A 280,462-nucleotide genomic window follows, 5' to 3' on the forward strand; every position below is an offset into this window, starting at 1 on the left:
TTATTTTTATTGATCACATTCTTAAGTAGTACCCCCGCCCCCACAGAAGGGACCCTAGAAGCTTTCAAGTGGACTATAAAATAAGTAAGGATACATTTGGACAAACATATTGATCAGGCCTCAAGTTCAGTCTCAGAAATGCCTCTCCTTTAACCTGGCTTTGATTTTGGTTTATGACATGGGTGGGGGCAAATATTTTAAATCTTCTGTGCCTCATACCCCACCAGAAAATAGGACTAATCATACTAACCTACCTCCTCTGGTTACTGTGAGGACTACTACAAAGTAACACTTTTTAAAGAAAATGTATCTTTCATTGATTGAGTGGGGCCTAATTGTTCACTCAATGAATCAAAACCTGAAGCATAACTTTCCCTAGTCTCCGCTGACTATAGTGTCTTCCATTCAAGCCTTTTACAAATGAGAATGTGTTTTTATTACACATTTGCCTGGCCTGGAGGTGGTAAAATTCACGTTTAAAACAGGCTTCCTATGACAAGATTTCCCTAAATTTCCATTCTCAGCAAGGCCTGTTTAAATTTGAAAGAAGGGCTGCAAACAGGCTCCTTGTCAGCATTCTCATTTCAGTTCCAAAGGCATTGTGTCCAGAGGGTCCTTAAATCCTGGAAAGAAACTAATCCACCTTTTTGCCTCCTTATTTTCAGTTTTGGTATCTAAAGGGCCCTACTAATCCATAGTGTCTCCTTTGGAGAAACAACTAAATGGCCTTTTAGAAGGCTGGGTGGGTGGACAAAAGGGCAAAGGGACCGGTGGTCATCACATTGCTGGCAGAGATTCCATCAAGAGGAAACTCCTGCCTTTTCTGAGGATTGACAGTGACTTCAGTTAGGAGTTGGGTGTGAAAACTAATAAGAAAGTCTCATCTGGAGACACTGCTATTCCCTTAAAGGACACAGGTATTTGAGGGGTATAAACTGCCCAGTCTAGTCTTTTGGGGGCAGGCAAGGACACTGCTTTCTGGGTCTGCCCCTCACAAAAGATTCAAGTTTGGAAACGTGACTGCTTGTGGCCATGCAAGCAAAATACGGGGTTCTTTGGGGCTGTAGGGAAGCTCTCCTGCCTGGGGAGGGCCTTCCCATGTCTTCTCACACCTGCTGACTGCACATCTCAAGCCCCAGACTTCCCGACCCCAAGAGGAAGTGGAGAGTGAGCAAAGCAGAAAAAGTTAAATGCATGATGTAGAATTGCGAATTTCACACTAAACTGTTGTATTAAGCATGAAGTCTGTTTGATGTTGGCAAAGGAATTTTAAAAGTAACAAAAAGCTTTGTGTCATTGTTTTGGCTGTGACAGACCTTCATTTTCCTGCCTTTCTTTACCTATTTTCTCCCTTCCCTCACCCCTCCCACCATACCCACTGTCACTAGTTGTTGTTATATGGTGGCAGCTCTTGATCCAATTGGTGTTCTTGTTCCACTGGAAATATGGAGGGAGGAAGAAGGGGAAGGAAAGCAACTTTTTAATAATTTTTGTATTGGTATTCACAAGCGTTTGTATTTTTTAAATTGCAAACACTATGTTTCCTGGTCTTTGGGGGTTGACAAAATTTTGTGTATTGCCCTTTGGAAAATCTGAGTTTTACCACCATCTTAAGCAGATTTGAAATAAATTCTTTTGACACTGCCAACAACCGAAGACAAAGTATGGCCTGTAATTTCTGCTCAGCAGCGAAATCTGCCTTTCTCCAAACTGGACATGATCACCAGCTGAACAGGCAGATGGAGAGGGAGGTGCTGCCTGTGGGCTATCCGGAGTCAGGGTCAGTGTGACTTTGCTGCATGTGCCCCAGAAATCTTGAAGATATTGCGTATGATTTTAAACGATAAACTACCAAACCCAAACAGTACTGAGCTTATAGAGTTCATTTCTGCAAGAAGTAATAAGCATAAAATCTAATAACATTTAACACATGATTAAGATAATTCATTAACAGCTGATTACAAATTACACGTGGCAATAGGGCACTGGAGATAGTACAGATGGTAAGGTGCTTGCATTTGCACTCACCCAACCCAAATTCAACCCCGGCAACCCATATGGCACCCCAAGCACTGCCAGGAATAATTCCTGTATGCAGAGTGAGAAGAAACCCCTGAGCATCATCCGGTGTGACCCAAAAACTAAAAAAATAAAAGTGATATGTGGCAATGGAACTTGGGTGTGTCTGACAAATCTGTTCCTTATTGCTTTTGTCAAATAGAGATCCTTAGGAGCAAGCATGGCTAAATATTGTGTTCTTTTTATCAGTATTTTGCATGCCAGAAACCATGCAAAAGTAAAGTTTTCCCTTGAAATGGCTTTTGCTGCTATGTTGCTTTTTGTGGTATATGATTATTAAAAGTCATTACAAAAAAGAAAGGGGGGGGAAGGAAGGAAAAAAGAATAAGACAAAGAAAAAGAAAAAGAAAGATCCTTAGAAGCAGTTATTTCATTCTCTACTGACCATCTTGAGAGTTCACCTCACCCTTCAGTTATGGCAGATTACTGAACAGCTAGGTATGGGGGTAGTTAGACTGAGATTAGAAGGAAGGAAACTTATCCCTTTCAAAGTTATTACCTTGAGCAGCTTCCAATAAATATTTAAATAATATTGTCCTTCCCAAAAGTACCTGGAACTTCTCAAAGTCTGTTTTACATTTTTGCAAAAAGAATAATGCAGGGGCTGGAGTGCTACCTAACTAGAGATATAGTGCAGCAGATAGGGTATTTGCCTTGCATATGGTCAACGCTCATTTGATCTCTAGCATCCCATATCATTCCTTGAGCACGCCATACCAGGCTGTACTTAGGGCTTATTCTGCTCAAGTACACACACACACACACACACACACACACACACACACACACACACACACACAGTACTAGGGATCAAGATCAAGACCAAGAACTTAGGCCTAAGACCTAAATTCTAGCCATAAAAACTGTCCCACACCCCCCAATTAATCCCCGTAGCCCCCCACTGGTGTAGCCCTGGAGTGCCTTCCTCCCCAACCCCCCCCCCCCCCCCCGCCCCACGACTTTCAGCATTAGTAGATGTGGCCCTAGTGCCTTTCCCCAGCACTTCTAGGAGCTGTCCTGGAAGCACTCATTCCACCTTGATACTGTCTGGTGTAGCCATTGGTGGTCCTGCTGCATCCACAAGTCCCAGAACTGAGTCATGCAGCTGTTTGGCCAAGTTTCAGTGGGTATTGACCGTGACCCAAAAAATCTTTTATAATGGTGGTCAGCTCTGAATTTTTTGTTCATTGCCCCCAAATTTGAATTCAAAACTCAAGTTTTAGCCAACAAAGGGGTATGAGATGGCCTCACTCTCACTAATACTCAGCCCAGCAGTGGGAGGTGCTGGGAACTGAACTCAGGGCCCTGACGGTGACAGGCATGTGCTCCATCCTTTTGATCCATATCCTTAGTTTTGGCTGATTCTTTTTTTTAAAAAAAGTTGTTCACATTGATTTATTGCATTCAATATTCTGACACCAATCCTACCACGATTACACCTTTCCACCATTATTATTTCCAATTTTCCCAACCACCACCCAAGGCTGCCCAACAGCAGGCCGTAAATGATTTATTTTGTATTGCTTGTTATAATTTGCTAAAAATGATCACAAAAGATTTCCTTAGAAGAAAGTGTGTGAAAAAATTGTTGTATCTCATCCTACAGCAATTAAGCCCTTGAATAAGAGATTACTAACATGTTATTAAAGGTTAAATCTTGTGTGTTAATATTTTCTTAATAGAGATTGGTCGCCTTTTACTTTACATCCCACTTAATGTGGTGTGCTAATCCTGGTTTATCAGTGTAGTAGAGTATGAGATGTTACATTTGCAGCTGTGCATTCCAGGAATTCTAAAATTTTGATGGGGTGATACAGCTGGAGTTAAATTTTTACCTGGATGGTGATTTTGGGGTGCAGAAGCATCACAGCAGCTTGCTGATCTCTTTCGAGATTTATTTATGAGTCTCTGGATCGTGGCCAGTTGACGAGTTTATATGGGCATGACTACCAGGCTCCCAGAAGAACAGAGAGATGGTAGAAGATCGCCCATGCCCAACTCAGTGAAAGCCTGGAGATTTCCATCACAAAACCCGCATACCTGAGTCTTTCAACAAATTTATTCCTGGATGGAGGGTTGGAGCGATAGCACAGCGGGTAGGGCGTTTGCCTTGCATGCAGCCAATATGGCCGACCCAAGTTCGATTCCTCCACCCCTCTCAGAGAGCCTGGCAAGCTACCAAGAGTATCTCTCCCGCACAGCAAAGCCCGCCAAGCTACCCATGGTGTATTCGATATGCCAAAACACAGTAACAAGTCTCATGATTGGAGACATTACTGGGCCCGCTTGAGCAAATCGATGAACTACAGGAGGGCAGTGATACAATGATTATTCCTGGATGAGGCTTGTTGGAGCCTGTGAAATCTGGCCGTGAGCATGGCAGCGATTGGAAGTCTTTGACTGCCAGGCGGGGCTCTGTTTGGGCAGGTGATAAGCTCACCCACCCCACTCCAGGTGCCCTCAATATGAGACTCTGGCTGACTATTTTTAATTTTAATTTTTTAAATTTTATTGAATCACTGTGAAATAGTTACAAGCTTTCATGTTTAAGTTATATTCATACAGTGATCAAATGCACATTCCCCACCACTAATCTCCCCAGTATACCCCCCTTTTCCCACCCTCCCCCTGCCTCCATGGCAGACAATTTCCCCCATACTCTCTCCCTACTTTGGGGCATTATGGTTTCCAATACAGATACTGAGAAGTTATCATTTGGTCCTTTATCTACTTTCAGCACACATCTCCCATCCAAACCAATCTCTTCAACCATCATTTTCTTAGTGATCCCTTCTCTATTCCAGATTCTTGCTGACTTTTTAGTAAAAGTCATGGCCAAATGAAGATTTCAAAAAGTATTCTGAGCAGAGTTCATGCACAATTCAATCAGCCTAATCAGTGGCTGAATAAATAGCAGTACTTCTACATAAAAAATAAAAATAAAAAGTATTCTGAATTCCAGAAAAATTAATTTCCCATGTTTCTTCTGCAAGTCAGGATTTATTAAAAAATCTATTTTGGCAGATTTTAAAAGCAATTAAAAATAGGTGCATCTTAAATATATACAAGACACTAAACATGACAAAGCACTAGGAAAATTGTAACCAATTAGAGGTTAGAGAGGTAGTAAAGTGGGTAATGCATTGGCCCTGTACACAATTTATGAGGGTTCAATCCCCTGCAACCCATATGGTTTCAGAACACCGAATTTCTGAACACAGAGCCAAGAGTAACCTCTGAGCACCACAGGGTGTTTAACTGAAAAACACTCAACATTTTTTTTACAATTTTTCTTTAAAAAGTAACTCATTAGAATGGGTACTGGCTCTGGAAGATGGAGACCTCACCTCAGCCCTGCTTCCAGGAGCCAGACAAATGAGAATTAGGGGACTAGAACCCCAGGTTCATTAATTCTGGAAAAACATCAAAATCCCAAGTATAAATTACTTTTTCTTTTTTTCTGTGGATAAAAAGGGAAGCAGCATGACAAGCTGAGTGAGTGGTAACACCAGAAAAGGCCATGACCATCTCTACTGGGGAGCTGTCCCCCAAGTTGGGACAAGAGAATTTCATTTTAATGATCTCAAGCTAATCATTTTTTGATAGTAGAAAGAATTGCTCAGCTGAAAGAGGACGAAGAAGAGAACTAACAACTGTATGGAAGACCCTATTCCTGAAAGGGGATCTGAGAGGTATGTCAGGTTGGGAAAACGCTCTCCTAGGTAACAGACACTTAGATAGGGAAGGTTAGTGGGTTATGCATTTCTTGTCTGTAACTACAATTCTCAATATCTCTTATCATTGGATATTACTATCTCCATTCCTATGCACTGCAGTGTACTCACTTAGGTCCTCTGTTGATTGTGATCCAGACTCTCATTTCTGTGGAGTCTGAATCTCAGGTCACTAAAACTTTCTCGGTCCAGGGGTAACACAATAGCACTGTAGCACTGTCCTCCTGTTGTTCATCGATTTGCTCGAGCAGGCACCAGTAACGTCTTACAACAATTTGTGAGACTTCTTGTTATTGTTTTTGGCATATTGAATACCTTAGGGGGAGCTTGCCTGGCTTGGCCGTGCAGGCGAGACTCTCGGTAGCTTGCTGGGCTCTCCGAGAGGGGCGGAGGAATCAAACCCGGGTCAGCTACGTGCAAGGCAAATGCCTTACCCACTGTGCTATTGCTCCAGCCCGGTAACACAATGTTTATTATCAAAACTGGGCAAACACGGTGCTGGACATTAGTACAGAGGGTAGGGCACTTCCCTTGCAGGCAACCAATCCAGGCTCAGTCCTTGTCACCCCATGTGGTCCCCTGAGCCCAGAGTCAGGAGTAAGCCCAGAGCATCATTTGATGTGATCAAAAAACAAACCAACAAAATGGGGCAATGAGAGATTTGCCAGACAGGCAAATAAGGGTTCAAACAGATTCCTCCCTATTGTCGGGGTTCTGGCCAGTCGGCCCTAGCACACTGGAGTACGGTCCCCCTGGACGCCGGACTTACTCCCTATAGAGTAAGGAGATGGAGTGAGAATGGGAGAAGCCTCTGACCTGGCCCTCCACGCACCCGTGGACTCCTGCCGCCACCGCGAAAGAACCACGCGGAGTGGGAAAAGCTGGTAGTCAATCAGCGATTCATTTATTAGCTCTCACACAGGGGTTTTTATACATACTTTTCAGGGGGCAATCCACGTGTATCACATTTACCTTGTCAGGCTCAGTGCAGATGTCAATGATTTACATCTCCCACTCTCAGGGCCAGGTGTATTAGCTCAGGCAGATGGTAACTGTTACATCCCTCAGCCTCAACCAGTGTCTAGTGTGTGAAGTGCTGGAGCAAGTCCCTGGGCCCCTGTAAACAGGGTCAGCTCTTTCTTTTAGGGGCAGGGGATTTGGTCAAAGTCTCAGGGCTACTGAGACCCCAACACCTACTTTCCGGGTGATAGCTGCCTTACCTCCTCTTGAAGGTCAGGTTTAATCACCCCTGAAAGATGGTGGGTGGTTCTTCCCAGATAATATCCTGGGTTCAAGTGGTTACATGTTGTGTTCTCTTCTGTTTCCCTTGGGTTCACAGGGTCAAGAGTCGTGGGGTTGAGAACCATAGTTCATGAAGTGTCACTGGAAGTAACAGTAGTCAATAATGTTGTATGGAAACCCATCCATACAACCGGGGAAAAACACTTCAGAAAAAAATGGCAATATGGAATACCGGTATGTAAACTACTTACCACACCAAGACTCAGGTCTCTTCCTTGTGGATACTGCTATAACGTCAGATTCCTTTGGATGATTCTTTTGTAATTACTCCTTTTTGCTGTTAACCATGGTAGAAGTAATTTTATCAACAAAGAAATTAAAAGTATAATTTTAAGTTCACTCTTTCGTTCTTAAGGAATAGGCTACTTTATTTAGGCCCCTAAACTGCTATTTCCACAACACCCGGTGGACATAAAACTGCTTTTAAGTACTCAGTAAATTCCATGCAAGATGGCCACTATACTTTTTGGTTATCTACTCCCAAGACACAAAAACAGTCATTCAAAAGAACATATATGCACACCACAGTTCACTGAAACATTTAACATAACAGCTGTATGGAATAAACCCAGGTGTCCAAGAGCAGCTGAGTGGATAACGAAGGTGTAGTATATATACAGAATGGAACACCATGCAGCTTCAAAGGATGAAATCATGCGGTTTGCTGCAACTTGTATGGAACTCAGAATTTTATGTTAAATTAGAAGGTCCAGGCTAGAGCAATAGTACACACATGGTAAATCTGGATTCAATCCCAAGCACCTCATAAGGCCCCTCAAGCCCATGATCTCTGAGGGCATAATGAGGGTTAAACATTGAGCAGTCAGGTGTGCCTCCCCTCACTCCTCCAAAAGGTCAAATATTGGATAAGGTCACATATCTATACATACAGAAGAACTAAACAAGAGAAAAGTGGACACGCTCTTGGTACTAGACTACAGACATGGAAAGACCAGGGAAGGGAAAAAAAAAATGGATGGGGGAAGTAAAAAGAGGTGGTTGGGAGGTAACAGGGACAAGGATCAGGGTTATTGGAAACATCAGTGGAGTAGAGGTGTGGTATATGTATAAATCTAAACCACAGAGAAATCAATACCGTAAGCATGCAAATCAAATCCCAGTAATTAACCTCTAAAAATGTGTCTGTTAAGGAAGCAGACTGGGGGTTAGGAGGGAACCGGGGATATTGGTGGAGGGAAGCTGACAGTGGTGATGGGACTACTAGAATTTTTGTATGACTGTAGCACTGTAGCACTGTCCTCCCGTTGTTCATCGATTTGCTTGAGAGGGCCTAGTTACATCGTGAGACTTGTTACTGTGTTTGGCATATTTAATACGTCATGGGTAGTTTGCCAGGCTTTGCCCTGCGGGCAAGATACTCTCAGTAGCTTGCCAGGCTCTTCGAGAGGGGCGTAGGAATCGAACTCAGGTTGGCCAACTGGACGCATGCAAGGCAAACACCCTACCCCCTGTGCTCCAGCCCTTATATGACTGAAACTCTAAAATTATCATGGACACATTCATAAATTATGGTGTCAAAATGTAAAGAAAGATTTTTATTTGGGAACTCATTAAATTAAAACAAATAATCGCAAGTTAATTTATGTTTGCAATTTGCATGCTTTTCTAGAATAGATTAGTCTACTAATCCCCTAATGCACAATTTGGTTCCTGGAAGTAGGGGCACTTTGGGGTCTCCTGAGTCTCTCAGCAATCTGTTGCCAATGGCTGCTAAATGATTCAGTACTCAGGGCCAGAGAGAGAGTACTGTGGGTGGAGTGCTTGCCTTGCACGAGGCCAACCCAGGTTCGATCCCCAGCATCCTTTATAGCTGCTGGAGCCCTGCAGGAGTGATTTGAGTGAAGTCAGGAGTAACCCCTGAGCATTGCTGGGTGTGGCCCCCAAACAAAACATGAGCGACAAAAAATGATCCACTATACATCCTAAAGTGTTACTTCAAGCCCCTGAATTTTCCTAGAGATTTGTGATGTTTAGAGTCTCCTATATCATTCTTTAAAAAAATTACTTGTAAAATCTGCCTCTCTCCCCTCCTCTTCTCACTCTCTCTCTACACACACACAGACACACACACACACACACACACACACACACATACACACCCTAATAAAATTCCAATTTTGCATGACTTCAGAACATTTTTGATATTCTCATTTGGGAGTCTTCTGGAGTCATATAAAGTCATTTTTATACTGGGAATCAAAACTTATCTACCAAGTCTGGGTTGAATTTTTGGGAGTGGGGAAAAAAAAACAGTTGACAAACATCATTACTTTTTTTTTTTTAAATTTAAACTGTGCTATAAGCATTGAGAAGTCCAGACACATTAATCACATAGTCCCCCAGGCATCACCAGGGGTAGACCTGGAGGCCCTGAGTATCTTGGGGATGAATCAGGTAATTCCTGGCATGACAAGACTTGTGTGTTGAATCAGTGACCCAGTTGGTAAGAGCCCCATGTCCTATTCATTTTTTAAAAAGATTTTTTCCCCTTTATTTGAACACCGTAGTTTATGAAGTTATTCATGATACATTTTTTTTTACAGGCATTCAATATTCCAGCACCAGTCCTACCACCTATGTGACCTCCTCTCCACCATTGTCCCCATTTTCCCAATCATCCTCCAAGCCCACCTCCTTAGCAGGCACAAAATAATTTTGCTTGTTACAACTAAATGGCTAATGCAATTATTAAAAAATACTTCAGTAGAAGAAAATTTTTGAAAATTATTTTATCTCACCATGTGTTCATTAAACCCTTGAGGGTTTACTTAGCTGTTGTTGCTAGTTGAGCCTTTGTGTTAATGTTTTTCTTTCTTGAGCTTAGATGACTTCCACGTTACTTTCCCATCTAATCTGGTGTATTCCTACTGGGATGTTAGTGTTGTAGAATTTGGAGGTGTTGCACAGCTGCAAAAGTGACCGCACTAATACAGAAACTCCACGATTTTAACTGGGCCATGAGTTTACACAGTAGAAACTGTGGGAAGTGGGCATGGCTGCTGGGGCTTCAGTAAGTATGGGGAATGGAGAAGGCTGTCCACTCCCACTCCAATAAGACTCCAGATTTCAGTCTGAAGCCCAGTATTCCTGGAATTTCTGGCAGTTTGACATCTCTGTGAAGATCAGATGAGAGGCAGTGGAGTCCAGTTATGGTCATGAGGCAGCTGTGGGGTATGAGTGTGGCTGCCTGGGCTTTGGCAGAGCAAGGAGTCGGTCTACCCCCTTTCAAGGCACCCCGGAGTTTTCAGTTGGGAGATGGGTCAGGTTGGAAAATTCAAAAATGGAACATTGATTCCATTTTTGTACCTGTGAATTTTTGCAGCTAGATGATCTCTTTCAAGATTTAATTGTGAGTCTGTATAGCAGGGTGGATGAGTGAGCTTAAATGGAGCATGGTTGTGAGATATGGGTGTGGCTGCAGAGGCTCTAGAAGTGGGGCGGGATGAGGCTGCCATTCTGGGAAGACCCCAGAGTTCTTGGCCTGAAGACAGGTGTACCTGGCATTTCCCATTCAATTTTTTAAAAATAAATAAAAAATGCTGTTGTGGTTTTTTGTCAATCATACATAATAGAAAGTTGTATTTCATTTACAAAACTTCTTACAAAATAGATTTTATACAACTGGTCAGTCACAGTCACAGTCCTCCCGTTGTTCATCGATTTGCTCAAGCGGGCCCAGTAACGTCTCCATTTTGAGACTTGTTGTTACTGTGTTTGGCATATCTAATATGTCATGGGTAGCTTGCCAGGCTCTGCCATGGGTGCGAGATGCTCTCGGTAGCTTGCAGGGCTCTCTGAGAGGGGCGGAGAAATCGAACTCGGGTCGGCCATGTTGGCTGCGTGCAAGGCAAATGCCCTACCCGCTGTGCTATCGCTCCAGCCCATACAACTGGTAGTCTAGAAAATTAAACTACTTATAATATGAAACTGAAAAATTATTATATCCTTAGTTCTTTCTTGATACTGTATTATTAGATTATTTTTAAGGCAATAAACAGACAATTTAAAGTTATTAACATAATGATGGAAATCTTATTACAAGCAAACACCAATGAAAGTGAAACTTGAGTGAGCCTTGGAGCAGTTAATTAAACATTCTTTTTAACAGGTTCCTTTCTATTCACACTGAAGCTGACTCAACATAGTTACCACAAAACATTTTAGTAACCAGAAAGTTTTCTTCCATTTGACATTTTTTTTCTAAAATGGAGACGAGTTTATGAAATATAAAAGAAGAATTGTGGAACCTTGCAGAGGGTCTAAGTTTTTATACAGTCTTCCCATTCTACTCTTCATTGTATAAAGTACTTTATTTTGCCACTCTAGAAGAATTAATTTTCTTGATGTCAACTTGACTTAGAATCAATGTTCCATTTTTGAATTTTCCAACCTGTCCAATACTTGACAAAATACTAGGAGCTGATTTCTTCTTTTTGGATTTCCTATATTTAAAGAAGATAAAGAGATTTCAGTCAATGCTGTAAAGAAGGGCTTACAGACTGAACCAGACTCCAGGCCAATCCCAGACACCCATTCCCTCCCCACTGCCCACCACTAGCCTTCCTGTGGGTCCAGAATCATGCCGTCTGCCTTCCTGCCCAGGGCCTTTGCAATGGCCTTTTTTCTGCTACCAGATATTTCTTATTGTACCTTCTTCTTCTGTTTTCAGTTCTCAATTCAGATGTTACCCTCTTGAAATGATATCATAGCCCACCACAATACCTTCTCCACCATATTCTCTCACAATAATTCTATCCTTCATGAAGCTTGCCAGGTACCTACTATCCCCTTGCTTATCTGACTGCTTGTTACTGTATTTCCCTCACTCCTTGAGGGCAGGACACCCTCACTGTTCTGGATATGTTATCAACACTTCAGACACCTATGACAACAAAAATGACCTGCCAAAAAAAATAACCACGTGACAGAAGGAATACATTTTTCAAACACTAACCTTTTGAAAAAGGTACTTGAACAAAAGCTAAGAAGCAGTTATAAAAACAACAAAATCAGTGTTCTCTTACTCAAATCACAGTGCTCTAACCTTAAGTCATTTATCAATACTATGTAAGTCTGTGATTCCGACCCAGATAGTGCTATGGGTATTAACAGGTTCTGGTAGCAGAAATCATAATTTTTTTGTTGGAAATATCTATCTCATCCTTCTACTTATGACTTGAAATGCATGGTCTTTGAAAATGGGAGACTGGAGATTTCTAATTGTGGAGCAGTTTCTTGATCTTGGACAATTTACTAAACAGTATCTTCCTCTTAAAGGGCTTGATGAGAGTACACAAGAGATACTGAAGGACTCTAACATCCACATAAATTCAGGTGTTAATTGTAGAACTAATCAATAGGCTTATCAGGTATTTCTATCCTAGAATCTAATGATATCACTCACCTGTCTTCCTGCCCTTTCCTCTTCTTTTTCTTGAAAATATCTGTGTCCTGGGTCTGAATACAGAATTTAAGAGCTGTATCAGTAAAACATAACACTTCAAAACAAAAGCAAGATGTCTCTAAAACCCTTTCAAAAATGTGAAATATGAAAGACTGACAGTAGAACTGTCAATTCCGCCATTTTAGGTGAAAGGAAGGAACTATATACATATTCCCCTTGTGGTTATCATATAGCACTATAGCACTGTCCTCCTGTTCATCGATTTGCTCAAACGGGCCCAGTAACGTCACCACTGTGAGACTTGTTGTTACTGTGTTTGGCATATCAAATACATCACGGGTAGCTTGCCAGGCTTTGCTGTGTGGGTGAGATACTCTCGGTAGCTTGCTGGGCTCTCTGAGAGGGGCGGAGGAATTGAACTTGGGTTGGCGGGACTGGCCGCATGCAAGGCAGATGCCCTACCGCTGTGCTATCGCTCCAGCCCAATGTCCTTGTATTCTATATGATTCTCAATGGCCAGTCTATACCAGTAACAAAACAAAAAAATAAGTTGTTGCTGCTTAACACTAGTGTAAGAATATACAAAGACTGAAAACCACTGTCTTTTAAAAAATTTTTTTTATAGATGAAGTTTATTTTTTAATTTTTTTATTAGTGAAACACCATGAGGTACAGTTATAGACTTATAAATTTTTGTGCTTGGGTTTCAATTATACAATGATCAAATACCCATCCCTCCACCAGCGCCCATCCTCCACCACCACGGGTCCCAGCATCCCTCCCCCCCCATCCCCGCCTTTCCCGGCCCACCCTGCCTCTGTGGCAGGGCATTCCCCCTTGTTCTCTCTCTCTTCTTTTGGGTACTGTGTTTTGCAAGAGAGGCATTGAGTGGCAATCATGTTTGGTCTATAGTCTACTTTCAGCATGCTTCTCCCACCTTGGGAGGATCCTCACAACACCCTTTATTTGGTGCTCTCTTCTCTATCTGAGCTTCCCTTTCCCTTAACACGTGTGGCTGGCCTCCAAATCATGAAGCAAAATTCCTGGTACTAATCTCAGCCATTCCTGGGTGTTAGTCTCCCATTTTGTTGCTTTATGTTCCCCAGATGAATGCAATCTTTCTGTGTCTATCCCTCTCTTTCTGACTCATTTCGCTTAACATGATACTTTCCATGTAGTACCACTTGTATGTAAATTTCATAACTTCATCTTTTCTAACAGCTACATAGTACTCCATTGTGTAAATGTACCAAAGTTTCTTTAACCAGTCATCTGTTCTCGGGCACTCAGGTTTTTTCCAGATTCTGGCTATTGTAAAGAGTGCTGCAATGAACAAACAATTGCAGATGTCACTTCGACTATACTTTTTTGCCTCTCTGGGATATATTCCCAGGAGTGCTATTGCTGGGTCAAATGGGAGATAAAATTCTAATTTTTTGAGAATTGTCCATACTGTTTTCCAAAAGGGTTGGACCAGCCGGCATTCCCACCAGCAGTGAAGGAGGGTCCTTTTCTCGCCACATCCACACCAGCACCGGTTGCTTTTGTTCTTGTGGATGTAGGCCAGTCTCTGTTGAAAACCACTGTTTTGTAAAATCATAAAATGCAAAAGTATGACTGGTATAGGATAAAAATCAAAGTATCTTAAATGACCTGAATAGGACTTCCTTCTCTCTTAGTCCCTCTCTTCCTTTTCCCTTTTCTTCCTTCTCTAATCTACGTTCTTTTCTTTTTCTTTCTTTTTTTCCCCCTTTTGTTTGCTGAGCCTCACCCAGTAGTGCTCAAGAGCTACTCCTGATTCAGATCTTACGGGCTGCTCCAAAAGGTGCTCAAGGGACCACAAGATAATGAGGCCCAGGCCTCCTCCACGCATTCACTTTGTTGAGTTATCTCTCCAGCCTTGAACAGAATTTTCAAAGCTAACTTTCAAGAAAAATATGCCAGACTGCTTGACTGGTACGACTAAATATAGCTGATTTGACAAAAACTGGAGAGAATTTGATCTTCTAACTCTATAGTCTAGATTGCTTTCCCAGTAGCAAATTTGATTGCTGCAAACTGCTACCTTCTTTCTAAATCAGTTTAGTAAATTGTTCTAAAAAGGCAACCTACCGTTCTCTTTTCTTCTTCCTTGGCTGCCTTTTTCTCTCTGATTTGCTCCTGCAAAACCTTATAATTTACATAACTATTTTTGGGAGCCTGAAAGAAAAAGGATTTACTTCATCATTTTTTGATTTGTAAAAATTTCCCAGTATCCCCTGGTCTTACTTGCCATGAACTCTAAGAAGCAACTCACCTTAGCACCCAGCATAATGGCACGTTCCTGCTCCAAAACTCTTTCCTTTCCTTTTCCATAACCAGTGATCCCAAATCGGTGTACTTCCAAACGAGCCTACAAATACAAAGCAGAATCACAACTAGTATATTCCAAAAATTCCACAGAAGTATCTTCCTCAGAAAAATGCATTCTGGATACTAGGTGCTATCAAATTGAATTAGTTTATATATCACAACCTGAAGGGACTACAAAGGTAAAGGTAAAGGTAAAGGTAAAGGCCCTCCCGTTGATCGTCGATTTGCTCGAGCGGGCCTAGTAACGTCTCCATTGGAGACTTTGTTGTTACTGTGTTTGGCATATTGAATACTCTCGGTAGCTTGCTGGGCTCTCCGAGAGGGGCGGAGGAATTGAACTCGGGTCGGCCATGTGGGCCGCTTGTAAGGCGAACGCCCTACCACTGTGCTATTGCAAAAATTATATTGCTATGGTACGGTTTAAGCAGTCCTCTGGAGGCATTTGATGTTTAATGAGGACAACTGAAGCAAAGACTTCTCTGTATAAATCAGCAATTAAACTAGGATTAAATACGGAGCTCTGAAGTCCTTTAGAATGTTCCCTAAAACAAGCTATCATAAAGGCCTCTCTAAACATACCTAGTCACAGTGATAAAATATTCACTGTAGGTGTTTCAAACACAGATGTATTTTTTCTTAAAAAACAAATAAGAAAACTAGTTTATAATCACAGAATGTGTGTGTGTGTGTGTGTGTGTGTGTGTGTGTGTGTGTGTATACAACATACATTCTTATACAACATTCTTTTGTTGTTGTTGCTTTTTGGGCCACACCCGGTGATGCACAGGGGTTACTCCTGGCTTTGCATTCAGAAATTACTCCTGACGGTGCTCAGGGGACCATATGGGATGCTGGGAATCGAACCTGGGTCATTCGCATGCAAGGTAAATGCCCTACCTTCTGTATTATCGCTCCAGCCCCATTTTGTGATTTTATACACACACATTTATATGTGTGTGTACATATATATGTGTATATACATATATGTATGTATGTATATATATATACATATATATCACTGTACAGTGATTTAAAAGAGTGGTTTTGGGCCACATTGATACAGTGGCTTAAGATATATCACAGTATATACAGTATTCATATATACAGTATTCAATCAAGTGAAAGATGTGTGATTTGCTTAATAATTTCTCTAACCATTGTACATATAAACATTCTTTTTTAAAAAAATTTTGTAATCAAAAATATTATTGATTTCAAAACATACCTTTTCTAAGTTAAATTCTTGTATATCCACATCTTTCCCAATACTGGTTTTGTCCTGAAAAGAAAAATAAAATAACTTTTACGAATATCTGTTAACATATCTTTGTTATCTATCACCAACAGGGTAGACATGTTTTTAAAAGCTCTGAAACTGCATCGGATGCTTAACACAAGCAAGCTGCACACTCTCCCGCCTCCACCCTCCGCCAAAGTATCAGTTAGAGCCTGTGAGATAAAGTCATGGAATCAGCCCCCTCTCTCCATCAAATATAATTAAATAATGATAGCCTATACTGAACAATCATGGAATCAGCTTGTTATCTCCAAAGAAAACTTGAGGGGGTTGGAGAGAGTACAAATCGGTAAGATGCTTGCCTTGTGTGCAGACCACCCAAATTTGATCCACAGCACAACAGCATAATATATGATTCCTTGAGCTCAGAGCCAGAAGTAAGCCCTGAGCACACCTGGGTGTAACCCCCACCCCCCAACACACACACACACACACACACACACACACACACACACGACAAATGAAAAAGTATTAGTGAGATAGCATTCAGCTGTCTTGTCTGATCTAGAAAATTATCTACTTTATTCAAAATTTGCTCGAGCGGGCCCAGTAACGTCTCCATTGGAGACTTTGTTGTTACTGTGTCTGGCATATCGAATACTCTCGGTAGCTTGCCGGGCTCTCCGAGAGGGGCGGAGGAATCGAACTCGGGTTGGCCATGTTGGCCGCTTGTAAGGCGAACGCCCTACCCACTGTGCTATTGCTCCAAAATTTAGGTTTATTCTCTAAATACTGTTATTAAACTACATTATATATTAAAACAAGTTTTCATGGGTATTACATGGTGCCTTATATGATAAAATATAGATTTGTTTTTTGTTCTATTTCTGGTAGTTTCAAGAACCCTGGGAATTTCCAAGGAAAGAGAACAACAGCTTTTGTTATGTTAATGGAGTGTCTTTTGGAGATCCAGAAGAATCACCTATTCCTCCAATGACAGGAGAGGGAATGGAGGTTGGATCAGTTACCAATGGCCAATGTGTTCACTAAGTATGCCTATGTAATGAAACCTCCAACTGACAAACTTGAGAATGTCCTGGAGGTGCTCTAGGTATGGTGACTCCACTTAGGACTTGGAAGCTATATGTCCTTTATCTCCATGCATTGTAGTTCTCCCATCTGGGTGTTCCTGAGTGATATCATTATATAATTATATCCTAATTAGAAATCAATATACCTACAAATTAAATTTACAAAATATAGACGTCAATGGGCTCCCTGAGGTGTGTGAGCCATTTGGGCAAATTACTCTAACTAATGGAGGAGACTGAGTGATTCTAGCCAATTGGTGAAAAGCACAGGCAGCAAACTGAACTTGCAATTGGCATCTCAAGAGGAGGACAGTCTTAACAGGAATGGACCTTTCATCTATGGGTCTACAGTATCTGTGGGTAAGGAGTGTCAAAACTGAGTTGAATTGTAAAACTTTCAACTGGTATTAGAGCATTGCTTATTGCTTATGTAGTTATCCTCCAACCCTACAAGCCCCCCTGAAGACTCAACCTGGAATGTTTTTTAATGGCAATATCTGCTGATTTAGCCATTACTTATTGTGACCTACCAATAGACTTCCTGGTCCTGTCCTATTCCCGTTTATAAAGTAGTGACTATAGAAAGTTTGAGAAGAGATGGTAGGTAAGAGGTTACTTATAAATTTATTCCACAAATAATTGGATTCTTACTATTTGCCTGACTCTGGAGAGCCAATAAATATAATCCTTTGTCTTCAAGGAGTACTTAACCGGTAGACACAGACTAAACCTAAATGAGATAATATAACTTAAGAAGCTCTAAGATGTTCTAATTGAAAGGAATAGCACTATGGGAGTAACAGACAAACTTCTTTTAGATAAAATGGTCAGCAAGTCTTGGAGGAGGTGACACAGTTCTTGTTAAAGGAATTTCCTGAAGGGAGCAGGGACAAATAATCCAGGCAGAGACTCTGAGCAGCATTTCAGTGTTGTTTCAGAGGTTGGAGGACTAGTGGAAATAGGGCAGAGGGGACAATGGTGTGAACTACATGGGAGAGAGGTTGAGAATAGCTCTTGCCTGATATTGTGTTCAATAATGAGACCTTTAGGTTATGGTTCAAAGATATGTGGGAAACTCCAAAGAATTTTAGGGAAGGCCATGAGATGCTTTGATTCCTATTTTTTTTTCATTTTTTATAATTTTATTTATTGAATCACCATGATAGCAGTTACAAAGCTTTTGGGTTTAAGTTTCGGTCATACAATGAAACACCCATACCTTCACCAGTGCCCATTCTCCACCACCAAAAACCCCAGTATACCCCCATCCCACATCCTCCCCCTACCTGTGGAGCAGATGATTTCCACATTACTCTCTTCTACTTTGATTACATTCAATATTTTGACACCAGACCCACCATTATTATTTGGGATTTTACCCCAACACTGAGATCTGCTGAAAAGGCAACAGTAGACATTTTGTTTTCTATTGCTGGTTAGGAATAACATATGTTGCATGGCTGCAGTAGTGGCTGCGCTATTTTGAAATTCTGAAATTTTAACAATTAAATCTGGAGGGATTTCTGCCAAAACCTGCTGGGTTCCAAGATTTGTTCCTGAGTCTCTTGGATCATGGCCATTAAACAGCTTGATCAGGAGCCAGAAAGGCTTTTCATGGGCGGTGACTCAGGGTCTTGTTGGGATGAGGAGGAAGGGAACGGCTCTACCCCCATCCTGTGAGGCCCCATGTGTCTCATCACTGAGGGCCCAAACCTGACTGTCCCATGGCCTCTGGAGGATGGTGGCTACCAAGCCGCTTAGGAGGAGCAGGCAGAGGGACAGCACCCTTTCCCCCCTGGAATTCCTGGCGACACATTTCTGCCAAAGGTTGCTGGGTTTCGAGATTTTTTTCTGAGTCTCTGGGATCATGGCCATTAAGCAGCTTGATCAGGAGCCAGAGAGGCTGTTCGTGGGCAGTGCCTCAGGGTCTCATTGGAATGGGGAGGAGAGAGTTGGCTCCACCCCCATCCCATGAGGCCCCACGTGTCTCGTCACTGTGGGCCCAAACCTGACTGTATAGTGACCTCTGGAGGATGGCAGCCACCGGGCGACCAGTGGGAACGGGCAAAGGCACGAAACCTATTCCCACCTGGGGTGGCCCAGTGCCGGTAACTTACTGCAGGGACTGGACACATTTCTGCCAAAAGCCATTGGGTTTCGAGATTTGTTTGAGTCTCTGGGATCATGGCTGTTAAGCAGTTCGATCAGAAACCAGAGAGGCCATGCCTCCAATTATATAGCTGAGCCAGATGTGGTTTGTGGGTGTGTCTCCCACATACCTAACTTTTGGCCATTAACTTTCTTAATAAACTTTGCCCCAAGTTTTTGGGGGTCTGGCCAAAGGCACAGCAGCAATTTGGGGGTATCTGGAAGTCTGAAGGCGCCATCAGGCTGCTGATGCACTCGCCTCCCAGGTACAGATTGACCTGCTGGTGGCACCATACCCTCTTTTGATTCCTATTTTTAAAAGACCATTTGGAGTGTTATTATGAGCATATTATAATATGATAATATCTTTATCATAATGTACTCATAAAAGCATATCATATATATACACAGACACTGTTAGGTTTGGCCCCCATGAACCAAGCAGAACCTTGGGTTCTACTGGCCATGAATCACTCGGGAGGCTCCTCTAGACCTCCTGAGAACTGCTTGGGATCAACCCTGCCTCAAAAAAAAAAAAATAGTCTTGTGATAATACAGTCTTTGGCCCTTACGGGTATGTCTTATCAGTGCTTTTATTTCTCACCTTTAGCATGGCTTCATCTTCACACACATTACGTGTTTCATGAACTGTAGCCTCATAGTCTATTTTTAAAATGATAAGAAGACAAATAGGATACTGTACTATAAGAAGGGATTTTAAGATCCCGTGGCTTGGATTAAAGTACTTATATATTGCTTCTTAATAACAGGTCTCATTCTCCTGACCCTGAAAGAGCCTCCTGGAAAGTAAACAAATTACTTTTGTTTGGGAAAGATGAGAATCTCAGGGCTGGGAGGAATAGAGACGTTACTGGCGTCTGCTGAGCAAATCGACGAACAACGGGATGACGGTGATACAGTGATACAGTGATACAGCTTCTGAGCATGTACTGAGTTTTAAACAACATCTAATATTTGGAATGATTACTATGTATAAAAAGTAGTGTTTTTACTTTTGGGCACACTTGGCAATTCTTGAAGTCACTCCTAGTGGTACTCTGGGGACCATGATGTGCCAGGGACTCAATCTGGCCTCCTGTATGCAAAGCATGCACTTCATCCTGTTGAGCTATCCTTCTTTCCCTAAAAGTGATCTTTGTAATATTTGCAAACTAGTCTAATAAAATCTTCATAATTAATTTACAGACGCGATTAATGCCTAATGGTTCTTCTGTTTTAAAGTTTGGTACAAATTTATTTGATAGCAAGATTGATCTGAACTACTAGAAGGATTAATAATTACTTTTGTTTGTTTCATTTGGCAGATTATGTTAGTGAAGAAACAGAAATGTTCTTGATAATAGGTTGCTGACTAGAGCCCTATTTAGAGGTGGTGGTGGTGGGGTGGCTGCTTATTTATTTTGGAGCCACATCTGGTTATGCTTAGGGATCAGGGAATCAAGCCTGGCAGGACTTGGGGTGACCATATGGGATACTAATGATCAAATGTGGGTTGGCTGCAAGCTAAGCACCCTACCCACTGTACTCTCTCTCTAGCCCCCTGTGTTTGAAATGGTATATAGTATTCAATATATTCACAAAATATGCCAGATGAAATGTCAAGGATTAAACCTGTCTAAATGATACACATTTTACCTGTAGTTCCTATGTCCAAATATGCCATAATAACTTTTAATATTCATTTGTGTTACATGTTGCACTGTCAACATTATAAAGTCATTTTATGGGCACATGTGTTTTTACTATGCTTATATTCTGCCTCCTTATGCAGACATTCATATTTTCATATGAAAAATTTTTGTTTTATTTTGTTTTGTTTTGGGTTCACACCCAGCAGGTCTTGGGAGCTACTCCCAGCTCAATGCTTAGACTACATGGTGCCAGCAATCAAACCCAGACCCCCTGCATGCAAAGCATGTGCTCAGCCTACTGAGCTCTTTGGCTGAGAATAAATTTTTTAAAGGTGGCAAGGGGAGAGGAACAAAGACAACTGAACATTTTTATTAACTTCCGGAAGTCCAAATGTAGAATGAGCTGAGTTTTCTGAGAAAAATCAACTATAATGAAAAGGGCTTACTAGAGCAAAGGTAAAGCACAATTCAACATCCTACTGTAGGTATTTTAATATTAGAGAAATAGATTCATTCAATGCTAATGTTTTTGTCTTTTTATTAAAAAGAAAATGTTCCACTTTTGTAGGATAATATTGGTTTGCCCTTCCTTCCTGGCCACTGGGAGCTTGTGTTTATTGATTGCTCCCTCAACCTGTCCATTAACCTTCTTTCCTGATCAGACTCTGCTGCCTTGTAAATATTGTCTTTCTCTTCTCCTTACTGTCCTTTGCATGGTTAGTTATTTCAGGGCAATTGCTTTTTGTTTGGATACAGGAATACAGTTAAAAAGACAAGCCCGTGGGGGCTGGAGCAATAGCACAGCGGGTAGGGTGTTTGCCTTGCACGCGGCCAACCCGGGTTCGATTCCCAGCATCCCATATTGTCCCCTGAGCACTGCCAGGGATAATTCCTGAGTGCAGAGCCAGGAGTAACCCCAAAAAGACAAGCCTGTAGGTTGGGAGTTGATTGACTCCAGATAATATTACCTCCTGGACATCTGCTCTCTGGACTTAAGCCTTACTTCCTAGATCCTCAAAAGCAAGGTCCCGACAAGGGACTGGAAGGAACAAGGGCAAGTGGTGAGCTAGCTATCCTGGCATTGAAATGGGCCTGGCCAAAGTACCATAATGCTTAACTATAAGTTAAGAGCATGCCATGGACAAATTCTGTCATGATCCAAAACGCAATAATTAGATTTGGACCCCACTGGGGTTAGGAGAGATTGATCTGGCCTGAGCACTGTAGTCTGAGTCTGTGGTGAGATGTCCCCAGGAGAGTTACCCTACAAGCCTAAAAGTGTCTATTACTGTGTCCATACAGAATGGTAAATATTAGGAAGGAGAATTAAAGATGTTAATCAAGTTGCAGGCCTAAGGAGAGGAGAAACACACCTTAAGGGCTGTTTTGCCCTCATGGGCTGCAGGTGGTCCAGAACACTGAAGAACATTTTGACTACGCTTCCAGTGGGGAGGCGTGGTGAGAGGGATAAGAAAAAGAGCCGCTGAGAGAGAGACAGGGAGATAGATGGTTGTGAGAGGGACAAGAAAGATTGAAAAAGGTTGCGAGTGAGACACTGAGACAGAAGAGGACAGAAGGCTGCAGGAGAGAGTTAGAGGAGATGGAAGGAGTTGGAGAGTGTTGGAGAGCAGTTAGAGGGTTAGAGAGAGCTGGGAGAGACGAGAGAATGAATAAATGGCAACTAATCAGCAACCAGCTTGGCCCTCGTTCTTCCTTCATCTGTCCAAGGCTACAGCTGTCTGGGGTGGGGAAGCAGTTCGAGAGCACCAAACGTGGGTGGCAAATGAGAGCTGCACGGAGAGCCTGCAAGTATCCTTTCATGTGTAATTCCTGAGCAAAGGAGTTTACACAGCTCTGAGCAGTAAGGGGTTTTCACACACTTTAGAAAGAGTAACACGAGAGCATATAAGAGGAAGCTGAGATATTTGAAGAAATAAGAAAGGGCCATACCAATTTTGTCTGTAGCACTGTCCTCCCCTTGTTCATCGATTTGCTTGAGTAACGTCTGAGTAACCAGTAACGTCTCACAACAAATTGTGAGACTTGTTACTGTTTTTGGCATATCGAATACGCCACAGGGAGCTCACCAGGCTCTGCCATGTGGGCGAGATACTCTCGGTAGCTTGCTGGGCTCTCCAAGAGGGCGGAGGAATCAAACCCGGGTCGGCTGCGTGCAAGGCAAACGCCCTACCTGCTGTGCTATTGCTCCAGTCCCAAATTTTTAAGTAAATTCTCCAAATACAGAACTATAAAAGCAGTGCTTTCCAATCCTATAACAAATCATGGCATACTCAGAAAATACTATTATTTGTACAATATAGTGGGGCATATTGTGACACAGAACTGTAGGCTTCCCAGTTTAGTCAGCTTGAGGGTTCTCAGAATTCCCTTTCCAGTGGGCAAGGGAATACATTTCTTAGTCTGGGCACAACAGTCACCAGAAGCCAGGAAAAGTGAGAAAGGATTCTCCCTTTGAAACAGGCCCAAAGAAATTAAGAACAGCAAACTGGTAGACAAGTACTTCAGGAATTCACTGTTCTGGATTCCACCAGTCTGCAGTTCACCTTTTTTCCCCTGTTCTTTCCTCTCTTAAACCCTTTTTAGCACTGAAATGTATTGTGTTTTGGTGTTATATCTATTCAAGTGTGAACTGGACCTTGCTGCTAAGCTGTAGCAGCAATCTTGTCTCAGTTGGAGGAAACTCCTAGTAAAATTAGCACACTGCACATGTCTTAATGAAGTTTGAATGTTTAATAAATTATGTATGCAATTTTAACAAACCCGTCTAACGACTGTGCAGGAAAGGTGGCTGCTTTAAGGACCATGTTCCAACCTGTGGCATGCTGCCAATAAGGCTCCTTCTCTGGATCTTGTCTCTTGTTTGATCGTCCTCTACTGGCACTCCAATAACATTACACCTTTTAGGAAGGAATATGGCTCAGACAACATCTCTGAATTTCTGACCTTATAACTGTGAAAAATGGGCCAGATACTACAAAGGTTAAAATGTTTGTCTTGCATTCTGCCAATCCTAGTTTGATTTTTCTGGCAGGGAGAGGATGGGAGTGGGGGGAGGAGCCCACACACATCTGTGCTCAGGGTTTCCTCCTAGTTCTATACTCAGGAATTAGTTCTGGCAGTGCTCAGGGAACCTAGGATTGAACCTGTGGGAAGCCAAGGATTGAACCTGTGTCAGCCGCATGGAAGGTAAGCATCCTATGTGCTATATTCTGGCTTTGGCTCCTGTGTCTGAGTCCCCAACACAAGATAATGATGCCTGAGCACCACCAGCTGTCACTCCTGAGCATGGGGGCTAGAACAGGCCCTGACGTTTAGGTGTGGCCCCAAAACCAAAAATTAAAATAAAATATAATAAAATAAAAAATAAAAAGCAAATCAATTTCTGTACTGAAGTGTAAGGAACCCTTTTATAATAGATAAGAGTTTATAGATATGGAATATGCTAGCAGATATGAACAAGTGGATTTAGCAATAAATTTGACCAAAAAAAGTATTATATTCTTATTAAAAAAAAGTTGGGCTTTTTTTGGTTGTTTTTTTAAGGGTTTGGGCCCATATTCAGAGGCGCTCAAGGGCTACTCCTTATGGCTGGTGAGCCATAAGCTGTGCTGACCACTAAACCAGGGTCCACGGCATGCAAGGCAAGAACCCTAACCCTAGAACTATCTCTCTGAACCCCCACCCCATGCTCGAGTAAAGTCTGGATCAGTAACCATACCTCTCTCCTGAGTAAATTTGAGTCAGATTTGCAAATTCAGTCTAAAAGATACGACTGCTCAATAAAACCAAACTACTTAATGAGCAGAAGTATTTGTTGATTTGATTTTCTCTGAGCACTATCAAACAGAAGGTTTATGGGCAGGAAATGTTTAATTCAGCAGGCCTGGGTTATCAAAGTCTGTACATTCCCAAGAATCATAGTTCACAGCATAGTCACTGCCACTGTATTAAATATAACACCTTGTTTTTAAATACAGAAATACAGAGGTGAGAAAGACAGCATATATATAGTTAAGGCATGTCTTGCACACAGTAGATCTGGGTTTGATCCCCAGCACCACAGAACCCCTAAGCAGGGCCAAGAGTCATCCTGAGTGTAGCTGGTTATAACCCCCAAACAAAAATACCAGAATTTTTTTTTTAAAAAAAAACCCTTTCATATAATGATTATGCCCCACTTTTTTGGCAAAAATTTTGACATAAAATCTGCAATGATTATGGAATCTGTAGTGAAATATGGAAAATTACACTGGCTGGCTCCTAAGAACTTACCAATTCTGTGTGATAAACTTTTGTGGAACTGGGAGATAGCTCAAGGGATTTGGGAAACTTTCCCCTTAATGATAACCCTAAGGTTTCTGCGATAGTCCCTTGATTCTATTTTACTATATAATGGGGGCAGCAAATGTGCTCCAAGACAAGAACAGAATAGGAAATTACGAGGACTCTATTTGTTGATTTGTTTGTTTTGGAGGGACCACACCCATCAGGGATCAGGGCTTATTCCTGGATCTGCACTCAGAGATCATTCTTGGGGGGGGGGGGGGGAATCAAATCAAAACCGCCCCAACAACCAAGACTTAAATACTATACTTTAAGGTGTAGGGCGTTTGCCTTGCATGAGTCTGACATGACTGACCCGAGTTCGATTCCTCAGCCCCTCTCGGAGAGCCCAGCAAGCTACAGAGAGTATTTTGCCCGCTCGGCAAAGCCTAGCAAGCTACCCGTGATGTATTCGATATGCCAAACACAGTAACAAGTCTCACAATGTTACTGGGCCCGCTCGAGCAAATGATGAACAATGGGAGGACAGTGACAGTGAAGGTGCTTACTGTGTATCACCCTAGTAATAGCTATGTAACTGCCCCAGCCTTTGCTCTCAATGTACCTGTTAGTAGAAAAAAATGGTTAGTATGTCTAAAGTCAAGGAACCAGGGTGTGGGAAGCAGAATCTGTCTTCAATAAATGTTCAAAGCTTTGGAGGCTAGTGTGTATCCTGAACAGGCCACAAAGTCTGTTTGCCTCATTCTTTCTGTTCTGGTTTTTTGTTTGGGGGCTACATCTGGCAATGCTCAGAGACTACTCCTAGCACTACACGCAGGAATTACTGCTGGCAGTAGTAGGGGGACCATAAGAGTTGCCAGGGATAAAACCTGGGCCAGCCACATGCAAGGCAAGCACTCCACCTACTGTACTTCTCTCCAGCCCCTCTGTCTCGAAGAGGTCAAAGATGCCAATCTGACTGGTTCTACTGTAGTAAATTAATTACAGAAGGCCTGGAACAGATTCTCTGCCAGCAGGAAACCCATATTCAGCGCCCTGCACAACATGATCCCCACCATGGAGGTGACCTTTCACCCCCTCAACCAGGAGAGCCCGAGTTCCACCACACACATACACAAAATAATGACTTTGCAGGCTGAAGAGAGAGCTAAAGGGCTGGAGCACATGCTTTGCATGCAGTAGATCTGGGTTCCATCCCTGGAATTGGTACCACCTGGACAGAATACCGGCACAGAGCCCAGAGTGGACCCTGAGCACCACCAAAACAAATAAAAACAATTATCTTGCATATTGAGGGGTTGAGACATGCTTTATTGACTTTGCCCAGAGAGCTTATACTATGTGTGTGTGTGTGATCTGCTTTTTCTCTAAAGGTCTAGAATAACGTTTCTCAAAAGGGGGCACATGCTCCCCTGCAGGTCCCAGAATATTCTAAGGGACCCACAGATAAAAATTCTGTAAATGGGAACCATAACACAAAATTGGGGGCAAGTCAGCAAGTATGACAGGGTAGGGAGTATATACGAAGGAAAAATAGTAAGATGGGGGCCACAATTGGAAAATGGTTGAGAAACACTGGTCTACAGCTTGAATATATAAGGCCGGTCTTTGACCAGCATGAAAAACGCCCCCACTTCAAATAAAAACCATGGACATCCAGGGTTGACTGGAGTGAGTGTCCTTAAAAGGTCAGAAACATCTCAAAAATTTTACCATAAATCATGGCTGGGGAAACAAATCCCTTCCAGTGCAACTCCCTCCCTTAGAGGAGATACTTGCCTGCTTGCCCTTCACTCCCTCTAGAACAGTTTCTCAACCAGGAATTTTATGGTCCATCATGAAATTCCAGAGGGGGGGTGGGCACAGGTGAAAACTGCACGAATGGGGGAAGGGTGAAGGAGCACAGTGTAAGACCAGGAGACTAAGTGGTAGGACACAGAGGGCCACAGGAAGGAATCAAGATCACAAGAAGGTCGAGTTGGAAAAGGGTTGAGAAACAAGCTTTAACCCAGAGAGGCCCCCAAACTGAATTGGTCTAAATACCCCCTTTGCAGATCAAAAATTACTTGGTGTACCCCTGGAGAGCTACCATCTTTAAGTAAACAAACAGAAAGCACCCTCCCTTTATACAGAGGCTATGTCTGGATTATTTCAGTGCTCCCTTGCAGGGAAGGGAGGAATGGTATCCTCAACTTTAGGAAACACTGCTCTAGACTTTGGCCCATGAGCTTCTCCCCTTTGCCAATTTACAGTATCTGTTTTGCTGTAAAGACACTGGTACACTGTTGACATGCATCAAATGCCAGAGTGTCAGGGACTTCACACACATATACAGTCAGCAATTACCTTGGTGTTCTCATCTTGATCTAGCTTCTGTTTTCTTTTCTTATTTCTGCTGTGAAATTCTACCACTTCTACTTGTTCCCCTTTGTTCTTCCTGGAGGAACAGGATCCTAGAACACAAGAGCCTTTGAGTCCTGAAGGAAAATCACTTGATTTTCCTTCAGCAGAAGCACATTGCACCTCTTCTCTGAGTTCCTGAAAGAAGCTGGAAGCGCTCTTCCTCTGGCCTTTGACAAGACATTCCTGTGGTGGGCTGGCCTCTGCTGCCAAGGTTGCTGAAGTCCCTATATCTTTCTTTTTGTTTTCTCTTTTCTTTCTCAATCTTTTCTGTTCTGCTTCATCTTCCATCTCCCCTATTTGTTCAAACACAAAAAGGAAAAATAAATACTCTTAGCAACAGACAATATTTTGGTGATATCAAATAAGTTACCAATATTAAAATGATTTGAACGTAGCTGTTTATATGCCACAGATATAAATACCCAGAAACATATAAATTTACATTTTTTATCAATATAACTGTATGTGCACAATTTATAAAAATTTTTTAAAAAGGTCATCCCTTTCAAAGTAACTCTATGTCTGTAATTTCTACGAGCTAGTACTTTAATCCTCACCATGGTCTTAAATAAAGTACCAACAAAGCAACAGGCCCAAGAAATTCCAGTAAGTTCATGCTTTACACTAAAAATGTCCATTGTTGCAGCCAATGTTTCTTTAAAACACTTTCTAGGATCCTAGCTAGGTTTTATAGTTTTACTATTTCCTTGCAGCTGTGAAATAAGATGAAGTTATGACAACTAGATAACTCAAAGGCCTGTATTTTCTACTTAATTTTCTATCTCCTGTTCACCTACTAAACTCTAAACTGTCATCTGAGGTTATTAAGAATGCTAGGTATCAAGATGCACTGATAAATAAGCTAATCACATACAGAAGTGAAGAAATAACTCAAACACCTGGAAATTAGACAGTTCACTACTGAACCAATGGGTCAAAGAGGAAAAAAATTCCTGGAAACAAGTACGAAATAGGACATGAGTTACCAGAACTTGCGGGACACAGCATAATGGGTTTTAAAAGAAAGTTCAAAGTTATGCAAGCATTCACAAGAATGGGCCCCCTATATCTAACTGCACAACTTAAGAGACTGGAAAATGACAAACAAAATGAGTTCAAAGCAGGGAAGGAAGGAAGGAATAAGACTTAGAGCAGAAATTAAAGAATTTGAATCCAAAAGATTAATGAAAACAAGAGCTGTTTCTTCCAACATAGGTAAATAAATAAGATCAACAAACCATGGGAAAGATTTATAAATAAAGAGAAAGAACTGAATTAGAAATGAAGGGGGTGATGTCACAGATACAATAGATATCACAGAAATTCAAAGGATCATCAGGGATTACTTTGAAAATCTTTATGCTACAAAAGGAGAGAATTTAGAAAAAAAATGGATAAATTCCTGGACTCCTGAAACATCTCAAGGCTGAGCCATTGACATAGAACATCTGAACAGAATACTAATAAGGAAAATGAAGTGATAATCAAAAGTTTCCCCCAAAACAAAACCCACTGGGTTCCTTAGTGAGTTCTTTCAAAATTTTAAAGAAGAGCTATTGCCAATTTCTTTCAAAACATTAAATAAACTTGGGGGTATGGTGCCGCCAGCAGGTCAATCTGTACCTGGGAGGCGAGTCCATCAGCAGCCTGATGGCGCCTTCAGACTTCCAGATACCCCCAAAATGCTGCTGTGCCTTTGGCCAGACCCCGAAAAACGTGGGGCAAAGTTTAGCAAGAAAGTAAACGGCCAAAAGTTAGGTATGTGGGAAACACACCCACAAACCACCTCCGGCTCAGCTATATAATTGGAGGCATGCATCTCTGGTTCCTGATTGAACTGCTTAATGGTCATAATCCCAGAGACTCGAAAAACAATTCTCGAAACCCAGCGGTTTTTCACAGAAATGCGTCCGGTCCCTGCAGTAGGTTACTGGCACTGGGCCAACCCAGGTGGGAATAGGTTTTGTGCCGTGGCCTGTTCCCCCTGGTGGCCCAGTGGCTCCTCCAGAGGCCACTGGACAGTCAGGTTTGGACCCGCAGTGACGAGACACGCAGGGCCTCACAGATGGGGGTAAAGCCGGTCCTGTCCTCCCCACCCCGAGACCCCAAGTCATCGCCCATGAACGGCTTCTCTGGCTCCTGATTAAGCTGCTTAATGGCCATGATCCCAGAGACTCTGAAACAAATCTTGAAACCGAGCAGCTTTTGGCAGAAATGTGTCCGGACCTCACAGTAGGTTACTGTTGCCAGGTCACCCCAGGGGGTAAGGGTGGTGTCTCTCCACCTGCTCCCCCTTGGTGGCTCAGTGGCCACCATTCTCCAGAGGCCATTGGACAGTCAGGCTTGGGCCCGCAGTGACGAGACATATTGGGCCTCACGGGATGGGGGTGGAGTCGGTCCTGTCCTCCCCGTCCCAACGAGACCCCAAGTCATTGCCCACAAATGGCCTCTCTGGCTCCTGATCAAGCTGCTTAACGGCCATGATCCCAGCGACTCAGAAACAAATCTCGAAACCCAGTGGCTATTGGCAGAAAAGCATCCGGACCATGCAGTAGGTTACTGTCGCTGGGCCATCCCTGGGGAGGAAAGGGTGTTGTCCCTCCACCTGCTTCCTGCTGGCGGCTTGGTGGCCATCATCCTCTACAGGCCATTGGACAGTCAGGTTTGAGCCCGCAGTGACATCTTGGGCCTCACGGGATGGGGGTGGAGCTGGTCCTGTCCTCTCCACTCGAACGAGACCCCAAGTCATCGCCCACGAACGGCCTCTCTGGCTCCTGATCAAGCTGCTTAACGGCCATAAACCCAGAGACTCAGGAGCAAATCTCGGAACCCAGCAGGTTTTGGCAGAAATCCCTCCAGATTTAAGTGTTAAATTTTCGGAATTTCAAAATCGCGCGGCCACTCCTGCATCCACGCGCTCTCATATGTTATTCATAACCAGCAATAGAAAACAAATTATCTACTCTTGCCTTTTCAGCAGATCTGAGTGTTGGGGTAAAATCCCAAATAATAATGGTGGGTCTGGTGTCAAAATCTTGAATGTGATCAAAATAGAGAGAGAGTAATGTGGAAACCATCTGCCCCACAGGCAGGGGGAGGGTGTGGGATGGGGGTATACTGGGGTTGTTGGGGGTGGAGAAAGGGCACTGATGAAGGTACGGATGTTTCATTGTATGACGAAAACTTAAACCCGAAAGGTTTGTAACTGCTCTCATGGTGATTCAATAAATAAGATTATAAAAAATGAAAAAAAAAAAGTAAGGTGGAGTTCATGCATAATTCAATCAGCTAATCAGTGGCTGAATAAATAGCAGTACTCCTACTTAAAAAAATTAAATAAACAGAAACCCTCCCTGTGTAATCAAAAAATAAATTTCAAAAGGCTGCAGCTCTTTATCTCTTGCAGGAATTAGGTAGTGCCTCGCTGCTTCCCTTGGGGGATTGGGGGGGGGGGTTGGCCTCTGGTGAAGGAAGTACGAAGGAGGGAACGAGGGCCAGGCTGGTTGGTGTCAATTGCAGTTTATTCCAATCTCATCTCCATTCTCCTCTGATCCTCCTTTGGCTTCTGCCTCTGCTGATCCCCCTCATCCTCCTGGTAGGTCCCTCTCCTTCATACTTCTCCTTCCTGCTTTTGCCTCCCCCTACTGCCTCATTCTCCTTCTGGATCCCACTTCATTCTCCTTCTCGCTCTCTCAGCCCCCTCTCACAGCCTAGTTAAATCCCAAAGTATAAGGGGTTGTGGATTACACATAGGTGTGGTCACAACCAACAGAGGTAAAGTCCTTCCCTGGGGGGGGGGGGGGGGGGGGAGCTTCCTCTAGGACAGATTCTTATCTAGCAGGGCAACCCACCCAAGAGCAGAATAGTATGGGTGTTTCTCCTCTCCTTGTCCAACAAACATAAACATTCATAATATTCTTAATAACTAAAATTTCTAGGGCTGGAGCGATAAAACAGTGGTTAGGGCATTTGCCTTGCACATGGCTGACCTGGCTTCAATTCCTCCATCCCTCTCTGAGAGCCCGGCAAGCTACTGAATATCCTGCCCACAGGAAAGAGCCTGGCAAGCTCCCTGTGGCGTATTCAATATGCTAAAAACAGTAACAAGTCTCACAATGGAGACTTTACTGGTGCCCGCTGGAGGAAACTGATGAAAAAGGGAGGACAGTGCTACAGTATGGACATAGTAAGAGATATATTAAGCTTATAGGATTACTCTCCTGGGGCCATCTCAGTATAGATCTCAGACTACCGTGCTCAAGTCAGATTAGTTCTTCCTAACAGTAATCACTTAATCACTTAATCCCAGTTATTCATCGATTTACTCGAGCAGGTGCCAGTAACGTCTCCATTCATCCCGGTTGCGTGCTAGCGTAGCCCAATGGTATCTGTTCGTTCTAGGAACATGCAGAGCCTCAAACCGATCATTCAGGGTATTGACGAAGAAGTCTGACCATCTTGTAGGTGGGCGTCCACGTGATCTTTTGATGTCCCGTGGAATCCAATCAGTAACGGCTCTAGTCCAGCCGTTGTCTGTAAACCTCATTACGTGTCCAGCCCATCTGATTTTTGATGTCTTGGCAAATGAGGCAGCGTCCCTGATTCTTGAGCGCTGACGAAGATCAGAACTCCGGATTCTATCTCTCATTTGAGTGAATCGTGATATTCCAAGCATAGCTCTTCAATTCCTCTTTGAGAGACCCGAATAGCGTTCTCATCCTGTTTTCGGAGGGTCCAGGTCTCTGAGGCATGTTAATGCAGGAAGAACAGTGGAATCAAAGAGATGTGCTCGTAGCTAGAGGTTCTTTGTCCTTTTAGTTATTTCTTCAACGTTCTTGAAGGCATTCCAAGACTTCCTAACAGTAGCAGGGTCTTAATCTCGTTGTTACTTTTGGACCATGATAGCATTTGTCCATGACCATGCTCTTAAACTTATAGTTAAGTATTGTGGCGCTTTGGCCTGGCCCACTTCACAGTTTGAGCTACCCAAGCTGTGAGGGTAGCTCACAGCTTGCCTGGGTCCATTCAGTCCCTTGTCAGGACCCTGTTTTTCGGGTGCGAGGAACTAAGGGCAACTGAGGCTTAAGTTGAGATAGCAGATGCCCGGGAGTGAATATAATTTGGAGTCAAAACGCATAATATTAACTGTCTTTCTGTGTCTATATACAAAAAAGGACACTGCTTTAAAATAAACTATGCAAAAGACATAAGGAGAGGAGAAAGGCAGTATTTCATTCATGAATACAAGTGTCCTTAGATGGATCTGACCTTCCAAGTTAACAGTCTGATTAGGGGGAAAAGGTGACAGACCAGTTGTTTGAGAGAGCACAGAGAAGAGTTTACAGATAAACACAGGAATGGGAGTGACTTGGGAGCACTGTGATAGGTACAACCCTATAAACCTAAGCTCTCTGTGGCAAGGGAGAAAGGACAAACCAATGTTATCCTATGCCTCCTAAACAGTTTCTATGAGGCAAACATTAGCCTGATACCAAAAGCTGACAGAAACAGCACCAAAAAAAAAATTACTGACTAATATACCTGATGAACATAGATGCAAAGATCCTCAACAAAATATTAGCAGACTGAATCCAAAAATTCATCAAAAAGATCATATACCACTTAGTGTGGGACCCATCCTTGGAATGCAATATGGTATAACACACAAGTAAGTCAACATAATACACTATATCAATATAAGAAAAAATAAAAACCATATAATCATATCAGTATATGCAGGAGAAGCATTTGACAAGATGCAATGCCCATTCATAATAAAAACGATCACAATCATCCTGTTGTTCATCGATTGCCTCGAGCAGGCACCAGTAACGTCTCCTTCACCCTAGCCCTGAGATTTTAAAAAGTGCCATATTCAAGGCTCTTTCAGGGTTAGGAGAATGAGACCCATCATTGTTACTGGTATTTGGCATATTGGGTACACCACGGGGAGTTTGCCAGACTCTGCCGTGTGGGCAGGTTACATTCGGTAGCCTGCCAGGTTGTCAAAGTAAGAATGAGATAATAAGATATCACATGGCCGCAGATGCGGCTAGGATCTGGGTTTTATAGTCTCTGGGTCTTGGCCGTTGATGGAATTACAGAGCCGGGGGTCAGTTGGTGGGTGTGACCCTTGCCTACTGGAAGATGGAGGATCTGGGTGTAGGATGCTCAGCCCCGATCCAAGCAGGCTTGGAGATCTCAGCCCCGGGACCCGCATGCCTTTGTTCCTCTGCCGGTACCTTCATGCGTGTGGAGAGTGGTCTCAGCATGGTTGTGGCTGGTTCTGGAGGTCTTCGGCTGCCGGGGCTTTGCTCGGGGCAGGGAGGGAAACTCAACCTGCCCCCCTCCAAGGGGCTCCGGCGAGGACAGCCAGGCGCGGGGGCAGGAGGTGGGGAGGATACTAGGGACATTGGTTGTGGAAGATGTGCACTGGTCAAGGGATGGGTATTCGATCACTATATGACTGAAACTCCAATATGAAAGCTTTGTATCTCACAATGATTCAATAAAAATTTTTTTTACAAAAAATGCTAGGTCTCTTTACTCACGTATTATACAAATGTTTCAAGTTCAACTGTCACTTAGGTTTGCTTCTACTTGCTTAGTCTATTAACACATGTGTTAATAACACTAAACTTAACATGTGTTAATAGACTTAAGTTAACTAAACAGTGTTTCCCAAAGTGGGAGTGTGATGCAGAATGCTGGAAATACTGTAGTTGGTGAGGTGGGGGTGGGGGGCAGCTGGGTATAACTGGGGAGTACTTTTTGTTTGTTCCCTTAAAGCAGATTTCCAGAAGAGCACAACTTGATTTTTTTTTTTTTAAACAGGGGGTGGGGGGCAGTAGTGATGTAGGCAGGTAGATAGGGAAAGGCTCTCTGCAATGAAACAAAGTCTCATAGAAGAAGAATTCTAGGACCGACCCACCCTGTGGAGACAGAGAATAAAGACTTGATAAGACCATCCCCACACCCTGAAGATATGGGCCTGCTCCCCATGAAATTCATCCTTTCCGAGAACCTGCTTTCAATCCGGTTGACTCCAGCGACCCAGCCCCAAGGAGATTCCAGGATATTCCAAGTCAGATGATTCTCGAACCTGCTTTCAATCCGGTTGACTCCAGCGACCCAGCCCCAAAGAGATTCCAGAACATTCTGAGTCGGAAGGATCTATAAGAGCCAGCTCAAGAGCCCAGTTGGGGCTCTCTCCACCCTCGGAGAAGCCCGTGTTCCCTTTGGACGCGTTACTCTCTCTCTCTCTCTTACTCTCCATTCCCCCGCTTATCTGCTTATCCCTTTCTCTCCCTCTCCAAAAGCCTCCAAATAAAACCTGTTACTTCACTGCTCGTCTACTCCTGAAATTCTTTTCTGCGAGCGAGACAAGAACCCCAGAAACCTCGGGTAAGGCTTGGGACTGGTCTCTCCTTTCCTGCGAAGAGCAAATTCTCGCCCCAGCTTGAGTCCGTGGCTCCCCGAGCAATCGGGTGGCGGGGATTAACTCCCGTGCCGAGAAGATCAAGCGGACTTCAGGTGTGGCTTGACGGCCACCTTGTGGGGCTGGTGGGGCTTAGGCCCGTGCCCAGCAGGTGCTCACTGCAGACTTTACCAGTCCTAGCCTACCCAGGGTCCCGGGTGGCAGAGGCGGGTGGGGAGAAAGTGATTGTCTTTCTCCTCCCCACTTCACATAAGTCACCCGTGGGGCCCACTGACATCAGTAGGACAATTTATTTGGGAACCTCTGCTTCAACACTGGGAATATAAAAATGAATGGACCCAGTCCATGCCCTCGAGGTCGAGTATAATTTTCAATCCATGTTGACAAATTACATTTAGTATTTCTGTAAAAGTCTTTTCCTCTAGAGTGCACACTTCTCAATGCCAGAGATTATGTCTTCTCTCTCCATCAGTATTTCCAAGAGCAAAAAGCTCTGTCCACAGTTCAAGTCAATACAAGTGGTAGAATTTAGTATGGAGACTGGACTCCAAACAGTACAAACAGAAACTCAGTGAACATCAAGCTTTTAAGTTTAGAGTTTGTGCCAACATTTTAAACACTGGGATCAACGACTATTTCACAGGTTTGTTGAGAAAATTAAGCGAATAAATACATACAAAGCACGAAGTGTATAGTAAATCATCAAATACTTTTTCGCTATTATTTTTACTGTTTAACTGAACTCAGAAGTTCGAGCAAAAACTCTGAAATTGATTTCAGATGTTTGAAATCAATTTGAAATTGATTTCAAAAGAGTTTATTCATTCTCGCAACATAATAGTACAGATTTAAGATAACACATTTGGTCCTTCTAGGAACGGATGCCTCCCTCATGATTATCTTTGGTGCATCAACAAGATGCACTTAACCTTTTCTGGGACAAGTTCTGCATAACTGCTGTAATGCCAATCTTTATTGAGTTTTTTTTTTGGGGGGGGGGTCACATCCAGCGATGCTCAGGGGCTCTCATCCTGGCTTTGCACTCAGAAATCACTCCTGGCGGTGCTCGGGGGACCAGATGGGATGCTGGGAATCGAACCCCGGTCGCCCGCATTCAAGGCAAACGCCCTACCCTCTGTGCTATTGCTCCAGCCCCTTTATTAAGTTTTTAAAGTTTCCTTTTATCAAATGACATAAAGCAAAAAGAGCATAATCCGGCCAATTTAGGGAGTGAACTTGTGAAAAACTTTGTGAAAACATCCTCTAAAGTTCTTGCTAACGGGCAACCTGATGAAACCCCTAAAGTGACAAGGTAGCACCAACGCACCAAGGTGCAGTGAGGTGCGGGGTCAGGCGTGGGGGAAAGGTGTGGGTGCTGGTCAAAGGTCCCGGAAAAGCAAAGCCCATCGTCCAGTGTGCACCACCCCTCCGTAGATTTCCGACAAGCCAGTGGGTTTGTCCTCACATTCTGGGGCCAGTGGGGAGAAGGGTGATCTTGGGAACCCAGCGCGTGGCTAGAGCAAGCTGAAAGCGGAAGTGGCCAAGTTGCGGAAGCACAACAGACTCTCAGGTCCGCTATCCACATGGCCTCCGAAGCCGGGCACTTACCGAAGTCATAAAGGTTCTGGAGCAGGGTGTCCAGAAGTGTCTGTGAGCCGGGAGGCATGGACGATTCTTGACTCTGCGCCATGCTTCGGCCGGCCACCACCGCGCCCCAGGGCCAGCCTCCACGCGAGCCGAGCGGCGCCCTCACTTCCGGGTTCCGCGGGGGGCTGCGCGCGCGCCTCTAGTCCCAGTGCGGCTTCCGTCCTGATTAAGATGGCGGCACCCGTGCTCCGGTGGAGCGACCTTAGCGGGTGCCGCCGCCGTAGGCGAGGTTGGGCTGCCCCCCGCGAAAGAACCGCCCCCAGCAGCAGCACCACCACCAGCGCTTAGAAAAAGACTCCCAGGCCCCGCCCCGGACAGCAGCTGCACCATGGATTCCTGCGGCTCTAACGCTAGCTTGTCGGTCGGCTCCGCTGGTCCCAGCCCAGTCGTGCTTCTCTACTCGGTAGGCGTTCCGGGGACCGAGGCCCAGGGCGGGACGGCGAGAGGAAACCCCCTTCTGCTCCCGGTTTCCTTCGGGCCACCACCCCTGGCCCAAAGGGACGGCTCCGGAGCTCCCAGTGGAGGGATTAGGTGGTTGATTGGGTTTCCGAGGCAACGGTGATGTTGCTGCTTGTGCTCTTCGAAGTTTCTCGCGCGGATTATGATTTTCCTCTTGCCTTCTTCTCGCTCGTTTCTTCTTACTCTCCACCAGGCGCTGGGCCTTTAGGGGGCCGTGTGACACAGGACCGAAGGGGTGAGAGTCGGAGTGTCTTCGTTTCTGGAGGGCGGGAGTGGTGGCAAGTTCCCTTTCGGGCCAGCCCGAGAGAACCTGCAGGGGATCCAGCTCAGCTGAGCTCGCCGTTGGCGCCGCACTCCGCCCTTCTGGCTGCTGTTATATTCCCGATTCCCGGGAGAAATGTGTTTGCTTTGTAGGTGGGGGCGTCGAGGGTTGGAAAACGTTTTGTTTAAATCTTAGATGATGGCAGTTTCCGCGGATTTTTATTGTGTGCTCGCCTTCCGTCATCCATTGCCCTTTCCCCCACCTTTTGGAAGACAGCTAATGCAGCCCAGCGTCATTCCAACTTGATTAATATTTTTACCTCTAATGATTTTAACGAGCCCCCCCCCCCCCCCCGTTCCCGCCTTTTGCTTAAGGAGAATATTGGTGACAATTTGCATGAAGAAATTATGAAAGGGGAGTTTTGTCGCTCTGGATTGCGCGAACTCGGGCAACTTTTTTTTTTTTTTAGGCTGCATTTTTATTTACTTTCAGAGGAAATGAATGACTTTTAAGAAGCAAGTTAACGATTACCTGGTGGTTAGTAGTAGTTTCTGATTTTAATGGTAGTTGTGTAGGAAGTTCTTACTATGAAAAACACGCTAAGGGCAAGCAAGATACGCTAAAATTCAGTTTTGATCGAGTTGGTATATATCTGGATACCTTCAAGTTGGTACAAAAATATTTTTTGAAATGTGGGACACTTCTGTTTCCTTACGGTCCATTCTCTGGAATTGTAATTGCTGTGACTGACCTTTTCTCTAAAGTCTGTCATGTTAATCTCTGTCATCATTGACCTCCTCACCTCACAGTTCTGCTATGGGAATATGAGAGTATTACCTGATTTTCAGACTGCTACTCCAGGACAGGGAAATGGGGAAGTGGGGATTCTGTTTCTGTCTGACTTGCCATAAATATCTTTTTCAGCCCTAAATTGAAATTGAGTGCATTTTTTAGCTTTTTTTACCTGAAAGGGTAAAATGGTCTTATTTGAACTGTTTCTACTTATAAAGCTGTACAGCAACCCTCCCTATTCTGTGAGGTTTTTCAAAAGATTAACCTGAAATTTTTTACTGAGACTGTTCTTATTTTCTCAGTCACCTTTCTGTTGTGCAATACTTAATTTGAAGTAGCTAATATCTAACTACTCTTAGAGATATTTAAATACTTCTGATTGCAACATACACTGCAAAAAAAAAAGTTTTTAAAACATTTTGTTCTCAAGGTCCAAGATATGGAAGCTAAAAACTTAGTTTTGTAAAAGAAAACTCAGCTCTTATTTGTGTGGGTTTCAAAAAGTAGTTATAAAAAACAATCACAATTGACTTCCAGAATGTCAATGAATAAAGTGATGTAAGGGCACTGTGGGTGTTATGAGGAGTGTCTGACCTGTTTGGGAAGTCAGTGAAGGCATCTTTAAGAGAAGGTCACACCACAGCTGAATTTTTAAGGTATGAATGGGAGATAAGAAGCTGTCCTAGCTATTATGTGAGAACGCCCTCCCTTGTGTGTTTGAGGAATCACAACAGATAGGAGAACTCTGAAGAGATGTTGAGTACTTTGAAGGGACTTGGGAAATGAGACTTAAGAGGGAGGCAGTGGCTATTTCCTGAAGAAATCTTATACATACTGTCTTATATACCCTTTAGGACCAAATCTTTACAGACTATTTAAGGATCATCATATTTGAGTTTTTATAGTTTTAAGAGGGGCTTGAGATAGTGGATAGTACAACAGGTAAAGAAGTTGCCTTGCATGCTGCTGATCAGGGATGGATCCTTAGCACCGCCTGAGGGCCCCAGCCCTTCCAGGAGTGATTTCTGAGCTCATGTCAGATGTATTACCTGAGCACAGCCAGATGTGACTTCCCCCAAATAAAACTAATTTCATAAGAAGACAACTAAGGTGGGGGGGGGGCAGAGCAATAGTACAGGGGGTAGGGCATTTGCCTTGCACATGGCCTACATAGGTTTGATCCCTGGCTCCCTGTATGGTCCCGTGAGCCTGCCTGGAGTGTCCCATGAGCCCGCCAAGAGTGACCCCTGAGCGCAGAACCAGAAGTAAGCCCTGAACACTGCTGGGAGTGGCACACACACACACACACACACACACACACACACACACACACACACACTAGTTTCTGGAGTGTTTGTTTAGGATAACTTCTTTAACCTAAATAGTGACTACAGTAAGGGTAACTGATTGGGCAAGAAATCAGGTGCTATAAATGTGTAGATCATTTAGAACCATTTTGTAGTAATCCATAGAAGGGATAAAGGGAAGCAGTGATAGTAAAATCTGGACAGAAGCGAGTTTATGCGATGGTCAGTACACATACTCCACTGTGTATTTAGATACGTCAGCTAAGGAAAAAGAGGCTGCTTGAAGCTGACTGATTTCTATGATGTGGCAACTGGATGGATAATGATGCCTTTCACTGATAGAAAATCTGTGAAGAGGAGCAGGTTTAGTCAGGGTAATCTGATAATTCCAGTTTGAATGCATTCATCTTGCATTCAAACTTTCAAGCTGAAGATTATTGTACTTATGTATCTGTTACATCACAAGTTGTTTGGGGAATATCCAAATATAGTTAGAAATTTGGTACCACAGCAAAAGAGGAAGGTCTGTCCTAAATATATAGATTTGGAAATCACTTGCAATTAAGTTATATCTGGGACTGTAAGGGTCTTGGAATCTTTCAAACAGACTAAAAAATGAAATGAAGGCTGGAAATCAGTCCTTAGACTGTTTATAATCCAAATTTTGGCTTCCCATCGCAGTATGAAATACCTTTTCTTGAAAACAACAGCAACAACAAATTGGGTATGTCTTGCAGTGTCCAGGTCTTACTTCTGGCTCTTCATTCAGATATCGCTTCTGATGGAGCTTTGGTGGATCATTTGAGTGCTAGGGATCAAACCCAGGTTGGCCAGGTTGGCTATATGCAAAGCAAGCATCCTATCCACTGTACTTTTCGCTCTAGCCCCTGACTTTTAAAAGTCTGGACACCTTGAAATGGCTGCATAGCCAGGTAGCTGCTACTATTTTTATTTTCCTGATCTTGCTCACTAGACTGCAGCAGGGAGAAATATACCGACCTATTTCTCACAGGGTAAGCATGCCTTATCAGTGTGTTCACAGTCCCTCTGTGTGTCATAGTGTTTCCCCAGAACTTTGTATTATTATTGAGGTTCTGTCTCAAGTGCTACCTCCTCAGAGAGGCCTTTCCCAATCTAAAGCAGTTCTTCAGGGCTGGAGCGATAGTACAGCGGGTAGGGCGTTTGCCTGGCACGTAGCTGACCTGGATTTGATTCCCATATGGGATCATATGGTCCCCTGAGTACTGCCAGAAGTAATTCCTGAGTGCAGAGCCAGGAGTAACCTCTGAGCATCAACGGGTGTGACCCAAAAAGTTAAAAAAAAGAAAAGAAAAGAAAAAGTTCTCCAGTCATTCTTCATTTTATTTTCTCTATATTCTCTTTCTAGTTTTGTGCTACAGCAATCTTATACTGAGCTTTAAAAGCTTTCACAATTTTTTCCTGAAAACAGCCATTATTAAAAATTTAAAATGAAGTTATATAAATTTACAATTAAAGTCTGTTAAAACAAAATTCAGCACTTCCAAATTACTTTACTAAATCTAATTCTAGTAATCTTACTAAATCTTACCTGTGCTTTTGAGGTGCTGATGACAATCATACAGTAAGATGAAAATCCTATGTTATCGTATCTTCTGTGCATTTCTTCCCAATTTTGTGTTTCATGATGTCATAACAGTTGCTTGAAATCTGTCGCTGTGGGATACATATACCACAGAAATTTACTAACACTGCAAATTAGGGTTCTCCTAATTTACTGGCATATTATTGATGGAATCTTTGAGTGATCTTAGTTTTTCATTTGTTGTATTTTCTAAGGGATGTAAGCTCCCTCAGTGTATAGTCCTGGTCTTCCTTATTCATGCTGTTTTCTCAGCCTCTTTTTTTTCATTTTTTATAATTTTATTTATTGAATCATCATCAGAGCAGTTACAAAGTTTTGGGGTTTAAGTCTCGGTCATACAATGGAACACCCGTACCTTCACCAGTGCCCCCAGACCCCAGTATACCCCCATCCCATACCCTCCCCCTACCTGTGGGGCAGATGATTTCCACATTACTCTCTCTCTACTTTGATTACATTCAATATTTTGACACCAGACCCACCATTATTATTTGGGATTTTAACCCACCACTCAGATCTGCTGAAAAGTCAAGAGTAGACAATTTGTTTTCTATTGCTGGTTATGAATAACATATGATGTCAGGTGGCTGCAGCAGTGGCCGCGCAAGTTTGAAATTCCAAAATTTTAACAATTAAATCTGGAGGGATTTCTGCCAAAACCTGCTGGGTTGTGAGATTTGTTCCTGAGTCTCTTGGATCATGGCTGTTAAGCAGCTTGATCAGGAGCCAGAGAGGCTGTTCGTGGGTGGCAACTCGGGGTCTCGTTGGGATGGGGAGGAAAGGGCTGGCTCCATCCCCATCCTGTTGGCCCCACGTGTCTTGTCACTGTGGGCCCAAACCTCACTGTCCAGTGGCCTCTGGAGGATGGAGGCCACTGGGCCGCCAGGGTGAACAGGCCAAGGCATGAAACCTATTCCCACCTGGGGTGGCCCAGTGCCTGTAACCTACTTCAGGGACTGGACGCATTTCTGCCAAAAGCCGTTGGGTTTTGAGATTTGTTTCTGAGTCTCTGGGATCATGGCCGTTAAGCAGTTCGATCAGGAGCCAGAGAGGAGGCCATGCCTCCAATTATATAGCTGAGCTGGAGGTGGTTTGTGGATGTGTCTCCCACATACCTAACTTTTAGCCGTTTACTTTCTTCGTGGGCTGGAGTGATAGCACAGAGGGTAGGGCATTTGCCTTGCAAGTGGCCAACATGGCCGACCTGAGTTTGATTCCTCCACCCATCTCGGAGAGCCTGGCAAGCTACTGAGAATATCTTGCCCACATGGCAAAGCCTGGCAAGCTACCCATGATGTATTTGATATGCCAAACACAATAACAGTTGTCACAATGGAGACATTACTGGGCCCACTCGAGCAAAATCGATGAACAATGGGAGGACAGTGACTTTTTTGGTAAACTTTTCCCCAAGTTTTTGGGGTCTGACTAGCCTCTTTTTTGAACAGTGCCTGGTATATTGTGGGGGTCTCAGTAGCTTATTGAATGAATGGATTGCCTGGTATAGTTGACATGGAGGGACGGGGAGAGATCTGTTTAGCTATCAACAAGGAGTAGCCTGCTGTGTAAGTTCGGATGGGGGAACAGGGGCCAGAGCAATAGTAAGTGGGTAGGGCGTTTGCCTTGCATTCAGCCAGCCCAGGATTGATTGATCCCAGGTACTCCATATGGTCCATGAGCGCAAAACTAGGAGTACCCCCCCCACCCCAGGTATTGCCAGCTGTGACCCCAGAACCAAAACAAAACAAGATGTGGGGAACAAAGAGTGGGTATGAAATGTTACTTAGGCTATCTAAATATATTTAATCTATAATGGGTAAATACTTCTGCATGGTAGGAAGGCCATTTAATGAGCAATAACCCTCAACCCTGACTCCATGTAGCAATTATTTGTAATAGTTTAAAAAATATTTTTGATGCCTAGGTACCATTCGTAGATCACATTAATCAAGATTGTAGAGGACCAGGGATGTAGTTAACTTAAACGGTAAACTATCTGCTTTACACAAGTGAGGCCCTGGGTTTGATCCTCAGCACCACCAAAGAAAAGAATCTAGGGTATCCTGCTTACTATATTTATAAAGTGCCCCAGTTTATTTGAAAGTATTTCCTAAGTTTAAAACCACAGAATTAAACATTGGCTAGTAAGTTTATAGTTTATTCTGTGACTACTAGGGGGGCTGGAGCGATAGCACAGCGGTAGGACGTTTGCCTTGCATGCAGCCAGCCCAGCTGAGCTGGGTTCGATTCTTCCGCTCCTCAGAGAGCCCGGCAAGCTATCGAGAGTATCTTGCCCGCATGGCAAAGCCTGGCAAGGTACCCATGACGTATTCAATATGCCAAACACAGTAACAACAAGTCTCATGATGGAGATGTTACTGGGCCCGCTTGAGGAAATCAATGAATAACGGGAGGACCATGACCTACTAGGGAGGTATCATCAGTAAGGATCGATAAATGATTTCATTTACTTATTTATTTTAGTTTTGGGACCACACTCAATGATACTTAAGGGGTTACTCCTGGCTCTGCATTCAGGAATTACTCCTGGCTGTACTTGGGAGGACCATATGGGATATGGATAGTCAAAACCAGCTCACCTATGTGCAAGGCAAGCACCCTACCTACTATACCATCACTTCAGCCCCTACTTTTTTACATTTTTTTTTATTTTTAGTGAAACACCATGAGGTACAGTTGTAGATTTACAATTTTTTGTGCTTGGGTTTCGATTATACAATGATCAAATACCCATCCCTCTACCAGTGCCCATTTTCCACCACCATGGATAATATCCCTCCCACCCCCATCCCCCCCATCCCACCCTGCCTCTGTGGCAGGGCAATCCCTTGTGTTCTCTCTCTCCTTTTGGGTGTTGTGGTCTGCAAAAGAGGCATTGAGTGGCAAACACGTTCAGTCCATAGTCTACTTTCAACGTGTCTCCCCTCCTGGGAGGATCCTCCAAACACCCTTTATTTGGTCTCTATCTGAGCTGCCCTTTCCCCTAGAATGCCCGGCTGGCCTCTAAGCTATGGAGTAATCCTCCTGGTGTTGATCTCAGCAATTCTTGGGTACTAATCTCATATTTTGTTTCTTTATATTCCCCAGATGAATGCAATCTTTCTATGTCTATCCCTCTCTTTCTGACTCATTTCGCTTAGCATGATACTTTCCATGTTGTACCACTTGTATATAAATTTCATGACTTCATCTTTTCTAACGGCTACATTGTGTTTCATTGTGTAGATGTACCAAAGTTTCTTTAACCAGTCATCTGTTCTTGGGCATTCAGGTTTCTTCCAGCCCCTACTTTTTTAATTCTCTAATAATTATGTTCCTGTAAGAAACTGGAAATATTAATATGGCGTATTTGATATGCCAATAACAGTGACAACAAGTCTCACAGTGGAGACGATACTGGTGCCTGCTTGAGCAAATTGATGAACAATGGTAGGACAGTGCTACATTGCTATAGTGTATGAGGTAAAAAAAAAAAGTGCTGGCAGTTTTAACATTGAGGAAAGTAAGAAAATAGAAGACATGTTTATAAACTTTAGTGGGGAAATTTTCCCCAGATTGAGAGCTATTTTTTTCTCACTAATTTATTTATTATTAGAGGCCATAGTTGACTATTATGACTTAAAAAAAACTGTTATGTCTCTATTTCTCTCTGTGTCCAATTAGGTTAAAGGTTCTGAAAGCTGTATGTCTGTTTTCAATGAGCGTGTGCTTTTTAGCTGACTTTTTTTTTTAATTAAAATTTTTTTAATAGTGAGACATCATGAGGTACAGTTGCAGACTTACACATTTTTGTGCTTAGGTTTCAATTATACAATGATCAAACACCCATCCCTCCACCAGTGCCCATTTCTCACCACCACGGATCCCAGTATCCCTCCCAACCCCCCATCCTCCCTATCCCACCCTGTCTCTGTGGCAGGGCATTCCCCTCTGTTCTCTCTCTCTCCTTTTGGGTGTTGTGGTTTGCAAAAGAAACATTGAGTGGCAATCATGTTTGGTCTATAGTCTACTTTCAGCATGCTTCTCCCATCCTGGGAGGATCCTCCCAACACCTTTATTTGGTGTTCCCCTCTTTATCTGAGCTCCCTTTTCCCCTAGCATGTGTGGCTGGCCTCCAAGTCATGGAGTAAAATTCCTGGTACTAATCTCGGCCATTCTTGGGTGTTAGTTTCCTATTTTGTTACTTTATGTTCCCCAGATGAATGCAATCTTTCTATGTCTATCCCTTTCTTTCTGAGTCATTTCGCTTTATCTGTGATTGAGAGCTATTTTTATTAAAGAAATGAATTTTCCACTGACAAGAGAGTCATGAGAATTAACCAATGTGGAAAAATAAATGTTTGTTGCACTATTTGTGCTGGAGCAATAGCACAGCGGGTAGGGCGTTCGCCTTACACGCGGCCAACATGGCCGACCCGAGTTCGATTCCTCCGCCCCTCTCGGAGAGCCCGGCAAGCTACCGAGAGTATTCGATATGCCAGACACAGTAACAACAAAGTCTCCAATGGAGACGTTACTGGGCCCACTCGAGCAAATCGACGATCAACGGGAGGGCACTATTTGTAATAGCAATAAATGAAAAGTAATCCAAAAACAAAACATTAAAAATGATGCTATAGAAGAAACACATGGCACAGAGGAGAGTATGTGACATTAACAAAAGTAAAGTGACACCAAAATGTGTAGTGGCTGGGGCCAGAGTGATTCTACAACAGAAGAGCACTTGTCTTGCAGGGAGCCAACCTGGGTTCGATCCTCAGCACCACATATGGTTCCCTGAATCCACTGGGAGCAATTCATGAGTACAGCCTGGTGTGACTCAAGAACTGGGAAAAAATAAACAAAAAACCCAAACCACAAAAAAACCATATTTTGTTTCTTTATGTTCCCCAGATGAATGCAATCTTTCTATATCTATCCCTCTCTTTCTGACTCATTTTGCTTAGCATGATACTTTCCATGTTGTACCACTTGTATATAAATTTCATGACTTCATCTTTTCTAACGGCTACATAGTGTTTCATTGTGTAGATGTACCAAAGTTTCTTTAACCAGTCATCTGTTCTTGGGCATTCAGGTTTCTTCCAGCCCCTACTTTTTAAATTCTCATAATTATGTTCCTGTAAGAAACTGGAAATATTAATATGGCGTTTTTGTATTTGTACAAAAATATATGATGTCACACAGTTTAGTTGGGTGGGAGGGAGGTGGAGGGGATTCAGAGGGAGGCATTAGGATTCTTGGAAAAGGGACATGATGGGTATGGTTTTGGAATTACATGCATAAGAAACCATATTAACAGTATTGTAAACCACAAAATCTTGATTAAAAGTAAATTAAAAATGGCTTGTGGAATAACAAGTTTATTTTTGCTGTTTTTTTTTTTATATATACTTTTGGGCCCCACCCAGTATTGCTCAGGGCTTATGGCTCTGTACTTCTGGGATCCAACCCTAGTTGACCATGTGTAAGGCAAGCTCATACACTATTTTACCAGTCCCTGACAGGCGATTTTTTTTTTAAATTAAATAACTATGGGCACTGGAGAGATTGTACAGCATGCAGCTGACCCTGGTTCGATCCTCAGCATCACATATGGTACCCTGAGCACCACCAGTTATAACTCCTGAGTGCAGAGCCAGGATTAACCCCTGAGCACCAGTTCATGTGGCCAAAAAAAAAAAAAACCCGATTTCCAGTTTTCGATAATTGAATTTTAGGCATATAATATTTCAGCACCTATTCCACCACTGCTATCAACATCTCTCCACCAGTGTTCCCTTATTCCTTCCCTACCCTCACCCTCACCCCATACCCCATCCCTGCTTGTCTACTTGACAGGCACATTACAGAGTTCCAGTAGTTGCAGTTTAGATCTCATGTTGTCAGTTTTGTTGAATTTGTGATATATGACTGACTGTACCACTCACCTATATCACCAGTATAACCTGACAGGTGATTTTAATTTTCCTTTCTGGGTCTCTGATGTATCTTCAAAATTTTTATATTGAGTATATATCACTTTGCTACTTAAAAAAATATTTTGTTAAGGAACATAATGGTGATATGCTTGAAAATCAATATATATGGAAATACTCATAGTTGAAAAAATATAAGCTATTTGTTTTGGCCCATGTTTCTTTTTACATTTTATTTAATTTTTATAAAGTTTATAAATTTATAAAGTTTTTATAAATTAAAACAATAATTTATTACATTTAATATTCCAACACCAATCCCATTACCGTTATAGTTTCACACCATCATATTTTAAATATTTCCACCCTGACCCCCAAAGCCTGCCCCTAAAACAGGACCTAAATAATTTTGTATTGCTTGTTATGAAAATTCTGCTAAAAATAATCCAAAAACGTTTCCTTAAGTATGTGAAGATTATTGTACTTCACCCTGGAACCATTAAGCTCTTGTCTTGGTACACCAGTGGTGCAGAGTATGAGATGTCCGGGAAATCTAAAATTTTAAATATGGTGATAAATCTGAGGTTAATTAATTTGTTTTTAACTGGATGTTGACTTTAGGGTCCAGAGGCATCTCTGTGGTGTGTTGCTCTCATGTTGCTCTCTTTCAAGAGATTTATTTTTGAGACTCTGGATCATGGCTATTAATGAGCTTATATAACACCAGAGGCAGTTCCTGGGCGTGACTGCCAGGCTATAGAAAGTATGGTCCCTGTTTTGAATTAAAAATATATTTATTCCTGTAGCTATCAAAAAAGGGAATAGTTTTTTTTTTATTTTCTTGGTTTTGTTTGTTTTTAATTTTGGGGGCCACATCGTGTGATATTCAGGAATTATTCCTGGCTCTGCACTCAGTAATTATCCTGGTGGCTGATGGTACTGGGAGTATGGGATCAAATCCAGGTAGCCCACATGCCAGGCAAATGCCCTACCTGCTGTACTGTTGCTCCAGCCCTCAAAATAAGTAACTGTGAAGAGTTATTATGGGGTATAAAATGGTGGGCAGTTTATATTTTATCATGTTTCCACAAATCACAATCACAAATCATCCTGTTATTCGTCGATTGCCTCGAGCAGGCCCCAGTAACGTCTCCTTCATCCTGGCCCTGAGGTTATATTCAAGGCTCTTTAGGAGAATGAGACCCATCATTGTTACTGGTATTTGGCATATTGGGTATGCCACGGGGAGTTTGCCAGACTCTGCCGTGTGGGCAGGCTACATTCGGTAGCCTGCCAGTTTGTCAAAGTAGGAATGAGATGTCATAATAAGATGTCATAATAAGATGTTCCGGGAGCTGGTTTTTATAGTCTCAGAGTCTTGGCCGCTGATGGGATTACACGGCACCAGGGGGCCAGTTGGTGGGTGTGACCCCCGCCTACTGGAATTTGGAGGATCTGGGTGGAGGATGCTTGACTCCAATCTGAGTAGGCTCAGGATCTCGGCCCCGGAACCCACGTGGCTTTGTCCCTCTGCCGGTACCTTCAGGTGTGTGGAGAGTGGTCTCAGCATGGTGGTGGTTGGTCCTGGAGGTGTTTCCACATTTTTCATAATTAACACATTGCTAGTATATGATAGTGGCTAAGAACAAGGTCTGCAAAGCCATAGGACTTGGGTTTGAGTCATAACTCTGCTCATTGCTGCCTAAAGGACCTTGGGTGGCTTGTTTCACTTTTTCTATCTTGGTTTCTCCTTTGTAAAATGGGATAGTGATAATACTTAGTTGTTTGTGTGAGAATTATTCTTTAGTATAGGCAGAGTCCTAGGACTGTCACTTGACAAGCAACTATATTAATATTAATCATCAAAAAGCAGTTTGGGGCTGGGATGTGGGGGATTGGGCCACACCGGCAGTGCTCAGGGATCATTCCTGTTGGAATTTAGGGAATCGTATGAAGTTTTGGGATTTGATCCGGGATCAGCCATGTGCATGGCGAGCACCATAACCCCATTACTATCTCTCAAAAAAAATTTAAGAATTTAATTAAGACATTGGCAAATTGGTATACAGCTGTTTCAAGGATTGGTAGAATAGAAGCTGAATTGTAATGAGAAGGTACAGAGGCAATAAATATATAGTTACAGAGATGGAGAGTTATTAGAGGGGGGTGTTATACCCAGCAGTGGTCATGGCTTACTCCTGGCTCTGCTTTCAGGGCTCACTTCTGGTAGTCCACAGTAGACCAAATGCAGTCTTGGGGATTAAGTCCAGGATAAATAAGTTGTACAAAGAAAAGCCCTACCTGATGTACTCCAGCCCACTGTGACCTCACCCTTGCCCAGAGCCATGCATCCATCTTCCAGATCCCTCTTTTTCTAAATATACGAAAACTTGACACCAGAACATTCTGCTCTTGTTTATATGTCAAAGAATAAAAGTTTTGTCATAAAAATGAAACCTTACCAATGCAGTCTCTTGCTGGTCCTAATATATGTTATAGCGTGCACATTATTTTATTTGCTTATATCCACAGAAGGAGCTTAAGAAATGGGATGAATTTGAAGATATGTTAGAAGAAAGGAGGCATGGCAGTGACTTTAAATTTGCAATGAAATGCTTCACACCTCTTGTGTACAAGGGAATTCTTCCTTGCAAACCACAGGATATTAGAAGTAGTGTTCTCAATTCTGAAGAGATTAATTATATCATTAAGCAGGTAAGTAACTCCCTCTTCAAGCAGGGACAGATTTGTTCATTATCAACAAGTTCTTTCTTTTATTTGCCCACTTTCTTTCCCTTTGTTGATTTTGTTGCAGTGACTGGAGGTCATACATTATATTGTGCACATCTTTTAGTTGTGGTGCTCACTAGGGTTACACTCTTTCCTTGTTGCTCACCCAGATGTTTCCTCAAACCTCACACTCATTGACAGAGTGTTTCACATCTTCTAGTTGCAGTTTGACAGGGATCACACTGTTTACAGTATTTGCATACTCTTGGCTACAGTATGGCTGAAAATTGCTTCTGAAGCTGTGGATCTCATCAGGGCTGCCAGGCACAAACATCAGAGAGCTGCTAGGATTGTACATGCGGCAGTATCAGGGATCAAGCTCATGACTTCACACTTTTGAGGCAGTCACTTTACCTACTGAGTTGTCACTCGGTCCTGTTCTTTCTCTTCTTGACTTTATGAACTCTTTTTTTTCTGATTTTATTTTTTATCTTAATTATTTTATAAAAAATAAAATGTTTATTTAATTTTTAAAATTATTTTGTTATAATTTGTTAGATTTGTTCACTATCTTTCTCTTTTTATTTGCCAACTACCCTTCCCTTGTTAATTTTGTTGCAATGACTGGGAATAATTTTTCTTATGATAAATTATAAAATGCAATTAAATTTGTGTGAATAGAAATTTATTTGATAAAGATAATAGAAATAAATGAATATACTTTTATGTATCTTAGCATATTAACCATACTCATAATGTGTTTATTATACCAATGAAAATGTGTTTACCTCTTTGTTAGATACAGGCGTCAGATAGAGAATAAGTTGAACATTTTGTACCCTTTGAGTGTATAGTCTGATAGGTAAAGATGAAAATTATGTAATCACAACAAAATATGGCACAAGATATGCTAGTGAGAACCCTGTACCCTATATATAGTAACACTAACTAGTTAGGGGCAACACTTTATATAGGAAGTTAAGTATACTTTTTTTTTTTCTCTTTTAGGGTCACACCTGGCGATGCACATATTATTCCTGGCTCATGCACTTAGGAATTACTCCTGGCAATGCTCCGGGAACCATATGGGGAATCGAACCTGGTCGGCTCTGTGCAAGGCAAATGCCCTACCCGCTATACTATCACTCCAGCCCCAGTTAGGTACATTTTTAAAGGAGGCACTAAAGATGATTTAAGGATTTTCTAGGTAAAGTGGATAAAAAAGAGTTTTCCAGCAGAGAAAATGACTTTCCCCCTATGATTTCAAACTTCACTACACTTTTAAAATTATTCAGGGAGGGTTGGAGCACTGCTAGTAGGATGCTTGCCTTGCATGCATCTGATCTGGAGTTCAATCCCTGGCATCCCAGATGGTCCTCTAACTAAGCACCTCTAAGAGTGCTAAGTACAGAACCAGGAGTAATCCCTCAGCATCGTTGGGTTTGACAAAAAAAAACCAAAACTAAATAAATAAGATTATTCAGGGAGGCCCAGAGAAGGGTTAAAGCACTTGCCTTGCACTTTGCCCAGCTGAGCCAGGTTTAATCCTAAACATCACATTTAGTCATTCCCCCCAAACCCACCTGGAGTAATCCCTGGGCACTGATAGAACTTAGTGATAGTATATTTATGCTATGTATGTGACACCCTGAGATTGATTCCTGACCCTGCAAAAATTAAAAATAGTAACTAAAAAGTTTAGTCTACTTTAAAATTATTTACTTAGAGAATTTTTAGAAATCTTATGCAGAGCTGAGCACCTCAGGGTGTGGCCAATAAAGGAGCTGGTGCTTAAAGGGACCGTAGAGATAGTACAGTGGGTAGGGATCTTGATTGTGCATGGCTGACCCAGAACCCCAGGACCTTTTGTGGTTCCCTGAACTCTATCAGGAGTGATCCCTGAGTACAGAGCCAGGAATAAGCTTCGAGTGTCATTGGGTGTGCCCCTCTCCCCCCCAAAAAAGTTAATTTAAAAAAAAAAATCTTATGCATAGATCTTATTCCCATATCAGTTATATCAGAATGTCAAGAAAGAAGCCAGGCATCAGTAGTTTTTTTAAGTACATTGAAAGTTTAGCAAAATGTAGGAGCCACAAGATTTTTTCTTTATTTTTGGGCCACACTTGGTGGTGCTCAGGGCTTCCTCCTGGCTCTGCAGTCAGGAATTACACCTGGCAGTGCTCAGAGGACCATATGAGATGTCAGGGATCAAACTTGGGTTTGCCACGTGCAAGACAAGCAATACTATTGCTCCGACTCCACCGCCAGATTATTTTTAAGGACTGGAGAACATGCAGATTCATGATCCTAAAAGTAATTCACGATGACCAAATGAAAGAGAGTAAATATGGGATATTAATAAGAATTAAGACTGGAGGAACCATTAAATAGTTCAGAATATAAAGTACTCGCCTGGCACACTACTGGCCTCAGTTCTAATCCCCAGCACAGCTCAAATACCAAAAAAGAAACCATAATTGAGACATGGAAGATAAGCAAGAGCACTATCATGAAGGGCTTTTTTAGTTTTCTCCTACACATAGCCATTGAAAGCTATACAAAGCCATTGAAAGGTATCAAATTTGAGTAAGACATGTTCAGTTTATGGTTTAGAGGTCTTATACTACGATAAATGGAAACATGAAATCTGTCTTACGATGTTCTTGCAATGATACCTTTATGCAATTATATTTTCCAGAACTGTTAACTGATAACTTGTAGAAGCAGAGAAATAGATTTAAGAAATTTGAGTGGGGGGGAAGGTGCTGGAGCAATAGCACAGTGGGTAGGGTGTTTGCCTTGCACGCGGCCAAACTGGGTTCGATTCCCAGCATCCCATATGGTCTCCCGAGTACTGCCAGGAATAATTCCTGAGTGCAAAGCCAGGAGTAATCCCTGTGCAATGCCGGTTGTGACCCCAAAAAAGGAAAAAAATTTGAGGGGTAGGCTGGCCTTATTTAATGACCAATCAGGTAAATTAAATGAAGGAAAGTAAAATAAAGATAATAGGGCTAGTCCACTGAAATGGGGAACTTAGAACTGGAAATGTGTTTGAGACAGAAGCTGAATTCTATTTTGGGTATGCCATTTGAAGACATCAAAATATCCAATAAGTAGCATTAGAGCTCCCTGATAGCTGGCCCTCCATGCTGCTTATGCTTTGAGGTTCAACTGTAAACATCTGTCTATTTCTTTGACTTTTAACTGGGGTTTAGGCAGGCTTGTGGCCTCAGGAAATTTCTTTATCTCTCTTCTAATATGGACATATGTAACCTATGCTTATAATTGTTTTGTTTTAATCTATCATGATCTATCTAAGGCTGTCTTTTCTGGTTGGATCTATTTCATATGTGTAGTCAAGTTTTATCAACTAGAAGCTACACAGTAGTTTTCAGTAGTCGTCCTTTGTTGTAATGACATTGAGAACTCTAAAAAACATGTAACTCTCATTATCCATTAGTACATAAATTTCCTTAAGGAAGGATTTTCTTTTTTGCTGTATTCTAGAACCTAGCACATAACCTGCATTCAAAAAACCTATTTCTTGGGTTAGTACTTTTTAAAAACGTATTTATCCTATAAAGAGACTGATTTAATTGATCTATGATAAATCCTGGCATATCTCCTCTTCCATTTTACTCTCTTCCCCTTTTCCCTTATTTCCCCCCTCTCTCTAAAGTACTTCAAACTTAAGATACCTAAATAAACCTCTGACCCTCCCATCCACATCCCTTACTATGTGCATTTCCACACCCACCTAGTTTTCTCTGTCTCCAAGAATATCTTTTCCATATGCTAGTTGCTCAAAATGAAAAAAAAATCTGGATGCCATCATCATCTTCTTGCTTTTCTTTCACATACCGTCTGTCATTTGCTGGTCTGTTCTCCTAAATCAGTTTCTTTCCACCTTATGCTATTCCTCTAACTCAGGCTGCCTTTAACTCACAAAATACAGTAGCAGCCAACTAAGGGGTATTTATCAAGGAAAGATTTGATTACTTCTGAGTTCAAAGAACCATGTGAGAGATAAGACAGGATTAAGGGGACTGACCGCTGTTCAATCCTCAGTTTAGTGTTATCTCCCAGGCACAGAGCCAGGAGTAGCCCCAGTACTGCCAGGTGCCCATCCGCACCCTCCACCCCCTAAAAAGTATCCAAACTAAAAGACCATTTAGGTTTGTGATACCGAGAATAAACTGAGAAAAAGAGCACATCAGAGGATTAGGGAGATGGTCCAAAAAGTGCCTGCTTTTCTTGCATGCAGTCCAACCCTTGCCCCCAACTCATAAAAAAGATGGACAAGGCTGGGGATAGTGGAGTTATGACTACTGCTTTTTAAGTCTTGCCATGTTTCACCACATAATAGTTTCAGAGTTTATGCCAAATTTATTTTGTGAAGAGAATGGGGGTGCCCATTTCTGGCAGAAATCTCTGGGTCACTCTTGGAGGGTGGGGCCAGTTCCCTCCCAAACAAAGCCCTGCCAGCTGCTTCCACACCCCAAAGCCACCGCCATGCCTCCAGGTGTGTGGTTCTATGACTTGAACTGTCTTTTTGCCCAAAAATGTTTAGATTTTTATCATTATCTGTTTAGTGTGTAGCTTATATGTTTCACAATAATCAGAATCAATGTACTGCCTTCTCAACCCCTGGACTGTACTAGTTTCTATCCCTGCTCAGGTTCCCTATTTCCTAGGGTGACCTTACTATCCATTCTGTTGCCCAAAGCAGAACATTGCTCACTCCTTCCTTTCTCTTCAGAATCAATTATTACCTTTATTTATGCTTCTTCGTCTCTGACCTGCACTATTTTATTCATTTTCCAAATGTATCATTTTCCTTTTTTTTTACCCTCTAAATATTTTCCTTCATACCCTTCATGCCAAACACGGTAACAAGAAGTCTCACGATGGAGATGTTACTGGGCCCGCCTGAGCAAATTGAAGACCAACAGGAGGACAGTGCAGACAGTGCAGACCCTTCATAGGGCTGGAGTGATAGCACAGCAGATAGGGCATTTGCCTTGCATGCAGCGGACTCGGCCGACCCAGGTTTGATTCTTCCGCCCCTCTTGGAGAGCCCGGCAAGCTACCGAGAGTATCTCGCCTGCACGGCAAAGTCTGGCAAGCTACCTGTGATGTATTCAATATGCCAAACACAGTAACAAGTGTCACAATGGAGACCTTACTGGGCCCGCTCGCTCGAGCAAGTCGATGAACAACAGGAGGACAGTGACAGTGACCCTTTATAGACTCCGTTTTACCCAGTCCTGTCTTTCTCTTTTTGTTCTTTATTCCTATCCAGTGTCTGTAGGGTTATCTGAAGTTATTTCACCAACATTCTATAATCTCTGCTCTCCAGTCTGCCCTTTACACTTCTTGTCCCAGAGAAAAGGCAGACTTAAATCTGACCCCATGCCTTCTCTTTAACCAGGATACATTCTATACTCTATAATACATTCTTATATCCAGGATGTCCTTTGAAGAATGGGTAGACCAGCCACCCTGGTCATTCTTTCTCCTTTGTAAAATTAAATAAATGCGTCGTCCTAGCTGTGGAGACTGGTGAGTAGGGGGCGAAAGTGAAGAAGGGGAGACTGAAAGCCTCAAAAGACTGACAAGAAGATACCCCTTTACCTGTTTTGCTAATATGCACCAAGCCTCTTTAGGGTAGAGTCCTGGGAATTGAACCCACACACACATCAAGACACACAAGCTTCTTCCCACCCTAAACAGACATGCAGGCATCTTTACAACCACTGGGTTAAACAGGTACTTCATGCTGTGTCCTTCCCACCACCCTTACCCTGCCCCCCAACTGGGGAGTTGAGGAGGCATGGCTAATGTAAGGCTGAATTTGAACTCAAAGCCCTACATCATTTCTCCAACCAATGGGACCATAAACAAATAAGCAGAGTTCATCTTTTCTCCAGTGTTTCAGCATAAACTCTTGGTCCTATTTCTGTCCCCAGCCCTGCCAAAAAATGGATCAGTATTAGACAAACTCAGGATCCTTTCATTTGCCAGCCCCTTTTTATTGCTGCTTCCTTTTATCTTCTCAACTCCACCAATCTATCTGTTCCACCTTAAAATCTACAGTTAAGCAAGGAAAAAGAAAGTGCCTCCCCCTATCCATTGTACCCAAGGCTACTATCATTCTAGAGCCACCCAGAGGGCAATATCACCCACTGGTCTAGATGATGGGCAGAGAATTTGCGATAAGCTTATTGACAATTCAAATGAAAACATGAGATGATTTCTTTAGTCCATCCTAGAAAGCTATTCTCTTTGAATTTCTAGTCTTTAAATTTGTGTAAATAGGATTACTTTTTGGAAAGTAATTTGTTCTTTTAAGTTAAAGTATACCATTTTTGGATATTGTACTGGTCTATTTAAGTCTAATACTTTTTACTCAAATGCTGATTTGAGGAAGAGAGTTCTGGCCTCTTTTATTGGTGAGGGTGGAAGGTGAGATGTGCTCTACCCAGTGTTGGTCAGAGACTTTGTACAGTTCTGTGACTCTGTACTGGAATGGGGACACTCTTAATGGTCCTAGGTGGCCTCCTTTTGTCTCCACACCAACACAGAAATTTATTCCTGCTCTCCTTTCAGCTTTCTGTGGAATCCCAGAAACCCATCGATGTGATCCAAGGGGAAGTTTGTGAGATCTTAGATGAAATGAGCCACAAGTTGCGTCTGGGAGCCATCCGTGTTTTTGCCTTTGCCCTGAGCAAAATTTTTAAACAGATTTTCTCTAAAGTGTGTGTAAATGAAGAAGGCATTCAGAAAGTAAGTATTGAGTGTTAAATAAAGAACCTTTTTCTACCAGGGACATGACTGGGGTAAATGCCATACATATGTCAGGATCTAGATTGAACGAGCCATCACAAAAATAATAATAATAATAATAATTATATAAAATAACTTCTTCAGTCCCTTAACAGTTTAGTCAGCTGAAAACCATTTCACTTTGCTTGAAATGATCAGATGATCATAAGACATCCTATATAGGCAGAGGTTCTGCTTCTGGAAAGTGTTCTTTTTCTCTTTTACCTTCAGACTCCAGGCTAAACTAACTTCATCAGGTAAGACTTGCAGACCAATCCAGTGTGAGATGTTTGGAAAATTAGAAAAAGTAAAATAATTTCTGTATATATTTCAACTACATCTCACTGTATCCTTTTCCTGTTTTTCTTTACTCTTTCCTTAGATATACACAATGATTTTTTGTATAAACAAAGACATTCTCTATGGTGCAAATTTAAAAAATAAGGAAATTGTCACAATAGTATTAATATAATATTTATAGTGTATCACTAATTGTCCCAGTTACATCTTTCATAGCCAGGATAAATTCTACATCAGGTGTTACATTGTTTCTATCTCTCTTTAGACTTTTGATGTTGCAGGGCCCCTGACAGCGGTACTCAGTGCATAAGAGCCACGTACTCAGTGCATAAGAGCCATGCTCAGCAATGCTTGGGAACTGTGGGTTGTTGGACATTGAACCTAAGGCCTTACGCATGTACTCTGCCTCTTGAGCCACAGTCAGTCCTTGCCCTACACTCTTAATCTAGAATTCCTTAGTCTTTATGTTTCATGGTGTCATTTAAGATAAATAAATAAAAAAATAATAGTACATTTAGCTTATAGCATTCCTTTATAGCATTCTTTCACTTAAGTCATTTTTCTCAGTAGTAGTCATGTTGTGTATATTTGTCAGGAATACCTCAGTGCATCTGATGTAGGGCACTTGGTCGGCTTTTGTTCTATTACTGATAGTATTCAGTTTCATTAAGCTGCCAGATTTCTATGTTGTAAAGTTAATGGGCTTTTTTGTTTGTTTTGGGGTTTTGTTTTGTTTCTATTGGTTTGGTTTGGTTTGGGGGCCACACCTGGAGATGCTTACTTCTGGCTCTGTATTCAGGGACCATTCCTAGCAGGCTCGGGAGACTATATGAGGTGCTAAGGATCAAGCCTGGGTCAGTTGTCTGCGAGGCAAGTGCCTTACCTGCTCCCTTATTGTCCCTCCAGCCCTAAGTTACCATTTTGGACTTTGTAATTAAAAAGTTTATTATGAAAAGTTACTTTAATTATGGAGACACAGTTCAATAGGCTAGAGCACTTGCTTTGCATGTAGGAAGTTCAGGTTCAATCCCCAGTACCAATACAGTCCCCTGAGCACCATCAGGAATAACCCCTGTGCAACAAACTCTGGGAGCAACCCGGGAACACTGTCAGGTGTAACTGCAAAATAAAACAAAGCAAACAAAAAAGAATGGCTAAGTGAACTAAGTGAACTGCATACTTTCCTCTGCTAGTTTTTACATCTTCTGATGATCTTTCCACCCAAATCGGTTATACTTAATGATTACCAAATGGTTTTTCTTTTTCCATCACAGCTGTTTTTAGTAGTTTTTTTCTCTTTTTTTTTTTTTCTGTCAGGAAGAACTTTCCCTGTAAAGATTATTTTTATTCTTTATTTTGGAGGAGTGGAGGGGTTGCTCTCAAGCAGTACTCAGGGTCCTCAGGGCTCACTCCTAATGATACTTAGCTTCCTGGACTGGACATTTTTTGCTCATGCCTGTGATCTTTGCAGCCTATAGTGCTGGGGTGGGGAAGGGCATATAGCACAGGAGATCCGTCTTGGGTCCTGAGTGTGAAGAATATGCTTCTGACCCCATGTCATATCCCCTGCCCTCAAGTGTGTTCTAATACTTTTTGTCTTTTTACTAGGCGGGAAGCTCTTACCTTCATTGATCTTCCTCATCCATTTTTTTTTTTTGGTTTATTTTTGTTCATTTTATTTTAAAGTATTTTTTCGTTTTGATCTAGATTTCTATTTTCCAGACTGCTGAGTTACTCTCTGTATTTTTGTTAAAGGACATTTCAGGGGCACTTGCCTTGCACCTGCTAACCGAAGTTCAGTCCCCAGCACAAAATCTTGTCCCTTGAGCCCACCAGGAGTGACCCTTGAGCGCAGAGTTAAGAGTAAACCAAGCACAGGCAGGTGTCCCCCAAGCCCTTCTCCCATACAAAAGAAGAATGTTTTACACAATTTGGGGGGCCAGGAAATGCTGCTGCTATATCTAAACTTGTCACAAATTATCTTGTCTTTGTTATTTTTTTTTTTGCTTTTTGGGTCACACCCTGCAATGCACAGGGGTTACTCCTGGCTCTCCACTCATGAATCACTCCTGGCGGTGCTCAGGGTACCATATAGGATTCTGGGAATTGAACCTGGCTTGGTTGCGTGCAAGGCATATGCCCTATCCTCTGTGCTATCGCTTCAGCCCCTGTCTTTTGTTATTTTTCAGGAAAGCAGATAACACAGTACCAAGTAGTGTTTTCATGGTGCCTCCCAAGCTGTTCTCAGGGGTGCTCCAGGGCTACACCAAGGCTGCTCTGGGGCATTGTGTTGCCAGAGATAGAACTTAAGGCCCTGCGCATGAAATGCAAGTACCCTTGATCTCTGAGCTATCTTCCAGGCCTACTGATATTTTTGAAGTTGTTACAGCCAGAGGAGTCCATCTGGAAACTCCCCCCTTCCCCTCCCCCTGCCCTCCAATTCAGAAGAGATTTTATTTAAAGAGATAGAAACAAGGGTAAAAGGGCTGGAAGTCTCTCATAGTGTAGGACAGGATGCCTGCACATGATTCCCCATCTGGGAACCTACCCTTCCCAAGATTATGGATCCATTCTTCCTCAAAGTAAATTCAGTTTTTAAAAAGAGTCATATTTCTCATTTATCCTAATAGGTTTTAGATGTTTTTTAAAAAGATAATTAAAAAAAAAATCTTTATTCAAGTGACTGATCTTGTTCCCTTAAGGAAACTTGCATCGTTTACACTGCACACAGTTCAGAAGCTTTCTTTGTGCATTGTATTGTGTCTGTATATATATATATGTGTGTGTGTGTGTGTAACATAACATTCTATGTACATTATTCTACATTTTTCTTTCTCAGAAGTTTTAGATTTAAGAATCTCCCAAAAGAAGCTTTTTTCTCTCAAAATAGAAAACCAGTAGAGTGCATCAATTAACAAGTTTATAAGTAATTCATATTGATCACTTGATCACCTTGGCTCTGTTGTTTATTAGATATATGACCATGAGGAGGATAAGGTTTAGGCCTTATATATATAAATATGTAATATTAAACAATATGTGTAAAATACTTAATATAGTGTACAACTAATATGTTAATCATATTATAATCATATATTAATCATCATAATTATTATTCATAAAATTTATTCTTTCAGGAGTCTTGCATTTTATGATATAATTTAACTAGAACTCAAGTTTTGTGTATGTAATACAGTCAAGAAGACAATTTAATTTTGCCATTATACATACTTATATTCTTTAATTTTCTGACGTATGACTTTAATAAAATAAAACCTGAAGTTATTCAAAATATAATATTTATTTTTTAAAGTTACAACAAGCCATCCAGGAGTATCCAGTTGTTCTGCTGCCTAGCCATCGAAGTTACATTGACTTTCTGATGTTGTCTTTTCTTTTCTACAATTATGATCTACCTTTACCAGTCATAGCAGCAGGGATGGGTATGTAATGTTTTTCTGCTTTTTAAAAAATTATAAAAGTTTAAATATTCACTACCATTGAGGAAGATTATGAAAGTAGCTTTTTTCAGGAGCTGGGGAAATAAGTCACAGATAGGGGAACATGCCTTGCATGTGCAAGGCCCTAAGTTTGATCCCTTGTGCCACATGGGCCATTGAATATAACCCAATAGTGTGGCCCAGTATTCCTCTGAATCACTGGACCTTAGCATTAAACTGTCCAACTCAGTTGACTTTGTATTGCCCAGACTGGCCTTGAGTACTGCTTGGGAAGAGGCCCGTAACCCTTCCCTCCCCCCACCCCCAAATCCAAAACAGCCTCCAATTCCAGCGTTTTGTAGTTTGGATGTTTTCCTGTACTGTGATTTACTCTGCTTCAACAGACATAAACAAGTATATATATCTACTTAGAGTTTGTAGTTTCACTATCACTAATACTAATACAATCACCCCATTGTTCATTGATTTGCTCGAGTGGGTGCCAGTAACGTCTCCATTCATCCCTGTCATGTGCTAATGTAGCCTGATGGCACATTGGGGGCTCTTTCAGGGTCAGGGGAATGGGGACCATCATTGTTACTATTTTTGGCATATTGAGTATGCCACGGGTAGCTTTCCAGGCTCTGCCATGCGGGCGGGATACTCTCGGTAGCTTGCTGGGCTCTCCGAGAGGGATGGAGGCTTTTGGTGTAGCCTCTAATCACCTTTACAGATGTTCCCAGTCAGGCATATACATGGGCATTATACTCTCAGTAGCCTGCCAGGTTCTCTCAGAGTGAGAACTAGACAATAAGAGGTCGTTTGTACTTTACCTTTTTTAGTTTGTAGTTTACCTTTGAAAAATGTGATTATACTACCTACTTTTGCATTTGGTATTTGATAATACATCATCTACTCATCACTCTAAATAAATTTTATTTTTATACTTTTCTTTGGGATTTAGCTGAAGTGATTTTAGTTTGTTTGTTCATCTTTGGTTTGGGGGCCACACCCAGCTGTGCTTGGTACTAAGCCTTACCCATGGCTCTGTATTCAAGGATATCTCCTGACTGTATTCAAGGGACCATATGCAGTGCCAGGATCAAGCCCAGGTCACCTGATGCAAGGCAAATGCTCCACCCACTGTATTATCTGTCTAGCCCGGATTTCTTTTTAACGGTGATAAAATATAAAATTTACTAGCATAACTATTTTTGTGGGTTAATTTAGAAACATTAAGTACATTCCATTGCTGTAGTACCACTATTACATTCCATCCAGAGTCTTTTTAGTTTGCAAAGCTGACATAAGATTATATCCCATCCAGTGCTGATCACCGTTTTTACTCTCTCCTTTAACCCTGGCAACCACAATTATGTATTCTGTATTTATAAATTTGATCTCTCTAGATACTTATCTAAGAAAAAAATCATACAACACTTATCCTTTTTTCTTTTCCTTTCTTCTTTTTCTTCTTCTTGGTTTTTTTTTTTTTTTTTTCGGTTTTTGAGCTACGACCTATTGTGCTTACTCCTGGCTCTGTGCCCAGAGACCGCATCTGATGATGCTCAAGGGAGGATATGTGGTGCCAAGTATTGAAACCATGTCTGCTGTGTGCAAGATGAGAGCCCTCCTTGCTGTGCTATCATGCCAGCCCTACTTCTTCCTTCTTTACTAAATTATGTAATTCAACATAATGTCCTTCATATTTATCTATATTGTCGCAGATGTCTGAATTATTTCCTTATATTGAATAATACTGAATTTTATTCTCTTGTATATATGAAGGCCTACTGATATTTTTGAAGTTGTTATAGCCAGAGGAGTTCATCTGGAAAATTCCCCCCCCCCCCTTAATTCAGAAGAGATTTTATTTAAAGGGATAGAAACAAGGGGAAAAGGGCGGGAAGTCTGCCATAGTGTAGGATGGGATGCCTGCACATGATTCTCCATCTGGGAACCTACGCTTCCCAAGATCATGGATCCATTCTCCCTCAGAGTAAATTCAGTTTTTAAAAAGAGTCATATTTCTCATTTATCCTAATAGGTTTTAGATATTTTTTTAAAAGAGAATTTAAAAAAAAATCTGTGTTCAAGTGACTGATCTTGTTTTCTTAAGGAAACTTGCATCTATTATGCTGCACACAGTTCAAAAGCTGTCTTTATACATTGTGTATATTTTTATACAGTGTGTATCCTCTGAGGGGCCCTGGTGAAGACAGCCAGGCGTGGGGGCAGGAGACCCTTATAGTTTAGTTCTCCCTCTCGGAGAAACCCGCAAGCTACCGGGAGTTTCCCACCCGCACGGCAGAGCCTGGCAAGCTCTCCGTGGCGTATTCGATATGCTTAAAACAGTAACAATAGTAGGTCTTACTCCCCAACCCTGAAAGAGCCTCCAATGCGACACCATTGGAAAGGAAGAGTAAAGAGAGCCTGCTAAAATTGCAGGGCTGAGACAAATGGAGACATTACTGGCGCCTGCTTGAGCAAATCGATGAACAATGGGATGACAGTGATGTAGTCATACAGTATATATGCATACAGTCATGTATTGCTTAATGACAGGGATACATTTGTGAAATGATAACACTGTATCATTGTATGATAATGATAAGGTATAATTTCTTTTACATTTTTATTAGTGGTTTCAATTATACAATGATCAAATACCCATCCCTCCAGCAGTGCCCATTTTCCACCACCACGGGTCCCAGTATCCCTCCTACCCCCCATCCCCCCATCCCACCCTACCTCTGTGGCAGGGCATTCCCTTTTGTTCTCTCTCTCTTATTGAGTGTTGTGGTTTGCAAAAGAGGCATTGAGTGGCAATAATGTTTGGTCTATAGTCTACTTTTAGCATGCTTCTCCCATTCTGGAAGGATCCTCCCAACACCCTTTATTTGGTGCTCCCTTCTCTATCTGAGCTCCCTTTTCCCCTAGCATATGTGGCTGGCCTCCAAGCCATGGAGTGAACCTCCTACTACTAATCTCAGCAACTCTTGGGTGTTAGTCTCCTATTTTGTTACTTTATGTTCCCCAGATGAATGCAATGTTTCTATATCTATCCCTCTCTTTCTGACTCATTTTGCTTAGCATGATACTTTCCATGTAGTACCACTTGTATGTAATTTCATGACTTCATCTTTTCTAACAGTTACATAGTACTTCATTGTGTAGATGTACCAAAGTTTCTTTAACCAGTCATCTGTTCTCGGACACTCAGGTTTTTTCGAGATTCTGGCTATTGTAAAGAGTGCTGCAATGAACAAACAAGTGCAGATGTCACTTCGACTATACTTTTTTGCCTCTCTGGGATATATTCCCAGGAGTGGTATTGCTGCGTCAAATGGGAGATCAAATTCTACTTTTTTGAGAATCGTCCATTCTGTTTTCCAAAAGGGCTGAACCAGTCGGCATTCCCACCAGCAGTGGGAATTCTCGCCGCATCCACACCAGCACTGGTTGCTTTTGTTCTTTTGGATGTGGGCCAGTCTCTGTGGTGTGAAATGATATCTCATTGTGGTTTTGATCTGCATCTCCCTGATGATTAATGATGTAGAGCATTTTCTCATGTGCCTTTTAGCCATTCGGATTTCTTCTTTGAGAAAGTTTCTGTTCTTTTCGTCCCCCCATTTTTTGATGGGGTTGGATGTTTTCTTCTTGTGGAGTTCGACCAATACTTTATATATCCTTGATATCAATCCCTTGTTGGATGTGTATTTGGTGAATATCCTTTCCCATTCTGTAGATTGTCGATAAAGTATAATTTTATAAACTTAAATGATATAGCCTATTAGTTGAATGTTGGTTATGTGGTCTGTCATTAATCAAAACAACATTAAATGATATGGTAAATGTACCATACCTGTTTTAGTGGATTGGGTTTTGTGGCCATTCCTAGTGGTACTCAGGGGCTACTACTAGCTGTATGCTCAGGGATCACTCCTAGAGAGTTCAGCAGGCTAACCAAGGTCCTGGGAATCATACCAGGGTTAGCCACTTGCTAGGCAAGTGCCTTAACCCCTGTACTATCTGTATTTTATCTGTTAATCTGTCAATGGATATTTGGATTGCTTCTATTTTTTTGGCTATTGTGAATAGTGCCAATATCATGTGGGTGTCAAATATGTTCATGTTCCTGTTTTTACTTTTTCTAGATGCATGCCCAGAAATAAAATTACAGGGTTTATGATACTTTTTTTGAGGGGGCACTATATTTTTGCCAGAGTGCTTGTATTGTTTTATATTCCCACCAACAGTCCACAAGGCTTCCAATTTCTCTACATCTTCACCAATATTTGTATATTTTTAAATAATCACTGTATTACTGTCATCCTGTTGTTCATCTATTTACTCGAGCGGGTACGAGTAATGTCTCCATTTGTCCCAGCCCTGAGATTTTAGCCTCTCCTTACTTGTCTTTCTCGACACTGCCATATGGGAGGCTCTTTCAGGGACGGGGGGATGAGACCCCATTATTGTTACTGTTTTTGGCATATTGAATATGTCACGGGTAGCTTGCCAGGCTCTGCCATGGCCCAAATATATATTATATATAATATATAGGCATCACTGTATCACTGTATTTTTGTAAATAATAATCATCAAAATGGATAATTAAATGATGTCATTTTGATTTTTATTTACCATTCCTTAAAAGGCATGTTGATCATCTTTTCATACACTTGTTGAGCATTTTTTTTTATATTCTTTACCCAGATTTTTGGAGGTTCAGGACCACAACCAGTGGAGTTCAAAGGCACTCTGACTTTTTGTCGTTTTAAGTATTTTGTTTAAGTATTTTGCTGACCCCTCCTTAGGTTTGTATATGCGTTTGTGTTTAGGAATATAATTTCTTCCTAATGTACCTATCTCTTGATTATTAAGAGATGGCCTTGCTATCCTTTCTAATATTTTTCAGCCTGAAATTTTTGTTGTTTCAAAAATTTGGCCACCCCACCTTTTTTTGGAGGAGTTGTTTGCCTGAAGAATTGTGTTCTGTTGTTTGACTTTGAATCTGTGTTTGCTCTCACTATTCAGATGAGTTTCTTGTAGGCAGCAGAATGTTGGATTCAGCTTTTTAATTCATTTTGCCGCTCTGTATCTCTTAATTGGTGTGTTTAGACCATTGGTGTTGAGAGAAATGATTGTTATGGGTTTTGGTGCCATCTTTCTGTAGGAGTGTGTTGTGTTTGTGGGGGTTGTCTTGTCTTAGAGTAGCCCCTTCAGTCCTTCTTTTAAGGTTGGTTTTAGATCTATGAAGTTCCCGAGCTGTTGTTTATCCATGAAGTAATGTATCGTTCCTTTGAGTCAGAGTGAGTCTAGGCATTAGGATAGAAAGTGGTGAGGCATTCATTTCATTGAGTTTTCTCACTATATCCCACCACTGTCTTCAGACCTGGATGGTTTTGTCTAATAAGTCTGCTGTAAATCTAAGGGATGCTCCTTTTATGTGATTTCCTTCTTTGACCTTGCTGCTTGTAGTATTGTGTCTCTATCAGTGGTATTTTTCATTCTGGTTATGATATGTCTTGGAGTCTTTTTGTTGGAGGTCTCCTTTAGCTGGTACCCTTTGGGCTTCTTGGATCTGGATGCCTACATTCTCAAGTTCTGGGAACGTTTTGGCAATGATGACTTTAACTTTTACTACCTCATTGGGGTTGCCTTCCAGCCGTCTTGTCCTATGACGATTCTTGTGTTGTTCCTCTTGAATTCATCATAAGTCTTTTACTTGTCCTTGAGCTGTTTGGCAGTCTTTTTCCATCTTCTGTGGTTGCCTCTGTTCTTTCTGCAGCTCATCTGAAAGCTCACTGATTCTGTCTTTGGCAGTTGTCATTCTACTTTTGAGGGTACCTGCTGAGTTTTAAGTTTCCTCTAACCCAGGTCAGCTGCATGCAAGCAAACGCCCTACCCGCTGTGCTATTGCTCTAAGCCCCAAGTTTCACCTACCAAATTTTTTATTAGTGACATTTCTGTTTGTAGCTTTCTTATTTCTGCGCCTATTTCCTGCTGTCTATTCCATTGTTTCTTTCACATCCTCCTGTATTTTAATGCATGTCTGTTCCACTGTGATCTCATTAAGCGTCCTCTTTATTTCATCTCTGAATTCTTTATCAGAGAGATTGTGTATGTAGGTATTCCCCATTGAGGCTTCCGGGCTCTTTTCTTCATCCACTCCTTGTGGTAGGGATCTGTGCTCTTTCCCCATGTTGCTGTAGTAGTATGGAGGTGGAGCCCTACAGTTGAGTGTCCCTCTCTCACTGCCGGGAAGGGCTCTGGATGAGTTCGGTCGAAGGTGGTCTCGTCTTTCCTCCTCAAGGATATTACCTTCCTCTGTGTGACTTATGTGGGGTCTCTAGTGCCGCTTCAGGGACATGCCCTTTTAGATTAGGTATGTACAGATTCTTGTGTTTGCCGTTATTTTTGTGAGTTTTGGGAGTATTATGATTGCAATAGGCTAGTGGACCTAATGTTGTTTGTGTAGCCAGGCTGCCCTCCTAAGAGTTAGGTAACAGAGGCTGGGATATGAGTCCAATGTACTGTAAATGGGGAAATTATCTGGTGGCGCTGTGTGGAACTGCAACCCTGTAGTCCATGTCCCCTCAACTCCCGCTGTACCTTTGGGGGCGGGTCCTGAGTTTCTGGTTCACTTCAAAATCTGCAGGTTTTCCCTTTCCCCTATGTGCTCATTTGGGCACCTTAGCAGATTAGGGCCTTTCTGCTCCACTGTGCTGCTTGCTCAGCACACCGCCCCAGAGACCACTCTTTTTAAATAGATAAACAATAAAGTGAAAATCTGCCATGTATGTAAGCACTTAAAAAGCATTTTTAAGGGCTGGAGAGATAGCGCAGTGGATAAGGCACTTGCCTTCCATGTGGCCAACCTGGGTTCAATCCCCAGCACCCCCTATGGTCCCCCTACCAGGCGTGAACCCTGATTGCAGAGCCAGGAATAAGCCCTGAGCACAGCTGGATGTGGCCCCCCCAAAATTAATAAAAATGAAAGCATTTTTTATGTTTATAAATATATGAGTGTGTTCTTAAAAAAATGGGGAAAAAACAAAAGGACTAACGTTTAAAACTGATAGTGGAATTCTTTATTCCAGATTTCCATTATTTGATCTTGTTGTATTTTTAAAAGGTTGATATTTTATCTGAGTGGTACAATAGAAAGATGAGAGGTGAGAATGGTTTGGCCTGAGCATAAAGGTAATGTATTGGTGTCTCATCATTGTCAGCAATTAACACTGATTAAAGAAATAAGCATGATGAGTTTTGTTTTTGGAGGAGTTGCCTGCAGCAGAGCCTTGGTACCACTCAACACCCAGGTTTTGCAGGCTCAGCAGTGCTTACAAAGCCCACCAAGGTCACTCCAGTAGAGTCTATGTAATACCAGTGATTGAACTCAGACCCTGAACATGCAAGACTGTTTAGCGCTCTGAGCTGTCTCCCTTGTCCTGGTGGTATTATGAAGGTTGTCATATTGCCTACTATTTCCCAACTGTAACTGCTCTGCTTGTAAACATGAAGTGTATGAGACAGCAGAGGTAACCTCGCCATAAACACAGAGTTTCTTCTTTCTAAATTCTAGTAGGCAATTCTTGTGCACTTTAATTCGAGAAAGTAATGGTTAATATTGTAGAGGTATCTTACATACATGAACTTTTTCAGTTTGTATTTTTATAAAAAGTTTTAGGATGTACAAATTATTAACTTTTCTGTTTTTCAGACTTTTTAGGAATGAAAATGGTTGGGGAGTTGCTACGGATGTCAGGTGCCTTTTTCATGCGGCGCACTTTTGGCGGCAACAAACTCTACTGGGCTGTGTTCTCTGAATACGTAAAAACTATATTACGGGTAAAAGCAAAAAATTACCAAGTAAAAACTGTATTACGGGTAAAAGCAAATAATTACCAAGTATTCTGAGCTAGGTTTTTTTTTTTTTGCTAAAGATTGCTATGAGATCATATCTATATTCATCTTAATATAAAGGAGAGTATATCTGAGGGAGCAGTGGATTGCTCCCTCCCTCCCCCCTCCCCCTTCCCACTCCACCCAGTGTACAACCTCAGCAATCCATTTACTCTGTGTGAATCTCTTATTTAAGTTTCACTGCAACAGTGTTTGTTCAGAGGGTTGGGAAGGGAGTTGGAAAGAGGAATCAAAAGACTCATTTGTCACTTTGAGAGTAGGCAATGGGTTTTGTTTTGTTATGTCTGTGTTTTCTCGTTAAAGAATGGTTATGCTCCTGTTGAATTTTTCCTCGAAGGGACAAGAAGCCGCACTTCCAAGACATTGACTCCTAAATTTGGTAAGTTCCTTACTGATTGAAAGAAAATTATAAAATCTAGAGGCTTCCGGTGTGATGTCATCATAGGTTCTAAATGGAACTTGACACTTTTTTGGTGGGGGGGGCAAGATATTTTCTTCTTTGTAAATGTAACTGTAGCTATAAGTTTATCTGTTTATATTTTAGGCTTCATATGTAATGTACACTTCTCAGGTACTCCTAGTTATGCATTTGTTTGCTTTGCTCTTCAATATGTTTTTTAAAAATCACTTCTTTTTATAGGTCTTCTGAATATTGTGATGGAGCCATTTTTCAAAAGAGAAGTTTTTGATACCTACCTTGTTCCAATTAGCATCAGTTATGACAAGATATTGGAAGAAAATCTTTATGTATATGAGCTTCTAGGGGTTCCTAAGCCAAAAGAATCTACAACTGTACGTAAAAGATAGCCAGTGTTGTTTTTATTGGAATTTAGGGAAAATACTAGTTTACTCAATAAATAATTTCTGAATTTATTCCTTTTTGCTTTATGTTCCCTGCTATGATATTTTAGGGATTGTTGAGAGCAAGGAAGATTCTCTCTGAAAATTTTGGAAGTGTTCATGTATACTTTGGAGATCCTGTGTCACTTCGATCTCTGGCAGCTGGGAGGATGACTCACTGCCCATATAACTTGGTTCCAAGGTACAGGGCCTATGTTTTCTTTCTTTTTTTTCATTTTTTAAAATTTATTGAATCACCGTGAGTGCATTTACAAAGCTTTCGGGTCTAAGTCTCGGTCATACAATGAAACACCCATGCCTTCACCATGCCCATTCTCCACCTATGTTTTCATAACTGACATAAGAAAGTAAAATGTGAGTGGATTGTGATTCTTCATTCTATAATTGAAATTGGGTTTTCTGAAGTTAACACATTATTGAAGAGAGAGGTTTAGAGAAAAATAATACATTTGCAAAAAATAAAATTAGCTGCAGGGTGTATTTGTCAGATACATAAAATCAGGCAGTGCTCATCCTTCATAGAATAACCAGCATCTTGCTAACTTACAAGTGGGAAGAAGTATGGCATTATGAACAAGTGATACGTGTGTGTGTGTGTGTGTGTGCCTGTACACATATATATGTGTATGTAATATATTATTGAACACTATTAGTAAGCCAGTTAAAATATGTACTTTTTTTTATGATAGTGAGTTCTGCCCTCAAGAAGTTTATAGTTTAATGGACAGGGAGATCAAGGGGATATATTCTGTTCTTTCAGAATACAAGAGCAGATACATATTTGTGTTTAAAGGAAAGAGAAACCATTTTTTTATTTTAAAATTTTATTTTATAAAATAAATATGCCAAATAGACCATATTGATATGCCAAATCCAGTAATAAATGGATCTCATTCCCCTAACCCTGAATATGGCAGAGTCGAGAAGGATATGGAAGGAAAGGCTGATAAAATACCAAGGCAGAAATAGGCTGCCAAAACGAAGAAAAAAATGATTGTCTGTACTTTTAATGCTCCTACGCTGGCATCTGCTGCATCCATTGAAGACCTTATGGTACAATCGCGAAAGATCAAGTACGACATCATTGGTCTGACTGAAACGAGAAGACATCAGTCACATCATGCCGTTTTCGACACTGGAGAAGAACTGTTCCTTGGAACATGTGATAAAAGAGGCGTCGGTGGTGTCGGTATCCTTGTCAACACAAACTTAGCCACGAGCATTGATTCATTCGAATGCCTAACAACCCGAATCGGACGATTACACTTGAATAGATGTTGGTCACTACCGGCAGTTTCTATCTTTGTTGTCTATACACCAACATCCAGTTATGGTGAAAGAGAAACTGAGAAGTTCTACATGGAGCTGGAGAAGTTCTATAAAGAAGATCACACCTTCTACAAGATATTGTCGGTGATTTTAATGCCAAGATAGGACCAAGAAGATCAGTCGATGAACTCCACATCGGGACCCATGGCCTAGAATGGAACGAACAGGGTGACAGACTGTCTGACTTCATCATGTCAGCCAAAACCTTCCATGGTAACTCACAGTTCCAAAAGGCTGAATCTAAACATTGGACATGGGAGTCTCCTGATGGACGGTTCCACAATGAAATAGATCACATCATATTCAATCAGCGGTTTTGCCTAACCGATGTTGCTGTTGTCCCAAAATTCCAAACGGGATCAGACCACCGTCTTCTTCGTGCAAAATTCTACCTCACAGAACGAGGAGAAAAGAATGCAAGGTTTAAGAAGAGGACTCCCAGAACGACCACCAACTGGGAGCTCTTTGGCTCTGTTGCGGCAACATGGGAAGATGCCGTCATTGACAACATTGATGAGGAATACGATCGAATGATTCAGCACCTCCATGCTTGTGCGAGGAATGCCAAGAGAGAGATAACCACAAAAAACCGCCTTTCTTCGAACACTCTTGAACTTATTCGCCAACGTGGCTTGGCACATGCCTCAGGCAACCACCAGCGAACATCCAAACTGGCAAAACAGTGCAGAGAAGCCATCAAGGATGACCTCAAAAACAGGAGAGCAGCAGTACTGGTAGATGCGGCAGAAGCTGGGAAAAGCATTCGTAATGCCCGCCTGTCCTTCACCAACTACAAAACCAAGATGACTGCCCTCCGACATCATGATGGATCTATCACATCTTCCAGAAGGGCAATGGAGAAGATTATTCATGACTTCTACTCAGATCTCTTTAATAGCCACGTCCACTTGCCCACATACCACAAACCACATGATGGATATGTCGTTCCCAATGTTCTCCCTTCCGAAATCCAACATGCCATCTCGTCGGTAAAGAAACAAAGAGCACCTGGCCCAGACAAGATCAGACCTGAACACCTGAAGAACTTACCATCAGTACTCATCAATACATTGGCTCGGCTCTTCACACGCTACCTGTCTGAATGCAAGATTCCATCCCAATGGAAAACCAGCAGGACTGTACTACTATACAAGAAGGGAGACATCCACGACATTGGCAACTATCGCCCAATCTGCCTATTGTCTGTCGTCTACAAACTGTTCACTCGAGTCATCCTGAATAGGATTAGCAGAACACTAGATGAAGGACAACCATGTGAACAAGCTGGGTTCCGAAAAGGATTCAGTACCATCGACCATATCCACACGATTACTAAGCTCATTGAGGTTTCTCGGGAGTTCAAGATGCCGCTCTGTCTAACGTTCATTGATTTAAAGAAGGCCTTTGATTCTGTTGAGACGGAAGTGGCCATGGAAGCCCTAGACAATCAGGGCGTACAAACTCAATACATCAGGATCCTTCGTGAGCTCTATTGCGGATTCACTACCAAGATCTCACCATTCTACAAAGAAGTAATCATCCATATCAAGAGAGGGGTTCGGCAGGGTGATACCATTTCACCAAAACTCTTCAGTGCCACCCTCGAGAACATCATGCGACGACTGGAATGGGAAAGCATGGGAGTGAAGATAGATGGTCGGCAACTACACCACCTCCGCTTTGCTGATGACATTGTTCTAATAACACCAAACATCAGCCAAGAGGCACAAATGCTGAACGACTTTGACCGTGAATGTGGAAAGGTCGGACTACAGCTGAATCTTACGAAGACAATGTTTATGAGAAACAGCCTTGTTCCTGACGCTCCATTCGCTCTCAATGGAACCACCATCTCCAAATGCAACAATTATATATACTTAGGTCGAGAAATCAACATGATGAATGACCTGGCACCTGAGTTGCGCAGGAGGAAGAGAGCGGCTTGGAATGCCTTCAAGAACGTTGAAGAAATAACTAAAAGGACAAAGAACCTCCAGCTACGAGCACATCTCTTTGATCTACTGTTCTTCCTGCATTAACATATGCCTCAGAGACCTGGACCCTACGAAAACAGGATGAGAACGCTATTCGGGTCTCTCAAAGAGGAATCGAAAGAGCTATGCTTGGAATATCACGATTCACTCAAATGAAAGATAGAATCCGGAGTTCTGATCTTCGTCAATGTCAAGAATCAGGGACGCTGTCTTATTTGCCAAGACATCAAAAATCAGATGGGCTGGACACGTAATGAGGTTTACAGACAACCGCTGGACTAGAGCCATTACTGATTGGATTCCACGGGACATCAAAAGATCACGTGGACGCCCACCTATAAGATGGTCAGACTTCTTCGTCAAGACCCTGAATGATCGGTTTGAGGCTCTGCATGTTCCTAGAATGAACAGATACCATTGGGCTATGCTAGCACACAACCGGGATGAATGGAGACGTTACTGGCACCTGCTCGAGTAAATCGATGAATAACGGGGATTAAGTGATTAAGTGATTTCACAATATTTGATTGCATTTAACATTTGAGCACCAGTCCAACGATCTTTACTCCTTCCCACTGCCATATTTCAGATGTTGTCATCCTGAACCCCAACCTCTGCCCCAAAGCAGAACCAAAAGAACTTACTTTGTATTGTATGTTATGAATAGACCTCTGAAAAAGATTCAAAGAAGTTTCCTTAGATGAAATTGTGTGAAGATTGTTGTGTTACACCCAGGGGCCATTAAGACCTTCTATAAGAGATTACTAATTTGTTATTATGCAAGCCTTGTGTGTTTACATAATATGTGTGTGTGTTTGTGTGTGTGTGTGTGTGTCTGTATGTATATTTCCCCCTAAGATTGGTTGCCTTCTACTTTATTTTTTTAATTTTTTTTATTTTATAAGGTAGTTCACAATATTTGATTACATTTAATATTCAAATACCAATCCTACCACCATTACATCTTCCCACCACTAAATTTTTGATGTTTCCATCTGAAGCTTCAATCCCTGTCCCAAAGCACAACCAAAATAGTATATTTTGTATTGTCTGTTATGAAGGACCGCTGAACATGCTTACAGAAAAGTATTCATATAGGAAACAGTGTTAAGATTGTTCTATTTTGCCAGGGGCCAATAAGACTTTTTTTTCCCCCTTTTTTGGGTCACACCCGGCTTTGCACAGGGGTTAATCCTGGCTCATGCACTCAGGAATTACTCCTGGCGGTGCTCAGGGGACCATATGGGATTCCGGGTCATCTGTGTGCAAGGCAAACGCCCTATCCACTGTGCTATCGCTCCAGGCCCCATTAAGACATTCTTTAGGAAATCACTAACATGTTGTTAAAGGTTCAGTGATGTGAGCTTTTGTGTGTATATCACGGTCCTCCTGTTGTTCATCGATTTGCTTGAGTGGGCCCAGTAACATTGTGAGACTTGTTACTGTGTTTGGCATATCTGAATACATCACGGGTAGCTTGCCAGGCTTTGCCCTGCGGGCGAGATACTCTTGGTAGCTTGCTGAGCTCTCTGAGAGGGGCGGAGGAATCGAACTCGGGTTGGCCATGTTGGCTGCGTGTAAGGCAAACGCCCTACCCGCTGTGCTATCGCTCCTGCCTATATATATATATATATATATATATATATATATGTATATATGTAATGTATATATATATGAAAATATGTATATATGCACATATGTATTTCCCTCTATAATTTATTGCCTACTATCTGAACCCCATCAAATGTGTTTGGGTACTTATGGAGAATGGGTAGGGAGTATCTTATGATGTGTCAGTCCAAGAATATATTCACTCATGCATGAGGCTCGGCCCGAGCGTGTGGGGAGCGGCCTTGAGCATGGTGGCGGTTGGGTCCTGGAGGTTTTTGGCTGCTGGGGCTGAGTCCCTTGGGGGCGGGGAGGACTCTCACCTGCCCCAGTCTGGGGCGCCCTGAATGAAACAGCCTGGCATGGAGTCTGGCTTCATGTTATACTCAAGAAACCGTTTCTTATTACTGCAGCATTTCATAAATAGCAGCTAGTGTGCCTCATTAGTAGATTTGTTAGCTCTGAAAATGGTTGGTGAGTGGGCCGGAGTGATTAATACAGTGGGTAGGGCATTTTCCTTTCCAGGCAGCCAACACTGGTCCAATTCCTGGCATTTCATATGGTCCCCTGAGCACCATCAAAAGTAATTTTTCAGTGCAGAACAAGGAGTCGCCACTGAACATTGCTGGATGTAGCAAAGAAGGAAGGAAGGGAGGGGCGGAGGAAGGGAGAGAGATGGAGGACCAAAGGGAGAGAGGATGAAAAGAGAGGAAAGAAAATGATTGGTGAGCTGCTACAGATATCATGTGCCTTTTTTTTATGACATGCCTTTAGTGGCAATAAATTTTACTGGGCTGTGCTTTTTTTGACATAGACTTTGTCTTTATAAGTCTAAAATTGGATACTGTTTTTGTTTGTTTGTTTGTTTTGGAGGGGATGGACATGTGGTAATGCTCAGGGCTTACTCCTGGCTCTGTGCTCAGGAATCATTACTGGCAGGTATCGGGGGTCCATATGGGGTGCTGGGGATCAAAGTGAGTAGGCCTCATGCAAGGTAAGCACCCTGTACTCCGTACTGTCACTCCAGCTCAACCTTTTAATTTGTTATTCTGTAATCTGTCTATTTGTCTCTGGAGTATGTCTTTTTTTGGTGGGGGTGGGGGTAAGCAAGTGTTTTACCCATTGCACTATCTCTCTGGCCCCTTAAGGTATAGTCTCAGAATGTGACTTTAGAGAATTCAGTTTGCAGAATACATGAGAAGTCTTCTAGAGAATTTTCATCATCCATTCCCTGTCATCTCTGTTGTCTCTGCTTTGTTCACATTCTTCTAGGGAGTAGAGCTGTAATTTGTTCTTCTGTATTCTTCTTTTCAGATATATTCCTCAGAAACAGTCAGACGACATGCATGCCTTTGTCACTGAAGTTGCCTGTAAAATACAGCTTACGCAAATTCAAAATTTGGCTCTGAGCCCCTGGGTCCTAGCAGTTGCTGTTCTGCTTCAGAACCAGCCATCTATGGAAATTGATGCTCTGGTAGAAAAGACTTTATGGCTGAAAGCCATAACCCTTGCCTTTGGGGGACTTCTCATTTGGCCAGGTATGTATGTGGCATGTGTTTTATGAGAATACTTGTTTTATGTTAACTTCGCAGTTTAGAAAATTCATAGGAGTAATGTAGTGCTCAGAGAAGAAAACCCAACCTTTTTTCTTACTGAAAGACACTGTTGATTATTTGATAATGATTGTTTACCTGTCATCTCCCCTATAAGATTTGGAATATCTGGATGAAAAAAGTCTCCTCTCTTTGACAACTAGCAGAGTGGAATGTAATTTATCTTTAATTTATTTATTTGTATTTATGTATTTATTTGGAGGGTTTGGGACCACATATAGTGGTGTTCAAGGGCTTCTGGCTCTCTGCTCAGGGCTCACTCCCTGACAGTGCTCCATGACAGTGCTCTTCAGGGTCAGTGGAATGCAAGAAAAAAATCCCTGCTCTATCTCTCCAGCCTTGAAAATTCCATATTTCTTCCCTTTTATACTCACCTTTTTAAAAATTACATTATATTTACAAATCATTTACCTCACTGGATTAAGAACTAAAGGGCTGATTTCATAAAACTTTGTGTTATTTTCTTTCTGTTTTTGCATCACACCAGCTCAGGGCTTACTCCTGGAGATGCTTGGGGACCGTATATGATGCCAGAGCAGATCATATATAATTCTCTTGTTGCTACTATATGAAAACATTATCAATTATAAATTGTGTTTGGTGTGTGTTTAGTAATAGTTTGCTTGTTATTTTTAGTCCCTTTGATTTTAAACTGTAGCAACTAATGTGTGAAGTGAAATTCTTTTAAAGGCAGACAACTATTTGTGTTCAGGTACTTTTTAAATTTGGTTTTTGGGTCACACTTGGTGATGCTTAGGGGTTACTCCTGGCTCTGCACTCAGGAATTACGCCTGGCAGTGCTCAGGAACCATGGATGCTGGGGATTGAACCCTGGATGGACTCGTGAAGACAAATGCCTTACCTGCTCTCCTATTGCTCCAGCCCCAAGTATTTAATTTTTAATTTTTTTAATGAATCACCGGGAGTTACATTTATAGACTTTCAAACTTTCGTGCTTACATTTCAGTCATACAATGATCGAGTACCCATCCCTCCACCAGTGCCTATTCTCTACCACCATTGTTCCCAGTATTCCTTCCATCCCTCCCATCCTCTCCACCTCTGTGGCAGGCGCTTTCCCTTTCATTCTCTCTCTCCTATAGGGTGTTGTGGTCTGCAATGCAAGTATTGAATCAGCCACAAGTATTTTTAGTTCAATAAACCTAAGTAATTAGTTGGTACTGGGTACTACGAGGGATTCAAAGATGAACAAGGTGCAGTCTTGGTTTGTAGAAGACGGAGTTGGATAGATAACATGTAAATTAGTAAAGAGTATTCCAAAGAGCTACGGACAAATTGTAGATGGCTACAAAGAAATATTGTATAGGAAAATATACACATTCGGAGATTTCATAAAGTAACTTTTGAACCAGTCCTAATGGAAAAATAAGAACTTTGAGGATCTGCCTGTGGAGTACGCTTGATTGTTGGTCAGAAAATTTGAAGTAATGGTAACAGGAAGGTGTTATGGTGGTGGAATTGGTGTTGAAATATGGAATGAAATCAATTATTGTGAACAACTTTATGAAAATAAAATTGAAAAATGGGGCTGGAGCGATAGCACAGCGGGTAGGATGTTTGCCTTGCACACGGCCAACCCGGGTTCGATTCCCAGCATCTCATATGGTCCCTTGAGTACTGCCAGGAGTAATTCCTGAGTGCAGAGCCAGGAGTAACCCCTGTGCATTGCCGGGTGTGACCCAAAAAGAAAAAAATAAAATTGAAAAATGTCTAAAAAAAGAATTGCAGAAGGACAAGCAGGAAAACATTGCGAAGTCAGGATTTAAGGAAATATAAAACAGGCTGGAGCGGTAGCACAGCGGGTAGGGCGTTTGCCTTGTATGCGGCCCACATGGCCGACCCGAGTTCGATTCCTCCACCCCTCTCGGAGAGCCTGGCAAGCTACCAAGAGTTTTTCGCCCGCACGACAGAGCCTGGCAAGCTACCCGTGATGTATTTGATATTCCAAACATAGTAACAAGTCTTACAATATTACTGGGCCCACTCGAGCAAATCGATGAACAACGGGAGGACAGTGACAGTGATGAAATGATATGACATTACCAGGTATCCTTTACCTACTAGTGGTTTGGTAACATTAGAATATTGGCTGTAGGTAAGGAATTGTTAGAAGAGGATGCATTAGATAACTGCTAAGTGCCCAAATATTGTGCACCTTGGGAGTCAAGGCGGAATTTGTAGGTATGGGAAACAGTCACAGGTGTTAACAAAATGGTTGGCTTTAGAAACCTGTCTGGATTTTTTTTTTCCTAATCCCCTTCTTTCATTGTTTTGATGGAGCGGGGGAGGCACATGCTTCATTGCCATACTGACATACTTGGTTGTGCAACCAACCAAGAACACGCATATAATCATGTATGTGTGATTATATATAATTTATATTTATGTATATTTTATATATATTTATATATAATATGCATTGTACGTTACTTGCAGGGCTCTTAAGATCCCATGCTTTTATTATGGCAGTAGAGAGACCAGTGACAAGGTCATCAGGGGCTCAGCCTGGAGGTCAATCGCAAGGACCAAACTTATAATTTTCATTTGTCAGACAGGCACTCCACCGCTGGGCCACATCCCTAAATGTGCAGTATTTGTTTTAAAATGTACTACATGGGGGTATGGTGCCACCAGCAGGTCAACCTGTACCCAGAGGGCAAGTGCATCAGCAGCCTGATGGTGCCTTCAGGCCTCCTGATATGCCAAAATTTTCGCTGTGCCTTTGGCCAGACCCAAACAACTTGGGACCAAGTTTACCAAGAAATTAAATGGCCAAAAGTTAGGCATGAGGGAATCATGCCCATAAATCACCTCCAGGTCAGCTTTACAAGCTCATTTATTGCCCTTATTTTAGAGACTCATAAATAAATCTCAGATCAAAAGCCGCAATTAATCTTGGACTCGCGTGTGGCTGAACAGACTGAGGTAAATTGGAGGGCGGCAGGTTAGCCTACTGCCCACCCAAGCAGAGCCCCCAGTAGCTGCCTGCTTCCATAATTCAAAATTGCTGCCATACCCTTCACCTCATTCCACCATCTCAGGGCAGACCTCAGTGAGATATAAGCTGCTGAAAATTTGAGCGTGCAGATTTTGTGACTGAAATCTCCAGACTTTCTCAGAGTTGGAATGGGCTATCTCTCCCACTTCCAAATACTCCTGGAAGCACTGTAGTCACCCCCATGAACCAACTCAAGAGCCATCATGTAAGCTCTTCTGTCGGTCTTGCTTCAGAGGCCCATAAATAAGCTTCGAAAGAGATCAAAAGTCACAGTTAATCTCAGGCCCGGGCAAAGCTGAACAGTCCAGGGTAAATTGGAGGTGGGTGGGTTAGCCTGGTGCCTGCCTGAACAGAACCCCCGGCAGCCACTTGCTTCCACAATCCAGAATTGCCACCATGCCCTTGCCCTGAGTGCCAAATCAGGACAGACCTCACCAAGACATAATCTGCTGAAAATTCTGGCATGCAGGTTTTGTGACTGAAATCACCAGACTTTCTTGAAGTCAGGATGGGCTACCATGTACTTCCAGAAGCCTCAGCAGTCATATCCTCACTCCAAAGCTGCCACCCAGTTAAAAAACTACTCCAGCCTTACCATCCCAATAAAAATACTGAATGCTCTGAACAAACACGGTAATACCTGTATTGAAAGCCATAATGCACAAAAGGGAAAGGAGAGAAAGAAGGAGAGTGCCTCCCATAGAGGGAGGCTGGGGGTTGGGGGTGGAGTGTTTGGGATGATGGGAAGGAAACAGGATATTCGCGGTGGGAAATGTAAACTGGTAGAGGGATGGGTGCTGGATCATATTATGACTGAAACCCAATTGTGAACAGCTTTATAATGGTCTATTTCACGAATATTCAATTTTAAAAAGTTTTTAAAAAAAGTAATGTGGAGTTCATCCCTGCTTCAGTCAGCTTAATCAGTGGCTGAATAAATAGCAGTACTCCTACATTTTAAAAAAATTGTACTACAGAGGCCTGTAGTAGTTCAAATAGTTCAATTTCAGCAGAGAAATGCTTTGTTTACAAGAAGCCTGGATTCAATTCCTAGGCATTTCATGGTCCCTGAGCACTGCTGGAGGCTAGAGAGCTTCCCATTGCTGGATTTGGCCCAAACGAAATAATAAAAAGGACCACAGCAGATAAAGTGTAGAGTCAGGGAGACAAGCTAAAATACTTTCTTCCTAGATGAAAAAAAAAGGCAGTTACAGAACCTGTGGCATAGCTAAGGGGGAACTTACTAACAGAACTGGCAGTCATTTGACTATTGGTAATCAGACAGAAATAAAGATGAGTTAGATATCTGTCCTCAGTGTTTTAATGGTCTAATAGGAGAACAAAGAATACGTTGATTATCATAATCCCTTATGTAGGACTGAATTCATGTTTGGCCTATGAACATAAAAACATAGGTGCCTATCTTTTTTTTCCCTTTTTTTGGGTCACACCCGGCGGTGCACAGGGGTTCCTCCTGGCTCTGCACTCAGGAGTTACTCCTGGCGGTGCTCAGGGGACCATATGGGATGCTGGGAATCGAACCTGGGTCAGCCACATGCAAGGCAAACACCCTACCCGCTGTGCTATCTCTCCAGCCCTAGGTGTCTGTCTTTTTTAGGGATGCTTATTCAGGATGAATAAATATGTAGCAGGTCCGTTGTTATGAATGTCTGATTTGGGGTTTGTTTTTTTTTTTTTGCTTTTTGGGTCACACCCTGCAATGCAAAGGCTTAGCACCCTACAAGGCAATGGCTTTGCGCTCAGAAATTAGTCCTGGTGGTGCTCAAGGGACCATATGGAATGCTGGGAATCAGCCACTAAAATAAGTTATTATAAAGTGAGATTGGTTAGTAACAGTGTAGAGTTGATTAAGTTTAATTCTTAATTTAGAACATTATATTTATTTTACTTATATTTGGCCATATTCTTAAGCATGCTCATATCTAGAATATTTTATGATATGTGTAAATCATTATAACATTTTATAGTATTATAAAAGCTTTAGCAAGCTGTGGAAAGGCATATATTAGTCCAGTTTGTATGTAAAGTCCTGAAGGAAAATCATACCTCTTTCTTGTCATCCCAAAGAAGCATTAGTAGAACATGCCTGGCCTGAGCAGTATACTTTCCTGAGAAGTATACATACCTGCCACCTGTTCTTTGCCTCAGGATAACAGTAAAATGGTTTTTCTTGCCAAGAATATTTGTTAAATATCACCCTCTATTCACTGTTCATCTATAATTCTAACTCCTTAGCTTCTTCCAGGCTAATATATGGTAGTATAGTGTCAGGCAATGGGTCACCAGAAATTGTTTTGGATCTGCTTCTGTTTCATTTTGTGTAGTTTTGTTTTGGGACCCCACCCCACAGTGCCCCGGGGCTAGTCTTTGCTCTGCTCAGGGTCATTCCTGGCAGTGCTTAGGGGACCATGCTGTGTTAGGGATCAAACCCTGGCCTCCCACATGCTCTCAGTCTGCTGAACTATTCTCTGGCTCACTTTTTTGTTTGTTTACCCAATGATATTCAGGGTTTGCTCCTGACTGTGTGCTCAGAGATCACTCCTGGTGGGGCTCCAGGAACCATTAAGGGTTACCAGGATTGAACCTGGGCTCTGGCCCGCTTTAGTTATTTTTTATGTAGGAAAACCAAAAAACTTACTCAACACCCCTCTGTTCTAAAAGGGCTCCTCTTGGAGTTGTCCTTCACCTGCAAAGTGATGTAACGAACACCTAAGGAAGGTTTCTGTGTCTGTAAGGTATTAACCATGTTTTAATATGACCATGGCCCTTCTTCTATTAGTGTTGCATTTACATATATGTGACTTTCTTATCATGTATATGTAATGCTGTTATGGAACTTTAGAGGCCCTTGGTTCCTGATTATTGATTTTCAAAGTGGAAATTGATGTGCACATCAGAATGGCTGATTTATGGCAGATAAGAAAGTATGTTACATGTCCTTAGATTTGATTTATGAAATAGTACCTTAAAAAATAACCTTAATGATACTATCATTCTTCTAAACATGATACTGTTTAGAAGAACTTAAAACAAATACCTGATACTCAAGAGTAAATAACTCAAAAGCTAACACAATTGATTCAAACAAGACTCAGACTCCCAATAATGACTCATCCTATTTCTCTGTCTTTTGCCTTAAAAATATTATTTTTATGTATAGATAATGAATCTGCTGAAGAAATTATCCAGTCCAGCATTGCACTGCATTCCAACATTGTCAGCATTGCTAACGACCAAGTGATTCTGAAAGTGAACTCTTACGACTCAGAAATGGTCAATGGACTTATGTTCCGGCACATTACTCTTCTCACATTTTCAGCCTATAGGAACCAGTTGCTCAACATTTTTGTTCGTCCTTCCTTCATAGCTCTGGCATTGCAGATGATACCTGGGTGCAGGAAAGGTAACTTTGGGAAATGTCTTGAATTTTGGAAGAAATATGGCCTTGTAGTTTCATGTAGTGCACAACATTTGAAGCTTTCTATAACCCATCCTTGTTAGTCCATACCCTAACAAGAAATGGGGCCTGTATGCTAAAAAAAGTTGGTTGTTTTCCCTCTAAGTAGATGAGGATTTGTTTTGGCAATTGAAAGGGATTTAAGAAATCAACTTCTTTTATAAATAAGAACAATTTGTCTTAAAAATCGCACCATGAAAAATATATATATATATCTTTAAAACCAACAATAACAAAAAAATCTCACTATGGAAGGATCTAGAATTTCCTTCTGTGCTAGAACACAAAATTCCCCATTTCCTGGTCTGATGCATTTTTTTCTTGTTTGTTTGTTTGTTTGAGTTTGGGTTTCTGGGACACATTCAGTGGTCCTCAGGGGCTGTTCCTGGGTCTGGGCTCATGAGTCACCTTTGGAAGTGCTCACTCAGGAGATGATATGTGGAAATCAGAATTAAAAACTGGATTGGTAGTATGCAAAGCAAGTGCCTAACCTTTGTTTTTTTGTCTTATTTGCAGTAATGAAGCTTGAACTTAGGTTTCAGGCATGTGAAACAGGTGCTTTGCCATTGAGCCACATCCCGAGTCACTGATGCTCTTTTTCTACTATAGCAGGTCTCTTATCTGAAAGAAGCAGTCCAGCAGTATCACACTTTTTATTTGACCCACAGTAGCATTTGTGGTACAGTGAGAAGTGCAGACATTAAAGGCCTGAAAAATATCTTTTCTACCCAGACTCCAGAGTGAAAAGCTGGAGAATGAGCCCAATCCCCTGGTTTCTGATTCAGTTGACCTGTAATTCAATCCAGACGTGGAATTTTTATCTTCGTTTTCCAAAAATCTGAGGGAAAAACCAAGTTGAGATGAACTCAGCTGCACACTTAGAAGGAACCTCAGATCCTATGTTCATGTTCTCATTTAATGCATGAGGAAACCAGGACCCAAGGTGGTCAGATTATTTTATTTTGGGCAGCATTTCTTCTCTAGAGCCATAGGTGAAAATTGCATATATGGGGGACTACAGCAAGTTAAAACTGGGGGGTCTTAGCTAATAGGGACAGGGAATTTTCAGGAAGGACATAAGGTCAGAGGACACCATGGTTAGAAAAAGTTTGAAAGAAACTGGTTTAGGACACAAAAAACTTAAATATTGATCTGTGTTCTTTCTGTATTATATTGGAATTCTTCTGCAACTAAGGGACACAGATATGTATGGTCTTCGAGGGTGTTGCGAACACCCTGAAATTGAGTTGCCATTTTATATGTGAATCTAGACAGGAATTAAAACATCCATTCCTGACCTTCTGTACTGTGGAAAGTGAAATACCTGACTTAAGATTGTGGAATCTTTCTTATTTATCAATATCTAAACCCAATTGAATTGACACCTTGAACCTTTGTCTAGCAAAGATCCCTTGCAGAATGAGACAAACACATACACACAAGCACACGCACACGCACACACACACACACACACACACACACACACACACACAGACTGCCCAAGCATTAGGGTACTTGGGTACCCATATGTATTTATTCAATACAGTATCACTCCCAACTCTGATTCCCAAAACATGAGTTATTGTTTAAATTGACAGAGACACTAAGAATAGTAAGCACATCAAAATTTAGTGGGTACATTAAGAGCAGAGACTGGGATATTTCACATGGCCAATCAGCAGACACCCTTTCAAGTATTAAGTCTTGACAGGTTCCAGTTTCATTTTTGCCTATGTTGTCCTCTACATCCAGAAGACTGTTTTAGTTTAATCTTTCCTGGATGCAGTTTTGCTATTCTTTAATGGATTCTGTTCCTTCCTGTGTGCATTTTTGCTGCCCATTTGTATTCTACCCTGTTTTGCCTAGGAGAATATGGGGTTGGGTTTTGTTAGGTGGATGATCTCCCACCATTAGACTGATTTTGATGCTGAGGAGAGGAGTGATGCTCCACATGCAGGAGTGCTGAGGGCTAATTCCTAGCTCTGCACAAAGGGATCACTCCTAGACAAGACTCAAGGGACATTTCAGGGGTCAAAATTAGGTCAGCTACATGCAGTATTACCTGCTGTATTATCTCTCTGCCCCACTTTATCAGGCTGATTGATTAGAGGACTATTAATTTAGTTCAACTTTGTTACACTTTGGGGCTGGAGAGATAGTTCAGTTGGGAGGGCATTTACCTTGCATTCAGCCAATCTGGCATCCCATATTGTCCCCCATGCCTCCCTAGGAGTAATTCCTGAGTGTAGAGCCAAGAGTAACTCCTGAGTACCACTGGGTGTGGCTCAAAAATGAAACAAAGCAAAGCAAGAAAAAAACAAATTGCTACATTAGGAGCAGGGATTTTATTTATATTGCATATATGAAACCTTGGATTCTGTTTTGGGCAGTGCATGAGCACAAGCCTGGAAGTAGCTCCTGAGAACTGCCAGTCATGGCCCAGACAGACAGACAGACAGACAGACACACACACACACACACACACACACACACACACACACCCCTCTATGCTAGACTGTGCTATGGGGAAGTATTTTGAATGGGGTGTGTTGTAGGAGCCAACACACACACACACACACACACACACACACACACACACACACACACACACACACACACTCCTATGCTAAACTGTGCTATAGGGAAGTGTTTTGAATGGGGTGTGTTGTAGGAGCCTCCCCAGCAGTGCTGGGATCTACCAGGACCTTGTGGTAGCAGGGATTGAAACTGGGGATTTTGTAAATATAAGGCATATAATCCAACCCTTTGAGCCATTTCTTCAACCCAAGGGACCTTAATTTATGTCTCTGATATGTGAATAATATACCTTTAAAACACTGCATTTTGGAATGCATTTCTGCCTGAAAGCTTAAAAGACACTTGTAATTGTATTTATGAATTTCTTTCTAGAGGATGTCTACAACTGCTTTTGCTTCCTACGTAATGTTTTTTCAGATGAGTTCATCTTTCTTCAAGGAAATGTATTAAAGGTAAATTCTTTTTTTTTTTTTTTTAGAGATCACTGTATGATTTTTACCTGTGGAAATAAAACTAAAAGCATTTAATACAATATAATAAAGTGTGTATTCTCATTTTCTCATTTACATTATAAACTTTTAACTCTGAACTAGAAAATATATTACATTAAACTTTATCCTTAGATCTCATTATGATAAAAATCATGTCTCACCTGTCAATAATAAAACATTTTTTAGATTTCAGTCATACAGTATTTCAACACCCATCCCTTCACCAGTGTACATTTCCCAGCATCAGTGTCCCTAGGTTCCCTCCCATCACCCCCACCCCTCACCTCCCCTGCCTCTTCCCTCTCTTTCTCTTGCTCTCTGTCCTTTTGGGCATTGTGGTTTGCAGTATTGATACTGAAAGGTTATCAAGAATATCTCTTTATAAAATCCCTACTACCAAAATAGCAAGTGAGTTCTGAAGATAATTGGCGTGGATTACAGATCTGTTTCTCCTTTCTGTAGTTCTATGCATAACAGAATTAAATAGAAACTTGAACATTTATAGTCAGCAAACTTCTGAAATTCTTATTCAAGTTTAATTAGTAATTCAGGAATAATAGGTGAAAGGAGAGTGAGTCATTCTTTGAAACATTAGGGCAACCACTATAAATAAACCAACTCTGTTTTATTAAAAAGAAAAAAAAAAGCTGACATGTTTTCCTGCTAAAAACTTGTTGAAGAAAATTGAGCCTTGTGCTTATAAATTAGAAAGTATTGGTCGTGTGTGGTGGTTTAAGCTCCAGACATGAAAGATTGGGCTCTTAGGACTAGGCTGCTGGTTTTCTGGGGAAGGGGTATAGACAGGATAGAAAGTAGGGTCCGTTTCTGTCTACCATGCTTAAAAGATTTTATTCACTAGAGGAGAGGAGTAGATTTTTAGCTTAAGTATTGTTCTGAGTATTTTCAGGACTTATATGTACCTTCTATGTAAATTTAAGGAGTATGGTTATGCAAAGGGAGAGAAAAATGTATACCCAGGTCCTAATGTCTAAGGTTGATAAGTTATATGTTTACTATGTTTAAGGTTGAGTTTTTTACTGGGGGGACAGGGGTGATGCTCTAGGACCATGCTCAATGGCAGGATTCAAAGCAGAGTGGGTCATGTGCAAAGCAAATGCCTTAATCTTTATATTACCTCCTCAATCCTAAAATTTAGTATTTTAAGTATTAGCAGAAGTATGCCTCTCTGTTGTCTAACAGCCTTTGGGGAAGGGTTGTGGACATTGGCGCCGGTGTTATCTTGTTCTGAGGGCAAATAGCTGGCTCTACATACTGAGCTCAGCAATGAACCTGCTAACCTAAATTGAAGGGTTCATCTGTCATCTCTCTTCATCTAGGACTTTGAAGAAGGCTGTTGTCTGCTTTGTAAAATTGAGACCATACAAATAACCACAAAAGACATCGTAGTTACAAAGAAAGGGAATGAAGTGGTAGAATTTTTAACAGGGCTCTTTAAACATTTTCTGGAATGTTATCAGGTATGTAAATATTTTCAAGTTATCCTACATATTTCCATACCATATTTAACTAAGACTTTTCCACCCTGTAATTATTTCTAATCTAGAGAACAGGTTTCTTGCCCAGGTGAATGATTGACCTAAAGAGGTTGATTAATAGGATGAATGATTTAACCTCAAAGTGAGACCTTGCTCCTTGCATCAAGATACTTGGTCCATTACTGACCCAAGGGAAATAACAGCATAATGAAGCCATGAGCACTATATTACACAATCACAATACATCCAAGCATTGCTATTTCTTACATCTTTTGTTCATCACATTTAGCAAAGTATTTGATTTATAGTAGATACTTAGTAAATGCAAAATTTGAATAATGCACAAAGTCCGTATCTATATTTCTAAATGTTAATGTCAGAAAGGAAAGAGTATCTTGTACATGTATCTGAGGAGTTTAAAATTTTAAAGAAAGTTTGTCTGCTCAGGTAAAATTGTGTCAGCATACAGGGAGAGTCAGGGCCTTGTGCATATTTGGGAGTTGAGGACATTAATTTAGCTGTGCACTAGAGGCCCTAGAACCACCTTCCTAGCAAATTAAAGCTGTGCTCAAGACAAATAACATGACAGCCTCTTCCCACAAAATCCAGCACTTCATAGGTATTTAATAAGTAGTACTTCTATATTTAAGCATTTTTTTTATGGTAGACATCAAACGGGCCAGAGGATATGGTCCGTGGTAAATGCATGCCTTATATATAGGTGACCTAGGTTCAATCCTAATGCTGCAAAATAAATACATATATGCATATGTAATCAAATAATCTTAGGTAGTTTTAGGGAAAAAAGTTAAATCCCTCTCTTCTAATAGTAGCTTTTTAAAACCCATTAAATTGAGAATATCAATAGTACAAACTTTTTTTCCTAATTGTAAACAGTGATACAAACTCAAGCAATCTCCTAAAAATTCTGTAACTTTTTTAGCTATTTTGATCTAATGTTTCTTCAAGAGAGGAGGTGTAGAATATTCACTGTTGTATTGTGTTTGATGCCCTTTTTCTTTCTTTTTCTTCGATCTTTCCAATCAGATCATTTGCAGATACATCTTGAAGGGAGATGACTACTTCACTGAGAAACAGTACTTCACTGAAGTTAGAAATTTCGCTTATCAACTTCTTGATCAAGGTTAGTCATACTTCTGAAATGAATGATTTCTTTTTGTTAAGTAGCCCACTTAATCTTCCTGCCCCTCTCTTCTAGGTACCTCACAGTGTTATGATGTTTTATCTTCTGATGTTCAGAAAAATGCCTTAGCAACTTTTGTGCGGTTAGGTGCACTGGAGAGGATTAAGACGTAAGTACTGGGCAGGTGTCCTGTGGGCACTGAAGGGACAATAATGGCAAACTGTTGAGCACAAAATCCAGAGAGAGATAGTAGACATGTAAACTAGTAAAAATTTTGGTAAACTAGTAAAAATTTTGTAGTGTTTGATTATTTGTTTTCTCTTCTTTCCATCTTTTGTTTAATAAATTTCCATGTAAATTTACGTTCTCATGGATAAAAACTATGTAGGGTCAGAGGGATAATACAGCAGGCAAGGCACATGTCTGACCCAAGTTTGACTCCCAGTGCCCTGTGTCTTCGAGCACTTCCAGGAGTGATCCCTGAGCACTGAGACAAGAGTAAACCCTGAGGTGTGGTCTAAAAACCATAAAATGAAATAAAAAGTATATAGAAGCAAAGAGATAAAGTATTTTTGGCTACTTAGCTTTGATCTAATATTGAAATTCATAGATTATTAAATGGGGGAATATAGTGTAGTGTGTGTGTGTGTACACTCACATAAATGTATATATACAAATGTATATTTATACCATTGGGTGAAAAAAAAACCTAAGAGTAATAAGGCTTAAAGGGTGTGGCCAAAACAAACATACAAATAAAAGAGTGAAGCATAAAGGTAGAAAATAGGACCAAGAGCAAGAGACCTTTCAACTGGGGCCAGAGCAGTAGCACAGTCAGCAGGGCATTTGCCTTGCACACAGCAGATCCGGATACAATCCCCAGCACCCAGTATGGTCTCCTGAGCCCTGCCAAGAGTGATCTCTGAGTGCCGAGCCAGAAGTAATAAATGCAGTGTCGATGGGTGTACCCAAAAAGCAAACCTAAAAAAGAGATATTTCAACTGGGTTTAAGTCTGCTTTTGAGAATGCTGATTGTTTAGTTTTTTTTTTTGAGAACCCAATCCAGCAGTGCTCAGGACTTACTCCTTGCTCTATACTCAGGAATAACTCCTGATGGGCTCTGGAGACCGTATGGGATGCCAGGGATTGAACTTGGGTCAGCCATTTGCAAGGCAAGCACACTGCCCGCTGTACTACCACTCCAGCCCTGAGGATGGTGGTCTTAAAAATGTCTTACTGTTGGGCTGGAGAAATAATATGGGAGGTACTTGCCTTATAGGCAGCTGCATCAGCCACAGCCTAGGTTCAGATCACCAGCATCACAAATGGTCTCCTGAGCAAAACTAGGTGTCAACTCGAGTATAAAGCCAGAAATAACCCCTGCACAGTGCTATGTGTGGCCCCAAATCAAACAGAAAAGTAGTCTGCTATATAATGAAAATTGTCTGTTCCCTTTATACAGTAAAGAAAACCTATTACTTTTTCTCCTAGGAATAATGAATGTGCGTTTAATGTGAATGAACCTGCCATGTCCAAATTAGAAGCAATGCTTGGTAAGTACAGTTCAATAAAATATAATGGGTTTCACATTGTAATGATCAACTTTGTAGTAAGGCAAGCAACTATACTGTAAGACAGAAAACACTTTATCAAAATGAATAATAGAGGAATCTTCTTAGAAGACCCTCTTTCATACTATTGGAGGCCACCTGCTCTTTTCCTTTATGTGAGCTGAAGCAATAGCACAGCGGTAGGGGGTTTGCCTTGCACTCGGCTGGCCCAGCCCAGCCAGGTTTGATTTCTCTGCCGCTCTCGGAGAGCCCAGCAAACTACTGAGAGTATCTTGCCCTCAGGGCAAAGCCTGGCAAGCTACCCATGACGTATTCGATAGGCCAAACACAGTAACAAGTCTCACAATGGAGACATTACTGGGCCTGCTTGAGCAAATCGATGAACAACGGGAGGACAGTGCAGTGCTACAGTGCATTCCCTTAAATAAGATCTAGTTTGAAATTAGATAGGAGGGTGAATAATAGGGTTTTAATATAAACGGATAATGATATCATCTAGAATTTTCCCAAGGCATTTAAGAAGAAAGTGCAATGAATATTTACAAGAAGAAGTATCAAATATATTCCAATATAACTAATAGGAGTTTGAGATCTACACCCTCCACATTTAATCTTGATGGACAATGCATAAGAAATACCTTTCATTTTATTCTTTCTCATTTTCTTTCCTCTTTTCCAGATGAAGGATCTGGGTTAGTATCACATAGATTTTCTAAATATAGAAATTGGGGGCTGACATCTTTGAGGGAATAATCCAACCTTTAATATTTTCACATCCTATATAAGTTTAAAAAGAAATAGGCCATCCTCCAAAGGCAGGGTTATTTGTTTATGGTATACAGTAAGAATTAACTCTCTTGATTCTTTTTCTATGCCCTAAATGGGGGGTGGAGTGGGAAGAGGAATATTATTATGTATGTGTGTGTGTGTATGTGATATACAAGAATACTTCTCTAGGAAATAGCTGGGGTAACTTTACAAAGAAGGCAAAGTAGATATTAGTGAACGCTAGATCATTGGGTGGATATTCTTAAAAGTACTATTGTACTTAATCCTAATACAGTACATTTGTCAAACATGCATGGAAAAAAATTTGGTTTTGAAATTAGGGTCACACCAGGGTGGGGCATTTGCTAAAGGGAGAAAAAGAGAAAGGCAAAGGAATGGTTGAAATAGATAAAGTGAAAGTGCTGGCTTTATGTTCAAGAAAATAGTATGGTTGAAATCTTCATTTGTTCAGTAAACATGAGTGGATTCAAATCCTGGCTCTCCTCCTTAAGGGGGTGGTTGCTATCTTGTCCATCCAACATCTTTAAGATCTGCTGTTTCGACTGTAAATGGGTCTGGTGTTTATGTGCCTGAAAAATGCTATATAATGTCGGATGTTTCTTTTTCTTGTCAGTGACTTAACCAATTGTAGAGAAAAATTGTATGCCATTTCATAAACTCTCTTTCCTTTTTTTTTGTTAATTAGGTGGTAAGATCCCAGTAGGAAAACAAGCAACTGCAAAACTTTAATGATCCATTATGGAGGTGTGATTAGATAACTGCTGTCATGCATGAACTCACGATTCATCATGAATCACAAGATAGCCAAGTAAAAGAAGTGACCTGTTGTCTCATTCTTCATAAGATTTTGAAAATGTAGAGAAGAAGTGATGAATTTAGTCAGTCTGTACTCACCACCACAGTGGTCTATAAGGCATTTGTATCAATTCAGTGTGTTTTAAAATAAAAGTCTTGAAAACATGTTTGGAATAACAGGACCTAATTCTACATCTGTTAAACTTTTCTACTATTGTTGGGATTAAAGTGTGCAACATGAACACTACAGGCTGGCTATTTGTAAAAAAAAAAAAAATAAAGAAAAGAAAAGAAAAGAAAAACAACTACTCAATGGGTATATGTTACACTTCTTTGGATTTTCTTTAAAGTTGCATCAAACAGTACAAGTTTCTCAGATATATAATAAATTAGCTACCTTACATTAAATGTTGCCATCTAAACCTTAAACTAATAAAACTGGGTTAAAGAATATGTGTACCAAAGAGAAATTATGAATATAGCATAAACAGAATTCAAAGAAGGAAAAGTTTGGAATCTGTTTTTTGAATACCCAAACTCTTCCCAAATGGCCATCTCTGGAAGGACATTTAAGCTGAGAAGTAGGATGAAAAGGAATCAACTCGTAAAGATGTTGTTTTGACACAGAAAAAGACAGAGGGTGTTTGTACAGACAAGAATAATTGGAAAATTCTGATGGTTCTGGAACTGAGAGGGCATTATGACAGACAAGAGTTGCAGATAGCAGGGCCTGGGGGGGTAGTACCGCCAGGTAGGGCACTTACACATAGCTGACATGAGTTCAATCCCCAGCACCCCACGTGGTCCTCTAAGCACTGCCAGGAGCAATTACTGAATGCAGAACCAGGAGTAACCCCTGAAAACAGCCAGATATGACCAGAAGAGCAAAACTTTAAAAATAAAGTTGCAGATGGGTGGCTAAGACAACAGGAATTTGTTTTCTCAGTTTCAGAGATTGGAAGTCTTCAGATCAGGGTGCCAACAAAGCAGCTTTCCTCTTGAGACTTTTTCTGGACTTGTAGGAGAATGCAATCAATGTGTGTTCATTTGTTTGTACATATTGGGGAACATAAATCTGCCACCTCTCAATATGTCTAAGAAGTTTTCTTGGAAAGGACACTGGAGTTTGGGTGCAGGTCACTCTTAGGAAGAAAAAAAAGATGTTTAAGGGTCTGGAGATAGTTCAATGGATGGAGATAGCTCTACTTGCAGGGCTCCAGGTTTAGTTCCCAGTACTACATGGTCCCCTGAGTAGGAGCAACCCCCAAGTGGTTGTGACCCCCACACTTTTTTTTTTTTGAGGGGGGACACACCCAGTGGTGCTCAGTGCTTATTCTTGGCTCTGCACTTAGGAATTACTCTTGGCAGTGGTTGGGGACGTCAGCGTATGGTATATGGAATGCTGAGGATCAAACCCAGGTCAGCCTCGAGCAAGGCACGTGCCCTATCCTCTTTACTGTCTCTCTGGCCCAGCCATGTGCGTGCGCTCACACTCACACGCTCATTTTTATCCTGGTGGATTGTGTAATATTTATTGAAAAAAAAGAGCGAGAAGGAAGAGAGTGGAAAGTAGTGAAGGAGAGAGGAAAAAACCATTAAGATTTTTCAGGCTCTATAAGAAACACAACTCTTTCTTCTCAGATTCCCCACAGTACTGTTAACACATTTGCCCCCCTTCATTTACAAAGTATGCATGTAATCTTTTCATTTTTAAAAATCATTTTTTGCCACCCCCTTTTTGATCTAAGAATTTTAAAAACATTGTGGACACATTAATTCTCCCAAGCCTGATGACCATATTAGACATCCTTTTTTCATTTCTCCTTTGGCAGCCTGATACTCTCTCATCTTCCTCCTTAGCCTTTCCACAACCATATTCAGTACTTTCATATTTTTACCTTCACAATTATTCACTCATTAGCCCTATGAAAGATAGGGCCAGTTCTTCCCATCAGCATAGATACTTTCATAAATTCTTGATGTGGAAATTAGTTTCTAACTCAGAAAAGTTTGTTTGTTGCTAAGAAACTTTGAGAGAAGCGATCAGAAAATTTAAAAAAAAACATTTTTAAAAACCTAAGAAAATTGTCAGTATTGTCCTGCCCACCCACATTAGTAAATTTGAGGCCTTGAACTCAATACTTGACCCCCACCTTCATCCCTTTCACTTGCTTGTAGTACTGCTTACTAGGAGTCACACACTTTATTTTTATTTGTGGTGCCAGAGAGGGAATGCAGAATCTCACACATATGTAGCAGGAACTCTAACTTAGGTTCACATCCCTGGTCGGTAATAAATATCTTTAAACCAGCTATGTGACAGTTCTCCCAGTATCCACAAACTGCTTTTAAAAAACAGATCCTGGGGCTAGTGGGTAGGTAATTTGCCTTGCATGTCGCAGACCTGGGTTCTATGTCTGGCACCTCATATAGTCTTCTGAGCCCACCACCAGGAGTGATCCCTAGCAAGAAGCCAGGAGTAGCCCTGAGTACCACCAGGTGTGCCCCCCCCCCACAAAAAAAAAAAAACAGATCCCTGGGGCTGGACAGAGAGTACAGTGGATTGGGCACTTACCTCGCATAGGCCAGCCTGGGACTGATCTCTGGCACTTAAATTGTCCCCCCCCGATTTCCTCCAGAAATGATCCCTGAGCACTGATTCAGGAGTAAGCCATGAGCACTGACAGGTGTGATCCCAAAGCTGACAAAATATAATCTTGTATTTTTTAATTCTACTGGCCTCGGTTATATGTACTAAATCATATTTTCATTAAGAGGCATAAAAGATATAAATCCTACTTTATGGAGAAAATTCACATTTCAGATAGTATGAAAAACATTTCAGATAGTATAAAAAGATCTGATTTATTCTCAATTCTGATAGCAGAACACATACCAGTCAACTAACAACTTCATATCAGTCCTAAATGAAACAAAAACAACCCAATACTTTTCAAACTATTTCAATAACAAGAATACAGAAGAGTAAATTCTTATTAAAAAGAAATAAAACATATCAGTTTTATCCAGTGTAAAAAATTTTAAGCTTTATTTTGACAAAACATTTCAGACTCTCATGTCACAGCATATCAATAAGCAATATACATATACTATTTTTTATACTATACGTCAAGTCCAAAATTCTGTCATAGGCATATGAGTTGCAAAATATAAGTGCTGATAACTATAGGTAGTATTTTAAATAAAAAAATAAGTGAGTATTCAGCACATAAGTGAAATGAGGCTTTAATCAAAAAAGACTTAATTCCACAGGGTGTAGTTTTTCATCAGCAATTAAATCAAGTCTGTGATTTCAAGCTCAAACAATAGTGTTGTTTGCAGCAAGTAAGAAAAGGCAATTAACTCCTAAGTGGTACATTAAATATGCAATATATTTCTGGACAATTTCTAATAGCATTCAAGTTTTAGAACTTGGAGTTTAATGAAACAAGAATTAGAGGGAAAAAACTGAATCTTTTTTGAGGAAGGTAGTGATAATTGCCATCTTGGCATTAAAATACATTAATAATATTGGTGATTTTTAAATTGACTTCCTCACAGACTGATTCACCAAAAGTGTATTCAGCTATAATCTGATTAAGGAACACACAAAATTTAAGAGAAAAAATGTCTACAGTTCCAGTATTAAAAAGATATTATGAAACAGCAAACATTTAAATATGAGTATACACTTTAAATATGAGTATACACTTCATGTCTTGTTTTGATTTCAAGAACCCAGAATTATGTATTTACAAATACAAATACAAATACATTTAATACAACATACTTTAAAACACTAATCGGCAAAAAAGTAGCAAAAAAAAATTTTTTTTTTATCAAATTCAAGTTTCCAGTGATCTTAAAGACAAAACTCTTAACTGCTTTTGTACCATCAATTTGAGGTTGAGGTTGTTACACAGAAAACCAAAGTTTGTGAAAAAAAAAAAAATAGTCAATCTGTAGCTTTGATAATTTTAACCTTTTAACTACATGTAAATAAAAACAAAAGGGTTCACCAGGACATATGTTAATCAAGTAGCTTTACAAACCCTAAGCCACTAAGAAGTTATTTTATGTTTTACATCATTTTCTCAGTCTTAATACCACTATTTTTTTTCAGATAAAAGAAGCAATCTTGAAGCCATGAGGATCAGAAATGGCACTTCTGAACAAAAATCACAACTAGAAATAATAAGGGGAAAATAGACCTTGGTGAACACAATTTCCTTCAAAGTATATAATCAATACAAATAGAAGCAACAGTTTTAAAACTCTTGGGAAGCCCACATTTCTTTAATTTTACTAAATAGTAAGTGCTTTATGCACTTCTAAAAAAACAAAACAAGAAAAATAAAGTCTAAAACAATAACAATGCAGAGCATTTTAGCAGTTGTCAAAGGATCATGTTCTGTGTTAGGGACATATTTCAATTTTCTGTTCTCTACTTTGTTACAACCTCCCACCACCCACCCCAACCCTCAAATAAATTAAAACCAACCCTCAAATAAATCCCTGTTCAAAGGAATCAAGAATGAAAATAGGATGGGGGTTGCATATGATTTTTCTAATTTCCCATTCTCCCATACCCTGAAATCTTAATACATACTTTTCTCCTATTTGGCTCTCATTCCGAATTGAGCCACTATTTAATTTATACCAAAAGTGGAAGAGGACAGCTAAAATCACTGGCTTTGCCAGATCCTACGTGTCCCATTTAAAAAAAATCATTAAAACATGACAGGGGCTGGAGAGATAGTATAGTGGATAGGGCCCTTTCCTTCCTGGGTTTGATCCCCTACATCCTATATGGTCGCCCAGCACCATGAGGAGTTATTCCTGAGTGGAGAGCCAGGAGGAACTCTTGAGCATTGTTGGTATAGCCCCAAAACAACAAAAAATATGACAAAGTTCCAGATAGAAATTCACACAATTGAGGAATAGCCTGAAAAATTTACCAGTCCCAAATGGTAAATTTAAACAATCCTAAATCCAGTATTAGCTGCTCTCAGCTTAAGTAATAAGCTATTCTAGCTATTAAGTTTATAGTACTGTTTTTATGAAAGCTTATTTTTTTTTTTAAAAAATTACAGTTTTTGGGTCAGATCCGGCAATGCTCAGGGGTTACTATGGTTCTGCACTCTGTTCTGGTAGTGCTCATAGGACCATTCGGGATGCCGGCGATTGAACCTCAGTCAGCTATGTGCAAGGCAAACACCCTATGCACAGTTCTATTGCTGAGGTTCCCTTCTTATTTTAAAAGGATGGAAGTATTGGAGTTCACACATTAGCTGTTTCAAAAGGAATGTTTTTGACTAAATTAAATTCTAAGACCAACTTTTTACATTCTTTTCGCAAATTGTTACATTTCAAAGTGGTGAAATGTAATGAAACAAGGTATTTTATATGGTGTTAAGAAACCTAGCATTTGAGTAATTGGGACACTTTCCACAATGTATCTTGTATTAAAAGTTACTGCTCTCTTACACAATATATACTGAGAAAAACTACATTAGGACTCTGCAATAAGCTGAAATGCTATAGTGTGACAATACATTCATTACAGACAGCATAACTTAAAAAAAAAGTTTCAAAATTGTTTGGCCTCAATATAAGCTTTTTCTTCATTTTGGATTTCGGAGAGGGTAACTTTAAGTACACTGTGTGTGAAACTATAAAGAATATGCTAATGCAACTTAATATAAACACACACACACACACACACACACACACACACACACACACAGTCCAAGCATCAGACCACTGACATTGTACTCTCAGGATTTACACGAATAAGTCTAGATGCATTCCTCAGATCTTGGAGTTGCTTTGCAGGTTTCCCCACACCTTCTTCAAACCTTTTCTCAACCACAGGGAGGACTGTTTCATAGAGAAAGGATGCATTCTGTCTAATAAAAGCTTTCTTCTCTGGATCCTGTTCACACCGAAGACTATAATCCACATGTTGAACAGCAACCAAAATGATTTCTACCAGACTTTCCAGAAGTACCATGTGTAACTCTGGGAAATACAGCTTCAGTGCCTCTTCCAAGAAGCCCATAGTCTGCTTGGTGAAAGCAACCACTGTATAACTTAGGTTCACCCAGCAGTCATCCCCTGTATATTGCTCAAAATTACTCACCCCACAGCTCTTCATCTCTTCTTTAAGTTTACCCAGGGCTTCTGGAGTCATCAAGTTCATCCTCCTCCACATTTCCTCAGAATTACGATGTTTAGTGGCTTCAATTATGATTTCTTTGTAACTGTGCAAAGCCCCTTGGATGTCTTTCACCAGAAGGGCGTGGATGATGAAGGTGAGGTCTAGTCCAATATCACCCAACTGCTGACAATGCTCTTTTGCCACTTTTACACATTCAGCAGCTGTAGAGAGACTTTCCTTACTATCAAACACTTGCTTGCTAAATGCGTCTACAAACATGCCCATGGCTGATCTTGCCCAGACCACAAAGGCAGAGTAGCATCCACTGTCAGTGCCTGCAAAATCGGTCTCAAATTCCCGTGCAGTCTCAAGCAGGCTAGTAAAGAAGACATGACACAACTTATGAATGTAGAGCAAAGTGGCACCTTCAATTCGAAGCTGACGGATAGCAGTGTGTACGGCTGCTGCTCTATTTCTCAAAAATAGCTCACAAGCCTTCGTGCACTGGCCAAGGCGTATGAGCTGAGAAACTGCCCTTCGAGTTGCCTTGGGACCACCTCTGAGAGAACGATCTGGGGAAAGCTCAAAAACTAGAACTTCTGTGAGCTGTCGGACACGCTCATCCACTTTAGCCCTTAGTTCTTTCACAGGGGGTGGACTGGGCTTATCTTCCAGATAATGGTTCAACTTATCCAGCAGGTCGACTGCCCCTTCAAAGTCCCTCTGGGCAATACACACATCCAGGTCTTCAGGCAACTCTTGGATCCATTCCATGGAGAGGTCCACCTTCTCTTCTTCTACCTCAGGAACAGCCGGCTCATCTTCTTCTTCCTCAAATGGATTACTGGTCTTAACAGTCACCTGGGGTGGCGCTCGAGGGGCCGCCGCCTCCTCCTGCTCCCTTCTTCGTTTCTCACTAAGGGCCCTTTTAGTTTCCTCCAAAACTTCCAGCCATTCGCGTTTGATTTTAGCATTTTCTGCCTGAAAGATACGGCTTTCAGGAAACATGAGCAGCTTGAACATGTCCTTCATGGGTGGGTTGTCCTTGACATTGACCACTGCCAAACCATCTAATGGATAGAGGGCGTTGTACCGATACATCCCCCGCCGCTGTGGCAGCCAGGTGGCCACCAGCAAGCAGTCATTCATAAGAAAGCCGTGCACTCGCTGCAGCTGGGCCATGTGGTCGGCCTCGTACTCCACCAGGTCTCCGTTGTACACCAAGTATTGTCCCGGCGTCTCCAGCAGGTGCCTACAGCCTTCCACCTTCTCAAGCAAGGTGGTGAGAGTACGCTGCTTTCCTTCTTCGCCGGGACCGGAACTGTCGCGGGAGGCGACACCCGGGGACGGGAAAAAGCCGGCCTGGCTCCGACGGTGGTCTCGACCCCCAGCACCACCTCCTCCTTCCTCCCCTCCAGAGGCCGCGGCGGCCCCCGCGGCGACGGCGGCGGCGGCAGCTGGCAACAGCGTAAGCGGGATGCTCTCCAGGCTACTCTTCTGCTCGGTCAGCAAATGGCTGAGCTGATACATCTCGCTCTCCAAGTAGGAGATCTCGCGGGCCGTCTCTATAAACTGCCGATAGTTTTGGTAGACGTTGCGCTTCAGATTCTGCGCGGTCTCCTCCGCTAGCGCTTGGATGCGTTGCCGGTGTTCCTGCAGGTCCCGGTCCCCGTCAGACTGCTGTGAGAGCTGCTTCACGTACAATCGCGCCTCAAAGCCTCCGGATTCTAACTGCCGCCGCAGGCGGTTCGCCCCGCTGTCCGACATCGTCATCGCCATCCTAATTCGGGTATGAAGCAGTCCCTGTCACTATCGCCGCCGCCCGTGCCGCCGCTACGGAAGCTCACCGAATCCCGGCTAAGATCCAGAGTTGAGGAAGCAGGCTGGAAAAGACGAGCGCGCCTGCGCGCCTGCCGGGACTGCAGACAGTGCGCCTGCGCACGGCGTGGAGCGCAGAAGGCGCGTGCGCAAGAACGCCGGCGTCTTAGAGCGCATGTGCTGAAGGCGCTATATAGGAAGTAAGTGAAGTGCTAGGCAGCGAGGTGATCGTAGTGCGCATGTGCCGGGCGTGACGTTCGTATTTTAGTTACGGCGGGGTAATAATTTACTTCCGGAGACTCGGGGCAGAGCACGGAGGACCCATGTTTTGAGCCCATTTGGAGCTGTTCTTTTCTAAGCCCCAGAATCTTGTTTTTAGTCTTTTAGGCAAACTCGGTTCTCGTTCTCGAGCTACTTTTTCCGGAGTTCTCGCGAGATCTGCAGACTGACTCGAGAACTGACTTGAGAGCCGGTACCTCCTAGCAGCTCGACTTGGCCTTATCCTAAAGTGAGCTGAACGCTGACAGGCTCTGGAATTCTGGCAGCGATGGATGAGGACTTGGTTTTGGCACTGCGGCTTCAAGAAGAGTGGAACTTGCAGGTCGCGGAGCGCCCTCACACTCAGGAGCCCTTGTCGCTGGTGGACGCGTCTTGGGAGTTGGTGGATCCCACCCCGGATTTGCAGGCCCTGTTTCTGCAGTTCAATGATCAGTTCTTCTGGGGCCAGCTGGAGGCAGTCGAAGTGAAGTGGAGCGCGCGAATGACCCTGTGAGTCTCGAGCCGCATTGGAGGAAAAAGCCGGACTGGTAGCTTTTCGTCCGCCCGTTCCCCTATACCTCTCGTTTTTGTCCTCATTCCTTTGGTTTTGGGTCTGGCAGCCCCTCCTCGGGCAGTTCCTCCTGTCATTTTATTTCTCCCTTCGTCACTGTGCGTTTTCCGCTTAGACAGGATGCGTGCCCCACCCATCTTAGACTGCTAAGGGACCTTACTTGAAACTAAGCCACTACACGTCTGACTTACTGCATGGCGATTCTTCAGGTGAAGCCTGTTGAGTGTCTTCCCCGAGTGTGTTGAAATGTATTAATTACCTAATTGTGAAGCGTATTAAGAGTTCTCCCAGCGCGAACTGCGAAAGAGTTATGTAAGCGTTTACTCTTTCAACTTTCTGACCCTTTCTTGCATAAATAAACATATTTAAAGAAGCTATTGATAATTGAGTTTTAGACATAATGTTCTAGTACCAACCCCACCATCAGTGTCAACTTCGCTCTACCAGTGTTCCAGAGTTCCCTTCCCCAAATCCCCATCTTGACCGGCACGTTTTATTGTTTGGTAGTTGTAATTTGGATCTCATGTTTTCAGTGTTGTTGAGTCTGTGTTTTGGATATATGTCTATACCACTCCCCCACCTAACCAGTGTACCCGAGGCCTCTGATCCTTGCTACACATTATATTCCCTTTCCCATCTTCTTCCCTCCCCCACCCCTCGATTTCTTTATTTCTCTGTCTTTCTCCCTATACTCTAGGGTCATCTGGAGGCATCTCCCCTTTACTACATCTCCCATTTACTCGTTCAATTAATTGTATACCACAGGTGAGATCATCCTAAACAGCACATTTTTATGGTGATTATATTTCAGGTGTGCTGGCATATGCAGCTATGAAGGAAGAGGTGGAATGTGTTCCATCCGCCTCAGTGAACCCCTTCTGAAGTTGAGACCAAGGAAAGATCTTGTAGAGGTACTCTAAGCATTTAATCCAGCATTTAATTTAATTCAACTGCTGTTCCAATTTGTGAAGTAGTCAACAATTAGGGCTCCTTGCACGTTTATTTAGCTGATCCTATTCCTTTTTTCCTGCTTGTTCCTTGGGTTACCGAGAGTGTCATGTTAACATCTGCAGCTATGTATGGAGGGGTTTTCTGGTTTTTTTTGTTTGTTTGTTTTTTTTGGTGAAGCAAGACAGTTTTTATTGAAACTTAGATGATACGAGGGGAGAGAAAATGAAATGTGTTCAAGAGAGAATACGGGCTTCTCCAGAGTGGAAATAAGCAAAAAGAAACAGAGAAGAAAAAGAAGTACCTTTTGAAGGGAAAACATGGTCTTGAAGAATAAGCCTTTTTTGTTTGTTTTTTGTTTGTTTGTTTCTGTTTTTTACTGAGTGCAGAAGAGATTTTATTTAAGGTTTTTTAGGGATTAGAAAGCCTCTAGTATGAAAGGGTATGAGAGGGGGAATTCTAAGCAGGGTTTCTGGATTATTTCTTTTTGCTTCTGTAAATTTAGTCTTCATGTAGTTTAAAGCTGTGCTTTAAGTTTTTATCCCAACTATGATTCCCCTTCTGACCTTGTTTTCTTTTTCTTTTTCTTCTATTCTTGTTTCCTTCTTGTGGGCACCCCCATCCCCACTCCATGGGTTTGTTCCCTAGTCTCCTGCATTGGACCCCCATTTCACTGATTTTCACTGGTAGCACCCCTTGCTTGATTCCCCCCCACCTAGGACTGTTCTGGGAGCCATGAGGGTCATATGCCTCTGGTTGAGAAACATATTTTAAAGTATATATCTCAAGTATGAAATGAGCATTAGGGTTTTTTTTCTGTTTTAAAATGGCTCATGGGGGGCGGGGAGTGGAGCCATAGTATAGTGGGTAGGGCGTTTGCCTTGCACTGGCCTACCTGGGTTCAATCCCCAGCATCCCATATGATCCCCAAAGCACCGCCAGGAGTAATTCCTGAGTGCAGAGCCTGGAGTAATCCCTGAGCATGGCTGGGTGTGGCTCAAAAAGAAAAAAAAATGGTACATAGGGAGTGGGGCAGAGAGATAATACAGTGGGCAGGACACTTTGATCCCAGACACCCTATATGGTCTCCTGAGCTCTGCCAGGAGTGATGCTTGAGTACACAGTCAGGAGTAAGTGTGAGTATTGCCGGGATATAGCCCCCAAATCAAAAATAAGTATATACATAAAGTTGTAGATGTAGGTTGGAGAAATAGTACAGTGGGGAGGGCACTTGCCTTGCATACAGCTGACCAGAGTTTGATCCCTGGCACCTCCCCTGAGCCATGCCAGGAATTATCCCTGAGCCAGGACTAAGCCCTGAACACCAAAAGGTCTGCACACCTCCCCTCCTTCTTCAAATTTTACATCATTTCAAAATTTTATTGTTACAGAACTATACACAGAAATGTTCCACTTCAGTTTTCTATTCTGAACTTTACACCTAGGTTACTTTTGTTGTCTTTCATTGTACTGTATTACAAATGTTTTATAGCTACTTTAATTTTTCCTCTCCATCACATAACACTGTGTACATCTATTACCTTATTTCTTAAAATAATATACTCTATGGCCAGAGATAGTACAGTGGGTGGGTGCTTACCTTGCATACAGTTGACCCGTATATGATCCCAGCATCCTCCATTATCTCCCAAGCACCACCAGGAGTAATTCCTGAGCACAGAACCAGGAATAACCCTTGAGCACCAGGATTATTACTGGACTGGGTATGACCCAAAAATCCAACACCTGCCCCCCCCAAAACAAACCTGGTATACTCTGCTTTTCCAAGTCATTTAATAATAATCTTTTTCATTTTGAATTTGACTGGAATTCCTTTATGAGGACCTATGTTCAGTTCAACCAGGCCTTTATCGCTAAATTCTCATTTCTAGTCTGTGGGCATTATAACAGTACCACAATGCAAATATTATATGGTAGTCTAAGTATTGTTGCATCAAAGGATAAATGCATTGTTAGATATTATGAAATTTTCCTTAATAGTTCTATCATTTTGCCAATGATAAAAGGGAATTGTTAACTGTTTTCTTATTACTAAGGGCACTGAACTTTAGTAATTTTATTAATTTTGATACACAACAATTACAAGTAACTTATTTTTTATAAAGCTGAATATTTTTTAATTATTTTATTAAGTAGTTCACAATATTTCATTACATTTAATATTAAAATACCAAACCCACCACCATCACACCTTCCCACCACTATATTTCAAATGTTTCCATCCCAAACCCCAATTCCTGACCCAAAATAGAACCAAAATAATATATTTTGTATTGTTATGAAAAACCACTGAAAATGTTACAAAAAAGTATCCTGAGAGGAAAGAGGTTGTTCTATTTCACCCAGGAGCCTCTAAGCCCTTCTATAAGTGATCACTAACATGTTAAAGGTTGTAAAGTTGAATATTTTTAATATTTTATCTTTCTACTGTATTTGACTATAGTTGAAAAAGTCTTTCCTAGGACAGGGAGTTCTTTGGGGACTTTGTTCCCTTCATGCAAAGCTTGAGTCTAATGAATTGAGTCTAATGAGTTCTTTGTTTTTGCTTTTTGTGGTACCAGAACTTGAACCCAGGTATTGAACCCACTTTGCCACTGAGACACATCCTCAAAATTATATGAGTTGTGCTTATCTAATTTTTCTATTAAGATGGTTCTTTATCAATTTCTGAGAAGTGTCTCAGATCCAAAGAATGTTAAGAATCCAGAGAGTAAGAAAATACATTTTTATTTTCAAAAGTCCCATAAACAAATTTTTTTTTTTTACTTTCAGACACTATTGCATGAAATGATACATGCGTATTTATTTGTTACAAATAATGATAAAGACCGGGAAGGGCATGGTCCAGAGTTTTGTAAGCATATGCATCGCATCAATCGTCTGACTGGAGCCAATATTACGGTATGTGAAGCCTTACACATTTACGATATTTAGTATCCTACCCCCCCCACTACTTCCCCCGGAATTTCTGATATTTAATTAATCCAGAGACCCTGGATGCTTGCTCTTGGAGCATCCTGTGTTCTGTTCACATGTACCTCTAGCTTGGCTCTGTTTCTTTGCTTGCTTGCATTTTCCACTCTCAAAAAACCCATGTTCACTCTTGAACATATATTTCCTTCCTTCCTTTCCTCTCACATCTTTCTTAGTTTCGTTCAGTAAAAACTACCTTGCTTCATTAAAAACAAAACAGATGCCTGTTTTGGGTAGAAATAAATATTATCTTTAAGGATTTCCATAGCAACTGAGAGGTCTTGAGAAGCCGGATGACTCTAGAACCATAGAGTGAATTGGTGCAGAACCATCAAAATCCTTAAGGCCTTTGTTGTGGAGCAACATTTTATGCTTTGTTAGTTTAGGCCTATAGTACGCCTCGTGGATTATCAACGTTGTTTCTTGACTGTATTCTCCATCAGTCCATCCTGTATTGCTTCTATATTTTCAGTATTGTGATTCATATTTCTAATACTGTAGAACAGAGTCAGGAGTCAAAAAAGCATTAGGAGGGACAAAAGCCATAATAACAATGGGTAGGGCTCTCAATCCCTGGTACCTCATAGTATTCCCTGAGCTCCACCAGAGTAACCCCTGAGCACAGACTCAGGACTAAGCCCTGAGCATCGCTCGGTGTTGCCCAAAAACAAGCAAATGGCTTGAGGAGGGGCTGGAGAGATAGTATAGTGGGTAGGGTGCTTGCCTTGCACATGGCAAACCTAGATTTAATTCGCATAATGGTGCTCCAAGCAACATAAGGAGTGATCCTGAGCATAGCCAGGTGTGGTCCTGAAAACTGAAAAGAAAAGCGAAAAGGTGTGAGGAATTTGACTGGGTTCAGTCTGGCTCCACTGATTATTAAATGTGGGACATATGTAACTCTCCTGCACTTCTGTTTATTCACACAGTTACTTACAGTTCCATGTTTGGGGGACTGGGTGTGATGCTTGAGGTAGAAACTGGGTCTTGAAGGGAGATGTGATCATGGGGGCCATGGGGCCAGACCGCAGCTCTGAGGGTGAGGAAGAAGAGGAGGGCAGTTGACTCTCGTGGAATTGTCAGGAATTACTGATTCAGATTTTCTTTCAAAATGTGAAAATAAATGCAAGATTCTGGTGAGTGTTCTATTTGAAGATGGGTGTGAAATTTAATGTAAAAATGAATGGGGCACCTTTGGCGCCATGTAAGTTCTATCACCAGCCAAGATCCAGACTCAGACATCTAAAATGTAATCTCTAAGAAGTAGAGTTCTCCTAGATCCCGCACAAGGCTGAGTTGTTGTACTGGGGCAACCCAGAGGGAGGCTAATGAACCCTCACACCGCCCAAACAGAGCCCCGGAAACCAAAAACCTCCACATCCCACAATTGCTGCCATACTCCCTCCCAGACCCCACTGCTCAGACAAGCCTCATTCAGAAATGAATTTGTTTATACACTCAGGTATGCAGGTTTAGTGATTGAAATCACCAGCTTTCAAGTTTTTAAGAGTCGGGTATGTATTCACTAAAGAAATTATGAAGGGGCCTCGCACGGTGGTTCTCTCTCTCCACCGCCCGAGTTCGGTAGTCTCATGCCGCTTGCCCCACCCTGGGGAGGTCGGTGGTGATGAGTGAACAAGGAGGAAACGAGGGCCAGGTTGGTTGGTCTCAAGTGCAGTTTGTTCCAATCTCATCTCCATTCACTTCTGATTCTCCCTCTGCCTCTTCCTCCTCCATGCTACTTAATTCTCCTTCTAGATCCCCCTTCATTCTCCTTCTGGCTCCTACTTCATACTTCTTCTCACTCCCCCAACCCCCTCTTACAGCCTAGTTAAATCCCCAAGCATTAGGGGTTAGGGCTTACATATAGTGTGGTCATACAATCAACAGAGGTAAAGTCTTTCCCGTAGGGGAAGCTTCTAGGACAGATTCAGCAGGACGACCGACTCAAGAGCAGAATCCCGTGGGTGTGTTTCTCCTCTTTTTGTCCAACATAGAAACATAATATTAATCATTTGTGTGGACACAGTAAGAGATACATTAAGCTTATAGAATTGCTCTCCTGGGGTCGTCTCGATCTCAGACTACAATGCTCAGGCCAGATTAGTCTTTCCTATCCCTAGCAGGGTTCTAATCTCATTGTTCCATTTGGATCATGACAGCATTTGTCTATGACCATGCTCTCAACTTACAGTTGAGTATTATGGCGCTTTGGCCTGGCCCATTTCGATGCCAGGGTAGCTCACAGCTTTCCCTGGGTCCATTCGGTCCTTCGTGGCAACCCTGCTTTTGGGGTGCTAGGAACTAAGGGCAGCTGAGGCTTAAGTTGAAGAGGCAGATGCCCCAGAGTGGTATTGTTTGGAGACAATTGACTCCCAAGTTACAAAGCATAATATTAACTGTCTTCCTTTGTCCATACAAAAAAGGACATTGCTTTAAAGTAAACTATTCAAAAGATATAAGAAGAGGAGAAAGGCAATTTTAACTTGTAAGTTCAGTGTCCTAGAAGGACAAGTTAACAGAATCTGATTAGAGGAAAAAGATAATTAACTGGTTGGGGAGGAGAGCACAGAGAAGAGTTTACAGATAAGCACACAAAGGAATCAGGAGCACTGTGATGGGTGTAACCCGATAAACCTAAGCTCCCTGTAGCAAGAGAGGACAAACCAATGCTATCCTACAGTCAGGGATGGGCTACATCTCCCCATCTCCCTGTACTTTGGAAGCTCAGCAGAAAGCTACCAATCAGTTGAGACTTCAACTCCAGCTATATCACTCCACTAGAAATTTTGGACGCTCTGGAGTGTCAGACTCTGTAACACTGGTAAACCAGGAGTAGCACACCAGATTGGATGGGATGAAATGTAGAAAACAACCAATTAACAAAATGTAAACACAGAAGACTTCACCTACAACATCTTAGTAATCTTTTATACAAGGGCTTAAGGGCCCCCTGGTGAGATAGAACAATCTTCACTAACTTTCTTCTAGGGAAACACTTTTTTTGTTGTTGTTTTTTTGCTTTTTGGGTCACACCCGGCGATGCTCAGGAGTTACTCCTGGCTCATGCACTCAAGAATCACTCCTGGCGGTGCTCAGGGGACTATGGGATGCTGGGAATTGAACCTGTGTTGGCCATGTTGGCTGCGTGCAAGGCAAACGCCCTACCCACTGTGCTATCGCTCCAGCCCCTTCTAGGGAAACACTTTTGATCTTTTTTTTTAGCAAATTATCTATAACAAACAATGTAAATTATTAAGGGCCTGCTATGGGGACAGGCTCAAGGGAGGTTGGGAAAATTGTAAATAATGGTGGTGGGATTTGGTATTGCAATATTATGGTCATGGTCCTCCCGTTGTTCATCGGTTTGCTCGAGCGGGCCCAGTAACATCTCCATTGTGACACTTGTTACTGTGTTTGGCATATCGAATACATCACGGGTAGCTTGCTAGGCTCTGCCGTGCAGGCGCGATACTCTCGGTAGCTTACCGGGCTCTCCGAGAGGGGCAGAGGAATCGAACTCGGGTTGGCCATATTGGCTGCGTGCAAGGCAAATGCCTTACCTGCTGTGCTATCGCTCCAGCCCATTGCAACATTAATATCTGTAATTAAACTAATGACTTAATAAAGTTATTGGTGGGGGCAGGGGGAAGAAACTGGGTCTCCAGCATGCAGACATGTGCTGCAGGCCTTTGAGCCATCTCACTAGCCTCTAAAGTTTCTTTCTAGGGGAGCGGGGTTGGGGGTTGCATTGCTTAGGAGCTGTTCTTTGCTCTGCTTTGGGGATCATATGGGGTACTGGAACACTGTACTCTGGCCCATTCCTTTATCTTTACACGACCCCTCTCCTTATGTCGTGTTTCTAACTGAACTTTTCACCTCATGTCTTTCCTTATGTATCCCCTCCTTAATATGTGCTGCCACTCTTTTTCTGATCAAAATCTATATTTTCTAATATATATTAGAAGTAACTTCTCCCTCTTTGAACTTCCTCAGCCAGTGTTTAATGTTTTACAATCTTTTATTCTGTTTTTATACCTCGGTAGAGGATGGTTCTTTTATTTTCGACCTGCTGGGGCCTCACATTGAATTGAACCCAAAGAATATAAATTCCTTCGTATGCATTAAATTCTTTGGTTTATTTGTGGTAGTGTTCATACCTTAAATGTGTGAGGTCCTGGGTTTAGTCCTATGCTTTTTTTAAGGCAATAAATATTAAAACTGAAATAGACTCACTTTCAGTATATTATTATCTATGAGTTTTTTTTAAATTAATGAATAATGTCAGGAAAGTGGCTTTGATTAAAAATGAGTCACATGTTGGTAACTGGGTTTGATCCCCAGTATTGCATAATTTCTAAATACTTCTAGGAGCAACCCAAAGATTACTGTGACTCCAAAACAATGACAGTGGTCACATAATTTCAAGATTAGAAAAAGAATGAAAGATGTTAGCATAAAAGATGTTATGGCCCCAGAAGTCTTTGTTGTGACCCTAAAACAAAACAGAAATATCTTAGGACATTAATGTATTCAGTAGTAGAACTCTTTGCTTTTATGAGGCTCTGGGTTGTATCCCTGGAATTCTCTACCACCATCCCTACCACCAAGAATTTTAAAATGTTATTTAAGAATCACATAAACAGGGGGCAGAGCGATAGCACAGTGGGTAGGGCGTTTGCCTTGCATGTAGCCAACATGGCCGACCCAGGTTCGATTCCCAGCATCCCATATGGTCCCCTGAGCATCACCAGGAGTAATTCCTGAGTGCATGAGCCAGGAGTAATCTCTGAGCATCTCCGGGTGTGACCCAAAAAGCGAAAAAAAAAAAATCACATAAACAGATGTTCACTATTATTATCATTTTGTTTTGGGGGCCACATTCAGCTATAACTCCTGACTCTGAGCTCAGGGTCCACTCCTGGCAGGGCTTGGGGGACCATATGTGGTGCTAGGGAACCAATATGGGTCTGTTGCATGCAAGACAAATGCCCTAATCACTACAGTATCCCAACAGCATCTGAGATGGTTCAACATTTAAGTAGTAAAGTTCCTTTGAAAAGACTGAAGAAAAAAGTTCATATTCTTTTTGGAGTTTCAGTTTTTGTGTTTTGGGCCACATCCAGAGTCTGGGATCACTCCTAGCAAGCTTGGAGGATTATATATAGTGCCAGTGATTGAATCGAGGTCCTGGGTTGGTTACATGCAAAGAAGCACCTTATTCCTTGTACTACTATTTCTTCTCTTGGAGTGCTGTTTTTTTAATGGCACTCAGTGCTGAGTGCTTAGAGAGAGGTAACCTTCCCTTTAGATGGAACTCTGACTTAACAGTTAGATTCCATGTAAGATTTTATCTAAAGGGTAAAACAAATGCTTCTGCTTAAGAACATTTATCAGAAGTTGTATTGTCTTGGTGAATGACACTTTTTCCTTTTGCATGAATTATTTTTTGATTTTTAAGGCTTGTGTTTTTAGGGTTTACTCCTGGCTTTATGCATAGGTCTTAATCATTCTGGTGGGTCTTTGGGGCCCATTGGTGGTGCCTGGATTCAACTCTGGCACTATCTTATTTAATGTGTCCTTCACTATATTCACCTTATCCATTCTATTATCTTTCCAGTCCCCAATTTTTCTTCAATTGAGGAACATTGGTATAAGCCATTGTATGTTTCAGACTTTTTCACACCTTTTCAAAGATAAATAGTTACACCATGACCAATGTTAGCACTGTCTGTCTTCCCGTTGTTCATCAATTCGCTCGAGCGGGCCCAGTAACGTCTCCATTGTGAGACCTGTTGTTACTGTGTTTGGCATATTGAATACGTCACAGGGAACTTGCCAGACTTTGCCGTGCAGGCAAGATACTCTTGGTAGCTTGCTGGGCTCTCTGAGAGGGGCAGAGGAATCGAACTTGGGTTGACTAAGTCAGCTGCTTGCAAGGCAAAAGCCCTACCCACTGTGCTATCGCTCCAACCCAACCAACCTTAAAGAGCCAGTATACCTCCTCTACTGTGTGATACCTACTCCAACATTTGTGCCCCTTTTCTCTTCCTAGCTAAGCAACTTCAGTTCTGTGGTTCAGATCCAAGGATTAGGTAAAGATTTTTCTCTTTCTGTTCTCTTGCTATATTTCTTTATATCCTACCAGACTAATATCAGATGTTTGACTATGTTTTTTCTCTTTCTCTTTTTTTTATAATGTAGGAGTACTGCTATTTGTTCAGCCATTGACTAAGTTGATTGAATTGGGCATAAACTCCACATTACTTTTTTTTTTCAATTGTATCACCATGAACTAAGAGTTACAAAGCTTTCATGCTTGAGATTCAGCCATACAATGATGAAATATCCATCCACCCACCCGTAGACATTTTCCACCACCCACGTCCCAGTCCTCACACTGCCACTATGGCAGACAATTTCCCCAATACTCTCTATTTTGGGGCATTGTTTTGCTCAAAATTTCCCATCACCATTCAAGCCTACCTGCCAGGGACAGACGCTAGATAATTTATTTTCCATTGCTCATTTTGAATATCATGAGAGCTCGCACGGCCACGATTGTAAATGTAAATGTCTAGATTGTAAATGGTTGGGTTTCAGAGATACCTCTGTATGGCACTAATCTATTTTGGGCTTCAATTGGGAGTCTCTGGGCCAGGGCTGTTGGTGTGCAAAGATAGCATGCGGAGGCAAATTGTGGGTGTGACAGCCAGCCTACTGGGCAGATGGGGACCTAGGGAGAGACAGCCCAGGTCCTCTGCTGCCATGCAGCCTGGAGATTTAGTCCTAGAACCCACATACTGGTGGTGGTAGTGTGTGTGTGTGTGTGTGGCGGGCGGGGGGGGGGGGGGAATGTTGCTTGTGGAAGCTCTTGGTCACCGGGATTCCTATTGGAGTAGGCGGGGAGAGCGCATCTGCTCCATCTGGGGTGCCCTGGTGAAATTGGCCCAGTATGGGACTTGGAGAGATCTCTGTCGCTGTGGTGTCTTCAGGGACTTGCTGCTGTGTCTCTGGGCCAGGGCTGTTGGTGTGCTAAGATGGTGCCCGGAGGCAAATTGTGGGCGTGACAGCCAGTATGCTGGGCACAGGACCTGAGGAGGGACAGCCCACGTCCTCTGCCTCCATGCAACCTGGAGATTCAGTCCTGGGCATACCTGGGCCTTGCTTGTGGAAGGTCTTGGTCACCGGGATTCCATCTGGAGTAGGAGTTGAGACTGCAACTGCTCCATACGGGGTGCCCCGGTGAAATTGGCCCAGTATGGGACCTGGAGAGATCTCTGTGCTGTGGTGTCTTCTGGGACTCATTGCTGTTGTTTGACCATTTCTGACTTATTTTGCTTAATGTAACACTCTTCAGCTTCATGTCTCAACTAACAAGATTTCATCTTTTCTTGTAGCAAGTAGTATTCCATTATCAGTATTCCTATATCAGTATATCTATGTGTATACACACACACAACTCTTCTTATCTGTCATATACTTTTTTTTTCTTATCTTGGCCACTGTAAATAACACTGTGGTGCTGTTATCGAGGGTTATAATAATTATAAGGATACACAGATATTTGAAAGTTAGTGGCTTTTTTTTTGGTTTGTGTAATGCTTGGGATCAAAGGTGTGGTCACAGTTCATGCAAGGCATATACTCTGCTAGTATTTAGATATTTCTCAACCCTCAAAATAATGTTTCTGTATTCTTTGAATAAGATACCTGTAGTTAAGAGTAGAATTGATGGGTTGCATAGTAGAACTATTTTTATCATCTTGAGACTCCTCATTACAGATTTCCAAAAGACAATGTAGCATCAACAAGTGTTTCTTTCTCTACATCAATACTTGTGGTATTTGTGGTATAGGCAATTCAATGAATAAAACTTTTTCATCAATCAATAAACACTGGGCTGGAGTGATAGCACAGCGGGTAAGGCGTTTGCCTTGCAAGCGGCCAATATGGCTGACCCGAGTTCGATTCCTCCGCCCCTCTCGGAGAGCCCGGCAAGCTACCAAGAGTATCTCGCCCGCATGGCAAAGCCTGGCAAGCTCCCCATGATGTATTCAATATGCCAAACACAGTAACAACAAGTCTTACGATGGAGATGTTACTGGGCCCGCTCGAGCAAATCGATGAATAACGGGAGGACCGTGACCAATAAACACTGAGAACTTTAACTATACTATACCATATATGTATATGCATTAGCCACCTGGGATACAAGGATAAAAACACATGTTTCCTAGAGAGTTTTTCCTGTACAAAATGTCATCCTAATGAGGCTCTCATGAAGACACTAGTAAAGAGCTGTGAGAATGGGGAGAGCAGGGTTGGCAGGGGCCACATCAGACAAGAAGCTTGTGTTGTTAAGAGTCCAGCATTTACAGACTCTTTCAGAAACTTTGCTTTTACTGCTAATAGGGGAAGATTTTTGTTTAATGGCAAAACAATTCATATTTATTATATTACATAAAATCTTATATTCTGATCTTTCATAAATTTTGGTTTTTGCCCACATCCAGCTGTGCTCAGAGCTTACTCCTGACTCCTCTGTACTCCAGGGATTGTACCTGGCAGGGTTTGGGTAACTGTATCTGGTGCAGGGAATCAAATCTGGGTCAGCTCCATGCAAGGCAAGCACCATACCTGCTGTATTGTCACTCTTGTCCTAATTTTAATATTTGGTTTTGGAAATTGTTAGCTGTTATAGGAGCTGTGTGTGTGTGTGTGTGTGTGTGTCTGTACATTTTAAATTTTTCTTTTAACCCCTTTTTATATAGTTTTTAAAATATTAAGTTAACTGCTATCTCCTATTAAAATATCATTGTTGCCTATCCCAAAATATAACTTGAGAAAGCATTAAGGAACTGTAAAGCTAAAGAAAAAACAAGTCTCCATATTTATTTTCTTAAAAATGTCTACTTACATACTTAAGGCTGGAGTGATAGAAAAGCGGTAAGGCGTTTGCCTTGCGTGCAGCCAGCCCAGCTGAGCTGGGTTCGACTCCTCCACTCCTCTCGGAGAGCCCGGCAAGCTACCGAGAGTATCTCACCTGCACGGCAGAGCCTGGCAAGCTATCCGTGATGTATTCGATATGCCAAACACAGTAACAACAAGTCTCACGTTGGAGATGTTACTGGCCCACTCGAGCAAATCGATGAACAACGGGAGGACAGTGCAGTGCAGTACATACTTAAGCTAAAAATGTTTTCTCAGGGGCTGGAGCGATAATACAGCGGATAGGGCATTTGCCTTGCACACAGCCAACTGGGGTTTGATTCCCAGCATCCCATATGGTCCCCTGAGCACCACCAGGGGTAATTCTTGAGTGCAGAGCCAGGGGGTAATTCTTGAGTGCAGAGCCAGGAGGAACCCCTGTCTTCCCCAGGTGTGACCTGACCCAAAAAGCAAAAGAAAAAAAAAAATGTTTTCTCAATGCAGATATACCATACTTTCCATGATGAAGTGGATGAATATCGGCGACACTGGTGGCGCTGTGATGGGCCATGTCAGCACAGAAAACCTTATTATGGCTATGTCAAACGTGCTACTAACAGGGCACCCTCTGCTCATGACTATTGGTGGGCTGAACACCAGAAAACCTGTGGAGGCACTTTTATAAAAATCAAAGAACCAGAGAACTACACAAAGAAAGGCAAAGGAAAGACAAAACTAGGAAACAACTCAGTACCAACTGCAGAGACTAAAGGTAATTTTATGTATTTTCTTCTTTTTCATAACTATGATGAAAGACAGCTCCAGCCTTTAGTGCAGTGTTTCTCGACCTTTTTCTGACTGTGACCCCTTTGTGTCCTTCCTGTCCTACTGTTTTGCCCCTAGGCTTTTGATCCCCTTTTACCTAATTTTCACTAGTGCTACCCCCCCCCCCCCCCCCCCCCCCCCCCGGGATAGCCAAGTCGAGAAACACTTCTTTAGTGACCTGATGAATGTTAAGGTAAGTTGAAGGATATTTTCCTTGCTGGGGATCCCAGGAATACAGCACTAAGCACTTCCTAAACCATTGAGCTATCTTTGGATCCCTTTTTCTCTGGAAATCTCTTAACAGCAGGGCTGTGTGGATCACCTCAGCATATCTGGGCAGAATCAGGGTTTAAACTTGTCATCTTTCTATTACGTGCTTTAAGCCACTAAGATTTTTTTTTGGATGGGGGGTGGAGGGGGGCACACCTGGTGATGCTCAGGGGTTACTCATGGCTCTACACTGAGGAATCACTCCTGACTGGCTCAGGGGGCCATATGGGATGCCAGAGATTGAACCCAGGTTAGTGTGCAAGACAAGAACCCTACCCCTGTACTGTCACTCCAGCCCCAAAGCCGCTAAGGTTTTTTTCCAGGCCTTTAGGGATCACACATTGTAGGAAAGTTCTTATCACCTCAGCGTGTGCTATGGCGCTGGTATTCGAACTGGAAACCTTATTCTTAGCAAGCACTCTAGTTATTGAATCATTTTCTAGGCCTGTACAGATTGTTTCTAGTGGCAAAAAATTCAAGCGTGTACTTAATAAAAAATTTTCTGATCATCCCCAAATTGATGGTAGAAAAATATACTTTGTTCTGTATAGAAGGGAGGAAAAGTAGAAATAAATACCACTGATAACATATGAAGTACAGTCTTTTTCCCTATCTTGACTTAATGAGTCATTAGGAAACAGAAGGGAAAATGATTGCCAAAATAAAAACAATAATTCAAGTAACAATTCCCGGAATGGAAGTCTTAACTACACCCCTTCCTATCAGTTGGATTCTGTCCAAGAGACTTTTCCTATTGATGTATGTATTTTCATTGGGAGAAGAATGGGGAAAGGATATGACAAGCCTATGGTAGTACTTCATCTTCAATTTTTTTTTTCCTTTTCCTATTAAAGTTCAGAGTTTCTGCCTTTTGAGAAGATTAACCAGGTTACTAAAGTTAGTGCTGCTTCCCTTGGGAGGTTGTTTTGATGTGATAAGAACCAAGAACATAAAGCTCATTTCCCAAATCTGAAATGTTAAGTTGAAGAATTTATAAGGAGAGATTATATAGTTTTTGTGTGTTGGAGGAAAGATAACATGTGAGCAGATTTTTCCCAACTGGAACTAAAAGGATACTAAGCAAGATTCAAAGTAAAAGCTATTTTGCTATTGGTCTTTGCATGATCTATCCTTATCTAATGTTCTCTCAGTATCAAAGCTCTGACTTCTGAAGACTGTTGTCCTCCCAGTAATTAGTAAAACATGGATCCAAGTTAGAATAAACTAGTTTTTTTTCACCTTGACAAATATTATCCACTAGCTTACTATGTTATTTTAATTCTGAGTCAAGAAAAAAATCTCTTGCTTCCTTTGCAGATCAATCAAACAGAACCAAGACACAGCTGTTAATTCCTTTCAGTGGGAAAGGATATGTTCTAGGAGAAACGAGCAGTGCACCTTCATCTGGGAGATTTATCACTTTAAATGCTATTAATAATAACCAAGATATTTTAAATCAAGATAATTCAACAAATATTCTAAGACCTAATTTTAAATCTGAGGCGAAGTTTGAACAGAATGATTCAAGTAAAAAAACTCCATTAGTCTCCCTTGTTCGTAGTTCCAGCCACCAAAATGGTATAAATAACTACTTTCCTAAAATATCAGTTGCCAACCAAAAGGCTTTCAGAAATATGAATAGATCTCCAATGGAAAGTGGAATAACTGTGGACATCACTAAAAAATCCTCTACTCCTCAAAGAAGGCCACCATCTTCTAAGATATCTCTTAAAAATTCTTTAAAAGCAGTGGAATTGACATCTGTAACTGCATCTCAGAACATGAGTAGGCCGCCTGAAGATAAAGTTCCAAGTAAACGGCGCAGACTAGAAGATAAAACTATTTTAGACAATTTTCTTATCAAGAAAGAACAATTACCAAGTGGTGGTAATCCAAACAGTAGTTTACATCCTGCAGTGGCAACTCAGAATTCCAGTGGTTCGTCCAGTCAGAGCAAAATGGTGAATTGTCCTGTTTGTCAGAATGAAGTTTCAGAATCTCAAATTAATGAACACTTAGATTGGTGCCTTCAAGGTGAAAATATCAAAATCAAAAGCTGAAAAAAAACTTTGAAAATAATGGGTTTCACATAAATATTACCTCACTTGGTGTAATGAGTCAGCCCTCAGGAATTTCTGGCTAGTACTAAGTTTGTATGTTATAATCTAGTTTATATAACCGATACAAAATATTGTTTTATATATGCTTATATGAGATTGTAATTAAAAATATTTTGTCTAAAGGTGCTATATTTACTCTTGCCTTACAAGTACTGTAGCTATTCTGCATATACATGTTTAATTTTTATAGATTTTTGTTCCTTGCGCTTAACGGTTTTTAAATGTGCCAATAATTTTAGTTATCTACTTTCCTCAAAACATTCAATGAGGAATACTATCAAGTATTTGGTGAAATTGATCATATTTTATTAATTTATTCCCAGAACTGTTAATACTGTCAAATATAAAGACCAAAATCATAATTGAATACAAAGTATGTTGTATTAGGGGCACTCAGGTTTTTAAAATTGAAAAAGGACCTTAACCTAAACTATGTTTTCTGTATTTTAAAGGATTTACTGTTTCACTGAAAAGTGGAAGATTTCAGATTGAAATTGATGCATCTAGTATAGGAAAATCAGTTTATTTCAGACTATACTAGTAGTAACAAACAGCCCCTGTAGACCAGGGGTTAGCTGTTTTCTCAAAATTTAGCAAGGAGCATGGTTAAGACTGCTGAGTACCTTCTATTTCTCTATAGCAAAGCAAAACTGCCTAGCTTATGTAACAGTGAAACATGTAGAACCATTAACCTTGAGCCAAAGTGAAGCCATTGTACTAAAAGGGATATTGTTTTAAAATTATTTTTAAAAACATTCAATATAGTTGAGGGTCAAAGATAATTTAATCAGTTTACTGTCTCCTGGTTACAGATCCAGTATATTGGCATTTGCAACAACTTTAGTTCACTTGTCTTTTTAAGCTGTTTCAGTATCAGTTGAACACGTATAAGTTGTCCAAATTGTGTTGTGCATCCAGGTAAATTTTTACTTAGCCCATCAAAGACGGAAAAGATTTTGGCTTTCATAGAAGGTGTCCTTTATGAAGATGTCCTTTACCACCCAGAATCCTCAGGAGCATTATTTTTATTCACAGGTTAGTGTAGCTTGTTTCTGAATGCCATATCTTAGTTTCAGAAGTCCATTCTCTTTTGATGCTTTGTAGTATGTGACTCACAATTTATCTATTCTATTAATGACCATTTGAATTATTTCTAGGTGGCTGTTTATTATGAATGATGCTGCTTAAAACTTTCCTTTTTGGTTGCTAGAAGCTGGGATGAGGGGATGAGGGAGGAGTGGGGAGTTAGTATTACTTTTTGTTTTATGGTGCAGGGGACTGAACCCAGGACCTTACACATGCAAGGCATGGGTTCTACTGCAGCCATATCCATGCCTTTGGGACACTGTTTCTTTTGGGCTGGAACTGCTGTCACAAGGTGTATTTGTTTACCTTTAATAAATACTGCCAGTTTACACTCCTACCAGCAATGTATGAGCGTTTTAATTGTTCAGCAGTTTTTTAATTATTCAGTACTTTTCAATTCTTTCAGTTTTAACCTGTCTGATTGTTTTCAAGCTTTGGTGTTTTTGTTTTGGGGCTATACCTGGCAGTGCTCAGGGCTTACTTTTGGCTCTACACTCAGGAATCATTACTGGTAGTGCTGCTTGGGAGACCATAATGGGGTGCTGGGCAAATAACCTGGGCTGGCCATGTGAAAGGCAAGTGCCTTTCCTATGTACTATCTTTCCAACCCCATTTTAATACTTCTAAAAGTACTTATAAATTGTGGCCAGAGAGAGAGAGTACAGTGGTTAGGGCACTTGCCTTGCACAAGGCTAACAATGGTTCCCCAAGCACAGCCAGGAGTTTCCTGAGTGTAGAACAAGTAGTAACTCCTGAGAATTGCCAGGTGTGGCCAAAAAGAAAATAACCAAAATTCAGGATTTATAAAATATGTACTATATTGAATACATGGTGCAGAGTTTCATAGAGGATTTTCACTCAGTATTAGAAATTTTGTGCAGTTTTGGAGCCAAACTGTACAAGCTTCTGACGCTCTGACAGGCAGTTATGCTTTCAAAGAGCTTTCCAGTCTAGTTGAGACAAAAGTAGGTTAAATTCACTAAAGTAAGTGCAGTGATGGGTTTCTGCAATGTTAATGGAAACTACCAGCACAACCCAGAGTTTCCTGGAAGGACGTGGGTTCAATCTTCTAGAGTGAATCAAGTCAGCTTAGAAGGGCCTCACAGATAGATGGAACATCAAAAATTGGAAACAGACTAGCAAATTCTACTGGGAAACTCAAGCTGATCCAAGTAAGTACAATATAAAATAGGTTAAGACAAGACTTTTGAGGGTAGTTTGTGTAGTCCCTAATAACATGGCTGTGCATAAGACTGGAAAAGTTTGTAAACTTATTCAAAGTGTTTTGATGAATTCTCTGGCAGTAGGTGTAGAGTTAATGGCAGAAAAGGAGGCAAGAGAATGGGTCTGAGTAATACTTAAGATGGTGAAACCTATGATGCTTAAGAAAATGAAAATAGACAAAACTGAAGTTTATTTAAAATTTGGAATTGTTAAAATATTGCAAAAAATGCACCCTAAGAATTCCACTTACTCAAAAATTTTAGTCATTTATAACAGTTATGCTTTGGTTCAGGTTTTTTTCCCTTTTATTTTTAGTGAAGCAAACTACCTGTTATTAAAAAGATTAGATGTGAAGGGAGAGAAGAGAGGAATATGTGTTCAAGAGAATACAGACTTGAAAAGCTGTTTTTTCTCTTTTAAATAAGTAAATTTTTCCACCCTAGCAACATCTAGTCTGAGAAAATCTTTTAATGTTATTGCCCTTCATTTTAGGGAGATGAGCTCAGGAAGTAGTCTTGTGGGGATGAGGGGTTGGGGCCACACCTGGTGGTACAAGAGCTTACTCCTGGTTCCTGTGCTAGTAGGGATCTGGCAGTGTTGGATACAGGGGTCCAGTGTGGGTCAGTCACTTGCACAGCAGTGCCTTACTCCTGTGCCATCTCTCTCACCGGAGTATTCTTTATTTTTTTCTTTTGGTTTTTGGGCTACACCTGGTAATGCTCAGGATTTACTTCTGGCTCTGCACTTAGGGATCACTCCTGGTAGGCTCAGGAGACAATATGGAGTGCCAAGGATGGAGTATCTCTCTGCTTCTCACCCCCCCCTCCCCCGAGTATTCTTTATTTCTACAAAAATGTGCTTTATAGTCATGGTTATATATTACCTAAGAAAATTTCGTTTTGCTTCCATAGAGTAGAAATTTCTTAAATAGAAACTCAAACATGGGGCGAGGGAAATGTTGCAGGCAGATAGGCATAGTACCATAGTATACATGTACTTTTGGGAAATAAAATTTTAGAAGATTGTCTAGCCCTGAAGTAGCCCAAAAGCATGAAGACCACATCCCTTTGAAATACAAGTCCTGAGTTTTTTGGAGAGGAGAGACTGAGGCACCACCCAGATATATAAATCTAAGGCCCCATCCCAAGAAGGTTGGGCCCCTCAGAAAAGAATTTACAGAAGAATCTATGAGATTATGAAAAGGCCATTAATAGTGCAAGGCTTCCCTCTGACAAGGCCCAAGTTAACTTTTATGCATGCGAAACTCAAAAAAAAATTTGGAAGAACTTATAAAAGCTTCCAAAAGGCATTTGGGACTTGGTCTTCAAGTCCATGTTTGTATCTTGCTTGCTTGACTCTTATGTCTCTGCTTTTTCCACTCTGGAGAAGCCTGTATTCTTCCTTGAACATGTATATCCTCTCTTTCTTTCCCCTCATATCTAAGTTTCTATAAAAACACAAACAAAAAACAACTATCTTGCTTCACAAAGAAAAAATAAATTCAAACACTGGTGGGAAAATATAGCAAACTGTTGTGGGCCAGTGATCAGTGATGGAACTCAGCAGTAGAATACTTGCTTTACAAAACCAGACTAAAAAAATTATCGTCCTTTAGTTTATACATATATATGTATGTATATACATTTATATATATACACATATATAGATACAATAGATATTTCTATAGATCATACACACTGTTTTTTGCTTGGTTGGGCTCACAACCATGGGTGCTCAAGGCTTACAGTTTTTACTGCAAATTAATTGCCTAGGTAATTAACAGGAAAGAATACAATGTTGAGATTAGGTCTGGCTTTTTTTCCATGACATTCACTAGAATATTAAAAGCTCTATGATCACAGCATAACTGCAGCAGTGGAATGAAATCCCAGTAATACTCCTACTACTTATGATGGGGCTGTATGGTGTTGGAAGTTACCAGGGCCATATCCAGTAATACTGGGTAAGGGTAATCGCAAGACCCAATATTAAATCATGGCCTTGAACAAGCTAGACATGTGCTCTACCACTTGAGCTAGCTTTTTAAGCCCCCCATAGCATAGGTTTTGTAATGAAAAGATGGACCTGACCTTAAGTGAGTCTGGTGTCACATTGTAGTTTACAATAGCAATACAGAAAAATTCTTTTTCTTTGGTGTGAATGGTAAACCTACCAAAAGATTTCCCTTCATGAATACCAGATGGTAAGTTAGATTTTTTTCTGAAAAACTGAAGCTATGTCAAATGGACAAAAAGATTTGTTGACAACTGAAACAATAACTGGCACTTTCTGATAGAAAAAGATAGTTATAGTCCCAAGTTCTGTGAGAGGGATCAAGGCAGACCAGAAATGTGAGAATGTGGGCCTGTTCAAAATAAGATCTACACGGTACCGAATCTTTAAAGTCCTTGTCTCCTTTCCCTTCCTTCACTTCCCACCTCTCCCTCCCCTCCCCCTTCCTTTCCTTCCTTCCTTGTGGGGGCCACACCCATTGATGCTCAGGGGTTATTCCTGGCTCTGCACTCAGGAGTTACTCCTAGTGGTGCTTGGGGGACCATATGGGATACTGGGGATTGAGCCTGGGTCAGCTGCATGCCCAGCAAATGCCCTACCGGCTGTCCTATCACTCCAGCCCTTCATTCTTTCACTCTGAACATTAATGTAAGAGTCTCCAAACAAGTAACCAGGAATGGAAAAACGCTAATCCCAAAAGAAGTCTTCCAGACACTGTGGAACCTATATTTCTATTTCTTTGAAATGATGTCTTTGTATAGCTAATACTTATCACTGTGCTCCATGTAGTCTAGTTTGAAAGCTTCCTTAGGATATTAATGTCTTTCCCCCTCATCAGAAACACTGACAAAGACCCTTCTCTTAGATTTTTGGTAGTGAGTAAAATGAGCAGGCATTTCTCAAGTTCGAATGTTACCAGCTTTTGCCAGAAACACCTAAATGAGCACTGACTCTTTTACATTTTTCCTCTCCAGCCCCCTCCCCCCCACACTAAATCAAAGTGTGTTCTCAAGCTAGAATACTCAGAAGACCAAAAATTATTCCAAGTTACAAGCATTCCTTGCAAATCCAACATGTAGTACTCAGGGGTCACTCCAAGCTGTGCTATGGGGACCATATGTAGTGTGGAGGTACTGGAGTCAGTTGCATGTACAAACACCTCACCCCTTGTCCTGCCTTTCTGGCTTTTCGCCAGTTGCTTACACCAAATATCTAAAGGCTCCACAAAGAAAGGCTGGAATCTAGCTTTTTCACATGTCTGTAGAGTCATCCATATTATTCATAGATTTTTCATTTTTAATTCCAATAACTACCTCTAAAAGCTCCACAAGAAGAGGCTGGCATCTAGCTTTTTTACATGTGTGTTGTCATATTATTTGTAGATTTTTAATTTCTATTCAATAGAATTTCATTGTGTAAATATATCACAGTGCATCTATTCACTCTTTTAATACTGGGTACTTCACTGTCTTAATTTTATATTAATATAATTTCTTTGCTTTCACCAACTATTCTTCCACTTTTTTAGCTTTACTTTTTCTTTTATTTTGCTCACAGATTTTTCAATACCTAATTTCAGATATTAATGTATTTTGAGGGCTGGAGTGATAGCACAGCGGGTAGGGCATTTGCCTTGCACACAGCCAACATGGCCGATCCAATTCCTCCGCCCTCTCAGAGAGCCTGGCAAACTACCAAGAGTATCTCGCCCGCACAGCAAAGCCTGGCAAGTTCCCCGTGGCGTGTCCGTTATGCCAAACACAGTAACAAGTCTCACAATGTTACTGGGCCTGCTCGAGCAAATCGATGAACAATGGGAGGACAGTGACATTGACAATGTATTTTGAAAAGTCCTAACTAGGGATATTTAATTCAGGTGTTGACAGAGAAAGGGATTTGTGTGGCTTACTGAGATTCTCATTCAAGAGTATACTACAGTGTCAGCAAAGTAAAAAACAGTATTCCTGAAAAGTAACTCTATTGTGAGGTGGGAAGAGGCTTCTATACATACATATCTTGCTTCCTTAGTTCATTTTATTATCATCAAACCTCCGGGAGACATCTCATCTCTTCTCAGAAATGTTGCCTTCTTTCTCCAGTCACCTTCAATCTAATAAACTTTCATCTTCAACTTCATTCTCTTGCTAATCCAGGTTCAATACCCAGAACCACATATGGTCCCCTGAGGGCAGCAGGGTGTGGGCCCCAAACAAATCAACTTCATCCTCTTGATGCCCTAAGACCAGTGCTCTGATGTGCTACTGTCAGATAATTCCATCAATGCTGGTGGGTCAGTCTTCCCTTGTACAATGATGCCACTAAGCATGCACGTCCCTGTCCCTTTACCATATAGTTTTTTACCTTACTTTGTTCTAATGCTGGCTCTAATTTCAAGAGTTTTTTTTTAACTGCTTTCACATAAGTTAACTGCCATTACTCCACTGCTTCCCACCCCCAAGCCCCCATATCTCAGTCATGCTGGAAGTATGGGTATTAGATAACTTTGTTCTCCTTGTCTTTACGGTGTTGGAAAGATTATGAAAGAAATTCAGATTTCTGCAGCTGCCGATATAGCCTGAAAAACACAAAGTCCAAGAGCCTCCTTTATATAAATAACAGCGAAAGCTGTCATATTGTAGATAAATTTCTATCATGAAAGATGAAAACTAAATATCCATTAAATAAACTAAGTATCCATTAAACAAGTTGCTACATATTTTTTAATCTGAAAAATAGAGAGTCCTTGAAAATTAAAGACCTGAGAATCCCTAGAAACCTGGAAAATAAATGACTCCATAGTGAGGACAAATAGACAAATAATGTCTATAAGTGACAGGCTGAAACTAGTAAATACAAGTTCAGAAGAACAGAGAAGAGAAGAGAGAAAGTAATAATTTAAGAAAATATCCCCAAATGTAGAATAGTAATTTACAGTTTACATCTTAGCATACTGGCCAAGAACAGGCACGGTCTAAAGCAACCAACAGTAGGGCCAGAGACAGTAAAATGGTTAAGGTGCTTGCTTTTATGCAATCTAATCCATTTAATCCCTGGCACCACACCAGGCACTGAACCAGGAGTAAGGCCCAAGATTCACAGGGTGTGGCCACAATTCAGAAAAAAAAAAAAAAGAAGTAAAGCAAAGAAAGCAATCCACAGTAAAACCAGAGCCCTGAGGACAAAGAATAATTGTAACAGCTGTAACAAAGAAAAAGCAGATGCCACAAAAAGTATGAGAAAAAGTTTTTTTGTTTTTTTATTTTTTCTCTAGAGTGAATGAGACAGTATCTTCAAAAACCTGAATGGAAGTCATTTCTAAATTACATTAAAGTGATGCAAATTACCAATTGAGAGTAACTAAAGCACTGATCTCAGAAAATTTAGCAACAAAATATTTTTTTCATAGGAAGAGTTGAAGGATTTGTTCCATTAGAAAAGAGGAAACAAGCCAAGAAAGAAGATACTAGATCCAATAGCGAAAGTGATCAAGGGGATGTCCAGAACAATGGTTAAGAGATCTAAGGAAGATAGCTATGTACCAACCTGGTAGGAAGACAACCATTCCAGATACTGCAGGTTAGAAACCATGAAGGAAATGAAAAGTTAGGACATAAAGAAAGAAGCAAACTGTAAAAGAAAAGTCATGATGATTCACTGTTTCAGCTTTGCATAGTGTAAAACTTTTCTAACAGAAAACACTTTTAATGTAATTGAAGTTACAAATATATGTTACAACTTATACACCAAAGAAGCATGCTTGTAACTGTGTGGTACATATGGTGGCGGTGGGCTGAATGCTGGGTGTACTACCCATCTTGGCCATGGGCAAGGCAAGTCTTCTACCCACTTTGTTATCTCTGTGGTCCCAAGGCCTATATTCTTATCTCCTATTTAGAGTACTAGAGAATGTCCAATACTGTAAAATCAAGATCTAGAGGTATAATTATGTATAATTATGTTATTCAGAAGTGAGCAAATATCCAAAGAATCACTTTGCTCTTCCTCCGAGTTGAAATACATTCTCAGAGGAAGAACACAAGGAACTATTATTTTCCTTTAAAACTCTTAAGAGAACAAGAACTCCAACTTATAAAAAATTCAACCAGAAAAGGAAAGCCTATGTTATTAAAGTCCGGACTTTTTTTTTTTACCAGCTTTATAACTGCAAAGAAAAAAATTTTATTTGATCTACTTTAGCTGTAAATGAAAATAGTTTGCTCTGCCTACTTTGTATGTTCTGGAGAAAAAAAAACACATTAAGATAGTCTGTGGAACACCACAGAAATATAATCCTGACGGGGAGAGGGGGAGAAGACATAAGGAAAGCCTTACACATTATACAATAACTTCTTTATCTAGTAACCTTTATGATATAGTTAAAAAATTATTTATCAAATGCATCATTTGATTATAAAAAGAGCTTTAGCTGTTTTGTTCTCTTCATTCTGTGAAATGGTTTATATTTAAGTGTTTTCTGCCTGAAAATTCTTTACAGCTCATGAGATCATGTCAATAGAATGGTCTCATTCAATGAAACATTATTGGTCCAAAAGTACAGATCCTTGAGCATCTCCAATTTCCATGTGAAATTTACTTGATGGTAAGCATGAACTGCACTAAAAGCAAAAGCAGACGCTGGGCAACTGTATTTCTGATCTCAGAGGGTAAAAAAAAACAAAAACTAACCTGTCTTGCAACAATGGCGGCTATGCATTTATTTCTGAATCTTTGCAAGCTAACTGAAAACATACCTAGGTAAAATGACATTATGTGTATGGTCATATGGTATAAGTATCAATCACTGCATCCAGGCCAAAATTATAGCTCTCATTTTGGACCATGACCACCTTGGAAAGTAATCACTATTATACATACAATGGTATAAGTTTCAAAAGGCTCTGTTTAATTTAAAATCAAAAAGGCCTACAAAATCAAATTAAGTGTTTTGACAGAATTAAATAGATATCTGTCAATTCTGGAAATGCTTTTTTTTATTATACTATACATGTTGGTTTTCATCTCAAATTATTTACTCATCTTTCAGTACAAGTTCTTCAAATATCCTAAAGAAAATAACAAAACCATCCCACTAATTTTTTAAATACGTAATGAAAATTGTATATTGATCTCACATTATAATTCTTGTATTTTAGCCCATGACCAAACAAATTAAACTTCTTTAAATACAATAGGATACTCGTGACAATTAGAGATAAATGCCTAACACCCATGCAGCAAACGGGTGGTATAGATATGTTCAATAGTTATGCACATTAGAGGTACTTTAAAAATCCCTTTAAAAGGGGAAGAATCCATTTACCTTTTTTTCTTGTGGAGCTGGGGAGTAAATCCCAGGCCTCATACATATAAAGGCATGTGCTCTTCCACTGAGTTATATCCAAGAATCCAAGTGCTGAAAATCCAAATAATAGCTTGTGGATCCCACACAATCCAACTATGATCCAGTTGTGTTTATAGTTGATCAACTCCTATCCTGACTACTCTTTCTTTCCCTTATTATTTATAAAAAGTAGTGTCAGGCCAGAAAAATATCTCAAGTGCCAGGTCCTAAGCTATATTCCCTTACCACATGGTTCTTTCAAGCACTGCTGGGCATAGCCCTAGTGTTTGGTCTCTGTGTAATGCTTGGTTCAAGCATTATATTCTGAGTTAGAGCATCATGCTTGTACCACAGGGCAGTGCATCACCATGAGTGGCCCTGGGTCCTCCCTGAGCACTACTAGATGTGGTCCCTATTTAAAACAAAAGTAGCACTGAACATTCTTCTGGTCTAAGCATGACAAAGATGTGATAGAAAAACACTATCTGATAGAAGAGTTCGCTATGAGAGTGAATGATAAAGAATTAAAAACCAAAGACAGCTGGAAATAACCATACCTTTTCACGAACATTTATACATCTTTTTAATTAGATTAGCTTTACAAGCATCTCGAGAGCTCTTTCATAATGGAAACACCGCTTTTCAAATTACATGACTTTAGTCTATCAGTATAAGAATTCTGGTATTCTTTGCCTGCTGTTGGTAAAGGTCTGTGTCTTACAGCTGGGTAATGTATGGAAGAGAAACAGTATTATGAAGCTTTATCTTTAACCATGTTTTAAATAAATATAGGCCACAAATACCTTCAAATTTTGTTCTAAATAGAATCCAACTTCGACAAGTTCCACTTACATGAAATAAAATTTTAAATGGGTATTAAAGAAATGACTATCCTAAAGTCTTGATTTTTTTTTCATATTGTTCTCCAAGAAATTATGTCAATTTCCACCCCTCCCCCCGCCCCAAACACAAAGACCTCTCTGGCAGGCACGACCCACAGATAGAATCTGAACCTTTGCACAACAGCACAGATAAATGCACAACTGAATGACACATGGGCTCCCAGATTAAAAGGCCACTGCTGTGTGCTTGACAATCAAACAAGCCTCCCATCAATATAACAATTCCTACAAGATTTAAAAATGATAGCTCTTTTAAGTTGTGGCCAACATAGTACAAGTACTGCAGGCCAGATGGCAAAGACAACTTGCACTCCCAGGAGGGCTGGCAGAGGCACTTATTGTAAAGGTGTTATGTTATAGTAGCTAGAACAAAGAGAACAAGTGGAACAAAACTAAACATAGGCAAGTAAAAACAAAAACAAACTATAATTTTCTCCTGCAATTTCTAAGTGAGATCATAATACTGAATATTTAATCTCACCCTAGGTCCACACTGTCAGTTTCACTAAACAATTTTTTTTCATGTTTTACATGAACAATAGCAATCTTTTAATAAAAATTACTGAGCTTTCCATAGAAAAGGACTCTAATTGAATACAAGCTATACAGATGCTAAAACGGTCATAAGTTGAAATATACAGAATAATTTCTGTACTCACATTATTTTGGCGGAGAAGATCAAGAAATGAGATAGAAAACTGAAGTGGGCAAGATCTTACATTTATAATTTATGCGAAATATAGACACCACTGGGCTTTGTAAAGAGCCTAGGAAATGAAGTCTAAAACATCCACCCCAATTCATTTGTTAAATAATAGGAGTCTGGGAGGTCTTGTGTGATATTTCACTATTTTTGTAATATTTCTCTTTTTCTCAAAAGTAAAGAAAAGGAAACCATTAAACATAAAAATAACGTGTTTTGTTTTGTTTTAAACTAAACATTTGTTTTCCAGGATTGATAAAGAGGCCAGCATCACAGTTGAGGAATGCCTCAGCAATGTCTGAGGAGTCACTCACTATATGTATACATGATACAGTTCAGTCTCCTCTAGATGCTATCCAACAGTTCTGATCTGCAGATCAGCTGAACCACAAGAATAGAAAAGAAACATAATAGCAAAATTGTAAGTATAATCAACCTGAAGGGAAAGTCTTAGGAACAGAAAGTTACCTACTTTATCTATAGAATACACCTGAAATGCATTAGAAAGCCCTTATCTTGGGAACTTGATGCTAAAGATAATCTCAAGTTCATTAGTGCCAGTCACTTTAGGTTTTTTTTTTTAATTAACTTATAAGATAAACCTTCTTTATTTTTCTATTTTTTTCTTATAAAATGAGCTAAAAGTTACTGGTAGTAAATGGTGGGTTTACTGTTATGTTCCATTATCAACAATGTCTAAAAAATAAAACAACCAACAGCAGCAATCTTTAAAAGTTCAAATTAGTGTAAGGCAGGACTACAAAAAATCTGATTTTTCAGTTGGTAATTAAAGTGCTCCTTTGCTTATTTTAAGTACAAAGAAAATTAATCATCAGTCACTGGCAACAATCATAAGATGTCTTTTAGGGCAAAATTTAATAGTACGAAGAGGTTTACAAAAATAGATTGATGCTATTTTGGGGGAATAATACTGTAATCTTTTCTCAATTCAGTTTTGATAAATTGTACCTGATGATACAAAAATTACTTCAAATTCAAACCTGACTATATAAAAAAGGGAGAGATGAAATTAACTCAGCTAGATGAAAGATCTGGCAAAGTGTAAGAATGGAAAAAAATTCTACCCTAGGGCACTTATTTCATGTCCAGATGTAAATACCATTTTCAGTTGACAGCTTATTCTTTCCATTAAGCAATCATAGTTTTGGAGTCAATCACGCAGGAAAAAGAAACAGAGTCAAAAATCTTCTTCTTGATGCAACACGTGAAAGTTGTTTGTTTTCTTATTAATACACCAACTGGTCGTCTATTTGTCTTTATCCCACAAGTCAACCAATAGTGTGTCAACAATCGTAGGTGAAGTGATGTTATTGCTGGATCAAATGCTCTACAAGATGTCTTTACTGATTGAATCAGAAGGTTTATTGAGTTCAACCCTCACACCTTTTTCACCTGAAAGGTAAAAAACAAAAAGCAATCATTGATTCAACATGCACTAGAGAGATTCTATTACTGCTTCCTACTTAAGTTCTTAATAGTTTATTAGGGGCTTTGCAAACCATTCATCAGGTGAAAATTTGCATCTCCAACCCGACCCTCAGCAGCTCATCATTTATAGTATTATTGAATACTAAGAATCTGAAGCTAGAAAACATTCAAAGATAAAAACTATTTACTACACAGAGATAATGACTGTCTCGTTTCTTATTTTAAAGGCAGTTTGGTTTATTCTAAAAAGCAATGTTCACTAACACTAAAGACACACCCTGGTCTGATATGCCACAAATAATGACATTAAAAAACAAAAATGCCTGAACATATTTAAAGGTTGACGTGGGGTTATCAATAGCTCATGAAAATACAGCTAATTAATCAGTAATGAGAACACTGAACAGATTTTTAGGAGCTATAAAGTAGGATTTAAAGAAAAGACAGGTATGTGTTCCATTTCATAGAGAACTAAAGCCCTCTACTCTAGGAGATAATCTTTAAGGGGAGGCAGAGGAACTAGCACACTGGAGGATCTTTGGACTTGGTAAAATATGCTGACCTATGGACACCGCTGACAGATAAGGACTTTACAAGTATGTCTGATTTACTAATTCTGGCATTTCAATTATTCTCCCTTGTATTATTTTTCTTTATGGAACATGGAAGACCTGGAGTATTCATCTGTGTTTAAAAGGAAAGAATATTAACTTTCTAAGGGGAGAATTTCTTCGACGTTCTTGAAGGCGTTCCAAGCCGCTCTCTTCCTCCTGCGCAGCTCGGGTGCCAGGTCATTTGTCATGTTGACCTCTCGACCTAGGTACACATAGCTGTTGCATTCGGAGATGGTCGTTCCATTGAGAGCGAATGGGGCGTCAGGAATGAGGCTGTTTCTCATAAACATTGTCTTCGTAAGATTCAGCTGTAGTCCTACCTTTCCACACTCACGGTCAAAGTCGGCCAGCATTTGTGCCGCTTGGCTGATGTTTGGTGTTATTAAAACAATGTCATCAGCAAAGCGGAGGTGGTGTAGTTGCCGACCATCTATCTTCACTCCCATTCCTTCCCATTCCAGTCGTCGCATGATGTTCTTGAGGGTGGCACTGAAGAGTTTTCATGAAATGGTATCACCCTGCTGCACCCCTCTCTTGACATCAACGATCACTTCTTTGTAGAATGGTGAGATCCTGGTAGTGAATCCGCAATACAGCTCACGGAGGATCCTGATGTATTGGGCTTGAATGCCCTGATTGGCTAGGGCTTCAATGACTGCTTCCGTCTCAACAGAATCAAAGGCCTTCTTTAAATCAATGAACGTTAAACAGAGTGGCATCTTGAACTCCCGAGAAACCTCAATGAGCTTGGTTATTGTGTGGATATGGTCGATGGTGCTGAATCCTTTGCGGAACCCAGCTTGCTCACATGGTTGTCCTTCATCTAGTGTTCTGCCAATCCTATTTAGGATGACTCGAGTGAACAACTTGTAGATGACAGACAATAGGCAGATCGGGCGATAGTTGCCAATGTCATGGATGTCTCCCTTCTTGAACAGTAGTACGGTCCTGCTGGTTTTCCATTGGGACAGAACCTTGCATTCAGACAGGTAGCGTGTGAAGAGCCGAGCCAGTGTATTGATGAGTACTGACGGCAGGTTCTTCAGGTGTTCAGGTCTGACCTTGTCTGGGCCAGGTGGTATTTGTTTCTTTACCGACGAAATGGCGTGTCGGATTTCAGAAGGGAGAACGTTGGGAACGACATATCCATCCTGTGGAATTTGGTATTTCGGCAAGTGGACATGGCTATCGAAGAGATTTGAGTAGAAGTCATGGATAATCTTCTCCACTGCCGTTCTGGAGGATGTGATGATGGATCCATCAGGACGTCGGAGGGCAGTCATCTTGGTCTTATAGTTGGCGAAGGACAGGCGGGCGCTACGAATACTTTTCCCGGCTTCTGCCGCATCTATCAGTACTTCTGCTCTTCTCTCTTTGAGGTCTTCCTTGATCGCATCTCTGCACTGCTTTGCGAGCTCGGACGTTAGCTTGCGGTTGACTGAGGCATGCGCCAAACCACGCTGGCGAATTAGCTCAAGAGTTTTTGAAGATAGGCAATTTTTTGTGGCTATCTCTCTCTTGGTGTTCCTCGCACATTCATGGAGGTGCTGAACCAGTCGATCGTATTCCTCGTCAATGTTGTCAACAATGGCATCTTCCCATGTTGCCGCAATAGTAGCAAAGAGTTCCCAGTTGGTGGTCATTCTGGGTGTTCTCTTTTTGAACTTTGCAGCCCTTTCTCCCCGCTCTGTGAAGTAGAATTTTGCACGAAGGAGACGGTGGTCCGATCCTGCTCGAAATTTTGGGACAACAGCGACATCGGTCAGGCAAAACCGTCGATTGAATATGATGTGGTCTATTTCGTTGTGGAATCGTCCACCGGGAGACTCCCATGTCCATCGTTTAGATTCTGCCTTCTGGAACTGTGAGTTACCATGAATGGTCTTGGTCGACATGATGAACTCAGACAGTCTCTCACCCTGTTCGTTCCATTCTAGGCCATGGGTCCCGATGTGAAGTTCTTCAGCTGATCTTCTCGGTCCTATTTTGACATTAAAATCACCCACAATGATCTTGTAGAAGGTGTGGTCTTCTTTATAGAACTTCTCTAGCTCCATGTAGAACTTCTCGATTTCTCTTTCATCATAATGAGATGTTGGTGCGTAGACAACGAAGATAGAAACTGCAGGCAGTGAGCCACATCTATTCAAATGTAAACGTCCGATTCCGGTTGTTAGGCATTCGAATGAATCAATGCTCTTGGCCAAGTTTGTGTTGACAAGGACACCGATGCCTCCAACACCTCTTTTATCGCATGTTCCGAGGAATAATTCTTCTCCAGTGTCGAAAACGGCATGGTGAGATTCGTGCCTTCTTGTCTCGGTCAGACCAATGATGTCATACTTGATCATTCGCGCTTGTACCATCAGGTCCTCGATGGATGCATCTGATGCTAGCGTACGTGCATTGAAAGTACAGACGATCATTTTTGTCTTCCTTCATTGTAGCAGCCTACGTCGGCCTTGAGATTTTGTCGGCCTCTCCTTTCTCATCCTTCTCAGTGCCGCCATGTCGGTGAAGCCTTCAGAGTCAGGTGAATGAGACCAGTTGTAGTTACTGGTTTTGACATATCGAATACACAGCGGATAGCTTTGCCAGGCTCTTCCGTGCCGGCGGAATACTCTCGGTAGCTTGCCAGTCTTTCCGAGAGGGATAGAGGCTTTTGGGGCGACCTCTAATCACCCTTGTAGGTGTTACCATATTTGAACCCTATCAAATATGGTACGACAATTCCGGAAGATGGGTATTTAGTGTCTTATGATGCGCAAGCGGCCACACGGGTCCGGAAAGCGTCCTGGAGTGTGGCAACAGCTGGGTAGTGGAAGTAGTGGAACACCTTCAAGAACGTCGAAGAAATAGCTAAGAGGACGAAGAACCTCCGGCTCTGGGCACTTCTCTTTGATTCCACTGTTCTTCCTGCATTAACATATGCCTCAGAGACCTGGGCCCTATGCAAACAAGATGAGAACGCTATTCAGGTCTCCCAAAGAAGAATAGAAAGAGCTATGCTTGGGATATCACGTTTCACTCAAATGAGAGAAAGAATCCGGAGTTCTGACATCCGTCGACGATCAAGAATCAGGGACGCTGTCTCATTTGCCAAGGTGTCGAAAATCAGATGGGCTGGTCACGTAATGAGATTTAAAGACGACCGCTGGACTAGAGCTGTTACTGATTGGATTCCACGGGATGTCAAAAGACCGCGTGGCCGCCCACCTTCCAGATGGTCAGACTTCTTCATCAAGATCATGAACGATCGATTTGAGGCCCTTCATGTTCCCGGAGCGAACAGATGCCATTGGGCTACACTAGCACGCGACAGGGACAAATGGAGACGTTACTGGCGCCCGCTCGAGCAAATCAACGACTAACGGGAAGTTAAGTGATTAAGTGATTAAGGGGAGAATAAGAGGAAGCCAGGTGGTAGTTACAGGTTCAGCAACCTGTGATTAAAAAGGTGAATCACAGGAAAATTCGACTTGCATATAATACTTTCCCTAGACTTCCTTATTTCAGACCTTCTTAATCTTTGGCTTATTTCATTCATTAAAGATAACTACGAAGAAGACTTAAGAGAAATTCTCTTAAGGGAACTAAGGAACTGAATAAAAACAAGGAGCAAGTCTTCAGAACATTAATAAAGACAGTGTTTGTGCTCACAAGCACCCCTGACTGTGGGGCTTTTTCCTTCCAGTATACCCTGACCCCCCAAAATATTTACCTGTTAGATATTTTACTTTAGCTCGTGCTCTCTCATCTGCATCAAAATACCAAACAGTTATTGCGTACCTAAAAGAAAATTTAGAATAGGATAAGAATGATCACATTGGGGGTGGGGTAGGGTGGGGGAGGGAGAAGTGGTATGCTGTTGCAATGATCTATTAAAACTTGTAATACCAAAATAATGCCTACATTGGAATGATATCAGAGGACAAATGAGTGCAGTTAACAAACCACTCACCTAGTAACTTCAATGATCAATCAAGAGTATAGCAGAGAACAGGTGTGGGTAAAATTGATGTCTCAAAGCTAATGTGTTCTTATGATTTTCTTAATGCCTATTTAACACCACTTGCAAACTCATAGCAGAACAGACAAAGTCAATAAGAAGGTGGAAAGAAAAGCTGTTCCAGAAAAAGCAGACTGTCAATATTGCATAAATACTAAAGAAGAGAAGAGAGACAGAAAAGGATTTGATGTCAGGGATCTTCAGTGAAAAAGAGGGTTAACATCTGAACAGCTACTGAGGACATCACTGTTAATAGATGTTTACCATTTTATAACCAGGTATCGTGAAGAAAGAATTAAAATCTGTGACATTTAAACTTTAGCTAAATGTGATTATTCTGAAAATTCCACTTATTTTGATATTTTATTCCACAAATAAATGACATCTTTGTTTTATTAATAACTACAAAGCAGTTTAATGGGAAAAACCATACATACACTGTAGGAAGTAAGAAGCACACCACAGAAGATTCCTTAGTAGAACACAGCAATTAGTTAAAATATCATTAAGATTCTGGACAGTGTTCATGGGAGGAAAGCAAAACTGATCAAATGAAGAGAACTAAATCATGCAACCTGTGTGTGTGTGGGGGGGGGGAGGGCGCATATCCAGCAGTGCTCATAGCCTACTGCTGGATCTGTGCTCATGCATCACTTCTGGTATGTGCACATGAGATCATATGAGGTGCTATTCACCCCACTCCACCAAAGTCATGGATCCAGGATGTAGCTTTAGGTACAATTGGAGAACTCTTTCTGTTTTGTTTATTAAAAGAAATAGGTTTCTCTTAGAATGGGGGGCTATTTGGTGATTTTTTTTTTCCTGAAAAAGGAAAGGAGACTAAATCAATTTGGGAACTTCTGCCCTTTTCAGTTAAGCTTTTAGTTACTTAGATATCAGAGCTCTATCATACGACAATGGTGAGGAAAGTGGTGACTCTGGAGGACAGGAAGAAGGTCAAGTGCTATGAATGAAATCTTATCAATATTGTAAACCACAGTGCCTAAAAGGAAAAAAAAAAGTTGTCTGCCATAGAGGCAGACTGGGAGGTGGAAGGGAAACTAGAGAATTGGTACTGGAATATTGTATATATGAAACTCAATCATTAATCTTGCCATGTGCTCCCAGAGCTTTACTCATTACTTATTATTCTTTTATTATTCTTTTTTTGGGGGGAGGAGGGTTGTTGGGAGGGACCACACCTGGCTCTGTGCTCAGCACACTACCAGCAGGGTTGGCTGTGTACACAGCAAATGCCCTACCCACTATACTATCTCTCTGGCCCCGCTTCTGGTGAGGCCCCGCTTCTGCATTTATTCAAGCCCCCTCTTCACTGTGACACCTCACACATCTTTTCTAATTTATCACTTTCTCCCTCTTTCATACTCCTATAGCACATTACGGTCACAGTCCTCCTGCTGTTCATCGATTTGCTCAAGCGGGCCCAGTAATGTCTCCATCATGAGACTTGTTGTTACTGTGTTTGGCATATATTGAATATGTCACAGGTAGCTTGCCAAGCTCTGCCACGCGGGCGAGATGCTCTCGGTAGCTTGCCGGGCTCTCCGAGAGAGGCGGAGGAATCGAACCCGGCCGGGCCAGGCCAGCTGTGCGCAAGGCAAACGCCCTACCACTATGCTATTGCTCCAGCCCTATACTGTGCTCTGCTATACTCTGTACCCTATGAACCTATAGCACATATTCTACACACACTCTACACAATCATTTGGCATTTAAAAAAATGTGTTATCACTCCATTAAAAAAGGGTACAAGCAGACCATTCTCAATATTCCATAAAAAAGGCTTGTGATGTTATTTTTCAATCAGAAAATATTTCTCTTAATAGGCTGGAGCGATAGCACAGCGGTAGGGCGTTCGCCTTACAAGCGGCCAACATGGCCGACCCGAGTTCGATTCCTCCGCCCCTCTCGGAGAGCCCGGCAAGCTACCGAGAGTATTCGATACGCCAGACACAGTAACAACAAAGTCTCCAATGGAGACGTTACTGGGCCCGCTCGAGCAAATCGACGAACAACGGGAGGACCTTTACCTTTACCTTTACCTTTATTTAGATTCATTACTATTGTTCCTATTGCTTCGTTGTTGCTTCTACAATGCAGGAGATGAAACCCAGGCCCCTACACATGCAGGGTATCAAGCCACATCCCCGGCCCCTTATTACTTTTTAAATAAAACTTTAATGATTTGAAATCAGGAAAATTCTTAAAGAAGTATCAGGGGCAGAGATGGGTATTGCTAGCCAGCAGATAAATAGTGATCCTTCTTTTGGTTTCCAATCATGGCTTGTGATCTCTAGCTACAAAACTGCTCAGCTTGCTACCCACTCTGTGACTTAGTCTGTAGGTAATATTAGCTCAGAAGGAAAGAAAAAAGGGAGAGGTTAAAAAAAAAAAGCTTTTAGAATTCGAATACCATCAAAGGTTTACTCACCTCTAACATCACTACTGAATGCTGACTTGTCTCAAGTGCAAGCAAGGGTATGCCACTTCTCACTAGATCTAACCAACTAAGTGCTAGGAGTTCCCCATTACAACATTCAAACTCTATATATAGTAAAAAATGGATATTTACAAGTTGTACTGATTTTTACAAATATTTGTTTTGGTTTGGGGCCACACCTGGTGATGTTCAGGGGCTACTCCCAGTCTGTGTTCAGGGGTCATGGCAATGTCTATAATATCCACTGTAATAGTCTTTTGCTGTACCCTGAACTTTCAATTTATTTATTACTGTTAGTCATTTAATTTATTTATTTTGGCCCCCACCAGCAATGTTCAGGGATTACTCCTAGCTCTGTACTCAGGAATTACTCCTGATAGTGCTCAGGGAACATATGGGATGCTAGGGATCAAACCCAGGTCAGATGAGGGCAAGGTGAGCACCCCACCCTCTATGCTATCTCTTGAACCTGGTCATTATTTTAACAGTCTCAACATATTCTCTGATATTTGGTTATAGCAAAAAAGAAAAATAACAATAGGCGGGAGGCTGTGAGTCTGACATTGGTGCGTGGCATGTGGCACTGCCGCCACTCACTGCGAGGCTGTGGGCCTGAGCGCCACCCCGAAGGAACCTTCTAGAAAGCCAGGGCTGGGTCACTGCCCACTGTCTGCAGCTCTTAGTTGCTCAGAGTCGAGCCCCGCAGCCTGGCGTGGCCCCTGCTCTTACCCACTGCCCTCCGCTGCCTGCCCCGCAACCCTGCTGCCGCTTGCTGAGACAACTCCCTCCTTCTGCCCCGGGTAAGGGTTTCCTGAGCCTCTGGCTGGAGTCGGGCATCTCCATGATGATGTCATGGTTTGTTTGGGGGCTGCACCTGCCCTGTGCTCAGGGAGCCCCATGGTGTCAAGGAACCTGTGGCTTCTCCATACGAAAGTTCCTCTCAGCTCTCTGGAGACCTGAGAGGGGGAACTGGGGGGAAACAACTGCAGGGGGTGCGGGGGAGGGGGAGAGGAGGAGGGAGGTGAGCACGTGGCTGGAGCGACAACACAGTGGGGAGGGCGTTTGCTTTGCATACGGCCGACCTGGGTTTGATTCCCAGCATCCCATATGGTCCCCGAGCACCGCCAATAGTGATTTCTGAGTGCAAAGCCAGGAGTGACCCCTGAACATTGCTGGGTGTGACCCCAAAAGCAAAAACAAAACAAACAAACAAAAAAGCAACTGGGGGTAACAGTTGGGGGAACAGTTGTCCAGGCAACAACTCAGGGGAATAGCTGTTGGGGGCAGCTGGGGGAAGAGCTATCTGGGAGAGCGGTGAGGGGCAGCTCTCTGGGGCAGCTGTCCGTGGGGACGGCTGTCCGGGCCTCCATCTGGCATGGCTCCTGGTAACTCTCCTTGGGGAGCTCTGCCGTGGCCCCTGCAGCTGGTACTATGCTTGGCTTCTCCCTACAGCCCCCACAGGGATGTGGGGCTTCGGTAAGTTTCCCCGCTGTGACTGTGGGGCTCCTGGTTCTGGTCGGGGAGCATACGCGTGGCAGCCACAGGCCCATGGCATCTTCAGCTGCACATGTGCTCACGTGTCCACATGCATACGCACATGTGCCCACATTAGCCAAGGGGAGGGTCAGGGCCATTTGGCTGAAGGTCCAGCAGCCTGTTACTCTGACCAGATGTGTTCTTGGTGGCCGGGCCTGGGAGACAGTCTCAAGTTCAGAAGGCCAGGTAATAAAAGGAGTGTGTCTGCAGGCCAGAGGCCCAGTTTGGACAAGAGACATTTCCATAGTTACTCCTTTTACTTCAAACTTTTTTTGTTTGGGAGCCACACCTGGCGGTTCTCCCTCAGGAGTTATTCCTGCAGTGCTTGGGGGACCATCCGGTATGCCAGGGAGGGAACCCAGGTCAGCGGCGTGTGAGGCAAGCGTGTGACTGGCCGTCCTATCTCCAGCCCCCTTTCTTTTTTTTTTTTTTTTTGGCTTTTTGGGTCACACCCGGCGATGCACAGGGGTTATTCCTGGCTCTGCACTTAGGAATCACCCCTGGCGGTGCTCAGGGGACCATATGGGATGCTGGGAACCGAACCCGGGTCGGCCGCATGCAAGGCAAATGCCCTATCCGCTGTGCTATCACTCCAGCCCCTCTCCAGCCCCCTTTCCTTTGAACTTTTGACACTTAGTATTCCACTTAGTGGGCAAATGTAAAATTTTTTGGTGGGGGCAGGCACATCTGGTGGTGCTCAGGGCTTCCTCTTGGCTCGAGCCCAGGGGTCAGTACTGGCAGGGGCTATAAGGTGTGCCAGGGATCCAACCTGGGTTGGCTGCTTATAAACCTTACCCGCCGAACTATCGTACCAGCCTTTGGAAATGTAAAAATTTTGAAGAGCTTGGGCACTCAAGAAAGCAACCTTCTATCCTAAGGGATCTGGTCTGTATAGGGCGTTTGCCTTGCACGCGGCCGACAGGAGTTCGATTCCTCCGCCCCCTCTCGGAGAGCCCGGCAAGCTATCCAGAGTATCTTGCCTGCACGACAAAGCCTGGCAAGCTACCTGTGATGTATCTGATATGCCAAACACAGTAACAAGTCTCATGATGGAGACGTTACTGGGCCCGCTTGAGCAAATCGATGAACAACGGGAGGACAGTGCTCAGTGCTAATAATAATTGGGGGTGTGGCTGATTCTGTAGTGTTCAGGGGACCATACTGAACTGGGGACTTAATCAATTGGCTGCAAGCAAGGTAAGAGCCTTAACCTCTGTACTCTCTCTGCCACCCTTATTTTTTAATAAATAATTTATTACATATAATAAATAGGCTTATGATACTACACCCTTTAGACAATGTTGAGAACATAAAATATAATGTACAAAGAATATGACTTAAAGATACTTATTATTAAGACCGAAGTCTTATTTTTCTAACATTTGTTCTTACATATAACATTTTTTTCTATTTTCTTTTTCTTATTCATTTTTCTCTTCATTTCTACTGTGGTTACCTCAAATTTCTACTCTTTTTCTACACCATCCCTCTCTCTTTTCCCCCCACCTTACCTTCTAAAAATATGTCCTTCTCTTCTCTACATAACCATTCTATCCCCCAACCTATTTTCCCCTCACAAAATCAGAACAAATAGTAATTAAGAGATTCACAAAACAAGATGATGGGGTTAGAAAGATGAGAGGGTATCTACTTCCACTTCTTATCCAAACAATAAATGGCTATACAAAGAAAGTCACAACATTTCGTACTGACTGAAAATAAATCTGAAAATTATTCAAATTAAATCTATTATAAATGAAGCATTACAAGACAAAGGAATCTGAAGAACAAGATAGCTTTAAATTCATTAAAAAGCCTTCAAGTTTATCTATGTATCCCCTCCTATTCTACCAAACCAATTTTTTCTTAAAAGGAATATTACCTTGTAGCATATGCTGGTTGTACTTCGTGAGGGTTTCGTCGGTCAGACCAGAAAAACAGCAGTCTATCAAATTTGGGTTCAATGTCAGCAAACTGGGCCTTGCCTTCTGGAAAAATTCGAAGTATACCTCCACTTACCTATGAAAAGAGCCAAATATATAATAGTATAAGAAACTAGAATGCTAAATTAAGTATTGGGATTGGGGACCTAGAGGGAAATCTTTATTATGACCAAAAATTCTTAACTGTGCTACTTACAAATATTTCTGAATATAAAGATATAAAATGAGTTGAGACTCTTTTGTACATCCACAATACATAGAAAACTACACTTATAAGGGATTTCTGTGAATACCTAACAAAACAAATATCAAAATTTAAAAGTTGTAAGATGTATACTTACATCTTAAGATATAGCATGCATTTTTCTGTGTACACTAATGGTTTAACCCACACTTAAAATGGATGGTTTTAAATCACTCTGAATTGAAATGTTTATTTTATTTTCTAGGGGGAAGAAGCACCCCAGTGAGCTTAGGGTCATTCTGGCACTGGTAGGGTAGTTTATTTTATTTTAAAGTTGTTAATAGGATGTTAAAACAATTAACAGGATAGTCAAAATTCAATACATCAATAAGGAGGTATTATCCTTAAAGCCACTGCCACTACCACCACCAATTACCATCAGGGCCTATATTAAAAACAACTCATCCCCCTCTTCCCTGCCATTATCATCACCATGATGGTCACTATTAGAAGCTGTAGTTCTCGCCTCTCCATCCAGAGTGCACTGGACACACTAATCATAACTTGCTCATAAACTGGATAACTTCCATAAAGGATTGCACACACGCGCACATGCACACACGCACGCACACACACACACATACACACACAATACCCTTCCTTTTCGGAGATTAGACTAAGCTATTCATTACAGGTAAAGGTAAAGGTAAAGGTCCTCCCGTTGATCGTCGATTTGCTGGAACGGGCCCAGTAACGTCTCCATTGGAGACTTTGTTGTTACTGTGTTTGGCATTTCGATATTCATTACAATCCTGACTATATGCACTCTCTGCAGTTCCCAGGTCTGTGGTGGGTGGGCCGTGGGTACAAAGTAGAGAATAATGTAGACAGTTCTTGTCCTCATGATATTCATAATGTGGGGGGAATTAAAAAAGGTAAAGGTAAAGGCCCTCCCGTTGATCGTCGATTTGCTCGAGCGGGCCCAGTAACGTCTCCATTGGAGACTTTGTTGTTACTGTGTCTGGCATATCGAATACTCTCGGTAGCTTGCTGGGCTCTCCGAGAGGGGCGGAGGAATCGAACTCGGGTCGGCCATGTTGGCCGCTTGTAAGGTGAACGCCCTACCCGCTGTGCTATCGCTCCAGCCCCGGGGGGAATTAAGGCAAAGTGAAACATACCTGAGTGGCCCTTAATGCTTAAAAAATGAAATTCCTTAGCACACAGACTCTTAAACTGTGCTACTACTGAGCTTCATCTCTGGTCACCTAGAGAAGCTGTTTAATTCAAGCAACTTGGTGTCCTAGCCTGACTTCCAGGATTTTAGAATGGTTCAGAGAGATTACTAAAATACACCATGTAAACATCTCAAGAACCTCTGACCAGTGTTTTCCCAAAGCCTCCAGGGTTGCAGGAAGTATCCTATGAGTGGATTAGTAGCCTCAGGTACAAATGGGGAACTCTTTCAGATGGCTTAAAGAAGGTATTATTTTGAGGCTGGAAAGAGAACTCAGCAGCAACACACACTTGCAGCATGAGGCCTTGGCTTGATACCCTCAAAGTCTTCTATACTTCAAGTACTGCCAGATATGGTCCAAAAAAATTAAAAGGTAGGATGTGGCACTAAGTTTTTATTCTCCAAAAATGAAGTGGGTCAAATAAGTTTGGAATTTCTGCTGTAGACTGTGACTAATCACTTTTCTTTTCTTTTTTGGATCACACCTGGCACTGTTCAGCAATTATTCTTGGGGGTGTTCTGGGGGACTATATGTGGTACTGGGGATTGAACCGGGTTTGGCTGAGTAAAAGGAAAGCTCCTTAACCGCTGTACATGGTCTTAAGTCCAAACATGTCTTTTTATTTCTTCTGTACCAGTCCTTTTGGCTGGAATCATTAGGAATATCACAAGTGATCTACTAAGAAAGATTTTAAAAAGCAATGGTTGAAGTTTCCTTCTTCCTTTGGGAAACCTCTACTGATCTCTAAATTAGGTTACTCTCCTTACAAGCTCCTATATCTATCCTGCACTGAGCAGAACCTACTGTAACTGTCAATCTACTAATCTATAGATCAGCTGACTCTACTGAATCAGAGACTATTTCTATTTTTGTGGTGTCTCCACAGTACCCAAGAATAATGTTTTGTAAACTGCTATTCAGTGAAATCTTGAAATTAACTTTTTTAGTTCTACACATAAAACTACAAACTTTTCTGCTTATGTGTAATATATAACATATAAACCCTGGCTGGGCAGATCAGTCTAGAAAAAGCCTGACAAAATACAGAAATTAGGACAAGAAAATGTATTTCCAGTTTTCTAAATATTCACAAAACCTGAAAAAAAAAGTCCAGTTTTAAATTGGGGGGGGGACCAAGTAAAGGGTGTTTGGAAGACCCGCCTGGGATGGGAGATGTGTGCTGAAAGTAGACTATAGACCGAACAGGATGGCCACTCTATACCTCTATTGCAAGCCACAACACCCAAAAGGAGAGAGAGAACAAAAGGGAATGCTCTGCCACAGAGGCAGGTGCGGGGGGGTGGGGGTGGGGGGTAAGGGACTGGAGGTGGGTGGGAGGGATATTGGGATCATTGGTGGTGGAGAATGGGCACTGGTGGAGGGATGGGTACTCGATCATTGTGTGACTGGAACGCAAGCATGAAAGTTTATAACTCTGTAATTGTACCTCACGGTGATTCATTAATAAAAATTTAAATAAACTAGGGGGGCAGGGGTGGCACATCTGGCTCTGTGCTCAGGAGCCACTTCCTGAATGTGCTCCGGGATCATATGTTCTGCCAAGATGCAAACCAGGATTGTAGATATTAGCCACATGTTAGGTAAATGCTTTAAACTTTTGTGTTCTCTGGCCCCAAATTTTAAATTAAAAAAAAAAAAAAGATTCTTTAAATGTATCACCAGCATTTCAAAGACCAGACCTAGATGGATAAAGTACTAGATCTGGGGACACATGCATGATCATATTATAGCAAATTTTTAGCCTGTCCTGATTATTACAAAATCAGGACAGCGAGAATATTTGCAGCAAGTTTTAACTGAAGCTATACCCACTTATTTTGTGCCATGTGTTTAAGATGAATTATCAGATTTATTTCTCTATTTTAACCTTGATAAAATAACAGTTCCTGTTGATATAATACCTCAAAATCTACTAGCAATAAAACTTACCTCCACTTTATGATTTTTTTTTTTTAGATCAGGACTAAATTTTCTGATTTTAATATAAAAGGGTGTTTTTTTTGTTTTTTGTTTTTAAATTTTGTTTTCTTATTTAGTAGTATCCACCCTGATAATGCTCAGGGGACTTAAGGACTTTTCCTGGCAATGTATACCACATGGTGGCAGGGATCAAAAGGGGGACTGGACCACACAAAGCCTGCACCTGAACCTCTGTACTAATCTCTGTGGCAAAATTCAAGTTTTTAAAATTCCTGGTAGTTTTTTGTTTTTTTATGTCTATGTGTATTATAGGGAGCGGTGCTTTGTTCTGTTTTGTTTGCTGTGTGGTATTTTAAGGGCTGATTTGAAAAAAAATTACCCTAGCTACACAATGTATTTACTGTAAAATCTACCCTGTTGCATATATCGAATTCACTTTGTTTTTGTTTTGGGGCCAGACCTGGCAGTGTTCCTTGATGAACACTCCTGGTAGTGCTTGAGGAAACCATATATGGTATCTTGAATTGAACTGCGATAGGTCAAATACAAGCCGAGTGCCTTAACCCCTATACTATCTGTCCAGCCAAAACTCAGGCTTATTTTAAAGATTATAAATTATAAATACATATTTTAAAAAATTTATGTATTTGAAACAAGAGATTAAATATATGCTTTAGCTACTTTTTAAAGGCTGTTAGTACTAAAAAAATCTGTTTTTTTTTTTTTAGAATCAGGGGAAGAATCCTGCTTTCCAATATCCAACAACCTAATGACATATATTTATAGCAATACAAAGAAAATGAAGAAGTACCTCAAAAATCCCTCATGATTATATGCAATCTCCATAAAAAAAGAATTATAAAATAATCCTGGAAGTGTCTTTTGAAAATGACCTAAGAGGGGACAGAGTGATAGTACAATGGGTAGGACGTTTGCCTTGCATAAGGCAACCAGGGTTGATCCCAGCATCCCATATGATCCCCTGCCAGGAATAATTCCTGAGTGTAGAAACAGAAATAACCCCTGAGCATCGCTGGGGTGTGATGCAAAAAGAAAAAAAAATTTAATGCAGTGGAGTAAAATAAAAATGACCTAAAGGAAGATATTTCAGTGAAGCATGTCTGTAGAAGTTAATTTGGGGGGAGGAACCACACCTGGTGGCTTTGTACACAGGGGATGCTTCAGGCAGTAGTCAGAGGACCATGTGGTGCCAGGGATCAAACTCATGCCTCCTATAAACAAAGCCAATTGAGTTATCTCCCTAGCTTTTAAAGTTAATTTTTGGAAGAAACATTTTAGTTTCTGAAATAAAAGCATCTATTCTTTGAGCTGTATTTGTGTCTACTCCACTTTACAGAGATCCACAGAGACTAAAACAAATCTGAGAGAAATTTTAACTGTTCATGTGTTCAGTAAGTCTCATTTTTGTGAGAAGAAAAATACCTGTGAGAATATAAGACATACTCAATTAAGTTGCATACCTTGGCATCCCAGTCTTTATTAAGATAATATATACATGTCACACATCTTCCATCACCATTTGGATTATCAACATGACGCACATAACCTGTTCCATTGCCGGGATAGCAAGCAACCATGGCCTGTAATAAAATAGTAATGATTAGTAATAATAAAGAGTTCAGAATTTTATGTATGAATAAAAAAGGAAAAACAGCTTATTAACAAGATGACTGATGTTTAGCTATTCTGACTTTAAATACTTTTATAAAAATCAGTATTTTATAGACAAGAAGATATTCCATATTGACATTTATAAAGAATATAAAAGTAGGTCTGTGAACAATGCAAGGCCTGGTGAATTCTGATTCAGTGATGGGAAGAGCCAGCATCAAAAAATCAGAAAGGAACTCTTGGTTGCCATGAGTCAGATGTTCCTGCCTAACCAACATGTCCCTCCCTAAGTCAAAAGGATTGTAAGACTTAGTTTTAAGACCTTTTATAGGGAAAGTCTTATTATTCCCTCATTCTTTTCCCTTTTGTTGTTTGGTTGTGACTGGGAGGGAGAAAAATACACATTTGGATATAGTACTTTTACACTTGAGTGTGTCTGAGACTGCACTCAGAATGTGTGGCAATGTCAAGGATTGAACTCATGGCTGTGTGCCTGGCAAGGTCGGTACTCAACCACTGAGTTATCCCTAGTCCCTCAAATGCTATTTTTAAAAATTTCATAGGCAAGTATAATACACTGATTAAAGGTAAAGGTAAAAGGTAAAGGCCCTCCCGTTGATCGTCGATTTGCTCGAGCGGGCCCAGTAACGTCTCCATTGGAGACTTTGTTGTTACTGTGTCTGGCATATCGAATACTCTCAGTAGCTTGCCACTGATTAGTAAATAAATTATCCAGTGTTCTATCTTCAGAGCATTTTAAGTGTGGAAACTTGGGGTGAAGTGACATTTTCTTTATTCTTTGTTTTTTAGGGTTTTTTCTTTCATTTTTTGTTGTTTTAAAATTACATTCTAATAGACACTATTCTATCAAAATCAGAATTTGTGGTCACTATTTCATGTCCATTTTTCCTGATTTTAGACTTCAATGACAGATTCAATAACTCTCAATAATGAACAGCCCCAGAGCTGGAAATTACAGAGATTAAAGATTATAGAGTGAACTATAGACTCTGCAAGTGGGAGCCCCTCATTCAAATCAGGCTCCACATCATCCTCTGGATGCAACTCTCAAGCTGGAAGTAGCACCTAAAACTCCCCAAAAACAAACAAACAAAAAATCCCCCAAATTCAATTCTCTTGTCATGACTTACTCAAGAAAGTCATATGTAGCACGCCTTGAATCATAATTGAGACAATCATGATAAATACAATACATATATTATGTATATATAACAGATGCTAGAGATTGAACCCCCACTGAACACTGACTAGTGCTCTATTGCTGACCTATGTCTCTGGCACATTAAAAATAAAAACTATCAAGATCAAATCTTCCCTAAAGTGATCTCATCTCCAAAATGTTCATTCAGGTTTTTTCAACTATTTGGAATACTCTGGTTTCTCTTAAGATTGTATGAATATTTCACATTTTACCAACTATTTGGTAACCTCAGTGAAGAATCACTGTCACTGTGCTCCCGTTGTTCATCGATTTGCTCGAGCGGGCCCAGTAACACTGTGAGACTTGTTACTGTGTTTGGCATATCGAATATGTCACGGGTAGCTTGCCAGGCTTTGCCATGCGGTTGAGATATTCTCAGTAGCTTGCCGGGCTCTCCAAGAGGGGCGGAGGAATCAAACTCGGGTCGGCCATGTTGGCTGTGTGCAAGGCAAACACCCTACCTGCTGTGCTATTGCTCCCAGTGACGTATTCAATATGCCAAACACAGTAACAACAAGTCTCACAATGAAGACATTACTGGGCCCGCTCAAGCAAATTCATGAACAATGGGAGGACAGTGCAGTACAGTGCAGTGCAGCAAAGAATGAAGAAGGAATTTTTTTTTTAATTTTTTAACAGTGAGACATCATGAGGTACAGTTGCAGACTTACACATTTTTGTGCTTGGGTTTCAATTACACAATGATCAAATACCCATCCCTCCACCAGTGCCCATTTCCCACCATCACGGATCCCAGTATCCCTCCCACCCCCCATACCCCCCATCCCACCCTGTCTCTGTGGCAGGGCATTCCCCTCTGTTCTCTCTCTCTCCTTTTGGGTGTTGTGGTTTGCAAAAGAAACATTGAGTGGCAATCATGTTTGGTCTATAGTCTACTTTCAGCATGCTTCTCCCATCCTGGGAGGATCCTCCCAACACCTTTATTTGGTGTTCCCCTCTTTATCTGAGCTCCCTTTTCCCCTACTATGTGTGGTTGGCCTCCAAGTCATGGAGTAAAATTCCTGGTACTCATCTCAGCCATTCTTGGGTGTTAGTTTCCTATTTTGTTACTTTATGTTCCCCAGATGAATGCAATCTTTCTATGTCTATCCCTTTCTTTCTGAGTCATTTCGCTTAACATGATACTTTCCATGTAGTACCACTTGTATGTAAATTTCATGACTTCATCTTTTCTAAGAGCTACATAGTACTCCATTGTGTAAATGTACCAAAGTTTCTTTAACCAGTCATCTGTTCTCGGGCACTCAGGTTTTTTCCAGATTCTGGCTATTGTAAAGAGTGCTGCAATAAACAGACAATTGCAGATGTCACTTTGGCTATACTTTTTTGCCTCTCTGGGATATATTCCCAGGAGTGGTATTGCTGGGTCAAATGGGAGCTCAATTTCTAGTTTTTTGAGAATCATCCATACTGTTATCCAGAAGGGCTGAACCAGTCGGCATTCCCACCAACAGTGAAGGAGTGTCCCTTTCTCACCACATCCGCGCCAGCACTGGTTGCTTTTGTTCTTGTGGAAATGGGCCAGTCTCTGTGGTGTGAACTGATATCTCATTGTGGTTTTGATCTGCATCTCCCTGATGATTAATGATGTGGAACATTTTCTCATGTGCCTTTTAGCCATTCGGATTTCTGAAGAAGGAAATTGTTGATTTTTTTTTTTTTTTTTTGGCCCTACCTAATGGTTCTTAGGGCTTACTCTTGCTTCTGTGCTCAGGGATCACTTCTGACAGTGTTTAAGGGAACTTAGGTTGTCCTGGGGATTGAACATGAGTCAACTGAGTTATGAGGCAGATACCATAACCCCTGTATTATATCTCCGGCCCCAAAGGCATAACGTAAAAGTTCCACCATCCCATCTTATCCCACCTATCCCTTTAAGGAGTCTCAGAGAGACAGAGAGAGAGAGAGAGAGAGAGAGAGAGAGAGAGAGAGAGAGAGAGAGAGAGAGAGAGAGAGAGAGAGCAAGCAATGGAGAGTGGCAGAAGGAAAATGAGGACACTAGTGGGAAATGTACACTGGTGAAGAGATGGGTGTTGGAACACTTGTATGACTAAAACCTGACCATGATCAGCTTTGTAACTCTATATCTCACAGTGACTCAAAAAAGTTTTCTCTCTTTCACACACACACTGAGCACTTTACTCCTGGTTCTGCACATAGGAATCACTCTTAGAGGGGTTTGAGACCAAATTGGGTGCCAGGGACTGAATCTGAGTTGGCTCAGCACCTGAGCCTCACTTGTCTTATTTGAAAGGCCCTGGGTTTGATCTCTAGCACCTCAAAAATGGTGACAATAAATTAAAAAAAATTAAATACCTAGCTACGGGGTCAAAGAGATAGTACAATATGTAGGACACTTGACTTCATGCAGCTGACCCAGGTTCAATCCTTGGCATCTCATATGGTCCCTGAAGCACACCAGGAGTGATTCCTCAATGCAGAGCCATGAGTAACCCCTGAGCATTTCCAGGTGTGGCCCAAAACCATAACAAAAATCTAAAAAACATCACCACCTAACTGTAATATTATCATCAGGTACTTTAGCAATTTCCATCCCAATGAGGAGGGACGCACTAGAGACAGAGATTAGAGATGAAAAGTTCAAGACCTATTTCAATTGTAGAATAGATGAAAAATGCAATTTAAACTTTTAGATCCTTTCAACATAGTATAATACATATTTTATTTTAATGGACTAGAGAGCATGGATTAGATATTTCTAATATTCATCCTGGAGAAGTTAACATTTATAAAATAGTGCTGGATAAACAAATCAGTGGTTAATGTTAAAAGTTTCTTACCAAAAAACAATTTTTTTTTTTGCCACATTCAGTGGTGCTTCAGTGCTTACTCTGCACTCAGGGATCACTTCTGATGGGATTAGGGGACCTACATGGGGTGTCGAAGATTGAACCCGGGTTGGCCCTGTGCAAAGCTAGTGCCCTACCCACTGTACTTTAACTGACTTTATTATAGGCTCACATATATGTATGTGCGATAACCCCAGTATCTGCATCTCCTCAAATTCATAGAATTTAGAAATTAGCATTATGAATACTAGAAATGGCAACAGTTTTAAAAAATATTGGATGTCCTTAGATAGCATATTTAAGGACTGCTTTCACAGGATCCCACAAATCTAGTGAGTTCATTGGTCTATACTCTTTGGAAATATATAGAAGACCTCAAGATTCCTGCTGGTTCTATGTATAGCTACCTAAGGCAACTCTGTTTTCTATTCTAATAGATTAAGTTGAATCCAAAAACTAGTTTGCCACTTCTGAGAGGCACCCGTGAAGGATCTCAAAAGAATGGGATAGGAACTTTATCAGTTTAGAAAAGTTTGTGAAACAATTTTTTGGTGCTTGTTTGCTAATACATTTTTTTATATGTGGCGGAATTCAGTCTGTGTTTTCCTTTCATACTAAAAAGTCATTTAGTGGCTCACTTAATAGCAGACTGCAAATATGCAAGGGCATAACCTAATGCCTAACTAAATAAATATATTCAGATCAGGTCAAAAGAGGCAGTCAACCATGTTAAGGCATCCAAAACACACAAAAATTTTGATTTGGGGGGGGTACTAGGGAGGGTTTGGGTCACACCTGGCACTGCTGCTCAGGGAATCATACTGGGTGCTGGGGACTGAACCCCAGATGACCATGTTCAAGACAAGTGCTTGACCTCTGAACTATCTCTCTAGCTCTCACGAGTCTTTTTTTTTTCCTTTTTTGGCTTTTTGGGTTACACCTGCTTAAGCTCAGGGGTTACTTCTGGCTCTGCACTCAGGAATTATTCCTGGTGGTGGTCAGGGGACCATATGGGATGCTGAGGATCGAAACCAGTAGTATCGAACCTGGTAGATACCTATTCATTGTACTCTGGCCTCTCACAAAATATTTTGTAAGATCCACACAGAATGGAGTTGATTAATGCTGCCTGGGGAATGGGGCTTCAAAGAAGACTAAGGAAAAAGTGACAAATAAGCCACGTTTATTTTGTCTTTGGTTTTTTGGTCCACACCCAGTAGCTAAAGTTCTAGGGGCACTCTAGGCACTGGAAGTGTTCCAGATACTCCTGGAAGTTCTTGTGGAGCACGCAGTGCCAGGCATCAAAAACAGGTCTCTCCAATGCAAAACACACTCCATTCCTTTGAGTCATTTACCAAGCCCTGAAGAGCCTTAGTTTAAGTGTAAAAATACAAGTGAAAAAAAAAAACCGTATAAAAGTTTTTTTCATGGTAGGATGAAATTCTAGCTAGAAGGTACAGCTAGAATATATGAAAAACAAAACAAGCATAAATATGACATCTGAGAGCAATGCAAAGGAGCAGACACAGAGGAAGAACATGGGAATACCTGGTGCAGAGCAGCATAAAACAGAGAAGACTGGTAGCAAAAGGACATAAAAGCTCCTTCTGATTTGCTGGAGCTTAGTGTTTTAAGTTTAGAAATGAAGGCAGAGGTCTCCTTTTGTAACAAAAGCATTTTGGGTCACATCTGGCGGTGCTTAAGGGACCATATCGGGTGCTGGGGATCAAACCCAAGTCCGCTGTATGCATGGTAAGTCCCTACTCACTGTACGATTGCTTTGGCACAGGTCTTCTAATTTTAAACAAGCATTCTACAGAATTCTATAGACTAAAAGTCAAATTTTGAAAAATAATAACACTACCACCCAGATTCCTTGTAGTGGATGCACTCATTTGACAAGGGTTACTGACAGATAAGAGACAAGAGCTTGAATGAAGGGCTAAAGAGGATTGGACAGCTAAATAAAATTAAGAATGTGAAATGGGGACAAAACGTGCACAGGAGGTAAGATACTGGTTTGGGCATGCAGTCCACCCTATTTTGATCCCTGGCACTGTACACTGTTCTCTAAGCACCACCAGGGGTCACGCCTGAGCAAAGAACAAGGTGTGGCCTAAAACAAAAAGAGGATGTGAAATGCAGTTTTGCTCACCCCACAAAAGAATGTGAAAAACAGGCCATGGAGGTAGCTAAGCTGCAGCATTTGCCTTGCATGTATGTGGTCCTGGGTTCCATCTCTGACAACACATATATAAAAAGCATTGTGTAAAAGACTTAATGGTGGGGAGAAGGAACTCATTTTTTAAAAATATAAAAAAGCCCAAACAACCCTCGAGAATATTCACTATGATCATTCATTCAGCAAATATCTTCTGAACACCTACTGTAAGTCATAATTCATATTCCAATGTAAGTCATAAGTCATACGCCAATAATTAAGGACAGTTTCAGAAATGATTTTCTCAAATCTTTGTACCTACTGCCTACCAGAAAAAAGTATCTTATGTTACTTTGCTGCTTCTTTCCTATTCTTCAATGCCACTAGTACCTTTATTTTGCGATTGGGGGTGGGGTGGAGTTCCCAAGGAGTGCTCAGGGGACTGCAGGCCTGAGGATCACTTCTGGAAATAAAAACTGAGGATCACTATAAGGATCTAATTTGAAGAGAAGTTATAGGAATTATTAATGTGGAGTATCAAACATGAGACACCATTCTGTATACAATTTAGAAAAATTTAAGTAAATCAATTTTACTTTTAAACACTGAAAGGGCAAGGGATAGACGTAGAATGACTGCACTCATTTGTGGAATATAAAGTAACATAATAGGAGACCAACACCTAAGGATATTAGAGATAAGGGTCAGGAGGATCGCTCCACGGCTTGGAAGCCAGTCTTGTGCTGGGAGAAAAGGCAGTTGGGAAGGAGAAGGGACCACTAAGTAAATGATGGTTGGATGGCTCACTCGGGACGGTAGATGCGTATTGAAAGCAGACTATGGACCAAACATGATGGCTGCATAGTACCTGTATTGCAAACCACTAACACCCAAAAGGAAAGAAAGAGTAAGAGGGAATGTACCTGCCACAGAGGCAGGGGGTGGGAAGGGATGGGTGTGGCAGGAGAGATACTGGGAACACTGGTGGTGGAGAATGGGCACTGGTGGAGGGATGGGTACTTGAATATTGTGTAACTGAAACATACAAAAGTTTGTAAGTCTGTAACTGTATCTCACAGTGATTCATTAAAATTTAAAAAAAAAAATTAAAAAAATAAAAAAAATCTTGGAAGGGATACCAGCTATTCTCAGCGAACAGGGCAGGAGGTTCAATGCAAGGGCCTAGAGGTCAAGTTTATTTATTTTTGTCTTGGGGCAACATACATTGTGCTCAAGGCTTATTCCAGGCTTTATACTCAAGAGATCACAACTGGCAGGGCTTGGGGACCATATGCTGTGCCAGCAATTGAACTCTTGATTGATGCATGCAAGGGTACCCTACCCACTGTTCTATTTCTCTATCTCCAAAACTTCAAGTACATTAGTTTTCAAATTTTATTTGGAGGAAGAACCAAACATGCGATTTTTTAAATCCTAAAAAAAATTAGGCTTGGGGCTGGAGCAATAGCACAGTGGGTAGGGCTTTTGCCTTGTACGCGGCCAACCCGAGTTCGATTCCCAGCATCCCACATGGTCCCCTGAGCACCACCAGGAGTAAATCCTGAGTGTAGAGCAAGGAGTTAACCCCTGTGCACCGCCAGGTATGACCCAAAAAAGCAAAAAAAAAAAAAAAAGGCTAGAGATGTAGTTCAGTGGCAGAGTATAAGATTCCTAGCACTACCAAAAAAACTTTATAAACTAAATCTTGAAAATTTTATTCAGATTTACAGAGACTGAGGAGATAGTTAAGGCACTTTTCTATGACCCCCCTCTTCCCTTTGTTGTTCCTGTTGCAATGAAAGCAGAGAAGTTCACACATACTTGGCTGCAGCGCTTGGACATTAGTTGTGCTGTAAACAAAGAATAGTTATTTGGGTTACAGAAGAAGTTGCACTTTGTTGTAATGCTGGAGAATACCAAAGAGCAGTGCCACCAGAATCACATGCTGTATAGCATGCCTGCAAAATAGGTCCTCTAACTCAGAGCAAACCTGGCCCTGGTATCAAAATTTGAAGATAACCGTTGAACACTTGGTTCCAATTCTACCAGGTCAAACACTTGACCTATAGTAACTGGGGAACAATAAATTTCGCTTTTGACTCGCTTAACCACTTGAAGATTTTTTTCATTTGCTTTATCATTTGCATGTGAGGCACACCTGTTACCAATAGCTTTCAGAAGTTCTTGATCAAAGAGGTAGTAGAATCTAAGACTGAAAGCAAAGATTTCGAATTGGAGAGCTCTGGTTTCTAATCTTCATTTTATCACATACTGTCTGTGTGACTGTGGGCTATTTCTTTAACTCTACTTGCTCATCAACAGAACAGTTTGATCCCTGCATCAAAGGGTGGATGAGGATACATGTGATAATGCATATAAATTACTATGTTCCACCTAAAGCTGAATGAACAATTACTAAAAGCTATGTATCATTGATTCCCAATCAATTTTTATACCTAATCTGTTTTAAAATTTCATATCAATATACCCTACCCAGTATTTACACACTGCTACTTAATCAGCTCCCTATTTGACCTCAAATTCTGCATTTCTAAACATCATCTTATCCTGCTTCTTTCCATACTTTCCGTCTTAAACCAAAAAACTACCGTATTAGAAATCACAATTTAATAGTGTGTCCTCAGGCTAGGGAGACAGTTCAAGTGGTAGAGTATATGCTTAGTATGTGTGAGGCCCTGAATTTAATCCCCAGCACTGTGTGAGCTCTATCCATAATACTTCTGATTGGTAGCACCCCTGAACACCACGAGTTGTTTATTTATGTCTCTCCACAAATTCCAAGAGTGATGATTTTCCTGAATCAAATTTGCAGTCCAAACAGCAGTCAGTCCCAGTCACCAAATCCTTCCACCACCTCCACTAGGTATGGCACCTTTTGGGAGCTGGAAGGACGGGGACAGAGAGGGAGGTGTTTTCTAAACAATGTTAAATACCCCTGAATCCCAGGAGTAATCCTAGACTAAGACTTCTTTCCTGTTAGCTAATCAATCATTAAGGACTGCTAAATCCCTGCAGCCTGTCAGTAAAGGTTTTTCTCTTCCTGGTGGATAAGCACTGGACTCCTTCAGTCCCAGATATACAACCTCTTCACTGGTTTCAAGACCTGAAGAGGGGCATAAGATTCCATTCATTCCAACAAACCAATTCTACATAAGGCAAAATTTTAAAACAGTAGAATCTAAATTCCATCTTGTCTCACTTCTGTGGCCTTTTACTCTAAACCTATACCTTTATATGTGCAAGAAAATGTATGCAGAACCCTCCATGACATTGAAGCTAAAAGCATCTTTAAGGATAAAAATCCACTGACCAAGCAAGTGGAAACAAACATAAACAAATGTGACTACATTAAACTAAGAAGCGTCTGCACCTCAAATGAAAGTGACCAAAATACGAACAGCCTACAGAATGGGAAAAATATTTATCCAATATTTATCTAATAAGGGGTTACTATCCAGAATATACAAGATATTAGTAGAATTGTACAAGAAAAAACCTCCAAACCCATCAAAAAATGAAGAGAAGAAATGAACAGAAGCTTCCTCAAAAAATAAATACAAATGGGGGACTGGAGCGATAGCACAGCAGGTAGAGTGTTTGCCTTGCATGCGGCCAACCCAGGTTTGATTCCCAGCATCCCATATGGTCCCCAAGCACCACCAGGAGTAATTTCTGAGTGCAGAGTCAGAAGTAACCCCTGTGCATTGCTGGTTGTGACCCAAAAAAAAAAAAAAAAAGCCAAAAGGCACATGAAAAAATGTTCTACATCTCCAATCATCAGAGAGCTGCAAATCAAAACAACAATGAGGGGCTGGAGTGATAGCACAGCAGGTAGAGTGTTTGCCTTGCATGCGGCCCAACCCGGGTTCGATTCCCAGCATCCCATATGGTCCCCCGAGCACCGCCAGGAGTAATTTCTGAGTGCATGAACCAGGAGTAATCCCTGTGCATTACTGGGTGTGACCCAAAAAGCAAACGAAACAAAAACAATGAGATATCATCTCACACCACAGAGACTGACACACATCAAAAAAGAAGAACAACCAGTGCTGGCACAGATGTGGAGAAAAAGGGACTCTCTTTCATTGTTGGTGGGAATGCTAACTGGTCCAGCCTTTTTGAAAAACAATATGAACATTCTTTAAAAAACTAGAAATTGAGCTTCCATATGACTCAGCAATACCACTTCTGGGAATATGTCCTAAGGGTGCAAAAAAGCACAGTAGAAATGATATCTGCACCTGTATGTTACTGCAGCACTGTTCACAATAGGCATAATCTGAAAACAACCCCACTGCCTGAAAACAGACAGCTGGTCAGAAAAACTTTGGTACATCTACACAATAGAATACCATCAGCGGTTAAGAAAGATGAAGCCATGAAATTTGCTTGTACGTGGATGGTGATGGAGAGTATTATGCTAAGTAAAATGAGTCAGAAAGAGAGGGTCAGACATAGAATAACTGCACTCATTTGTGGAATATAAAATATCATATGAGACTAATTGCAGCCGCACGACATTTTATTATCTCATTTTTACTTGGAGAACCCGGCAGGCTACCTAAAGTAGCCTGCCCACATGGCAGAGTCTGGCAAACTTCCCGTGTCGTACTCCATATGCCAAATACCAGTGACAATGATAGGTCTCATTCTCCTAGCCCTGAAAGAGCATTGAATATGGCTCTTTTACAATCTCAGGGCTAGGAAAGAGACGTTACTGGTGCCTGCTTGAGGCAATTGACGAACAACAGGATGATCGTGATCGTGATGAGGCTAATACCCAAGGACAATAAGACAGGGCCAGGAAGATTGCTCCACATCTGGAAGTCTGCCTTATGAGCTGAGGGAAAAGGCAGCTGGGATAGAGAAGGGATCACTAAGTCAATGATGGTTGGAGGGATTGCTCAGGATGGAAGATATGTGCTGAAAGTAGATAAAGGACCAAACATGATGGCCTCTCACTATCTGTATTGTAAACCATAATGCCCATAAGCAGAGAGAAAAAGGGACACTGTCTGCCACAGAGGGAGGGGGAGGGGGAGGGATGGGGTGGGTAGGGATACTGGGGACACTGGTGGTAGAAAACGTACACTGGTGGATGGGTGTTCAGTAACTGAAACTCAAACATGAAAGCTTTTTTTTCAATTTCTGAATTGTTTCATCTCGTAAAATGTTTTTTTTTAATTTTTTTTTATTAGTGAAACACCATGAGGTACAGTTGTAGATTTACAATTTTTTGTGCTTGGGTTTGATTATACAATGATCAGATACCCATCCCTCCACCAGTGCCCATTTTCCACCACCAAAACATGAAAGCTTTGAAAGTATAGCTCACGGTGATTCAATAAAAATAAATAAATAAATAATAAACCTGCATCTTTAGCTCCCATATATTCAACATTTAACACTCTTTAGCAGCTGTTCCTCCCCCAAAACATAACATACCTGTCTTCCTTTCTTCTCTGGTAACTGTGGTAACTAGAAGTCAAACACTCTGTTGTGGTACTCACACAACTTTGGTTGTCACCCGCCAGAGATGGTAACTTATTATGACACTGAGCTCCCAGGACTGAATTTGAGGCCTCATGCCTGCAAGGCAGGTGCCCTAACATATTCTCTTCCATTTTTAATAAACTCTTCTTTGTTTCTCTGTTAGATAACATGCAATCTTTTCGGCAGCCTTGGCTTATAATCTTCACTTACCATTCATATTCAACTCAATGCTGATTTTTGCTCTCATAACTCTTGTGAAATTACCCTGCACAAATAATTAAGCTTTCCTCCCTATAATAAAAGAAACAAACAACTTTTAGTTATAATCAGAATTACTCCTTTACAATGTCTTGATACTATTAATCTTGTACTTCACTGTCACTGTCACTGTCCTGTTGTTCATCGATTTGCTCAAGCGGGTCCAGTAACGTCTCCATCGTGAGATTTGTTTACTGTGTTTGGCATATTGAATACGTCGCGGGTAGCTTGCCGGGCTCTCCGAGAGGGGCAGAGGAATCGAACCCGGCTCAGCCGGGCTGGCTACGCACAAGGCAAACGCCCAACTGCGGTTTTTCTCCCTTTCTTTCAACATATTTCCCTCCTCTTTCTCTACCAATGCGTACTTTTGGTCATCTATGTGTCACCTCCCCACCCCCTTTCTAAAATCAGTGCTATTCTTGCTTTGCAAAACTTTCTTGAATTAATAGATATCAGATACTATTTGCGGATTCCTATAAGCTTTCAGGAGTCTTTGAACTATAATATCATTATGTACACAAGCATATTAAATGCAAAAATTCCACAATTTATTTGCCAGACTTCCTGGCTTTAAAGGTGCTCTTATTATTTTCTTTTACTAAATGGAATCCATGTTCAATGAATTTCCCTAGAGAACTTGGAAAGTCATCCTGGATATATCTTTTTCCTTTAAAAATGTCCTTACTGGGCTGGAGAGATAATATAGGTTAACATGTTTGGCTTGCAAGTAACTGACCCTGGTTTGAGCCTTAGTACTACATATGGTCCAGGAATATGCCATGAGCACCCCACCCTCTACACACCTAAGAAAGAGATTCTTACTTTTGCTTGAATTCTTTTAACAAACCTTACTTGTCTTCTGCCTTCTGGTCTGCTATACCTTACTCCAAAAATTATTCTTGACACAAGCACTAGGTTTTTAAAATTAAATTACTGTGCTTTGCTGGATCTTTCAATGGTTCCTAATGCCTAATCAGTCCCACCTCCATCAAAACAGCACAAAAGTTTGCAGATCTAAATCTAAGAAAAGTCCACTACAAATAAGACATTTCTTATAAGGCTCAATCTTAAATAGTCAACAGTCATTTCAAATTTACATTTCACTCCATGAAATTATGTTCAATTAACTTATGTTATTGAAACAATGTCTAAAATTATCAGTAAATAACTTTTCCTTTTGAACAGCTGAGTAAAATTGACATTCAACAAAGATAGTTATTGATAGCTTCAAAATAAATCTGACCTACTACCTTTGTGGCGGCAGTGGAATGGGGAGGGGGCTGCCAAACAGTGCTCACAGTGCCTGGGGGTCACTCGCTGTTACTTTTTTTTTTTAATTGAATCACCATGAGAGACACAGTTACACAGATATATAGAGCTGTTCATGTCAGGCTTCAGTCATACAACGTTCCAACATCCATCCCTCCACCAGTGTACATCTCCCACCACCACTGTCTCCAGTTTCCCTCGTGCTACCCCACCCCCAGTCTGTCCCTATGGCAGGCAGTTTCCTTCCCCGTTCTCTCACTCTCTCTCCCTCTCCCTCAGCTTGCAATACAGATAATAGTGATCCCTAATCTATCCCAACTACCTTCTCCGCCAGCATCTGAGGCAGGCTTCCAACCATGGACCGCTCCCCCTGGTGCTTGTTTCCACTGTTCTTAAGTATTAACCTCATATTATGGGTTTATTTTATATACCACAAATTAATGCAATCATTTTATGTCTCTCGCTCTCCTTCCCCTCACTTCATGCAGCATGATACTCTCCATGTCCATCCATTTATAAGCGAACTTCATGACTTCATTTTCCCTAACAGCTGCTTGGTATTTCACTGTGTAGATGTTTCTTTAACCAGTCATCTGTTCTCACACACTCGGGGTTGTTTCCAGATTCTGGCTATTGTGAACATGTTGAAAGAAATATAGATGTGCAGATAGCAAGCCTGCTGTGTGTTTTTAGGCCCCCAGGGCATATTCCCAGAAGTGGAATTTCTGGGTCTTATGGAAGCTCAATTTCTAGCTTTTTGAGGAATGCCCAAATTGTTTTCCAAAAACACGACCAGTTGGCATTCCCACCAACAATGAAGGGGAGTTCCTTTCTCCCCACATCTACGCCAGCACTGGTTGCTCTTATTTTTTTGGATTTGTGCTAGTCTCTGTTGTGTGAAATGATATCTCATTGTTGTTTTGATTTGCATCTCCCTGATGATTAGTGATGTAGAACATTTTTTCATGTGTCTTTTGGCCATTGTATTTTTTGGGGAAGCTTCTGCTAATTTCTTCTCCCCATTTTTTGATGGGATTTGATGTGTGTGTGTGTGTGTGTGTGTGTGTGTGTATGTGTAAAGCTCTACCAGTGCCATATATATCTGGGATATTAACTCCTCATCAGGGTAAGTATTTTTTCACAATCTGTGGGCAGTCTTTGTATGTTAGTCGTTTTTTTCTTTTGAGGTGCAGAAGCTTCTTAGTTTAATGTAGTCCCATTTGTTTATCTTTGCTTCCACTTACTTGGTCAGCGGTGTTTCATCTTTGAAGATGCTTTTAGCTTTAATGTCATGGAGGGTTCTGCCTATGTTTTCCTCCATTTATCTATTATTCAAGTATGATATTTTGATCTTTAATCCATTTTGATCTGACTTTTGTGCTTGGTGCTAGAAAGAGTTTTGAGTTGTTTTTTTTGCATGTATCTGTCCAGTTGTCCCAGCACCACCTGTTAAAGAGGCTTTCCTTGCTCCACGTCATATTTCTTGCTCCTTTATCAAAGATTAGGTGATTATATAATTGAGGGTCTGGGTCAGGATATTCAACTCTTGATCTATTCCACTGATTTGTAGATTTGTCTTTATTCCAGTACCATGCTATTTTTATTACTATTTATTTGCAGTATTTGAAGTTGGGGAAGGTTATACTTCCCATCTTCTTTTTCCCAAGAATAGCTTTAGCTATTTGTGGGAATTTACTGTTCTGTATGAATTTGAAAAATGTCATGGGTATCCTTATAGGGACCACATTGAATCTGTATAATGCATTGGGGAGTATTGCCATTTTGACAATGTTAATCCTCCCAATCCCTGAGTAGGGGATGTGTTTCTATTTCCGCATGTCCTCTTTTATTTCTTTAATGTTTTATAGTTTCCTTTGTATAGGTCCTTTACTTCTTTAGTTAAGCAGATTCTGAGGTACTTGATTTTCTGAGGTATATTGAGAATGGTATTGTTTTTCTAGTATTTCTTCCCGGAGTGATAGCACAGCTGTAGGGTGTTTGCCTTGCGCAGCCAGCCTGGCTGAGCCAGGTTCAATTTCCTTCACCCCTCTAAGAGAGCCTAGCAAGCTACCGAGAGTATTCAATATGCCAAACACAGTAGTAAGTCTCACAATGGAGATGTTACTGGGCCCGCTCTAGCAAATCGATGAACGGGAGGACAGGACAGTGGACATTAATTGTACATACGAGAGCCATGGACAAGACAAGGTTGCCCACTCTCCCTGCTGCTATTCAATACTGGAAGTACTGCCATAGCAGTTAAGCAAGAAAAAGATATCAAAGGCATCCAGATAGGAAAGAAAGAGGATAAACTTTTACTTTTTGCAGATGGCATGATACTATACTTAGAATATCCTAAAGAATATACAATAAAGCTTGAAACAGTAGATTTGTATAGTAAAGTGACAGGATTTTTGGTCAACCTGGACAGACATCACCAGTATCATACCTGGAGGTACTTGGTGGTCTCCAAAGCATAACCCAGTGGTGCTGGGAGAACACATGGTACTGGGAATTGAATCAGGCACTTTACCCACTATATCATCTCCCTGGCCCCATGTAAATAAAATTTCAATGGAATGAATCAAGGCCAATCAATCACGTATTGCCAAATGCTCTTTTCAAAATACAGTATTAGAATTAAGAAAACTACAATGAAGATATAGTAACTAAAATATTTCCTATTCAGCCTTTTGTGAAAAGTCTGTTAATTTCTACTCTAGATCATAAGGACGATTCTTTACTTCTCTTTAAGTATCCAGCACAGATCTAACGAAAAATACACGAAAACACTTAACTTTAAGAATCAGAATGTTGAACCACAACACCCAAAAAGAGAAAGAGCAAGAGGGAATGCCCTGCCACAGAGGCATTGGTGGAGGGGACAGGGTGGGGGTGGTGGGAGGGATGCTGGGACCATTGGTGGTGGGAAATGGGCGCTGGTGGAGGGATGGGTACTTGATCATTGTATGATTGAAACGCAAGCACGAAAGTTTGTAAGCCTGTAACTACAGTGATTCACTAATAAAAAAAGAAAAAAAAGACAACATATTAAATAAAAAAAAAAAGAATTAGAATGTTGGTAGGAAGACTTCCAAGAGTACATAAGGTAATTGAGAGTGTTAACAAAATCGATATAGAACGGCCAGCTCTAAATAGAGAGAGCTACCAAGAAAGATATCCTTCATCACTTAGTGAAATTTGAAAGGCTGAGATGAGATAGGTGAAACAGGTCAAAGTAGGTTCTGAAAAAACTGGTAAGTCCTTTTCAACTAAAGCTGCCCTCTGAAAGAGCTTGTAGGTAACACTGTTTCACAAAGATATGCATCTATAGCATCTGAATTAGCAAATGCCACTCAGATAGCAATGAGAATTAATACTTCTGGAATCCTTGAAATCACACTATTTTCTTCTCCAAATGACAAGAAAACAAATGCTTACAACGAGCGATAGCACAGCGGTAGGGCGTTTGCCTTGCACGCAGCCAACATGGCCGACCCGAGTTCGATTCCTCCGCCCCTCTCGGAGAGCCCGGCAAGCTACCGAGAGTATCTCGCCCACACGGCAGAGCCTGGCAAGCCACCCGTGATGTATTCGATATGCCAAACACAGTAACAACAAAGTCTCCAATGGAGATGTTACTGGGCCTGCTCGAGCAAATCGATGAACAACGGGAGGGCCTTTACCTTATTATGCTTTAACTAAGGAAAGCATGGAACTAGAAAGACTAGTTTACCTTGCAGTCAACATTTAAAAAAAAAAAGGAAAAAAGGAAAGAAGGCTAAGTGCTTAGTCTAAAATTTTAATGAACAAAAGAGCCATAAGATGTACTAAAAAAGCATGGAATATCCTAGGAATATACAGTTAATCTGCTAAAATAAATAAGGTATGGTAAGGAATAGAAAAAAATAAAGCTAAAGTGAAGCCACTGAACAGAGATACAAATGCTATGCTATGCTAAGGAATTTAGAATAGATATTTTCTAGAAAGCCATCTAAGCAGCACAGAAAACTATCAGAACTGATAAGTGTTAGGAGTCAGAAAACAATGGCCTATGGGTTAAATTTGACCCACTGTGGAATTGTAAATAATATTTAGGGAAGTAAGCTCAGTCATTTATTTACATGTTGTCTTTAGCTACTTTTTTTTTTATTATAACTACATAGTAGTTACAATAGGCTGGAGCGATAGCACAGCGGGTAGGGAGTTTGCCTTGTAAGCGGCCAACATGGCCAACCCGAGTTCGATTCCTCCGCCCCTCTTGGAGAGCCCAGCAAGCTACCAAGAGTATCTCGCCCACACGGCAAAGCCTGGCAAGCTACCCGTGACGTATTCAATATGCCAAACATAGTAACAACAAAGTCTCATGATGGAGACGTTACTGGGCCCGCTCAAGCAAACTGATGAACAACGGGAGGACAATGACAACAATGACAGTAGTTACAACAGAGACTGCATGCTCAGAAAATTTAAAATTTTGTGTTTTAGGGCCATACCTGGTGATGCCCAGGGACTGGCTCTGTGCTTGGGGATCTCTCCCAGCAGTGCTCAAGATAACATGTGGTGCCAGGGGGCAAACCAGGGTCTCTGACATTCAATGTGTGGGCTGAACCCATTGAGCTATTTCTCTGGCCCCAGCCTGAAATTACTTTTACTTATTTTGTTTGCAGGCTACTTTTGCACTCAGGAATCACTTCTGGCAGGCTCAGGGGACCATATGGCGTAACAAGAATGGAACCCTGAATGGCCATGTGCAAGGCAAGTGCCCTACCCACTGTACTATCTCTCAGGCCCCAAATTATTTACTGTATCATTAGCCCTTTGATAAAAATCTGCTGACTTCTACTTTTTGAAGATAAGTATCCTATAAAGGATAGATCAAGAAATGCAAGAAATAATGGATGCAAGGAAATAACATTCGGCCTATGATAAGAAAATTGGTAATGGCTATCTAAGCTATATTAGTGAGAACTGAATGCCGAAGACTGATGTTTGCTCCTTAATGTAGGTAAGAATGGAAACTACACTAATAGAAAAACCGGGGCAGAATAAAAATAAAACGCAAACCAATTTAATGCTAAGGTATGTTGAAAGGATACTAATACCATGTATTTTAAAAAAGGAATCACGAAAAAAAATCTTAGAAGACATAGATTAGTTTTGTATCAGATATGCAAATTCTAAGACACCAATGAAGCATAAAAGAAAGTACCCTGAGTAAGAGTGAGAGATAAAATTTGAGAAACAGAATCAAGAATCAGTAGCGATGGGACCTGAGGATAAAACACTGAGATGAGAGGTCCCTGTAGAGCCACAAGATGCCCTAGAAGTGCACCGAAAGTGGGACTCAGAACTATGACCCAGAATCTGCGATAACACAGGGCCCCTCCAGGCCTCCAGGTCAGGAACTGCCAGTTAATTTCCTCTTTCATAGTGCACTGGACCCATATCTCAGTCTCCTATACTGAACTCTTACAAGGGCAGCCTGGCTACACAAACCGTACTAGGCAAATGGTCCACTAGCCTAATCCAATCAAAATACTCCCGAAACTCACAAAAATAACGGCAAACACAAGAATCTGTATATATCTAATCTAAAAGGACACGTCCCTGACGCTGCACTGGAGACCCCACATAAGTCACACAGGAGCATCAAAGAGGAAGGTAATATCCTTGAAGAGGAAAGATGAGACCACCTTCGACCGAACTCATCCAGATCCCTTCCTGGCAGTGAGAGAGGGACACTGATAGTCAACTGCAGGGCTCCACCTCCACACTACTACAGCAACATGGGGAAACATGAGCACAGATTCCCCACCAAGAGGAGTGGATGAAGAAAAGAGCCCCAACGGGGAATACCCACATACACAATCTCTCTAATAAAGAATTCAGAGATGAAATGGTGAGGATACTTAATGAGATCAAAGAAACAGTAGAACAGACATGCACTAAAATACAGAAGGATATGAAAGAAATAGTGGAATGGACAGCAGGAAATGAGCGCAGAAATAAGAAAGCTACAAACAGAAATGTGTCACTAATAAAAAATTTGGCAGATGAAACTTAAAATTCAGTGGGTACCCTAAAAAGTAGAATGACAACAGCCAAAGACAGAATCAGTGAGCTTCCAGATGAGCTGCAGAAAGAACAGAGGCAACCACAGAAGATGGAAAAAGACTGCCAAATAGCTCAAGGGCAAGTAAAAGACTTATGGGATGAATTCAAGAACAACACAAGAATCATCTTAAGACCAGACGGCTGGGAGGCAACCCCCACGTGGTAGTAAAAGTTAAAGTCATCATTCCTGAACAGTTCCCAGAGCTGGAGAATGCAGGCATCCAGATCCAAGAAACCCAAAGGGTACCAGCTAAAAGAGACCCCAACAAAAAGACTCCAAGACATATCATAACCAGAATGACGAATACCACTGATAGAGACACAATACTGCAAGCAACAAGGTCAAAGAAGGAAATCACATAAAGGAGCATCCCTTAGATTTACAGCAGACTTATCAGACAAAACCATCCAGGTCTGAAGACAGCGGTGGGATATAGTGAGAAATGAAATGAATGCCTCACCAAGAGTTTCTATCCTGATGCCTAGACTCACTCTGACTCAAAGGAACGAACGATACATTACTTCATGGATAAACAACAGTTCAGGAACTTCATAGATCTAAAACCAACCTTAAAAGAAGGACTGAAGGGGCTACTCTAAGACAAGACAACCCCCACAAACACAACACACTCCTATAGAAAGATGGCACCAAAACCCATAACAATCATTTCTCTCAACATCAATGGTCTAAACTCAACAATTAAAAGACACAGAGTGGCAAAATGAATCCAACATTCTGCTTCCTACAAGAAACTCATCTGAACAGTCGGAGCAAACACAGACTCAAAGTCAAAGGACAGAAAACAATTCTTCAAGCAAACAACTCCTTCAAAAAAGCTGAGGTGGGGGCTGGAGCAATAGCACAGCGGTTAGGGTGTTTGCCTTGCAAGCGGCCGACCCAGGTTCAATTCCCAGCATCCCATATGGTCCCCTGAGCACCGCCAGGAGTAACCCCTGTACATTGCCGGGTGCAAATCAAAAAGCAAAAAAAAAAAAAAAAAAAAAAGCTGGGGATGGCCATATTAGTTGCCAACAACAAAGATTTCAGGCTAAAAAAGATTAGAAAGGATAGTGAAAGCCATTTCTTAATAATCAAGAGATAGGTACACCAGGAAGAAATTACACTCCTTAACACATATGCGTATACGCACCTAAGGAGGGTTCAGCAAAATATTTAAAACAACTGCTAATAGACTTCAAGGAGGACACTGGTAGCAATACAATAGTGGCTGGAGACTTCAACACCACCTTGTCACCTCTTGATAGATCAAAGAGACTAAAACTCAGCAAGGATGTACTGGCCCTGAAGAAAGAAATGGAAGAGAGAGGGATAGTACATATATACTGGGCTTTTCATTCCCCAAAAGCCAGATACATGCTCTTCTCCAATGTACATGAAACATTTTCTAAAATAGACAACATGCTGGGCCACAAAAGGTACCTCAATAAAATCAAGAAGACAGACATTGTATCAACTATCTTTTCAGACCAGGACACGATGAAAATAGTTAATCACACACAGAAACGGAGAATCAATCCAAACAGCTCACTGCTGAACAACCAGTGGGTTAGAGAGGAAATCAAAGAAGAAATAAAAAGATGCCTGGAAACAAATGAGAATGAGGAAACAAGTCACCAGAACTTGTGGGACACAGCGAAAGCAGCATAAAGGAGAAAGTTTATAGCTCTGCAAGGGTTTATCAAGAAGGAAGGAGGGACCCACATAAGCAGCTTGATTTCACAGCTTTGGATCTTGGAAAATGACCAACATAAGGAGCCCAAACCATGCATGAGGAAAGAAATAGTAAAATTTAGAGCAGAAATCAATGAGCTGGATTCAAAAAAAAAAAAAAATCCAAAAGATCAATGAAACCAAGCGCTGATTCTTTGGCAAAATAAACAAGATTGATAAACCACTAGCAAGAATCACAAGAAGAGAGAGACAGAACCCTAATAAACCGAATCAGAAATGAAAAGGGGGGACATCACAATAGAAACCACAAAAATTCAAAAGATCATCAGAGATTACTTTGAGATGAATCTGTATGCCATGAAGCAAAAGAACCTAGAAGAAATGGATAAATTCCTGGATTCCGATAACCTCCCAAGGTGGAACTAAGATTTGGAATACCAGAATAGACCAACACTATCAAGGAAATTAAAATGGTAGTCAAAAGTCTTTCCAGAAACAAAAGCCCAAGTCCAGATGGATTCTTAGTGAATTCATTCTTAATGAATTAAAAGCCTTAGTGAATTTTTCCAAACCTTTCAAGAGGATCTATTGCCAGTCCTATTCAAGCTTTCCTAGGAAACTGAAGAAACAGAAACACTCCCTAACAGTTTCTATGAGGCACATTATCATCCTCATACCAAAAGCAGAGAGACATACAGCAAAAAAAGAGAAAATGACAGGCCAATGTCCCTGATGAACACAGATGCAAAGATTTTCAACAAAGTATTAGCATCCAACATCTCATCTAAAGGATCTTATGCCATGACCAAGTGGGATTCATCCCGGGGATAGAAGGATGGTTTAACATTCACAAGTCAATCAACATAATTCATCGTATCAATAAAAGAAAAAGATAAAAACTATATCATCATAACCATAGATAGCAGAGAAGGCATTGGACGAGATCCAGCACCCGTTTACAATGAAAACTCTCAACAAAATGGGAATTTGGGGTTCTTGGTGGTGAAAAATAAGTACTGGTGAAGGGAAATGTGTTTGATCATTGCATGACCGAGACTTAAAAGTGAAAGCTTTGTAACTGTTCCCACAGTGATTCAATAAATAAATAAAAAAATAAAAATATAAAAACAAAACAAAATGGGAATTGAAGGAACTTGCCTCAATATTATAATCAAAGCCATCTACCACAAGCCCACGGCAAGCATTATTCTCAATGGGGAAAAATTCTAAAATCAGAAACAAGATAAGGATGCCCACTCTCACCCTTTCTACTCAACTTAACACTGAAAGCACTTACCATAAAAGTTAGGGAAGAAAAAATTATTAAGGGCATTCAGACAGGAAAGTAATAACTCAAGCTCTCACTCTATGTAGATAACATGATGCTATACTTAGAGAACCCTAAAGTCTCCACCAAAAATCTTCCTAGAAACAACAGATTTGTATAGTAGAGTATCAGGCTACAAAATCAATACCCAAAAGTCCACGGCTTTCCTATATGCAAATAATGAAAATGAAGAAAGTGATATAAAAAAACAATCCTGTTCACAATTATGACTCAGAAAATCAAGTACCTTGCAATTAGCTTAACTAAAGAGGTAAAGAACCTGTACAATGAAAACTACAAAAAAGCTGCTTCAATAAAAGAAGACATAAGGAAATGGAAACACATCCCCTGCTCATGGATTTGGAGAATTAACATTGTCAAAATGGCAATACTCCCCAAAGCATTATACAGATTCAATGTGTACCCTATAAGAATACCCATGACATTTTTCAAAGAAAATGGTAAAACACTCCTGAAATTCATATGGAACAATAAGGCCCCATGAATAGCTAAAGCAATTCTTGGAAAAAAGAAGATGGGCGGCATCACCTTCCTCAACTTCAAACTGTACTAGAAAAGAGGTAGTTATTAAAACAGCATGATATTGGAATAAAGACCTGCAGACCAGTGGAATAGTGTTGATTATCCTGACACACACCTTCAAATCGATGATCATCTAATCTTTGATAAGGGAGCAAGAAATATGACTTGGAGCAAGGAAAGCCTCTTTAACAAAGTGGTGCTGGAAAAATTGGACAGTTACATGCTAAAAAAATGGGCTCAGATGTCTATCTAACACCATGCACAAAAGTCAGATCAAAATGGATTGAAGACTTCCACAGCAGACTGAATCCATAGGCCATAGAAGAAAAGACAAGCTAAACCCTCCACAATATTGAAGCTAAAGATATCTTCATACATGAAACGCTACTGACCAAGCAAGTGGAAGCAAAGACAAACAAATGGGAGTACATTAAACTAAGAAGTTTCTACACCTCAAAAAAAAAAAAAAAAGTGACCAAGATACAAAGACAGCCTTCATAATAGGAAAGATTATTCACCCAAAACCCTTCTGACCAGGGGTTAATATCAAAGATATACAAGGTACAGGTTGAATTTTACAAGATAAAAACATCCAACCCCATCAGAAAATGGGGAGATGATGACAGAAACTTCCTCAAAAAAGAAATTCAAATGGCCAAAAGGCACATGAAAAAAATGCTCTTCTTCAGAAACATCAGGGGATGCAAATCAAAACCACAATAAGATATTATCTCAGACCACAGAGACTGGCACACATTCAAAAGAGTAAGAGTAACTGTGCTGGTATGGATGTGGGGAGCAATTCCCAACTCCTTCATTGTTGTTGGGAATACCGACTTGACTGGCCCAACAATCTTGGAAAACAATATTCCTGAAAAAATTAGAAATTAGAGGTGCCTGCCATAGAGAGAGGCTGGGGTGGGGATGGGGGCAGCTTGAAGGTGTGAGAGGGAAAATGGGAACACTGGTGCTAGGAAATTACACTAGTGGAGAGATGGGTATTGGAATACTGTATGACTGAAATGTAATCATGAACAATTTTATAATGCTCTCACAGTGATTCAGTAACTTGTGATATTCAAATTAGAAATTGAACTCCCATTTGACCCAGCAATACCACTTTTGAGAATATACCCTGGCGGCCCAAAAAACCACAGCAGAAACACCATATCCAACCCTATGTTCACTGCAGCTTTGTTCGCAATAGCCAGAATCTGGAAACAACCTAAAAAAGGGGCACATCTATACAGTGAAATATTATGCAGCTGTTAGAAAAAATGAAGTCATGAAATTTGTCTATAAATGGATAGACATGAAGGGTATCATGCTGAGTGAAATGAGTCAGAAGAAGAGTGACAGATACAGAATGACTGCATTCACTTGTGGTATATAGAAAAAAATATATATATATAGAAGACTAATATCCATGATCATGATCAGGTAAAACATGGGCTAGGACGACTGGTCAATGGTTGGAATCAACCACAGGTATGTGTGGGGTGGAGGGTAGGTAAGATAGAGATGGGACCAAGATGACAATAATAGCTGGAAATGATCACACTGGAACAAGCGTTGAGTGTTAAAAGTAATGAAGGAATATATTGGAGGATCTTTCAGTGCCTGTACTGCAAACCACAATGCCCAAAATGAGAAGAGAGAGAGAGAGAGAGAGAGAGAGAGAGAGAGAGAGAGAGAGAGAGAAGAAAAGCACTTATCACAGAGGCAAGCTGGCAGGAGCTGGGGAGGGGTGGCAGTGATGGGAGAAAAACTGGGGACACTGGTTCTTGGGATGGTAGATGTGAGCTGAAAGTAGACTATGGATCAAACATGATGACTACTTAGTACCTTATTGCAAACCGTAACACCCAAAAGGAAAGAGAGAGTCAGAGGGAATGTTATCTGCCACAGAGGCAGGGGGTGGGAAGGGTTGTGGTGGCGGGAGGGATACTGGGAACACTGGTGGTGAAGAATGGCCACTGATGGAGGGATGGGTACTCGAACACTGTTTGAAATGTAATCACAAAAGTTTCTAACTCTGTAACTGTATCTCACAGGTGATTCATTAAAATAAAAAAAAAGAATGTTTCTTATTTTTAAAATATCCTCAGGGACTATAATTACTCATCTTTCAGAGGGTAAAAGATCTTTAATGGGGCAAGAGCCATAGAACAGTGGGTAAAATTCTTGCCTGGCCTGAGGCCAACCTGGATTCAATACTTTATTTTTATTTATTTTTTTGTTTTATTTTGGGTCACACCCGGTAATGCAATGTTTATTACCGGGTTATTATTCCTGGCTCTGCACTCAGGAATTACCTCTGGCAGTGCTCAGAGGACCATATGGGATGCTGGGAATCGAACCTGGGTCGGCTGTGTCCAAGGCAAAGGCCTTACCCGCTGTGCTATTACTCCAGCCCCTGGATTCAATCCTAATCTGGTCCCCCAAGCAGGGAAGGAAAACCAGAAGAAAAAAAAAGTTCCTGGACATTGTTGTTGTACATAAAGCAAGAGACCCAAGTTTTCAGAGATCACCTGTCTGAATTGGCAATCATCTTAACACTATTAAAAAAATTACAAGAACAAGATCTTTAATGGATGAGAGCTGTAGATAAGAAAACAGTTTAGAGGTTTATCTTCTAAGTGAAAGACTAATTTATCTTTATTGGAAGAAAAAACCACTTAGTAGGACCACTTAATAAATGGATTCCAAGTCTTGAAAAAGATGATGTAAATGTAGTTGTGATTCAGGCACATACTCTGTTCTGATATTACCATGTAGAAAACAAAAACTGGGGGAGAGGTTCACAGGGTGGTGCTCAGGGCTTTCTCCTGGCTCTGTTCTCCTGGCTCTGTTCACAAGGATCACTTCGGGCAAGGCTCAGGAAGCCATATGGGATTCCACGGGTAAAATCCAGGTCAACTACATGTAAGGCAAGTAACTTATTTCTCTGGCCCCGTTTGTTATTGTTTTATTAAAATAAAAATAATCTTTAAATAAATTACACCTTAGGGTTCTTTTTTCCCTTTTGGCCTCCCAAGCAGTGCTCATGGAACTGGGGGCTGGAGACAATGCAAGGTAAGTGCTCAATTGCTGAGACACATTCTTGGCTATATATGCACTTTCAATCTTGTCCTTTGACTATTATCTATTTCTTCTATAACTCATTGGTTAAAACGGATGTGTTAATCAACTTCCACATAAATGGTATGTTTAATTTTCTTATTTAATTCTGATTTATTTCCACTATGGTATTAAAACTCTGAATGATTCCAAAGTTTTCAAGTTTATGGAGACTTGTTTAATTACCCAGCATAGGGCTTTACTCTACTGGGTATCCTATTTTATATTGTTATTTTGAGGAATGGTCAACAGATATCAATTAGGTCAAGTTAATTAACAGTGCTCAACTTTTCTCCATCTTTGTTGATATTCGAGCACATTATTAGAATGTGTTATATTTTTGTATTACCTGTAAATTAAGATGCATTAGAATATTCACATACATTTAAAAAAACTGTCCACTGCTCCTTTCCACTGCTAGGTTTTTTTGTTGCTTTTGTTTTTTAATATTGGGTCCCACTGGTGCTAGGTAACTCAGGGGCCTTCTGAGATGTGCTCAAGAGTGCTTGGCCTGACAGTGCAGAATGATCAATGTTCAGACCTGAAAATATAGAGCCATTCTGTCAAATTTATCATGTTTTCTGAAGCATTGTATTTATTATCTTCATAGTGAAAAAGAAAGTCACAAAGCAACAACCTCTTTTCAATAAGTAAGAATTCTATACTTAGGAATGTGAGAGATAGTATAGAGGGTAAGGCACTAGCCTTCCATGCAGCCAACCTAGATTCGATCTTTGAAATCCTATTATGTTCTACAAGGCCCACCAGTAATGATTCCTGAGCACAGAGCCAGGAGTAGCCCTGAGCACTGTCACCTCCCACTGTCACCCCAGCCTGCATCGATGGCAGGTACTTTTTTCTCTCTTTCTCTTTCACTTTCCCTTAAAGAGAATTTTATAGTTAGAAAAATGTGCAGTTCTCAAACAGAAAAACTGCAGGCATTAAAACGACCAATTATTTAAGTAATTAGCACATTCAAAGTATTACATAATTCAAATTACTCTTCTATATCTACACAGCAAAAATATGTTTTCTTTTTTCGTTTTTGGGCCATACCAGCAATACTGAGGGGTTACTCCTGGCTCTGCACCAAGAAATCATTCCCAGCAGACTCAGAGAACCATATGAGTTGCCGGAGATCAAACCTGGGTCAGCTGCATAGAAAGCAAATGCCCCACACTCCATTCTATGGCTCTGGCCTCCAGCAAAAATTTCTTTTAAGAATGATATAGGTATGAAGTTAGAACCCAATGTACTTCATTACTTTTACTTTCCTCTCAAGTCTTTATTTTTTTTTTTATTTTTATTTTTTTTTTTTTGCTTTTTGGGTCACCCCCAGCGATGCACAAGGGTTACTCCTGGCTCTGAACTCAGGAGTTACTCCTGGCGGTGCTCAGGGGACCATATGGGATGCTGGGAATCGAACCCGGGTCGGCCACGTGCAAGGCAAACGCCCTACCTGCTGTGCTATCACTCCAAACCCTTAAGTCTTTATTTTTGAAGTAGCTTTTATTTTCTTAGAGAATCCCTAAAATAGTTTTATCTGGCATCAAATAAGAGAACTATACTTATACAAGTAGTTCACATCTCAATTATTTTACATTTCAACTATTTTAAAAATGTTAAGAATGACAAATTTTAGTAAAATAAAGATGGTACAAACTATCTGATATGTGCAAGGCCCTGAGTACCACATTCTCTCCTCCCCTGATCTCAGGCCCCCACGTTGTCCAACATTGCAAGGACAGCACTGTCAGACTAAGTATTGTTGGAAAAAGTTCCTGGGCCCACAGCATTATTTGAGGAAGCCCCTGTATAAAAATAAACATCAATTAAAAGAACACTGTGGAACTTAGAAATTTTTAAATCAAGGGTAACCTCGGATTCTTAAAACTTATTTCTTATAATAATGCAATTATTACACAAGTCAAATCCAGTAGCACAGACACTAAAGTAAATTTATGAATTGAAAATTGTCCAAAAGGCTAAATAAGTCATAAAGCATGACTAAAAAGTTGCTAATCCCTCAAATATCTTTCATTACTTTAGAATTACTATAACAACTTTGTTGGGAAGTTTTCCATTAAGCTATAGTATATACAGTACATAAAGAAATGCCAAATAGGGTCAGGGAAATAGTACAGGGGTTAGGGCATATGCCCTGAATGCATAAAACCCTGATTCCATCACCAACACCATATGGCTTCCCGAGCATTGCTGGATATAGGCTGGCTGGTCCCCACGATGTCAGGGCCCAAGCAGCAACTGTCATTGGGTTCTAGCACTGAACTGCTTGCCTGGTTGACCAAATATTGCTGTGAGTGGACATCCACCCTTCCCAAACTAAATTAAATAACACCAACAAATTGCAAAGCAATCTAATCTATTCAGGTCATAGCTTATTAGCATGCCTAGTTAGTTTTCAAGCTTACAAAATTAATATCGCAGGGTTTCCATTTTTAATTGTATCTTAACATGGTTATAAATAAGCATACTCACAGACATTTGACATTTTTTTGATAAGAGGGCAAGTATGGAAGATTCTGTGATCTAGGTGTCTCTCAAAGCTAAATTATTTCATTATCTGTGATGTAATTCAACTACCCAAATTTCAGCTCAAGATGACCTTATAAAAATGAAAATCAAAGTGAGATATCACTGTACAAAAATGAATATGGTATATATCCAAAGGCCTGGACATAGTAACTTTTGGCAGAAGGTGAGAAAGGAACCTTCATTCACTGTTAGTGGGAATGCCATTGGTTCAGCAGTCTTAAAAGTTTCTCAAAAAAGAAAAGAACTCCCACATGACTTAGCAATTCCACTCCTAGTAAATCCATCAACTCTCAAAACACAAAACTAAAAGACGTATGTGCACATCTATGTTCACTGCAGCACTTAATACAATAGCCAGGATGAAGAAAAAACCAAATATTCAATAATGTATGACTGGATAAAGAACTTTCAGTACATATTTAAGCAGCTAAAAGGAAAGATAACATCATACAGTACACTACAATACAGGCAGGGCATTATATTAAGCAAATAAATCAAAGGAAGGGGAAATATTAGTTACTGTGGAATGTGTAAAGACAAGAGACTAGGCAGTACCTAACAATGACAAATGGACATCACTGGAATGCAAAAATCTCATACCAAGAATTGAGGGAAGGGGTGGGTGGGAAAGAAGACCAGACTAGAGGTGACACAGAGACAGCGGTGAAGGGTAGTGGGCACTTTGGTAGGGGAGTGCAGTTGTTTTGGTATAACTAATTTTTTAAAAAAAATAAAGATACCAGGATAAATAAATCTCAAAAGAGATCAACAAGCTGTAAAAGATTTCTCTGTAGACCCACGCATGGCTGAGATGTCCAGAGCACCCAGAGATAGATGGGCTCTGGCCTGACCCATCCAAACAGAGTTCCAGCAGCCACTTGCTTTCATGCTCCAAAATCACAACCATGCCTCCGGCCAGCCTCCACTCTCTTGCAAGCAAGCCTCATCCTGAAATTAATCTGCTGTAAAATTCAGGCATGTGGGTTTTATGACTGAAATCTCCAGGCTTTAGCAGAGCAGAGTTGGGCCACCTGCCCCCCCACCATCCCCAGCCACTTGCTCCCAGTACTTCCAGAAGCTTCTCTCTCTCTCTCTCTCTCTCTCTCTCTCTCTCTCTCTCTCTCTCTCTCTCTCTCTCTCTCACACACACACACACACACACACACACACACAACCCAGAACTGCAGCCTAGTTAAAAATTGAACTCCAGCTGTACCACCCATTAAAAATTCTAAGATTTCCTGGAGCACACAGCAGAACTTGTGACTGCAACATCTCAAACTCTACAACACAAATAGCAGGACACCAGATTGAATGGGATATAATATACAGAAGTCAACCAATCTAAATTAACAAAACAAACACAAAAGGAAATCTGTAACAATATCTTAGTAATCTCTTATACTAGGACCTAAAGTCTCCCATGGTGAGACAGAACAATTTACACAAATTTTCTTCTAAGGAAACAATTTTTATCATTCTGCTAGCAAATTGTTGATAATAAGTAATATAAAATAAATCACTGATGACCTTTTTATATCACTTACTATAAATTATTGATAAATACTATATATTTATGTATATAAATAAGTTACTGATGACCTGGGCTGGAGTGATAGCACATGGGTAGGGTGTTTGCCCTGTACACAGCCAACCCAGGTTTGATTCTCCATCCCTCTCAGAGAGCCCCGCAAGCTACTGAGAGTATCCCGCCTGCACAGCAGAGCCTGGCAAGCTCTCCATGGCGTATATTTGACATGCTAATAACAGTAACAACAAGTCTCACAATGGAGACGTTACTGGTGCCTGCTTGAGCAAAAAAGTTTTAAGACATCTGGAGCCAGAGAGACAATATAGCAGGCTAGGTGTTTGCCTTACAAGCAAGCGACCTGTGTTCAATCCCCAGCATCTAACAGGGTTCCCTGATAACTGCCAGGAGTTGACCTGAGCTTGATCCACAGTAATGCATACAGTACCCCAAGCACTACCAGGAGTGAGCCCTTAAAAACAAACCAATTAGTTACATGAAAGTTAAATGCCTTACCAACTTACCAATTTCATTGCTTAAGCAAGAACAAATTGGTTTTAGTTTAAAGTATAGCTAGGTTCAGAGAGATAGCTTAAGTAACAGAGTACATACCCTGAATTTGATTCCTGCACCACAGAAAGAACATTCAGTCTAAAACTGAACCTTAGGAGGCCAAACAGATAATATAGTAAGGCTGCCTTTCACATGGGCAGGGGTGATAGCCCAGTGGGTAGGGCGTTTGCCTTGCAGGCAACCGGGGTTGATTCCTCTGCCCCTCTCGGAGAGCCGGCAAGCTACCGAGAGTATCGCGCCTGCACAACAAAGCCAGGCAAGCTACCTGTGCCATATTCGATATGTCAAAAACAGTAACAAGTCTCACAATTTGTTGTGAGACGTTACTGGTGCCTGCTTGAGGAAAACGATGAACAACGGGAGGACAGTGCTACAAGTCCCTTTCACACAGTCAACTTGAGTTCAATCCTTATTTTTTAGATCTTCTTTTAAGATTTCTTTTTCTTTTATTATTGAATCACTGTGAGATACATAGTTACAGTTGTTCATGATTGGGTTTCAGTCACACAATGTTCCAACACCTGTGTACATTTCCCACCAGTTTCCCTCCCAATACCCTTCTCAGCCTCTCCTCACCCCCTCCCAGCCTGCCTCTCTGGCAGGCACTCTCTCCACACACACACCCATCCCCCACTTTGGGTATTATGGTTTGCAATACATGTCTGAAAGGTTATCATGTATGTCCGGGTTAAATCCTTGACACTACATATGGTCCCCCAAGCACCTTGAGAAATGCTCCCTGAGGGAAAACCAGAAATAAGCCCTGTGCACTGCACTGGGTGTGGTCCAAAACCCAAAACAAAACCAAAAACCAAAAAAAAAAAAAAAACCCCAAAACAAAACAAAAAACCCCATCTCCCTCCAGAAAACCTTGAAATTTATCTTAAGATGCAAATATTAAGCAATATAATGCATTATTCCTATTTCACAAATGAAGTCTCTAGAATAAATATGAGTGACTTGCTCAGTACAAAATGACAAGAACTCAAATAGTTCTAGAACATGCTATTCCCAGTCCTTGCTTCTGTCAACAACCACCCTTTCCTTTATCCACTATTGTTCCCCACACACAATTCTAAGAAAAAGAAACACCTTAAAAGAATATTTTGTGTAGCTGGACCATTTTATGGCTGAAACACAAACAACTTTGTAACTGTGAATCTCACAATGATTCAATTAAAAAAATTTTTTTAATTAAAAAAATAAAAATATTTAGAGACTCTCCACTGCTGTCCAATATAGTACTGGAAGTACTTGCAATAGCGATTAGGCAAGAAAAAGATATTAAGGGCATTCAGGTAGGAAAGGAAGAAATCAAGCTCTCACTATTCACAGATGATATGATACTATACTTAGAGAACCCAATAACCTCCACCAAAAAACTCCTAGAAACAATAGACTTGTATAGTAAAGTTGCAGGCTATAAAATCAATACCCAAAAGTCCATGGCTTTCCTATACACAAACAGTGAGAGAGAAGAAAGCTACATGAAAAAAAAAAAATCCCGTTCACAATTGTGCCCCAGAAAATCAAGTACCTAGGAATCAGTTTAACTAAGGAAGTAAAGGAAGTAGCGTTTTGTAGTAAGAAAACTACAAAATGCTACTTCAGGAAATAAAAGAGGACATGAGGAAATGGAAAGATATCCCCTGCTCATGGGTCGGGAGACTAAACATTGTCAAAATGGCAATACTACTGAAAGCATTGTGTAAATTCAATGCAATCCCTATAAGGATACCCGTGACATTCTTCAAAGAAATGGAGCAAACACTCCTGAAATTTATATGGAACAATAAGCCCCCATGACTAGCTAAAGCAATTCTTAGGAAAAAGAAAATGGGAGGAATCAACCTCCCTAACTTCAAGCTCTACTACAAAGCAGTAATAATTAAAACAGCATGGTACTGGAACAAAGGCAGAACTACAGACCAATGGAACACGGTTGAATACACTGACATCTCCCCTCAATCATATGATCATATAATCTTTGATAAAGGTGCAAAAAATGTGAAGTGGAGTAAGGAAAGCCTCTTTAACAAATTGTGCTGGCATCACTGGCCGGCTACACGCAAAAAAATGGGCTCAGAACTCTGCCTAACACCATGTACAAAAGTAAGATCAAAATGGATTAAAGACCTCAACATTAGACCAGAAACCACAAGGTACACTGAAGACAAAGTTGGCAAAACCCTCCATTACATTGAAGCTAATGGTATCTTCAAAGATGTCACGCCACTGGCCAAGCAAGTGAAAAAAGAGATAAACAAATGAGACTATCTTAAACTAAGAAGCTTCTGCACCTCAAAAGAAACAGTGACCAAAATACAAAGACAGTCTACAGAATGGGAAAGGATATTCGCCGAATACACATCTGACAAGGGGTTGATATCAAGGATATAACAAAGTACTGGTTGAACTCCACAAGAAGAAAACATCCAACCCCATCAAAAAATGGGGCAATGAAATGAACAGAAACTTTCTCAAAGAAGAAATCAGAATGGCAAAAAAGCACATGAGAAAATGCTCTACATCATTAATCATCAGGGAGATGCAGATCAAAACCACAATGAGATACCATCTCACACCTCAGAGACTGGCCCACATTCAAAAGAATAAAAGCAACCGATGCTGGCGTGGATGTGGCGAGAAAGGGACACTTCTTCACTGTTGGTGGGAATGCCGACTGGTTCAGCCCTTTTGGAAAACAGTATGGACATTTCTCAAAAAATTAGAAATTGAGCTCCCATTTGACCCAGCAATACCACTCCTGGGAATATATCCCAGAGAGGCAAAAATGTATAGTCACAGAAATGAATAGACACAGAAAGATTGCATTCATCTGGGGGATATAAAGTAACAAAATAGGAGATTAATACCCAAGAATAGCTGATATCAGCACCAGGAGGATTACTCCATACCTTAGAGGCCAGCAGGGCATTCTAGGGGAAAGGGCAGCTCAGATAGAGAAGAGAGCACCAAATAAACGGTGTTTGGAGGATCCTCCCAGGAGGGGAGATGCATGTTGAAAGTAGACTATGGACTGAACATGTTTGCCACTCAATGCCTCTTTTGCAGACCACAACACCCAAAAGGAGAGAGAGAACAAAAGGGAATGCCCTGCCACAGAGGCAGGGTGGGATGGGGAGGATGCGGGTGGGAGGGATATTATCCATGATGGTGGAAAATGGGCACTGGTGGAGGGATGGGTATTTGATCATTATATAATCGAAACCCAAGCACAAAAATTTGTAAATCTAAAAAAAAAAACTATGAGTTATAAAAAAATATTAGAGAAAGTAAACATTAAAGAAAAACGAGTTATTTCTACAACAAAATGGTTTCTGGAAACGTAATAGAACTAATTTTTCTTATGTATTTTTATTTGGGGAGGAGTGGGGCACACTAGGCTGTGCTCAGGGCTTAATCCTGACTCTGCACTCAGGAATCATTCCTGGTAGGGTTTAGGGGACCATATAGGGTACCTGGGATCAAATCCAGGTCAGCCACAGCAAGGCAAATGCCTTACCTGATGGACTATTATTCCAACCCCTTAGTTATCTTTAAGAGATCTTTCCAATCAAAACTATCAAGAGGCTTCAGGGTTGGAGAAACAATACAGTGGTTAGGGTGCCTCCCTCGCATGCAGCCGCAGCCAACTGACCAACCGAGGTTCAATCCCTGGCATCCTATATGGCTCTTTGAGCACACTCAATGTGATCTCTGCATGCAGAGCCAAAAGTAATCCCTAAGCACTGTCAAATGTGGTCCAAAAAGAGATGCTTCAGATCTAACATTTCCAGAAAGTATTTGAACATAAAAATACAAAAAAAAACACAATCAATATGAATACCGGCTTCATTTTGTTGGTGAAGACACCTCACTCTGTCTCACACACAGATAACAGTCATGGATGTTCGGTTATCCCTAACTCTTTCATTATTATTACTACTTATAGTAGCTACCCACAGTAGTGCCCAAAGATCCAACTCCCTGTGATGCTCAAAGCCTTCAAGTTCTGGGAGCCTTCAAAGTCACAAGCAGGAGAGTATAGCACACTGTCAGGAATCTCTAGCACTCGAATATGTGCTCCATCATCCCTTGCAGTTATCTCCCAAGACTGTATTTTAAAAAATCTAACTACTCTTACACAAGAAATGTCAGTTGCAAGTGAAAAATCAAAAGCAACATACACATGAACACATGGAACAGGAACAGGACAGTGTGAAGTGGAAGAGGAAAAGAGAAAGAATCAAAATCTAACTTTAATCATTAGCTATAAAGGTTCTTATTTTTGTAAGGTAAAGCTGCATATCTAGAATTCTAAAGCAAGAATTAGCCTAAGAGATATGCTTGGAAATATGCCTTCCAGGGAAAAACAATCTCACTAAGGTCATGGTTTCTATTTTTGTACATATTAGTTAACTTTGTTTTATTCTATAGTAGATTATGTAAGACAACCTCATTTCAGAAACTGTACATACATGTTGCACAAGTTTATAATTAAAATATTCCTATATATTCATTAAATTATTATCATGTCTTCTGTCCCCGCGCCTGGCTGTTCCTCACTGGGGCCCCTTGGAGGGGAGCGGGTTGAGCTTTCCTCCCCGCCCCGACCGGGGCTCCGGCTGCCGAAGACCTCCAGGACCAGCCACCACCATGCTGAGACCACTCTCCGCACACATGAAGGTACTGGCAGAGGGACAAATCCACGCGGGTTCCGGGGCCGAGATCTCCAAGCCTACTTGGATTGGAGTCGAGCGTCCTCCACCCAGATCCTCCAAATTCCAGTAGGCGGGGGTCACACCCACCACCTGGCCCCCTGGCGCCGCCGTGTAATCCCATCAGCGGCCAAGACTCAGAGACTATAAAATCCAGCTCCCGGAACCGCGAGGCCGCATACCTTGACATCTTATCAGAACATCTTTTTATGACATCTTATTATCTCATTCCTACTTTGGACAAACTTGCAGGCTATCAAATGTAGCCTGCCCACAGGGCAGAGTCTGGCAAACTCCCCATGGCGTACCAAGTATGCCAAATACCAGTAACAATGATGGGTCTCATTCTCTTAAAGAGCCTTGAATATAACCTCAGGGCCAGGATGAAGGAGATGTTACTGGGGCCTGCTCGAGGCAATCGACAAATTATCATGTAAAAAGTCTAACCTAGTTCTAAAGACATTGGGTAATACCAACTGGTCAAAAGAGAAATTTTATCTTGCCATAAATAAAAAATGCCTTAAATGCCTTTTATTTTGCTCTTTAGAATTCTTATAAAAAGATGAAGTCATGCAGGGGCCAAAACCAGCATGTAAGGTACTTGCCTTGCATGTGGTCAACCTGGGTTCGTTGCCCAGTACCCCATATAGTCCTCTGGCTCACCAGGAGGGATCCCTGAGTGTAGAGCCAATAGTAATACCTGAGCATTGCCAGGTGTGGCCCCCAAACAAACAAATAAAAAAACAGATGAAGTCATGCAATTCCCTGCTACTGCTATGTGGATGGATCTGGAGAGTATCATGTTGAAGGAAGTCAGTGTGAAGAAGTGGGACAGACACAGAATAATCTCTTAAATGCAAGACAAAAAGAAGCACAGTGGGAGAGTAACAAATGCCCAGAGACAATAGAAATAAAGAGCATGAGAACTGGTCTTCAGTAGAAAACTTGCCACTGGGGTGGGGCGTGGGGGGGATAGATCAGGGAAGGGAACATTAAGACAATGGTAGTGGGGGAAAGTGACTGCCACAAAGGCAAGCTTGGTGGTACCAGAGAAATAGGAAATTGGTGGCAAGAAGTGGGCGCTGAGAATGGAATTGGTGCTGGAACGTTGTACACCTTAACCATGAATAAGTTTGCAATTTACTTATGTAACTTTGTAATTTACAATGATTTAATTAAAAAAATTCTTTTATCAGGAGTTTCTTGATAAAATGTATATTTTAACAGAAGTAAAACTGTATACATTTGGTCATCCCCAACATGCCAATCTAACTTCTCAAACCAGGTGTGTGGGCCACGGTGGCCCTCCACCCAAACGGAAGCTCCACCTCCCAACATTTCTCCCAGGAACTGCCTTCCCCTGTCAGCCATCTATCCCAATGCGCTGGTCTAACTTCTCAAACCAGACAGCCCAACTGCAGGAACCAAAACATATAACAACACACAGGGAAAAACTAGAAAACACGAAAGTCACAATGGTAAAGCAATGCAGAAACTCACCAGATTTTGTAAGTGAAGTTGCTAGCCCATATTAATCAAACAGTAATATTGAACTATATTACCTCTCAGATAAGGAATTTAGAATGGAGCAGTTAAGGATGCAAAAGAAGCTCAAAGTAGAAGTGGAACACACAGCTGATAAAATCAAGAGGATAAGGAGCAGACATGAGGAAAATGTAAATGAAAATACAAGCAGAAATGACAGACCTAAAAAATTTGGCAGGTGATGAAAACCTCAGTGGAAGGCCTCAGCAACAGAGTAACAGCTGGTGAGGACAGAATCAGTGAGTTCCAAGATGAGGTGCAAAGAATCTCCAGACAGTAGCAGAAGATGGCAAAGAGGCTCAAAATAAAACAACAGGTATCAAGAGAAAATCAGGATGATGCCAAGATGAATAACATAAGAATCATTGGAGTCCTAAAGGGACAGAAGGAAAACCCTGATGAAGAAGCAACTGTCAAAGACATGATTCTGAGATGTTCCCAGAGCTGAAGAACACATGCACCCAGATTCAGGAGTCCCAAAAGGTAGCAGCTAAAAGAAATCCAAATAGAAATACTCCAAGATACTTGTAATCCATTGCTATGAACAACTTTATAAAAATGAAAAAAAAAATTTTTTTAAAGGAGCATCTTTAAGATTTACAGCAGTCTTATCTGATGAAATTCTCTGGGGTCTGAAGACATGGGAGGAAATATGGTGAAAAAAATTCAATGAAATTTTTGAATAATTAAATTATTAATAATAATTAGTAATTAAATTATTAAATTAAATTAAAGAATACTCTACCCAGCAAGACTCTCATTTATACCAAAGGAGCAATACAGCAATACCGCTTTACAAACAAACAACAACTCAGAAAGAAAATTCAGATTCAAAACGATGGCAGCAGGAAAATTAAATGGGCTAACTTTAAGACTAGACAAGCCCCTGAAGGACACAAAAATCTACAGAAACATGGGACAAAATCCCATAACAATAACTTCTATCAATGTCAGTGGGCAAAACACACCAATTAAAAGACACAGAGTGACAGGATGGATCTGAAAGTTGAACCCAACTTTCTGCTACCTGCGAGAAACATATCTAAACAGTTAGAACAAACACAGATTCAAAGTCAAAGATCAAAAAACAACTCTACAACCAAACAACTCCCTCAGAAAAACTGGACGGCCATACTAGTATCAAACCACATAGATTTCAGATTGAAGAAGGTGACAAGAGAAAGTGAAGGTCATTTCTTAATGATCAAAGGATCTGTGTACATCAGGAAGAATTTTCATCCTAAATGCATATACACCTAATGAGAGACCAGAAAAATACTCAAAACAAGTGCTCACAGACTTGAAGAAAGACATTGATAGCAACACAATAATAGTTGGAGATTTCCACACTGCTTTATCATCTCTTGATAGATCAACCAGTATGCTCAGTAAGGATATACTTTATCTGAGGGAAGAAATGGAAGACTGGGGTTTAGTAAATATATTACAAACACACACACATACACACACACACATATATATATGTACATATATATTTATATACACACAAAAAAATGAAATCAGACCTCTGTCTAACGCCAGGCACAAAAGTCAGATCAAAATGTATTAAAGATCTCAATATCAGACCTGAATCCATAATGTACTGGAGGAAAATGTAGGCAGAACCCTCTATGACATTGAAGCTAAAGGCATCTTTAAGGATGAAACACCACTGACCAAGCAAGTGGAAATAAACAAATGGGACTACATTAAACTAAGAAGTCTCTGTACCTCAAGAGCAACAGTGACCAAAATACAGAGAGCCCATGAAATAGGAAAAAATTTGCTACCTAATATCCACCAGATATGGTGCTAGTATCTAGGCTATACAGTACACTGGTGTAAGTTTACAAGAAAAAAAAAATCTCCAACCCCATCAAAAAATGGGGAGAAAAAATGAACAGAAACTTTCTCAAAAAAGAAATACAAATGGCCAGAGGGCACATGAAAAAAATGCTCTACATGGCTAATCATCAGGGAGATGAAAATCAAAACAACAATGAGATATCCTCTTATACCACAGAGAATGGCACACATCAAAAAGAATAAGCAGTGCTCCCCGGATGTGGGGAGAGAGGGACTCTCATTTATTGTTGGTGGGAATACCTGGTCCAGGTTTTTTGGAAAACAATATGGAAATTCCTCCAAAAACTAGAAACTGAGCCTCCATATGATACAACAATACCATTTCTGGGAATATATCCTGGGGATGAAAAAAATCACAGTAGAAATGACATCTAAAATGGTATGTTTACAGCAACACTGTTCACAATAGCTCGAATCTGGAAACAAGTGCCCAAGAATAGACAACTGGTCTGTCTATGGTACCATGGTACATCTACACAATGGAGTACTATGCAGCTATTAGAAAAGATGAAGTCATGAAATTTGCTTATAAGTGGACAGTCATGGGAGTATCATGCTAAGTGAAACGAGTCAGAAAGAGAGGGGCAGACACAGAATGACTGCACTCATTTGTGGAATATAAAACATAACATAATATGAGACTAACACCCAAAGACAAATAAGACAAGGGCCAAGAGGAATGGCTCCACGGTCTGGAATTCTGCCTCATGTGCTGGGGGATGCTGGAGACACTGGTGGTGAAAACATGCACTGGTGAAGGGATGGGTGTTCGATCTTCTTCTGACTGAAACTAAATCTTGAAAGCTTTGTGTCTCACAGTGATTCAATAAAAAAGAAATCTAAAAAAAATAAAACTGTATACATTCTTTTGGGAGGAGGGAGGCACCTTGCAGTATAAGAAACTCCAACTCTCTGGGGCCGCACCCTAAGACACTCAAGGACTTATGTAGTGCCAGGGATTGAACCCAGGCCACCAGCCTTGCATGTGCGCAACCCAGGTTAAATCCCAGGCATCCCATATGGTTCGCCAAGCACCAATAGGAGTAATTCCTGAATACAGAACCAAGAGTAACTCCTGACCATTGCTGAGTGTGGCCTAATTTTTTTTCTCTTGACAATTTTAATTTTGTACATCAATCACAAAGCAACAGGACTGAGCATTTTGAGGTTTATGTCAGCTTGTTAATCACAAGTATTTTTCTTCAAGGTCACATAGAAGAGCACATAAGAGATCATTTTCAACACTATTATTTTGCTTTGTTTAGAAGTGAAGTGTTCTTTTGGGACACTCATATAATTGACAGGGGAAGGGATACAAGATATACAAGCTGGTATCCTTGATATTCAAGGTTATGCAAGTGCTCTACAACAATCTGTAGCCTGATCAAATGAGATCTAAGCAGTGTCGTACAACTTCATTTTACCTTCACAGCAAACCTTTTTCCCAGTGCTTGGAGTTAAAAATAATTTAAGTCATGTTGGCTTGAGTTATTTTTATCTGGAAAATAGGGTCTAGAAATACCATACTAAGAATAAAAAAAAAAAAGAGTTGACCACAAGTTCAAAATCCTCAGAGACTTTTAAAGACAGCAGAAGTGAGGATCAGGACAAAAGGTAATTTTAAAGCAATTAATGCACCAAGTGTTAACATGAATAATAACAAGGACAAGACAGTAACATGTCCTTAAAACTATTCAAGGAGATGGCAGCCGCATGGGAGCCTTGTGGAGAACCAGGTATGAGCCGGTGGTGATGGGGCGACTAAAGCCTCAATGGGAAGAGGGGCGTTCCAGCGCATCCTTCACACCCTACTGAGGTCACCAGTTGCCCCCCACGAGCGGCTCTCCAGCACGGCCATGGCTCCATAGCACAGAAACCAATCTCTTAATTATCTGACTCTCAGTAGAAATATTTCCAGGGTTAACAAGTAAAATAGCAGAAATCCAAAACCGCGCAGCCGACATCATTTAATTCTTGAACCCAGCTGTAGAAAGCAAATCATTTCACAATGCTTTTTCAGCAGGTCTGATGTGGGGGGGGTAAACTCTAAATAATAATGGTGCATCTTTTATTGAAACAATGAATCTAGTCAAAGTAGATAGAGTGTTAACTAGAATTCATCTGCCTCACAGGCTTTGGGAGGGGTGGGGGGTGGGGGTTTATTGGGGTTCTTCATGGTGAAAAATAAGTATTGGTAAAGGAAATGTGTTTGATATTTGCATGACCGAGACCTAAACCTGAAAGCTTTGTTAACTTTTCCCACAGTGATTCAATAAATAAATAAATTATAAAAAAAAATTAAAAAAAAAAAACTATTCAAGGACCAAAGAGAAGATATAAGAGTTACATACAGCATGTGCCTTGTGTATGACTAAGAAATACCAGATATGGTGCTGGAGGTCCCCAAGTACCTCCAGGGTAGCTCAAGAAATCCATGGCATGGGAGAGATTTGAACATCAATGAATCCTTAGGCCTTCACATCGAGCCACCTGGCAGTTGGTTAGAATTACCGATGAGGAGCCATTAGAGTCCCTGAGAACTACCCTTTTCCTTTCCCTACAAAAAGGAGGTGGGGGGGAAAGCTTTCTGAAAATGACAGTTCAGAAATAAAATATACATTTTTTGGTAGTTCAAACTTTAGGTTAGCCTATAGAATATATAATTTGATCCGTGGGGCAGGGATCTGAAAATTCCAAGTCCAAGAATTCACAGATGTGTTGGGTGGGGTAAGGGGGGAAGCATTAAGGAGAAAAAAGTCCAGAAGAAATGAAAGGTTTTTTTCAAAACACCAACCATTTCTGTAAATCCTCAGAGAACAACTTCAGTGACACTACGGTGAGAATGTTTAATGAGCTCAAAGAAACAATGGCACAGATAGTCAGCAAAGCACAAAAAAGTGTGAGAGCCAAGAAGAGAAAACTTCAGTCTTCCTGATACCCCAAAATTGCTGTTATGCCTCTGAATGGACCCCAACAATTCAGGCCAAGTTTCTGAGAAATTAAAAGGCCAAAAGTTAGGTATGTGAGAGCCACGCCCACATACCACCTCTGGAACAACTATTTAAGCTCATTTATTGGCCTTGCTTCAGAAACCCATAAAAATATCTCGACAGAGATCAACAGCTGCAGTTAATCTCAGACCCATGCAAGGCTGAACAAACCAGGGTAAATCGGGGAGAGGGGATGTAGGCCTGGTGCCCTCCCAAGCAGAGCCCCTGGCAGCCACTTGCTCCCACAATCTAAAATCACCACCATGGCCCCAGACAGACTCCACCAACTCAGGACGAACCTGACAGAGATACTAACCTGTTAAAAATCTGAATATGCAGACTTTGTGACTGCTATCTCCAAGCTTTCTTGGAGTCAGGATGGGCAATCTCTCCCGCCCACCTTTCCCCCCACTCAAAGTATGTTTGGAAGTCTCTGCGGTCACGTACACACCCCAAAGCTAAGACCCAGTTAAAAAAGCTATTCCTGCCTTACATTCTTAATAAAATATTGAATGCCCTGAACAAACACGATGACCTCTTAGTACATATAACTGCAAACCATAATGCACAAAAGGAGAGACAGAAAGAGGAAAAGTGCCTGCCATAGAGAGGGGGGAGGGCTGGAGGCAAAGAGGTTGTTGGGGGATGGTGGGAGGGAACTGGGAGACATTAGTGGTGGGAAATGTACACTGATAAGGGATGGGTGTTGTATCATTGCATGACTGAAACCCAATCATTAAGAGTTTTGTAATGATCTATCTCACGGTGATTCAATAAAAAAAATTTTTTTAAAATTTAAAAAAAAAAGAAAAAAAAAGAACCGAGGTTAGAAAAAACTGTAGGAAATTGAGAAAAAAGGAGAAATAAGAAAACAATGAAAAAAAAAGAAAACATAATGAGGAAAAGTCATTGAAAGGCTCAGGTTTATCTAGTAAACTAATGAAGACTGTAGCAGGGAGTTAGGAAGAGCCAGACAGTTCAATAGGTTGTGCATACTTTGCATGCAGGATCCCAGGTTCAATCCCTATGTTCCTCTAAGCACAGCATAGAAGGGTGATTAATAGTGCTAATTAAGCCCCAAAATTTGTTTTCAAATTACATTTTCTAATTAAAAAGTAATTTCTGAGACTCTGACATTTAATTTTGGAGGAGTATGGTTACTGAATGCCAGTAAAGGAAGAATAAAAGACAAAAAAAAATGCCTAGAGGTAAGAATGACCTATGTCCAAAACACAGACCCAAAATGCACATGCATGGTCAATCTTTTAACTCCAAACACTTAATCATACCTCTTCAATTATATGGCTAGAATTGGTGTTTCTTAATTAGGTTACATATATATATATATATATATTTTAATCCCTAAATAAAAAAGAAAGGAAAGAAAAAGAGATATCTGCAGAAGGAAAAAAGACAACATCTCACTTTGAGATGTGGGCAAACTTTCAAGATAGATAATGTACCTTGGCTACTATATTTTAATTTTATTTCATTTGATGGTCATTTTTATTTCTGATTTCAGGATCAGTTTCATTATCAAGGGGGTTAAGTTTCCACTTCTCTTATATCTTATTTTATAAGTGTGGCCCCCAAACTACTAACTTACTCCCTTATTTACTATTTTAGAAAGATATCACTCAGTCATCTGTATTTATATGACAACAGAACTATTTTTTTATTTTATCTTATAGTCATGTGGAAAATGAGTGACTATTTTCCACAATTACTACAACATATCTGATGGAGTTCAGACAGTAGGAAACAAATCATAGAGAAAATATGCCTCTCGGAGAGCCCAGCAAGTTACCGAGAGTATCCTGCCCGCACAAGCAGAGCCTGGCAAACTCCCCATGGTGTATTTGATATATCAAATACAGTAATGACAAACGGTCTCATTCCCTTGGCTATGAAAGAGCCTCCAATCATTGGGAAAAGGCGAGTCAGTAGAGGCTGCTAAAATCTCAGGGCTGGGACGAATAGAGACGTTATTGGCGCCCGCTCAAGTAATTCGATGATCAATGGGATGACAGTGTTGATGATGATTTTATAGTCATGCTGTCTTGTCAAGACTTTAGTTTTACCTTCACAAAAGTGCATTTAAACAAAAGAAAGTTTCATTTCGGACCTTAATTTATGATTACTTCTCAGGCTGATTTCCTAACATTCCCTACACTTCAGAACCCTGTATATATCTTTTTATTTACGTTTGTATCTATAAAACATCTTAACTGAGTAGCTCTTGCTCAAGAAAGCAGAGGCACTGTTGTTGACAGCACAAGGCAGCTGTAAGATTTCCTGTAGTAATTTCTGTTGGTAGTTTTAGTGGTGAGCTGATGAAAGGACACTGTATAAAGAAGCTGAGAAGTCTTTAGAGAATAAAGGACTGGGATGTAAGATCATTAACAGTAGATGAAATCACAATGAATTTGAAGGAATATGGGCTGGAGCAATAGCACAGCCGTAGGGCATTTGCCTTGCGCGCAGCCGGCCGGGCCTGGTAGATACCTCCGCCCCTCTCGGAGAGCCCGGCAAGCTACGGAGAGTATCTTGCCCGCACGGCAAAGCCTGGCAAGCTACCCGTGACGTATTCAATAGGCCAAACAGAGTAACAAGTCTCACGATGGAGACGTTACTGGGCCCGCTCGAACAAATTGATGAATAATGGGAGAACCGTGACCGTGATGGAAAAATAAAGCACAGAACTTTTTATTCCTCTAGCCCTTTATGCAAGATAAGTGAGGGGAAGCTACTATAAATGAGAACTGAAAAAGTACAGCACAAAAAAGAAAAACAAAGAGGGCAAGGTAAAATAACCATTACTGTGGTTAGGGTCATGCATTGCGTACACAGGGACAAGTTCTATCTCCGACACTGCATGCCCCCACGTCCCAGGCACTGCCAACTGCAATCCTGGAGGTACTTAAGCACTAAATCTAGACCTTGGTGCCCCTACCCCCATGTCATCCCTGTTACCACTGGGCTAAATGCATTACAGAGCCCACGCATTAAATCATCTGGCCCAGTTGACTAAATATCACAGGGAGTATTCCCAAGGGCCTCCTGAGCACTGCTGGAAATGTCCTCCCCACAAAAAGATTAAAGAAAAAACTATATTCTTTCAAGTTGCTCATGTCAAAAATCCTGTAATCATTCTTAACTCCTTTATCTCAGATTGCCTATCTGGTCCACTAGCACACTCTCTTTAAAAGAGAGTCTAAATGACTCTCTTTTAAAACATACCCAATATACAGTTCATTCTCCTGTAGCAACTACTTTAATCTAAACCATGATTGTGAGGGCTGGAGCGATAGCACAGAGGGTAGGGCGTTTGCCTTGCACACAGCCAACCCGGGTTCGATTCCCAGCATCCCATATGGTCCCCCAAGCACCACCAGGAGTAATTCCTGAGTGCAGAGCCAGGAGTAACCCCTGTGCATCGCCGGGTGTGACCCAAAAGGCAAATAAAAAAAATAAATAAACCATGACTGTCAAGAACAGCGCTTGTTAAACTTTTCCCACCCGTAATCTCTTTTTTGCCCAATAAATTTTTATGTAATCTCAGATACACAGGTATATCAAATAGGTATACAATTCAAATATTAACTGATAATAACCCATACAGAAATTTATTTCATAACAAATTGTTATAAAGTTGTGCAAGCTAATATGTGGCCACAATTCAGTTAGCATCAACCACTACTCTACAGACTATTAACCAGTAAGCAGGTGTTAAAAGGTTAAAACAAATTTTCCTAAGTATGGGGCTAGAGCAACAGTACGGCGGGTAGAGCATTTGCCTTGCATGCAGCCAACATAGGTTTAATTCCCAGCATCCCATATGATCCCCTGACCACTGCCAGGAGTAATTCCTGAGTGCATGAGTCAGGAGTAAGCCCTGTGCATCGCCAGGTGTGACCCAAAAAGCAAAAAAAAAGAAAAAAAATCCAAATTTTCCTACGTGATATTCCTACTTCATTTTTGCTCCTTCTCATCTACTCCCATATAATAGACACAGAGATCTTTCAAGACAAACTTTTCAGTAGTCTCCTATATCATCCAGGATTAAAACCAGAGCTCTCACCATGGCTTATAAGGCAAAAATCCTATTTCCTACTCCAACTCCTTACTGATCACATCTTCTTTTGTGTTCCTTCATTCACCTCACTATAACCACAATGAGCTCCTCCTTACTTTTTTCTGAACACACCAACAACATTCCATGTTGTATTTTTTTAACTTAATACTTTTACCGGCACACTCTTCTTCCACATATCCACATAATCCAGTCCCTTATCATTCAAGTCTCTATCTTAAAACTATATAATCTGGGGCCAGAGAGATAGTACAGAGCTTATGGTACTGGCCTTGCATGCAGCTGTGACAAAAGTTTATATCCTCACTCACAGGATTCCCCCCGCAGCACCAGGTGTAGCCCCTAAACACACAGCCAGGAGTGGCCCCTGAGTACTGCAGGATGTGAACGAATAAACAAACCAAATCAAAACCAATCTAATCAACCCTATCAAAAAGAATACCCTATGTAGTACTCCATTGTGTAAATGTACCAAAGTTTCTTTAACCAGTCATCTGTTCTCGGGCATTCAGGTTTTTTCCAGATTCTGGGTATTGTAAAGAGTGCTGCAATGAACAAACAACCGCAGATGTCACTTCGACTCCATGGCTTGGAGGCAGCCACACATGCTAGGGGAAAAGGCAGCTCAGATAGAGAAGGGAGCACCAAATAAAGGGTGTTGGGAGGATTCTCCCAGGATGGGAGAAGCATGCTGAAAGTAGACTATAGACCAAACATGATTGCCACTCAATGCCTCTTTTGCAAACCACAACACCCAAAAGGAGAGAGAACAGAGGGGAATGCCCTGCCACAGAGGCAGAGTGGGATCGGGGGGATGGGGGGGGTGAGGTGGGAGTGATACTGGGATCCATAGTGGTGGGAAATGGGCAATGGTGAAGGGATGGGTATTTGATCACTGTATAATTGAAACCCACGCACAAAATTTGTAAGTCTACAACTGTACCTCATGGTGTCTCACTAATAAAAAAATTAAAAAATAAAAAATACCCTCCAGTCGGGCTGGAGCGATAGCACAGCAGTAAGGCGTTTGCCTTGCATGCAGCCAATACGGCCGACCTGAGTTCGATTCCTCCGCCCCTCTCGGAGAGCCCAGCAAGCTACCCGTGACGTATTCCATATGCCAAACACAGTAACAACAAAGTCTCCAATGGAGACTTTACTGGGCCCGCTCGAGCAAATCGATGAGCAACAGGAGGACAGTGACAGTGCCAGTGACCCTCCAGTCACTGCTCTTTTTTGTCTTAATATTTACCAGAAGTTACACATTTGTCTCCCTCAACTCCTCAAGTAGAATTTAAACTTCATATAAATGAGAGCTTTTCTATTAGTATTCATATATTTCTAGCTTCTAAAACAGTATCCACACTTGTAAGTGATCACTACCTGTTTAATGAATGGATTATCAAAACAAGCATCCAAGAAGGTAATCAGAAAAAGTTACAAGTACATGCATTTTGCCCTGCTGAAAAAGAATGAAATTTGGGAGTAAAACAGGATGCAGTGAGAACATGTGTCCTTGCTCCTTCTAATTTTTTTTTATTTTAGGGGACAGGAGAAGAAGTCTGCGCTAAACCAAGCAGTGCACCGGAGTGTTTAGAGATTCAAACCCTGGTCTCCCACATGCAAAGAATGCACTCTACCCTTCAAGCTGTCTTTCCGGCCCCTCTCTTTCTTGACTCCATCTGTACAGAAACAATGTTCAATCACAGACTTCTAGCTATTGGTCCTCACCCATGAGCTTAAGTGATCAACTAGAAGATGTTGGCCACCCAGATGCTGGAGGGCATCACTCCAGAGTATCAAGTGCTACTCCTAACAGGCTACCTCTGGAGATTGAGGCCAATAAGAGGTGGGGCTTTGACTTCACTGGAAGTAGATGGCTGCGTATTTAAAAGTAAAGCATGATTTTCTGGCTCACACTGGAAAACTGAAGCTCCCAAGGGAAAAGGGAGGAGGTGACAGCGATGAAGCTCTAATCTTCATCATATCTAATCATAAATAACATATCCAATACAACCAGCACTTTGTTAATGCTGTGTCCACCTTTGTTAAAAAAAGAAAAAAGAAAAAAGTCTCAATGCCAACTCTTAAATTATTTGTAATCTTAGCTTTCTCTAATAAAGTCACATCAACTACGGTATGAAAAGGAGAATAAGCATTTAAAAAACTGTGACTTGACTCTAAAAAATGTGATCATCCAGGGGCCAGAGCAATAGTATAGCAGGTAGAGCACTTGTGTTGCATGCAACTGACCCAAGTTCAATCCCCAGCACCCCATATGGTCCCCTGAGTACCAGCAAAAAGAGAGAGAGAGGGGGGCAGGGAAATAATCAAGAATAAAGCATTCCAATACAGCGGCAGAACATTTCAGGATTTCAGGGTTAGAATCAACAAATACAAGTGTGAAGCATCTATTGCAAGGAAGCCTTTAACCATCTATCAGTTTTTGGGAGGTAAATGGGCTACACTTTGTCAAGCTCAGGGGGTTATTCCTGGCTCTGTGCTTAGGAGGGACACCTGGTGTTTGAGGGGTTTGGGGAGCGGAGACAGGCACACCATATGTGGTACTAGAATCAAACTGGGATTGGTTGCACACAAGGCAAGCATTTAATTCTGGTACTATCTCTCCTGCCACTCTTTTATTACTTTTAACAGAAAGGTTTCAGCTAGAGTAAGTCAATGACAAGTTATAAAAATGGTTCAATAACAATCTTAAGGTCATACTGTAGTCACAATGTTTCAAGTGCAGAAATCAAGTCACAGTGGTACAGCAAGAAAACTGCAAGAACAAAGCACAACTTATAGAAACTACCCAAGACCATGCTCACTAAAAGGTAGCACACTGAAATATCTGGCATAAATGTTTCTCAAATGAAAAATTAAACAGAAACTATGAGCTGATACCATGAGTCCAAAAGCATTATCTGAAAGATACATGCTCCATATAACACGGGAGAAGATGAACAAAAATAGATTTCAGGTCGCACTGTAGCACTGTCCTCCCGTTGCTCATGGATTTGCTCGAGCAGGCACCAGTAAGGTCTCCATTGTGAGACTGTTACTGTTTTTGACATATCGAATACGCCACAGGGAGCTTGCCAGGCTCTACTGTGCGTATGTGATACTCTCAGTAGCTTGCCGGGCTTTCCAAAAGTGAAGGAGGAATCGAACCTGGGTTGGCCGCGTGCAAGGTAAACACCCTACCCGCTGTGCTATTGCTCCAGATTTCAGGTCAGAAAAAAAACAGAATAAACATGTAAGCTAGAATACAGAGAAAGAAAGTTTTTACCAAAGAAATGACAGAATAGGCCTGCTTCAGAGAAAATGACCTTAATGTCTTAAGAAAATGCATAGAAGTGAATAAAGTTATCTAAATGAGGAAAAGTTAAATAGAATGTCCAATAAGCCGATTTTTGCAGTAGTAGTATAAAAAGATGGAAAGGAGATAGAACCACAAATGTCAAGAATATAGCAAAAGAAACAAAGCTGAGTATATGATTTACAAGTATAAGGCTCTGAGTTTGATCCCTACCACTTTACACAACAGAAAGGTGAGGAATATGCCAAAATTAATTAAGAATGTATCATTTTTAGAGAAGGTACAGCATGAAAGTGCAATCCAATGTTTTTGCCATTAACCAAATATATGTAACATGAAAAAACTACTTATTCTCTTTGACACTTCCTATTTATAACATGTATGCATTGTGTTTGGTATTTGTGGTGGGAAACGGAGTGGGGGAGGGTGGGGAGAGAGATTATTGGGTCAAACCTCAGTTATTCTGCATCTTTCTTCATTCAGTTTATGATGGAGAATACAAGAAAAGATTAGAATTCTTTAAGAATCAGAGATTACAAGTATGAATATATAAACTCTTCACCACAAACCTGACAGCTAAGAAAGAGAGCTTTAGAATAACTATAACTGGTTAAGGTCAAGATACACACCAAAGCAGTTTATCTTGGTAATAATGGAAAAAACAAAAAACAAAAAACATCTACATTTAGATGTCCTGTGTTTTTTGTGGCTTTTTTAGGTAGCAGATTTTTAAGTAAAAGATTTTTTAAAAATTTAAACCCTACAAACTTTTTGATTTAAAATGAAGTTCATTTATAATTAAATACCTTACAGATAAATAAGATGCTTCAACTGTACATCTTGGATGTCAACAGTACAGATAACGTACCAGGAGTAGAAAGTAGATTGAGAGGTAAGTTTCATTTGATTTTGTTCGTTAACAGCTAAAAAATTATCACATCCCTATGGTATTGAGGATAAAGAACAGGATTTTCCTTATAATCAATCGGAATTGACTAGAGTTCTAGTGAAAATTTTCAGAAAAATAATCTGCTTACTATTCTCAATTACTTTTATCACTCCTTTTGAGATTAGTTTAACAAGCTTAACTGAAGAATTTACATTTTGTATTAAATTCTAAAAATATGTATATGATGTTAGTATCTCTATCTTAACAATTTTTCCCCTCATATTTGCTAAGAAACTCTACAGAAGAAGTTCAACACTTCCCCCGATCTTTAATCCTCTGTATTTCTCCTTTATCCCCAAGTAAAGGCACCTAAAATTTCTCACAATGCATAGTACTCTTTACAGATCAGTGGTAGATTCCTTCCTGCTGGACATCATACAATTCTTTTTGCCAGTAAAAAGGGTTAGATAATAGATCAAAGGGTCAGTGTTAGTACAAAATGAGGGGGAAGTCCCTAAAATAAAGCTAGAGAAAGTAGAAACTGGAGCTATTACATTAGTGGCAACATTCATGTTCCTGTTTTTTCTCTTTATTACTTAAGCCTTCTCTTATAGTTGCTTTTCAAAGTAGCTGGTCAGATAATAGCCAGATAAATAGTCTGAAGCATAAATTTGCAGTAAAATCAAAGCCTATTTTGAATGAGCCACAGACAATTATATATCACCTATCAGGTCCTAACACACACAATAACTATACAGAATAGATAGTGTAGAGGCCAGAGCAATAGTACTGCCGGTAGGGCATCTGACTTAAACGCAGCCAACTCAGGTTTGATCCCTGGCACTCCATAGGGTTCCCAGAGAATCCCAAGGAGCAGAGCCAGGAGTAACGCCTGGGCACTGCTGGTTGTGGCCAAAAATAAAAACAGAAACAAACAAGAAATTTATAGAGTACATAATTCAAAATTTAAAATAAAAAACCCTCAAAATTAAATCCTGTATTGCTGTATGACTCCCAATAAGTGACCTTACTTTCCTGAATCTCACTTTTTAAATCAATAAATAGGAATAACATACCAATGGTCTGCTTATCTACTACTTTACAGAGATGCTATAAAAATCTAAGACAAAATATACATTCATGCAACTTTTCTAATCACTATACTGTTGGATAAAATTCTAACTGAAGATTCTGCAATTACCTATAGTATCCATATTCTGCTATAGTGGACTGAGTATGATTCAATCACCTATTTATACATATCAATCTATAAAGTGCTCTTTAGGCATTATCTAAAATAAATGTTATTCAGTCACTAATAAAAAGTTTATATAAGCACAATCATATAAACACAAATATAAGGCTAATCTTACTATCAGCAAAATACATATGTCAATTTTTAATTCCATAAGAGTTCTAAGTAACCTCTATCTTTGTATCTAACTTGCAACCAGCATAGTGCAAAAAATGGTATCTGAGAGACTGGACTGGTAGTACAGCAGGTAAGTGTTTAGTTTGCACCCTGCAATGTAGATCCAATCCCTGACACCATATATGGTCCTCCCCCCACCCCAGAAATGATCCCTGAGTACAGACCTGGAATAAATCCTGACCACTACTGCATGCCCCCAACCCCACCCACAAAATGTTATCTGAATGACTTAAATTTATTGAATCCTAGCTAGTTTATCATAAAGTCGTAAGCTTTAGCCAAGTCCAAGCTGTAGTGTCCTCAAACAGAAAACAGAAAAATGCTAAACATCTCATAGGATTAAGATCGCTGGATATGCTTGCTCTGAGTCTAATCTGGTACCTAACACAATGTGGTTGCTTAATATGTAGTGGCTGATCATTTTCCCTTTCCATTCTCCAAAAGCAAGCAGTGTGTGTTTGTCTGTGTATACAGAAATAGTTAACATTGCATGATGAAACAAATTGGTCTCTAAGATCACTGATACAGATCCTGAAATTATATTCGCAAAAAATAAAGCTGAAGAGTTTAAAACTATCCTTTCTTCATCCATCATCACAATATGTATAGTCAAATGACTTAAAACTTCAGTTCCATCAGCGATTGGATTCCTGAGGAAGAAGCTAATTTCTAACATCAGTCCTACGAAAAGCAACTGCTCTAAAAGCTAGGCTGACTGAGCACTAGACAAAACAGTGAAATAGAGAGAAAAGAACTTTACTTAGAAAGCTAAATTAAAGAGAGTAGTGAAAATCCCAGACATTATCTTTTTCATGACATCACCTTAACTAAGCATGTTTCACTGAAAATCTCATTTAAGATCGAGCTAGTGTTTGATACAGCCTTTCCCCCACACCATCTTAACATTAAGTGGCTCTTCATTTTTTTTTTTGAGGCTCCCTGAGATAAGACATTTCTTCATCCAGAAATGAAGTGACAATCAGACTTGACACTACAGTCTTCCCCCCTCAATTTTCACGTCCAAAACTTTCCTCAGTGCTTATGTTCCTTCAGTTTGTGAGTCACACATTATGACTATAAAAAAAAATAAATAATCTCGACATACACAAAAGAATTCTGGGACGAATCTGGTGTGAGTACAAACATGCATGTGTGATGTCTCCTAAGACAACCTCTAAAAAATCCACGAAATCAGGCAAAGATTGATGGTCTAGAAGGGCGGAGAAGGATGGCCTAGGGTGGAGCTGGACACAAAGAAAAGATTAAGATCTGGAAGTAAAATGAAAAAGAACTGCAAGAGTATTAAGAGAGTCAAGTGTTTACTACACAGAAGAGGAAAGAGGGATTAGACAAGGTAGGAACTGAAGAATCCACTGGGGGTAAACTACAATAGCAAAGGAGAAAACAAAGAGATTTCGCCAAATTGAGATGTTAGAATGAGCCCTCCTTCCTGTTCCAATTCCATGGCTTTTCCCAGGAAGCTACAAACTAGTTCTTTTTCAACAGAAGGATATTAACAAAGCAAATAAAGGAAACCTATGCTAAAAATGTAACGTACCTACACTGAGAGGTCTGAAAACGGAAGCCCGTTTTGTAGTGAGTTTCAAAACAGTAGGGACTGGGAGAAGGATAAGAACTAATGAGGGGGAGGGGAGCGGCCAAGCTCTTCCTCAACATGAGGCATCTTTACACAAAACGCTTCTTTTTAAAAATGTTCCTTTTGGTGCTCAGCGAGGCACAACGGGCGCCTTCTCAGTGAGAATCTGATAGGTGGCAGACTGATGCATATGTAACATTCCTGGCTGTGGGTAGTACCCTAACACACCCCCACCCCCACCTCCTTGGAGGGGACTAAACTCCAAGTAGGTAAAATCCGAGTGAATTAACAACGCCAAAGAAGAGAGGAAAACAGCAAAAAGAGCCTAAAGCTTCGCCGGGCTGAACGGGCAGAGGTGGACAACAGTGGACACGAAGAACGGGGCTAGGAGGTTCGAGCCCTCTCCACTTCATTGGGGCGAGGAAAGTCAAGGCGGACATCGCTTTAAACCGAGGAGCCGCGTTCCTCCCCCGACGCGGCTCAGGTCGCCCGCCGAGGACGGGATGTCCCAGCAAACCTTCAGCGCACACTTACTTTCGTCCGGCCATTGATTTTGTAGTTGCCCAGCTTCCCGTTACAGTGGCGGATCAGGTCGTCCATGCTGCTCATGAGCAGCCCAATGGTTTCGCAGCCGGGCTCCTTGCCCTCGATCCAAGTGATCTTATCGCCTCGGATGTCCTTGGACGAGTCGCTCTTCTGGCTGACAAGCTGCCCGTCGGTGAACTTGCCGGTGTCGTGCAGGGCGCGCACCTCGTCGCCGATCTGCTGCCCGGTCTCCTTGCCCAGGAAGTCGTCCACCACACAGATGCCGTGCTTGTTCATGCACGGCACGATGTACTCCAGCGCCAGCTTCAGCGCCGGCAGCGGCTTCGTCTGCCCGTTGGGCCGCAGGCTGCCGCCGTGGCTCAGCCCCTCGCCCGGCGTGTTGCTCGGCGGGTACAAGTTCGCCTTCTCCTGGTACACGGACGGGCGGCCCTGCGGCTCCTCCTTCCCCTCCGAGTCCGCCGCCGGGCCCGGGCCGCCGGGAGTCTTGCGCGGCGCGGACGTCGCGACCGTCGCGGGTTCGGCCGCGGCGGCGGGCTTGGCCTTTGCCTTGGTCGCGTCGCCGGCGGCCGGCGACTCCGCAGCCTCGGCGGCCGCGGCACTGTCCCGGCGCCGCGGTGCCTTCCTGGCCTCCCGGGCCCTGGCCCCGCCGGCTCGGGGCGGCGCGGCGGCCGGCGGCGCGGGGCTGGGCTGCGGCGGCGGCGGCGGCGGCTGGCTGGTTCCGTGGCCGGTGGCGCCCTCGCCGCCCTGGCACACGAGCTTGTGCTTCTTCCAGTCCTGGCGCTGGTGCTCCTTGCTGCAGTAGAAGGAACTGCGGCAGCGGCTGCAGCGCAGCAGGTTTTCCATCTTACCGCACAGCTCGCAGTACGCTCGCTCGCTCGCGCTCGGCCCGCCGGGCCCGCCGCTGTCATTGGCCATGGCGGCGGCGGCCCAGCAGTTAGGGAGGCGGCCTGAGGGCCTCGCCCGGTTCCGTGGATCGGGCGGAGCGGCCGGGGTGGTCACTGCGCCATGCACCCGTCTCCCCTCGTCTCAGGGAGGTCGGAGCCGGCGCTCTCAGCCCGGCCGCTTCCTCGTCCTCTGGGGCCGCTCGCGCCGCGTCGGCGGCCGCCTCAGAGCTTCATCGCCGCCGCGGGCTGAAGCGGCGCGGCCTTCGCGGCGGACGACGGCCTCCGCTCGGCCGTGGGGGGCCCCGGCGCGCGAGACCGGCCCTCTCGAGCCCCGCCGCCGCCTCGGCGTCCAGGGCGCCCGGCCCGGCCTGTGGAGGAGCGTAGGGCGTGCGGGCGCCACTTGCTCTGCGCGCTCTGCACGTACACCACGGCCCCGCGGCGACCCTGGCGGGCGGTGCGCGAGGGCGGAGGGGGCGGAGGGAGGCTGAGGGGAGGGCCGAAGGGGCGGCGGGCACGCACACACGCGCGCGGGGACGGGCGGCGCCGCGGCCGCCTCCAGGCGCTCCACTGGGCCGGGCCTCGGAGCCGGGGCTGCAGCGCCCGCCCCTCGGCTCCAGGCCGGCTCCACCCTGGGCGGGCCCGAGACGCGACGAGGTCGGCGCGGTGCCGCCCCCCGCTGCGGCTTGCGCGGGGACGCCGAGGGGCCGGCCCGGGAGCGACGGAAGGGCGGGGACCGCCGGGCCGTGGGCCGGCCGGGACGTACACCTGCTGCTGAGAGCGGCGGCCGCGAGGTCTTCGCCTTGTGGGCGCTGGGCGGGGGGGCGGGGGGTTGAAGGGGGCGGGGCGGGCGGCCGGGGAGGGGGATCCCAACACGGCCCTTGTTTGCTTGGGCGACCGAGCCCTGCCTGCAAGGTTGCTTCTGCGGCCCTAGTTCTGCTTGGGAAATTCAGGAAAGTAACTTGCCAAGGTCACGTAGGACTGAGTTCAGAATGTCAGGTTCCAGGTCGGCTCTTCCCTTTACGTCAAGGCTGCGTCCGTTTGGAGAAGACCTGAAATGGTTAAAAACGAATAACTCGCGGAGGCGTTCACCCCAAAGCCCTCGGCGCCTCCGAGTCGAATGAATTTAAAGATGCTGAAATGTGGATGATTTGTTTTGGTTCTACCTTTGACAGGCCGGTGAAATCCTGCTGAGTTAAAATTTCGGTACCAAGTTAAATCAAGTAATCAAATGCTCATTCCTGTATCCACGTTCAGGCACTTAAATTTCAAACTGATGGAACCAATGAGAATTGGAGTTTGGTGGAAAATGAACATTAATGACTTAAGGTTTGTTTTTTTTTCAAATTCTTATTTTAAGAATTTGAAGAACGGAACAAATAGAACAGCAAAATAGCAGATGAATACTTTTTTTAATAAACACCTTGCCAAATAAGCTAAGGGCATTTCCATATGCTATTAATTTTAAGAGTTTTTTTTTAAAAGCTGCAGTTTAGATTTCCAGTCTTTATTAGAAAATATTGTGTAGGTTTGTGTGCCATTTCAATAGACCGAAAGTAACTACAGTCATCCTGGAGATGAAAGCCTTCCATATTTATGACTCGAGATCAGAGGCAGAAGATGGAAAAAAGATGATAATAAATCACATTATAGACATTTTTCTTAAAAATCAACCCAAATCCATGGGGCTGGAGAGATAGTGCAGCGGATAGGATAATTTGTGCATTTGCCTTGCACAAAGTCTACCCGGGTTGGATCCCTAGCAAGCCACAGGTCCCCTGAGCACCTTCAGGTATCCTGAGTACATAGCCAGGAGTAACCCCAGAGCATCTTTAGGTGTGGCCCAACTTCCCCCGCCCCTGCAAAAATAAAATAACCCAAATCCGAACCCAAATTTGGATTTCATCAACAATACAGAATTTTAAACTCTCATTACATTCTGCTATATAATAAACAGCAACCAGATTACAGAATTAATCTGGTGAAAGTGGACAGTGTTCTAATTGTCTTAACTTTTGTATACTAGCATCTCACTGTTTCAAACTACAAACCAAACTAAAATTCAACTTTCTATAAAGAAGACCTTGATGTGTCCAGTTTCCCCAGAGCTTTATCAAAGATTAAAATAACTTAAATATTATTAACTAGGCTGTACTAGTACGTTTAGTATTATATTACAAATGTGCTAAAGCTTGTTGAACGTCACTATCCTGGCTTCATAAATGAGTTAGTCAAACTATATACACTTAGGAGGCCAGAGTAGCACTGTAGCACTGTCCTCCGTTGTTCATCGATTTGCTCGAGCAGTCACCAGTAACGCCTCACAACAAATTGTGAGACTTGTTACCGTTTTTGGCATATTGAACACATCTCGGGGAGCTTGCCAGGCTTTGCCATGTGGGCGAGATACTCTTGGTAGCTTGCTGGGCTCTTCGAGAGGGGCTGAGGAATCGAACCCGGATTGCCCATGTCCACTGTGTGTAAGGCGAATGAACGCCTTACCCACTGTGCTATTGCTCCAGCCCAGAGTAGAGGCAAATAATAGACAAAATCAAATAGAGTTCATAGTAAGTACCCTTCCCTGTTCTTTGCATTACTCAAGATTCCAGTGAACAAAAATTAATTTATAAATTCTTAAATTATAAGGCAGCTTATATGTCTTATAAAATTGTCAAACTTTTATTCAATTTGTGTGTGTGTGTTTATGTAGTGTTGGAGCTTGAACTTATGCAAGGCACCCGGCGCTTAAAGTTTTTATATACATGTTATATAAAATACAACCTCAATATAAGTGAAATATAATGCTCTTTAGACCTTTTTATTACAGAATATTCCATAAACATTTTTTTGTTTCTCCTGTCATTAATAAAACAATGCTTTTAATTCTTTGCTAATATATTCTGAACTTCACTGAAATAGGTAAAGCCTATAAATGTAAAATTCAGGAAGAATGAAGGGAATTAAGAAACTTTAAAGGGGAAAATCAAAATAGGCCTATTTTGAGAGTGTTTTATCTGTTTTATTAGAGTGTTTTATCCAAAGAAAGGAAATAATGATTTATGTCAGAAAATACTATATTAGATACTGCTTAAGTGTCTGATAATGCAGGCAAGAGATTGTGATAAAAATCGCTGAGTGTAAAAAACTGATAAGGCTTAGTATATTCAATATGAATGAGATTTTATTCATTATTTAAAATGTATGAAAGAGAGACACAGCAGTGAATCCCAGAAGACAGCAGCTTGCCAGAGATCTCTCCAGACCCTGTGTCGAGCCAATTTCGGGGCTCCTCAGATGTAGCAGGTATCCCCTCTCTGCCCACTCCAGGTGAACCCCAGGTGGTCACAAACTTTCAGAAGAAAAACCCAGGTATGTGGGAATAGGGTCTGAAGAGGACAGGCCACAAGGCTGCTGAGAAATTGGTTCTTCCCTTCCTGTCTCCCCTCCACCAGTTCGGGGATCCTGGCTGTCATGCCCAGGAAGTGCCTCTGGGCCATATATAAGCACCACCAGCCTTGATCCAGAGAGTCACAAATGAATCTCAAAATTTCTCTCGAGCGGGCCCAGTAACGTCTCCATTGGAGACTTTGTTGTTACTGTGTCTGGCATATCGAATACTCTCGGTAGCTTGCCGGGCTCTCCGAGAGGGGCGGAGGAATCGAACTCGGGTCGGCCATGTTGGCCGCGTGTAAGGCGAACGCCCTACCCGCTGTGCTGTCCCGTGCTGGGGTTGGGACTTCGGCGCGTGTCTGCACAAATGAGAGGTTTTTGCCTCTGAAAATTTACTCTTTGGATTATTTTTTTTTCTTTTTGAGTAACAACCAGCGATGTGCATAGGTTTACTCCTGGCTTATGCACTCAGGAATTACTCCTGGCAATGCTCAGGGGGACCATACTGTTGCCAGGATTCAAACCCGGGTTCTTCACGTGCAAGGCCAACGTCCTACCCGCTCTGCTCTCACTGCTGCTTAATGGCTATGATTCCAAAGATTCAGAGACAAATCTCGAAACCCAGCAGCTCTTGGCAGAAATAAGTCTGGATCCAGGAGTAGAATAGTAATCCCTGGGCCACCCCAGAGGGAATTGGTGCTGTCTCTTCACCTGCTCCCCCTTGGTGGCTCCCTGGCCACCATCCTCCAGAGGCCATTGGAAAGTCACGTTTGGGCCCGCAGTGACAAGTTTTTTGGTACTTCACAGGATGGGGGGATGGGGGTGGTTCCGGCCCTTTCCTCCCCGCCCCAACAATAGCCTAAATCATGCCCACGAACCGCCGCTCTGGCTCCTGATAAAGCAAAATTTCTCTAGACCCCATTATTTACATATTTAGAATTCCAGGAGCAGGGCCACACAACGTCTCATGGTATTCATAATCACTTAACCACTTAATCACTTAACTTCCCGTTAGTCGTCGATTTGCTCGAGCGGGCACCAGTAACGTCTCCATTTGTCCCTGTCGCGTGCTAGTGTAGCCCAATGGCATCTGTTCGCTCCAGGAACATGAAGGGCCTCAAACCGATTGTTCATGATCTTGACGAAGAAGTCTGACCATCTGGTAGGTGGGCGGCCACGCGGTCTTTTGACATCCCGTGGAATCCAATCAGTAACAGCTCTAGTCCAACGGTCGTCTTTAAATCTCATTACGTGACCAGCCCATCTGATTTTCGACACCTTGGCAAATGAGACAGCGTCCCTGATCCTTGATCGTCAACGGATGTCAGAACTCCGGATTCTTTCTCTCATTTGAGTGAAACGTGATATTCCAAGCATAGCTCTTTCTATTCTTCTTTGGGAGACCTGAATAGCGTTCTCATCTTGTTTGCGTAGGGCCCAGGTCTCTGAGGCATATGTTAATGCAGGAAGAACAGTGGAATCAAGAGATGTGCCCGGAGCCGGAGGTTCTTCGTCCTCTTAGCTATTTCTTCGACGTTCTTGAAGGCGTTCCAAGCCGCTCTCTTCCTCCTGCGCAGCTCGGGTGCCAGGTCATTTGTCATGTTGACCTCTCGAACTAGGTACACATAGCTGTTGCATTCGGAGATGGTCGTTCCATTGAGAGCGAATGGGACGGAACCATTGCATACAGACAGGTAGCGAGTGAAGAGCCAAGCCAGAGTATTGATGAGTACTGACAGCAGGTTCTTCAGGTGTTCAGGTCTGACCTTGTCTGGGCCGGGTGCTGTTTGTTTCTTTACCGATGAAATGGCATGTTGGATTTCGGAAGGGAGAACGTTGGGAACGACATATCCATCCTGTGGAATTTGGTATGTCGGCAAGTGGACATGGCTATCGAAGAGATTTGAGTAGAAGTCATGGATAATCTTCTTGTCAGGAACAAGGCTGTTTCTCATAAACATTGTCTTCGTAAGATTCAGCTGTAGTCCTACCTTTCCACACTCACGGTCAAAGTCGGCCAGCATTTGTGCCGCTTGGCTGATGTTTGGTGTTATTAAAACAATGTCATCAGCAAAGCGGAGGTGGTGTAGTTGCCGACCATCTATCTTCACTCCCATTCCTTCCCATTCCAGTCGTCGCATGATGTTTTCGAGGGTGGCACTGAAGAGTTTCGGTGAAATGGTATCACCCTGCCGCACCCCTCTCTTGACATCAACGATCACTTCTTTGTAGAATGGTGAGATCCTGGTAGTGAATCCACAATACAGCTCACAGAGGATCCTGATGTATTGGGCTTGAATACCCTGATTGGCTAGGGCTTCAATGACCGCTTCTGTCTCAACAGAATCAAAGGCCTTCTTTAAATCAATGAACGTTAAACAGAGCAGCATCTTGAACTCCCGAGAAACCTCAATGAGCTTGGTTATCGTGTGGATATGGTCGATGGTGCTGAATCCTTTGTGGAACCCTGCTTGCTCGCATGGTTGTCCTTCATCTAGTGTTCTGCCAATCCTATTTAGGATGACTCGAGTGAACAACTTGTAGATGAGAGACAATAGGCAGATCGGGCGATAGTTGCCAATGTCATGGATGTCTCCCTTCTTGAACAGTAGTACGGTCCTGCTGGTTTTCCATTGGGACGGAACCTTGCATTCAGACAGGTAGCGAGTGAAGAGCCAAGCCAGTGTATTGATGAGTACTGACAGCAGGTTCTTCAGGTGTTCAGGTCTGACCTTGTCTGGGCCGGGTGCTGTTTGTTTCTTTACCGACGAAATGGCATGTCGGATTTCGGAAGGGAGAACATTGGGAACGACATATCCATCCTGTGGAATTTGGTATGTCGGCAAGTGGACATGGCTATCGAAGAGATTTGAGTAGAAGTCATGGATAATCTTCTCCATTGCCATTCTGGAGGATGTGATGGATCCATCAGGACGTCGGAGGGCAGTCATCTTGGTCTTATAGTTGGCGAAGGACAGGCGGACGTTACGAATACTTTTCCCGGCTTCTGCCGCATCTACCAGTACTTCTGCTCTTCTCTCTTTGAGGTCTTCCTTGATCGCATCTCTGCACTGCTTTGCGAGCTCGGACGTTAGCTTGCGGTTGCCTGAGGCATGCGCCAAACCACGCTGGCGAATTAGCTCAAGAGTTTTCAAAGATAGGCGATTTTTTGTGGCTATCTCTCTCTTGGCGTTCCTCGCACATTCATGGAGGTGCTGAACCAGTCGATCGTATTCCTCATCAATGTTGTCAACAATGGCATCTTCCCATGTTGCCGCAATAGTACCAAAGAGTTCCCAGTTGGTGGTCATTCTGCGAGTTCTCTTTTTGAACTTTGCAGCCCTTTCTCCCCACTCTGTGAAGTAGAATTTTGCACGAAGGAGACGGTGGTCCGATCCCGTTCGAAATTTTGGGACAACAGCGACATCAGTCAGGCAAAACCGTCGATTGAATATGATGTGGTCTATTTCGTTGTGGAATCGTCCACCAGGAGACTCCCATGTCCATCGTTTAGATTCTGCCTTCTACTACTTCCACTACCCAGCCGTCGCCACACTCCAGGACGCTTTCCCCGCGCGGCAGCTCCGGCCGAGACCCACGCACAACTGAAGACCCACAGAACAAGATAAGTGGAACTCTCTGAGGCCTTGGACTCCAGGCTCGGCGGACCCAGGGACAGAGCTTCTCTGCTTGCTCCCACCACCACAGGTGACAAAGGGATTCTAATCAGGAACCCCACCCTACCCTGCCCTGTCTGCTTCCATCAACCACCCAGGGATCGAATTGTGCACAGGAGACCCACCCTTCCCAGATAAATACCCCACTGGCAGACTTCCACTCTCGACACTACTTCCACTACCCAGCCGTCGCCACACTCCAGGACGCTTTCCGGACCCGCGCGGCCTCAAGCGGCCGCGCGACACATCATATGACACTAAATACCCATCTTCTGGAATTGTCGTACCATATTTGATAGGGTTCAAATATGGTAACACCTACAAGGGTGATTAGAGGTCACCCCAAAAGCCTCTATCCCTCTCGGAAAGACTGGCAAGCTACCGAGAGTATTCCGCCCGCACAGAAGAGCCTGGCAAGCTATCCGCTGTGTATTTGATATGCCAAAACCAGTAACTACAACTGGTCTCATTCACCTGACCCTGAAGGCTTCACCGACATGGCAGCACTGAGAAGGATGAGAAAGGAGAGGCCGACAAAATCTCAAGGCCGACCTAGGCTGCCACAACGAAGGAAGACAAAAATGATCATCTGTACTTTCAATGCATGTACGCTAGCATCAGATGCATCCATCGAGGACCTGATGGTACAAGCGCGAATGATCAAGTATGACATCATTGGTCTGACCGAGACAAGAAGGCACGAATCTCACCATGCCGTTTTCGACACTGGAGAAGAATTATTCCTCGGAACATGCGATAAAAGAGGTGTTGGAGGCGTAGGTGTCCTTGTCAACACAAACTTGGCCAAGAGCATTGATTCATTCGAATGCCTAACAACCCGAATCGGACGTTTACATTTGAATAGATGTGGCTCACTGCCTGCAGTTTCTATCTTCCTTGTCTACGCACCAACATCTCATTATGATGAAAGAGAAATCGAGAAGTTCTACATGGAGCTAGAGAAGTTCTATAAAGAAGACCACACCTTCTACAAGATCATTGTGGGTGATTTTAATGCCAAGATAGGACCGAGAAGATCAGCTGAAGAACTTCACATCGGGACCCATGGCCTAGAATGGAACGAACAGGGTGAGAGACTGTCTGAGTTCATCATGTCGACCAAGACCATTCATGGTAACTCACAGTTCCAGAAGGTATTCATAATAAGCAATAGAAAATATATTATCTAGAATCTGCCTGTGGCAGGCAGGCTTGAACAGTGGTGGGAAAATTTGAAATAATGGTGGTGGGAAGGTGTAATCATTGTGGGAAGGTGTAACGGTGGTGGGAGTGGTATTGAAATATTGAATGTAATCAATTAATGTGAACAACCTTATAAAAATAAAATTTAAAAATAAAATAATAAAAATAAAAATGTATTAAATAGCTTAGCAAGCTAGGAGTAAACATATACCTTTCTAGAAGGCACCATAAGTACCATACTTTTTTTTTTATTAAAAAATTTTTAATAGTGAGACATCATGAGGTACAGTTGCAGACTTACACATTTTTGTGCTTGGGTTTCAATTATACAATGATCCCTCCACCAGTGCCCATTTCCCACCACCACGGATCCCAGTATCCCTCCCACCCCCTATACCCCCCCCTCCCACCCTGTCTCTATGGCAGGGCATTCCCCTCTGTTCTCTCTCTCCTTTTGGGTGTTGTGGTTTGCAAAAGAAACATTGAGTGGCAATCATGTTTGGTCTATTGCCTACTCTCAGCATGTTTCTCCCATCCTGGGAGGATCCTCCCAACACCTTTATTTGGTGTTCCCCTCTTTATCTGAGCTCTCCTTTCCCCTAGTATGTGTGGTTGGCTTCCAAGTCATGGAGTAAAATTCCTGGTACTAATCTCGGCCATTCTTGGGTGTTAGTTTCCTATTTTGTTACTTTATGTTCCCCAGGTGAATGCAATCTTTCTATGTCTATCCCTTTCTTTCTGAGTCATTTCGCTTAACATGATACTTTCCATGTAATACCACTTGAAGCACCATACTTAGTGCCACAATCTGAGAAGTTTGTCCTGTCCTTTGAAGAGGCTCTTTTAATGCTTCCTGTAAAACTAGTTTTAAGGCTATAAATTCCTTAAGCTCTTGCCTGTCCATGTGTCATGCAAGAAATTTTCTTATAATTTTCTTATAAGCACTTACAAGGTGCTTACTATAATGTTCCTACCTTTGTTCTAACAATTTTATAAATAAAAATTCATTAAATCCTCATTAATAATGCTTTGAAGTGAATACTATCATAATGCGCATTTACAGATAAAATAAGGGTAAAGCAATGAGTGTTCCTACCTACTAATCTTTAAGACTATAGTAGCACTAAGTGGGTTAGCTAATACTCTGGGGTGAGCAAAAGCATATGCCAGGAATTCCTCTCCCTAAGCCAGGAACTATTAATTTTCCTGCCTCCTTCCTCGTGAAGATCAACTCTTCCAAAAGGGTAAAGTAATGAAAATCCCATCACCTCCATGCCACACCAACTTGGACCAAAACTAATTGACTTCCAATATAGTTTCCGTTTGCTCCTCTTGGCAATATTTACTTAAATTATAAATAGTAAACAGAGCAAACTGCTTAGATACTAAAAAATGGTGGCAAGTCTGAGAACAAATTCAAAGGACAAATTAAATGAGGAAATTAATTTAGAAAGAACCATGTTGATTCTTGAGTAAAGCTCAGTTGAACAGAATTGCTTTCAGGAACATATTCCTCTCTCTCATTCAAAAACTAATGGTCTCTTATTTCCTCATCTATGACAATCTTATTTTAATAAGAGAGAATGGGGGTGGGTGGGGAAATCACAAGTATAACATAGGCATCACACCAAGATAAACAGGAAGATGATCTTTGAGTTCTGGGAAAAGCAACTAAAAATCCGAGCCATTTTCTAACTATAATATTAGGACACGTACAAGTAGGTGTCAATGGGAAACAACACCTGCTCTTCTCTGTACTGGGGGTTCTGCCAGATACACACATGAGCCGTGTGCTTCCCCAGTGTGTGGTGCCAACTTCACTGACAACTTAAGGTTGTTTCCATAGGGGAAAAAATGTAAAATAGACTTCCTATGTATTCAGGAAAATTCACCTATCATGCAGCATTATCAGTTTATGATTTAAAGCCAGTTAAAAATTGATCATCTTATTTCAAGAGATATAGCACAGCGGGTAGGGCGTTCGCCTTACAAGCGGCCAACATGGCCGACCCGAGTTCGATTCCTCCGCCCCTCTCGGAGAGCCCGGCAAGCTACCGAGAGTATTCCATATGCCAGACACAGTAACAACAAAGTCTCCAATGGAGACGTTACTGGGCCCGCTCGAGCAAATCGACGATCAACGGGAGGGCCTTTACCTTTATAGTAGTCTATAACTATTTCTCATTGCAGCAAAATTACTATTTAAAAAGATGACTTAAAATATTCTATTGAACCATTTTCTGTTTTCATTTTAGTTTTTGGCAAGGCACACACTCACTGATGAATCACATCCCTATTTCTGACCCAAATAAGCCCCAACAAGTAATTTACACCAATCCAGATTAGATCAGTTAAGCAAATTTTTTCTGTAACATTTTTTGGTAAGAAATGTAAACATCCCTAGGGCTGGAGTGATAGCATAGTGGGTAGGGCGTTTGCCTTGCAAGCGGCCGACCTGGGTTTGATTCCCATCATCCTATATGGTCCCCTGAGCACTGCCAGGAATAATTCCTGAGTGCAGAGCCAGGAGTAACCCCTGAGCATCGCCAGGTGTGACTCAAAAAGAAAAAAAAAATGTAAACATCCCTAAATAGAGATAATAGTGTAATCAATCCAACTGTCATTAGTTTGATAATTATCACCTTTAATAATTACCAATATTCCTACACTTTTGTCCTTCATTGCCTTTTTAAAATTATTTTTAAATTGAAATATAATTGACATATAATGTTGATGGGGGATTTTGGCCATACCTGGTAGTGCTTAGGGCTTACTCTTTACTCTTTGCTCAGGGATTACTCCAGACAGGGCTCAGGGGACCATATACAGTGCCAGAAATTGAACTGTAATCAGCTGTATGCAAAGTAAGCACTTTGCCTTGCACACAGTCTACGCAGTTCCTCATATAGTTCCCTGAACCCTGCAGGATTGATTTCTGAGCATAGAACCAGGAGTAAGAGAACCAGGAGTAAGCCCTGAGAACCACTGGGTATGCCCTCCACCCAATAAAGACCATGGCATGAGTGTCAAAGAGATGGCTCAAAGGGCTGGAGTGCATGATTTGCATATGGAAGCCCTGAGTTCCATTCCCAGCACTACAGAGTCCCCCAGCACCATGGGAATGGGCCCTGAGCACTTTGCAGGGAATATATCCTTAGCACTTCTGGTTACAACCATCCCCTTAAAAAGAATAGAACAGGGGCTGGAGAGATAGCACAGTGGGTAGGGCGTTTGCCTTGCACGCGGCCGACCAGGGTTCGATTCCCAGCATCCCATATGGTCCCCTGAGCACCGCCAGGAGTGACTCCTGAGTGCAGAGCCAGGAGTAACCCCTGTGCATCGCCAGGTGTGACCCAAAAAGCAAAAAAAAAAAAAAAATAGAACAGGATACAGATATGTAGATAAAGTGAAATGATTATTTAAAATCACTTAATATTCATCACCTCACATAGTTACATTTTTGCATCTTGTGATAAGAACATTGACATACTACTGTCTTAGAAGTTTTAAAATATTAAAAAGAGACCAGGAGCTAGTTCAGTGAGCTAAAGGAAATACTTGGCAAGCAAGAGCCCCAGATTCATTCCCCAGTAACACAGGGTCCCTCAGCACCACATAAGCAACCCCCCTGCAATACTGAGCAGAGCAGTTCCCAAGTACTGCTGGGTATGGTCCCCAAACCAATGTATATACATACATATGTATGCAAACAACACAGACATTAATTTAGCTATCATGCAACATTATCAAATTGTGATTTAAAACATATACCAAACCAGTTAAAAATTGATCATCTTAGGAGCTAGAGCAACAGCACAGTGGATAGGGTGATTGCCTTGTATACAGCAAACCCAGATTCACTCCCTGGCACCCCATACAAACTTACGTGAGAAACACCAGGAGTGATCTTTGAGGTATAGAGCTCAGAGTAAGCTCTAAGCACAAATGTACCCAAAATAAAACAAAACAAAACACAAACAGATATCTTACTTCAAAAAATAGAAGAGTTTACAACTATTTCTCATTATAGTATTTTTGTAATTATTTATACTGCTGTCTAACATATATTAATGTAAACCCATCTGACAAATTCTCAAAGTGTTGAATAGATTTTATTTTAGTGATTTTCTACCAATGAATCACATCCATATCCCTGAATTAAATAAACCCTGATTCGGGGCCTGAGCAATAGTACATCGGGTAAAGTGCTTGCCTTGCATATGGCTGACCCCAGTTTGATCCCCTGGAATTCCATATGTTCCCCTGAGTACCACCAGGGTAATTCCTCAGTGAGAGCTAGGAGCAACCCCTGAGCAAAACCAGAAGTGGCAAAATTAAGAAGAATAACATTAACAAACGCCCAATCAGTAGCTTACATCAACCAAGGGTAAATCAGTGAAGAATTTTTTTTCTGTAATGTATTTCTGGTTTCCTCCGTCCCTCTCGAAGAGCCAGGCATGCTACTAAGAGTATCTCGCCCGCAGGGCAAAACCTGGCAAGTTCCCTGTGATGTATTCAATATGCCAAAAACAGTAACAAGTCTCACAATTTGTTGTGAGATGTTACTGGTGCCTGATCGAGCAAATCGATGTACAACAGGAGGACAGTGCTACAGTGCTATTCACCCAGAGATGCTGGATACCAGGGGCCACTCCCAGCAGTACTCAGCCCAGTAGTGTGGTCTGACTAGTGCTAGGGCAAGCAGTGCTGGGAGACCACTGGACTACCCTGGTTGTAATCTGATTAGGCCATATATTTATTCTCAATTTCAAACAGTTTCTTCGTGATTTAAGTCAAGATTATGCCTCATTTTAGTAGCACTGTAGCACTGTCCTCCCGTTTTTCATCAATTTGCTCAAGCAGGCACCAGTAACGTCTCACAACAAATTGTGAGACTTGTTGTTACTGTTTTTGGCATATCGAATATGTCACGATTAGCTTACCAGGCTTTGCCATGTGGGTGCAATACTCTCAGTAGCTTGCCAGGCTCGCCGAGAGGGGTGGAGGAATCGAACCCGAGTTGGCTGCATGCAAAGCAAACGCTCTACCCGCTGTGCTATTGCTCCAGCCTGCCTCATTTTAGTAGTAATAGAAAGAGTAATTACCACAGAAACAGTCTTGTGCTTTCTTATTTTATCATAGTAAGAGCTCTCTGAGACCATTCTCCGCTGTTAACAGTAGTAATGTGCAAGTGGCCCATGGGTGCTGCTCTTTCAGCTTTCTGCACTGTCAGTTGTTAAGTACTTCGTTCACATCTTTGTTAATTCTCGATTTGTGATAAATTGGTGCTCAGATATGTTGAGATTATGTGATTGTCCTTATTTAAAGTTTTACTTATTTTAGAGCTGGAGCGATAGCACAGTGGGTACAGTGTTTGCCTTGCATGCGGCTGACCCGGGTTCAATTCCTTCGCCTCTCTCGGAGAACCTGGCAAGCTACGAGAGTATCTTTCCCACAAGCAAAGCCTGGAAACTCCCTTTGGCATATTTGATATGCCAAAAACAGTAACAGCAAGTCTCACAATGGAGACATTACTGGTGCCCACCCAAACAAATCGATGAACAACAGGAGGACAATGCTACAGTGCTACTTATTTTAGCCTTATTGTAATTCTTTTTTTTGCAGGGAGGTCGTTTGGGCGTGGCAGGGGATATGATATGGCTCAGGGCTTACTCTTGGCTCTGCACTCAGGGATCACTGCTCTTGCGGTTCGGGGAGGACCAGATCGGGTACCAGAATCAAATTTGGGTCAGCCTTATGCAAGGCAAGAGTTCCAACCCAGTGTTATTTTCAAATGCTACCAATTCATCTGGGCTGGAGCAATAGCACAGCGGGTAGGGCGTGTGCCTATGGCCAACCCCTCCGCCCCTCTTGGAGAGCCCAGCAAGCTACTGAGAGTATCTTGTCTGCCTGACAAAGCCTGGCAAGCTCCCCATAACGGTATTCAATATGCCAAAAACGGTAACAAGTCTCACAATGGAGACGTTAGTGGTGCCTGCTCAAACAAATCGATGAACAACGGGAGGACAGTACTACAGTTTTTATAGAGGTTGAACTTGACAAAAGTCCTAACAGCAATTGAGGGTTCTTTTTTGATCACATACCCACTAACACTGGTTGTTTTCAGTCTTTTTAATGTATACCACTTTCCACGGTATGAGTTAGTACCTCATGTTGTTTTGATTTGCGTTTCCGTGTTAAGTGATGAAGGGCACTTTTTCATATACCAATTGGCAATCTGTATGAAACACTACCTGATAGTGTCAGCTCAGCATCCCCACCCTTCACCCCTTTCTCTCCCTTTCTCTATTTCTTCATTTTTTGATAAGGATATTTGTTTTGTTTGTTAAATTTCACAAGTGTTTTAAAAAACCTTGATATTATCTGATGTATGGTGAGTAAATATTTTCTTCCATCAGTAAGGTGTCTTTTTATTTTAGTCATTGCTTATTCTGCGGTACAGAGTCATTTAGTTTGATGTAGACCCATTTTTTTCTTTCTGTTTTCTTAGTCAATGGTATCAAATCAGTGGAGATACCGCTGAAGTCAATATTGTAGATAACTCTACCTATGTTATCTGCATATTTTTATGAATTCAGGTCTAATACGGAAGTCTTTAACCCCCTTGAATTAATTTGTTTATTTTGTGATACAAGTGTACAGATTACTTGTTTTGCATTTACTTAACCAGATTTCCCCGTGCCATTTGTTACAGTGGTTTTCCTTGCTCCACATGTCTATATGTCTGAAAGTTTAATCCCTGGGCTCTCAATTCTATTCCATGGGTTTGAAAGTTTGCCTTTATTCCAGTACCACACAGTTTTTTTATAATTTAATTTTTTAATTTGAGAAACTGATATTTACAATACTGATAACGATAGGATTTCATACATACAGTGTTCCAACATCACATCCTATACTAGAGTGTCTGGTTTCCTCCAGTAGTATCCCAGTCAATCCCCCTCCTGCAGTAAGCTCTGTTTTATAGACCTGTTCTGTAGACGTGTAGATCTGTTTTGTAGTTCTGTTGCCTTTGACCACTTGTTATTTCCTTACTATACCTTGTTATGTTCCATCCCCAAAAAGATTAGAGAGACATTTTTTGGTATTGATCCCTCTCCTTCTGAATAACTTCACTCAACATGACTCTCTCTAGATCCAATCACATAGTGGAAAATTGCATGATTATTTAGTTAAGTAGTATTCCATTGTGTGTATATACTGTAGTTCCTTTATCCAATCTTCTGTTTTTTTTTTTTAATTTTTTTTGCTTTTTGGGTCACACCCAGTGATGCTCAGGGATTATTCCTGGCTCTGCACTCAGTAATTATTTCTGGCGGTGCTTGGCAGACCATATGGGATGCCGGGGATTGAACCCAGGTCGGCCGCTTGCAAGGCAAACGCCCTACCCGCTGGGCTATCACTCCGGCCCCGAATCATCTGTTCTTGGACACAGGTTGTTTCCAGATGTTGGATACTGTTAATATTGCTGCAATGAACAGAACAGTGAAAATATCTTTTAGGAGTAGGGATTATGGGCTCTCAAGTTAAATGCCAAGACATGGAATTATTGAGTCATATGAAAACTCAATTCTACTTGTTTTTTTCTTTTTTGCTTTTTGGGTCACACCCAGCGATGCACAGGGGTTACTCATGGCTCCGCACTCAGGAATTACCCCTGGTGGTGCTCAGGGGACCATATGGGATGCTGGGAGTTGAACCTGGGTGGGCCGTGTGCAAGGCAAACTCCCTACCCACTGTGCTATTGCTCCAGCCCCGAAAACTCAACTCTTAATACTTTGAGAAAAGTACATATTATTTACCAAAAAGGTTGAATGATTCAACAATTCAATCATCAGTGGATGAGGGTTCCTTTTTTCCCCACATCAATGCCAACACTGAATGTTTTTGTTCTTTTGGATGTGTTCCAGTTTCACTGGGATGAAGCAGTATTTCATTGTTGTTTTTATTTTCATTTCTCTGATGACAAATGAGGAGAAAAATATTTATACACTTATTGGCATTATATTTCTTTCGGTAAGTTTCTGTTTATATCTTTTCCCCATTTTTTTGATGGGGTTGCTTGGGGGTTTCTTGTTGTTGATAATGTCAATTTTTTAAACTATTTTGTGTATCTTTGCTATTAACCCTTTGTCATATGAATAGTTGGAAAATATTTTCTTTCAGTGTTTTAATTTTGGTCATTGTTTTTTGAAGACAATGTGTACTTCTTCTGTTCTGAAACTTCTTAATTTGATATAGTCCCATGTGCTCATCTTTGCTTCTGTTTGGTTGGTGAGTGGGTTTAATCATTGTAGAAACCTCTAGATATAATGTCATGAAGGATTCTGCCTATGTTTTCACCGATATATAATCTGTGGATTCGACTCTGATATTGAGGTCCTTTGAATTGAATTAAAAATTAATTTTATTAAAACACCATAATTTATAAAGTTATTCACAGTATAGCTATTTCAGGCATACAAAATTCCAACACCAATCCCGCACCACTGTGACCTTCCCAACCACCAATGTCCCTGGTTCCTCTCCCATCCCCCAATATGTCCCCATGTTAGGATAACAAATGCTTGCTAAATCAGACTCATTGTCAGAATTATCAGAATTATCAGACAATGAGTCAATGAAGTCATTTTGAGATGAATGACTACTGTATCATTTAAACCTATGTAACTAAAGAAATTAAATCATTTAAAACAATATAATATGCTCATTTACATATATAACTTCTCAATTCTGGTGTCTAAAATATGATGCATTAAATTTTATTTTGTACTTGGGTTCTCATTGTAGTAATAACCATGCCTTCTTTATCATTAATAAAGCCATTTTTAATTCTTTGCTAATATATTTTGAAGTTTACATGAAATAGGTAAATTTAGTAAAAGTGAAGAGTTAAGAAAATTTAAAAAGGAAATTCTGAATAGACCTATAAATGTACAAAGTGTTTTATTCTAAGAACAGGAATATTTATTTCATATTAGACAATATTATTTATAGATATTGCTTTAGCATTTGCTAATGCAGGCAAGTAAGGTCGTAATAAAAATCTCTATAGATTTAAAAAACTGACAAAACATATAACATTTAATTATTGAAATTAATAAAATCCCATAGCAAGCTTTGAGTAAACATCACTGTATCACTGACATCCTGTTGTTCATCTATTTGCTCGAGCAGGTGCCAGTAACATCTCCATTAGTCCTAGCCCTGAGATTTTAGGAGTCTCTCTTTACTAGTCCTTCTCAACAGTGCTGCATTGGAGGCTCTTTCAAGGTCAGGGGAATGAGACCCATTATTGTTACTGTTTGAATAACTTATTCAACATATTGAATATGCCATGGGTAGTTTGCCAGGCTCTGCCATGCAGGCAGGATACTCTCGGTAAACATAGTAAACATAGCTCTTTTAAACTATGTAGTAGTAGTAGTAGTAGTAGTAGTAGTAGTAGTAGTAGTAGTAGTAGATGGCAAACACCATGAGAAAGTGGCATATTCAATGCCACATGCTGGGAAGTTTGTCAAAAGAAGTTCCTTTAAAGGTTCTTACCAAACTTACAAACTTTCGTTCGTTTGGGTTTCAGCTATACAATGATCGAGTGACAATCCCTCCACCAGTGCCCATTCTCCATTACCAATGATCCCAGTAGCCCTTCTACCCCCCACCCCAGCCCGCCTCTGTGGCAGGGCATTCCCGTTTGCTCTCTCTTTCCTTTAGGGTATTGTGGTTTGCAATAGAGGTATTGAGTGGCCATCGTGTTCGGTCTATAGTCTACCTTTCAGCACGCATCTCATATCTCAAGTGAGTCCTCCAACACCCTTTACTTGGTGTTCCCTTCTCTATCTGAACTGCCTTTTCCCCCAGCATCTGCTGCCAGTTTCCAATCTGTGCAGCAGACCTCCTGGTACTTATCTCAACTATTCTTGGGTGTTTGTCTTCCTTTCTGTTACTTTATATTCCCCAAATGAGTGCAGACTTTCTATGTCTGTCCCTCTCTTTCTGACTCATTTCACTTAGCATGATACTTTCCATGTAGAACCACTTGTATGCAAATTTAATGACTTCATCTTTTCTAACAGCTGCACAGTATTCCATTGTGTAGATGCACCAAAGTTTCTTTAACCAGTCATCTCTTCTTGGGCACTCGGGTTTTTCCAGATTTTGGCTATTGTGAACAGTGCAGCAATGAACATACAAGTGCAGATGTCATTTTGGCTATACTTTTTTTGCCTCTCCGGGATTTATTCCCAGGAGTGGTATTGCTGGGTCAAATGGGAGCTCAATCTCTAATTTTTTGAGGATCGTCCATACTGTTTTCCAAAAGGGCTGAACCAGTTGGCATTCCCACCAGCAGTGAAGGAAAGTCCCTTTCTCACCACATCCACGCCAACACCAGTTGCTTTTATTCTTTTGGATGTGGGCCAGTCTCTGTGGTGTGATGTTGGAATATAGCTCCAAATATTTTAGGCTTAACACTGTTGCTGTTGCAGAAACAACTCTTCAAATTGTGATCCAGACACTTCATTTCTTCAAAACGTGACTAAATGACTCTGATCACCCCTGGACAGTGCAGGACTATCGGACACTTTGCAACAAGCACTGCTCTGGGTTCAGGGGTGGACTGAAGTTTTAGTACAACAAATGAGACTTTTGTGTTTAGAATTGTTACCTTTTCTATTTCAAATTTTTGTGTTTTTGTAAACAGAAAAGGGGAAGATGTAGGATGATATTGCTTTGTCCTTTCTCCACAAGGAGCTTAGGTTTATCTGGTTACACCCATCACAGTGCTCCTGAGGCATTTCCATTCCATTGTGTTTATCGTAAATTCTTCCCTATGCTCTCCTCCCCAATCAGTTAATCAGTTTTCCCCCTAATCATACTCTGTTAATTTGTAAGGTTAGATTCCTCAGAAATGTATGGTTTTATATGTATGAGTGAAATATTGCCTTTCTCCTCTCCTTATGCCTTATGAACAGTTTACTTTAAAGCAATGCCCTTTTTGTATGGATACAGGAAGACCGTTAAAATTATGCTTTGTAAATTAGGATTTTATTGGCTTTGAATATTATTCACTCCCGGGCATCTGCTTTCTCAACTTAAGCCTCAGTTGCCCGTAGTTCCTAATACCCCAAAAGCAGGGTCCCGATGAGGGACTGAATGCACCCAGGGCAAGCAGTGAGCTACCCTGGCATCGAAATGGGCCAGGCCAAAGTGCCACGGTTCTTAACTATAAGAGTTTGATCATATCATCTGGGGGATATAAAGTAACAAAATATGAGATTAATACCCAAGAATAGCTGATATCAGCACCAGGAGGATTACTCCATAGCTTAGAGGCCAGCCGGGCATTCTAGGGGAAAGGGCAGCTCAGATAGAGAAGGGAGCACCAAATAAAGGGTGTTTGGAGGATCCTCCCAGGAGGGGAGATGCATGTTGAAAGTAGACTATGGACTGAACATGTTTGCCACTCAATGCCTCTTTTGCAGACCACAACCCCCAAAAGGAGAGAGAGAGCACAAGGGATTGCCCTGCCACAGAGGCAGGGTGGGATGGGGGGATGGGGGTGGGAGGGATATTATCCATGGTGGTGGAAAATGGGCACTGGTGGAGGGATGAGTATTTGATCATTGTATAATCAAAACCCAAGCACACAAAATTGTAAATCTACAACTGTACCTCATGGTGTTTCACTAATAAAAATAAAAGAGTTTGATCATAGACAAATATTGTCATGATCCAAAAGTAACGACAAGACTAGGATCCTGCTAGGGGTGGGAAAGACTATCTGGCCTGAGCACTGTAGTCTGAGATCGAGATGGCCCTAGGATGGCAATTCTATAAGTTTAAGATATTTCTTACTGTATCCATACAAAATGATCTATATTATATATGCTTATATGCTTGTCGGACAAGGAGAGGAGAAACACTCCCATGGGATTCCACTCTAGGGTAGGTCGTCCTGCTGACAGAGGATCTGTCCTAGGAGCGGCTTTCCCTGAGGGGAAGAATTCTACCCCTATTGATTGTGACTGCACCTATGTGTAATTGTTATCCCAATCCCTCATCCAGAGAGATATAATGAGACTGTAGAATGGGCAAGGGGAGGCAGAGGCAGAGGAGAGAGACTGGAGTGGATGGAGAGAGGATTGGAATAAACTGCGACTAAGACCAACTAGCCTGGCCCTCATTCCTTCCCTTGCCTGCCCTTCTGCATCGACCTTCCCCAGGGTGGGGGAAGCGGCCAGTGGGAGAGATAGAGCCACGCCACTGTGCTATTCCCCGTTTTTGACTTTACACAGTGTGAGATGATATCTCATTGTTCTTTTGATTTGCATCTCCCTGATGATTAGTGATGTAGAGCATTTTCTCATGTGCCTTTTAGCAATTCGGATTTCTTTGACAAAGTTTCTGTTCATTTCATCATCCCATTTTTTGATGAGGTTGGATGTTTTCTTCTTGTGGAGTTCAACCAGTGCTTTATATATCCTAGACATCAACTCCTTATTGGATGGGTATTGGGTGAATATCCTTTCCCATTCTGCAGATTGTCTTTGTATTTTGGTCACTGTATCTTTTGCGGTGCAGAAGCTTCTTAGTTTAATATAGTCCCATTTGTTTATCTCTGTTTCCACTTGATTGGAATGGTCATTGGCATGTCATCTTTGAAGATACTGTTAGCCTCAATGTCCTGGAGGGTTTTGCTGACCTTGTCTTCAATGTGTCTTATGGATTCTGGTCTGATGTTGAGGTCTTTAATCTATTTTGATCTAACTTTTGTGCATGGTGTTAAGTTGATGTCTAAACCCATTTTTTTTATGTGGTTGTCCAGTTATGCAAGCACCATTTGTTAAAGAGGCTTTCCTTGCTCCACTTCACTTTTCTTGCTCCTCTATCAAAGATTAGATGTTTATACATTTGGGTTGTGTGTAGGGATATTCCACCCTGTTCCATTGTTCTGTGGCTCTGCTTTTGTTCCAGTACCATGCTGTTTTAATTGTTACGTTTTTGTAGTAGAGTTTGAGGTTGGGGAGGATGATGCCTCCCATCGTCTTCTTCCCAAGAATTGCTGTAGCTATTCATGGGTATTTGTTGTTCCAAATGAATTTTAGAAGTTCTTGGTCTATTTCTTTGAAGAATTTCATGGGTATCCTTATAGGAATCGCATTGAATCTGTATAGTGCCTTGGGGAGTATTGCTATTTTGACAAATTAATTCTTCCTATTCATGTAGGGTATATGTTTCCATTTTCCTCATGTCCTCTTTTATTTCGTTGAGTAGTGTTTTGTAGTTTTCTTTGTAGAGGTCCTTTACCTCCTTAGTTAAGCTGATTCCTAGGTACTTGATTTTCTGGGGCACAATTGTGAACAGGATAGATTTTTTTTCATGACTCTTTCCTCTGTCTCATTATTTGCGTATAGGAAGACCATGAATTTTTGGGTATTGATTTTATAGCCTGTGACTTTACTGTACAAGTCTATTGTCTTTAGGAGTTTCTTGGTAGAGGCTTTAGGATTCTCTAGATATAGTATCATATCATCTGTGAATAGTGAGAGCTTGATTTCTTCTTTCCTATCTGGATGCCCTTAATATCTTTTTCTTGCCTAACTGCTGTTGCAAGTACTTCCATTACTATATTGAACAGAAGTGGTGAGAGTGGGCATCCTTATCTTGTACCTGATCTTAGAGGGAAGGCCCTTAGTTTTTCCCCCATTGAGGATAATGCTTGTCAAGGCTAAGACTTCTTTAAGATGTTGCCTATCTTTGAAGTTCTCTATGGTTCCTTCAAATCTGAATAAAAATCTAGCTGGATAGCGTACTCTTGCTGAAGTGTTCATTTCATTAAGTTTTTGCACCATATCTCTTTATTTCCTTCTGGTTCATAAGATATAATTTTATAGATCTTGCTATGGTTCTTACAGGCTTTCCTTGATATATAAATGCCCCCCCCCCCTTTTGTATTCTTGCTACTTTCAATATCCTGTCTCTATTTTTGGACTTCTGTCATTTTGAATACAATGTGAATTGGAGTTTTCCTATTCTATTTGTGTCCAATTTTGCTGGGATTCTTTGGGACTATTGGCAATGGGTGCCTGTATTCCTAAATAATAGGCACGTGATTCACCAGGGTTCAATCCCTGGTATCCCATATGGTCCCCCCAATTTCCGTTCAGAAGTAATTCCAGAGTGAAAAGCCAGGGGTATGTTCTGAGCACCACTGAGTGTGACCCCAAAACTGGAGGGGAAAATAAAAGCTTCACAAGCTATGGAGCCAGTCCCAATGAAAATGGTGGAGTTCAGTGTGAAAGATACCCGTGTCTAGTCCTTGAACTGACTTTTGTGTAAGGTGTGAGCCATTTGTTACTCAGAATGAATCTGAATTCATTTATTTTACATATGACTGACCAGTTTTCCCAGCACCATTTATTCAAGAGGCTTTTCTTGCTCTTTATATATTTTTCCTTCTTTGTTGAAGAATTGTTGTCCATATACCTGAGGCTCTGTCTCTGGGCTGTCAGTACTATTACACTGATCTGAGAGTTTTTATTTATTCCAGGATATATCTTGGCTACTATAAATTTAGAGTGTAATTTAAAGTAGGGGAAAGATAAACCTCCAATTATCCTTTTTATTAGGATTTCTTTGGCTATTCAAGAAATGTTATTCCTCCATATAAATTTCAACAGCATTAGGTCTATGTCTGTAAAATATTTCATGGGTATTTAAAAAATTTATTTAGTCACCATAAAATTATAAAGTTATTAATGATTGCATTTCAGGCATACAGTGTTTCAACACTGATCACTTCACCAGTGTTCAGGTCTCTCCACCACTGCTCCCTTCCCATTTGCTTCCCACCCACCAGTCTGCTTCTGTGAGAATCACTTGTACTTTTTTAATACATTTTTGCAATGCAATTGACAGTACAGTTGTTGGTAGAATATCATACATAACTTTACCACTTTCCAACACAACTTCCTCTTCTAGCACGAATGATTCTCTCCATTAGAGATATTGCCTCCTCCCTGTCCATGGATTTTTTTTAAGGTAATTTATTGGACCTGTATAGTACTTCGGGTAAAATTATAATTTAGACAATATTAATTCTCCAATCCATGAACAGGAATGTTTCTATTTTCTGTCTTTTATTTATTTTGGATGAAGTGGTTTAAATTAAAGTGTGAGACAGCCAGAGTAATGTTCTTCAATTTTCTAGAAATTGATGGGACACATCAATTGACACACTTAGATAAAAGTCAGATAAAGAAGGACTGGCAAGGATGGAAATACATCAAGGACTGCATCCTTTATGCAGCTTTTCTACCATATTTGCAATTCAGAATTTGTCATATTATGCACCCAAATTGTTACAAAACTATTTTGTGAATACTTTGGCTCAAGGCCAACCTTTAAATGACTTATTCAGCGGCAGAGATGAATGTCTTTTTATTTCTTTTAAGAGTGAATTATAGTTTCCTTTGTGTACATCTTTCATATTGTTTGTTAAGCTGATTCCAAGGTACTTGATTTTTTTAGATGTAATTGTGAATTTTGTTTTTCCTCTCTCTAGTCCCTAAATTTTGTTTCTTATTTTGTTTCTTGAGTATTAAACCATTCTTTCATTTCTGGAATAAATTCTATTTAGCCATGGCATATGATCTTAAGATGTATTGCTGGATTTGGCATTGCTAATTTTGTTGAAGATCTTTCTGCTATATTCATCAGATATATATCTGTATTTTTGGTTTTTGTGATATCTTTCTCTGCTTTTGGTATCAGTTTACTTCATAGAAAAAGGGATGTTTCTTCAACTTTCTGGGAGAGTTTTTTAAATTTTTTTTATTGGGGGCTACATATGGTGGTACTGTGCACTTAGGGATTACTTCTGGCAGGCTTGGGGGATCACATGGCATATCAGGGATCAAATATGAGTGGACTTCATGCAAGGTAAGTGCCCTACCCACTGTACTATCTCTGACCCCATGGAAGATCCTTAGAAGGATTGGAAATAGGTCTTTTTTAAAGATTTTGGAAAAACCCATTAATGAACCCAACTGGACCTGGGCTTTGGCTTTAAGGAAGACTATTTGATTAGCATTTCAATTTCCTTGCTGGTAATTGGTCTGTTAAAGTGCTCTGTTTCCTTTTCATTTAACCTTGCAGTTATGAGTACAAAAATTTATACATTTAAGATTCTCCAATTTTATGGCATAAATATTTTCATAGTAATCCCTGATGAACTTTAGGATTTCTCTGGTGTCTATTGTAATATCTCTCCTTCTATTTCTGATTTGGTTTATTAGAGTTTTCTCCTCTTTCTTTGTGAATCTAAGGATATGTGGATCTTATTTAGTCTTTAAAACAAAAAACAAAACAAAAACAAAACAAAAACAGCTCTTGGTCTTGCTGATCTTTAAAAATGTTTTTTTAAAAAGTTTCCCTTTCATTCTATACTGCCCTCATTTTTATCATGTCCTTTTTGATGTTTGGTCTGGATTACCTTTTTTGATCTTTTTTTTAGCAGCTTTATTATTGGGCCCTGATTTCCTGATAAACATTTGAATTAGTATGAACGTCCCTCCTCACACCATTGCTGCTAAGTGCCATATGTTCAGATAAACTGTGTTTTCATTCTTGTTTGTTTCCAGGAATATTTTTATTTTTCCTTCGATTTCCTGTTTGAGTCAGTGGTAAGTTGTTTAATTTCCAATTGTTTGAGTTTTTGCCAGTTTCTATTCATGATGAATTTTCACTTTCAAAGTATTGTGGTATGAGAAGATAGTTGATATGAGTTCTAGCTTATTGATTTCATAGAGGTATGTTTTGTGATCCAGCATAGTACCACACAGTGTTGGGAAGTATAGATTTAGAGTTTAGTTTTAAATCAAGGAATAATGTCTTTCATAGTTTCTCTTAATTATAATTTTATATCCAAAGTAATTTTAAAAATTATGAAATTATTACTCCACATGGACTTTGGCAGCATTTGTTTCACATTTTCAAAGAAGTTATTAGAGGTTTTTATACAGTCTTCACTGTCTCTGTCTGGTAGGATGGTCATTTTAACAATGTTAGTTCTTCCAATCCATGATCAGGGACTATATTTCTATTTTCTGATGTTTTCTTCTATTTATTTTATCAATGATTTATAGGGTTTTTTTTTTACTTCCTCTGTTAAGTTGATTCCTAGGTACTTGATTGGGAGGGGGCACAACTGTGAATCATATTATTTATTTATTTATTAATAGGTTTTTGGGTCACACTTGGCGAAAAAAATGGGAAAAATTTTTTTAAATAATATAACTTTCCAAAACTGAATCAGGAGGAAGCAAAACACCTACATAAAACAATTACTAACTAAATTGAAATAGTTCTCAAAAGTCTCCCTCAAAACCAGACCCCTGGTAATTGTTAGATGCAGATTTGTTCACTAACAAGTTCTTCAAAATTCTACTCCTTATTCTCAGAAACAGGAATTCTCTCTAACAGTTGTTTTCTCTTTTTTTTTCTGGGTCCACCTGGCGATGCACAGGGGTTTACTCCTGGCTCTGCACTCAGGAATTACCCCTGGCAGTGTGCAGGGGACCATACGGGATGCTGGGAATTGATCCCTGGTCGATTCCCGCGTGCAAGGCAAATGCCCTACCCGCTGTACTATTGCTCCAGCCCCCCCTAACAGTTTCTTTAGGCCAATATTACCCTGATACTAAAAGCGGACATGGAAAACACTAAAAAAAATTTAGTGAAATAAGACACACTACATTAATACAAAGAAACAGAAAAACTTTTATCATTTGTGATAAAAACTCTCAACAAAATGGAATAGAAGGAACTCTCTTAGCATTGTAAGGTCATATATGAAAATTGTACAGCTAACATCATAATCACCATAAAAAACTAAAACCTTTTCTAAGATCAGGTATGAGATAAAGATGTTCACTCTCACAGCTTTATCCAGTACAGTATTAGAATTCCTTGCCACAGCAGTTAGGCAATAAGGATATTCAAACTGGGGAAGTCAAACTAAGACTGTTCATATGACAGGATATTATACATAGAAAACCCAAAAGATACCATATCCTTGACAATATTTGTTACCTTATCTTTCTGATAATTTAAGCTTTCTAACATGTTAGTGATATCTCATTATGGTTTTGATTTGCATCTCTCTGGCCCTGGTATAATTTTAAAAAAAAGAAAAGAAAAGGCAACAGATAGAATGGAAGAAAATATTGTGCAAATCATATAGATCATGAGAGGTCTGTATATAAAATATATAAATACCTTATATAGATGAATAGAAAAGCAAACAATATGACTAAAAATGGTAGAGAATCTAAGTGGACATTTTTCCAAAGAAGGCATGACATCTGTATGGCTAACAGATACATGAAAAAGTGCATCACTTATTATCAGTCCTGATTTAAATTTTTTAAACTTTAATCACTGTGAGTTACAAAGTTACTCATGATTAAATTTCAGGTGTACAGTGTTCCAATATTAATCCCTTCACAAGAGCCCACTTCCCTCTACAGTGTCCACAGTTTCCTTCCCATTCTTCAACCTGCCTTCATGGCAAGCACTTTCTTTTTCTATTATCCTTCTTCCCCCGTTTTCGTTCATTGTGATTTACAATACTATTACTCATAGGGTATCATGCATATCACTTTACCTCCTTTCAGCATCTAGTCCTCATTCAAAATGATCACTTTCCTTTACTATTGTCATAGAAAAGGCTCCTTAATTTAACTTTCTTTTTTCCTCTTCTTTATTATTTGAGGCCACCAACCCTTTTCCATCTATTTGACTATTAAAAGAAATAAATATTTTGTGCCTCTATTCGTAGTCTCTAGTCACCTTCCAGCCTCTTTCAGGTATCCAGTACCATGACCAATAATTTCCCAGACCTAGCTGGGTCTATTTGTTTAAGATCCAAGAGTTTGGTCTGTTGTTTAAGTTCTTTGCTCCCCTCTTTTCTTCTTTTCTTTCTTCCATTTTTTCTCCTTATAGTGCTTAAGCTTACATGCATGGCAAGTACACACCAACAGACCTTTATTTCCTCTATCTTCTCTTTTCTTTTTTTTTGGGGGGGGGGGGAGTGGTATACCAGCAAGGTTTTGCGCTTACTTACTCCTGGCTCTGCAATCAGGAATTACTCCTGAAGAGCTTGCTTGGAGGCCCAAATGGGGTGCTGGGGATTGAAGCCGGGTGCATGGCAATTGTCCTGCCCCTCTTTTCTCACTAATGAGGATATTTAAGCATTTCTTCCCTATTCTTAGCATCCAAAGACTAGTAGAAGCAGGGTTTATGTTGAAATTTTGTGTCTATTTCACACTTACAGTGTTTCTTTTCTTATATTAAGGCTGGGTATTGTATGGTTGGTGGAGACTGTATAACATATTTCTGTTTGTTTGTTTCTGTGGGGGCCACACCCAGTGATTCTCAGGAGTTACTCCTGGCTTTTCACTCAGGAATTACTTCTGGTGGTGCTTGGGGGAGTACATATAATACATATGGGATGCAAGGAATTGAACTTTGGTTGGCTATGTGAAAGGCAAATGCCCTACCTGCTGTACCATCTCTCTGTGCCCCACTCTATAGAAAAATTCTGATTCATGCATCTAACTATACTTCAGACATGGAATATCTATTGAGATTAAACTCTCATATATCAAAATATGGTGATTTATGAACACATGGATCAGAGGAGCTTTAGAGAAGAAATCAAAATGGTAGTATGTATCAAGAATTGACAAATTTCTGTAAAAGTCCAATATTAAATATTACAATTGGTGGGGGGTCATACTATGTGGTCCATCAACTTTGTTCCTGTAACACAAAAACAAATCACTGTATCATTCTCATCCCATTGTTCATCGATTTGCTTGAGCAGGCACCAGTAAGGTCTCCATTTGTCCCAACCCTGAGATTTTAGCAGCCTCTCCTTACTCATCCTTCCCAGTGGTGCTGTATTGGAGGGTCTTCCAGGGTCAGGGGAATGACACCCGATACTGTTACTGTTTTTGGCATATTGAATATACCACCAGGAGCTTGCCAGGCTCTGCTGTGCAGGAGGGATATTCTCAGTATCATGCCAGGCTCTCTGAGAGGGACAGAGAATGTATATAAGAGAATACAAACAAGTATGTTAAAACCAAACACGTGTGCTGCTTTAGGTATATCACCGGGCTAGACTATAAGAGGTCTATACGCTTCTGGGAGCTTTATTTTATAGTCTCTGGATCTTGGCCATTGATAGGATTACATGGAGCCAGGGGGCAGTTTGTGGACATGACAGCCAAGCTACTGGAAAATGGGGGATCTGAGTGGAGGAGGCCCAGTTATGATCTGAGCAGGCTTGGAGTCTCAGTCCTGGGGCCCACATACCTCGGTTCCTTCATCCATGAAGCTTGTCCAAGTTTGTGGAGAGTGGCCTTGAGCATGGCTCTGGCTGGGTTCTGGAGGTTTTCGGCTGTCGGGGTTCTGCTTGGGGCGGTGAAGGACATTGAAATCACCTCCCTCCGAGGGGTCCCCGTGAAGACAGTCTGGCACGGGGGCAGGAGATTCTGCAAAAACAAATAAGTAACCAAATTAAGTATGGTTGTGTTTCTCATAAATTCTGACTAAAAAAATAGAGACAGTCACATTTGGTCCATAGTTTGATCCATAGTTTTCCAAATCCTGGCACATTGCAACACACAGGAAATGACCTCAAAGAGTTGAAAGAAACCACAAAATGTTATGACAAATGTTTTGGCAGAAAATTCAGAGATACTATACTTGTAATATAGTAATTTAATTTGCTTGGAGTTTCTCACTAAATACAAAAAATATTAGCTTGGGCTGGAGCAATAGTACAGAGGTAGGGATTTTGCCTTGCACATGACCAATCTGGATTTGATTCCTAGTACCCCATATGGTACCCTTAGTTCTGCCTAGAGTGATCCATGAGTGCAGAGCCAGAAATAAGTCCTGAGCACTAGACTTATTTATAATAAAATAATTGTGTTTAAATAATGAATTGAAAGGATTATAAACAAAAGATGTTTTAGTTGGTGGCCACAGAAGAAAACTGACCAAATTACTGGAGGCAATATTATCCAGGATGGATTTTAAATTAATAACTGAGGTCTAATTCAAATTTTCTTAATATTTATGCGATATTTGAATGACACCTCCCTGAAACTCAGTTTAACCATCTGTAAAAAGGAAATAATATTACTTTTTTCTTCCTCTCTCTCCCTCTAGTTGTTGTGATTTCCAGGGTTATACACTTGCACTGGAGATTAGACTTGTTATGGCATCAGGGATTCCAAAAGCAGTGAATATAAGATCACACTCAGCAATGTGGGGTGGTAAATGGGATTAAACTCATGGTTTCACATCTTCAAGTCACAAATCACATGCTATTCCTCTGAGCCACAGTTCTGGGCCCCCTAGCTTCATTCTTGTTGTAATGGTACTATTTATATCTAATTCAAAGAATTGTGTAAAACACATGCACATTCCATTAGGTTTTGAAATTTAAAAATTTGGAAGTCCCTTTCAAAAATTATTTTGAGCTGAGGTTTTTTTAGGTTCATTCTGGCTTTTCTTCTACAACCATGTGAAAAGCTTATCTCTAATTTTTTTATCCCATGGATATCGTTCTCAAAGTCATAAAAACAAAAAATACAAAATTAAACTTAGTATCTTTCTAGAAAGTTTCCCCCAAGCACTTACTGCAACTACACCTGTATGTTTTATGAATATATACATACAAGAAAGGAAAAGTTTAGTTTTTAAATTTTTTCCAACACAAATGGTATTATGCTCATATATCTATAAACTAATTACTTCTTGTCTTTTGCTGTTGGAATCATTTGAAGTAATCCTCACAAGGGTTTTTTTTGCTTGGTTAAATCTTGCTTATGCATAGTTTTTCCAAAGCCATGCAGGAGACTTCTTTTGATGAGAAAAGGGATTCCCAAGCAGTCCTGATGATACTTGTCCAACTGGGCCAAGTTAAGTTAAGGATTAAGTTAAGGATGATGATATGGTGCTACTCAAGCCCAGAAGTGCTTGGAGGCCACCAGGTCATCCCTGCTCCTGGTGGGACAAGCAATGCCTGGTCTTTCCCTGAGTCCCTCAAAAGATTCCTTTGGTGGAGGGTTTGGCAACACCTAAGGGATTAGTCCTGGCTCTATTCTCAGAGTGATATATATCCACTGCGTGCAAGATAAGTACCTTAACCACTATACTCTCTCTCTAGGCTCCCCAAATACTTTTGTGAAAATGCTTCTAAAATAATTCTTAATATTAGACTTAAGCCAATGTTATTATGTAAAAGAGTAAATCAATATTATTATGTAAAATATTAATGCCAATGTTCAAATAAATATTGTTAAAATTGTATTGTAGGATTCATTGGCTGTGTTGCAGATAGGATTAAGAAAATAATTTTCTTTACATTTTCTTCAAAAGATCCTTCTTTTGAAGTAGTGGATGTTTTAATAATTTATGTGAAATTTTTTAGGATACACTGAGTCTGAAGGAGTCTCAGTGAAAATTATTTTCAACAACTGGCTCAAATTGCAAATCAAAGAAAAAATAAAAAAGATTATTTGAAACTGAAAATAAAGAAGGAAGATACCAAAATCTATGGGATATAGCAAAAGCTGTACCATGGGGAAAATTCACAGTAATGCAGGGCTACATAAAGAAAAAATAAAAGGGGGTATGGTGCCGCCAGCAGGTCAACCTGTACCTATGGAGCAAGTACATCAGTAGCGTGATGGTGCCTTTAGACTCCAGATACCCCAAAATTGCTGCTGTGCTTTTGGCCAGACCCCAACAACTCAGGGCCAAGTTCACCAAGAAATTAAACGACCAAAAGTTAAGTATGTGGGAGACACACCCACAACCCACCTCTGGCTCAGCTATATAAGCTCAACACAAGCAGGGGAAGGGTTGGAATGACGTTGAGGGGGCAGTAATACTTGTGGTGGAAAATGTGCACTGGTGAAGGAATGGGTGTTTGATGATTGTATGACTGAAGCTCGAACATGAAAGCTTTGTAACTGTATCTCACAGTGAATCAAAAAGGGGGTCGGGGAATAATAATAAAGTAATAAAATAAAATTTACATTCAGAATAGAATAAAAAAAAAGTAATGTGGAGTTTGACCACTGTCCAGATCCCATGGCTGCTTCTCCCAAAAGGGAGCATAACATGAGGCCCTCATAACCATGCCGCCGAACTCTGCACCAGGCTGTTTCACACGGGGTTACCTGGGGGAGGGGTGGTGGTGAGAGCCCTCCCCACCCCAAGGGACCCAGCTCTGGCAGCCAAAAACTCCACAACCCAACCATCACCATGCTCAAGGCCATTTCCCATGTGTTCAGGCTGAGTCTCACATATGAGTAAATATATTCCTGGACAGAGTGGCCACAAAAGCAGCCATGTGACACATCATAAAACACTCCCTACCCATTCTCCATAATTACCACACCACATTTGATGGAGTTCAGATAGTAGGCAACAAATCATAGAGGGAAATATATATATGCATAATACATATTTTCAGATATATATACCAAAGCTCACATCACCCAAATTTTAACAACATGTTAGTGATATCCTGCCAAAATAGAACAATCATCACACTGTTTCCTACATGAACACTTTTTATAAGCATGTTCAGCAGTTCTTCATAACAGACAATATGAAATATATTTTTCGGTTGTGTTTTGGGACAGGGATTGGGGCTTGGGATGGAAACATCCCGAATTTGGTGGTGGGAAGGTGTAATGGTGGTGGGATTGGTGTTTGAATATTGAATGTAATCAAACATTGTGAACTAACTTATAAAATTTTTTTTAAAAGTTTAAAAAGTAATGTGGAGAGTTCATGCCCAATTCAGTCAGCTTAATCAATGGCTGAGTAAATAGCAGTGCTCCTTACATTATAAAAAGAAAGAAAGAAAGAAAGAAAGAAAGAAACAAAGAAACAAAGAAAGAAACAAAGAAACAAAGAAAGTAAGAAAGAAAAAAAGACAAAAAAGTCCAAATTGAGAACCTAAACACACATCTCAAACATCTGTAGAAGAAACAATAAATGAGCCCCAAAGAGTAATAGAAGGAGGGAAATAATAAAAACTAGAGAAGAAATCAAATTATAGAAACTAAGAAAGTAATACAAAGAATCAAAAAAGAAGAACTTGGTTCTTTTAAGGGATAAAGAAGATAAACAACCCTTTAGCTAGACTCATGAGTAAAAGAAAGGAAAAATGTTCAAATACATTAAATCAGAGATAAAACGAGAAAAATTACAACTTCCTTCAGAAATTTAAAATATAAGAGTTTGCTATCAACTATTTTATGCTCTTAAAATGAAGAATCTACAAGAATGGATAGATTATTAGAATCATGTAAGTAAAGTAATAAGTAAAGGCCCTCCCGTTGATCATCGATTTGCTCGAACGGGCCCAGTAACGTCTCCATTGGAGACTTTGTTGTTACTGTGTTTGGCATATCGAATACGTCACGGGGAGCTTGCCAGGCTCTGCCGTGCGGGCAAGATACTCTCGGTGGCTTGCCGGGCTCTCCGAGAGGGGCGGAGGAATCGAACTCAGGTCGGCCATGTTGGCTGCGTGCAAGGCAAACGCCCTACCACTGTGCTATCGCTCCAGCCCTTTCTTTTTTCTTCTTTCCTGAAGAATCATGTAATATTCCATAATTGAACAAGCAGATAAAAAGCCTGGACAAGCCAATCATAAGCAAGGAACTCAAAACAGTAATTAAGAATTTCCCCAGAAACAAAAATCCTGGTCCAGATGGGTTCACTGGTGAGTTATATGAAATCTTCAGAGAAAATTTACTGTCTTTACTCCCTACGCTCTTCTAAAGCATTAAAGAAACATGAATCGGAGCTGGAGCAATAGCACAGTGGGTAGGGCATTTGCCTTGTATGGGTTCTATTCCCAGCATCCCATATGGTTCCCCAAGCACTGCCAGGAGTAATTCCTGAGTGCATGAGCCAGGAGTAACCCCTGTGCATCACCGGGTGTGACCTAAAGAGCCAAAAAAAAAAAAAAGAAAGAAAAAAGTAACATGAATTCCTCTTAAAACCTTCTATGAAGCTAATATTACACTAATATTCAAAGCAAACAGGAATACTTCTAGCAAAAAAAAAAGTTTAAGACCAATCTTCCTGATGAACAAACATCAATGTAAAATACTTAACAAATCTTAGGAAACTGAATCCCACAGCATATGAAAAGAAATCATACACCACTGTCAATTGGGATTCATCCCAGGGATGTAAGGGCAAGGATGGTTCAACATACACAAATCAATTAACATAATATACCATACTGTATCACTGTATCTCTGTCATCCTGTTCATCGATTTCCTCGAGTAGGCACCAGTAGCGTCTCCTTCGTCCTAGCCCTGAGATTTTAGCAAGTGCCACACTGGAGGCTTCTTCAGGGTCAGGGGAATGAGACCCATCATTGCTACTGGTTTTTGGCATATTGAATACGCCATGGGGAGTTTGCCAGACTCTGCCGTGTGGCTAGGATACTTTTAGTAGCCTGCCAGGTTCTCCAGAGTAAGAACTAAATAATAATATGTCGCTTCCGGGAGCAGGGTTTTATAGTCTCTGGATCTTGGCCATTGATGGGATAACATAGTGCTGGGAGGAAGTTGGTGGGTGTAACGCCTACCTACTGGAAGATGGGGGATCTGGGTGGAGGAGGCCCAGTCCTGATCCGAGCAGGCTTGGAGATCTAAGCCCCGGGTCCCGCACACCTGGGTTCCTCTGCCAGTTGCCTCATGCATGAGGCTCGTTCAAACGTTCAGCTGAAGACAAACACACATACGCAGACGTTACATGTGTGCAGACAAGTACATATATATACAGATGTGCACACATGTACGTATGCACATAAACAGAAGCACACACACATATACATATAGACACAAACACATGCAGGTTCATATGCACATGCATGTACAATATACACATCTGTGTGTACATTATACATACATAACACAGCATAACACACACATGCATACAGGCTGATGCACATACACACACACACACACACACACACTCCAAGGTGGTCTCCCATTCCAGAGTTTGCAGACTTGTGTCTGTGCCTGACAGGAGATCTGTCCGAGTTTCCCATCCCCACACACACCTCAAAAGCCTGTTTCCTTACAGAGAATAAAGAGGTTTCCAGCAAGAGCAGGGAAATGCTCACCGCCTGCAGAGACACAACCCTGGCCTCGCAGCCATTCAGCCTAAAGACACCCCTTTCTTGCCTGGAGGAGTGACTGCCCCCCTCAACCAGCACCCAGGGATCCCCGTTCCCCTAGGCTAGTGTGTGGCCAGGACTCTGAGCCTCCTTGTCCCACGTTGGGGGGTTGCTCCACTGTGCCCCCAGGGGCTGAGTCAGATCATACTAGGAAAAGAAAATATTTAAAATAATATGACTTTATCAATTGATGCAGAGAAACCTTTTGACAAGATCCAGTGCTCATTCATGACAAAAACAAGAACAACAATAACATCAACAAAATGCGGGTAGAAGGAACCCTCAAGATAGTGACGACCATACCCATAAACAGTATCATTCATAGTATAATTCATAGTATCTTTCATAGTTTTGATGTATAACAAACCCACAGTCGGTAGGGCGTTTGCCTTACAAGCGGCCAACATGGCCGACCCGAGTTCGATTCCTCCGCCCCTCTTGGAGAGCCCGGCAAGCTACCGAGAGTATCTTGCCCGCATGGCAGAGCCTGGCAAGCTACCCATGACGTATTCAATATGCCAAACACAGTAACAACAAGTCTCACTATGGAGACGTTACTGGGCCCACTCGAGCAAATCGATAAACAACGGGAGGACCGTGACTGTGAACAGACCCACGGTATCATTCGTAGTAGTAAAAAACTGAAAGCATTATATTTTGTTTGTTCTGTTTTGTTTTACTTTGAAGCTGCATCCAGCAATGCTCAGGAGTTACTCTGGCTCTGCACTCAGGAATTACTCCTGGCAGTGTCAGGATACCGCACACTAACTTGAAACTATACTGTAAATCCATAATGATAACAACAACATGATACCGGAATAGGATAAAGTCTCTGATCAATAGGTCAGAATCGAATACCCAAGGAAAAACTTCACATCTATGAATAACTAATTTTTGGAAAAGCTGCTGAGAAAACTGGATAACCACTTGTTAGAAAAATTAAAGCTGGATCTTTATCTCACACTATACACAACAGTCAATTCAAAATGCACCAAACTTTAAATCATGTCAGAATTTATAAAGTCCATTGAGAAAAATATAGACAGAATGCTCCAAAATTTGGACCTCAATGATGAGATATCATTGGCAAAAGCAACAGAATAAAACATAAATAAATGGGGCTAAAACTAAAAGACAGCTAACTGAATAGGAGAAAATATTTGCACTCAACACATCAGATAAAGAATTGATATTCAAGATATACAAAGTACTCACAAAGTTCAACAACAACAGAAAACCAAAAGTCCCAACATAAAAATGGGGAGAGGAAATGAAATAGGTACTTCTTGGAGAAAGACAGGAAGATGGCCAACAGACACATGAGGAAAAATGATCATCAACATTTGCTATAAGGGAAATCCAAACAAAATAACAATGAAGTATCATTTCGTTCTAGTGAAAATGGTAAAAAAATGCTGGGAATAATCTGTGTTGGCATGATACAGTGAAAATGGAGCTCTCATCTGTTGCTGGTGGGAATGCTATATGATCCAACTTCTATGGAAAACAGTATGGAGATTTCTCAGTAAACTAAGAATTGAGCTGCCATATGACTCAGCAATTCCACTTTGGATATCTATTCCCAAGACATGAAAGCATTCAATCAAAAGGATATGCACACCATTATTCACTGCAGCATTTTGTACAATAGCTAAAAGCTATGAAATCAACTTAGGTATCCAACAACAGATGAGTGGATGATATATATATATATATATATATATATATATATATATATATATATAACATTGGGGCTGAGATCTCCAAGCCTGCTTGGATGGGGGCTTAGCATCCTCTACCCAGATCCTCCATCTTCCAGTAGACAGGGGTTATACCCACCAACTGGCCCCCTGGCACCGTGTAATCCCATCAACTGCCAAGACCCAGAGACTATAGAACCCAGATCCCGGAAGTGTGCGGCCGCATTTGCGGCCGTGTAACACCTTATTACCTCATTCCTACTTTGGACAACCTGGCAGGCTACCGAATATAACCTGCCCACATGGCAGAGTCTGGCAAACTCCCCGGGGCGTACCCAATATGCCAAATACCAGTAACAATGATGGGTCTCATTTTTCTAACCCTGAAAGAGCCTTGAATATGACACTTTTCAGAATCTCAGGGCTAGGATGAAGGAGACATTACTGGTGCCGACTCCAGGCAATCGACGAACAAGAGGATGACCACGATCATAATATATATATATAGTATTCATATATATGAATACTATATATATAGGAATATACCATATATATATAGGAATACTATGCAGTTGCAAGGAAATATTAAATCATACAATTTGATGCAACTTAATGAAATGGTAAGATATCATGTTAAGTGAACTAATCTAGAAAAAAAGGGCAAACACAGGGATGAGATCTCACTTAATTGTAGTATGTAGAATAACTGAATGAATGAATTCAATGTAGTAAAGGGTGGGAATGCCTGAATCAACCTTGACTCCAGAGTAGAGTGGAGAGAAGGAAATAAAGAGAAGGAAATAAATCAATGGAGGGTATTGAGAAAAGGCAGACTGTACAGGGACCAGGGGTCAAGGGCCTTTAGAATATCAGTGGTGCAGAGGAGTTGTATAGCTATATGTCCAAACTGCAGAGTCAATAACCATGAAAGCATGAGATCCAAATCACACAGCCAAACTTAAAAATGTGCCTATCAAAGAGGGAGGCTAGGAAGTGTGAGTGAATGACAGGTAACCTTGGAGACACTGGTGGAGGAAGTCAACACTGGTGGTGGGACTAGTAACAGAACATAATCACTGTCACTGTCACTGTCCTCCCGTTGTTCATCGATTTGCTCGAGCTGGCCCAGTAACGTCTCCATTGGAGACTTTGTTGTTACTGTGTTTGGCATATTGAATACATCATGGGTAGCTTGCCAGGCTCTGCTGTGCAGGCGAGATACTCTCGGTAGCTTGCCGGGCTCTCCGAGAGGGGCGGAAGAATTGAACACGGGTTGGCCAGGCTGTCTGCGCGCAAGGCAAACGCCCTACTGCTGTGCTATTACATAATATATATCCAAAATAACTAAAAATAATTTTGTAAATCATGGTTTTTAATTGAAAAAGTGCCCAAAATTTTTAAAAAATACCTCAGAAAAACATCTAGACTGGTGTTTAATCAAGCGTCTGGGAACCACTGTCAGATCAAGTGACAACTAAATTTAGCCATTAAAATAAACATTGTAGGGTCAGTAAGATAGTACTGCCTTGCATGAAGCTGACTCAAAGTTGATCTCCAGCACTACAACATGTTCCCCCAGGAGTAGTCCTGTGCACATAAATAGGCTCGGAGCACCACTGAGTGTTGCCCCCAAACAAAACAAAACATAACAAAAACAAATAAAAAAATAAAATCCTCATTGTACCCTAAAAAAAGAAAGAAAGAAAAAGAAAATTAGTATACTGAATGAATTCCAAGCAGGCTTCAAGAGGGTACAAGACAAGGGCAAACAGGGGAAAAAACCTAGAAGCCTACTACAATCATGAAATCATCTTGGCAAGAGATAGTGGTGACCTGGCATCAGACCAGAGTGGTGACAATGCATTACTTTGAAAGGGGAACTGTAAGGAGTTAGTTGCAGATCAGTTTTACAGGAAAGATGGTAGGGAAAGAGGAGAGAGGAGATGAGAGACAGGAGGGAGAGAAAGAGAGAGAATTGAATATAAGCCAACATTTTAATTCTAGCAAGGACATATTCGATATGCCAAACACAGTAACAATTGTCACAATGGAGACGTTACTGGCCAGCTCGAGCAAATCGATGAAAAACGGGAGGACAATAACAGTGATTTAGTATATATTTAACCTGAGAAACTACTAAAATGAAGTTGACATTACTTGAGATGGGCAGGATGCTGCTTGGGAGGATACTAATGAGATTTATAATTTTAGATAGATGGGCTGGAGCGATAGCACAGCTGTAGGGCGTTTGCCTTGCATGCAGCCAATATGGCCGACCCGAGTTCGATTCTTACGCCCCTCTCGGAGAGCCTGGCAAGCTACCGAGAGTATCTCGCCCGCATGGCAGAGCCTGGCATGTATTCAATATGCCAAACACAGTAACAACAAGTCTCACGATGGAGACGTTACTGGGCCCGCTTGAGCAAATCGATGAACAACGGGAGGACCGTGACCGTGAAATTTGATTTATATATGATAAATATATAAAGTATCAAGAAGACAGTTCAATATACAAGTATGGAATTTAGGGGAGAGGTCCAGACAAGAAATATAAAATTGGTAGTCACCTGCCCACAGATGAGATTCAATAACCCATAAGATTCAATGAGGATCACTGAGTACATGAGAATAAATAAGTAAAAATAGTCGAAGTGATAGTACAGGGGGTAGAATGTTTGTCTTGCACACAGTCAACTGGATTTAATCCCCAGCATCCCATATGGTCCTCTGAGCACTGCCAGAATTAATTCCTGAGTGCAGAGTCAGGAGTAACCCCTGAGCACTGCTGTGTGTGACCTCCTCCCCACAAAAAAACCAAGAATTGTGATAGGGGAAACTAACATTTTCAAATTTGGAAAGATGAATCAGAACTGAGGAAGAACTGCCAGAAAAATGGGAAAGAGGTCTGAAATAAGTGAAGTCCTGTAAGCTAAGAAAAGTAATTAATTCAAGGAGAAAGTGAGCAACATGACAAATTCTGATAGGGTGAATAGGATAAGGACTGAGAAAACACCTTTGAAAAAGGTGGTTTTGGAAAGGGGAGAGGTGAGTAGTTTCAAAGTACTGGGGTTAGAGTGACCTGATTATATGAGATTTCCGAGAGAGAGAGAAGAAAGAGAGAATTGGAGTTAATGAGTAGGGGAGTTTTACCCTAAAAAAAAACCAGAAACATGGCAGTAATTGAAAGGGATAGTAGAAACAGTTAAGGTTGTTGTGTATGTTTTAGTATGGGAGAAAAAATTTGTTTGTAGGTATGATCAAGAGAATCCTTATTATTATTATTATTATTATTATTATTATTATTTAAAAGCAGCTAACAGTAACTTGAGAATTTCTTTGAAATGTTCAGATGATTAGGGGAAGAGAATAAAAGTGCAAGTCATCTCCTGAGGGTAGCCACAATGTGTACTACAAATAAGATGTGGTTGTGGTTGTGGCTAGTGATTAAGATTTTCCTCATAATCACAGTCCATTTGTTAAAGAGACATCTCAGTAATTATTTTTATAGCTACATTTGTGTATATATGTCTATATATGATAAATATAAATGTAAGGCAATTACATTTAATCTACATGGGAGCTATTAGTACAGTACATGCTAAATATTATGTATTTGTGTGTATATATAATACTTAATAACAATGTAAAATATCATACACTTATTTTTATAATACCATACATATAATAAAACTGTTTTATTATAAACATAAAACATCATGCTGTTTTCGACACTGGAGAAGAACTGTTCCTTGGAACATGTGATAAAAGAGGCGTCGGTGGTGTCGGTATCCTTGTCAACACAAACTTAGTCATGAGCATTGATTCATTTGAATGCCTAACAACCCGAATCGGACGATTACACTTGAATAAATGTGGCTCACTACCGGCAGTTTCTATCTTTGTTGTCTATGCACCAACATCCAGTTATGGTGAAAGAGAAACTGAGAAATTCTACATGGAGCTGGAGAAATTCTAAAAAGAAGATCACACCTTCTACAAGATCATTGTCGGTGATTTTAATGCCAAGATAGGACCAAGAAGATCAGTCGATGAACTCCACATCGGAACCCATGGCCTGGAATGGAACGAACAGGGTGACAGACTGTCTGAGTTCATCATGTCAACCAAAACCTTCCATGGTAACTCACAATTCCAAAAGGCTGAATCTAAACGTTGGACATGGGAGTCTCCCGATGGACGGTTCCACAATGAAATAGACCACATCATATTCAATCGGCGGTTTTGCCTAACCGATGTTGCTGTTGTCCCAAAATTCCAAACGGGATCAGACCACCGTCTTCTTCGTGCAAAATTCTACCTCACAGAACGAGGAGAAAAGAATGCAAGGTTTAAGAAGAGGACTCCCAGAACAACCACCAACTGGGAACTCTTTGGCTCTGTTGCAGCAACATGGGAAGATGCCGTCATTGACAAAATTGATGAGGAATACGATCGAATGATTCAGCACCTCCATGATTGTGCAAGGAATGCCAAGAGAGAGATAACCACAAAAAACCGTCTTTCTTCGAACACTCTTGAACTTATTCGCCAACGTGGCTTGGCACGTGCCTCAGGCAACCACAAGCAAACGTCCGAACTGGCAAAACAGTGCAGAGAAGCCATCAAGGATGACCTCAAAAACAGGAGAGCAGCAGTACTGGTAGATGCAGCAGAAGCTGGGAAAAACATTCGTAATGCCCGCCTGTCCTTCATCAACTACAAAACCAAGATGACTGCCCTCCGACATCATGATGGATCTATCACATCTTCCAGAAGGGCAATGGAGAAGATTATTCATGACTTCTACTCAGATCTCTTTAATAGCCACATCCACTTGCCCACATACCACATACCAGATGATGGATGTGTCGTTCCCAATGTTCTCCCTTCCGAAATCCAACATGCCATCTCGTCGGTAAAGAAACAAAGAGCACCTGGCCCAGACAAGATCAGACCTGAATACCTGAAGAACTTACCATCAGTACTCATCAATACATTGGCTCGACTCTTCACACGCTACCTGTCTGAATGCAAGGTTCCATCCCAATGGAAAACCAGCAAGACTGTACTACTATACAAGAAAGGAGACATCCACGACATTGGCAACTATCGCCCAATCTGCCTATTGTCTGTCATCTACAAACTATTCACTCGAGTCATCCTGAATAGGATTAGCAGAACACTAGATGAAGGACAACCATGTGAACAAGCTGGATTCCGAAAAGGATTCAGTACCATCGACCATATCCACACAGTAACCAAGCTCATTGAGGTATCTCAGGAGTTCAAGATGCCACTCTGTCTAACGTTCATTGATTTAAAGAAGGCCTTTGATTCTGTTGAGACGGAAGCGGTCACAGAAGCCCTAACCAATCAGGACGTACAAACTCAATACATCAGGATCCTTCGTGAGCTCTATTGCGGATTCACTACCAAGATCTCACCATTCTACAAAGGAGTAATCATCCATATCAAGAGAGGGGTTCGGCAGGGTGATACCACTTCACCAAAACTCTTCAGTGCCACCCTCAAGAACATCATGCGACGGCTGGAATGGGAAAACATGGGAGTGAAGATAGATGGTCGGCAACTACACCACCTCCGCTTTGCTGATGACATCGTTCTAATAACACCAAACATCAACCAAGCGGCACAAATGCTGAACGACTTTGACCGTGAATGTGGAAATGTCGGACTACAGCTGAATCTTGCGAAGACAATATTTATGAGAAACAGCCTTGTTCCTGACGCTCCATTCGCTCTCAACGGAACCACCATCTCCGAATGCAAAAGTTATATATACCTAGGTCGAGAAATCAACATGATGAATGACCTGGCACCTGAGTTGCGCAGGAGGAAGAGAGTGGCTTGGAATGCCTTCAAGAGCATTGAAGAAATAACTAAAAGGACAAAGAACCTCCAGCTACGAGCACATCTCTTTGATTCCACTATTCTTCCTGCATTAACATATGCCTCAGAGACCTGGACCCTACGAAAACAGGATGAGAACACTATTCGGGTCTCTCAAAGAGGAATTGAAAGAACTATGCTTGGAATATCACGATTCACTCAAATGAGAGATAGAATCCGGAGTTCTGATCTTCATCAACGCTCAAGAATCAGGGACGCTGTCTCATTTGCCAAGACATCAAAAATCAGATGGGCTGGACACGTAATGAGGTTTACAGACAACCGCTGGACTAGAGCCATTACTGACTGGATTCCACGAGACATCAAAAGATCACGTGGACGCCCACCTATAAGATGGTCAGACTTCTTCGTCAAGACCCTGAACTATCAGTTTGAGGCTCTTCATGTTCCTAGAACGAGCAGACGCCATTGGGCTACACTAGCACGCAACAGGGATGAATGGAGACATTACTGGTGCCCGCTCAAGCAAATCAATGAGTAATGGGATATCAAGTGATCAAGTGAACCCCCAATTGAATATGTAAAAATCCAGTTCCCACAGTTATACACACAATTGATACTAAATATTGTAACTTGCTGTATGTATTGTGTAAATAGTGAAAACGCAAAATTCCTCTCATTCTCATAGTATTTGAACTTATCATCCTACTTAATATATAGTGGTTGCATATTTAAAGTGGCAAGAGGAAAATATATATGTAAGAAAAGGGAAGAAATGGGATCAGAGAAGTAGACGTAAGCCAGAAGATATACAACTAACAAAGGTCACATAAAGGGAAGGAGAGCTAAAATAAAGCAGCACTAAGAACATGTACAAGAGGCATATCCAGTGTGTGCTGGATATGATCAGGAAAGGTTTCTGGAAGAGAAAACATCAACAATGTGGTATACCCATTCTGAATGATCTTGCTTCAATAAGTTAATTCTATCTTTTCCAAGAGTGCTGATCATTACATTTTTTCTGCTCAATTTTTTTTTTTGACTTTCAGGAAAACTTTAAAGGATTTCCAAGGCGGCCAGAATGATAGTGATAGGTAGTGTTTTTCCCTTGTACATGGTCAAACCTGGGTTCGATCCCCAGCATCCCGCTGGTCCTCTGAGTGCTAACCAAGAGTCATTAATTCAGAGACGAGTAATCCTTGACCATGGCTGGTGTGTCCCTCAAATCACAAACCAAAACCAACCAAACAAAAAAACTCTTAAAGAATTCCTGCTTGGGGTCTGGAGCGATAGTACAGTGGGGAGGGCATTTGCCTTGTATGCGGCCGACCCAGGTTCAATTCCCAGCATCCCATATGGTCTCCTGAGCACTGCCAGGAGTAATTCCTGAGTGTAAAGCCAGGAGTAACCCCTGTGCATCACCGGGTTTGATCCAAAAAGCCAAAAAAAAAAAAATTTCCTGCTTGCCTTGATACCATGAACTCACAGAGCCATGTTTGAATTATTATAACAGTATAAAACAGTATAAACAAAATATATTATGCCATCACTATTTTTATATAGCACTGCAGACAGACACAATGATTCAATATTCTGAGAGCACTATAAATTCATACTCCAGAAAAATTCATCAGTCTATGTAAAAGTTTTAATAAAATTTATATACTAAAATATAGTTATAAGTTATGTAGTATTTATCTAATTATATCAGTTCATTCTTATAACTCCTTTTATGTAAGCAAAAAAAGGCATAATAAAAGGCATTACCATTTTTAGAGCTAGGTAATAATAAATTTGACAATTATGCATGGTTGTAAATGAGAGAAGAGGGTGCCAACTTGTTTGCCAAAGAAGAAATGCCTGATAATAACAGGGAAAAATGAACTGTAAATCAAAAGTCCAGTAGAAATTTCTGGGAACACTTCAGCAAAAAATCAGGAAACTTTTGGATTGGGTTTTTCACTCTGTTGGAGGCAAGATATTTGGCTTCATTAAAAATAATTCCAAATGGAAATGATACTATAGGCATAACCAGAGCTCTGCTCGAGATTTGTACCTGATGTTCTGAAAACCTTCAAATTCCAAATAATTTTAATAATCCTCATTTCCCTTCTAGCACTCCCATTATTTTTGCTTAAAGTCTTGGCTTAATTGTGCAGTTGTCTTAGATGGGAATATAAAAATTATTATTGACTTATTGACATTTTATCACTGCAATTAACCAAAGCACAATTAAAAAACAGATAACCCCTAGCTAAAAATGGATATTCTTAAAGAATTGCCTAAGAGAAGTTGATGCTTTATTGTTGGATGTGATTTCAAGAGTATGGAATGGTTGACTTGGCAGTTTTTATATTATTGTTCCACAGGTCTTGAACATTCTTACTTCTTTTCCTCAACACTTTCTATTGTCCTATCTTCAAGTTCACTGATTGCTATATCTCACTTGCTGTTAAACCTTCCAATAGGTTAAACCTCATTTCTTTTTTTTTCTGATATTGTAGTTTTTATATCTAACTTTTCCACTTGGCTCCTTTATAGTAGATTTTAGGTCTCTGCAACATTTTCTAACTTTGTATGCATATTGTCTGTATTTTTTTACCCTCTCTTTATGTTCCCTTTGTTTTTGTTGAGATAACTGAGATAGGTACACACACATATTTAGGTGTGGTGATACAATACTTGGCTGCTGTGCTTACTTGGGGTCACACACATAGTAGCAGTGCTTGAAAGTTTTTAGTAGTGGTGCTTACTGGGAGTGATACACTTTAGTTCCTACATTGGCATATACCTGATTATGGTGCACCAATGTTCCCAAACAGCAGGGTTCCCATACTTGCATATGTGGGCAGTTCTAAGATGAAACTTGCAGCAGTGTGCTTGCAAAGCAGGTGATTTAATCACTAAATCATCCCTTATCCAACTTTTATATTAGGTCACTTACCATTTCAACTCAGTTATTTTAAAATTCTTGTCTGATCATTCCAATATCAAAGACATCCATTAGTCCTTTTATATGGACAGTTTCCCTCCCCCTTTACTCCCTTTACATCGGCTATATTTTCTTGCTTCTTTATGTGACTTGAGATTTTGGGAGAATGGGGAGTTGGTATACACCCAGGTACTCAGGAGATAATTCTGGCTCTTTTCTCAAAAGTGACCCTGGTGGCATTCTGGGGATTATGTTCGGTACTGGGGACTTGAACCTGTGTCAGCAAGGTGCGAAGCAAACTATCTCTGGTACTGACTTGTGATTATTTTCTAGTGTATACTAATATATAGAAAATATTATTTGCTTCATTTCCAGATATGTGAAATTTAAATGTCATATATATGGAATATTCCATATATCTGGAAATGAAGCAAGTAAAATATTTTCCTTTAGAAAAGTACACGCTCTTTTGTGTCAGGCCACTAGTGTTAGCCTCTGAGTCCATTTTTTCAATAGCTGACCTGGATCTGAGTTTTGTTGAGTCATTAGATTCAGGTCACCATAACCTCTAAATTTAAATGGAATCAGGATTTTTAATTCTGCAGATTTTACAATCTGAGCAACATCAGTTTTCTAGGTGCTTTTTTTGTACTTTATGAATTCTTTAAAGCACAGGTAACCTCTTTCTTTTTTTTCATAACTTCACTGCCAATTTTAGGGGGTAACTGAGTTCTTTTTGTTCTCCACTACTGACTCCAGTGTTCTCTACCTGAGGAAATATCCATATGATGTGCTATACTATTACTGTCAAGCCTTGGAGAATAGTGTCTCCCACTCTGTGGAACTCTAGATTGCTTGAACAGAGTTTTCCTCAGTTACTTTTCCCTTTTCTCCAACATATGGAACAGAAAGCATAGGTGCTCAATTAGACTCATGTTAACTCTCCTACTCTACCCTGTCCCTTATCATTCCAAATAAAACTCATTCTTAGGAAAAAATTTGCATACCTAAAATAAGTATCTCAGATTTTCTATTTTGCTAAGCCACTGACATACTGTCCTTTGGCAATCTATAAAGTGAAAGAATTGGTGAATGAGTACAAACATTGTAGCAGGAGTTCCACTGAGTTCTAATCTTACAGATGCTGTAAAATTTGTGAATGTTTTGGTTGCTTTTTCTTGCCTCCAGGTATGGCAAAGTCCTTGTCTAATATATCAACAGGAAAAAGAGCAACGAGTAAACTTTTGTCTTATGTGACAGAATTTTTGTCTTCTAAAATTTAGTTCCTTTTGGTTTCTTCAGTTCTCTAAAGAAAATCCAAAGTTTTATTTTTCATTTATAAAAACAGACAGACCCAGGGACAGAGCTTCTCTGCTTGCTCCCACTAACCACAGGTGACAAAGGGATTCTAATCAGGAGCCCCACACTACCCTGCCCTGTCTGCTTCCATCAACCACCCAGGGATCGAATTGCGCACAGGAGACCCACCCTACCCAGATAAATACCCCACTGGCAGACTTCCACTATTGACACTACTTCCACTACCCAGCCGTCGCCACACTTCAGGATGCTTTCCGGACCCGCACAGCCGCAAAGCGGCCGCACGACACATCATAAGACACTAAATACCCATCTTCCGGAATTGTCGTACCGTATTGGATAAGGTTCAAATATGGTAACATCTACAAGGGTGATTAGTGGTCGCCCCAAAAACCTCTATCCCTCTCGGAAAGACTGGCAAGCTACCGAGAGTATTCCGCCCGCACAGAAGAGCCTGACAAGCTATCCGTTGTGTATTTGATATGCCAAAACCAGTAACTACAACTGGTCTCATTCACCTGACCCTGAAGGCTTCACCGACATGGCAGCACTGAGAAGGATGAGAAAGGAGAGGCTGACAAAATCTCAAGGCCGACCTAGGCTGCTACAACGAAGGAAGACAAAAATGATCGTCTGTACTTTCAATGCATGTACGCTAGCATCAGATGCATCCATCGAGGACCTGATGGTACAAGCGCGAATGATCAAGTATGACATCATTGGTCTGACCGAGACAAGAAGGCACGAATCTCACCATGCCGTTTTCGACACTGGAGAAGAATTGTTCCTCAGAACATGCGATAAAAGAGGTGTTGGAGGCGTCGGTGTCCTTGTCAACACAAACTTGGCCAAGAGCATTGATTCATTCGAATGCCTAACAACCCGAATCGGACGTTTACATTTGAATAGATGTGGCTCACTGCCTGCAGTTTCTATCTTCGTTGTCTACGCACCAACATCTCATTATGATGAAAGAGAAATCGAGAAGTTCTACATGGAGCTAGAGAAGTTCTATAAAGAAGACCACACCTTCAACAAGATCATTGTGGGTGATTTTAATGCCAAGACAGGACCGAGAAGATCAGCTGAAGAACTTCACATCGGGACCCATGCCCTAGAATGGAACGAACAGGGTGAGAGACTGTCTGAGTTCATCATGTCGACCAAGACCATTCATGGTAACTCACAGTTCCAGAAGGCAGAATCTAAACGATGGACATGGGAGTCTCCCGGTGGACGATTCCACAACGAAATAGACCACATCATATTCAATCGACAGTTTTGCCTGACCAATGTCACTGTTGTCCCAAAATTTTGAACGGGATCGGACCATCGTCTCCTTCGTGCAAAATTCTACTTCACAGAGCGGGGAGAAAGGGCTGCAAAGTTCAAAAAGAGAACTCCCAGAATGACCACCAACTGGGAACTCTTTGCTACTATTGCGGCAACATGGGAAGATGCCATTGTTGACAACATTGACGAGGAATACGATCGACTGGTTCAGCACCTCCATGATTGTGCGAGGAACGCCAAGAGAGAGATAGCCACAAAAAATCGCCTATCTTCAAAAACTCTTGAGCTAATTAGCCAGCGTGGTTTGGCGCATGCCTCAGGCAACCGCAAGCTAACGTTCGAGCTCGCAAAGCAGTGCAGAGATGCGATCAAGGAAGACCTCAAAGAGAGAAGAGCAGAAGTACTGGTAGATGCGGCAGAAGTTGGGAAAAGTATTCGTAACCCCCGCCTGTCCTTCACCAACTACAAGACCAAGATGACTGCCCTCCGACGTCCTGATGGATCCATCACATCCTCCAGAATGGCAATGGAGAAGATTATCCATGACTTCTACTCAAATCTCTTCGATAGCCATGTCCACTTGCCGACATACCAAATTCCACAGGATGGATATGTCGTTCCCAATGTTCTCCCTTCCGAAATCCGACATGCCATTTCATCGATAAAGAAACAAACAGCACCCGGCCCAGACAAGGTCAGACCTGAACACCTGAAGAACCTGCCATCAGTACTCATCAATACTCTGGCTCAGCTCTTCACTCGCTACCTGTCTGAATGCAAGGTTCCGTCCCAATGGAAAACCAGCAGGACCGTACTACTGTTCAAGAAGGGAGACATTCATGACATTGGCAACTATCGCCCGATCTGCCTATTGTCTGTCATCTACAAGTTGTTCACTTGAGTCATCCTAAATAGGATTGGCAGAACACTAGATGAAGGACAACCATGTGAGCAAGCCGGGTTCTGCAAAGGATTCAGCACCATCGACCATATCCACATGATAACCAAGATCATTGAGGTTTCTCGAGAGTTCAAGATGCCGCTCTGTTTAACGTTCATTGATTTAAAGAAGGCCTTTGATTCTGTTGAGACGGAAGCAGTCATTGAAGCCCTAGCCAATCAGGGCATTCAAGCCCAATACATCAGGATCCTCCGTGAGCTGTATTGCGGATTCACTACCAGGATCTCACCATTCTACAAAGAAGTGATCGTTGATGTCAAGAGAGGGGTGCGGCAGGGTGATACCATTTCACCGAAACTCTTCAGTGCCACCCTCGAGAACATCATGCGACGACTGGAATGCGAAGGAATGGGAGTGAAGATAGATGGTCGGCAACTACACTACCTCCGCTTTGCTGATGACATTGTTTTAATAACACCAAACATCAGCCAAGCGGCACAAATGCTGGCCGACTTTGACCGTGAGTGTGGAAAGGTAGGACTACAGCTGAATCTTATGAAGACAATGTTTATGAGAAACAGCCTCATTCCTGACGCCCCATTCGCTCTCAATGGAACGACCATCTCCAAATGCAACAGCTATGTTTACCTAGGTCGAGAGGTCAACATGACAAATGACCTGGCACCTGAGCTGCGCAGGAGGAAGAGAGCGCTTGGAACGCCTTCAAGAACGTTGAAGAAATAGCTAAGAGGATGAAGAACCTCCGGCTCCGGGCTCATCTCTTTGATTCCACTGTTCTTCCTGGATTAACATATGCCTCAGAGACCTGAGCCCTTCGCAAACAAGATGAGAACGCTATTCAGGTCTCCCAAAGAAGAATAGAAAGAGTTATGCTTGGAATATCACGTTTCACTCAAATGAGAGAACGAATCCGGAGTTCTGACATCCGTCGATGATCAAGAATCAGGGACGCTGTCTCATTTGCCAAGGTGTCGAAAATCAGATGGGCTGGTCACGTAATGAGATTTAAAGACGACCGCTGGACTAGAGCTGTTACCGACTGAATTCCACGGGATGTCAAAAGACCGTGTGGCCGCCCACCTACCAGATGGTCAGACTTCTTCATCAAGATCATGAACGATCGGTTTGAGGCCCTTCATGTTCCCGGAGCGAACAGATGCCATTGGGCTACACTAGCATGCGACAGGGACAAATGGAGATGTTACTGGCGCCCGCTCGAGAAATCGACGACTAATGGGAAGTTAAGTGATTAAGTGATTATAAAAACATAGGCCTTTTAAAGTTATTAATTGTATTCTCTTGTTTATCATCATTTGGAGAGGAAGACCATTCAAGTTGGTGATTAGGAAGAACTTATAATTTTAGGACGGACTTGTAGAACCCAAGCTTCATGCACATAGACATGTGCTCTATCACTTGAACATATCCCTGCCCAATTTTAATGGTTGCAACATATTTTATTAAGCATACCATTATAAGAGAGAAAAAAGTGAAAACCAAGTAAATGTTTTTGAAGCTGGGGAGATTACCCAAGTGATAAAGTATATTCCTACTAAGTGTGAGGACCTGAGTATAATCTGCAATACCATTGTTCCCCAGCACTATAACCCCCTGAGCACTGCAGGGTATAGCCCTAGTGGTCCCTGGAGCACCACTAAGCCAGTACTGCCGGGCAGAGTATTGTTGTGAGTTGCACGTCCCACAGCCAACCTCTGCTGACTGTGGCCCCTATAAAATACAAAATAATGCTTCTCTGAACAACCTCATTTTATTCTATTATTTTAAAACTTTTTTAATTAAATAACTCTGATTTACAAAGTTGTTGATAGTTGAGTTTTAGGCATATAATATTTCAACACCAATTCCACCACCAGTGTCAACTTCCCTCCACCTGTGTTCCCATATTCCTTCCTCACCCCCAACCCTGGCCTCATCCTTGCCTGTCAACCTCACAAGCACATTACTAAGTTCCAGTGGTTGCAGATTAGATTTCATGGTTTCAATCTTGTTGAGTCTGTGTTTTGAATCTATGGCTATCCAGTCACCTATATAATCAGTATAACTGAAGACCTGATGCTGGAACAATCTCATTTTAAAGTCGATATGTATACATGTTGGTAGACCATGATAACAGCTTTATATTTAAAATTGTAACATATCCTGAAAGCCAATGTGTAATAAATGCATTTCCCCCAAAGTTTCCTTAAACATATTCACGATGCTTCTGCTGACATGTACATAGCAGATTTTATAAAATTTATGCCGTCACTGTCACTGTCCTCCCATTGTTCATTGATTTGCTTGAGTGGGCCCAGTAACGTCTCCATTGTGACAATTGTTACTGTGTTTGGCATATCAAATACATCACGGGTAGCTTGCCAGGCTTTGCTATGTGGGTGAGATACTCTCAGTAGCTTGCCAGGCTTTCCAAGAGGGGCGGAGGAATTGAACTCGGGTTGGCCGAACTTGAATCGGCCATGTTGGCCTCTTGCAAGGCAAACGCCCTACCCGCTGTGCTATCGCCAGCACAGCGTGCAAAAGTATATTAAGATTAAATTCTGAAGAATAAAACATAATGTAATATAAAATTTATTTATTTATTTTTTTGCTTTTTGGGCCATAGTCTGGCAGTGCTTGAAGGATACTTATGACTTGGTGTTCATGGGTCACTTCTTGAGTGACTGTTAAGGGGGTTCATACTTGACAGACCAGGCAGTGATCAGGTAAACCCCAGGCCTTTTGTATGCAAAGCAGGCTATTAAACTGTATTGCTGGCACCAAAAATGTAGTGTATATATATATATATATATATATATATATATATATATATATATATGTATATATATATATTTGTTTTGGGGGGTCACACCCGACAATGCACAGGTGTTACTCCTGGCTCTGCACTCAGGAATTACTCCTGGTGGTGCTCAGGGGACCATATGGGAAGCTGGGAATCGAACCTGGGTTGGCCGAGTGCAAGGCAAATGCCCTACTCTGTGTGCTATCACTCTAGCCTCAAAAATGTAGAATTTTTATGCATGAATGGATTTCAGAGAGCCCCTAAGCTACTTACAATAGCCCATTAGTATAACTAGATGTGCAATTTTTTTAACGTTCAGACCTTTTATTATGATTTTTTCCTTAAATTTTTATTAGTGAAACACCATGAGGTACTCCACACAATTAATTACTAAAAAGATTCATCACCCCCATGTGATGAAGAAGCCCTACCATCGAATTTTTGGGTTTTAACTGAATTCTAACGGGGTAGTTGATCCACTTATTTGAAATTAAACTATGGAAGTATAGAGTACCTTTACTATCGAATACCTTACTATAGTACTACAGAGGTAACACAAACTAGAAATTAGGATAGGTTGGACTCTCTCACTCTTCTTTTTCCTTCTGCATTCAGAAATGTTTGGGCCATTTCCTTGTGTAGAGCTCAGTAGTCAGGGCACCAAGTGACCATGGAGATTAAACTAGTACTATCACATGTGAAACATGCATTCCCACTTTTTAATGCCATCTCCCTGATCTCTGAGTTGCTACAATGTCATCAATAGTTCTACAATTCTATTCGTTCAAAGCAAAATATAGATCCCTTACAATATTTTTACTTCTTTTTACATCTTCAATGTGTACAGTTTCCAAGGTCATTGACTCTTTCTGGGGCCATACTGAAAGAGGAAATGGTCTCAGTCTAATAATTTGCCACTCATTTAGTTACTTAATTGCTGGAAAGTTAAGTACTATTGTTTAAGATTTTTCAACAATTGTTTAGTGTAATGAGAAGAAAATATTTCTATTTTTGATTGTTTGGGAGCCACACCTGGCTCTAACTCAGGAATTACTTGTGGTGGTGCTCCGAGGACCTTATGAAATGCTGGGGATTAAAGCTGGTCTGATCACATACAAGGTGAGCACACTATCCACTGAATTATCTCTCCAATTCCTCTTTCTAGTTTCGGAAGCCAAATAATACTTTGGGAGGCAGGTGAAAACATTTTAAAGCTAGATTAAATAAATCTATCATTCCTGAAAAACAATTTATCAAATACTTTGTTTAAGAATTTTTTCACCTGAAACCTCAAAAATGTGGCTTTATTTGAATCTTTGCAAGTTTAATTAAAGTAAAATCACATTGAATTTGGAGAGAATTTAAGTCTTATAATCAGTGTCTTTGGAAAAACAATATAAATGTACACAGGGAAAAAGGGCAGGTCATTATAGAAACAAAGATGGGAGTAAAGTTCAGCAGAACTAAAAGCAAACAAGAGAAGCAAGCAATGAGGCAAGGAGCCTCAAAGACTTCACTTTAGCTTTCATAGAAAGTACTTATAAATCTTGATTTTGGACTTGTTTCCTTCAAGGAAGTAAGAAAATTAATTTCTATATTGTAAGCTTCTGTGTTTGTGGCACTCTACTAGAACAGCTCTAGGGAACAAATATACTAGCCACACATAAAATTTATCTTAACATTGATTAGTTGGCAGTTATACCAAAGCAACGATATGTCCTAAGATTCAATTTTCTTTTTCTTTTTCTTTTTTTTTGTTTTTGGGTCACACCTGGTGATGCACTCAGGAATTACTTCTGTCAATGCTTGGGGGACCATATGGGATGCTGGGAATCGAATCCAGGTTGGCCGCATTCAAGGCAAATGCCCTACCCTCTGTGCTCCAGCCCTGAGATTCAATTTTCATCTCTCTAATTTTTGAGCCTTAGTGTATGCTTTTGAAAGAGATAAAGAGAATATTTATAAAACTGTGACTAAGACTGCCCCCAATTATTTCTGGTTAAATCATAGACAGGTATGTGCCAGTACTACAGTTCATTAAGAACCACAACTAAAATGATATACTAGCACCACTGAGAGAAGTGTAATTCCTGTCAAACATGTATGAGCACCACATTGATCCTTAGCAAGCACTACAATCAGAATGTGCAAGACTAAATCAAAGAAGTACTACCCCTGGTGAGAACATATAGAAGCATTGCAAATGAAGAAAACAACACCTTAATTGTTTGAACACTTCAACCTGACGTTCAATACCCAATGAGCAATATAGTATAATATGAAGAGATCACAGATGAGTATGTGTGCAATCCTATGGTCATTGAAATACCAACAGAGAAAATAAAGGATGACAAAGATGAGCTAAAAGGGCTGGGAAAATAACTCAAAGGGAATACAGTTTGTCAGGTCCTGTGTTCTATTCCTGGCCCTGCATGGACCGGGGAGCACCAAGAATGTTCCCCTGGTGACTCCAGAGCATATTCATGTGTGATTCTGGAGGCCTCCAGTGATACCAGGGAGCTCTCTAATTTAAAAATTGAGCTAAAACTGACATATAATATGTAATTTGACTTTCAGATGTACAAGATAACAAATTGCAAATGTTTATATTGTAAAATGTTCATGACAAATCAACAACTGTTACTATACTAGTTTTCTTGTAATGAGAACTTCCAAGATTGACTCTCATTTTTCTTTTTAATAGCTTTAGTTATAGACATTCTATATTTCAACACCAATACTACCACCACTGTACCTTCCCACCACCATTATTTCCAATTTTCCCAACCACTCTGAGCCTGCTCCCATAGCAGGCTCTCACTAATTTATTTTACATTGCTTGTCATAAATAATTTGCTAAAAGGATGATCACAAAATTTTTCCTTAGAAGAAAGTTAGTGAAGATGGTTGTATCTCACTATGGAGCCCTGAAACCCTTGTATAAGAGATTACTAAGATGTTATAGTCTATCTTTTGTGTTTACATTTTGTTATTAAGATTGATTACCTTCTATATTACATCCCATCCCATCTGATGTACTACTCCTGGCTTATAAGTATTATAGAGTGTGAGATGTCACATGGCTTAAATTGCAGCTGTGCACTCCAGGGTGGTCAAAATTTCTAACAGGCTGATACAGCTAGAGTTAAATTCTTAACTGACTGGTGGCTTTGGGGCATGTGTGTGATTACTGGGCTTATGGAGGTACAGGGAGATGAGGGAAGGTATCCAACCTATTCCCAAGCCCTTGAAAGCCAGAGATTTCAGTCACAAAACATGTATACCTGAGTTTTTCAATAAATTAATTTCTGAATGAGGCTCATCCAAGCAGTGGGGTCCAGCCGGGAGCATGGTGGTGATTGTGAAGTGTGGAGGTTTCTGGCTGCTGAGGCTCTGTTGGAGCAGGTGTGGATCTCACCTGTTCCCCTCCAGGTTGTGTTAGTATGATTCAGCCTTGTGCAGAATTCAGGAGAGATTCTGCCACTTGTAGCTTTCTTTCAAGATTTATTTCTGAGTCTCTGGATCATGGCCGGTGAAAGAGCTTTACATGGCATCAAAGGTGCCCCATTCATTTTACATTAAATTCTGTGTCCATCTTTAAATAGAAGATTCACCAGAATTTTGCATTTATTTTCACATTTTGAAAGAAAATCTGAATCAATAATTCCTGACAATTCCGTGAGAACCAACTGTTTCTCCTTTTCTTCCTCATCCTTTACACTGCAGTCTGGCTCTGCTGCTGATGCGGCCGCCATGACGTGTCTCCTTTTTTTTTTTTTCCAAGATCTACTCTCTTAGCAACTTTAGAACATACCATAATGTGTTGAACTATATTGCACATTATATTATTAAAATTTATTTTATAACAGGAGGCTTATAGTCACCTTCATCCATTTTTCCATCTATTCACCTGTTATCTCTTAAAACCATCTATCTTTTTTTCTCTATGTGTTCAATGTTAGATTTTTAGGTTCCCACACATAACTGAGATAATAGAATATTTGCTCTCTCTGTGAATTAGTTCCCTTAATATAATACCTTGAGTTCTATTTATGTTTTTGCAAATGGCAGATTTTCCTTGTTTTTATTATATACTTTTATATTATCTTTATATTATAGCGATAGCACAGCGGGTAGGGCGTTCGCCTTACAAGCGGCCAACATGGCCGACCCGAGTTCGATTCCTCCGCCCCTCTTGGAGAGCCCGGCAAGCTACCGAGAGTATTCGATATGCCAGACACAGTAACAACAAAGTCTCCAATGGAGACGTTACTGGGCCCGCTCGAGCAAATCGACGATCAACGGGAGGGCCTTTACCTTTACCTTATACTTTTATATTATCTTTATATTATACTTTTATATTATCTTTTACCCCTAATTATACTGAGAAATAATTAATATGTATCACTGTGTATGTTAAAGTTATAGAGCAGCCTAATTTGACTAATATACACAGTGAAGTTATTATCACAATAGGCCTAATTAAACAAACATTATCTTACATAAAAAAATAAATTTTCTCCTTATGATGAGAACTCTTAAGACTTACTCCCAAAAATTCCCTATATATCACATAGCAGTGTTAGCTATAGTCATTGTATTGCACATTACTTAATTTTCTAGTACTTACCTATTTATTTGGGTCAAATCTAGCAATAAATAGATAAGCAGGGGCTGGAGCGATAGCACAGCGGTAGGGCATTTTACAAGCAGCCAACATGGCCAACCCGAGTTCGATTCGTCCTCCCCCTCGGAGAGCCCAGCAAGCTACCAAGAGTATCTCGCCCGCACAGCAGAGCCTGGCAAGCTACCCGTGATGTGTTCAATATGCCAAAAACAGTAACAACAAGTCTCACAATGGAGACGTTACTGGGCCCGCTTGAGCAAATCGATGAACAACGGGAGGACCGTGACCGTGACTGTGATCCGAAAAATGCTCAGAAACAGAATCAAAGCTTTGGCATATAAAACATGTATTCTAATTCTTTGGGCCTTATTCAACTTATTTATCTTTTTAAAATTAGTCAATTAAATTAAAGGTCAGAGAAGTAGTACAGGGATTAAGATATTTGCCTTGCAGGTGATCAATAACATTTTGATCCCCAGCATCACATACAGTCCCACAAACTCCAACCAGGAATGACCCTTGAGCACAATCCCAGGAGTAATCTCTGAATACAGCTGGGTGTGGTCTAAAAAACAAATAAATAAAATGAAATAAGTTTATTTATTTTGGGGACACTTTAAGGCATTTTAGAGGACATTGGCCGAATGCTGCTAAAATTTATGAGTAATACAACTCCCAAAATGGCCAAAGCAATCTTTCTCTTTCTCCTTTAAATGATACTATAAAACTACAATAATCTAGAGACCTTGTTATTAGATCAGACCCACAGATTACGTCAAGAAAAACATAGGCAGAGCTCTACATGATATTGATGCTATAAGCATCTTTAATGACCCAATGTATTAGCCAAGCAAACAGAAGTAAAAATTTAAAAAATACAATTATGTAAAATTAAGAAGCTTCTGTGCTGCTAAAGATAGAATGACTGGAATTAAAAGATACCTTATTGACTGAAAGAAAATATTTGCTTAACACAAATCTGACAAAGAGTTAGTATAAAATACATAAAACATGCATAAAACTTGACAATACATAAAAACGGCCTTATCAAAAAGTGGGGAGAAGAGATAAACAAGACACTTTTTTCAAAGAAGACATACAAATCCCCAAGACATATAGGAAAAAGTGTTCTTCATTACTATTATCGGGGAATGCAAATCAAAACAATGATATTTCACCTCAACCCAGTGAGACTGGCACACATCAAAGAGCAGACAGAAACAACCAGTGCTGGAGAGGATGTGGGAAAAAATAACCCTCATCTACGACTGGTAACTGTAAATATATTATCTGGTTCATCTTCTATGAAAAACAGTATGGAGACTTCTCGAAAAATTAATAATTGAGGTTCTGGGATAAAGAGATATTACAAGAAGTGGTAAGGCACTTACTTTACATGCATCCAACCCAGTTTTGACCCCCTGAACCACCTACAGTTCCCTAAGCACCTCCGGGATAACTCCTGAGCAGAGCCAGGAAGAGCCTCCGACTACCAGTGGGTGTGGCCAATCACCTCATCGTTCAAAAACACATTGATCTTCCATGTGACCTAGCAATTGTACTTCTTGGTATCTACCCCAAGAGTCCAGAAATAATATTTCAAAAAGACTTTTGTACTCCTATGTTCATTGCAACCCTATTCACAGTAGCCAAGATATGGTACAAATCCAGATGTTCAAAAACAGAACAGTGGATAAACAAGCTGTGGTATATATACACAATGGAATAATCTGTAGTACTGTCCTCCATGGTTCATTGATTTGCTCGAGCAGGCACCAGTAATGTCTCCATTGTGAGACACGTTATTACTGTTTTTGGCATATCGAATACGCCACGGGGAGTTTGCCAGCCTCTGCCGTGGAGGCACATATTTGGCACTAGGGAATGAACCCAGGTCAGCCTTGTGCCTTAAATAAGTGCCTTACGGGCTGCACTATCTCCTTGACCCCTCCTCTTTTTTTTTTTTTTAATCTTTTAACTAGAAGTTTGTACCTTTGACCACTTCTGATTCCACCTTCCCCCATACCACCTCTGGTAGCTACAAATCTACTCTCTTTTTCTGAGAAGCTGGTTTTTGCTTACTTTTATTTTCTATTTCTTTTAAGTTTATACATAAAAATAAGAGCATAAATTATTTTTTTGTCTGATTCACTTTACTCGGCATTATTCCTTCAAGCAAAGAAACTATGTTATCAAAACGGTGGGATTTCCTCTTTTTTTTTTTTTTTTTGCTTTTTAGGTCACACCCGGCGATGCACAGGGGTTACTCCTGGCTCTTCACTCAGGAATTACTCCGGCGGTGCTTGGGGGACCATATGGGATGCTGGGAATTGAACCAGGGTCAGCCATGTGCAAGGCAAATGCCCTACCCGAGGTGTTATCGCTCCAGCCCTTCCTCATTTTTTAATGACTGAATACTTCATTGTCTCTGTGTTTGTGAGTTCCAGAACTTATATATCCTTTCACCCATTGATAGAAATAGATTTGTTCCATATCTTGGCAACTGTAAACAATGCAGCAATGAATATGGGTATCACTGTAACACTGTCATCCTGTTGTTCGTTGATTTACTTGAGCAGGCACCAGTAACGTCTCTATTCGTCCCAGCCCTTAGATTTTAGCAGCCTCTCCTTACTTGTCTTTCCCAATGATTGGAGGCTTTTTCAGGGTAAAGGGAATGAGACCTGCTAGAGTTTCTGGTTTTAGCGTATCGAATGTGCCACGGGGAGCTTGCCAGGCTCTGTCTGCAGGCGGGATAGTCTTGGTAGCTTGCTGGGCTCTCTGAGAGGTATATATATTATATATTATATTATATATTATGTATTATATATATTATATATATATACATTTCTCTCTGTGATTTGTTGCAACTATCTGAACTCCATCAAACATGGTATGGTAATTATGGAAAATGGGTAGGAAGTGTCCAGAAAGTGGCCTGGAGTGTGGTGGCCGTTGGGTAGTGGAGGTTGGCTGCTGGGGCTGGGTCCCTTGGGGCAGGGAGGGCTCTCGCCCGCCCCCTCTGGGGCGCCCCGAGTGAAAACTGCCTGGCATGGCGTCCAATGTGGGTATGTGTTTTTTTTTTTTTTTACTAGTTCTCATTTCTCTTTGTAAAAACTGGAGTTGCTAGATTAAGTTTGGGGGATTCCCACAAAGCAGTGCTGACTTTGTGGCACTGCTAGGCTTAGTGATGCTGGGGGCTACCAGTGGTACTCAGAGACCTCCGGAGTTGCACCTACTGGTACTTGGGGAGTAATGAGGGCTGAGTATAGAATTTGCGTCATCAGTCATATAAGGCATACACACCTAAACTTGAACTATCTTCTTACCTCTAATTTAATGTGTTGCTGTTGATGTTGTTTTGGTGCACACCCAGCTGTGTTCAGGACTTATTTCCATCTCTGTGCTCAGATATCACTCCTGGCAGTGCTTGCAGATGATATAGGGTGCTAGGAATCAACCAGTTCAGCTGCATGCAAGGCAAGCACCTTAACCTCTGTACTCTCTCCAGTCTCAGCCAGTTTTCTATTTTTTATAGTAGTCACTTTAATGAATATGAGGTCATATCTCATTGTAATTTGAAATTAATTTCTCTAATAATTTGTAATTCTAGCATCTTTTCATCTAACTTATTGACTATTTTCATATCTTCTTTGAAAAAATGTCCATTCACTATCCATTTAAAATTATTTTTCTTTGAAAATGCAATGCTTTTTAGGCCCTGTGGTGCCAGGGATGACCCTGGTCACCAAGTGATGCTGGATGGCCTTCAGGGATGTACCTGGTGATGCTTGGGGGCCATCTGAATTTAACCATGGTCTATGCGTGCTAGGTATGCACTCTAACTGCTGTACCATCCCTCTGGCTCTTTGCTCACATTTTTTCCTCCATTAAAAAAATAGGAATCACACTCAGCAGTGTGTGTGTGTGTGTGGGGGGGGGGGGGACACAGGAACATTGCTACTTATACTCAGACCAGCAATGTGGGCACCAGTCCTTGGCTACCAGTCTTAGAGAGGCAGTGCTGATCTGAGATGTGATGCAGTGCTGCTTCGCCTGGCAATCACTGTCACTGTCCTCCCGTTGTTCATCCATTTGCTTGAGTGGGCCCAGTAACATTGTGAGACTTGTTACTGTGTTTGGCATATCGAAAACATCATGGGTAGCTTGCCAGGCTTTGCCGTGCGGGAGAGATACTCTCAGTAGCTTGCCGGGCTCTCTGAGAGGCGTGAAAGAATCGAATTTGGGTTGACCATGTTGGCTGCATGCAAGGCAAACGCGTACTGGCTTTGCTATCGCTCAATATCCAGAGATATTTCAGGGCCATGCAGTTTTGGGGTCTTACACATTCTGAGTTACTACTTGAACTACCTCCACTTTGACTACGTGTGTTTATGCATTATTTGGGGGCCATACTAGGAAGTGCTCAGAGGCTACTCCAGCTTGGTATTGTTTGGAGCCAGGTCTCCTACATACAAAGTATGCACTTCAGCCCACTGAGCTATCACTCCAGTCAATTTTGTCCACTTTTAAGTCTGTTGTTTTTTTATTGTTGATTTAGCATATTGACTTATAGAATTGTCAAAATTGTCATTGACTATTGTCCCTTAATTGTCATTGACTATTGTCCCTTAATTGACAACTTAAAAATTTTACATAGAACTGTGAAGCTACTTTTAAGCTCATAACAAAAGAAGACAGACTCATTTTGTTATCTAAAATAGATCCGTTAATGTTGTTTTGATAAGGCTCATACCTGGCTTTTCAATAAGCTCTGAGGCAGTGGCCACCTTGCTTCTGAGGGGCAAAAAGGTGGAAGGGAGAGACACCCTTTCCCTCCTGGGGAGGCATGGCGCCGTAGTTTAATGCATAAAGACTCCTCCAAATTCTTTTTATGCAGCAGGAAAAACACTGATTTCAAAATCATTCATAGAACAAAGGAAAAAACTACAAGTCTATAATATTCATGGGTAGGGTATCAATGGGAAAATTCTAAACAAGTTATTAACAAACAGAATCTAATACCACACTAAGAAAACAATACACTATGGCCAAGAAGGGTTAATTCATCAAAGAAAGGTTCAATATCAGGAAATCCAGTAATATGACAGTACTAATAAATGTAAAGGAAAAAATCATAGTTGTCTTTATCAATGCTGAAAAAGACTTTAACAAAAAAAATGATTCATAATTAAAGGACCCAAGAATATAGGAATTAAGGGGTACTTTTTTATATGTATAACATATTTAATATCTCATTTAGTAGGGAAAATAAGAGTTGTTTCCACTAAGATCTCTAACAAAGCCCGCATGTCCACTATCTCCACTAATAAAAACATTACTAGAGGTCACAGCCAATGCTATTAGACAAATAAAATCAATTGGAGATTTATTTAATTCAATATTTATTTAATAATTTAATTATTTAAATTCAATATTTATTTAATTCGATATTTAATTCAATATTTAATTCAATATTTATTTAATTCAGTATTTCTGCAACTGATTTAAACTGCAACTCTACAGTCCACTTTATCTGATATCCTCATGACTTGATTTCTCTCTATTCAGATTCTCCAGATAAAAAATTATGTTCCTCCTAGAGAATCTGTATATATATATAAAATATCACATATAATATATAATAAATTATATATACATATAGGGGCAGGGTAAAAAAACTAATTGACTGAACTCTCATACAACATTTCAAAAATATCCCAGCATTTTCAGTTTTACACCTCATTTTTACTTTTGCTTCAAGACTTTAACCCTTAGATTTTTAGTGGTCAGCTTTCAGCTTTCTCGCTTTCCTTTGCACACAGGATAAGACGTATCTTTTTCAATCATCCAGAATTTGTTACACTCTTACATTCACTTTACAGATTGCAAAAAATTGTTTAAATCTCTTATCTGCTATCATATTTTCTAATTTTTAATTCCTATAAGTTTATAGAATTTTTATCACTTTACTAATTATATGGTGAACAAAGAACAAAGATATAAATATCCCTCACAGCAGAGCTGGTAAGCTCCCTGTTGTGCATTCAATATGCCAAAAACAGTAACAAGTCTCACAATGAAGATATTACAGGTGCCTGTTGGAGCAAATCAACAAACAACAGGAGGACAGTGCTACAGTGCTACTAATTATATTGTTTATGTTTAAGTTAGTGGAGAATAAGATAGCAGACAATATATAAATTAGTTATCATTACCACCTAATAATTTCTATCACAGTGAAAGTGGTAGCTGTTAAGAAAACTATTTCCATGTTTAATTCAAGGAAGTTTAAAAAACATTTAATTTTCCCCTCCCCCTTGTTGTTGTTTTACAATGACCATGGTTTCACATGGTTGGTTGAGATGTTCATACATTTGGTTGTGGTGATCACCTGAGGTTTCATATTTTAGTTGTACTCACACAGGCTTGACCAGACAAAGATTTTCCACCTTTTGTTCTACTTCTAGGGTTGCATTTAGCATTATACTGGGGATTAAGTTCATGACTTTATGCCTGCAAAGAGGGCACTTTACCACTCATCCACATCCCTGGACACTGGTTCCAGGAATTTTAATTTTAAGAATACTCTTATCATGGTTATAAGATTGAAAAGTAACAATTATATCTTCCTATGCTTCAAAAATAACCAGAACATTTAGGTAATTTCCTCAAGGTCACGTTAATCTTTAAGACTTTTATCTAAGTACAAAGAATTTCTTTCTATATCTAAATCTACTAGAGAAAAAAACCCTCCATAATTTTACATGGAATTCTATCATTGTTGAAGTTTTCATAAATCAACTGATAATAGAAAGTGACTCACTTTCCATTACAGATAAAATAAACCATTGCTAGGACAAGTGCTAGGATAAGTAGGTCATTCACTATTGTTAGTTTTTCAAATATTGCATAAGAATACATTTGCCTATAATTTTATGTTATAAACACTGCTTTCATTATGATTATTTATGTAAGAAACACTTTTTATTTACCTATTTATTATGTTATATTTGAACTAGTTCTTAGATTTCATGTCATTGTTTGTTAATAATTACCCCTCGCTCCTTTTTTTTTGGTTTGTTTTGGTTTGTTTTCTTTTTTTCCAGAGTCAGGGATCAAACCCAGAGTAAAGGACACAAAAGTCATGCATGAACTCTGCCACAAAGTCATATCCCCAGCCTTCTTGAGATCATCATTTTTGGGATAAAAAATGAAGTTCTTCTTTAATAAAAGCTTCTTTAGTGAAAGTCTGTTGATGATAGTATCTATATGTCATTTGAACATTATCTTTATACTTTGCTTGGTGCAAATTCTAAAAATTATTCCCACCCACCACCCACTACCTCTCACCCCAAATGTTGAATGTATTATTCTACCATCTTCTGGGCAAATTGTTATTAAGAAATCTGAGTATTTGTTTTGATTTCATTGATGCATCTTTGATTATTGTTTTGTTTTGTTTTGTTTTGTTTTGTTTTGTTTTAGGGCCAAACTTGGATGTACCCGGGACTTAATCTTGGCTCTGTACTAAGAAATCACTTCTTCCAGGGCTCAGGGAACCATATGGGGTGTCTGGGATCAAACCCGGGTCAGCTGCATGCAAGGTAAGCAAATATGAAGCATCCCTTGTTTTCGAGACCTCCTTGTTTATGACATTTCACTGTTTTGTTTAATGTTGATAAATTATGCAGAAACTTTATTTACAGAGTATTCAAAGATTAATACAAAAACAATGCATCCTTTAGAACGTCCTGACCCCACGCCAGCTTGTCTTCACCAGGGCAACTCGGAGGGGGGTAGGTTGAATTTCCCTCCCTGCCCCAGCAGAACCCCGACTCCCAAAAGCCTCCAGAATCCAACCGCACAGCCATGCTCAAGGCTGCTCTCCATTAGCCTGGGCGAGCCTCACCTACAGGGGTAACATGCAGAAAAACCCAAGAATGTGGGACCTGTGACTGAGATCTCCAAGTTTGCTTGGAACAGTACTGGGCCTCCTTCCCCACCAGCTCACCAGTTTTCCAGTAACTTGGCAGTCACACCCACAAACTGCCTCTAGTACCATATCATCTCATCAACTGCCAAGATCCAGAAACTATGAAATAAAGTGCCAGGAAGAGAATGACACAGAACTACCTGGAGCGCATGGTTGCAACCTCTTATAGTATAGCCCACTGATGTATCAAAAGTAGCACCATTGTTTAGGTTTAACATACATGCTTGTAATCTCTTAAACAAGGGCTTAAATGGCTCCAGGATGAAATATAGGAATCGTCACATACTTTCCTCTTATGATGGTGGGAAGGTGCATGGTGGTGGTATTGGTGTTTGAATATTATCTGTAATGAACTATTGTGAACAACTTTATAAAAATAAAAGAAAAAGTTTTAAAAAGAAAAGAAAAAATAGTGCATTATTCACTGTCACTGTCCTCCCATTGTTCATCGGTTTGCTTGAGCAGCACCAGTAGTGTCTCCATTGTGAGACTTGTTGCTACTGTTTTTGGCATATCAAATATGCCACAGGGAGCTTGCCAGGCTCTGCCATGCAGGCAGGATACTCTCAGTAACTTGCTGGACTCTCTGAGAGGAACAGAGGAATCGAACCCGGGTCGGCCGCATGCAAGGCAAATGTCCTACCCGCTGTGCTATAGCTCCAGCCTGTTCATCATTCAGTGAATAAATTTCAAATGCTTGAAATTTAACGAAATTTCTGAAAAATGAAACATATATAGTGCAAAAATAAATAAATAAAAATGTTTCAGCAAGATCCAGAGTGACAGTACAGCGGATAGGGCATTTGCCTTTCATACAGTCAACCTAGGTTTGATCTACCAGGGGTAATCCCTGAGCACAGAGTCAGAGTAAGGCCTGAACACCACCCGGTGTGGTCGCAAAATAAAATAAAACAACAGAAAAAGTGTTTCAGGGAATCTGGAAAGATAGTACAGCAGGTAGAACATTTGCATTGCACGTGGTTGACCTGAGTTCAATATATGGAACCCCATATGGTCTCCTGGGCCCCACTTTGAGTAATCCCTGGGTGTGGAACTAGAAGTAAGCCCTGAGCATTGGTAGGTTTGACCCCCCCTCCCCCCCAAAAAAAACAAACCAAAAACCTGTTCCAAATTAGGGCTTGAGTGATAGTACAGCGTGTAGGGTGCATGCCTTGCAGGCAGTAGACCCAAGTTTGATCCCTAGCACCCCGTATGGTCCCTCTGTCATTACCAGAAGTGATCCATAAGTGCAGACCTAGGACTAAGCCTTCAGCACTGCTGGTTGTGGTCTTCAAACAAACAAACAAAAATTCTAAATTAAGGGCACATCACCAAACCCTTGTGACATTAAGATTACATTTAGGCTGTAATACCTCCACATTACTCTGTTTTTAATCTTTTGCCATGTCCTATAGGTCAAGTTTTTTTAAAAAAAAACTTAGAAAATAAATGAAATAATAAAGTAGTTTTTAAAGTACAAACACAGGTACAAATTAGAGGGACTTAAAGCAAAGACCAAATCTTCATACATATGATGGTCAATTTATACACATCAGTCCTTCTTGGAAAGTTAACTATGAAATAATTTCCATTTTCAATACTTAAATTAAAACAATTTCTCAAACTTCAGCAAGTCGTTAAACCTTTCCAGGTATATTGATTTCTGGCTGAAAGCTTTGAGATCTTTTGGAATGGGGGCAAGTGGACTTCCCCTTCCTTCCTACTAAGCCTGGGAGCCTCCACACCTGACCTCCTCTGCCATATTGACAGGCCTTGCTCCACAGCTCCTGAAGTATGTGGTCACACAAAAGTCTCAAAATTTCACCATACCAACAGCACAGTAGCAGCACAGCAAGCCTGACGGGGAAGACATGTGGAAGCTCACCAAAATCAATGAATGAAAATAATAACAAAGAAGGCTCAACCAGCACCACACAGCTTAGTACATTGTCAGATGATGACTTTAATGATATCATTTTGAGAATATTCAATGAACCCAAAGAAACAATGGCACAGGTAGTCAGCAAAGCTAGCAAAGCACAAGAAATATGAGTGCTGAAATGAGAAAACTACAGGCAGAAATGAAAAGTACAGCAGGTTTTATATATATATATTAGCTTTTTTGGCTCATACCTAGTGATGCACAGGGGTTACTCCTGGCTCATGCACTCAGAAATTACTCCTGGCAGTGCTCGGGGAACCATACAGAATGCTGGGAATCAAACGGGGGTCAACTGCTTGCAAGGCAAACGCCCTACCTGCTGTACTATCACTCCAGCCCCTAGGTTATATTTTAAAAACTCAACAGAAGTGCTAAACAGCAGATTAATATCAGCTGAAAAAAAGATCAAGGAACTCAGAGATGAGATGGAGGAAACTGCTAGAAAACAACAGAAGTTGTAAATTAATCTAGAAAAAATGAACAGCATACAAGAGAACCAAGACATGAGTTCAAGCAGAACAATATAAGAACAATTAGAGTCCCTGGAGAATAGGTAGGCAAATTCTATGAAAAAATAATAGGGGTTTGGGAGGTGGGGGTTGATTTTTGTTTTGTTTTGTTTGTTTTTGGCCATACCCAGTGGTACTCAGGAGTTACTCCTGGCTCTATACTCAAGGATTACTCTTGGTGAACTCAAGAGACTATATGAGCTTCTGGGGAATGAAACCAGGCCTGTCAAGTGCAAGGCAAGCACCATATCTGCTGGACTATCACTGGCCCTAAAAGACAATAAATCATCAATAAGAATTCCCCAGAGTTGAAGACTTGCACCATTATCCATAAGGCCCAATCCATAAGTCTCCCAGTCAATATAGACTAAGCTAGGAAAACTCCAAGACACACTGTACTCAAAATAAGAAATTCCATAGATATTGACAGCAGAAGAACAAAAAGGAACCTACATTCAAAGGTGATATTTACAGCAGATATAAATGAGACTCTATGAGCTATAAAAAAAAATGGGGTAGAAAAACTCAATAAAATAAACACATCACCAAGAATACTGTATTTAGTTAGATTATTACTCAGATTTGAAGGAACAGTATAGAGCTTCAGGGACAGGCAAAAGATTAGGGAATTTATAGCCTTAAAACCAGCTTACAAGGAGCAATAAAGGAGCTTCTTCAAAGGACAGGACAAATTTACAGGACATAGCAATGAGTATGGTACTCACTCATAGTGCTTTTGGTTGTCATCTACTGGATTAAGAAAAGTACGTTTATTTCTATCTTGCTAAAGAATTTTATACATCTTTGGGACTAGAGCGATAGTACAGCGGGTAGGGCATTTACCTTGCATGTGACCGACCCAGGTTTGACTCCCAGCATCCCATATGGTCTCCCAAGCACCGCCAGGAGTAATTCCTGAGTGCAAAACCAGGAGCAACCCTTGTGCATTGCCTAGAGTGACCCCCCCAAAAAAAGAATTTTATGTACGTTCAATAATGAATCAACATCTCATTTGTTGAATTTTATAAGCCAATTTTTAAATACATAAATATTTTATTACTATTTGTTACTTATTAGTGTATACACTTAATCAATATCTCAGTATAATATTTTTAATATAAAAACAACATTCTCCTTCTTATGATAAAACTCTATACTTTAAAGCCTTTTCATATTTTCCACTTTAAATTGTCTTAATTCTCTTTACTCTAAAATCTCCATTTGCAGGTTTTACCTATTCTATGTAGGGTCCAAAAACATTATCAAAGAATTAAAAATAGAGTTTTATTAATGACAGGGAAGTCATTACAAGACCCAAACACAAAATAAAATTTAATATTTTAGATGCCAGAATTGACAACTTATTTAAGTAAATGAGAATAAGCATTTGATTATGTTATAGTAAATTACTTGAATTTTTAATTAACTATAGCACTGTAGCACTGTCCTTCTGTTGTTCATCGATTTGCCCGAGCAGGAACCAGTAATGTTTCAATTGTGAGACTTGTTGTTAGTGTTTTTGGCATATAGAATACATCACAAGTAGCTTGCCAGGCTATGCTGTGCGGGCAGGATACTCTCGGTAGCTTGCCGGCGGTTTTTAAATCTTGATCTGGGCTGGAGCGATAGCACAGCGGTAAGGCGTTCGCCTTACAAGAGGCCAACATGGCCAACCGGAGTTCGATTTCTCCGCCCCTCTTGGAGAGCCCAGCAAGCTACCGAGAGTATCTCGCCCGCACGGCAGAGCCTGGCAAGCTCCCCGTGACGTATTCGATATGCCAAACACAGTAACAACAAAGTCTCCAATGGAGACGTTACTGGGCCCGCTCGAGTAAATCGACGATCAACGGGAGGGCCTTTACCTTTACCTTTACCTATACCGATCAACCATAAGAATCAACCATAACAAATTGACTTTCATTGAATTATTTTCTGATAATTCCATTTGCCACTTCGTTGGAGCAAGAGATATGAAGTAGATTTGTTATGTGTCTGTTAAGGGGGCAGTCTTGGGAAGGTGGGAGGGGAAACTGGGGTTACTGGAAGAGGGAAGGTCATACAGGTGATGGGATTAGCATTGGAACACTGTAGACCTGAAACTGTTGTTTTAGGCTTCATGATTTATAATATGGTTATAGGCAGGACTTCATATATATAACATTTTATATAAAATGTTACAGTACCATGCTCTCCACCAGAGTGTTCACTTCCCTCACCACTGTCCCAGAGCAATCCGATCCTATTTCTATCTTCTCAATCACTCCACCATGGTCCACATCCTATTAAAGTTTCTGTTGCTTTAGGGCATTTATTTTCTTACTAGGTTTCTTTATATCTAAAATATTAGTGAGATCATTCTGTATGAGTTCCTCTCCTTTAGGCTAACTTTACTCAGTACAATACTCTCCAGATCCATCCACATAGCAACAAATTGCATAATCTTGTCTTTATCATAGCTGAGTATATACATATGTGTGTATATTATATATATACACACACATATATAATGTATATGTATACCATAGTTTCTTTATACAATCATCTGTTCTTAGAAATTTGGTTGTTTCCAGATTTTGACTATCATGAAGTAAGAATATCTTTTCTTATATTATATTTAAAATATTTTAAATATGTTTGGGGGAGTGGAGAGATAGTACAGCGAGTAGAGCACTTGTATTGCATGCGGCCTACCAATATCCCTAGGTTACCTCAAACCCCCCCCAAATATTTTGGACTCTTGGAGTAAATATCACTAGTGGAATTACTGGGCTATGTTGAAGCTCAAATTCCGAGTTTTTGAAAGGTGTTCATAATGTTCTCCACACCAGCAGTTAATGAGAGTCTCTTTTCCCAGGGGGAAAACTTTAAAACAACCAATACATAACAATTTTAAGGCAACATACATTTAGACCTCTTATTCTTTGAAATAAGAACTTCCTTTCACACTTGGGACAATTTATGATTTCTATTATTTGCAGCAAAGTATTGTATGTAATCAGTACAAAGGTGATTATATGGGCCACTAATTTATTCTGCACTGTGCTAGATGTAGCTTCCTAACTGCTTATTCTCTGATGCTAACTCTTCCCTTCTGAGTCTTACCTTCTCCATACCCACTTTAGTTACTGTTTATGGGTACATCTGGTGATGATCAGGGGTTACTCCTGGTTCTGTGCTTAGGAATTACTCCCAGTGGTACTCAGGAGGCTATGCAATTTGATGAATATCGAATGTGGGTGGCCACATGCAAGACAAATACCTACCTGGTATACTACCTCTCTGCCCTCTATCTGTTTAAATATGTTAATATAAATTATTCCAGAGTTTTTTGCTTTTTAACTCAGCAACAACTTACTTTCTGCATGCTTCCTAAACATATGCTATGCTTAATGTTACTTTATATAATTAACAGAAAGTGTGTTTATAATTTGAGTTTGTACGCCATGATTGGCTAGGGCTTCCATGACCGCTTCCGTCTCAACAGAATCAAAGGCCTTCTTTAAATCAATGAACGTTAGACAGAGCGGCATCTTGAACTCCCAAGAAACCTCAATGAGCTTAGTAATCGTGTGGATATGGTCGATGGTACTGAATCCTTTTCGGAATCCGGCTTGTTCACATGGTTGTCCTTCATCTAGTGTTCTGCTAATCCTATTCAGGATGACTCGAGTGAACAGTTTGTAGATGACAGACAATAGGCAGACAATCTCAATACATCAGAATCCTTCATGAGCTCTATTGTGGATTCACTACCAAGATCTCACCATTCTACAAAGAAGTAATCATCCATATCAAGAGAGGGGTTCAGCAGGGTGATACCATTTCACCAAAACTCTTCAGTACCACCCTTGAGAACATCATGCGACGACTGGAATGGGAAAGCATGGGAGTGAAGATAGATGGTCGGCAACTACACCACCTCCGCTTTGCTGATGACATCGTTCTAATAACACCAAACATCAACCAAGCGGCACAAATGCTGAACGACTTTGACCATGAATGTGGAAAGGTCGGACTACAGCTGAATCTTGCGAAGACAATGTTTATGAGAAACAGCCTTGTTCCTGACGCTCCATTCGCTCTCAACGGAACCACCATCTCCGAATGCAACAGTTATATATACCTAGGTCGAGAAATCAACATGAGGAATGACCTGGCACCTGAGTTGCGCAGGAGGAAGAGAGTGGCTTGGAATGCCTTCAAGAGTATTGAAGAAATAACTAAAAGGACAAAGAACCTCCAGCTACGAGCACATCTCTTTGATTCCACTGTTCTTCCTGCATTAACATATGCCTCAGAGACCTGGACCCTATGAAAACAGGATGAGAACGCTATTCGGGTCTCTCAAAGAGGAATCGAAAGAGCTATGCTTGGAATATCACGATTCACTCAAATGAGAGATAGAATCCGGAGTTCTGATCTTCGCCAACGCTCAAGAATCAGGGACGCTGTCATTTGCCAAGACATGAAAAATCAGGTGGGCTGGACACGTAATGAGGTTTACAGACAACCGCTGGACTAGAGCCATTACTGATTGGATTCCACGGGACATCAAAAAATCACGTGGATGCACACCTACAAGATGGTCAGACTTCTTCGTCAAGACCCTGAATGATCGGTTTGAAGCTCTGCATGATCCTAGAACGAACAAATACCATTGGGCTATGCTAGCACGCAACTGGGATGAATGGAGACGTTACTGGCACCCGCTCGAGTAAATCGATGAATAACGGGGATTAAGTGATTAAGTGATAAGTGATTAAGTGTTTATAATTTAATGATCACTCTTCCTATAAGAGGACATGTCTACACATTATCAATAGACATGGGAAACTTTTTAAAAAAATTTTTATTAGTGAGACACCATGAGGTAAAGTTGTAGACTTACAAATTTTTGTGCTTGGGTTTCAATTATACAATGATCAAATACCCATCCCTCCACCAGTGCCCATAGACATGGGAAATTTTTAAGGTAGCAGCACTTCATGTTGTATTATTTGGTCCTAATTATGATGTTTATTCGATCAACTCAAAACTCCCCTTGATACATGACTCTATTATGTCAGATTCTTTTCTTTCACATCAAGATACAATTACACACACACACACACACACACACACACATATATATATATATACTTAAAAATTGTAATCTCATCAATGGCCAAGATCCAGGGACTATAAAACAAAGCTTTTGGAAGAGTTATGCTCCAAAAGCCTCTGTCCCTCTCGGAGAGCCTGGCAAACTACAAGAGAGTATTCCACCTGCACGGCAGATCCTGGCAAGCTCCCTGTGGCGTATTCAATATGCCAAAAACAGTAACAATAACATGCCTCATTCCCCTGACCCCGAAAGAGCCCCCAATATGCCACTGGGCTACGCTAGCATGCGACAGGAACAAATGGAGATGTTACTGGTGCCCGCTCGAGCAAATCAATGAACAACGGGACAACAAGTGATACAAGTGAAGTGAGAGAGAGAGAGAGTGTTTGGGGGCCACACCTGGAAGTGCTCAGAGGCTACTACTAGCTTAGTGCTTAAGGATCATCACTGGCAATGTTGTGTTTGGAGGACCATGCTCTGCCAAGAATGTAACTCAGGGTTCCAGCATGCAAGAAAGTAAAGCAAGTGCTCCAGTCCTTAGAGCTACCTCCTTGGCCCCTCAATTGTATTTTTGAATAAATTTTTTGCTGTAACTGACTTTGACTTGTAGGTTTTCCAATTCAAAAGAATAGTGAGTGACTTTTTCTCAGATAATTTCTCAAACAAACATAACATCACCCATGGAATGCTTTGAGTAAATACTACTATAGTTCTAACTACTAATTCCAACTCCAGTAACTTATGCAATTCTTTGGAACTAGCTGTTTCTTCTGTTAATTTGACCTCTACAAAAACCTGAAACTTTATGAGATACAAGATAGTTTTTCATAGGGCTTTTCTGACTTAAAGTCACCATAAAGTAAGAGAGAAGCTTGGGACAATTCCTGAGGTTGACTGAAGATATGACATGAGGATTTTATGGCAAGAATTAAAATAAGGGAGCCAGAGAGGTAGCTAAAATGACTGGAGAAGAGTACTATACCACATTTGATGGAGTTCAGAGTAGTAGGCAACCAATCTTAGAGGGAAATATTTTTACACACACACACACACACACACACACATATATACATGTATAAAAGTACACATAGCTGCTGCATTTGGAGATGTTCATTCTGTTGAGAGCAAATGGAATGTCTGGGACTAGTTCATTTTTCATGAACATTGTCTTGGTGAGATTCAGCTGCAGTCTGACCTTTCCACACTCATGGTCGAAGTCGGCCAGTATTTGTGCAGCTTGGCTAATGTTTGGTGTTATTAAAAGATTGTCATCAGTGAAGCTGAGATGGTGTAGTTGTCGACTGTCTATCTTCACTCCCATTCCTTCCCATTCCAGTAGTCACATGATGTTCTCGAGGGTGGCACTGAAGATTTTCGGTAAAATAGTATCACCTTGCCGAACCTCTCTCTTGACATGGATGATCACTTCCTTGTAGAATGGTTAGATCCTGGTAGTGAATCTGTAATACAGCTTGCAGAGGATCCTGATGTACTGACTTTGAACGCCCTATTTGGCTAGGTCTTCAATGACCGCTTCAGTCTCAGCAGAATCAAAGGCCTTCTTTAAATCAATGAACTTTAGACAGAGTGGCATCTTGAACTTTCTCAAAACCTCAATGAGCTTGGTTATTCTGTGGATATGGTCAATCATGCTGAATCCTTTCCGGAACACAGCTTGCTCACATGGTTGTCCTTCATCTAGTATTCTGTCTATTCTATTCAGTGTGATTCAAGTGAACAACTTGTAGATGATGGACGACAGGCAGATCAGGCGATAGTTGCCGATGTCATGGATATCTCCCTTCTTGTACAACAGAATGGTCCTGCTGGTTTTCCATTGGGACGGAACCTTGGGACATATTATGTCCACATATATGGACAGGTAGTGTGTGAAGAGCCAAGCCAGTGTATTGACGAGTACTGGCAGCAGATATTTTTTCTTTTTGGGTCACACCGGCGATGCTCAGGGGTTACTCCTGGCTCATGCACTCAGGAATTGCTCCTGGCGGTGCTCAGGGGACCATATGGGGTGCTGGGAATCGAACCTGTGTTGGCCATGTTGACTGCGTGCAAGGCAAATGCCCTACCCGCTGTGCTATCGCTCCAGCCCCCGGCAGCAGATTTTTCAGGTGTTCAGGTCTGACCTTGTCTGGACCAGGTGATGTACACTTCTTTACCAATGAAATGGCATGCCAAATTTCAGAAGAGAGAACTTTGGGAATAATATATCTATCCTGTTGAATTTGGTATGTGGGAAGGTGGATGTAGCTATCAAAGAGATCCAAGTAGAAGTTGTGGATAATCTTCTCCATTGCCCTTCTGGAAAATGTGATAGATCCATCAGAACGTCGGAGGGCAGTCATCTTAGTCTTGTTGGTGAAGGACAAGTGAGCATTGTAAATACTTTTCCCGGTTTCTGCCACATCAGCCAACACTGCTGCTTTTCTCTCTGAGGTCTTCCTTTATTGCTTCTCTGCACAGTTTGGTGAGCTCAGATGTTAGCTTGTAGTTGCCTGAGGCTTGCATCAAACCATGTTGGTGAATGAGGTCGAGAGTTTCTGAAGACAGGCATCTTTTTGTGGCTTTCCCACTCTCGGCATTCCTTGCGCAGTCATGGAGGTGCTGAACTAGTCGATCGTATTCCTCATCAATGTTGTCAACAACGACATTTTTCCACATTGCCGCTATAGTGCCAAAGAGATACCAGTTGATGGTGATTCTGGGAGTTATCTTCTTAAACTTTGTAGTCCTTTCTCCCCGCTCCGTGAAGTGGGTGGTCCGATCCCATTTGCAATTTTGGGACAACAGTGACATCAGTCAGGAAAAACCAATGATTGAATATGATGTCAATTTCCTTGTGGAATTTTCCACTGGAAGACTCCCATATCCAATGTTTAGATTCGGCCTTCTGGAACTGTGAGTTACCATGAATGGTCTTGGTCGACATGATGAACTCAGACTGTCTCTCACCCTGTTCGTTCCATTCTAGGCCATGGGTCCCAATGTGGAGCTCTTTAGGCGACATTCTCAGTCCTATCTTGGCATTAAAATCACTGACAATGAACTTGTAGAAGGTGTGGTCTTCTTTATAGAACTCCAGCTCCATGTAGAACTTCTCAATTTCTTCTTCATCATAGTTGGAAGTCTCAACGGAATGAACATCTCCAAATGCAGCAGCTATGTGTACCTGGGTCAAGAATTCAACATGAGGAATGACTTGCCACCAGAACTGCGCAGGAGGAAGAGAGTGGCGTGGAGCACCTTCAAGAGCATTGAAGAATTTGTTAAGCGGACGAAAAACCTCTGGCTCCAGGCACATCTTTATTTTTTATTATTTTTTATTTTTATTATTTTTTTGCTTTTTGGGTCACACCTGGCAATGCACAGGGGTTACTCCTGGCTCTGCACTCAGGAGTTACTCCTAGCGGTGCTAAGGGAACCATATGGGATGCTGGGAATTGAACCCGGGTCAGCCGTGTGCAAGACAAACGCCCTACCCGCTGTGCTATCTCTGCAGCCCCATCCAGGCACATCTTTTTGACTCCACCTTTCTTCCTGCGTTAACATACAGGCTCAGAGACCTGGGCCCTATGAAAACAGGACAAGAATGCTGTTCAGGTCCCAAAGAGGAATCAAAAGAGCTATGCTTGGAATATCACATTTCACTCAAGTGAGAGAAGGAATTCAGAGTTCTGACCTCTGTTGACAATCAAGAATCAGGGACACTGTCTCATTTGCCAAGGCGTCGAAAATCAGATGGGCTGAACACGTAATTCGATTTAGAGATGACAGCTGGATTAGAGCTGTTACTGACTGGATTCCACGGGATGTCAAAAGAACACCTGGTCACCTACCTACGAGATGGTCAGACTTCTTCGTCAAGACCCTGAATGATCAGTTTGAGGCTCTTCTTGTTCCTGGAGCGAGCAGATGCCAATGGGCTACACTAGCACGCAACAGGGATGAATGGAGACGTTACTGGCTCCCGCTCAAGCAAATCGATGAATAACGGGATGACAAGTGATACAAGTGATAAAAGCACACAAGGCTCAACCTCTAAAAACATGTTAGTGATCTCTTATAGAAGGAATTAATGGCTTCTGAGGAAATCTTCTTTCCTCTATGGATACTTTTTTGCAGCATTTTCAGCGTTTTTTCGTAACAAACAATACAAAACATATTATTTTGGTTCTATTTTGGGACAGGGATTAGGGTTTGGGATGGAAACACCTGAAACATGGTGGTGGGAAGGTGTGATAGTGCTGGAATTGGTGTTTGAATATTACATGTAATGAAATATTGTGAACTGCTTTATAATATAAAAATTATTTAAAAAATTTAAAATAAGATGACTGGAGGATATGCTTTGCTGTAGAGAGCTAGGGTGTGATGAATGACACTAGACGATCTTCTGAGAATCACCAAGAACACACCCAACCAAACACACCCAAGCCAAAAGTTGTCCTTTTGCATGCAGTCAACCCAGATTCAATGCCTTGAGCCCTGCTGGAACTGGTCCCTCGGCACAGAGTCAGGAGTAAGCCCTAAATCTTGCTGTGTGTGGCCAACAAAAATTTTAATAAAAATTTTTAATAAAAGATATTATTTTGGGGTCGGAGAGATAGTATAGGAGGGAAGGCACTTGCCTTGCACATGGCCAACCTGGTTTCTATCTCTAGAATCCCAAATAGTCCCCGGAGCACTGCCAGGTGTTATTCCTGAATTCAGAGCCAGGAGTAACACCTGATCATTGTGAGGTGTTTCCCTCCCCAAAAGATAGTATTTTTTTCAGATATTATCTTCTCTCTAATTTTTTTCAAATTTTTATTAGTGAGACATCATGAAGTACAGTTGTAGACTTATAAATTTTTGTGCTTTGGTTTCAATTATACAATGATCAAATACTCATTTCTCCACCAGTGCCCATTCCCCACCACCACGAATCCCAGTATCCCTCCCACCCTCCATACTCCCCCATCCCACCCTGCCTCTGTGGCAGGGCATTCCCTTTTGTTCTCTCTCTCCTTTTGGGTGTTGTGGTTTGTAAAAGAGGCAACGGGTGACAATCATGTTTGGTCTATAGTCTACTATCAGCATGCTTCTCCCATCCTGGGAGAATCCTCCCAACACCCGTTATTTGGTGTTCCCTTCTCTATCTGAACTCCCTTTTCCCATAGCATGTGTGGTTGGCCTCCAAGCCATGGAGTGAAATTCCTGGTACTAATCTCGGCCATTCTTGGGTGTTAGTCTCCAATTTTGTTACTTTATGTTCCCCAGATGAATGCAAACTTTCTATGTCTATCCTTTTCTTTCTGAGTCATTTCGCTTAACATGATACTTTCCATGTAGTACCAATTGTATGTAAATTTCATGACTACGTCTTTTCTAACAGCTACATAGTACTCCATTGTGTAAATGTACCAAAGTTTCTTTAACCAGTCATCTGTTCTCGGACACTCAGGATTTTTCCAGTTTCTGGCTATTGTAAAGAGTGCTGCAATGAACAAACAAGTGCAGATGTCACTCCGACTATACTTTTTTGCCTCTCTGAGATATATTCCCAGGAGTGGTGTTGCTGGGTCAAATGGGAGCTCAATTTCTAATTTTTTGAAAATCGTTCATACTGTTTTCCAAAAGGGCTGAATCAGTCGACATTCCCACCAGCAGTGAAGGAGGGTCCCTTTCTCGCCACATCCATGCCAGCACCAGTTGCTTTTGTTCTTGTGAATATGGGCCAGTCTCTGTGATGGGAAATGATATCTCATTGTGGTTTTGATCTGAATCTCCCTGTTGATTAATGATGTGGAGCATTTTCTCACGTGCCTTTTAGCCATTCGGATTTCTTCTTTGTGAAAGTTTCTATTCATTTCATCTTCCCATTTTTTGATGGAGTTGGATGTTTTCCTCTTGTGGAGTTCAACCAGTACTTTGTATATCCTTGATATCAACCCCTTGTCGGATGTGTATTTGGCGAATATCCTTTCCCATTCTGTAGACTGTCTTTGTATTTTGGTCTCTGTTCCTTTTGAGGTGCAGAAGCTTCTTAGTTTAAGATAGGCCCATTTGTCTATCTCTGTTTTCATTTGCTTGGCCAGCGGCGTGACATCTTCGAAGACACCATTAGCTTCTATGTCATGGAGAGTTTTGCCAACTTTTTCCTCAATGTACCTTATGGATTCCGGTCTGATGTTGGGGTCTTCAATCCACTTTGATCTTACTTTTGTACATGGAGTTAGGCAGAGATCTGAGCCCACATTTTTTGCATGTAGCCTTACAGTTTTGCCAGCACAATTTGTTAAAGAGGCTTTCCTTGCTCCACTTCACTTTTCTTGCCCCCTTATTGAAGATTAGATGCTCGTATGCTTGGGGGGAGATGTCAGTATATTCAACCCTATTCCATTGGTCTACAGCTTTGCCTTTGTTGCAGTACCACGGTGTTTTAATTATTACTGCTTTGTAGTAGAGTTTGAAGTTAGGGAGGTTGATTCCTCCCATTTTCTTTTTCCCAAGAATTGCTTTAGCTATTCGTGGGGGATTATTGTTCCATAGCAATTTCAGGAGTGTTTGCTCCATTTCTTTGAAGAATGTCACGGGCATCCTAATAGGGATCGCATTGAATTTATACAGTGCTTTGGGAAGTATTGCCATTTTGACAATGCTAATTCTCCCGATCCATGAGCAGGGGATATTTTTCCATTTCCTCATATCCTCTTTTATTTCCTGAAGTAGCGTTTTGTAGTTTTCTTTGTACAGGTCCTTTACTTCCTTAGTTAAGCTGATTCCTAGGTTTTGATTTTCTGTGGCACAATTGTGAAGGGGATTGTTTTCTTCATGTCACTTTCTTCTCTTTCACTATTTGCATATAGGAAAGCCATTGACTTTTGGGTATTGATTTTATAGCCTGCAACTTTACTATACAAGCCTATTGTTTCTAGGAGTTTCTTGGTAGAGGTTTTAGGGTTCTCTAAGTATAGTATCATATCATCTGTGAATAGTGAGAGCTTGATTTATTCCTTTCCTACCTGAATGCCTTTAATATCTTTTTCTTGCCTAATCGCTATTGCAAGTACTTCCAGTACTATATTGAACAGCAGTGGAGAGAGTGGATATCCTTGTCTCATCCCTGATCTTAGAGGGAAGGCTCTCAGTTTTTCCCCATTGAGGATTATGCTTGCTGTAGGCTTGTGGTAGATGGCTTTAACTATATTGAAGAAAGTCCCCTCTATCCCCATTTTGGCTAGGGTTTTCATCATAAACGGGTGCTGGATCTTGTCAAATGCTTTCTCTGCATCTATTGATATGATCATATGATTTTTATCTTTTCTTTTGTTGATATGATGGATTATGTTGATTGATTTCCGAGTATTATACCAGCCTTGCATCCCCGGGATGAATCCTAGTTGGTCATGGTGTATGATCTTTTTGATGATTTATTTGCTAGTATTTTGTTGAGAATCTTCGCATCCATGTTCATCAGGGATATCGGCCTGTAGTTTTCTTTTCTTGTGGTGTCTTTGTTTCCTTTTGGTGTTAGAGAGATATGGGCTTCATAGAAACTGTTTGGGAGAGTTTCCGTTTTTTCAATTTCCTGGAAAAGCTTGAGAAGGACTGGCAGTAGGTCCTCTTTAAATGTTTGGAAAAATTCGCTAGTGAATCCATCTGGACCTGGGCTTTTGTTTTTGGGAAGATTTTTGATTACAGTTTCAATTTCCTTGATGTTAATAGGTCTATTCAGATACTCTAGATCTTCTTGATTCAGTTTTGGGAGATTATAGGTGTCCAGGAATTTATTCATTTCTTCTAGGTTCTCTTGTTTCGTGGCATACAGACTTTCAAAGTACTCTCTGATGATCTTTTGGATTTCTTTGGTTTCTGTTTTGATATTCCCCTTCTCATTTCTGATTCGGTTTATTAGGGTTCTCTCTCTGTTTCTTAGTGAGTGTTGCTAGTGGTTTATCTATCTTGTTTATTTTTTCGAAGAACCATCTCTTGGTTTCATTGATCTTTCAGACTGTTTCTTTGGTTTCCATGTCATTGATTTCTGCTCTGGGCTGGAGCGATAGCACAGCGGGTAGGGCGTTCGCCTTACAAGCGGCCAACATGGCCGACCCGAGTTCGATTCCTCCGCCCCTCTTGGAGAGCCCGGCAAGCTACCGAGAGTATTCGATATGCCAGACACAGTAACAACAAAGTCTCCAATGGAGACGTTACTGGGCCCGCTCGAGCAAATCGACGATCAACGGGAGGGCCTTTACCTTTACCTTTACCTGATTTCTGCTCTAAGTTTTATGATCTCTTTCCTTCTGCCTGCTTTAGGCTCTTTCTGTTCATCCTTTTCTAAGGTCTTGAGCTGTGAGGTCAAGTTGTTTATGTGCATCCTTTCTACAGTCCTAAGATATGCTTGCAGAGCTATAAATTTTTCTCTTAATACGGCTTTCGCTGCATCCCATAGGTTCTCGTAGCTCGTGTCTTCATTCTCATTTGTTTCCAGGTGTCCAAAAGATAGTATTTTAAAATGGATTACTATGTATCGTTGTCAGATAATAAAAACAATAATTATATTTATTCAGTGTATACTGCATTTTAGGTCACATCATGGAAGATGTATGTATATATATATGATCTCTTTCCATCTTTACAACTCACTGATGATAGAATTGATATTATTCTATTATATATACATAATATACATATGTATATAGTTGGCTTTGATAAAAGATAAAATCATTCAATCTAATAAATAGAATAGATACTATTACATTTTCCAAGTCTTAATAAAATATATTATTCAAGTCCCACAGCACAAAAGTTCTAGAAATGAGAGACACTCAGAGAACTACTTAGCTTCAAATTTTATGGTGTCACTAAGAAGCATGTCCTTGCATTCTTATCATAACTTGGTGGGACTGTGTATGAAATTACTTACATGGAATTTTGAATTTAAAGAAAATCATATATAAATTTATGTTAACTCTTACCCTATCCTCTTATTTATATAAACCCGAAAGGTCCATTGCTCATCTAGATTGGGTTAACTATGAAGCATAGGGTCAGTAAATTTCAGCTCAATTTGCTATATCCTGACAATTTGTCTCAATAAAGAATGTGTAATTTTACCTCCAACATTAATAATAATTGAATCATCACACCTGAACCACCACACCTGAACACAACACATGAAACATGGGAGTGACTCTGGGCCTCTCAATTAAAAATTTTTCAAAATCTGACTAGCATAGCATTTCAATTGGCATTTCTATAATTAAGAGTGCAGTTGAGGGGTTGGGGATTTAGCATTTTGGTCAAGGGCATGTCTGCTTTAGGCTTAATATCCATTATCACATCTAGCTACTTCTGACAATGTTCAGAAATTCATGCAATTCCAGGGATCAAACGTAGATATCTTGCATACTAAACATGGTTTAGCTTATTGAGCTATCTCTAAGTCCTAGACGCACATCTGAAAAGTTCTGAAATCAGAATGTCCTAATAATGATAGTTTTTTTTTTTGATCTCCACTTTTGTAGTTTTATTTTTTTTATAATTTATTTATTTATTGAATCACTGTGGGAAAAGTTACAGAGCTTTCGGGTTTAGGTCTCAGTCATGTAAATATCAAACACATTTCCCTTTACCAATACTTATTTTTAACCCCGAACCCCAATAGACCCCCACCTCCCCCCACCCCTCCCAATTCTTGTGAGGCAGATGAGTTCTAGTTAATACTCTATCTACTTTGACTAGATAGATTGTTTCGATAGAAGATGCACAATTATTGTTTAGAGTTTACGACCCACTCCCCACAATCAGATATGCTGAAACAGCGTTGTGAAATGATTTGCTTTCTACAACTTGGTTTAAGAATAAAATGATGTCGCGCGGCCGCTATTGCGGCCGCGCAGTTTTGAATTTCTGCTATTTTACTTATTGACCCTGGAAGAATTTCTATTAAAA

The 280,462-nt window shown here is 41.0% G+C and overlaps 5 protein-coding genes and 2 non-coding genes across 10 annotated transcripts; 3 read left to right on the top strand and 4 right to left on the bottom strand.

Moving 5' to 3' along the window:
- The first annotated feature begins 2,237 nt into the window (after positions 1-2,237).
- LOC130023049 (small nucleolar RNA SNORA15) lies at positions 2,238-2,373 on the top strand. Its single transcript, XR_008792369.1, has one exon. It is a non-coding gene; the product is annotated as a small nucleolar RNA SNORA15 (small nucleolar RNA).
- An 8,556-nt stretch (positions 2,374-10,929) lies between these two features.
- On the bottom strand, positions 10,930-36,908 carry CUNH1orf131 (chromosome unknown C1orf131 homolog). The gene is made up of 7 exons (XM_056113639.1): positions 36,775-36,908; positions 27,672-28,021; positions 16,118-16,171; positions 14,837-14,932; positions 14,653-14,739; positions 12,541-12,593; positions 10,930-11,578 (listed from the first exon to the last, which is right to left on the bottom strand). Exons 1-7 carry the CDS (start codon positions 36,854-36,856, stop codon positions 11,446-11,448), a joined length of 855 nt encoding a protein of 284 aa, XP_055969614.1. The 5' UTR covers positions 36,857-36,908; the 3' UTR covers positions 10,930-11,445.
- A 63-nt stretch (positions 36,909-36,971) lies between these two features.
- Positions 36,972-91,414, top strand: GNPAT (glyceronephosphate O-acyltransferase). Its single transcript, XM_056113633.1, has 16 exons — positions 36,972-37,216; positions 49,729-49,911; positions 56,536-56,712; positions 60,365-60,494; positions 68,221-68,348; positions 68,727-68,802; positions 69,064-69,215; positions 69,335-69,465; positions 75,530-75,753; positions 82,029-82,271; positions 85,236-85,315; positions 86,692-86,832; positions 87,898-87,994; positions 88,070-88,163; positions 89,486-89,547; positions 91,040-91,414. The coding sequence occupies exons 1-16, from the start codon at positions 37,142-37,144 to the stop codon at positions 91,081-91,083; spliced, it is 2,037 nt and encodes a 678-aa protein (XP_055969608.1). The 5' UTR covers positions 36,972-37,141; the 3' UTR covers positions 91,084-91,414.
- Positions 91,415-94,165: 2,751 nt separating this feature from the next.
- EXOC8 (exocyst complex component 8) lies at positions 94,166-99,183 on the bottom strand. Its single transcript, XM_056113632.1, has one exon. It carries the CDS (start codon positions 99,086-99,088, stop codon positions 96,905-96,907), a length of 2,184 nt encoding a protein of 727 aa, XP_055969607.1. The 5' UTR covers positions 99,089-99,183; the 3' UTR covers positions 94,166-96,904.
- A 264-nt stretch (positions 99,184-99,447) lies between these two features.
- On the top strand, positions 99,448-117,453 carry SPRTN (SprT-like N-terminal domain). Of its 3 annotated transcripts, XM_056113634.1 has the most exons (5): positions 99,448-99,895; positions 100,768-100,867; positions 103,698-103,826; positions 113,333-113,600; positions 115,241-117,453. In XM_056113634.1, the coding sequence occupies exons 1-5, from the start codon at positions 99,675-99,677 to the stop codon at positions 115,981-115,983; spliced, it is 1,461 nt and encodes a 486-aa protein (XP_055969609.1). In that variant the 5' UTR covers positions 99,448-99,674; the 3' UTR covers positions 115,984-117,453. The 3 variants fall into 3 exon arrangements, with proteins under 3 accessions (XP_055969609.1, XP_055969610.1, XP_055969611.1); XM_056113635.1 differs by lacking the exon at positions 103,698-103,826; XM_056113636.1 differs by lacking the exons at positions 103,698-103,826; positions 115,241-117,453 and having other exon boundaries at positions 113,333-113,754.
- Positions 117,454-128,169: 10,716 nt separating this feature from the next.
- EGLN1 (egl-9 family hypoxia inducible factor 1) lies at positions 128,170-199,407 on the bottom strand. 2 transcript variants are annotated; one of them, XM_056113637.1, is made up of 5 exons: positions 198,015-199,403; positions 144,166-144,285; positions 139,264-139,400; positions 133,097-133,164; positions 128,170-128,725 (listed from the first exon to the last, which is right to left on the bottom strand). In XM_056113637.1, exons 1-5 carry the CDS (start codon positions 198,939-198,941, stop codon positions 128,661-128,663), a joined length of 1,317 nt encoding a protein of 438 aa, XP_055969612.1. In that variant the 5' UTR covers positions 198,942-199,403; the 3' UTR covers positions 128,170-128,660. The 2 variants fall into 2 exon arrangements, with proteins under 2 accessions (XP_055969612.1, XP_055969613.1); XM_056113638.1 differs by lacking the exon at positions 133,097-133,164 and having other exon boundaries at positions 198,015-199,407.
- On the bottom strand, positions 142,415-142,550 carry LOC130023046 (small nucleolar RNA SNORA72). Its single transcript, XR_008792365.1, has one exon. It is a non-coding gene; the product is annotated as a small nucleolar RNA SNORA72 (small nucleolar RNA).
- Positions 199,408-280,462: the final 81,055 nt, after the last annotated feature.

This window comes from Sorex fumeus, unplaced genomic scaffold (genome assembly GCF_029834395.1).
Source record: "Sorex fumeus unplaced genomic scaffold, SorFum_2.1 ptg000021l, whole genome shotgun sequence".
NCBI lineage: Eukaryota > Metazoa > Chordata > Mammalia > Eulipotyphla > Soricidae > Sorex > Sorex fumeus.

Bases quoted from the DNA above. Each gene is read 5' to 3' on its own strand.
- GNPAT (XM_056113633.1), top strand. From the start codon at position 37,142: ATGGATTCCTGCGGCTCTAACGCTAGCTTGTCGGTCGGCTCCGCTGGT. The intron at 49,912-56,535 runs GTAAGTAACTCC...CTCTCCTTTCAG, and splicing joins TTAATTATATCATTAAGCAG to CTTTCTGTGGAATCCCAGAA. The intron at 89,548-91,039 runs GTAAGTACAGTT...TTTGTTAATTAG, and splicing joins CAAATTAGAAGCAATGCTTG to GTGGTAAGATCCCAGTAGGA.
- CUNH1orf131 (XM_056113639.1), bottom strand. From the start codon at position 36,856: ATGGCGCAGAGTCAAGAATCGTCCATGCCTCCCGGCTCACAGACACTT. The intron at 14,933-16,117 runs GTATGTTTTGAA...TTGTATTTGTAG, and splicing joins AAGAATTTAACTTAGAAAAG to GCTCGTTTGGAAGTACACCG. The intron at 11,579-12,540 runs GTGAGTGATATC...CTTTAAATATAG, and splicing joins AGGAAAGGGCAGGAAGACAG to GAAATCCAAAAAGAAGAAAT.
- SPRTN (XM_056113634.1), top strand. From the start codon at position 99,675: ATGGATGAGGACTTGGTTTTGGCACTGCGGCTTCAAGAAGAGTGGAAC. The intron at 99,896-100,767 runs GTGAGTCTCGAG...ATTATATTTCAG, and splicing joins TGGAGCGCGCGAATGACCCT to GTGTGCTGGCATATGCAGCT. The intron at 113,601-115,240 runs GTAATTTTATGT...CTTCCTTTGCAG, and splicing joins ACCAACTGCAGAGACTAAAG to ATCAATCAAACAGAACCAAG.
- EGLN1 (XM_056113637.1), bottom strand. From the start codon at position 198,941: ATGGCCAATGACAGCGGCGGGCCCGGCGGGCCGAGCGCGAGCGAGCGA. The intron at 144,286-198,014 runs GTAAGTGTGCGC...ATTTTATTACAG, and splicing joins AAATCAATGGCCGGACGAAA to GCCATGGTTGCTTGCTATCC. The intron at 128,726-133,096 runs GTAAATATTTTG...TTTACCTTTCAG, and splicing joins TAAAGTAAAATATCTAACAG to GTGAAAAAGGTGTGAGGGTT.
- EXOC8 (XM_056113632.1), bottom strand. From the start codon at position 99,088: ATGGCGATGACGATGTCGGACAGCGGGGCGAACCGCCTGCGGCGGCAG.